At 42.5% G+C, this 286,915-nt stretch overlaps 14 protein-coding genes, 1 long non-coding RNA gene and 1 other non-coding gene across 22 annotated transcripts; 9 read left to right on the forward strand and 7 right to left on the reverse strand.

The window, feature by feature from the left end:
* Nucleotides 1–17,441: 17,441 nt before the first annotated feature.
* Nucleotides 17,442–20,123, reverse strand: LOC115797521 (thymosin beta-4). The gene is made up of 3 exons (XM_030754117.1): nucleotides 19,969–20,123; nucleotides 18,532–18,644; nucleotides 17,442–18,431 (listed from the first exon to the last, which is right to left on the reverse strand). Exons 2-3 carry the CDS (start codon nucleotides 18,629–18,631, stop codon nucleotides 18,397–18,399), a joined length of 135 nt encoding a protein of 44 aa, XP_030609977.1. The 5' UTR covers nucleotides 18,632–18,644; nucleotides 19,969–20,123; the 3' UTR covers nucleotides 17,442–18,396.
* A 2,063-nt stretch (nucleotides 20,124–22,186) lies between these two features.
* LOC115797515 (ribose-phosphate pyrophosphokinase 2-like) lies at nucleotides 22,187–32,622 on the reverse strand. The gene is made up of 7 exons (XM_030754106.1): nucleotides 32,316–32,622; nucleotides 29,291–29,474; nucleotides 26,096–26,194; nucleotides 25,488–25,612; nucleotides 24,143–24,316; nucleotides 23,824–23,983; nucleotides 22,187–23,252 (listed from the first exon to the last, which is right to left on the reverse strand). Exons 1-7 carry the CDS (start codon nucleotides 32,435–32,437, stop codon nucleotides 23,160–23,162), a joined length of 957 nt encoding a protein of 318 aa, XP_030609966.1. The 5' UTR covers nucleotides 32,438–32,622; the 3' UTR covers nucleotides 22,187–23,159.
* Nucleotides 32,623–36,303: 3,681 nt separating this feature from the next.
* On the reverse strand, nucleotides 36,304–110,277 carry LOC115794749 (histone deacetylase 4-like). Of its 3 annotated transcripts, none has more exons than XM_030750410.1 (27): nucleotides 110,112–110,277; nucleotides 106,924–107,304; nucleotides 88,461–88,529; nucleotides 78,167–78,504; nucleotides 71,111–71,261; nucleotides 67,226–67,349; nucleotides 64,362–64,480; nucleotides 56,344–56,472; nucleotides 56,140–56,249; nucleotides 55,521–55,655; nucleotides 55,184–55,376; nucleotides 52,969–53,192; nucleotides 48,435–48,659; nucleotides 47,862–48,057; nucleotides 46,936–47,069; nucleotides 46,738–46,840; nucleotides 46,596–46,642; nucleotides 46,371–46,478; nucleotides 44,903–44,958; nucleotides 44,517–44,604; nucleotides 44,254–44,373; nucleotides 41,882–41,979; nucleotides 41,551–41,669; nucleotides 41,267–41,400; nucleotides 40,595–40,679; nucleotides 40,072–40,216; nucleotides 36,304–39,376 (listed from the first exon to the last, which is right to left on the reverse strand). In XM_030750410.1, the coding sequence occupies exons 2-27, from the start codon at nucleotides 107,057–107,059 to the stop codon at nucleotides 39,337–39,339; spliced, it is 3,426 nt and encodes a 1,141-aa protein (XP_030606270.1). In that variant the 5' UTR covers nucleotides 107,060–107,304; nucleotides 110,112–110,277; the 3' UTR covers nucleotides 36,304–39,336. The 3 variants fall into 3 exon arrangements, with proteins under 3 accessions (XP_030606270.1, XP_030606254.1, XP_030606263.1); XM_030750394.1 differs by having other exon boundaries at nucleotides 36,304–39,379; XM_030750403.1 differs by having other exon boundaries at nucleotides 36,304–39,379; nucleotides 110,116–110,128.
* An 11,906-nt stretch (nucleotides 110,278–122,183) lies between these two features.
* Nucleotides 122,184–130,980, forward strand: aamp (angio-associated, migratory cell protein). Its single transcript, XM_030749552.1, has 11 exons — nucleotides 122,184–122,519; nucleotides 122,618–122,761; nucleotides 122,850–122,969; nucleotides 125,259–125,398; nucleotides 125,714–125,858; nucleotides 126,697–126,780; nucleotides 127,586–127,701; nucleotides 127,794–127,888; nucleotides 127,987–128,077; nucleotides 128,607–128,761; nucleotides 130,083–130,980. Exons 1-11 carry the CDS (start codon nucleotides 122,429–122,431, stop codon nucleotides 130,156–130,158), a joined length of 1,257 nt encoding a protein of 418 aa, XP_030605412.1. The 5' UTR covers nucleotides 122,184–122,428; the 3' UTR covers nucleotides 130,159–130,980.
* Nucleotides 130,981–140,137: 9,157 nt separating this feature from the next.
* LOC115798856 (G-protein coupled bile acid receptor 1) lies at nucleotides 140,138–141,246 on the forward strand. The gene has a single exon (XM_030755848.1). It carries the CDS (start codon nucleotides 140,227–140,229, stop codon nucleotides 141,244–141,246), a length of 1,020 nt encoding a protein of 339 aa, XP_030611708.1. The 5' UTR covers nucleotides 140,138–140,226.
* Nucleotides 141,247–149,728: 8,482 nt separating this feature from the next.
* LOC115797558 (intermediate filament protein ON3-like) lies at nucleotides 149,729–153,417 on the reverse strand. The gene is made up of 9 exons (XM_030754157.1): nucleotides 153,268–153,417; nucleotides 152,038–152,243; nucleotides 151,844–151,904; nucleotides 151,666–151,761; nucleotides 151,413–151,577; nucleotides 151,197–151,322; nucleotides 150,890–151,110; nucleotides 150,726–150,751; nucleotides 149,729–150,100 (listed from the first exon to the last, which is right to left on the reverse strand). Exons 1-9 carry the CDS (start codon nucleotides 153,415–153,417, stop codon nucleotides 149,898–149,900), a joined length of 1,254 nt encoding a protein of 417 aa, XP_030610017.1. The 3' UTR covers nucleotides 149,729–149,897.
* Nucleotides 153,418–153,745: 328 nt separating this feature from the next.
* On the forward strand, nucleotides 153,746–156,166 carry LOC115798865 (keratin, type I cytoskeletal 18-like). Its single transcript, XM_030755859.1, has 7 exons — nucleotides 153,746–154,191; nucleotides 154,338–154,420; nucleotides 154,548–154,704; nucleotides 154,785–154,946; nucleotides 155,023–155,148; nucleotides 155,360–155,589; nucleotides 156,154–156,166. The coding sequence occupies exons 1-7, from the start codon at nucleotides 153,799–153,801 to the stop codon at nucleotides 156,164–156,166; spliced, it is 1,164 nt and encodes a 387-aa protein (XP_030611719.1). The 5' UTR covers nucleotides 153,746–153,798.
* Nucleotides 156,167–165,259: 9,093 nt separating this feature from the next.
* On the reverse strand, nucleotides 165,260–169,636 carry LOC115795271 (intermediate filament protein ON3-like). 2 transcript variants are annotated; one of them, XM_030751091.1, is made up of 9 exons: nucleotides 169,323–169,636; nucleotides 168,353–168,561; nucleotides 168,163–168,223; nucleotides 167,985–168,080; nucleotides 167,733–167,897; nucleotides 167,516–167,641; nucleotides 167,209–167,429; nucleotides 167,045–167,070; nucleotides 165,260–166,313 (listed from the first exon to the last, which is right to left on the reverse strand). In XM_030751091.1, the coding sequence occupies exons 1-9, from the start codon at nucleotides 169,482–169,484 to the stop codon at nucleotides 166,111–166,113; spliced, it is 1,269 nt and encodes a 422-aa protein (XP_030606951.1). In that variant the 5' UTR covers nucleotides 169,485–169,636; the 3' UTR covers nucleotides 165,260–166,110. The 2 variants fall into 2 exon arrangements, with proteins under 2 accessions (XP_030606951.1, XP_030606952.1); XM_030751092.1 differs by having other exon boundaries at nucleotides 166,174–166,359.
* A 176-nt stretch (nucleotides 169,637–169,812) lies between these two features.
* On the forward strand, nucleotides 169,813–173,670 carry LOC115795288 (keratin, type I cytoskeletal 18-like). The gene is made up of 7 exons (XM_030751102.1): nucleotides 169,813–170,258; nucleotides 170,406–170,488; nucleotides 170,616–170,772; nucleotides 170,853–171,014; nucleotides 171,091–171,216; nucleotides 171,429–171,658; nucleotides 173,215–173,670. Exons 1-7 carry the CDS (start codon nucleotides 169,866–169,868, stop codon nucleotides 173,228–173,230), a joined length of 1,167 nt encoding a protein of 388 aa, XP_030606962.1. The 5' UTR covers nucleotides 169,813–169,865; the 3' UTR covers nucleotides 173,231–173,670.
* Nucleotides 173,671–176,610: 2,940 nt separating this feature from the next.
* On the reverse strand, nucleotides 176,611–187,001 carry arpc2 (actin related protein 2/3 complex, subunit 2). Its single transcript, XM_030748659.1, has 10 exons — nucleotides 186,780–187,001; nucleotides 185,007–185,041; nucleotides 184,364–184,476; nucleotides 181,475–181,520; nucleotides 181,150–181,336; nucleotides 179,736–179,829; nucleotides 179,254–179,380; nucleotides 179,050–179,150; nucleotides 178,046–178,146; nucleotides 176,611–177,086 (listed from the first exon to the last, which is right to left on the reverse strand). Exons 1-10 carry the CDS (start codon nucleotides 186,851–186,853, stop codon nucleotides 177,065–177,067), a joined length of 900 nt encoding a protein of 299 aa, XP_030604519.1. The 5' UTR covers nucleotides 186,854–187,001; the 3' UTR covers nucleotides 176,611–177,064.
* Nucleotides 187,002–196,083: 9,082 nt separating this feature from the next.
* LOC115795075 (C-X-C chemokine receptor type 2-like) lies at nucleotides 196,084–197,627 on the forward strand. Its single transcript, XM_030750852.1, has one exon. The coding sequence runs from the start codon at nucleotides 196,125–196,127 to the stop codon at nucleotides 197,181–197,183; it is 1,059 nt and encodes a 352-aa protein (XP_030606712.1). The 5' UTR covers nucleotides 196,084–196,124; the 3' UTR covers nucleotides 197,184–197,627.
* Nucleotides 197,628–201,603: 3,976 nt separating this feature from the next.
* On the forward strand, nucleotides 201,604–214,824 carry slc19a1 (solute carrier family 19 member 1). 4 transcript variants are annotated; one of them, XM_030751377.1, is made up of 7 exons: nucleotides 201,604–201,763; nucleotides 204,444–204,511; nucleotides 204,666–205,067; nucleotides 209,425–210,205; nucleotides 212,126–212,318; nucleotides 212,794–212,935; nucleotides 214,589–214,824. In XM_030751377.1, the coding sequence occupies exons 3-7, from the start codon at nucleotides 204,777–204,779 to the stop codon at nucleotides 214,787–214,789; spliced, it is 1,608 nt and encodes a 535-aa protein (XP_030607237.1). In that variant the 5' UTR covers nucleotides 201,604–201,763; nucleotides 204,444–204,511; nucleotides 204,666–204,776; the 3' UTR covers nucleotides 214,790–214,824. The 4 variants fall into 4 exon arrangements, with proteins under 4 accessions (XP_030607237.1, XP_030607246.1, XP_030607255.1 ...); XM_030751386.1 differs by having other exon boundaries at nucleotides 204,670–205,067; XM_030751395.1 differs by lacking the exon at nucleotides 214,589–214,824 and adding an exon at nucleotides 213,208–213,712 and having other exon boundaries at nucleotides 204,444–205,067.
* A 3,911-nt stretch (nucleotides 214,825–218,735) lies between these two features.
* On the reverse strand, nucleotides 218,736–223,708 carry LOC115794511 (carcinoembryonic antigen-related cell adhesion molecule 1-like). The gene is made up of 11 exons (XM_030750068.1): nucleotides 223,382–223,708; nucleotides 222,690–222,851; nucleotides 222,445–222,570; nucleotides 222,147–222,307; nucleotides 221,962–222,055; nucleotides 221,767–221,865; nucleotides 221,241–221,261; nucleotides 220,806–220,826; nucleotides 220,608–220,634; nucleotides 220,448–220,504; nucleotides 218,736–219,989 (listed from the first exon to the last, which is right to left on the reverse strand). The coding sequence occupies exons 1-11, from the start codon at nucleotides 223,464–223,466 to the stop codon at nucleotides 219,964–219,966; spliced, it is 879 nt and encodes a 292-aa protein (XP_030605928.1). The 5' UTR covers nucleotides 223,467–223,708; the 3' UTR covers nucleotides 218,736–219,963.
* Nucleotides 223,709–225,390: 1,682 nt separating this feature from the next.
* Nucleotides 225,391–225,509, forward strand: LOC115799508 (5S ribosomal RNA). Its single transcript, XR_004021588.1, has one exon. It is a non-coding gene; the product is annotated as a 5S ribosomal RNA (ribosomal RNA).
* A 28,756-nt stretch (nucleotides 225,510–254,265) lies between these two features.
* Nucleotides 254,266–256,511, forward strand: LOC115798882 (uncharacterized). The gene has a single exon (XM_030755878.1). The coding sequence runs from the start codon at nucleotides 254,266–254,268 to the stop codon at nucleotides 256,111–256,113; it is 1,848 nt and encodes a 615-aa protein (XP_030611738.1). The 3' UTR covers nucleotides 256,114–256,511.
* Nucleotides 256,512–261,149: 4,638 nt separating this feature from the next.
* Nucleotides 261,150–262,824, forward strand: LOC115797069 (uncharacterized). Its single transcript, XR_004021376.1, has 3 exons — nucleotides 261,150–261,273; nucleotides 261,408–261,525; nucleotides 261,691–262,824. It is a non-coding gene; the product is annotated as an uncharacterized LOC115797069 (long non-coding RNA).
* Nucleotides 262,825–286,915: the final 24,091 nt, after the last annotated feature.

The raw sequence follows: 286,915 nt of genomic DNA on the forward strand, positions 1-286,915 counted from the left end.
CAGATGTAATTTTGCAAACCTAAGCATGTTTTTTTTAGAGAGAAGAGGCTTTCTCCTGACAACCCTTCCAAACAAGCCACACTTATTCAGTCTTTTTCTGATTGTACTGTCTGAACATTAACATTTAACATGCTAACTGAGGCCTGTAGAGTCTGAGATGTGGCTCTCGGGTTCTTTGCAGTTTCTCTGAGCATTGCACAGTCTGATCTTTGGGTGAACTGCACTTGTGAATCTTTCTCACTGTACAATGATGGACTTCAAATTGTTTGGAAATGGCCTTATAACTCTTCAGAGGAACAATTGCTTCCATCATTGCTGATGTCTTTTTCTCTGTGGGTGTTAACACAAATGCTCCAGACCAGCAAACTGCCAAAACATCTGTTTTTATAGAGGTGCTTAAACTTGCTGATGATCAGTTAATCGAGTGTATTTGATTAGCAGAAATTCCAGTTTTTAATATGACTGCTTTTGCATTTTGGTTTAATTTTTGTTAATTAAATAATGACTGTAATATGTGTTGTTGTTCATCTTGGCTAACAGTTGAAACTATTAGCTAACAGTACAATCAGAATTGTTAGCTTGTGGTGGCCACATATATGCACATTTCACACCAGAATGCCCCAAGCTCTTATTGCGAAGAGAGAGACCGGAATAGATCTGGAAAAGGCGGGAGAGAGAGGCCTGGGATAAAAGGGCTTGACTCCTCCTTTTGCAGGAGTTATATTTGGAGTTCTAGTTGTTGTGAGTTTTACCGAATAAAGCTGAGACTACATACCTGCTCGTGTCTCCTTCCACCGACTCCTACATTGGTGACCCCGACTAAAGAACATGTCTGCTGACGACAGCTCAACGGCCGCGGCCGCTGTTTCCTCACCAGCCGCCGCCGTTTCCTCACCAGCCGCCGCCGTTTCTCCCGCTATTTTTGCGGCCACGGTCAAGCTCCCGGAGTTCTGGCAGCACGATCCAGAGCCTTGGTTCCAGCATGTGGAGGCCCAGTTTCACCTCCGCGGGATCACCTCAGACGACACCAAGTATTACCATGTCGTCGCGGCGCTGGACTCTGCTTCTACCCGCCGGCTGATGGGACTGCTCCGGGACCCGCCGCCTGCTAACAAGTATGGAGCGCTGAAGGAGAACCTGCTGCGGATTTATCAGCTTTCAGACGAAGAGCGGGCTGATCGCCTGTTGTCCCTGAATGGCTTGGGAGATGGTAAACCCTCCGAGCTGATGGAGCACATGCTGGCTCTGCTTGGCCCGGGCGACGCTTCGTTTCTCTTTACGCATCTGTTCCTGCGCCGGCTCCCCCCTCCCGTGCGCACCGCGCTAGCCAGCTCCGCTCTGATACGGGCCAAGGATTACCGCGGGCTAGCTGAAGAGGCGGACAAGATTTTGCTGGCATCCAGGCATTCCGGTGTGCATGCACTTTTACCGAGTGCGGCTCTACAAGGGGCGGAGACTAGAGAAGCTGGTGCTGTGGCCGCCGTCGCAGAGCGCCGGAGGAAGGAGAGCGTGCTCTGCTTCTATCATCGCCAGTTCGGAGTGAAGGCGAAACGCTGCATTCCGCCGTGTACCTTCCAGCACCAGGGAAACGAGAGGGCCGGTGCTCACTAGCAGCTGTGTGCGCTGGCAGCTCGGACAAGCTGCTCTTCATTGAGGACACTGCTTCGGGACGCCGTCTGCTTGTGGACTCGGGTGCTCAGCGTAGCATCATGCCGGCTTCAGCTGCGGACGCCTTGGGACAATGTCACGGACCCCTGCTGGACGCGGCGAACGGTACCCCCATTCGCACATATGGAATGAGGTTGGTGACTGTGTGTTTCAAGGGACGTCAGTTTAACTGGGACTTTGTGATAGCGTCTGTGTCAGTACCTATACTCGGCGCTGATTTCTTGTGTGCTTTCAGGTTGTTGGTCGATGTAGCTAATAGGTGCTTGATAGATGCTGTGTCTTTTGATACCTACCCCTGTACACTTGGTAGTCCTGGCCCCCTGCCCCTCGCTAACATGCTTGCCACAGGTGATGAGTACCAGCGTTTGCTTGCCGAGTTTCCCACCCTCACGGTTCCCACCTTCTCTGCAGCCGTAGCTAAACATGGTGTGGAGCATTACATTACCACTGTGGGTCCGCCGGTTTTTGCACGTGCACGCCGTCTCGATGCCGCGAAGTTAGCGATAGCCAGGGAGGAGTTTGCAAACATGGAGCGCCTTGGTATTGTGCGCCGCTCAAACAGCCCGTGGGCGTCCCCGTTGCACATGGTCCCTAAAGCTGACGGTGGGTGGCGCCCTTGTGGGGATTTTAGGCGCCTTAATAATGCGACGACTAATGACAGGTACCCGGTTCCCCACATTCAAGATTTTTCGGTTCATCTTGCGGGGGCAACTATTTTTTCAAAGGTGGATTTGGTGAGGGGATACCATCAGGTTCCTGTCCATCCGCGTGATGTGCCCAAGACCGCGGTTATCACTCCTTTTGGCCTTTTCGAGTTTTTGCGAATGCCCTTCGGTCTGAAGGGCGCGGCACAGACGTTTCAGTGCCTCATGGACTCCGTTTTGCGTGGTATGCCATTTTTGTTCGTCTATCTGGATGACATACTGGTTGCCAGCCCTTCCGCCGCGGAGCATTCAGTGCACCTCCGCCAGTTGTTTGAGCGTCTCAGTGAGCACGGTTTGATTGTGAATCCAGCTAAATGCCAGTTCGGTCTGCCGGCCATAGAGTTTTTGGGACACCTCGTTTCGCCCCAAGGAGCGTTTCCCCTGCCCGCTAAGGTGGAGGCGGTTTCTGCTTTTCCGCGCCCTTCCTCAGTGAAGCCCCTGCAGGAGTTTTTGGGGATGGTGAACTTTTATAACCGTTTCATCCCCCGGGCTGCTCACCTCATGCACCCTCTGTACAATGCACTTAAGGGCAAGAAAGGCAACCAAGAGATAGAGTGGACACCTGAGCGGGTGCAGGCATTTGACAGTGCCAAAGCTGCTCTTGCCAACGCTGCCCTGCTGGCCCACCCGTCTCCCGAGGTGCCTGTTGCCCTTACTACCGATGCCTCCGATTTTGCAGTCGGGGCCGTGTGCGAACAATGGGTGGGTGGTGCTTGGCAGCCCCTCGCCTTTTTTAGCAGGAAGCTTCGGGATGCGGAGAGGAAGTACAGTACGTTTGACAGGGAGCTCCTTGCCCTTTTTCTCGCGACGCGTCATTTCCGGTTCCTGCTTGAGGGCCGTGACTTTACCGCTTTTGTAGACCACAAACCTCTCACATTTGCCATGGCAAAGGTTTCAGAACCATGGACTGCACGGCAGCAACGGCAGCTTTCTGCTATTTCAGAGTTTACCACTGACATTCAGCACGTCGCCGGCAAGTGTAATCGGGTGGCTGACTGTCTGTCCAGGGCGCAGGTTAGTTCTGTGCATTTGGGAGTGGACTACTCTGCCATGGCTGCCGACCAACTTACGGATACGGAGATTCAGGCTTTTAAGGTGGCCGAGTCCAGTTTGCGTTTGGAAGATGTCTCATTTCAGGATAGTGGCGTAACCCTACTTTGCGACGTCTCATTGGGCAGGCCTCGCCCCTTGGTTCCTGCTTGCTGGCGTCGGCGGGTTTTTGAGGCAGTTCATTCTCTTTCGCACCCAGGAGTTAAAGCCTCAGTTAAGTTGGTAGGGGCCAAGTTTGTGTGGCCCGGCCTCCGGAAAGAGGTCAGGGCGTGGGCTTCCTCATGTGTTGCTTGTCAGCGCGCCAAAGTGCAACGACACACCAAATCCCCTCTGGAGCACTTTCCCATACCCCAGAGAAGGTTCGAACATGTCCATGTAGACCTGGTAGGTCCATTTCCCCCTTCCCGGGGTTTCACCCATCTCCTGACAATGGTGGACAGGACGACTCGGTGGCCTGAAGCAGTTCCTTTGGCGTCAACCACCTCAGCAGATGTTGCTCGTGCGTTCGTCTCCTCCTGGGTATCTCGGTTTGGCGTACCGCTTGACTTGACATCTGACAGGGGTCCTCAGTTCACGTCTGAGCTGTGGATTGCTGTGGCGGAGAACCTTGGCGTCAGACTCCATCGCACTACCGCGTACCACCCGCAGGCCAATGGCCTTTGCGAGAGGTTCCACCGTACCATGAAGGCTGCCTTACGGGCTGCGCTGGTGGACAGCAGCTGGGTTGACCGCCTTCCTTGGGTCCTGCTGGGCCTGCGTGCGACACCTAAGGAGGACCTGCAGTCTTCTTCAGCCGAGCTGGTCCTGGGCCAGCCTTTGAGGGTTCCAGGGGAATTCCTTCCTGGTGCATCTGCTTCGGGGGCCGACAAAAGGAGCGGGCCGGTTTTCCCGGGGAATGATAGGTTTTTGGCCCCAGTAGCGGCGCATCACTGCCTTCCACAGTCATATGTGCCAAAGGACCTGATGTCTGCCAAGTACATTTTTATCCGCCATGACGCGCACCGTTCTCCACTTCGACCTCCTTATGATGGTCCATTCCGTGTGCTAGAGGTGGGACCTAAGGATTTTTTGGTTGAGCTGGGAGGTCGTCAGGAGCGGGTTTCGGTGGATCGCCTTAAGCCTGCTCACATGTTTCCGGATGGTCCTATTGAGTTGGCCCAACCTCCGCGCCGCGGTCGTCCTCCCGTTTCTATGCCTCACTCGGAGGACCTGCCCCCAGCTGCTGTTTTTTCCCCTGCGAGGGGGCAGTCTCGCCGTAGTCGGGGCTATGCCCCTCCCTCGTTTTCACCACCTGTGGTCGCCAAGCACAGCCGTAGTGGCCGCCTTGTTAAACCCCCTAGGAGATACTCTTGATGTGGTATTTTATTTTTGCTATGTTGAGTTGAAAATGGTTGCTGTTTTTATTATTGTATTGTTTGCCATTCTGTGTGTTCAGGGGGGGCCTGTGTGGTGGCCACATATATGCACATTTCACACCAGAATGCCCCAAGCTCTTATTGCGAAGAGAGAGACCGGAATAGATCTGGAAAAGGCGGGAGAGAGAGGCCTGGGATAAAAGGGCTTGACTCCTCCTTTTGCAGGAGTTATATTTGGAGTTCTAGTTGTTGTGAGTTTTACCTAATAAAGCTGAGACTACATACCTGCTCGTGTCTCCTTCCACCGACTCCTACAAGCTAAACATAAATAAATAGATGAACTACAGTGGATAGGGAAAATTATTAATAAAAAGTTGTAAATTATTTACTTAAATAGGTGAAAATAGTTGCTGAGTGTAATGAAATAAATTACTGTTAGCAGCTAAAAGTGAAATAGTTTAAATATGGATGATGATGAAAGATTTAAAACAAATGTAGAAATGTTAATATGTCCTGTTTAGCATGAGTGTAGCTGATAATGATGATAATTGATAATGACTTGAGTAAGGAAGGGAGTTTTTTTAGTACATCAGGCATGGCTACAACATATGAAAATGTTAGGAACAGCTGCTTTAAATAATTTGAGACATGACATTTTAAATTGGAGGTGAAACTTTTTTTGTGTGTGTTTGTGTATAGTTTCATAATCACATAAACTTATTCTGAAACTCTCCTGCTAAAAGCAGTGAGCACAAGTCTGCACTGAAAGGAAGTAAAGTGTAGCCAGACTTCTCTTTTTTGGACACACAAAAGGCCGTATTCAAACACACACGCTGAAAGGCATGCTGGGACATTCAGGAGGCCGAGGAAGCTTCGCACATCTTGGCTGCAATCGGAGCTCTGGATCTGCGGGTTTGGTTGCTGAGACATACAAAATGGAGTCCAAATCATTTTTTTGTTTTTGTAAGCTGCTGCAGTGATAATGAATCTCATACAGTTGATCCCTGTTGGGAACCAAACAGGGTCAAAGGTCAGGCACGAATCCCAGAGATCTGCTTCAAATGCCTTCAGAAACCACTCTGTTTTCTCCCCAAGGCACAAAAACTATTTATTACATGTTTTTGAGGTTTCAGATGTTAATATTATCTTCATCTTTTATGGAGGAGGTAACAATGGGTTATGTTCAGTAACGCATTTCTCTGCAATAACATTTGTGTTTTGCCAGCATGAGCATTGACCTCATTTAGACAAAACAACATGTGGTGTGCTGCGGCATCAGAATTCCTCAGATGCCGCAAAGGCTGCTAGGTTTTTGTGCTGCCTGCATCTGGTTGCGTCCTTGATAGCGGTTGGCTGGAAAGGCAGTAGCTGACCTCAGATTCACAAAACATGGATTCAAGAATTTCAGTGTCTGCGGTCGTGTGACAGAAGAAAAAGTAGTTTTCCGTCTTGTCTTCTTTTCTCATTTCAACTCTTTTACTTTTTCATCCTTCATCTTTACAATCCTGCGTTAACTGCGTACCCCAGCTGGTGGCTGTTTATGAATACAAATGTATCATTTAGCAGTGGCAAAACAACAAAAGAAAAGCACAGCGGTTTTCTAAAACAGCTGGGCACTTTAGTTATTAGTGAATGTCACTCATAAATGGGAATCTTCATGATTATGCAGGCTGATTCTTGCATTAAAAGATAAAGTATGACACGAGAACAGCTCTTTAAACCATCTAGCCATAAAACCCATTTTTTATATCTAATCTTGACAACAACTGGAATCTGTTGGTTTCCACTATGTTGGCAGGGCACCAGCTTCCTTGTTGTCTTACCTTGTACTTTAAGTATGCTGGGTCTTGTTGTTGACACAGCTTTGTGCTGACCTTGGCCCAAAGTGACTCACTGCAATACCCGCAGCCGTTATCGCCGCTGAAATGACCTCACTAACAGGAAATAAAAACTAAACATCGTGGCAAACAACGTTGAGATAAGTTAAGTGCATTATGGGTGTGTTGCTGGTGTTAACCCCCTGAGACTCAATCAGAGTCTGCGTAACACATATTTAGATCGAGTGTTTGTGTCCGTTTCAGACCCCGGCTAGGTGTTGCACAATAAAGCCTTTGAGCAACAATGTTTGAGCAACTCTGCAAGTCTCATGTCGCACACTCCATATGATGTAACACCCAGAGAGACGCCTTGAAGTGTGTTAAGCAGTCGTGAATGCAATCTGGAGGAGTGTATCATGTGGATGCCATAAACCCTGAGGCGTCAAAACAAAGATAATGAACAGCACATTATACATGCTTCTACTTTATGCATGTGTGCAACAACTAATGTCCCCTTAGGCAAGAAGAACTGAGAGGTACTGTTGGAAAACTGGAAGAGACACACAAACAGGCACAGACAGATTAAATTATCAGTGCAACCCCACCCTGATAACACAGGCACAAATTGACCAACACTGGCACCTCTACTGAGAGATACCATTCATGCCCGGTTTAATGTGTAAGCAGCAGTATGAGGCAAAAGGCCAGCAACTTCTCTTAATTACAGCAGGAGAAGAGTAGTTTTATTCAGTCGCCCACAGTTTGAGTCAGGACAGTGTGAAAAGCTGTAGCATGCTTTTCCAAAGCTGACTCATCAATCTACAATTGTGCCACACAAACACTGTGGGCTGGAAAAGGTGTCCTCGGGCATTTCACCTGCATATTCAGCTGAAGGAAGAGAAGAATTTAACAGTAAATCAGTTTGATCCACAGATTCTGCAAGTGAAGGCACAGACAGGCTGCAGCGCTTGAAGAAACTTATCTGTCCATTCATTTTTTTCCCCAGAACATATCTTGATCTTAATATAATGGCTGCAGGGGAAAAAAAAACAGAGCCTGGTAACATGTCAAGTGAAATCACTTTAAGGTGTGATTGCAAAGTTCCACATCTATGAATACAAATCCAAAACCCTAAATGATTTAAATTTGCACTTTTGTGCGCTGGCACACTATCTTGATTCAGCCTCCCAGAGGCGCTGTCTTGAGATCCACCCATAGATAGTATAAAAGGTGGACGTAGTACATGACAGTTAACCATGTGATGTTTACTTGTCCATCACTGTGGAGGTGTGGTGTTGTAGGGTAATCTGAACTAGAAAAAGCATTTCCTGAAGAAAATGCACTGTGAATGCTGCAAGCTGAAAGATTGCAGCTGAAATGCTAAGAAATGCTTCAAAGAGCTGAAACTTTATTTGCTGAATGAGCTTCAACAGCTGAACCGCTGAACTGCTGAATTGCTGAATAGCTGAACTGCTTGATAGATGAATAGCTGAAAGGCTTGGCTTTATTTTAAAGCCTAAATGGTGTCTCTAGCTGAAATGACAGGAAATGCTCCAAAGAGCTTAAATCTGGCTGAAAGAGTTTAAGCTGGTGAATGAATGCTCAATGGAAAATTTTTAAAGTTTGGAGTAAAGTGGGGCTTGAACCTGCTCTGTCTGCTTCTTGTGCATTGATGGTCACCTTTTCTACCACTGAGCCAACAGTAGTGTTACACAAGCAGTGAGGTTTGCAAGCATACATATTGGAGAGCTCTGCCAAGCTGAATGCTTGTAAATTGCGCAATTGAAAACACCTGCCAGGTGCACTGCTTACCTGCTGAGATGCATGCACTCTGTCAAATTTGCCTCGGCGCAACTGTCAAATAACTGCTTCTAAATCAAAAACCGTAGCTCCTATCAAAATCATTTTTGAACTGTGAGCGTCACAAGGACCTGCTCTAAACAGTGGTGTAATTTTTATTTTCCTGGGCTCAAAAGTGTGGCCATGGGAGCAGTTTAAAAAAGGTGCTCATTTCTGCTTTGGAGAAAATCACCTCTCTGAAATTACTATGGAGGTTAATGAAGGAGTTGGAAGGTACTCCCTCTGTTTGAATGCTTACAGTTTAAAAAGTGTACATTTGACAGGGTTTAGAGACACATTGTTTCAAAGTAGAGAAGCAGCTCTACATTTTGGACACAGTGGCAGTTTAAAAATAAATTTTCCACCTGAAAGTTTTGAAGTCTCCCACTCTACTAATCAAGCTCCCACTCTAGCAAACGCAATACACAACCATTATAAACTCTGAAACGGCTGAAAAAACACCTTAAACTTAAACGCTCACTGTGCTTAAACCGTAAAAGATTTTGAAACACCAAGTAATAGCTGAATAGCTGAAATGCTTGGCTTCATTTTAAAGCTTAAATGGATTTTCTAGCTCAAAGTATGCTGAAGTTATTAGCTTTTAAAGCCTGAAAGGATTTGAAAAGGATTTGAAACTTCCCCATTCATTTTGAATGGCAAAAAATGAAGATTATAAAAAGTTCAATATCTTAAAAAATATAAAGGTTACAAAAAAGAAAAGTAATAGCATAAATCTGCAGAACAGGCTGAACGTTTTGATACCAGAACGGTGTCTGTAGCCCAAACGCTGCTTGAGTTTTTAGCGACCGAAGGTTTTTGGAGTACAAGAACAATACTGTGAATGCTGCAAAGCATTCACAGTAAGAATGCTTTGCAGCATTCACAGTAATTAGGGCCCAATCACACAGGCCTAGAGATCAGTCAATGACCATCTGGCAACCACTGTTAGCAAGGGACAAATGTGTATTCTCCAACTGGTTGGCAAGTGGTTGCTGGAGGTTGCCAGCAGTCACAAGGTGAAATTGGTTGCAAAGTTTCAGTTGCGCTGCACTAAAAACCTCCTTGTAACTGCTCTGTTCGCTAGCAGATTGCCACAGTCACTCATAGCTTGCATGGAAGATGGCAACTTTGTCTGCAAATAGTTGCCAACTACTCTCCAAGTGGCAGTGAAACCGTGCAGTGCAACATAAACCAGAAATGGAGAACATTTTCCTTCAAAATAAAAATTGAGCCTTTTGAAACATGTCGGCTGCAGCACTGAGGCACAACTTTTACTTTGGAGGTAAATGTTATCAGTTTATGGTTTGTGTCACACTTTTTTGAGCTTCATTACCACTTGGAGAGTAAATGGTGAATGTTTGCAGACAAGTTGCCATCTTTCATGCAAACTATGGGTGTACCTTGCCCAAGTGTGATTGGAGCCTAAATTTGAGGGTTGTTGATTTCACAGAGGAGGTGATCCAACCATAGACAGTATAAAAGATGGAAGATAGCTTCCAGGTCTGAAAAATGAAGTCAGTGGCTTAAGTCTGAATTCCTTTTAATGGCCAGCAGGGGACAACTCTTTGGGTGGAAAATACTTGTAGTTATATAGAATTCAACAGAAAAACCATCCTTGACTTCCAGGCTCAGCAATCTCAGTAAACACTTTCCTGCTGACTTTATGGGCTCAATCACTAGTTTCAGCTCATATTAAATAAAATGTGATGTTAGTTTTGTAAATTATGGTCATTATCACAGTCAGAAAGTCAATTCTCATTGGCTAATGGCTTGTCCATTGCAAGTCATCAGCTTATAAGCATGTGGAGTCCTCGTTTTCACAGTCAGATCTGCACCTCCCTGATCACAGCCAGTCTCAAAACACCAAGCTGGCGATGTCTAAAATGCTCAACTCAATGATTCACTAAGCAGTAAGTCACATCACACTATTTATATCCATGTTTTATACCATCTATGGATCCAAAGAACATCAGAGAGGGCACATACAAGTGGTCAGAATGGTACTTCTAGACAAGATCTAAAAATAGTAGTTCCACTTTCTAGCGGCAGAGATATAGTGGATTTATAAGTGGCCTGAATATGCTTTTAGTTTGTCAGAATTTTGCAATCAAACCTTCTATATAGATTGATCACATATGCAGTGATAAGTAGGGAGTCCTGTTAAACATGCTTGCTGTTATACCCATCACATCGCATTCCTTTCTGTGACTCATCCTACCATCAAGCACAGCTGTTCACTCATGTATAAAACATTTTGCCTTCAAATATAGTTGTGCAAACTTGTCCTTTTTCAGCCTTAAGGAATCTTTGATTTCAGCAACAGCCACAAAGCTCAAAAGCTTAGGTACAATCTGCATGTGGATCAGCTGGTCAAGGCCTGACTCTGTTGCAAATAGCGCAACAAGAACTGGTAGTGAGCATATAAAGCCAGGCAAATGCTTTCTTTCTTGGAAAGGTGGTTTCCCCAACCTTCTGTGCTGTGCTTGATGTTGGTCTCTTGCTGATTAATAAAACCAAAATAAGGGCATGACATTGTAAACCTTGTTATTAGCAAAGGGGCAGTAATTAAGCAGATGTCTCCTGGGACTAAGAGGGTAATTAACGCTCATGATCAACATTCTTCCAGCGATGAGCTTGGCCTCGGAGAGTCGCAGGCTGCCACGCTTTCTGCCTGATTTAAGTTTCATCAGGGTTTAATGATTATATCAGATTGCTAAATATGTATTCTTAGGTTTAAAATTTTCAATGCAACATCTTCCATGTATGAAAATCTTTTGAGTTCAGTGAAAAATCAAAAAGCATCCTAGACGTGGCCACAGTTATCAAAAAATTCTCTGTGCCCTTTTGTAAAAGAGAAACCAAAAGTGTCAGGCGTCCGTTGCAGCAACATCATCTTTAGTGAGGAGGAAGAGGAGACGCAGAGAGTGGCCCAGATCTGCGCCTGTGGCGAGGGAGGAAGCGTTGCGTCTGCAGCGTGGCAGCCACAGCCTCTGCACTCTGAGGAAATGTCACGGCTGTCACACTGTGTAAGCCCTCAGGAGAGCAGTCGCTGAGAGCTTCTCCCTGATTACACTTCGCAAGTGCACCAAGGTGACTCACGAACACGTGAAAGTGAACTAAGCATGCATCTCTTCATATGATCATGTGTTTGCTGCATGCATGCACAGCTACATGTAACCTGCAGAGATGGCTTTTGCTCACACACACTTGAGGCTGTCACCTCAGAATTTATATTTACAGCAGCTCCTCATCAAGTCACAATGAGTCAGACTGACACTCTGTGATGTGCTGCACTAAGCTCTGCTGTCTGTGCAGCCACATTGATTCTCTACAATGCCTGGGCTAATGCATTCACAAGCAATGGAGAACATCAACACCATTTAGATACCATTGATCTAGCCCCCACTTGGGGCCAGGCTAATAGAGCATGTCTGGAATAATCAACCCAAGCTATAGACAGGCAGAGCTGCCTGCTGCACTCTGTAATGTGGGGCCTCGCCTGCACAGTGTGTCTGTGCTTTTATGCATCAGTTTGATGGTGTAATTTGGTACCATACAACTGTTTAACTGCCTGTTACCAATCCATGGCAGCTGATGTAATTATGATTTTGTGCAACAAGAGCGCTAACACTGGCTTTATTAGTGCAGATGGGGAGCAGAACATGTACACACTTTTTTACTGTGTCATGTGTGTTTTATTTTTCACAACACTCTGTATCTTTGTTCAGAAAAGTGATATAAAAAGTTAGTTCCTGCTTTCCTATAAACTCCGGATGCAGAACAACAGTTATCTGTTAACACATGGCATAAAGAGGACATGACTGGTAAAAAAAAAAACCTTTTGAGGCCTGCATGAAATATTTCAAAAGAATATTTTTACACAGGCCTTTTTGTATAGAAGTAACTTTCATGAGCAGAACAGACGATCTGAGCACTTTGTTCCTTAAAACTGGCTGTGAACTGATTTCTAGTCAAGGATTCTGGACTGATTTTCCAAGAAAATCTGAAGGGTGTGCCCCGCCTTAGCTTCTCTCTTCCTCTGCTCTACAGCCGAAACAGTAAGCAGTGCCAACTATCACTACCTTAAAAATGGAGTCCACTAATCACTGCAGTGCCAACAAACAAGCAGCTTCCAGCACAACACCACCATACAAACTCCTCATAAGGACAAAAACAAAGCCTGCTTAAGTTACTAATATCAAAGTTTCTGCTGCTATGTTCTAAGCTGATATGTTGGGCAGCTAAGGCCTCAGTAACACAGGCCTGGAGACCGGTGACCCCAGCAACCTCGGTTCACTAAAGAAAAATGTGCAGTCCCCAACCATTTGGTGAGTGGTTGCTGACTTTTGCTAGGTGAAATCGATTGCAAAGAAGGTGCTGTACCAAAAACCACCTTGTTATTCCTTTAGTCTCCCATATTTTGTGTGAAAGATGGCAACTTTTCACTTCTTGCCTCACTGAAGTAAAAAGCAGAAACAGAGAGCGTTCACCTTCAAAGTAAAACTTGTGTATTACTACTGCAACCGACACATTTCAAATGGTGCAACTTTAGCTTTTAAAGCAAACGGTCTCCATCTTCCAGTTTGCATGGCACATTTCACAGTTTAACTTCTGCTTAGCAAATAGCTTGGTGTCATCCATGAGCGTAATCACAAGGACTGCACTGTAAAGCTCTTTGTAACTAATTTCATCAGCAACCACTTGCCAACTGGTTGTAGGATGCACACCCGCTAGCAACTGGTGGTTTCTAACTAACCAGTCTCTAGGACTGCATGACTGAGGCTTAGCAATCAATTTTACAGTGACAGTGAAGAGGGTGATCTGCCCAAACCGGAATATGACCAATGCACAGACAGTAGAAAAGGTGGACAGAACTTATGGGTTTGATAAATGAAGCCAACACATAAGTGCCTTAAACCTTCCTTTTTTTTTTTTTCATTGCCAGCAGGGGGCGACTCCTCTGGTTGCAAAAAAAAGACTTCCATTGGCCCTTGGATCCCTTGCCCTGTATCCTCAGTAAACACTTTCCTGATGATTTTACGAACTCCGTAACTAGCTTCAGGATTATCCAGGATTATCCATTGGCTAACAACTTTTCAATCACAAGTCGTTAACCAATGACCATGCAGCCCTTATACGCTCTTGCCTTCTTTTGATGCTCAGCTCAAGGTTTGATAGTAGGATTTCATTAACCACTGGGTGATGTTATGGTGGCTACATCCATGTTTTATACTGGCTATAGACCAGTTTCAGGGGCGAAACTAGGGTCAACATCAGGAGGCAATCACAGGAAGGCATTCACATTTGTTTATTTGGGGGTTTAAAACTGGTATGACTTGCTGTCTAACATAGAAAAACACTGCTGAGCGCAGAAGGTCAGCTAATTCACGCAAAGTCCTGTGTCTGATCTGGCTGGTGAACATTTTCAATCATTACAGTATATCCAATATTGCAAAATAACAATGACAGTGTATAGCTCATTGCTCTGATTAATTTGAATAGTTGTTTCTGGGGGGTCTTTTTGTTTGACGTCAGGTTGTAAATGTGCAGCCCTTAGTATATCTAATGGTCCACATTAGACAACTCCCCCCTCACCCCCACCCCCCCATAAAAAATGCAAGAAAGCTTTCAAAAAGGTTTCCTGGTCTAATAGATATTAATAAAATATTAAGCTGACCATTAGCGTATCATTGCTGTCCAGACAAAGCCATGCATCATCACATTTGGTGATTTCTCCAGTACAGATAGGATAAGAAGATGAAAGCAATTCTGTCTCCTCACTGCATCACATATATATGGATATTTTTTTTCAGATTAGAACTAAGAAAATAAAAGCATGTTTGATCTAATGTGTATGAATGCTGTGTAGCGTGGTTTACTGTTACTTGCATGACCAGAAAATCAAATAAACCAATAAAGCTTCCATATTGCTTCCCATTTGTTTTCAGGATTCCAGTCGGCTTTAGTTTCGTCCATATGATGATGTGGGAGTCCCCGAGCACTTTCCTAGCTGTATTAAATTACACTCTGGGGTCACATCCTCTGAGCTAGCCTCATAGCCTCGACATATGTTGAATAAAAAAAAAATGATTCAATGACATCTAAGTAGCAGTAGTAGAGAAGAAACAAATGTTGCCTATTAGGCATTCTTTGTATATTTATTTATTTATTTATTTTTACCACTGGAGATATAGCCAGCACACAACAATAACACCACAGATAGTATAGAGAGATATGCTTTGGACTATTTAGCCCTTTTGCAGCACTGTTAGCAGATATTATTAATGATAATGATCAGGTGTTAACGTGAGAGCCACTGCAGGCACATCGCGCATCACTAGCAACAGAAAATGTAGCTCCTGGGTGGGTAGTTGCCATGGAAATCCACAGCAGACCCAGTGTTTGTCTCTGCCAGTGAGAGACAGATAATTGCCTCAGTCGGCTCAGTGGAGAACCTAGCAGTACCTGCAGACAATACTGAACACACGATGGTGAACATGCTGCAGTAATGTGTGGTTCTTGGCTTCTTTGTTACCTGCAGCAGGCCTTGGGACAATGGATCCAGTAGATGCTAGCTGCATAACAGGAATAGTCACTCATTTGGATTTACAAAGCTGGTTCTCAATAAGAAATGACATTTTTTTCAAAGTCATTAATGTCTCACTGATATGCAGAAGGTGTCCTTTGGTGTTGGTGCTGTTACACAGTGGGTTTATGACAATATCAAGACAGGCTTCACTCAGTGTGCCACATGCAGATACTTGTAAAAGACCTCATCCCGCTTAAGCGGCATCAGCTTTTAACGTGCACTGTTGTAAAGGTTAAACCAAACCATGCATGAATTTTTTTTTTTTCTAAGCCTAACCAAGAAATTTCTGGGGCCTAAACTAACCAGCATGTGAAAGAGAAAGTTAAAAAGGGGAGTAAAAACAAAGTGCACAACACAAAGCTCCTGAACAGGATATGGAGTGCAGATTTCTGGCTGACAAACTTTGGACTTGAGGACCATTATCTCTTGGTGTGCACTATCACAATGGATACATTAAGGCACTGATGCGTCATCTCAGAACTGTTAATGTCTGGTGCAAATTTAAGGCCAATCCATCCAGCTATCTAAAAACTGGTGTCCTATTTGTGGCCACAAACAAATCTCACCTAGAAAACCTGCGTCCATTAGTTACTACTCAGTGCAGGGAGACAAACTGCCTGCTAATGGAGCTGCAGCTATACTCCATGTCCATTGAGCAATAGTTAATCAATCATTTCCCTCTGTTAATCAGGCCAGTTTCAGAGACATGCCTGTAGCTTGAGTCACCATGCTGCAGAGGCCAGATGGTCAGAAACATCTAAACAGAGACAGCGCAGCAGAATGCGCCATGCTCATAATCTCCTGAGCGTTGAAAACACGCCAGCAGGACAGGTTTGATGTCTAGTGCATGCCAGGGAGAAAAGCTCTCTGCGAGGACAACAAGCATCTGACCGCCCAGCCCTGGGAAGTGACTCAGCAGCAGCTGTTGCCATGGGTTACCAGGCAGGACACCCATAGGATCCCAAAGAGCTCAGTGCTGACACATCTGATGCCCCCCCTCCCCCCAATCTCCCCTATCCCCTTCTTCCCTAAGACAGCAGAAACTCCACCCCATCGGCTGCTCCACCTTAAATCCTCCATCACTTTCTCTGGAGGTTCTGATGCAGGCCCGAGTAAAGCCACACAGCACGCCGTGGAGACGCAGGCGGTGCTAATCCCATCTGAGCGAGGACCTGGCCCTCTCTCCCTGTGCTAGCTCACTAACCCTCGCACCCTACCCCTCCTTCTCAGTGCAGATTAATACCTTATTAACAGCCTCTGACTTAACTAATCCACTTACACCAGCACGTAAGATCTGCGGACCATTACGTGGCCCGAGATCATCAACCCCCCGTCTTCAGCCTGGGAAGACACAAACTGATGATGTCTCGTCTTTGCGTTTGCCTTTAGTGATTGTTAGCCTCCGCAAGAAATATACCAAGTCAATCCTGCAGCAAAGACTAATCTGATTTGCTATCAGATAAATTCATTATCTGATAGCTCGGCATTCATCACTACACCTGTGCTAAGCAAACCAATGATGGCTCCACGCCTCCAAAGATTGAATAAAAGCTCTCATGAATTATGTCCACCTTTCCATGCACAGCAGGTCCTCTGCATGCATGCTGCTGACAGGAAATGTAAGAGATGTCATGCTAATGACATTAGGGCTGTGTGGGCGGTAGCTAAATTAGGACTAAGGCAGTTTAGGGTGAAGGGCTGAGTAAATCTCCTGCTGGGTCAGGGCCACGCTGTCCTAATAAGCCACTGCTCACCGGTGCATCACCCCAGCTAACAGCTAACCTGTTATAGATGCACCTCTGTTTTTATTTTCCTTCAGCACAGCAAATTTATGCTGCACCAAAACAGCCCTTTAGCTTTTAAAATGCCCGGCGTGATCAGTTCCTTAGTTGATCTAGTCTACTTCCTCAATTACAGGAGATTATTTTGTTCGATGGTGCTGGCTTTAAAGTGGAACTTGAGCTGACAGTGGTGTTCACAGCTTCCTCAAGAGAAAACATTCATGACAGGTGGTTCAACAACTTTAATTTCCCTTCCTCCCCTATGACACAAAGAAAAAAGAATATTTCCTGTGCTGGTAAATCCCTGCCATGAAAGACATTTAAGCCATTCAATGGCACCTCATCCCTTAAGTAATGCTATGGGATCGTAAGAGTGTGAGATAGTGTAGAAAGTGGGTTAGACTAAGACCTGAACTGTAAGCTGCAGCCAATTTAAATTCCCGCTAACTTTACCTTTAAGCGTGAGGATTGTGATGAAGCGTGCAGCAGGGCCGGGTGGGGTGGTGGGGGTTCACCGACTAAAAAGCGTGGATAAATGTCTGAGGATTTGTGTGGCATCGCCGGAGGAAACACTCTTGCAGCACACTTCTTTAGTAACAAATTCTTTTTTATTACAACATTTCACGGGTTTTTTTTTTCCATTTCTGGTAATGGTTTGTGGCAGAGTAACATGACTGCTGGGAATTTACAAAACTCCAGAGAATTTCGTTCTACGGTTCAAAGCAAACACATGGAATCGATTGGCAGAATCATTTTTTCTTTTTCTTTGCTCTCATTTGAAACAATTCAGAGACAACACAAAAGCTATCCCGAAATCACTCTCGACAAAAACAAAAAGGGCCAAAGCAGGTTACATTTTCACCGCATCTCCCAGAATCTAGATGGTATCGGTTACATTTTTAAATCCTTGTGTACATAAAAAAGAAGGAAAAAAAAAAAAACCCACTGTGAAAGACAACAGTATCAGTTTTTTTTTTTTGTGAGGGCGGGGGGCGTTTACATTTTGGCCAGCGTACAGACGAAGTTGTGCATTTCCGAAAATTAGAAAAAAAAAAAACCAAAACAATAAAAACAACAACAACAAAAAAAAAAAAAAAAAGCTTGACGCCTCAGCTTTGGCGCAAAAGCAGCCACACAGAAAGTTGGGTGATGGCGGTGGTGGTTGGTGATTTTTGGTGAGACAATGATGAGCTTCCTGGGACGCAGGCCACGCCCCATCCCTCAGGCCTCTCTTTCTCTCTCTCTCTTGCCACTGCACGTCGATGTTGGTGGTCGAGGCGGTGTTAAAAGAAGAGACGTGCGCCTTCTACGACCGTCTTCTGCAGTCCCCCCCCCCCATTCCCCTCTGCCTCAGAGAGATCTCCCTCATCTCCTCCCTACGGAAGGATGAGCACGCAGGTGGTTAAGGTGACAAAGCTGGAGGGGGGGGGAACCAGGGCTTTGGCGAAGGCATCATCCATCCACAGGCTGTGCAGCTTGGTTATCGTTTCATAATTTCGGTTACAAAGTTATACAGCTAAAAGAAGTGACTGAAAACAAGGCAATGCAGGAGGAGGGGTGGGGGGTGTACAGTGCATGACGGGAGGAGGGGCTTCACGACGTCCCTGCTAGCTTCTCCTGTTCGATGGCTGTGGAGGAGAGGGAAAAAAAAAAGGGGTGAGGAAGGGATAAAAATCATATTTTCCTGTTAAGAAAGAGAAGGAGACCAGGAGAAATGGAGACACTAACTTTCTTTTGTCGGCAGGGGATTCTTCTCCTGCGTCTCTGTCTTCTTCAGCTTGGACTTGTCGAATTTCTCCACCTCTGCAAGGTCGGGCTTGTCGCTCATGGTTGCAGTTAGTCTGAAAAATTGAACAAACAAACACAGATGATTTAATATTATCCTCCCGGGGCTGCGTACAACCAAAATTAATGATGGGATGCAAAGTTGTGCAATATATATATATATATATATATATATATATATATATATATATATATATATTTATGAAACATGCATATTTAATAGGCTTTTATATCTGAATGGCACTTTCGTTTTGGAAAAGGCAAAAAAAAAAAAAGAGCATGTGGTCCAAACTGGCATTTTATCAGAAGAAGGGCGTTGCCTAAAATCTCAGGCACCAGAAATCATTTGTTCAAGTTTAAATGAATGCGCAACCGCAACTACTTTTCCCCCTCGAATGTGCGCGGCTGCGGCCGCCTCCTTTTGTTCGCCTGCGGCTCAGCCCTCCCTGATTTGACTGCCTGCCATCCATCCCGTTACCCAACACACACATGCACAACCACACACACACAAAACCCCGGGATGTTGCACACAGCGGACAGACAATGAAGCCAGTCCAAGGCGTTCAGCGCGCATTTACATAACAATAGGAGTTCCCATGCTGGGCAGAGCGGGGAGAAATATGAAAAAAAAAATAGTGCCAGCTTGTGCGCATTTTTAAAAAAATAATATGACACTGAATGAATAAAATGTGTAATATTCTCGAGGGGCAATATGGATTCATAAGTGCCCACTAACATGGAAACTGTGCACAACATCCGCAAATTCACTTGTCACGTACTTCTCCCTTTGGGGCGCAATCTTTAAGGAACCACCGCCCAGACTGGCACGCAGCTGCTTCATCGTGGTCTTAAAAATTCATCCTCACTTTTTTTGTCCCCCACCCTAAAAATTTGCTCGAATACACCCATCAGGCGCGCTCATTAAAGAGGGGGGGAAAGCAGCGTGGATATCGAAAGGCATCGCTTTATAAACGGAACCAGGCGGGTGCAGGTCTCCCTCTCCCTCTCGCTCTCAGACACACACACACACGCACGCGCGCGCACACACACACGCGCGCGCGCACACACACACACAGCAACAAAGGAAATGGGCTGATATGCTTGAGACAAAGACACTGCACACATGCCCTCCCTGCTGTCTCATTACACTCTGATAGGAGCTTTTAAGAAGCAAGAAAAAAACAAGCTGCATTCTCCCGATTAAAAAAACAAAAATAAAAAAAAAATCACATTATCTCTTTTTTTTGTGAAATCTCTTTGGCACGTCTATTTCTCTGCGCCCTAACTCGCATCTATCCCGACACTTTAAACTCTCTTAAAGCCGCACACAGAGAGAAGCACAAAGGGCTGAAATGATACGCAGGACGGCGTTTTACTCACCGATGTGTTGGCTGATGTCTGGAAGGGTTCTGGTCACCGCGTTGTTGCAGCAGTACTGGCGCGTCTTTGCGCAAGCATTAGATATAGCCAGAAATATGCTAATGACATCTGACATCACCACCTCCCGTCCGCCGTTGCCCCCTGCTGGAGAAGCGCAGAACCTCCATCCTCAGCGTGAAACCAAACACTGAAACCTCCCCCAGAAAGTAGCCTCATTTTTTCACCTGGCAGAGGAAAGGAATGGAAATATGTGGGTTTATTTCTTGTGCGCCTGTGTTTTACTGTAATGGCTTCACGGAGATGAAGGGTGCACTCCATGTCTTGTTTTATAGCACGATATCCACTACACTGAGTTTAAGCACGCCTCTGACTTTTATTTTAGCTGGATTTGATCTGAAAATCGCTCTCTGAAGGCCGGACTTGCGTAAAAATATTAAAATGCGGCCTTCCTTGTGACTTCTGTGTCCGACTGCACATTTCATGCAGACTGGGCTCCACCTGGTGGCAGCTTCGCATAAGAACTTGCTAACGCATCCTGTTGCAATATCTCCACAGTCATTTATTTGCAGATAACATTAGGAAAATACAAACACATCAACGCACCAATAATCCTGCAATCCTGAGGTGCAACAGTTATCAGCAAACCGTGCAAGTAAAAGTTGAGGTGGTTTCTGCCCAGAGGTCAGGCCTCTCCAAAGGGTCAGCAGACACTTTTTTTAGCAAACAAAAGAAAAGAAAAAGTTCCTCTTCGTCTTCTTTTGGCTATTCCCTTCAGGGATCCCCTCACCGGATCATCTGCCTCCGTCTCACTCTAACATCCTCCTCTGTCACTCTTCATGTCCTCCTTCACTACATCCATGAACTTCCTCTCCTCTTTTCCTCCTGCCTGGCAGCTCCACATCCAACATCCTTTGTCCGGTGTATCCGCTATCCCTCCTCTGCACATGTCAATCTATATGAGAAGATATTAGCTCAGAAATATGCAGAACCTGTAGTAAAGGAATGAGTTTTTGTACCGGAGGCTCTCTATTTTGGCAGAATGCAGATAAAATGTGGAGCAATGTAGGAAGTGCGTTTGCCAGAAATGCAATCTTTAAACTTTCTTCCATCATATGACAATGATTCAGCTTTTTGGTGTGCATTCATAGTCAGGCTGTCAACAATGTCTTGCACATGACACTGCAAATACTGACCGATGCCCACAGAAGCTAAAGCAAGATGTGATAGGATCCTCAATAAGGGCCGGTCAAAGGTGGACCCACTGAGACATCAGAAACAAGCCAAGGGGTCTTAAATACAAAGATTAAACACATTTGAATCTTTCTAAGTAGGGGATCCCATTCTTTAATGTGCACTATTTGTGTAAGTTTATATTGTGCAATTTTTTTTTTTCTTAAAAGTATTGAGAAACTCATGCTGTTAGATACTGTAAGACAATGTGTGAGGTAGTGAAAAATGACTGCAGTCCAGATTGGAAAAAACTTGTTGATCTGAGGATGGTGGGGTCAGAATGTGGCGTAAACATGAAAGCACGGATCCATCCTGCCTTGGCTGCTCGTGGTGTAATGGTATGGAGGATGTGGTCTTCGCACACTTTGGGCCCTTTTCTACCAACTGAGCATCAATTAAATCCCACAGCCTACCTGAGTATTGATGCTGATCATCTCCATCCCTTTATGACCACCGTGCACCCATCTTCCAATGGCTGCTTCCAGCAGGATAATGTCAGGAGATGCCACAAAGCTCAAACTGGTTTCTTGAACATGACAGTGAGTTCACTGTCCTCAGACGGGCTCTGCAGTCACCAGATCTCAATCCAATAGAGCACCGTTGGGATGTGGTGGAACAGGAGATTCACATCAGCACCTGTGTGATGCCATCATGTCAGTATGGACCAAAATCCGAGGAACGTTTCCAGCACCTCGTTGAATCTGTGCCACAAGGAACTGAAGTTCTGAAGGCAAAAGGGGATCCAACCCAGAACTTGAGAAACATACCTAATAAAGTGTCAGGTGAGCGGATATCCAACCCAAAATGTAATGCCATCACCTTTGACTTGCTGCTGCTCCTCATCTTTTTAGTGTGCACTCTCTTCCAAATTCAGGATATTGCTGCCTCCTCTGCATCACTTTCCCTCTCAGAGGTCCTCAACTTATAGAAATGAACGTAATGTTCCTTTAATGCTGCTAAAGATGAAAGCAGAGACAGAGACGCTTGATGAAGCCACTGTCAAAAGCTTTATTGTCAAAGTGTCAAATATTTAAAAAATGAAACCACTTCTTTCTTTTTCTAAATCCACCTACAGGCAAACGGTGAACAATTCAAACAAATGTGAGCCATTACAGCTGATTCCCCATGTTTTTATGTTTTTAAACTACAAATCATGGCTGAAATCTTCAAACTATAACAAAGCTTTGGGCTCGATTTCTTATGACCTTTTGGAAAAGCGGGTAAAGCATCCACTGCACCTCGTATTCACTGTTACGTATTTTTTTAGTACAATTCTAAGTACAGAAGGCTGCCCTACAATCGCGCAACAGCAGCTTACTGAGCAAGGCTCGCTCAACGAAATAAGGAACTAAAAGTATTTGCAGCTCTCTGATTTGACTCCGTGCTCGCAGTCACGTCAGCACAATCACACTCGCCGTGCAGCTGGAACCGAGTGCAAAGCATAAACTATCAGAATCAAAGTGTCGGCTAGTTAAAGAGTTCGGCTACGACTGTAAGACTTTTAGCAGCTGTTACAAAGCAAACACTTGAGTGGCAGGAGGGGACACAATTTTAGGTTTATTACTGTGTGAAGCAGAAAGCGCCAAAATATCTCTAAGCCCATGACACAGTGGAACATTTCATTTAAAGTGAGCTACAAATAATACATGATGTTACATTATGGACCCTTTGGTTAAAGTGAAGGCCAGGAGTCCCGGAATCAAGGTTAGTAAGACTGAAACTGAAGCAACAACAGAGAGAAATAAAAAAAAAATAGATGCTCATAAATACAAAGTTGGTCTTCAGAGAAGGAAGTGATATTTCACTCTGTCTGCCTAAAGGACAATGTGTGGGCGTGACCTTTAAACAGTCACATGCGGTTTTTTTCTTCCCCTTCAGCTTCAACTGGGAGACGGTGCCCGAAAGTGCCGGCCTGATGGCCCGATGGGAGAGAGCCGCGGGGGTCGCCCTGCTCTCTTCCTTTATAAGGGTACGTGGCTGAAGAGGTAGGACACCGACTCGCCGTTGTGGGTTCTCCTGATGGCCTCTGCCAGGATCATGGAGATGTCAATGACCTGGAGGAAACGACGAGTTTGGAATATGAGACAAAGAGCAGTTTGTTCGGCACAAATCACATCTACTGCACAGCGTTCTTCCTGTAATGCGCCGTCGTGTTGGGAGGTAGAGTTTAAAGAAAACTGACTTCGAACTGCAACGTTTCCCCGAAGGAGAGAAACTGCAGAGATCAAACAAAGGCTCAATCATGTGTTTGCCTCAGCAGCTGTGCCACACACTCCCAACACATCCAAACTGCAACCTAAAAGTCTGATCTTTAAAGCTGTACAGGTCACACCACTGGATATCACTATTGATTTTCATTTTAATCTTACAGTTTTGATTAATTCTACTCAAAGACTGAGCAGTTTTACTACTGCAGTACTTTTTGAGGAAGTTTGAGGAATTTCACCTGCAGTTTTACTCCTAATTAGACACAATTAGACACTTCTGACTTTATTAAACTGGTGGAATAGCTGCTGCACAGCTGCAGCCAGTGGTGATCCTAACAAACTAATCAGTCAGTTGAGTGTTGTGCACCATCTAAAGGCAGCAGCTGTTGTGAGTGTGAGTGTGTGTGGCTGTGTGTACCTGTATTTTTGGACACGCCTTCATCTTCTCCTCCTGAGGGATGGTGTTGGTCACTACCACGGCCTCGAACGGGGCGCTGTTGATGCGAGATATGGCTGGACCTGAGAATATGCCGTGTGTGAGGATGGCGTAGACCTTCACAGCTCCAGCATCAATTAGCCTAAAAGTGGGATGATTAAAAAAAAGAAAAGTCTGATCTTTAAAGCTGTACAGGTCACACCACTGTGATTGAACACTTGGGGGTGCAGGGAAAAGAAAAAGTTACATAAGTGCGTTACTGCGTTACAGCCAAAAACAAAACAATCTAAGTGGCACTGACTTGTCAGCAGCGTGGCAGATGGTGCCGCAGGTGTCGGCCATGTCGTCCACCAGGATGGCCACGCGGTCCTTGACGTCACCGACCAGCACCATGCGGTCCACCTCGTTGGCCTTCTTCCTCTCTTTGTGGATCAGAGCGAAGTCCACGTTCAGCCGGTCCGCTATGGACGTCACACTGAGCAGAGGACAACCTTTAATTGCTTCTCAAACAACTTGATTACAAAGCTTTCACTGTAATCACTGGAGCGCGCTCCTGCTTCTCTAGAGTATGACATCAAATAACTTCCACAATGGCAGGCAGTTGGCAAACTAAGCAGATGATAATCACTGAGGTTCTGCTGATCGCTCCTAATGTCACCGTGAAAAAGGCTCAGCGATAAAGCTTTAATCAGGACTCGATACGCACATCAGCCGTCTGCAGCACGGCCATTCAAAAAGTGTTCACTCACTTATTTTCATTATACGTGGAAAATATGGTGTTTTGTTTCCCTCCTGACACGATGCTCAGGACCACGATGCTCAACCATAAAGCCAGAGCTTTATAGCCTTACATTCATCACCCAAGGGTGCCGTTTGGCTAGGTGCCCATGCTTTCCTTCATGACCCCCCCCCCCCCCCCCCCCCCCCAAACATATGCCTCAACACTCCTGAGTCTGAGCTCTGCAGCCTATTCCTTCAACCTCATGATTTGGACACATACGTGCTAGGGGTGGGCGATTTAGCCTCAAAATTATATCACAATATTTGCAGGAAATAAATACATTGATGACACCACAGAACAAAGAAATACTGAGCGACGTTTTATCTGTGACTGCAGCTGTCATCGATGACACACTACCCAATTCAAAGTGTAAATCTACGGCCACAAGGTGCCAGCAGCAGCAGCAGCAGCATAATAACACAGCTGCAGTGACATAGCATAAAATCAGCCGGCACAGCACTGCCTCACACTAGAACTGAAACTGAAAAAGATTTTCTTAATTCTTAATTTTGACCAGCTGCTTAAAGCCCTCCTTTACCACCATGTAACCAGCGCACAAGGGAACGTTAAAGATCACTGATATCATAATATGACACTTTTATATCACAAGAATTTATACTGGTATTGCAACCAGATGATATGGCGCAGCCTTGCACATAGTTGGACTCCAGTCACGATGCAGAAACCCCTCAAAGATGATTAAGGGAAACACAGGGTATGATGGGGTATAAAGTATAAATTAAAGAAAGTAAAAATGAATTACGACAGTGCTCTGAGTTCACTGTCTGCAGCTTATTAGCAGACTGCAATATACTGAGATATGTGGTGCTCCTTAACCCCATTATCTCTTATCGCAGCATCGTACCGTTTTGCTCCTCCTGCGTCTGGAGACACGATGATACAATTCTTCCATTCGGGAATGTGTTCCTTGATCCACTGCAGGACAGCAGGCTCAGCGTACAGGTTGTCTACAGCAATGTCAAAGAAGCCCTTAAAAACAAACCAAAAAAGAATCAGAGCAAAAGTTCAGTTTAAACTGAAACAATAATTAGCTCATATACTCAAACTGCTACTGTGAATAACACCAATCACCTGACAGCTTAATACAAATGACACGACCAACGGTATTAGCTTTGCATAAGAGGCTGGAGGAAAGTGGTAAAGCAATCCAACTACAAGCATCTGTACAGCTCAGGAAATCACTCATTTTGATTTCTTTTGGCATGGATTAGGTGCTAATTTGTGAGATTTAGAGGTGCTAGCAGGCAGATTTTATGACCTTTGCGTGGCTGTTTTCTCAGTCTTTATGCTAAGCTACACTAATTACCTTCAGTTACATTTTAACTGTGGAAAAACAAGACAGCTCTGCAACAAAGTGAAACAGCTGGAGAAGGCTGATTTAATAACCTACCATCGTTTTACTGTAATACACACACAGACACACACACCAGCTGGAAAACCCGGTGCACTAACCTGGATCTGTGACGCGTGGAGGTCCATGGTGATGATATGGTCCGCACCAGCCACAGACAACATGTTTGCTACCAGTTTGGCTGATATGGGCGCTCGACTCTGAAACAGACACCAAGGCACAGAGGTAAGTATACCTGGGTAAATATACAGAAACATGCAATGCTGAAGATATTGCCAAAATCACTCTGTTAACCTGCAGTACCTCAATACTGACATTAAGTGGCGTTTCAGCCAGCCTCATTTCTTTTTCACAAATATTATTTACATCCAAAATGAAACAAACTGTAACAGCTATAAAAGCTCCAACAACCAGAATAAAACCGCTCCCTCGTTTTGCTGCAACACAAGTTCAAAGTTTATGTGCCGCATCAAGACATATGTGAGGACGTCAGATGCTGAAGCAGAGCTACATGTAGGCTGCCCTGTCTTTGTCAAAGACCTTTCCATAGCAATGTAGGTCTGGCTGTCGCTCGGGGCCTGTGTAATTTAGCTGATGCATTCACTGGAGAAAAGCACGTAGATGTGCACGTCGGGGCTTACGGGCTTGTTGACAGAACACTCGAATGCGTGTTCGTGACGGTGGAGCTGCATTTGTGTCCGTAATTAGACCAAATGGGGAGTTCGTGATGGCTAGACGCTCACAGCATCAGGATAAAGCGAGCAGATGTGAATGAAGGCTGAAATATGTGGGATAAAAAGACTTTAGCTGTTGGTAGGTTAATTATTCATGTGAAACAGCTCTGTAAACAGTTGCTGCTTAGATGGTTTTTCCTCCATCTATTCATTTTCTTCCACTTATCAACTTTAGCATCGTTGTGGGGGTAGAGGGGCTAACCCAGCTGTCATAGGGGGAAGATAGATTTTTTTCTACTTTAGGAAAAAAAACTACCATAAAACTAGCTTGTTCTTCAGTATTAATATAGCAAATATTCAATTTTAAAATGATTATTTTACAGTACTGTGTAAAAGTCCAGAGCTACCCCTCATTTCTTTGTATTTTGCTAGGAAAATGGGGGCACAGATGTTGAAACATGTGCAAACATACAGTGAAATACAGCATATAAGGCTTCAGGAACAGTTCTCCTGAAGACGACTTAAAAGCTCTTCTTTGGATGTTTCTGCCTTTTGTTCTGTTCTCAGTCAGCATGATCTCACACTGCTTCAATAATGTTGAGGTCCGGGCTCTGGGGAGGCCAATCCACGACTGATGGTGTTCCACTGTGTGTTTTTCTATCCAGGTAAGATTTTACTGCACTGGCAGTGTGTTTGAGAACATTTTCATGGTGAAAAATTAATCTGCTGCCAATCAGATATGTTTCAGAGGGTAGTGCAGGGTGAATAAAAATATGTGCTTGTAATTCCAACAGTTTTGGAAGGATCTCCAACACCACTGACTGAAATGCAGCTCTGAACCATGACAGAGCCTCCACCACGATGGCTGCGGACACTGTTGCTTCTCTCCTGACCTCCAATTTGAGCCAAAAATATCAAAATCTGGATTCATCACTCCATCAGACCTGCTGCCACTGATTTTTCAGGGTCCCCCCCCCCCCCCCCCCCCCCCCCCCCCCCCCTACAGCCACCCTTCTACTGAGACCATTTCTGATGAGGCTTCAGTGAACAGTAGCTGGATCAACTGAAGGGTCAGATGCATCTCTCAGGACCTGTGTCAGGTCTTTGCTGGATTTTTTTCCCTATTTCTTAAGGACATGACTTTCAGATACTGTTCATCTGCTGTAGATAGTTTTTCAGACCCACCCCTTCTACATTGGTCCTCCGTGTGTCCAGTTCTCTCAGATTTTTTTTTTTTTTTTTTTAAAGGACACACTGCACACCATGCTGAGATATGCCAGGTTTTCAGCTGATACCTGTCTGGGAATCACCTTGTTGGTGCAAAAATACTATTTTATACCTCTCAAACTGTTATCTTTGGTATTTTTCTCAGATTCAACTAAAGAAACGGGAACAACCGATGTGTTTTTGTGACAAGCTGCTAGCAACAAAGTGCCTAAAGACACAATTTAAAACGTGTTCTCTGCCAAGTCGTCTATTATGTATAGATACAACACTGGCTCATCCCTTGAGTTAGAAGCCTTTTTTAATGCTTGAGTGATTCATAGGTCAATGTTAGACGGTTTAACAAACAAAAAGACCAAAAACATTCTTTTGAAAATGGTCAGGTACAAAAACTAGACTGAAAAAAACCTTTGAAAGACTTTTAGAAAGCCTGGAGAGCTTATTGCTCGACGCCACTTAAAAATGACAAAAAAAAGCAAAATATAAAGAAATGAGGGCTGGCTCAAGACTTTTGCACAGTACTAAATACTCCAGCTAGAGCTTTACTATTAGTGTTGTGAAATATGAACTGGGTTTAGTTTGTAGAGCATTTCCAAATACACAGCATCTGGCAGGAAGCCTGAAACCGGCACGTTTTTTTAGTAAAATCTTTATCTAAAGTCAACAAGTGGATTAGGTAAGAAAGTGGTTGCAGAGCTTTGATCCCCACATGTTACATCCTCATGTAAAAGAAACGAGCTCTGATTAAATAAGTGGAGCTCAGTGCATATGCAGAATGAAGGTGAGGGGGAAATAAGAAGGAAGGAGGAGAGGACACTAATTCCCTGGATAAATATCTCTGCAGGTGCTAATCAGCTGAAAAACCACAGCCATCTCGCTGCTTCACACACACATCATTTTCTGCAGTGATCACATTAACAACTGTGGCAACACAAAAGATAATGATTTACAAGCTCAGCAGCTTGAGCCAGTTTCTGACACGTCAGTCTCTGCCTGCAAACCAGCGCTGCTCTTGACCTTGTGAGATTTCTTACTAAAACGTCACTGCGATCGAGTTAATACGTCAACCTGCAGTGCCACGGGGAAACAGTGGCATTCATCACGGACCTGTTTTGTCTTGTTTGCGAGTTTACGCATTTTAACATCTCCCACAAAGGCAAATTTTTATTCTTTATGTGTTTACACAGCAGCGTCCACTCAAGCTGGTGCCCACGGGACGATTTATATTTGTAGAAGCTTACGGCCAGTTTGCAGCCTTCTCATAAATGTTAACTGAGGGGGTTAAAGTAATATAAATATATAAGTAGTAGATCACAAGGATAACCGGAGTGGACTTTAGTACCATTCTGCTTATAAACTCTTTATGCTATAAGGATTTGAGGGAGGTGAGGTGTTTACCTTGTCTTTCTTGTCCTGGCGGGCGTAGGGGAAGCAGGGGATGACGGCAGTGACTCGGGACGACGAGGCGATCTTGCAGGCGTTTATCATGATTAGCAATTCCATTAGGTTGTCATTAATTTCACCGCAACCACTCTGAATGATGTACACATCTTCACCACGCACACTTTCCCCAATTTCCACACTGTTTAAAAAAAAAAAAAAGATTACACTTAGAGGAAGACCTCAGAGATGCAGTCAAAGTAAACAGCCAGAGAAACACAAGAGCCTGTGAGTCAAGACAACTACAGAGAGCCCCACAATTACTGACCACACAAGCGCAAGATCAGAAACACCCTCCAAACAAACACAACATAGATAACAAGACATTCAAAATAGACATAAAAATGACCACAAAGAGACCACAACCACTTACAGACAGACACAAATCAACCACAAGACCACAAAGAGATGCTAAACACTACACAAAATAGCCATAAATTACCAAAAAGACACAAGTCAACCACAAAAAGAGAAAAATGTCCACAACACAAATGGGCCCTAATTGTCTCAATGCTCAAACCCAGATAAGTGAACTGAAGAAAAAAAATAGCCACAAATAACTCAAAATGACCCAAAAATGGACTAAAAACTTCCACACAGACACAAATGTCTGAACCCAGCTAAGCGTGGTGTGGCACTCACTCTCGGTCTAAGTCTTCCAATTTGATGTCAAAACCATTGTTGCTTTCTGTGATTCTCTTTAACATGTCAAACGCCTGCAGCCGCTCCACGTTTTTCCTCAAAAAACCCCAACAACACTTTTGTAATCACGAGCAGTTGAGTGTTTGCCCACTCAGCTTTGACTCAAACCTGTACAGGACACTGCAGGCCTGAGCGTTAAGGGGCAGGTTTGGGCCGGGCCCCTCTGCTCATCTGAGGCGCTGCGAAAAATCAGGTCAAGCGTCAGTCACAAGAAGGAATTTAGTCTGACGCAGACACTGTGTGTGTGCGCGCGAGACATTCCTCTGTGGGAGCTGACCAGGTCCCATCAGCCTCAGTCGTGATCACTGCACACGTACAGATGTTCAGAGTGAGAGTCCAAGACAGAAAACTGCAGTTTTTATGGTTTTATTTTATTAAAATGTGACATGTTTACATCTTCTTTTGTCCAGCCAGCTGTCCAAAACTCAAAGATATTAAAGTGACAGGAGCCACTGCTCTACCTGTTTACTGAAAAAGCTAATTTAATCTAATTATTGCATTTTTCAGGTGCCACTTGCTTTAGCTTCATTTGCAACAGCAGCAACAAATGATTAGATTAAAATCACTGATCAATCTGACCTGAATTCAATACTAGCATTCTTCTGATGTTAAGAGGTCATCTCAGACCCCTTCAAATATTGATTCAGCAAACAGCTAATAGTATTTAGTCATATCAGCACAGACTGTGCAACACTGATACTGTAATACAGCGGCTATGTCTGTAAAGTTTGTCCACTAACAATCTCAAATTTCCGCTTTATTCTCTCTGGAAAACCACAGTTTTGCACGCATGTCTTCTTAAGCCGGGTCTTTGAGCTTCATTAGCCTGAGCTGAGTGCGTCAGGATGAGAAAATAATCTTTGTTTTGTGTCGCACAAACAGCTGCGTTCCCAAGAGAGAAAACTCACTGCAGATAATCAGAGTTTTCCCTGGATTTTCAGAGTTGTGTGTGGAAACGTGAGCAGGAGAAAGGAGGAGTTACAAGGGGATAAAAGGGTCCAGACACCTTTAGGAACGGCGACGCCGTTTAACGGAGGAGGCTGCAAATTACAAAAACAACAGATGCAGTCGAGTGCAAGAGGATGCTTTTATCCAGAGTGCACCACAGAGTGAAACCACCCCCCCTGAGTAAACCCAGCGGGAATTAAATGCTCGCTGACCCACCAAAAATAATCACACAGCACTTCAAAACAGCACTTCTCTTATTAATGCATCCAAAAGGGGAAAAATGCACTTAGATGAGAGGATCCTACGCAGCCACATGTGTGCTGCGAGCTGGGGTCAACACAGTCATGCAAACAGGCACACATGAAAGCCAAAGGGTCATCCTGCAGGAGGCTCCAGACAGGCTGCACAACCGGAGTTCAAGGCCACAGGCAGCAGAAGTAATAAAAGTCCTGTGCAAAGCTTGACGTTATTAAAGAGTAGCTGCATGCCTGCAGACACTGATTAAACTGATGGTGAGCTTGGCTATTGTAGAAACAGGCTCAAATGAAGCACACGTGATGCAACCAGTGGAGAGTTAACTAACTTCTCTTATACACAGAGGCACTCCTGAAAGAAACATGAGCTGTACGCTTATTTAACACTTACTTTATCTGCATGGCTGCTGTGGTGGAGTTGTTTTTTTAATATATTCTAATGCACTTATCCGTATTTCATAGTCTATAAAATTAGCAAACGAATCCAAGACTAGGTTAAATAACAGCCCTGCAACCAGCATCCACTATCGGACACACTGGCCCCCGCCGCCCAGCACAGTAGCGGTACTTGAACCGCAGGAATGTTGAGCAATGTTGAACAGTGGCGCCTTCCTAGCTAACATAACACATCTTAACTGGCTGTAATGGGCTTTTTAAATAAAAAGATAAACGCTCGGTGTGCAGTTTTCGGCGCAGATACAAAATGTGACCTTAAACAGACGCCACGTTAGCGTAGCTTGCGTTAAGAAAATATTACGTTGCGCAAGTTCACAACACCGGTTCACACCTGTTGGTTAGAAAGCACGAAAGGCAGGTGAACACAAGAGTTAAAAAAATGCCGAAAACAAGCCCCTCAGCCAAGGCTAGCGTGGGTGTCCGATAAAGGGAGCACCGACTTTAGCACGCTAACCTGCAGTGTTTACATGTGGTTAGCTCGTCACGTGTGGACGCGAATAGTAAACTATTGTTAGCCTGAAGCTAACCCTCCCACATGGGACACCGAGGCTGAAGCAGCGTCACGCGTTAGCGTCAAGATAACTAGCATGGTCTTCATATCCTAAATATATATCTATACTTGCCATGTCTCCTGGTTGCTGAATTTCTTCGTTATCACTTTTCCCAGCTCCAATCCCAGCCGATCCGCCACTTTCTGGGACAGGTCGTGGTGGGAGCTCCCGCTAAAAAGCACGATGTTAGGCATATCCGACAAGCCGGCGCTGCTCGCTCGATAAAATGAAAAAAAAAAAAGAAAGGTATAAAAGATACGAGGAGATACCCTCGCTTTAAGGGTGGTTGGGGGGGAAAATGAAGCTTAATGTTGCAGAGTGAGCATTGCGCCACTGATGCTGCTGCACAGAGGACCGTCGGCAGAGAGGAAATTACAGGTCGGTGTTTGCACTGCAAAGGGAAGTCCCGCCCCTCACTGGACTGCTGTCAATGCCCCTTAAAATCGATCCTTTGATTGGCTTAAAATGTCCCATCTTACCTGAAATCCTCTCATTTTTGTATTTAGTTATTTTATCTTGTATATAAGCTGTATTATGTGTCGATGCTATAGGAGCGTCTTAATATAAAATACGTCTGCTTTTAAGCAGTATTAATGTGAGCAAACTCGTTAAATCCTCTTATGAATTACTAATTATACGGTTATTATTCATTCCAACAGAAACAAGCTTTCCTTTTTAAATGTGCTATTAATTATTAATGCACCAAAGCCTTTCCTCATACTATTCTCATTGAGGGTTAGTCCATCTCAAATCATCACATTTCCTGCTCAGCCATCTCAGATTTGTCAAAAAAAAAAATTATGGTTCAAAGTTTGGACAAATATAATGATTGGTGTGAAATTTTAGCTTCATATATAAAATATTTTTCTAGATATAATTTTTAAAAAACCCATCCACCTATTTTCAGGCCTATTCAGGCAATGCTTTTCATAATGAATCAGGATCTGATATTTGGAACAGATACATCAAATAAATATCTGAGTATTGGCTGCTTAAAATATGAAAAACAAAAAAAAACCCTTCACATTGCAAAAGACAAGTAGTGAGAGTTGAATGGTGGTATATGGTTGAATTTCACAGTCATGCCAAATGAAACATATAGAATACGTTATAAAATTTTTAGACACAAAAGTGCAGAAAATGTCATTTTCATTCAACTTTCGTGCTAAATTGAGCAAATATGACAAGTTGTACCAAAAAAAAACCCTACCTAATTCTATTCGCTAACAGTGTAGATTCATTTAGATAGATATCTCAGTTTTGGCCAAAATATGACTTAGGCCATTATGCTATTAGGCTAACGTCATGGTCCTCTAAATATAACTAATAATTTGGTTAAATATACCCTTTTTTTCCCAAGACCTACCCTTCCTACCATTAAGAGACCTACTGCCCCGGATGACTCTGATATTTCAGGTTGTTTAAAATATACTAAGATGCATTAAAAACACAACGCCTCAGATTTCAAAGTGCAAGAAACGTGCTGGAAGTGGGTTGAGGGACCATTTTCCAAAATATATCTTGAAAGGTATTTGAAAATTTCACAGCAAACTTTGGACCTTAAAATTTGTAGGCCAATCGGAGGCGGTCGAGCAGAGGGCCCACCATGATTTGAAACAGAATGACTCATTATCTTCTATTCGTGTGACCCTGTGCATCATTTCATTCCATTCATTTCTCTCATTTGCTTGAAGTTATTCTGTTTCAACCTATTTATGGGAATGCAAATAGATGAATGCAAAACTGAGTATTTATGAGGTGTTTTTTTCAATCTTTTATGGGGGATTTCTTTTATATTTCTTTTAATTGGTTGTGCAGGAGCTGCTGCTGAAGTCCTGTTCTAGATCAAATGTTTAATTGATCCTGACCACAGGAAAAGGAGGCCGCCTGACAGCTGCTTCTTGGCCGCTGCCTAAATGCAGCGTGCACACTTGTGACACTGGGTTTTGAGTAATTTGATTTGCCGCTTAGAGAGAAGTCATCTGAAACTTTATGCCTCTCATGCCTCCCCTTCATTTTCAGTGATGCACTCTCTTGCTGTCATGTGCTAGCCAGCTAATTTTTCAAGCTCAATCAGTGAGATAGAGAACTGCAGCCAGGACTCTGCTGTCCACTCAGCAGATACCCTAAAACCAATACTACTGATTATTTGGATTGATTTGCACTATCACGGACACAGAGCAATCATTTCAACGAGATAAGATCACAAAGATCCTCGCATCTTTGCCTCATCAGCTAAATCATGAGCAGACACCAGCGGTCTCTACGTCTCTCGTATTGATTTGGTCCAGACTGCTTGTTGCTGATGGCGAAAACCCACGAGGCAGCAACAAGTTATCCTAACAGTGACCCACTTTAAATGACAAACAACAGGAGCCACTTGTATTTTTCAGAAATATATTTTATAGATGATGTCAGAGATGAAATGTCCAAAGCGTAGGTCCCAAAGAAAGATAACATTTTTCATCAATAGAGACAAACAACAAACAAAAAATAACTTTTTTTAAATCCATTTACATGTAAACCAAGAATTGCTCTTGAGCCACAGTGGTTATATATATATGTATAGAACTGGCCGAGGTGGGTGTGACAATCAAACGACGATGCCCTTTTGTTTTTATTTTCCAAACCTTTTCTCAGCTGATTTCTCTAGTGCCCGTTTAGAAATCTTTGATAGAGGAACATTCTTTGGGAGTCTTTTTAAGGTCTGAATGTAGCAGAGGTTTGGCAGAGCACGTTTCTCTTAAGCACAGTTCATACAAGTTGTAAGTGCTTAAAAATCACTTATCCAATAAGAACGATATCAAATGTTTCTCAGTGGAGTTATTTGGACAAAGTCTTTTGAATTGTTTGCCCACCAGAGAGGAAGAAAAAAAAAATCCCTCCTGGTGCTCTTGGGAGTTGCCAAGGGAGTTTTTTTTTTGTTTGTTTTTGTTTTTTTTTTAATATTTAAGTCCTCCAGTGTTCTTCTATTGTGCAAATACACTTTTTGTTACACAGACAAGCAGGCATGCTGACTCACAAACCATGCAAAGAGTTAAAGTTTGGCGCGAGCAGACGGCAAAAAAAAAAAAAAAAAAAAAAAAAAAAAAAAGAGTTAAGTAAAGTTTCTACAACTTAAATGAGTAACGAGTGGAATGTTTGGTTAGCCATGAAAAATATCAACTTAATCTCAAATCTTACAAGTTTAGAAAATGATATCAACTCAAACGTACATATTTTTCCTCCAGCCTGTAGTGCTGTTTATCCAAGTCTAATTGTTCTGGTGTGAGTTGCCCAGTTTTGGCCGTAGAAATTTTTCAATGTATAAGTTTGTTAGGTGTACTTATTTGTTTACACTCTGCTGGAGTGTGTTGCAGAGTGCCCTCTGGTGGACACACTATGCAATATCAACACATCTCATAACACGTCTTAAGTGTTTTTCTTGTCGTTGTTTTTCTCAATTTTTATGTATCAGCTGTTAAATATGCTAATAACGATAGCTTGGTAAATAGCTAATATCGTTCGATAACATCGGTCCATCGATAATATCAGTCCATCGATAATATTGGTCGGGCTCTAAATATGGCACCCACCTTGTGATACTTAAGGAGACACAATAAATACATTTGAGAAACTCAGCAACAATTTTTTTTCTACTGTCTACATCCACCAGCCAAAAAAGCTCGCATCTGGCATAGATTAAAGCTTGCATTAGGTTTATTTAGTGTGAGGACAGCCACTTAACATTAAGTCAGCTTTAAAAAAAAAAGTTGTTGTAGTTGTAGATTGTGAAATCCTTTCAAACTAAACATATTTGTAACAGTAAAATTTTAACACTTGTGGAATGTTATTCCCTGCTGCTTAGTTTAGGCCAGGGGTCGGCAACCTGCGGCTCCGGAGCCGCACGCGGCTCATTCAGGCTTAATCTGCGGCTCTGTGCGGCTCACGTAAGTAAATTATAAGTATACAATTGAAGTGCATTTTATTTTTGTCAGTTCGGTTTTTGTTGTAGTTTTAAATTGGAACATTACTGTGATCTTGAAATATTAAAATAATAAATAATTATTTATTTTCGTTTCTCAATATATGCATCACTCGCGGTAGCCGCTACCGGCTTCCACTAGTATTTGCGGCTCTCACCGGGTTCAAATGGCTCTTTCCGGATTACAGGTTGCCGACCCCTGGTTTAGGCATTTCCTTCACTGGAACATCAAAAAGCAGCACAAAAGGTGTCATTATACATAGAAATGGGTCAGAACACATACTCAGATCTCCCAAGTCCTCGCTGACATAGATACATTGTACAAGCCCGATTGTGGTATCTAAGCCTTTAATGGTGGATGTAGTTTGGTAGAAAGAAAATAGTTCCTACATGAAACTCCTCACAGCAAGGTTTGTGGATATTCTTGTGTAACTGGGTCATCTTATTTTCTTTTTTAGCTTTTTATTAGTCCCATTACATTCAAAAGATGGCAGGCATGTCCACAGCTGATATCTTCAAAACTGGGCAACGTGCACCAAAACAATCTAAATGGATAAATCACGACAGGCCAGAGGAAAAACACGTTCATTTGATATTTTTGGGGGAAGGGTGAAAAGTCCCATTAAAATAAACATGACAGTCGTCTTTAATCGGGTGTTTAACAAAGCAGTTGACAGACGGGGGCTCATTCGAATGTATTTGAGCTACTCGTGGTGTCAGACCAATTCAAAGCAGGAAAAAGAGAAGAAGGAAACACTGACGTCACGGACACAGTAGTGCAACACATGCTTGGAGAAGGACTTTAAAATTATTGGCTGATGTTTTCCGTCCCGAGCTGGTTTAAAGAAAAATAAAAATCCACTTTCTTTGACATCTGTGTCCCCTTCTTTTATTTTCCCGCCACGGAAAACTCAGCTAGCTACATAAGGTGGCCTCTAAACCTCTTTATTTATTTTTAGCAGGGGAGGTGTCGTCACAGTTGAAAGGTAAGCGCATGTCGCTCATGCACGAGAGGAAAATGTTTCGATTAGGCAACAAAGTGATCAAATGTCTCGACTCTGTAGGTGTTTAAAAAGTCAACTGCAGTGCCGCGTAATAACCACTCGAAAACAGTGCAGTCGATGACGAGTTAAATATGCTGCTTTTTTAAAGTTCATGGAGTAACATCTTACACCATACTGTTTTTTTTGTTGTTTTTTTCTCACAATATCATAGCTGTCATTAGTTTAGAGTACATTTATAAATTTTCCATATACAAATCTCCTATAAACAGTACATGTTATAAATACATCATCGATGAAAATGCAGAAAGGCTTTAAGGGAGCCGTAGAAAGAAAGAAAGAAAGAGTTGCTCCTTAGTTTTGATAAATACAAGAAAGAAAGAAAGAACAATAGTACTAAGGACGTGAATGGCAGCCCTATAACTATCCAGAAAATGGATAAAAAACACAGAACAAAATCTATGGATGAAAAAAGTTAGAAAAATAATCTTATACAATAAAAAGTAAAAAAAAAAAAAGAGTGGACACGCTTACCAAACACACTTCTGATGTTGCAGAATTGACAACTTGATGTGGAAATCATACATGTAGATACAAACAAGACAATACTCCATCACTGCCTCTCAAAATATATTCAATTCAATATACATGGCTGATGTTTAGCTCACGATAGTAACCAAGGTAGTTGCCAACCGGCAAAGCATGGGATCGGCAGGCGCACCTGATCTGTGAAGGAGGAAATCAGTAAACATTGAACTGGGGTATTGGGAGCCTCGTCTTAAAGGGCCAATACGTGAAATGTTTGTCGGCTTGCCAACGACGTGGAGTTAAAGTACTGCTGTAAATCCAAACTCATGCTTTGGCTTCTCTTGCTTGGCTTTCTCTTTTGGATAACATTCAAAATATCTTGCAGATAAAAACAAAAGAAAACAAAAAAAAAACAAACACGTCTGGCCTCTCTGCTCAAATGCATGCGTTTTACAAAGCGACGACTTCGATTAAAGGGAAGCTACATTAAAGGCTAAACCTTTTCGAAAGTTTTCTAACTCCTTCTTTGAAGGTCTCCATGTTTGCACCTTTTTTTTTTATCTACTGAAGCTGGCAACTACCTTTACAAAGCGCTCTCATTTCTTTCTTCTTTTTTTTTCTTCTTCTTTTTTACAGAAAAATAGATCCATCCAAAAAGTAAAGTAACTCTTCAAGAGAGGCTGTGAGAGACATAAATGCTGTCTTCGTCACGTTCTAAGTAAACATGCTGAAAGATTGTTTGCTATATTTTTCGTCATTCCCGTCCCCCAAGAGGACTTGAAGCTCTCCTCCGTCTCTCCCGCCCTCGCGCCAATTCCTCAGCGAGAAAATCTTAAGGCAATCTTTTCCTGAACAATCCTGAAATCAGGCGGACCCTCACCAAGGCACTCCTCTCACTCGTCAACCTTCAACAACAGGCCGGTCCGGCGAGGCGACAGTCTCACCATCAAATCTTTGCAAAAGCCTACTCAAACTTCGGCCCGACCAAAGTCCACAGTGAAAACATTTAGTAAAGTATCATCTCAGTTGCCGTGATGCTCCCATTTCTTTAGGGAAAAATAGTCAAGAAAAAAGGAAAAAGAAAATCCCCAAGCTCGCCTTTTGGCAGCCGGGGGCGTCCGCTGTCCCTGGTGTCCGTACTGAATGTGGTCAGAGGGCAGCACCGTAAAGCACCGTATGTTTCTGCGCCCAAGTGTCATCACACCTTTCTGTGACGAGATCTGATCTCGTCCCCCCCCCCCCCCCCAACCCGCTCCAAATATGCTCGCCCGCTGCCGTGATCACTTGGTCAGCCGCCGAGGGCTAACGTCTGGGTGCGAAGACTGACAGAAAAAATGTCTCTGAGCGAGCGCTGCCGGTATGTTTAAATAATTTTTTCCAATTCAGTCCTCTTCTGTCTTCTGATTGGCTCCCTACTCCTGAGGCTGAGCCCACCCCTTCTCCCTCGTTTTGGCCGAGGGGCCGCCAATCAAGGTGACTGACGTGGTGAGTCGGGTTATGGGGACTAAATGAAGGGATCAGTCGAGACTCTTTGCTGATCAAAGAGGCATTCTCCGGAGAGGTCAATGGTAACGCGGTGACACCCTCATGTTTCCATCGGTTACAGCGGTTCCTCCTCTTCCATGGGCTCTTCCTCTGGCCTGCTGAGAAAGGATAATACAGAAATATTAAACCTCAGGCTGTTAATAACCATATATTTCCTCCACAACACCTACTTTTTCTTGCAGCTACCTCTAGGACTGAAAAAATGTGGGGGCCACTTGGGGCTGGCTCCAAAATTGAGTCAATCCCCATTAACTCCTATATTATGCCCAACTGTACAGCAGAAACAAACATGTTTGCAGCCTGATTCCAAAAACTGTGCTGATTTCCAAATTCATGACACCTGTACAGGAGGCCGGTCAATAGATGCACTCCATGCTCTCATCTAAGTCGTTGATTTAAGCCATTCAAACAAAAGGTGACCTCAGATCAGGGACTCTCTTCTTTAACCTTACACGTGTTAATGGGAAACAGATTTATCTAGGATTTTGAGACAAGTATATAAACATATTTGGGTATACAAATAATACTTTAATTAACATTAGCAATATTTGTTCAATTATCTGCCAGTCACTGAATATTTAGCTGTAATTTAACTCTGAGCAGCCTTAATGGAGAATGTGATTATGTCTATAACAAATTACCTCCATAGTCCTTTATAGTTGTAATTGTTGTTCCAGCAGCTACAATCAGTATTCCATATCAGTATTTTATATCAGTATTTCAAGATGTGGACTCTGGGAGCGAGATCAGAAATGAGCACCGTGTTTACCTGTGATTTTGGATTCCTCACCTTTGATCCATGGCATTAGAGTTGGCCACCGAGAGAGAGGCCATGGCGCTGACGGCCTCAGCCTCCTCCGAGTCTCCTCGTTTGGCTTCCAGCAAAGAAAGTCCGAGCCGTGGCGAGTAGCGCTGCACCGAGCGCCAGTACTTACCTAAGAGGACGGAGAAAATAAAAGAGAAACAGGGAAAGTGAATAAAAGTATACCTCAGATGAACGAAGCTCAGACCACATGATAAAGTAGCTGGAACCAGAAAAAAATGCAAAACAACAGACAGAACAATAAAATGTTGCAAATGTTTTTCTCTTTCTTTACAGTTTTTTTTTTTTGTGTGCGATTTTGTTTTGTCACAGAAAACTAAAACTAATGCGATGACATGTCGAGTATGACTCATTTCCCTTCAACTCTTGCCGTTCGATGATTACTTCCATGAAGGCTAGAAACATTTCCTTGTCCTGCCTGTTTATGAACGTACAGATGCACTCTGTGCGTATCAGTGTTATGAGTTTGTGCTCCTGACGGTAAACTCACTGTGAGTCTCTAAAACTTTCTCCAGAGAGCGAACGGCGTTGGGGTTTGGCCTCTGCTCGAGGACGGCCTTGGGCAGTGGGTCCAGCTGCACGGGACAATGAAAACACACAGAGAACGCAAACATGAGCACGTAAAAGCTTCCAGCTCCAACAGCCTGACCTAAAACCCTCTGAATGAATCTCAGCCTTCCTTCCAACACTGTCTCTACATATAATAAGATTAGGTGATCAAATTACAGCTTAAAGGGCCCCTATTATGCTCATTTCCAGCTCCATGTTTTGAATCTTGGGTTCTACTGGAGCAGATTTGAATGATTCACAGAACTATTCAAAATAGTCCTTATTCATCTTTCATTGGGCGCCTTCTCAGTTCATCCACTGTTAAAACGAGACTTTTTAGCTCTATCCCTCCTTCATTGGCTGCCCCTCACGCAGGTTTTGACATCATACAGAGCCAAGATGTTTAACATGTGCATCCACCATATAACACACACATGTAGCGGTATATATGACAGACATATGCAGGAATAAAGAGCCTGATTCAGCATCAGATTGGAGTTGCCAGAATTTCATGCCCTACTTTGTCCCGTCCACTTTGTTTCTAACATCGACCCTTTGAGACATGCTTTTATTAGGATTCCAGCCTTGTGTGTTTTCAAAGCGACCTCTTTACCTCCTGGCCGAGCAGGGCGGCCACGCAGGCCTCGGAGGCATCGCAGATGGCGGTGAGGTCGTGACCTCCCTCCAGAGCCAGGACCACGCGGCCTCCGGCGAGGGTCATCAGCTGCCTGGTCAGATAACCAAAACCTGAGGAGAGGTTGCAGGAATTGGGGTGAATGCACTTGAATGTATCTGTGGCACCCAGAGACTCGGCCGTAAACCTTCCACATGTGTGTTTGTGTGGCTGAGGGCTGGAGCGTGAGATAAGAAACACACTGCAAATTATCTCGCACTCACATTTGGACGTCAGAGTGTAGCCGCCCAGCGGTGGGGGGTGTCCCTCGACGGCGTCGAAGCCAGAAGAGACCAACACGATGTCCGGAGCAAACTCATTGGCTATGGGCATCACCACTGACCTGAGAGTGGAAGGGTGGAGTTCAAAGATTAAAGAGTGCAGCAGCCAATATTTCAGTGTGAGCAAAGACGATAATCCAAAGAGAAGTTTAATTTAATATGAAGGCTACAATGTGGCAAATAATTAAACCTGATTATTAATCAGTTTTTAAAAAAAGCATTATAGAGTTCAGGCTTGCTTTTAACTGTTTCGTGCTCAAAGTTTATCTGGTACCTGAAGGCAGCCAGGTATTCCGCATCTTCCATGGGCGGGTCGAGACCTCCGGTGAAGGCAACGTTGACGTTGAACCCGACTCCAGGGCCACTGCCAACCTGTGAAGACGAGCATGTGCATAATGTGGACTGAGTGTAACCCACTTGTTTCACTGTCTTTTAGCTGTTTTGCTCTTCTTTCAGCTAAATATAGTTTTCAGCTATATATACTTTTTTATATAAAATTGTAGTTTGAAGCTTTTACTTCAGACTGTTTCATCAAACTGTCTTTCAAACTACCATTAGAACATAAAGCATTAATAAAGTGATCGTTGGAGGGAGTTCAATTGGAAACTAACAAGATACATCCAGAGCCAACAGATAACATAAACTTGGAGTGCGACCAGCTTAGAGAAGTGTGGACTAAAAACTGGCAACCACACTCAATACTGTCAAAGCTGAAGTGGGCCTATTATCATTATCATTTCCAGCTCCACAGTTTTTATTCTTGGACTCTGCTTCATGTTTAAAATGATCTTTATTTATTTTATACTTTGCCTCGGTGCAGTCCAGTTCATCCACTGTCTGCAACAACTCGTTGGAGCTCATCTCCCTTTAAGGCAACTTTCTTCATCACACTGAGCCATAAAACACAGTCTGAAGCTGGGAGGGCTTAATTATACATACTCTGATCTCATTATGTAAAACTGGTCATGTATAATATGAGCACCCGCCATGATAACAGCATATGCAGTCACCGGCCACTTTGTTAGGTACACCAGGTCCACTGTTCATTAACACAAATGTGTAATGCACTCACAGCACCTTTGAAATGTGGTGGAACAGGAGATTTACATCATGGATGTGCAGCAACTGTGTGGTGCTATCATGTCAGTATGGACCAAAATACACCGATCAAGCATAACATTATGACCACCTGCCTAATATTGTGTTAGTGCCCATTTTGCAGCCAAACCAGCCCTGACCCACCGAGGAATGGACTCCACTAGACCCCTGAAGGTTTGCTGTGTCTGGCACCAAGATGTCAGCAACAGATCCTTTAAGTCCTGTAAGTTGTGAAGTGGGACCTCCATGGATCAGACTTGTTTGTCCAGTACACCCCACAGATGCTCGACTGGACTGAGATCAACACTTCAAACTCCTTGTTGTGCTCCTCATACCATTCCTGAACCATTTTTGCTTTGTGGCAGGGCACGTTGTCCTGCTGAAGAAGCCACAGCCATCAGGGAACACTGTTTCCATGAAAGGGTGTACATGGTCTGCAACAGTGCTTAGGTACACGGCACGTATCAAAGTAACGTCCACATGGATGGCAGGACCCAAGGTTTTCCAGCAGAACATTGCCCAAAGCAGCACACTGCCTCAGCAGTCTTGTTTTCTTCCCATAGTGCATCCTGGTGCCAGGTGTTCCCCAGGTAAGCGATGCACACACACCCAGCCATCCATGTGATGTAAAAGAAAAGTGATTCATCAGACCAGGCCACCTTCCTCCCTTGCTCCATGGTCCAGTTCTGATGCTCAGGTGCCCATTGTTGGTGCTTTCAGCAGGTGACAGGGGTCAGCATAGCCACCCTGACTAGCCTGATGCTAAGCAGCCCCACACACAACAAACTGTGATGCACTGTGTATTCTGAAACCTTTCTATCTGAACCAGCATTAACGTTTTCTGCAATTTGAGCTACAGTAGCTCAACTGTTGGACTGGACCACACAGCCAGTCTTCGCTCCCCACATCAGTGAGCCTTGGACCACTTTTGATAGCTACTGGCCACTGCAGACCAGGAGCACCCCTCAAGAGCTGCTGTTTTGGAGCTTCTCTGACCCAGTCGTAGAGCCGTCATAATCTGGTCTTTGTCAAACTTAAAATCCTCATGCTTGCCTATTTTTCCTGCTTCTAACACATCAACTTTGAAGACAAAATCAGTGTTATCCACTTCAGCAGTCAGTGGTCATAATGTGATGCTTGATTAGTGTATTTGAGAAATGTTTCCAGCACCTTGTTAAATCTGTTCTGAAGGCAAAAGAGAGTCCAACCCAGTGCTAGCACGGTGTACCAAACATCTTCTCTGTGAACTCTAGAGATGGTTGCGTGGGTTTGTCTGGCACCAACAACCACGCTGCGTTCAAAGTCGCTTCAAAATCACTTTTCTTCTCCATTCTGATGCTCAGTGTGAACATCAGCAGGTCATCTTGACCATGTCTACATGCCTAAATGCGCTGACTTGCTGCCATGTGACTGTCTGATTAGATGTTTGCAGTAACAAGCAGTTGAATAGGTGTACCTAATGAAGTGGCCAGTGAGTGTAACTCAAAAACATGACTAGATTACTAAAAAGGGCAACGAGGGTATTCTGTTCAGGTCGCGCACACTCACCTCATCAGGTGCTCCGCTACCAGGGAAGAAGTTGCCGTCGTCGTAGCGATGAATAGATATGTAAAGGACACTGGGGTCATCGTAGAAGGCTTGCTGGGTGCCATTGCCATGATGGACATCCTGAGGGTAGACAGCACACGTGATATGAACACAACTGTTTCTTCCTTTAAAAAACAAAAGGAAAATAAATCTAACCGGTCTTAAAAAAGAAAAAGAAACGCATCCTCTGTCACAGGACAGAGATGCGGTCGGTCGAGGCTCACCCAGTCCACGATGAGGATCTTGTTGACGTTGAGTCTCTGCTGCAGCAGTTTGGCTGCGATGGCCACAGAGTTGAAGTAGCAGAAACCCCTGAAACAGCAGCAGACAGAGGGAGAGAGCTCCTGTTTGTTATGAATTTCATCTTTGCCAAAGCTCCATTTTCATGTTTTTTATGGGACAATTTAAACACTTTTTGAGGAGGATATGGAAAATAAATAAAGCAGCCCCTGAGAAAGCTGGCAAAATAAAAGGCACTCCAAATTTTATGTGCAAATAAACTCAATGGTTTATGTAATTTCTATTCCAGACGAGCCTGTTCCAGCTCTGGTATTTGTATACGTGCAGATTAAGTGTCTCCAAGTGAGTGCGGCGATGGCCGTGGCCTTACATGGGAGTGCTTTCCTCTGCGTGGTGTCCAGGAGGGCGGACCACAGCAAAACCATTCTGGAAAAACAGACGGGAGCGACAGGAGTCTGTTAGCACTCATCACTGTTTCCTCTGTGATCGCCGCAACCGCCGTTAAAAACATCATAACTTAGCTTTTAAGTGGGAAACTCTTACACATGAATCAAATTTAACGCTGAGAGCGTAACAAACACATTAAATACAAAAGCAATACAAAGTGAGCTGAAGCTTTAATAACTGTAATAACAGGCAGACTGCAACAAGGATACTATACAGCTACATTTCAGGGGAAAAAAAAAAAAACAAGCAAGAGAATTTGTTGACGATGATTGTGTAGCTTTTTAACAAAACAGCAGTGTGCTGACCACCCGAGGGCAGTCACTACAGGTGGAGCTCAGTGGGCTCAGTGGGTGATAGCAAGTGAACTAATTGGGAGTACTAGGAAGCTGTGCCTAAAGAGGGGAACGCTGCACACTGGAGCTCATTTCATGCTCAGGCAGTCATGCTCTCAGGTAGTGAAAGGTGACTGCATAACGCAACAGTAGACTGGTGTGGCACATTGATGGAAGTAATTTTTAGTTTAACAAACTAGTCAATGTATTAAAGTTTAACTGTTTAGTCTGCTAAACACTCATAGCTCCACTAACCTCTGCCTATAAAATGAGCCATCTTTAAGAGTTTGTTTTGTTTTTGAGTTTTTGTTTTGCCAGTGAAGGTGCTGTTGCCCAGCCTGAAGAGGTCTGTGTGTCCCTCCATGGATTCTGCCTCCCCAGACCCACCATCAAACATGGTGGTCATACTGAACGATGTTACAGGTAGTGTAATGTTCTCCACCCGCTCTCAGTGGTAGACCTGGCTCCACAGGCTCCACAGTGACAGGCAGTGTACACAGGGCCCACTAGAGGACATCAGGACCTCAGGCAACCCTCAAGAAATCTGTTTCTGATTGTTTGGTCAGAGAAATTGACACCAGTGACCTGCAGGAGGTCTTTCTGTAGCTCTGGCAGTGATCATCCCGTTCCTTCTTGCACGGAGAAGATACCGGTCCCGCTGATCGGTCTTCTCCGGCCCTGTCCAGCTCTCCTAGAGTAACTTGCTCTTGAGACTGTGCTTGAGACACAGCAAACCTTCAAGCCATGGCACGTATTAATGTGCCATCCTGGAGGAGTTGGACTGCCTGTGCAACCTCTGTAGGGTCCAGGTGTCGCCTCATGTGACACTGACCCTAGCCAAATGCTGATTAAAAACTGTTCCTTTATCTCATCTATCCTGAGGGAATCACTGTATCTCCCAAGACTGGAAAACAGCGAAGAAAGAGCCCGAATGAAAGAAAGTATCCTAAACTTTGGTGACTTTGGGCTTCACTCTGAAACATTTTCAAAGCCTGCGGGAAAACTTGAGCATAGTGGGAAACAGAGAACGGGATAACAGAAAAGCTAACTCAAGGTTACCTTCAGCTCTCCTGTAGCGACTTTAAAAACAAGCTCCACCACAGAGCCGACAGCAAGGCGAGCCGCGCTGGAGGAGTGGACCTCATTCCAAATGGTGTCGCTGTCCACCTAAGACCAGAAAAGCAAACCTTACGTTACTGAGCTGGTTTAACAAATTTGTTAAATAGCGTGAAAAGTGTGAGCTGTTTGAGCCCTTTTAAACAAAGCAAACTGAGTATTACTTACTCCCACCCCTCCACACGGGAGTCGTACAAACATGGGGGTGACTGAACCTGGTGATCGGGAAATAAACAGTAAATTTGAAGCTGTTAGCAGCTGAGTAGTTTGAATGGTGTGTGCATGCGTGTGCGCGCGTGTAAAGGCTTACAATCAAGTTTCTGTCGGAGTGGGTTGGTTCCATACAGCAGGACGTGGGCTTCAGAGTGAACTGTCTGCAGCTCTTCCAGAGTGGCCTTCCTCCCACGGATGCACTACACACAGACAGACACACAGATGGATTCAGCTCTCATAAGCGGTTTACTACTTTGCGCGATGGTGGTAAATGTTTCAGTTTTCTTTAACGTACCTCACACTGAGCTCTGAGTCCAGTCTCTTGCAGCCGAGACCAGATGCTCTGAATGCGCCCCGCGTGCTCTGGATGGCTGTTGGTGTTTCCGCACATGCACTGATGCTTCTGCATTAGGGAGTCGTACACGAGGCCTGGGAAAACACACGGAAACGTTCAGTAAACAGCAGCAGCAGAGTAAATCAGGTCTTATATCCCTCTGCATTTATTAGATTGTTGTGTCTCACTATTTAAATTTTTAAGTGTGCTAAATTTAAACTCTTATTGTTGAATTTTTGTTACTCTGCAGAATACAGCTGCCCAAATGTAGACCTCCTTGCCCTTTTATTTTGAAAATCTGATGCCTGAGATCAATGTGTCTTTCAAAATGTCAAACGTTACAGCCTCATATTCACTACTGGTTTTGCTTTTCTCTCATATTTTGCTATTTAGTGTGGAACAGAATCAGAGCAAAGTAGGCCAAACTAAAAATATCTTCAGCTGTGGTGCACGCACACAGAAATTGTCACAACAGTCCGCTTGGTAAAACAGAAGCTAAAGTGGCTGGGAGGAGATTCTTTAAAAATGATTTCTCCTCAACTTCCTTATTATATTTCCATGTGAGTCTGAGTGAAACAAAGAGTGGGAGAGACAAAGGTTTTGGCAAGATTTACTTATCCAGCTTGTCTATTTCTGCTACCAGATGGAGGCTGGAACCGGCACACCATTTTCTGGCCAATTCACCTGATTGTTGGGTGATTTTTTTTTTCTTTCCTTTCCCTAGTGCATTAGGATGGAAATGAAACTCAAGAGGGAGCCTGCTAAACTGGCAGTGCAGACTACTGGCGGCTTGACAGTGATTTTCGATTTGAGTTACAGTGTAAACAAACAGCTACAAGTGAGAAGACAGGAGGGATGCTCGGGTGGGAGAGGAGGGCGACGCCAACCTGTGGTGAAGCGAGGCTTGACTGGAGGATCGGGTGCAGGGACGCTGATCGGGAAGGAGGAAGCGGAGGCCGGAGATGACTGGGCCCTGGACAGGGGGCGGTGTCCCGGGAAGGAGATGGACAGGCCGGCAGCCTCCATCGAGGCCTGATAGTTTCTCAGCTGGTGAATCCGCTGCTGCTCCAACAACAGGGCCTGCTGCTCGTGCACAAAAATGAAAATAAAGGCTGTGAATTCTGGAAAATGGTTATAAGGCGTTATGTGACTGAATCGAAGATAAAACACTGTGATGTGTTATTTTACTGCAAGCATAACTTTTGGCCAAAAGGTGGCAGCCAAAACAAATAATGTAGCTTTGATCATGCCTTTGCTTTTAATCACAGGGGTGCCATGGGACACAAAGTTTCCAAATTGCATTTCCTTGAGTGTTCCCCACTCCAGGACTTCCCCGGGGACACCTACAGTACATTTATGCCAAGCAGATTCTCTAAAACTCCACACTGATTCTCTCTGCCTACGTTGTTTTACAGCTAAACCAGGGCTAAAGTCTCACTTTTCAATTCCTCATCTTCTACCTGTCTGAAGAGCAGCTCCTGCTCGGCCTGCCTCTCCCTGTGCTGCTGCTGCTGCTGCTGCAGCACCTCCTCCTGCAGCTCCTGGGGGTCGGGGGGCTCCTGCTTGATGGTGACCCCGTGTGGCAGGGCTCCTCCATCCTGGTGCTCCCTCAGCTCCTCCTCCGTCTCCTCGGGGTGGCTCTGGTGCTGACGGCCCACGGACGACTCGCTGGGCTTGGCCATCATCTGCGGGACACAGCGCAGAGAAAGAGAGAAGAGAGAGAGGGGAGTGAGGAGTGAGGGCGGAGGGCGATGATGCTGCGACGTGAAATTTATTTCACAATCGAACAGCGGGATGTGACAAATCCAATGTGTGAGGCTGCATTCAGGCAAACGGGCACGCTCTCCTCTGAAACGAATTCCTGGCAAACCACTCTTTTCTCTGGAGCATTCTTCTTTTAACAAGCTTAATTTGGATTACTCAGCCAGATTGGTGTCTTGCTCATTTCAAACCTATCCTTTTTAATTGAATGTGAGTAGCCGCTCTCCCGACTGTACTCCAGGGCAAAATGTGTCTCGCTGAACAGAGACATTCCACACTCCCCGTTGTGCCTCTTTTCATCGACTCATTCTGGGGCCTGCTGTTAACCGAATAGTGACTCAGTTGTCTCTTCATTCACTTTTACTGACATGAACCATTGAAAGGGCCCGGGAGTATTCGCCTCCATAGAGTTTATGATATGAAGGCTGAGAGAAAGAGAAGTGTTTGCTGGAAGTCTCAAGAGTGGGCTACATTTACAGGTGTGTGTGTAGGAAAGGTGTATATGTGTGTGTGTGTGTGTGTGTGTGTGTGTGTTCCCAGGGCTGCAAGCCTCTGGGTCCCCTTGGCTCGGTGCCAAGGGACAGCATTGACGTCAGAGCATTCACCAACTCCCTTTCAACCCCTCCTCCTCCTCCTCTTCTGTGGTACTGTTCTTGTCTTTGCATCCAAACAGACGTCTCTTTACCCCCATTTTTCACCTCCTCCCCTGACCTATCTGACCCCCCCCCCCTTCCTCTGTTCCACTTTCCCAGAATCCTCCTTTTCATCTGCTTCAAACTGATGTCCTTTATTTTATTAGCAGCGGGGACTGCGTGGGGTTCATGAAACAGTCGACTTAAAGCAGACATACAGATAAAAGAGAGAAAAGTTTTTTTAGTTTTATTACAGTTGGTACTGTACTGACACGTTTAAAGGGGAATTTATATTGGTAAATTAACTGTTTTGTCAATAATTAACTGATTACATTCATATGTGACTAATTACTAAAGAAGCATAGGGTAAGCCAACAAAGTCAGGCTCAGTCTGCACTCAGCTGAGGGCTCAGCTAATACCTGTGTACACATCAAATTGGTAGATCTTACATTAGGCGCAGTATTGACGTTGCTGTAGCTCGTCTGTAGGCTCTGCAGCAACTGCAAGCCGCTTTGCAACCCGCCTCCACCCCCAGTTTCTTCTTAATGCTGTTTTTTTTTTTTTTTTTGACAATGTTGTTTCATCATGCACGCATCTCTTTGTTGTGGAGTTTGGCAACGAGACACGTGCTCTTGACTTGCCTGTGTTGTGAAGATTTTTCTAACAGAGATATCTGAAGTCTGGAGACCATTTAGCTGTAGTTCAGAAACGTGACCACGCAGTCATCTTCTCTCACCGTGAACCTGATCTTCCTGTCTTAGGGTTTCCACCTACGTGCACAGAACAAAACCACATCGCCACTATCCACTCCTGACTAAACTAATTATATATTTATGACATTTTGATACAACAAATATGGCTGCTGTGGCGTCCTTTCTCTTCAGAAATCCCTGTTACCAAAGCCTTTGTAAAGAGACTTTTTTCCCTCATAGATACTAACCAGCAAAACCGGCGCACCCCTTTTTCACAAGAGGCTGCGACAGCGGCCAGTGCTGCACGTTTGATTTGACTGATTTTTTTTTTTTTTTGCCTCATGCAACCCCAAAGGGATTTGAATCTCCTCCCAAGATGGAACCTGGGATCATTTGCTCGTTGAACCACCAAATGTGTAAACCGCTGCACTGTGGTTCTCAGTGGAACTTATAAAGTGTGAACTTTGGATATAGTTGGAAGGAATTTTACACCTTGGCCTTGTTGGAAGCTGCGTGCTCAAGCAAAAAAGTACAAAGTGAGGAAGAACATCTAAGGTAAGATGAACTTTGAGACTATAAAATTGACTGTTTCTGGGCTTCGAGCGCGGTGCTAGATTTTAATACTACACCGGTGTAATTCTTGTGTTTCAGCCAGGTTCTTTCCAGGGCGCTTAAGTGCACAGCCTGTGTGGGCATACCTGCTGTTGCTGCCGTGACGGACAAAACTGAAAAGATCCGAGTTTTTTGTTCACGTTCCCTCCCGGCTTGTTTTGATTTCTATTGATGTGATTTTATTTTATACACCTGAACAGTTTTTGCGTTTGTCTTTTTTGCATTAAAAAAAAAAAAAATCAAGTAACAGGATTGGGGTTAGGAGGATGGCTTGGCATACTTTAAATGAGTAATGAAAAAAAAAAGCCTGGCTATCTTTAATAATGTGTCATTTGAAGGCACAGTACTGACATGTGTTCATAATTGTTGCTTGAGAAAATAAAGGAAAGGTCACCTAAAGTATAAGAGTAGGAACCAATGAGTGTAATTCTATTTTACTCAAGAACAGATTCATTTCCTATAAGAGTTCCTCCATTAGAATATATTAGTCTTCCTTTTGGCTCTGCTATCCTGGGCTCACACTCAGTTGAAACATTTTTTAAGGCACCAGTAGCAGAAGCATTTGTCAGCAACCTGTCTGTTCTTTTTTGTATTCTTTGTATGCAGTTTGTTCAGATTGACAATTTTTGAAAAGAGGGACTGTACGTTCCTGAGTTATTAGGAGCAACTGCCACGCAAGAACAATAAAACTTGAGCTCTATTTTACGCTCGAAAAAGCGTCATTCAAATAAAGAAATGCCTTCGCATGTTAACTGGCAACCTATATAGTCTGTTGTGTGTTATTTTTAAAAGTTAGCTCTACTACGGCAACATTGCAGGTTGGGTCCCACACCAATAATCTCTTTGTCCCACCTTTGATTTGTTGGGATCTGGTCACCCTGATTGTAACACTGATGCAGGGGAAGTTTAACTGAAGCTGATGCTCTTTTAATGACTAAAGCCAACCTAACGAGAATGACAGTTTATAAACTTTCATGTTTAAAAATTATATAACAGTTACACCTAAGTAGATGTATACACATTTTAAAGGAATAGTACAACAAACTCGTGGTGACAGAAGTCAAGGAATTTAGTCACGATCTGGAACATACCTCGTAAAAACAAACAAACAAAAAGCAGTGTTTGTACATATTTAAGCAGGTTTTACTACATTAGGACAGAGCCTGGCTCTAAGATGCTGAAATAAGCTGCTGACTATAGCATCAAATTTACTGCACACACATACCAGTGACCAATCCTTTCACCTAACTCTGCGCAAAATATAAAACCATTTTTCCTAAAATATTGAACTCCTCCTTTGAATATGTACAGATTTCCTAGCACGAGGGTTTGAAACCAAAAGACTTTGTTTAGTTCAACTCGTCAGATGTAGAAAAAAAGAGTAAATCTTTGTATAAAAGGGGCTGAAACCAAAGAATGCTTCTCCAAGGTAACACTCACAACAAGTATCAAAAACAGCCTTTTATCCCCCCTCTTGTATTAATTTGACAGAATAACATGTTAAAATAGAGATTTTCCTTTTTGTCCTGGCAGAACAGCAGAAAGCCGTCCTTGGCGTGCCGGAGGCTGTTTGAGAGGTGTTTGTGTAAAAATCTGCCACTTGAGAGCTCTGAAACATATGAAGGGAGTGAGCAGAGCAGAGCAGTGCGGGGGAGGTGGAGGAGGAGGAGAGGAAATCCCTTGTTTCATCCACCCACCTCTCCTCCAGCACGTACTCTGCTTGAATAGGTAAAGCCATCCAGAGCAGCAGCTGCTCGCTTCCTCCCTGCCCATATAAGGCAGAGGCTTCCGCTCGGTTGCCATGGCAGCGCACAGTTACCTCGGAGCCCGTGGCAACTGTCTCGGCCACAGTCACAGAGACGTGGATGCAAGCATTCACACACACACAAATACACACACAGCTATACATGCGAACCCATACCTGCCTCCGCCTACTCACAAACAAAAATACTACACAGAGAGAAAGAAAAGGGCAGAAGAAAGTCAACAACTTCACACACAGCCACAGCTAACACATTATTGGCTGTGTTGCCCGGTGCTGCCTACGCAAACTACTACACTACAGCTCCAGAGCTGGCCCTCTGAGGCTTATAGCCTCGATTAATTATCCGTTTATGTGAATGCGATATCAGATTTCTGGTCCCTTGAATCACCTGCTGTCATTTGGACAGTGAGAGCGTTTATGTAACAGCGCAGACACACGATACAACCAACTGCATCCAAACACACTCAGAGACAAATCCCTCTTAAATGAAAGTAAATCACAGTTCAATTAAAACGAAATCAAATCGAGTACCTTGTTGAGGTGGAGCTGCTGCTGCTGGAACTGCTGCTTATGCTTCTCCAGGAACTGCTGGTGCTGCTGCTGGACCACCAGCTGCTGCAGGGCCAGGGCCTGCGCGTGAGCCTGGGCCGCGCTCCCCTGGGGCAGCGGGGCCGACTGGGTCCTCCCCAGGGGCCGGTGCTGCCGCTGCAGCTTGGCCATGGAGGCCGCTGACGGCATAGACAGGCCGCTTACACCTAGGACGCAAACAAGGGAGACTTTATTACATAAGGCACAGTAGAAACCAACAACAGGATTGTTCCAAATTAGTCTGGCCAGGCGCTCGCTTGTCAAGAACAGCAAAAGCATTGTTTCAGGCCGATACGGGCCCTGCGCTTCATGCATTTTCTTACAAAATCTTACAACACTGCTTCAGCTCGCGTAGCTGTTTGGGAAAGCTCTGCTGAACCAGTGATTTGTTGATGACGTGTTTTACTGTGGCTCTAAGCACCTGAGCGACTATTTAGACTGTGTGTCATAATGATTCATGGTTGTGTGACTGCGCGGTCTATTTTGGTGGTTAGCTCAAGGGAAATATGACAGCATTTCCACAACGACCGCCCTGTTTTTTTTTCCAAATTAAAAATCAGAAGCAGAATCGGTCCAATCGAATCGGGAGCGGGTTCATGTCCGAACGAAGTGGGAGAAGCAGCTAAGGTCCAGCTGGCTTCGATACAGCTCATGGGGTCTGGTTAAGACTTGCCAGAACATCATGACTGGAGCGAAAACATCTTGAGGAAAATCCCGAACTCTTAGTATAAACCGCACTGATGAGAATACTCAGATTCAAGATAAATATATGATGTTTTCCTAATATTGGTGTTGGACCTAGGATTAGTTAGCAGATGTATTTGTGAACCAAATAAAAACAGCCATCTGTGCTGCTATACTGTGATTCTTTCATTGTAGTGACACAAGATAATCTTAGCAGCTCAGATCAGCTTGCGGAGGATCACAGCAGTGAGAAAAGTAAGAAAGCAGACCCCGTCTGAGCCTGTGCGTTCAAACTGTGGGTGTGTAACTTACAGAGGAGGAGCTGGGAAGGGCTGATATGAGACAGAAAAGTTTGTGTTAGTTGGATAATAGAGTTGTTATGGTTAAAAGTGCATATTTCCCCAGTCCCCTACTCTAAACTCAGAAGTAACTTATTGGTGCACGTATAGATCCACACTCTCTCGCTCTTGACGTTGGCATGGAGACATCTTTGCCTGTGCGCTTTTAGACAAAAACTCGCACACGCTGTACATGCGTCTGCATCTGCGTCATCGCTCATTCACTGCTAACGCCCCACTGAAAATAGATGCAATATGGTAGTCAATGAATGAGCTGATGAGAAAGGGCACACAATGGACCCATGTCATACTCAGTCAGCATATGCTGACATATGAAAGGAGCTCATTAGGTCAAGCTAATGAATGGAGGTCTGTCAGAGTGAGGGGACACACAGTGATGATGGTTTGATTTTGTGTGTGTGTGTGTGTGTGTGTGTGTGTGTGTGTGTGTGTGTGTGTGTGTGTGTGTGTGTGTGTGTGTGTGTGTGTGTGTGTGTGTGAGAGAGAGAGAGAGAGAGAGAGAGAGAGAGAGAGAGAGAGAGAGGAAAAGAGAAGCCAGATGGTTTTAGGAGCAAAACAGAAAAATTTTGACTTTTCATTTAAGTTGCTAATCTATCTATCTATCTATCTATCTATCTATCTATCTATCTATCTATCTATCTATCTATCTATTTTATATTTTGCTAGAAAAATGGGCTCTGGGTGCAGTGATTTATTGAATTATGTCCAAACATACATAGAAAAACAAGAAAAACTTTCTTTGACAGCTCTGCAGAAAGCCTGGAGAACTGTTGCTCAAGACCACTTAAAAAAAAATTACAATATAGTCTGGCTCTTTGGAAGCCACATATAAAGAAATAAGGGGTTACTCAGGAGTTTTGCACAGCACTGCAAGTTACACATAATCATTAAATTAATAGTAAATAATGGAGGCAGTCAGACTTAGCTAACAACTCCCAAGATCTACCCTCTCATCCAGATATGGTCACGTCTGGCTTCAAAGCATTATGGTAATGGCAAAAATACCAAATTTTAATCCTTGAAATGGAAACCAGTGGCTATCTCCATCTTTTATATATAGTCTATGCTTTTAAGTTAACTGGTTTATCTAATCAAAGCTCAATTATGTTCCCTACCTGTCACCAGGGGGCTCTGCGCTGGACTCTGCTCCATCAGCACCATATGTTGGAGCAAGGGACTGTGTGCACCATGCCCGCCTGTTCCCGCTCCAGCCTCCGCCAAGTAGGAGGTCAAGTGGCCACCGGAGAGGAAGGGAGGGCTGAGGGAGAGGGCCGGCTGAAGGCCTCCATCCTGCTGGGCTGAGGTCACCTGGAAAAGAGGGAGAGAAAAGACCGCCCGGGCTTATTTGAATAAATGCTTAGATACAATGCACTCCAAACAAACAAATTCACAGTCAAATAGATGCACAATCTGAAAGCTGTTCAGTCAAGTTGGCAGCAGGTTCCTCCTTACACTGGAAGCAGCAGTGGCCGTGGCAGTGGCAGGCAGCCCCAGGGTGATGTTGGGTAAGGATGGTGAAGTGTGGAGGGACAGCTGGCTAATGGAGCCCCGCTCAGCACCGCTGCATAGCCTCTGGGCCAAAGACGCCTGGAAAACACATTTAAATGATTTATCTTTAGTTGCATCATGAAAAAAAACTCCAGCACACAGAAGGAAAAAAAAAATAATCAGCACACAGAAGAAGTCCACACTCAGGGAAACAGCTACATTTGCACCCTCACTGCTGATGTAAAATTGTCATGGACAGAAGCCTCCTCCACACTGCCTGAGTGCCCCTAATGGCTGCCACAAATAGCATCTTGCCAGCTCCTCAGCCTGCCTCCTTGTCTGCAGAACAATAATCTGAAGATCCCTCAGTCACAGCCTTCGTACATACTCAAGGCTGCAATGTTTTAAAGCTGCAGAAGCTGCAGCACAATGCTGGCACAAAGGAGCAAGGCCACAGTTTTAGAGTTCAGACTTAGCACGTTTTTCTGCTAAAATTAAAAAACAAGTCTTTGGAAGATAAATGGCATCAACAACAGCTCAAGATATAAGCAAATGTATGTGTGTGTGTGTGTGTGTGTGTTACCTCCGTGTTGTTGGAGACTGACACAGTGATGCCGTTCTCATTAGGGATGTTGTTGGAGCTGTTATTTGGAGAGCTTGGGCCTGAGCCGGGTGCGCTGCTACATGCCGAGTCTGAAACGCACACCGGCACACAAATCAAACACACAAGAAATCAGCAGCAGTGTGGAGCAACACACTCTGAGCATGCCATTTGTTTGCCTCTCACCTGCCATGTCGAGCGAGCGTTTCTTGGCGGTGGTGATGGGACTGTCTCGGCGACGCAGTAGCGGACTGCTCCTACGCTCGCTTACCTTCTGCTTCAGCCGGGAGCGCAGCTTCAGGTTGGGCTCAGATGCTGAAAGGAAGGATGCAAAGACACCCAAGTTCTTTTTGACATAATCTAATTTTAACACTGTGTTGTAATAGGTGCCTTAATGAAGAAAGCCTTTTCTAAGTTAGCACAGTTTCTAAATGTCAGTAATCCATTTAGAATTAACATTTTCAGCAAGTCTCTGATTAACGGATTTGTGTTTTTGACCTGTGCGCACTTGTACTGAAGTGTGTCACTGCTTCTTGTTGAATGCAGAGAAAGGTCATAAAAATTCAAAGCTACTTGTTGAAATAGACCCCCCCCCCCCAAAAAAAAAGCAGCAGAAAATGGATGGATGTCCAAATGAGATTAGCTAAACCCAATTTATGATTTCTAAATTATCCCGTTAGTTAAATGTTGCAGTTGCCTTTAGCTTACTATTTTAATTAGCCTCGTACAACTTTTTACTCATTGCATTATGCTTATTGATACATTTCATTGGTGCAGTCATTATATTTAGCTAACAATTCTGCTAGTAGAGCCCACATTTTTTGTGAACTATTTAACTTTTAGCCACAATTTTAGAAGAATAATTTACAACTTCTTATTCTTACTTTTTGATGTCTACTGTATATCACTATATACAGACAATGTTACCCCTTATGTTTAACTAACATATTTGTTTATTCATACTATTTCCTGACTAAAAGTTTGGCTAATTTTTAGCCACACTTTCACCTAGCTATTACAATTCTTTTATTAACTCACTGACGGGCAGCTTTCATCATTTTCACAGTTTTGCACTAAATACAATCTTCCAAATTGACTTTTTTTGGTGACCTTCAAATTAGATGATATGTTAAGGAAAGGTTTCCTAATTATGAAACTGTACTTAGTATCAAAGCTTGTTTTCCACTCCTGTCTCTTCAGCTTGGACCAAGGATTTAAGCACAGAACTGTCAGCAGAGTTTTGAGAAGACGCTACAGTATGTCCTTTATTTATCAGTGTTGTATCAACATGCACTATAGCTTGATCCAGTACACAGGTTGTATTACTCCAAAACAAAACTGAACCGCGTCCCTTCATCGGTATCTCCTCAGTGTGGCAAATGTCGCTCGGCTGAGGGGACGTTCGCACATCTTTGTTGGTTCTACCTGATCTTATGTACATACATACATATCTCTTTTGGTCTGACAGGATATGGAACTATTTTATATATTTTGGTTATTTTCTTGTCCCATATGTTTTCATGTCAATACTATCAAGGCAGTAGCATTGTTTTTAATTCCCTCTCTATGTTTTATTGTCCGGCAGCCAATAAATATTTAAAAAATATCACGGCTGCTATTTTGTTCTTCTTGTCCATTACAATAAGTGTTAACCTTCCTGCTCAAGCTTGTTCACGTTCACTCAATTCTTTAACTATCCACAATGATTGAATAAATCTTTCCAAACTAACCCCTGAGATACTCATTGCACTGGTTGGAAATCACTGAACCACAGCATTACCCTCCACTTCTGTTACCTCTGGTAGATGGTTATTTTGTCTTCTTGCCAACACCAACCCAGGAGCCAGCACCCCTGTCAAACCTCCTCGATGTTAAACAGATAACTGGCAGCAGTGCAGCTTTGGACAAATCAATCAGTGGGGTATGAGAGTTACCTGAGCTACGATCATGCAGACTTTCAGACTTTAAAATGAGAGCCCTGCACACTGATCTGCCGGGCAGCACCTTCCACGGAGCTGCTCTGTTATGAAACCTATTTGGTATACAAACTGTTACATGCTGCTATTCGTTTAGTGTGCAATTCCTCCCGCCTACTGAGATGGTTTCAAACAAGCCAAATTCTGATTTTCCAAAAGGCATTGTGGCTAAAAAACAATTAGCTCCAATTTGGGAGCATGTCTGACTGGCTAAAGGTCTTTTGGTCTTTTCTGTATGCTGTCACAGACTTGTGAATGGACACTGACAGAAGGGAACGGCATGTCACCCTGGCTCAGGCCAGGGAGGCTAATGCTCTGTTTATTTTGCCCTGCCAATCAGCAGCCTTGGATAATTCTTCTATTCATTATCCAATTTTTAATCATCAAAGGACAGATAAAACCAAAAACAGGGCATTTCTAACCCCTATTATGACACGACCTGATTAATCTGCTCCTACATCTCTTTTAAAAGTGACAGTACAGGTACAAGCACCCAGAAACTGGCATCACTGGAGCAACTGCTCCTTTTAGGAAACGCTGATCAAACATGAACTTGTTCCTGTTTGCAGTGTCAAGTAAAAATAAATGTGTGGAGAAGACACAAGTGTGAAATATGAGGTGTGAAGGTACAGTAACACAAAGTGGGAAGGACGGCTCAGTCCAGATGGAGTCAAACCAATTAACGTTGAGGGGAGGTGGATTTCGAAGCCAATTTACTACAAATCCGATGAAGAATTTCTGAGACCCCATGACTCCGGTTTAGATTTTTAGATCTAAACCAAGTACCTGTAAAAGAAAAATAAAAGCATCTTTTTCTTTGTTCTTCCCAACAAAGAAAAAGCAGAGGAACAATATTTGGTCAAAATGGAGCGAAGACCACAGTTAAGGCTTTTAACTTTTTGAAAGCTGCTTTGCTGTCATAAAAATTTGTATGAATTATTTTCACCAAAAATGACAAGAGATTCAGAAATCTTTGATTTTGTTGTAATAGACCAAGGTAAAAGTACATCTACTGTATCTATAATGCAGTGCAAAAGTCTCAAGACACTCCCCTTTCCTCATATTTTGCTAGGAAAATGGGAAATACGTGAAAAATACATGTAAATACAGGCTTCGGTGAGGAGTAGATGGATCAACTGAAGAGCCAGATGTATCTTTCAGGTCCTGTGTCAGGCCATTGCTAGATTTTTTTTTTTCTTAAGGACATGACTTTTAGATACTGATAATGTGCTCTAGATTGTTTTTTAGGCCTGCCACTTCTGCTTTTATCCTCCACTTGTCCAGTTTCCTCAAATTTTTTAAAGACACAGTGCACATCATGCTGAGATATGCCAGGTTTCTGGCTAATAGCTCTTTGGGAATCACCTTGTCTAGCTCCTTGGAAACAAAGAATAAAGAAACAAGGGGTGGATCAAGGTTTTTGCACGGTGCGTATTTTCCGTAATGATCAATAGTGAATGACTGTGACCCTTTGAGGAGAAAGAGTTCTGAATAAATGTATCTAAAACAGAATGAAAAGAGTTCGGAGTCATCATTACATTTACAGCTTTGAAGTTTTATGGCGCATTTTACTTTCTTACAATTTGATCTACAGAAACCGTCTGTTAGTGAGGAAAATTAGGCAAAGGGACAACAGAAGAAGGAAGGATAATAAGTGGCCCTTTGAGGTAGAGTAATTAGGTTTTTGGTTCCTTTATTAGCAGAAAAAAGACACATTTTAAAAGTCGAAGCCAAGGGGAATTGACAAAAAGTGTCAATAACTGAAAATAGGTTTTCTCTGCTCTTTGAGAAAGCTAAAGAGGTGCTCACAGAAACGCAATTGCTAACATATAAGATGGTGTTAAGGGAAGAAAACTAGGTTGCATTATCGTGCTTCTTGGACCAATCTTCATTTGCTAATTTTGGCAATTATTGCATAGAATTAGCTTCATTTTGGTAGACTAATTATTTATTTAATTACGTTTAAGTTTGCTGTTTAGAACTGCTCTACCTAGTGAAAGCTTTATTATTAGCCTAGGACAAGCATGAGCACATGCAATCAGTTGGGATATCCCTGCATAAACAATGCTTTGTGGCCCTGTTAAAACGGGGCCTCAACCAGGACACCCGGCTTGTATTCAGTGAGTGATGCCCTGCAATCAGACAGCCGCATGTTGCTTTGTATATAGAGGAGAGTTATACGGTCCAGTTATCAAGCGACAGCGCATATTGTATAGTTTGGCAACTGTATGTGTTATTGTATTTCACGCAGACATGCTGCCCGGTGAGGCAACAAAACACCCTCGCTCATCAGTTAAAACACAAGAACGGTTTGCTTTGTTCTGCCTCTATCGCATTTTCTGACCCCGTCCGCATCTTTATTTGTGCGTGAGAACATGTTCCAGACAGGGTCTTTGTTCATGTCATGCCCTTTCGCCCCTAAATGCATGCTGCACTGGTGTTAAAGGGTCAAATCCCCTCTTGGCTGGCTTTGGAAAGCACCACGCTCAAGATCTCTTCATTTCACCGAGCCACAATTTCTGAACTGCTTTCAGTTTTACAGCCTGTTTACTGACAAAGACTTCACCTGTGGCTGGCCACACCACACTAAAGCGGGGAGGTTAGGCCACGAGGCCGTGCCAGCCTGTTTCTTTGATGTGTGACAGCAGCTTTTCTTTGTAATGCCAGTAGACTGAATGTGGAAGAAACTGAACTACACCTTTAGATTGTTTTGAAATTAAACCAGTGGTTTTTATACCATCATGTTTTTATTGGCACAAAAGCCATTAATTGAATTTGAATTCAGCAATTATGCACCATTGCACAGTAATAACTTAAAGCCAGGACTTTAATAAGAAATGTCCTGCTATTCCTGTTTAACGTTTAATGGCGTTTTTTCCACAGGAAATGCACTGACTTTCCAACAAACAAGTTTTTGTCTTCATTGTCTTGTGGTGTAGACTTCCTGTTATTGTAATTCACTGTAAAAAGCTAAAATCGTCACCCGATGATAGCTGGATGCTTTGGAGACAGCGTTACAGCAAATCCGGTTCCTCTTTTGCTCTCCACACAGAGTTTACCTTCTCAAACGTGGCTGTTAAATTGAACTTGGAGAACAAGCGTACCACAAACTAAAAAAACGACAACACTTCTGGGACTTCTCGCATGCTGTAAGATTCTGCACAGTCATATATGTAGATGAAAGACTGCTCACTTTCAGTCAGGAAGCATGAAAACAATGACTTTAGCCACACTGTAAGATATTCTTTTCCCTGTTTTATTACTTACAGATTTGCTTCTCTAAGGACTATATTATACCCCAAGCTGTTCTAAAAAGTAACCACAGTTGTCACCAAATTAGCCAGAACTTAAAAAAGTTCACTTTCAGCTTATTCTGTCTTCGCACTGTAAAATGTAAAAAGGACGATGGGAGATGTACAAAACAGTGCTGTTGCTTCCTTCGGCTGGGAGTCCTGGGTTCCAGTCCTCTATTTTATGGCCTGGCGGTGATATAAAAGAGCCTCTAAACTCTCCCAAACTGGCATTACCATAAGTAAACCCCGCAAAGCACGTCAGCGCTCTGGGCAAATATCAGGGTGGCACAGGTTCTCTTCTCTCTCGGCAGCAGAGCACAATCCTCAGCCTTATAGAAATCAAGGGACGAACTGACACTCCAGGGACGATCTTTTCACTCCCTGCCATCTTCCTGCTTTTTTCCCCCCTTTCTCCATATAAAGCAGGTTTTTCTAAGTGTGTAACCATTGTGCCACTTGCTGGATTTAGTTTAAATCCTGCATGCCAGCTCTCATTTTCTACGCTCTAATCATCTTTCTCAAGAAAATGATCAGTGCAGCCAGCAAAACCATCTTCATTCTCCTCTTTGTTTTTACTCGTTTCTACTCATTATCTCATCTTCTTTCTCCATTTTACTCGTCAACTCCCCCCTCCTTTCTTCCTCACTTTCTTCTTCTTTTGCTGCTCTCCCAGGGTGGAATGCAGCTGTGTGGGCCAGTGTCAACTGTGGTCTATCTGTTGTCGTAGCCAGCTGCCCGAAGGCTCAGAGTCAACAGGGCTGGAGCAGCATGCCACTGCGCTAAGTGAATAATTGCACTGTAAGACGACCGCCGCTTCATGGCTACACCACCGCACACACCACTCACACTTTACACACCCACAAAGCTACACACATACACACACCTGACAAAAACACACTGAAAACAGCTGGTTTTACTCTTTAAAGGCTTCTGATGCTTGAGCAGGAAAGCCTAAGAATACTAGATTGTAGGCCACAAGTAAACTTTGTTCTTTTTTCATTGGCACATTCTGCAGTTTTAGCTGCTTAAATTATTTTTGACATGATGGGTCCTAAATTAGAAAGAAAACATGCAACTCTGTGAAGCACAAGCAGCAGTGTTTTTTAACAATAAGAAGTGCCTGCTGTCTGTATTTGTACATATCTCACATACACTATATGAACAAAAGTACTGTGCCACCTACACATTACACCTACAGGAGCTTTTATGACGTCCCATTCTAAATCCGTAGGCATCAATATAAAATTGCCCCCCCCTTTGTGGTTACAACAGCTTCCACTCTTCTGGAAAAGCTTTCTACAGGATTTTGGAGTTTTGCCCATATATCCAGAAGAGCATTTGTGAGGTCAGACACTGATGTTGGACGACAGGGTCTGGCTCGCAGTCTCTGATCTAGCTCATCCCAAAGGTGTTTGAAGGGGTTGAGATCAGGGATCTGTACGGGCCAGTCACCTTCTTCCACACTAAACCCATCCAACCATGTTTTTATTGGCCCTTGCTTTGTGTACTGGGTTACAGTCGTGCTGGAACAAAAATAAGGACCCTCCCTAAACTGTTCTCATAAAGCTGGAAGCATAGAATTGTCCAAAACTTCTTAGTAAGCTGAAGAGATTTCCCTTCACTGGAATTAAGAGGCCCAGGTCAGCCCCAAAACATGCAACTATGACACCAAAGCATTATCTGTCCTCCACCATATTTTACAGTTGGACAGTGCAGTCTGGCAGGTAATGTTCTCCTGGCCTATTAGTGTGATTTGTCACACCACAGAACACGTTTCTGCCACCGCTCCACAGTCCAATGGTGGCACGCTTTATACCACTCAATCCAATGCTTGGCATTGTACTTGAGATAAAGCTTGCATGCAGCTGCTTGGCCATGGAAACCCATGCCACGAAGCTCCCAGCGCACAGTTTTTGTGCTGATGATGGAGCTGTGCAGTTACTGAGTCAGCAGAGTGACAGTGAATTTTATGAACTATGAGCCTCAGCACTTTGTAACTTTATGTGGTCTACCACTTTGTGGCTGAGTTGCAGTGGTTCTTAAAAACTTCCACTTTGCAATTATATCACTTACAGTTGATCGTGGAGGGAAGAAATATCACAAACTGCAGTGGTAGCTTACAGAACCACATCCAAATTCAGTGAGCTCTTTAGAATGACTCATTCTTTCACAAATTTTTGTGACGGCAGACTCCCTTTATAAACATTCATGAAAAGGCACCTATAAAGGCAGGTGCCTTTATACCCCTGTGGCAATAGAACTGAATGAAACACCTGAAATCAAAGATTAAGAGGTGTGGTCCAATACTTTAGTCCATATAGTATATAAATCAGCAAAGGACCAAGAACAGAGCCCTGGGGAACTCCAAAGGTAATTGGTCCACTGCTATTGGAGAGCTTCACTACTAACACAGGCCTCAAAAGCCAGTTAGTCTTAATATACAAATATCCATATACATTAAAGCAAGTGAAATGGTAAATATAGCTCTCATATCTTGGTTAAGAATGTAACATTTTATTATTCAAACTATGTGAGTGCCCAGCTGAAGTTTTTTAAGCTACTTGTAAAAATATCTGTTTTAAAATAACCCCTGAGGATGAGTAAATATTAAAATGTAATAAAACATTTAGCACTGTAATGGCAAAAAAAAAAAAAATCTCACTCTACTGAACTCTTGAACCACCTACACTTACACTCTCTCTACTGCTCTCATGTTGGGGATGCTGGGAGACCCTGACAGTCTAATGTGGATGCGATTAATGGAGCAGAACTCAATGCCATCAAAATTTTTGCTAGTTGTGAGTCCACAGCTACTGGGCATCAAAATTTCAATGTGTGTGTGTGTGTGTGTGTGTGTGTGTATACACATGCAGCAAATACATGAGTCTGCACTGCCAAAACCAAGTGTGTGTTCATGCCCGTGTGTGGACTGTACCAGTCTTTCGCAGTGGGAAGTCATCCCGGGGGTTGTAGACGCCCAGCACAGGGTGGTTGTAGGTGGACACACCAGTCTGTGGAGGCGAGCTCTGGTCCAGAGAGCTGTGCTGGGTTTTGCTGTAAAAACAAACACACGCACACACACACACACACACACACACACACACACACACACACACACACGGTATTAATAGGGCCACCAATATCACAAAGCATGTGCAACAAGGCAAAACACCGATAACTCACTGTACGCGTGACTAAATGAGTAATCCAGACAAAGTAACTAACTTCATGGCTGTCATAGATCTTTATGATTAAAGCATCATGCAAATCCCTTGGCAAGAACACAGAAATGTGCAGCCATCTGTTCACTGCCTGCAAAATAAGGTGGTGTTTGCAGGCAAAGTTAAGCCGAGTTGGCTTTGACCCAAATGCATGTTCCTGACAAACGGATGCGCACTCTTGTCTCTTCCAAACTGAGTCCAATGAGTGGAGAAATTTAGATTACAGAGAGAGGCGTAGAAAAGGAGAGAAGCAGGCAGATATAGAAAGATACACTTTGTATTACTTTGAGCTGTTGAAAGTCAACACTTGTGGGTGTTTCACTGGGTCACACACCAAGATTATGTAACATTATTTATTTGGTTATATATTTGCAATTTATGGTTTCAGTCCTTTGTACCAGAAAAACACATATAATCATGGAGAACAGCATTTGGACGTGCTATGTCCACTGCTGACCTTTAAAGCTAAATATATTTCAGGACTGTGTCAGCAGTAGTGAACAGCAACATTTACTCAAGGGCTGTACTCCTGCTGTACAGTTCTGAGTTACTTTCTCAGAGAAACACAGTCCACTGTACTCCACTACCGGGCAACTACAGCAGCCAGACAACTGCATAATATTTTTCATATAAAAAATAGAATTAGCTGCTGACACATTACACTGGTTGAACTAAAGTCTCTCACCTCACTGATGAAAGTAACGTAAAATTAAAGTAGGTGTTGGGTTTAAGAACAATGTTCCCATCTATTTATTACAGAAAAAGAAAACATGTCGATTAGGTTAATTGTGTTCCCAATGTCAAAAGTCCCAGGGCACCGTTTTTAATCACCACTAGAAATCATTATCCATTTTCCCATCATTGAGCTATTTGTCGTTAAACTTGCATCCACTCATATTGTTGTGTTAGTGACACACTAGAGTAAAACCGTGAGTAGGTAAAACTGGTGTCTGGTGAGTGCATTGAAACTTTTTGCCTTTGGTGATCGACTGCAAGTAACTGGCCCCCCCAGAGGTTGAGGGTGTTGCATGCTCAGCCTCCCCCAGTTTCGACTGCAAGGCGAATGCACAGGTTGCCTGGCAGTTGAAACTGTGGGTGGCAACCTATCTCCAAACAGTCGCAATCTGACTGCAACTACCTGCAATCACTCTGCAAATAACTGTCGTCTAATTTAAAAACAAAGATATCGTGAAAATACCCTTGTAGCTGTTGTTTTGTAACTTTCTGATGCTATTTTCTGTTAATTTTAGAATGTTTAAACTACTTTTAAAGAAGTGCATCCATTTTCTGCAGCTTATCCAGGTCCATCCCAAGTTATCCAAGAGATGAAATCTCTCCAGTGTGTCCTGTCCTGGGACATGCCTGAAACACCTCACCTAGGAAACACCCTGGAGACATCCTAGTCAGATACCTAAGCCACCTAAGTTGGCTCCTTTTGAAATGGAGGTGCAGCTTCACCCTATCTCTAGCAGAGAGTCCAGAGAGTCCAGAGACCCATCAACGGAAACTCATTTCCACAACTTAGACCTGCGATATAATTTTTTTTGAGAGGTCATGGCCATAGGTGAGGGTAGCATCGTAGATTGGTCATCAAATCGACAGCTTCACTTCACTTCAGCTTTCTCGTCACCATAACAGACCAGTGCAATACAGCAGCCACAGATACTGCACCAATCCATCAATCTCCAGCACTCTCACTCTCACTACTCTCACTCGAGAACAAACCGGCTTCCCAAACGTTTTAAAGAAGCGTTTTTACAGGAAGTCGCAGCTTTTATATATAAAAGAAAGAAACCCTCCCTTCAGCTGTCAATCTGGCATACATAAACTTGTGTTCATTAATAATGGTACATTGGCTTACTGTTACGGTTTACCCCACATAGACTTGTGTATCTCTAAATTAAGTTGTGGATTTTTAAACTCTAACTTTCACTGTTCATTCAAAACCAGCAAAAGCATGGCTTTCTAAATATAACTAAAGTGCATCTTTGTATATTAAATTCTTCAGCCTGTATGGCCATGCTGTCTACACTGTCACTGACAGACAATGAAAAGTATGTGACAGGAGACCACCAAATCGAACAAAGAGGAAACAGCAAGTGTGCACACCTGCAAAGGGCTCCCGAGGTGCTACAATAAACACTCAAGGCCAGGTTTTCAATGTGAGAGCCGCTATCATCAGCTTCCAATATGCAACTCGTGTGTTAGTGTATGTGTGTGTGTGTGTGCTGCCATCTTTGTTTTATAACCCTGCTCGATCCATCTCTCAGTCAGGCTCACACAGTGCGGCAGGTGAGGCAGAGAGGAAGCTTGCTGACAGATTAAGACACAATCCAATACATTATTCATCTGCTGTCAGAGACAGAATTATCATCCCAAACTTAGAAAGATCTGCAGATGGATTCAAGACTCTCCTGCTGCTTACAGTCATTACAGAAAAAACAATATTTAAATTGTTCGCCGGCTCGCGCATTGACAGGAGTGATATCGATCTGATGTCAAAACATGCCATAAAGTTTTTGGTTGAGTGTATCATGCACATTACTAGTTGAGGTAAAACCCAGGAAGTGCTCCTCACCGGTACCAGTAGGGAGCGTCATTGGGAAGGCCTCCTTGGTTGAGGCTCCGCTGGGCCAGGGCTTTCTTCTTGTTCAAGACAAACTCCTGGAGCCGCATCTTTACCTCAGTACTGGCCACAGCGCCTGAGAGAGAAAGGAGAAAGCTATTACAGTAGTACGCGCACTACATCAGAAGCAAAAGACACAATAAACACCACAAGTTGGCTACAGTAACTGAACTTGTAGAAAGACTGTGAAAAAAAAGACCAAGTGAGTATACAGCGGGATTATACAAAACAACTTTGAGTTTTTCTCACTTCATTCCACTTTATATTGTACATATTCAGTATCTGCTTTGTTCCAAGTCTTTTGTTGACATTTATTTATTGCGTTTTTATGACAGCAGCCGGTTAGCACCATTGCCTCACAGCAAGAAGGTCCTGGGTTAGAATCCACTGGGCGTGGGTTCTCTCCAGGTACTCCAGCTTTTTCCCACAGTCCAGAGAGATGCATGGGGTCAGGTTACCTGGTGATTCTAAACTGACTGCAGGTGTGAATGTGAGCATGAATGGTTGTCTGTCTCTGGCACCCTGCTTTTCGCCCTATGACAGCTGGGATAGTTTCCACCCTCCATGCGACCCTGAATTGGATAAGTGGAAGAAAATGGATGGACTGCAGTTTTAAATGGCTAATCTCTGCAACCACATAGCCACACATGAATGTGTAATATCTATAGGCATGAGATGAGCTTTCTGGTACTGAAAGCCTTCTGCTTTCCACTTAGTAAATGGTAAATGGACTGGTTCTTATATAGCGCTTTTCTACTCTACTTTGAAAGCACTTAGCTTTATACATCATGCCTCATTCCCACTTTCACACACATTCATACAAGCACTTCTGTTCTACAGCTAAGTAGATGTTCTACATTCACATACATTCATACTCAGATGGTTGCATCGGAGAACAACTTGGGGTTCAGCATCTTGCCCAAGGATACCTTAGCATGTAGCCTGGAGCAGCCAGGGATCGAAGCACCAGCTCTATCTCCTGAGCTACAGCCACCCCCATCTTTCATTGCATGAAAATTTTCAGTGACAATAAAGAATTTCTAACCTTGTAGTCAAGCCTCTATTAGATGCATGTAGGTCATTCCGGGAACTAGTGTGCAGACTCAGCCTACTAGGACAGAACAGCTAGTTTTTCTGATCTTCCAGTGCAACTAGACTATCCTAGGCTGAGACTAGATCGTCTGCTGCTGATTTAGTTTTTATCTTAAACCAAAACCTGCGCACAGTTCTGGAAGTCTTGGCACAGATATATATACTGGCTACACTAGAATCCTGAAATATTGCCCACTGCCCCCAGAGGCTAAGGGCCCTATACATCACCACAGCTCCATACCATTTATACGAACACTTAGAATGCGAGTACCTGGTGTACGCCCGCTTCAGCGTTGATGTGAGAGAAGAAGTCAAAATAGAAACAAAGTTTTTTCCAGAAAGTCTCATCTCTTCAAACTGTTGCAACATCTCCCTCTGTATAATCTGTGAATCTCTGAGCTATTATTAAAATGAAAGTAAAAACTTACACGATCGTAAACTTTTGACTTCAAACCAGCTGCAGCCAGGGGGGAGAACGGCGAACCTAATGGCCCCATTTGTCGGTACAAAATAATAAAAGGTGAGGTCCCTGTCTGGAGGTTAAACTCAACTTGCTAACTGGAAGTTGAATGATTTTTGTAATTAAGTCATTTATCACTAAAATACAACAAACATTCTCTGGGTTTACCCAGTGGAAGAAATTAGTATTTTTCATGTGTCTGTAAATTAATTATGTGGGATCTGGGGTGCTGGTTGGATAAAAGATGCAAGTGAAACATATCAAAGTGGGCATTAAGTAACTGTGACTATCTTCTAATTTTTTTTTTTAAATCAAAACAACTAATTGAGAAAATAATCAGTAGATTAATCAATAAAATAATCATCAGCTGTGCCCCACCCCCCACCCCCATCACACCCACCCACCCATTCCATGGTAAATTTACAGCCTTCTGAAAGCCAAATTTCTTGGCCATCATAACAAAACTGTGGGAAAAAGAAAGAAAAATGCAAGAAGCTGAAAAATTTACTGACCACAAATTGCACCCATGCAAGTATATGTGAGAGCAAACACTCTCTCTCTCTTCTGGATGCGCACACACACACACACACACACACACACACACACACACACACACACACACACACACACACACACGGATGCAGCCTCGATCTGTAACCATTTTCCATACAGTGTGTAAACGGCTCTCAAGGACTCCTGTCCACTTGCTTTCAATGAACTGTTGAGAGACATCCAGCAGGCAGCGGTAACAACTCGGCCGAGTTCCAGCCAAGGCCACCAGGCTAATACAGCTCGTTTACCATAGTAAATACACAGGTTCTCCAAGTAAAATGGAAACACACAGACATGCAAACACACACAAACTCGCATGCATAGAAGCACACACACACAATGGTTCTTTTGAATAGAGAGTTCTTGGTAACTGGCAGATTCTACCATACTTCCTGACTGTACAGACAGGAAACAATGGTTCACAGTGGTGGGGGAAGTGTACCTTATACATGACATTATATGCAGAACATTATATGCTGTGACTGTAACACTAAATGCAGCATGAAATCAAATGCCATTCACAACATAAGCTACTAAACCTCGAATTACTGCTTTCAGTGTTTCCCTGTTGATTTATTTTGTTAGGCCGAGTTCCGCGTGTATTTGTGGAAAACATAAATGCACGCAACTCTCTTGTTTTGGGGACACTCATATAGATCCTATAAACATGAGAGTATTTAATAAACTCAGAGGAAAGACTCCCACAAACAGTGGTTAGCAACAAACACAACTTCGGCTCCTGTTATCCTTCAGTTAAACCCAGATTACATTCATTACTGGGTATAACCCACACAGATCTCTGGTGGTATCGTTTTAGGTTAATTCATCACAGGTTTGTTATGTGCTTTGCTCCAGTACAGATGTGGTAGAGAATTTTTTATGACAATTGCCGGTTTGTCAGACTTCTGAGGCTTCTGTTTAGATGATGACTCAGGGGTTGAACCCCACGAAGCCCATGTAGCGGCACCAGTGGTGGCCACTGTCACGGTTCTCCAGTTTTTCTCTCTCTCCTCTCCCTCTATGTGTGAGTGAGTGTGAGTGTTTGAGTCAACCACACCTTCCGTTTCAGGGGTGGGTCCTACCTCTGCAGTCTGCACACCTGGGATTAGCGAATTCTCCTGTCGGTAATCACCTGGTTTGCTGTGCACTATTTCAGAAAAAGTAAGACCTTCATTTGATTCCTGATGGTTAAATCTGGAAACAGTGAAGTTGGCTCCTTTTATCAGAATGTTTGCTTGCTACTGCTCTGTGCCTTCACCTCACCTGTTTGTTCTCTGCACAGGAATCCAGCACTGTGTGTGAGTGAGTCACCGAGAGAGGGTTTTCCCTGTGTAGGGATTTATCTGTGGACCTGTCTGTATTGGAACCTTGGATTCGCTAACTGGAAATCCTTCTGCTGTCAAAATCTTGCCTTTGCTTCATTATAAATAAACCTGTTAACTTCCATTCCGAGTCTGAGTCCCATCCGCGCCATAAACTATGGCAGGCAATACGTGAATTGAAGACAATAGAAAATAAGTTACATTTTTTGCTATATTGGTGCAATAAATGGTATCATAAGATTTTTGGGGGGCTTTGAAAAATCTGTTACACTATCAGATAAGAAGAAAAACAGGTTTGCACAGTTCAAACTGACAGATATCTTCTAGACAAACTTGGCTTCAGGGCGCAGCTTGGTTTTGGATTCAGTTTGACTGGTACTGCTTGCAATATCACATCTTGCTGCAACTTACTCTCTTGGCCCCTCTCTTTGTTCTTGAGCAGCTGGAGCTTCTGTTCTCTCTGCTGTTTCTCCAGCTCCTGCTCCCGACGGTGGTTCTCCATCTTCCTCTGATGTTCCAGCAGCTCCTGCTGGTGCTTCAAAGCCAGAAGCTCCTGTTGCTGCTGCATGAAGAAACATCAGAATTAGATCAGTAAAAACTCTAACATTTGAGTGACTGCACATAATTCCATGATGGATGCTTGGAATTGTTCCTGACAGGCCTGAGATCATGGTTTATTAGCACTCAAAGCCATTTAAGTTTCTGCCTGACCCCCTCAGAATCCCATTATTTCTTTTTAGGTATGATAACATTTGTATACTTAGTGAAGGCATTCAAAACTTTACTTTTAACCAACCCTCACAGTACGAACCTTTTCAGATTTTTGAGCCCTCATAATTTCAAAAGCACAAGAAACAGACATGAAATTTTCAGGTCTGAAAAACCCAAGTAAGCTGTTAAAAACTGCAACCAAATCAATTTTTAAACCCACTCCAGATGTCACAATCTGAAGCCAAAATCTCATTTTAGTTTGCAGCCAAGTCTTAGCATCTATTTGATGGGATATATCATAGTTTCAATAGCAAAGCTGCACCAAGTTAATGTCTGTGAAGAGTAACAAACAAGCATTAGAACCCTGGATGTTTCCTCTGTGGTGCAAACTTCAAACAGAGAATTTGGGGCACATTTTTAAAGGTTATATCACCGTGTAAGATTGGTGGCTGATCAAAAGAGGAACAGCAAATCAAAGGTCTCATTTTTGACCATCTGTGTCAAAATGTTCAAATATAGTCATATTGTCACCCTTGTGATTCTACCTTATGGAAGTGAAATGGCGACAACATTGGTTTGGACAAATTCCACTGATCAAACAAACTGAAGTCATGAAGAAGCTTTTCCAAATCCCTGCAATCTGAGCACACAGGAGGGCCTGGAGCGCAGAGGGTCTCCAGATCTATGGATGAGGAGGACCTCCTCAGTGCTTTTTATGAACTTCAGGAACTTAAAAATTTCATAGCACAGCGTAAAATTCATTCATTCATGGCACCATGCCCAAAGTAAATATACTAAAGTTATTGTACAAAACAAATCAGCTGATGCTGAGGGGTCACTTGGGAAGCCCTGACTGGTTTGTCATGGACAAAATCCACTTATCAGACACCATCACTTCACAAAGATCTCTAAATGCTATCATTTCATTCCTTGGTCGTCTTTAAAAAAATCTAGGAATCCTACTTCTGGTTTGCTTAAGTTGCCATCTGAAGTAAATACATCTGACAGCTGTTCACTGAAAAAAAGGGAAAGAAATAAAACCTTTGCAATTCCATTTTTAAAAAAAACCTCAGGCCAGGAGCTTAAGCCTTTAAATAAATATAAACAATTTAACAGGGGATGAGGCTTTAGCAAAACACATAATCCAATCTGCTTACTTCCTCAGAAAAAAGACAGAAGAGCATCTGTTAAATGCTCTAAAATCTGCCTTCCCCACGCCTTTATACTGCAGAAACAAACCCACCTGTGCCCTGACAGCTTGTCCTGAAACCAAAAGGTCAAAAATAAAATCGCCATAAAAGCCAAACTGTGCTTGCAGACACCTCTTCATCCCACTCAAGTGTCCTTGAGTAAGACCCAGACCCTGACTGTGGATAAAAGCATCAATTAAATTAAATGCACACCGAAGCCTGCTTTCATCTTTTTTGCAGCCTTAATTTCAACAAAATAAAGCACCGAATCAAGACTCTGAATCGCTCTTTAACGTCTCTGTAATATGGAATAAATAGGCAAGCTGTCTGTGCCTGCGCTCCGCCAGCAACATAATGACCTCTCGCTGAAGTGCCAAGGAATCAACACTCTACCCTCCTTTCTCCCTTATCATCGTGAAACCAGTGGCAGTATTTGATTAGTTTACTGTAACAGCATGTAATCAAGTCGTGATGGCATTTTTTCTTTTTTTTTAAGCAGCGTAAATAAACGCTCAGTAGCCGGGACATGCGCTCCTGTTTACCGCCAGGGTAAATCAAATGTTTGAGACCGGTTTGTGAATAAATTAGCGGCTGAAGGTGAGGGGAAGGTGAGCTCGGGCTCGTGAGAAAAGCTCATCGGCTGTCTGGCCGGCTTCCAGCCCGACGCCTCAATCTCTTTTCTTTTTTTTTTTTTTTTACCTTTCAATCAAGGTTGGGGGATAGGGGATTGAGTGGGTGGGAAGGCTCAAAGTAACCTCGCCACCCACATGCGCACACAGACGCGCACACACCCAAAACCCTTGTGGCTGACTAGACCAGAGAATTTCCTTTCTCCCCCCCTTTTTGACTAATACACTGAAGAGCTCCTGGATGTCTCTCAGTTTATGAGAGTTCCCTGTTGTTAGCATGTGAATCAGTGTATGCAAGTGTAAGCCCGCCACTGTGGGTACTCCAGTATGTGGTGCTGCGGAAGCAAACTGGGCATGTGTTTGAGTGTTTGCTGACATTTAAGAGGATGTTTAAGCCTTAATGGCTGTAGATTTCTGCATGTCTGTGTGTGTGCGTGCATGTGTGTGTGTGTGTGTGTGTATGTGTGAGTGTGTGTGTGTTTGTGTACAGGAGCTGTGAATGGGGCTGATTGAGGCTGGGCCTCACTGCTCAGCCTGTGCGTCACTCGCTTCCATCTGCAGGCCCACCACAAGTCAAACGACCCTTCAGACAGCCTCGCTCATCCCTCGACGTCACAAAATGACCAAACAGAGCAAAAGCACGGTGGATACCTGAATTTATAAAACTACTGACCCACGGGGGAATCTAATTACACAGAGAAAGCATTTTGGAAACCACCAGTATGAATAACCGGCATCATTATCGGCAGATATTGGTTGATATCATAGGGCGATATTTAGCTGGTCTTTTACTGTCTCTTCAAAAATTGTGTGATTAAGATTTGAAATACTATAAATCTTCAAATATCTCTTTGTAATCTTGGTAGAAAGGGGGAAATTACAACTAAAACAAAATAAAAAGACTAAAAAAGTATCGGTAGAGGAATCAGCTATCAGGCAGACTGGTATGAGTGTTGGTAACATTGGTATGGAATTTCACAATAAAAGCATCCTCACTCCCTGCAGTACAAGGTAAGATTTTACATATCAGGGCATATTAAAAAACTCATCTGGTCCTTAGCAGGTCTTAAAATGAGGTAAATACAACCTGAGATAAACAACAACAACACGTTACATATTACACACTGCAATTATTTATTTAACAAAACAAAACCAAAATGCAGAAACAATGACTGAAAAACTAAGAACACCCTGACTGCTTCCACAGGAATTAAGAGGGCAAATAGTAGCCAGGTGCTTTTAATTAAATGCACTTGATTAAGTGATCATCAGCAAGTGTGAAAGGTTTTGGCAGTTTGCAGGTCTGGAGCATTCAGTCGTGCGCTAACACAACGCCAAAGAGGAAAAAAAACAAAAGCGACTGCTGCTGCCCATCAGTCTGGGAAGCATTATAAGGTCATTTCCAAACAATTTGAAGTCCATTATTCTACACTGGGAAAGATTATTCACAAATAGAAAACATTCAAGACAGCTGCGTCTTCCCAGGAGCGGACATCCCGGCAAATTCACCCCAAGGTCAGACAATGCAATGCTCAGAGAAACGGCATAAAACCCACGAGCTACATCTCAGACTCTACAGGCCTCAGTCAGCATGTTAAATGTTAAAGTTCATGACAGTGCAATTAGAAAAAGACTGAACAAGTGTGGATTGTTCAAAAGGGTTGCCAGAAAGAAATCTGCTCTCTCTCTTATTAAAAAAAAGAAAAGAAAAACCCACAAAAAACACGGCAGCATGGATTAATTTTACAAAGCTGCATCTGAACAAACTAGAAGACTTCTGTAACAACGTCCTTGGGACAAACGGACCAAAGCGAAGACGTTTGGCCATAAAGCACAGCACCACATTTGGAGGAAACCAAACACAACATATCAGCATAAACGCCTCACAATAACTGTCAAGCACGGTGGTGGAGAGGTGATGAAGTGGGGTTGTTCTGCACCCTGCAGTCACTGAGTTGACTATGAGCTCCTCAGTATACCAAAGTATTCCAGAGACAATCTGTCTGAAAGCTAAAGCTTCGCCCAAAACTGGGTCAAGCAAGCACACCAAGGGTGTACTGTCCTTCTCACACTGTGTGGATCATTTTTAAAAGTGTTAACAGGAAAAATGTGGAATAGATGAGAGGGGAATAAGAGGGAAGTGGAAAAGACGTATAATACAAAAAGAATGAAATGAGGAAAGACATAGACAAAAAGTAAGAGACAGAGGGAAGAAGGAGGAGAGGAAAAGTAAAAAGAGAAGACAGAAAGAAGAGCATGCATTTAAGAAGAAGAGATGTGAAGAAACAGGAAAGGAGAAAAGAAGAGAGGGGAAGGAGAACGCAACAAAGACACAACCAACAAGGAAGAAAGGGAGGAAGAAAAGACAAAAGCAAGACAAGAATGAAAGAGGACAAAAACCACAGTAAAGGGGTTAGGATGGAGAGAAGAGGGGAACCAAATAAGCAAAAAAGAAGCAAAGAAAGGAGAGTGAGCGAGGAGACAGACTTGCAGTTTGAATCAACTTGCACATGACATTTCAAACTAATGTAATCCTGCACGTTGCCATCTAATCTTCTGCCCCCACAATCCATTTTTAGACAATTTATTCTAAGTCCTGAAATAATAAGTAGTTCAGCTGAATCTGCGTGTATTACAATTCATATTACAGGAGTAATATTCTAAAAAAGAGCAAACACTGGAATATCTTTATATGACATTTCAGCCCCGCGGGAGCACTCCGGTGCTCTCGGGGGGAGGGCCCTGATGTATTAACGCTTTGGAGTGTGGGCGTGATGATCTAGATTCACTTTGTATTTCCAGGTCACCGTGACATGTGATCCAAGCTCGAGCTAACACTTTATGCAGTTTTGTTTATGTTCTTAAAAAATGAACTGACAGAGCGAGGGCATCCGGTCCACGCTGTTCATATGAACCCATGCTTCGGTTTTTCACACACAGTACATTACTGGATATTTAAAGTAAGGCTGCAACAGGGCTTGTACATAAGTTATGTAACATATCAGCAGCACACATATACACACACACACACAAAAAAACAGTCTTTCACACATTTTTTTTCTACTTCAAGCACATGCTCATATTGCTCTTCTCCATCTCTGGAGTTAAAATAAATGAAGGCAGAGTGCCTCCTTGTTCTCTGCTCCCTCTTCACTCAGAGCATTTAAAGCTCTCAGAGGCTGAGTTTAGTCTGTTAATGAAGAATCCCACGGCAGACTACATCAAGGGCTGTCTTTGTTTTGTTTAGGAAAGTTTTAAATAGGTTTGGGTAACAGTCCTGCTGGTTTGCTAGCAGATTTGCGTCTGCTAGCTGTTTTGCTGGTTTACACTAGTAGAAGAACTGCATTAAAATCAGTGTCAAATGTATTTTTTTGTTCCTCACTGGCTCCCAAGGACAATATTTCAACACTTTAGTGCTGGGCAGTTTCATCCATATTGATGGTAAATGCTGTGGCCCCCCCCCTTCAGGCACATGCTGCAGGTATCACTGCTAGACAGAGAGGAAGATGGCTGCAAAGTTTGGGTTGTCAATGAAGTCAGATACTAATCAGTATATACTAAAAAGTTACTATCGGATCAGATGCCCATTTGCTACAGCAGTGATACCAACCGTGCCATCTTCGCCTCCTAAAGCCAACACACAACTTCACACAGACCGTCCCCTCACTAGTAGCTGAAGGGGTGGACGCGCACAACACTGAACATCGCTTTCAAGAATTTCAAGAGCTCAGTGACGTTCCTGATTCAGCAGCACTGACGTATTAAACAGCTATTAGCAAGTACCCGATAGCCACATTATGGTGAATTTTGGTAGATATTTGTCTAAACAGAGACTTCATATTCGGGTTTGCGACCCACATAAACGTGCTTGTGTTCAGTCCTCAAAAAAACACAACAGTCGAATGCTGATTGGTTGGCAAGTCGGTTAGAACAGGGAAGGGAGCAACAGCAGAGTTGACCGATAACGGGAGAAGTGCAAGAAAACATGAAAAATTTTTTTAAAATACAGCATAAGAATCACAGACAGACAAACTCTCCACAGATTTCAACAATCGGCGTCTTTGCAGCTCTTTCTATGTTATAACTTTGTTCTTCTCAGCGACTGGGATGGCCAAGATTGGCATTTTTTCCCCCTGTAGAATCAATATTGGTATCGGCTTATACCCAACACAGCTTATAAAAAAGATAAGAATCAAGGTGCAATGCTCCATCTAAGATCCGGACCTCAAACCAACCAAAACACTGCGAGAGGACCTGAAGAGAGCTGCACACAAATGAATGCCTGCAAACCTCAATGAACTGAAGCAAAGCTGTAATAAAGAGTTGGCCAAAATTCCTCCACAGCACTGTGAGAGACTGATAAAGTCACAGAAAAAGGTGGTTCTACAAGCTACTGAGTCATGGGGTCTATTTAGTTTTTCCTCACACTGCTTCTGCATTTTGAGCGTGCTTTTGATGAATAAATAATGTGTGTAATATTTCATGTGTTGCTGTTCATCTGAGGGTGGATTTAAATCATTTCAGAACCTGGTTAGAATCAGAAGATTTTTTTATTCTTTCCATGACAGGTAAAATCTCAGACTTGAAAAAAAAAAACCTTAGGCTTGAGTGTTTTTCTGGGTATCGGTATCAAGTTCTTAATCCAGCTGCAGTGTAAAACAATCGGACAGGGTGAAAGCATCGCTTTTCTTCAAGTTTAAATGTTCTGAACAGGTGGACAGATAAAGGGTCCTACTCAGATTTTTACCTGTGAAGGTTTTTGTTTTTTTTAAATCTTGATTACAGCAACAGGTGAACTATGATTGGTGGAAAAACTGTCCAATCACTTTGCTGGGCCAAAGACTGTTAGTGTTATTTCTCAAAAATGTGGGACAAATTTTTCTGATTTTCTTTTTGACCCCCCCCCCCCCCCCCTTCCTTTTTTTTCCCGACTGTACCTTAATGTGCTCCTGGAGCTGGGCCTCATGCTGGCGGGACAGCTGCTCGTGTTGCCTCTGGAACTCGGCGATGAGGATCTGCCGCTGGATCTGCTGCTTCTGCTTCAGGGCCAGCAGCTCCTGCTGCAGCTGCTGCTCGTGCATTGACGCCGCCACCACGCTGCCGCCGCCTCCACCGGCCTGGCCCGTTCCTCCGAGGGAGCCGGGCGACTGTTGGGCGGGCGGGGAGAGCGAGGACACCTGCTGCTGCTGCTGTTGCTGCTGGTGATGGTCCACGCGCAGGTCCATGGGGATGGCGGCTGGAGGGAGACGAAGGGGCAGCGCCGAGTTGATGTCCACTGCGGGGATAATAGCAGAGAAGAAGAAAGGCGTTGCGAATGGTGCTTCCTGCTTTTTCTAGTTTGATCCTGACAGGTGGTGACGCTTCACAGTGAAGAAAACTGTGAACATTATCATCATCATCATCTCAACAGAGATTATTAAAACAGTCAAGGACATATTTTCTTACTGAGGGCCTCTTCAGACACTCCATGAGCATCAGCTCCTCGTGTATTTTTAGCAGCATCAAAACCAGTGAAATAAAGCTTAGAAACTCTTACAGATTCTGCCCGTTCGTAGGTGTCTGGATCAAGTGATAGTGATTAATTAAATTCCATGGTGACATTTTGACGCAAAAGCAGCAGAAAACAGAAAAGGAGACAGGATCGCAACAAAGTGCACTGCTGAAAGAACTCTCTGTAACATGTTCATATGCGTCACATTGATCCCGCGAGGCACCGTCTTCGCGAGCAGTTGGTACAGCTGCAAGGTCGCGCAGATGAATGGGATTAAATCAAAGCTCGGCTAAATGTTGTTCAGTGTTTCTACCTGTCTGAAAAGTGCCTGAAAGTGATTCAAAGCTCTGTGATTTTAATTAACAAGGCCGTTTGCATTTACCAGCAGCTGTGCAGTTTTAGGAAGGAAGCATATCTGCACGTCTGCGTAAAACAAGTTTTTATTTAAACCTGCTTTAAATGAACATATGGCATAAGGTTAAAGGATTTCACCTGATAATAAATCACCTTAATAGTCATATATGTTGGGGGGGGGAGGGTTATTTCTGCTTATACCACTTCCATCACTGGCCTCTGATCCCTGAGAGAAACAGGTGATAAATAAAGCTTTCATAAAAATATTGCCCTTTTGTTCCCCTTATCTCTTCTGTATATGCAAAAAAAAAAAAAAAAAAAAAAAAGCACTCACAACCTGCAACTAATGGCGCAGTTACACGCGAAGCCGGGCGTCCTCTGACAAATGTTGCATTGACCTGCACAAATCACTGCACAGGAAGCCTTCCAATCAAGCAGCTTCCTCTCCATTAAATCTGAATAAATAGGATCCGATTGGCTGATTATTTACCTACATGTTTACAGAGAGCGCAGCGAGAGCCAGAGATACTTGAAGGGAACTTTGTGTTAATAAAGAGGCAAACATGCCATCTGTGGCACACTTAACAGGAAGGTGCATAGCCACATGTGCTTATAGAAAAAATAAAATACACACAGGAGCACATTTACGCTACTTTTTGAGGATGTCAGTCTTGCGAGTAGCGTGACATCCTGTCAAATAGCCACAAGACCTCTCAGATAGCCGCAAGCTGATAAGAGAGAGATGCTTGACAAAAGCACCTGCTTCTTAGATGCATCATTTTTTTACAAAATTGCTGATATGTTTTCATTTATTTTTATTAATATGCTGCATCTCTCAGGCCCCGACAGACGCGCTCCCTTCATCATTTTCAGAGACGCGTAAAAAGCATTTATTGAAGATCCTTGTAATGGATTGCAGAGAAGCTTTTTGCTTCCTCTTCTGAACATCATCCTGTGTAATTGTACATCCAAACAACTTCCCTCGCCATTGACTCGCCACTTTCCCGTCTGTGTTTTTGTGCAGCGGGCGAAACGCATCCCTGCGGTTACTCTCATCCGTGCTTTATGAGCACAGGGCAACAACATGCTACGGGGTCCTTAAGGACTGCCGTCATGTGGGGGATAAAAACAACATATGAGTCAGTAGTCTGCACTGCTTGATTTGTTTCACCCTGCAGGCCATGAGGTTTGACATTTCCCAGTCATAAGATGCCTTCTTTCAGTCGCCTTTGCTCTCCTATTCCTTTCCTTCCAAGAAAATAACTTACATGCTTTTTTCTTCTTCTTCTTTCCATTCTCTGCCTAACAAGGTACCCAATATTTAATTAAAATGCAGCAACGCCCTCAGTTTTGGCTCTTCTCTGGCCCTTTGCTCATTTTAGAAGCGACGACGGTTACAATTTGGCAGCTGATGAACGGATAAGGAGGGAAGGAGAGAGGTGAGCTTGTTAAGAGAGACAAACTCCTACAGCCGTGAATCACTGCGCAGAGAAAGTTTGCGTTTGCACGGGAGGACGGAAAGGGAGCTGGAGCTAAAGATAATTAAAAGCATGGAAAACTTCTGGTTAACCTTTTCAAGAAGGAACCCAACTTCTGAGGTTGCAGTAAAACTCGCATACTTAGGGATACAAATCGTACCAAAGCTGGAACATGCTGTCGGTGGTGATTATGAATCTGCCACTAAAGCAGCTGACGGACAGACGAATGTTTCTACCTGCTTCGGTAGGTAGGTGCACCTTTTAGGTACACCTTTCCATGCATGTATATCCTGACACAGTGCAAAAGCTGTAAAAAACAAACAAGACTCAATCACAATGAACTATTTAATAGAGCCAAACTGTTCCACAAAATAGTCCAAAACAAGCCAATAATTTTACCCCTGGGAGGAGCAGATACTGCATTTAAACTCTGGACCTCTAAAAGGCCCGAAAAGATTCAAGATCTGTATCAGCTACGCTCCGATGTTATCGCATCCTTCGAAGAACTGAGGCATAAATTGAGCCTGAATAGAAAACCTTTTTTTTTTTTTTTACAACTGAGTTTTGTAAAAGCTTATCAGCATAATTCACTCACTAGACGGCCACAGACAGTTTGAGGGCAGTGACATCTCTTTTGAAAAGTTGCTTTTCTCATTGTTTTTGTCAGGATTTTGCCTGCGTCTGTGAGTTACATCACAGTCCTCTGTTAGCTGAAGGTTAAAATGACTCCATGCTTTCAGATCCTGGGTTTAATAAGGCCTTTTTTTTTTTTTGCATTTTTCATTAATTTTTTTAATCTAATATTAGCTGTAGCAAGTGGGGGGGGGGGGGGCAGTCTTCGAAAAGGAGGGGAAAAAGAACACGAGAGAACTGTTTACGACTGAAACCTGCACTTATCAAAGTGCTGCGGCTCCAATCGCGCCTAATGCAAATCCATAACTCATAAGCACACTCTCTCCCCGAACAAATGTTCTTCTGCCACAACAAAAAACAGACTCACACACTTGCCGACGGTGATGCACAAAACACACCTCACACGGCATCTCTGGCACACCGCTAATTGCAAGCCGCACAAAAGAAGAAGACGATGCAGAAAAGACAAGAGAGAAAGGTGTGAATCAGTGCTGCCGATAAACGCACCCATCAGTGCTCTCCTCCTCCTCCTCCTCTCTTCGTCCTCTCCTCCTTATTCCTCCTCCTCCCCTCTTCTTCCTTCAGGGTGTTACAGGGAAGGACAGTGCGCTCTCCTTCCTGTACATCTGACTTCTCTTTTTGAGCTCAGCCTCTGTCACTTTTGGCTCGGCGTTCCACCCCCCCCCCCCACCTCTGCGCCTCCTGTTTTAACCTGATGGGTGTCTCTCTCTCTCTCTCTCTCTCTCCTCTCTCTCTCGCTCTCCCTCTGCTCCTTTCTCTCTCCTCCCCTCGTCCCTCGTTTGCCCAGAGTGGTGACATCACAGGCAGTCTCAGGCATGTAGCCTGTTTATTCTGCAGCCCTCTGCTTTTCCAGGAACCAGCGTCACACACACACAACACACACACACAACACACACACACACACACACACAACACACACACACACACACAGAGCACTCTCTCTCCCTCGCTTGTCTCTCTCTCCACCATACCCTCTCTGCTTTCTTTACTTCTAAGGCCAAGGAAAAACCCTCCATGCTGGTTTGTAGTGCATTGGAATATCCCTTACTCCCTCTCCCACCTCACTTGCAGGGCGTCCCATCTGAACCGGCTGCATGCCTTTTCCTCATCCTCCCCCCTTTACTTGTAATAACCATCTCTCCCCTCTCCCACTCGTTTGTGCGGTTTTAATACTGTGCGCTCATATTCCCAGCCTGGAATTTTGCCTACATCTCCCAAACAAATAAAACCGCAAAATGGTTTCAGGTGAAGCAGAGTAAGGATTTTCCCACAGGAAGGCACCCCAGATGTATTAATACTGCAGGATCATAGTAAAATTAGGGATTAAAGTTGAACAGTTGAATCAATTCGGCTCAGAATAAACTAATTACCTTAATTACTATTATCTGACAAAAATACTGTTTGTGTACAAAAATAAATAAAAAGCTTTGTCCTGCATGCAAAAGGTTCTACTAAACTAAAAACAACTGTTAACATTTAAGCACTCTAAACATGTAAAAAGTATGTTTGTTAAGGTTAAATTATGGAACACATAAAAAAATAAAAAATGTATGTAGTTCACGTTTGGTTGGGCGTTAGGGGGGGAAACGGTTGTGAAACAACCACAGTCTGAAGTTTCCATCTCTCTCAAATTCATCTCGCTGCTGCTGTAGAGGTTCAGTTGGTGTTACAGTACAGGCGACATTGTAAACTGTTTAAGTGCAAGTCAGTTTCAGTGCATGGATATAAACTCAGACAAACCGGGAAGGAATGAACGAGACAGCAATGTAATCGTCTAGAGGCCTCACCTGCATGGCACACCACTGCCATGTTCGGGCCTGGTTGGAACAACACCCCCCCCCCCCCCCCCCCCCCCCCCCCCCCCATGAAACTCCTCTTACTGGGGAAAAATGTGGATTCCCCAGCTGGCTGGAGAGTGCTTCCTGGCAGTCACGCAAAATCAGTTGCTGAAGTCCCCTTTCACACAGGCCTGTAGACCAGTGGAAACCAAGGATCTAGCCAGAAAAAGGCACAGCCCTGGTGGTACAACAGTGGGGTGGCTGGGTTCCCGGGTATCGGACGACCGCTTGCTAACTGCTGTAGAAGCAAACAGTTCCGATAGGGAACCGGTGAAATTCTCAGCCCGGCACGACAGTACCTCAGCTCAGCACAGCACCGGGCGATTAACCACTAGCTAGAACCTTGGTAAAAACCGTCACTTGGGAAAAGAGAATAATCTGTGGCTGGTTGGCAAGTGGTTGCTGGAGGTTGCTGTCAGTCACTAGTGTGAAATCATTCACAAGGAGGTTGCTGCACCAAAAACCTCCTTGCTTTTTGCTTCAGTTGCTAGCAGATTGAGGCGGTCACCAGTAGTTTGAATGGAAGACGCCCACTTGTCTGCAAACACAAACTATGTGTTGGCAGCAGTGACCAAGGCACTTTTGAAGGTGAACATTTTGGTTTGCATCAGAGTTTCACTACAGTGTGTGTTTGCAGAGAAGTGGATGTCTTCCATGCAAACTACTGGTGGCCGCCTCAGCGCTGCTAGTGACCAAAGCAGAGTAACCGATTTCACAGTAGTGACTGCCAGCAACCTCCAGCAACCCGTCGCCCACTGGCCACTGAATACACACTTCTTCCTAGGTCACAGGCTGGTTTCTAGGCGTGCACAACTGGGGCTCCAGCAATCGTTTCATAGTAGCTATCAGCAACCATTTGCAACTGGTTGGAAATTTAATTTTTCCCTTGGGACCTGAGGTTGGCAGATGATCCGCACTACAGGCCATACACAGCAACCTAGTAACCAACCAGTGTGATTGAAGCCTTAGCCACTTTTTTGGGGTGAGCAAGATGATGATAATTAGCAGTGTGCTTATGCTCCTTGTCCTAGTTTGAAATGTGAAACTGGGCAGTGTTTCATGCAGGGCATCTTAAAATCAAATCCATCAATGAAGATCACAATCCAGTGTTTAAAGATTGTTCAGGTAAAGTGTGAACTGGAAATATATCAGGAAAATTGAGTTTATTTTTAGCTTATAGTAAAATGATTTTTTTAACCCACTTTTTTAATGGAAAAAAAATCAAGGTATGAAGAAAACTGGACTTGGAGAATCTTTACACTGGGCATATATAAAGATTTGGCTTTTGCCTGAGTTTGCCCACTTGCGCTGCCTTTACTATCTATAGTTCCTCTATCATATGTGAGGGCTAAAAGAGTTGCATTGGTCAAGGTCAATAAACTGTTATTCATTCAAAAATCTTATTTTGCTTGACTGAGTATCAAGACAGCCTCTCCTTTAAATGTCAAAACACACATGACACAAACTTAACTAACCATGAGAGCAGGTGCAGTATACATTAAAAAAACAGACCATTCACGCTCAGTGAAAAGCCTGTAAGACCAACCTGCCTCTTAAAAAAGATCAACTCTGATATCAGCACATCTCTGTGCACAAGCACTGACGTCAAACACGTACCTCGGTTTACTGATGTGTGCGAGATAGAAGATAATATGAGGGCACTTCCACCAAACCAAAACAAAGACAAACGTGCCGTCTCAGGGGAGACCGCAGGAACTTCCAGGAGTCTTGCAAAACTGACAATAAAAGTACCTGAATCAGGTTTGACAGGAGCAAGGACTTCAGCTCCATTCCAGTTTGTCAGACTGTTAAAAGAAGGTTTCCTCTTGGCTCTGAAGCCTGATTCAGCTCAGACTTCAGAGTACAGACAAAAGTGGCCGAGGCCCCAGATTTCTGCTCCTATTTCCTTCCTTAAGTTTAACATCAAAGATTTGTAAGCCTGAAGGACACCCTCTATAGCAGTTCATAACCTAAACAATCCTGTATCGGCAGGATTTCATTTTCCCCCCTTCATCTACCAACTTTTTCCTCCTTTGCCACCTTCCCTGTCAGCAGGTTCCTCTACCCTCCATCCCAGTGTCCTATCCTGCAGTCCTGGTCTGTGCCCTTTCCCCGCCAGTAGCTCCCTCCCTCCCTCCCTCCCTCCCTCCCTTCCACCTTTCTTCCCTCCATCTCCCCGCAACAAATCACAATCTGTTTACAACCCCTCGGGCCCACTCCACAACTCTTCTGGCTCCAATTGCGGATCTATTTATACCAGACAATGCAGAGGGCTGGCGTCTCTGATTTGAGACTCGGATAGCACAGTGTATATCCCACGGTCTGACTAGCTGAGCTCCACACTCGTTAAGCTTAATAGATGTCCTACTGAGCCGAGCGGAGCTGTTTAGAGCAGCCTCAGTAAAATGTGGCTGAGGCCTCTTTTTTTTTGACACCGTGTAAAGAGACAATGAACAGGTTTCACAGCAAGTTTAGCAGCAGGGTGCAATGAGAGGCAACAAGTAGCACATCTGTTGATAGTAGAAAATAACTGCAGTGGGTTTATTGGCCTCTGAGAGTGGGTTGCATGAACATCTCTTTCAGCTGCTCTGAATTACAGGTTTTTTCCTCAATGAGCACTCAAACTCTTGGCCACGATAAGAGCTTGTTCTGATAAGAGCTTGCAGCAAAGACGGGCTGTGGTCTTGTCTGAAATGGCACGGTGACCTAAAAAAAAAAACAATCAAACCTCTGGCAGGGTAGGAAAAGGAACAGGTAGGGCGTGGCGTGGGGAACGTGTCGAGGTGCAGCGAGTCTTGTTCTGCCGAACGCAAGCTCCGACTTGTCGCTGTCTTAATGACATCATACGATGTTCTGCGGCTGAGAGGAAGGAGACGGCAAAGACACAACATGTAAGAGCTAGAGTGGGGCGACGTGTGAATTTGAGGTGCAGTACGTGCAGAAGTCCGTCACGGCGTTTGGACCGGGCTTTAAATTAAGCGTATCAGACCTCGCTATCTGGGGTGACGCACAAATAAATGACAGTGAGAAAGGCTTTAACGCAAAGCTTTGTTCACTACAGTAAGTGCACACGTCAGTGAGAGGTGAGCCCCGAAACCAAAGCTTGTCCTTGTACTATGTCTACTTCTGCGGGAAGAGGGAAAAGAGATCAAGTTTACAAGTTTACCTTGTACCACCCTGATAGCACAAATGCTTTAGGGCTTTAAATAATTATTATTTCAATAATCAATTGATTTGTTCATATTTGTGAACAAGAAAATATTTGTTCTTTCACACTTTTTTGCTACATTCCTTTTAAAATGGCAGTAAAGCATTAAAACAAATGAAGACTGTATTTGCAGTAATTTATATTTGATCTATTAATATATTTCTATCACTTCTAGCATCTTCTGCTCTTCCATCTGCATCCTTGGAAAGCTAGAGGTCGAGAGCAGCAGCGCTGTAAAGAACAGAGTAGGCATCAGTGGCAACAAGAAAAGCATGAAAAGAGGCGCTGGGATCGGGCAAAGAGCGGAGGTGGGTTGCAAAGCAGCTTGCATATGCGCAGCAGCTGTGGGCAGAGTAACGTAGATTGTGTGCCAATTCACCAACATGCCGAAAGATTATCACCTGGCACCGAGGTCAGCTGGACTGATGTGACTGTGGATGAGCTTGACTGCAGCAGCCTGGCTGAGCTAACGCTCTGCTCGAAGATAGACCTGTTAATATTTTGCATCCATGACATTTTTTTAAATTGACTTTTTTTCAATTAATTGTTTGGACTATAAAATATCTGAAATCAGCAAAAAAAATAAATAAAAATGCCACTACTTAAATGCACTGCCTGGCATGTCTTGACTCTCACTCCAAAACAGTCAGTATAGGATTACATAAGACATGACGGCATCCTAACAAATAAGAAGATGGAACCAGACTATGCGGCTAAATTGTGGCATCTGTACTTTGGGCGTCTGCAGATTTGCTGCAAGGTCAAATTATCAGTTAAAAAAAAAAATAACTGGTTTAAAATGCCAAAAAAGCATTTAAAGCAAGCAGTGCTAACCAAACTTTGGTGTCTGCTTTCAGTCACACAGCTGAGCTGCGTGCAGGTGCACCAAACAGAGCTTTACATTCCAAAAGAAAGCGCTGCACGCTGCGCGCTTAAATGCAACCGCCAGCGTCTTGTTACATTAGGATCAGATGACAATGTGGCCGAGGCTTTAATGATGCAACAACTGTAGATGTTGGATTTCCTGCAGCTCTCCGACAGGTGTGCTCGCTCTCCTCCATCCTGTCAGGAGAGCAACTAAACGGTCCGGGTCACACCGAAGCGGAGGCCCCGAGCCGCTCTGTATCCAAGACAACAGATTTTGAGAATATCTGATGAAGTCACTCTGGCAGATTTCAATATTTTATCAGCACAGCCGGAGGCGCGCAGAAAATAACCCCAACAACATGAGAGGAGCGCGTGAAGCCTGTGAAGGTTTGCTGAAAGAGAAAAGACGCTTTGGGTCGAACCAAAGATGAAACTTTGCTGTTTGTCCCCCTACAGCAACAGGCTTACAGCACCTCTTCATCACTGTTCTGGGAAACCATAGAAAGAGCAGCATGGGGGAGCAAATTATGAATCAGGCTTTTACCTTTTTTTTTTGTTTTGTTTTTTCAACTGGAACAACCCAAATTGCTCTCTGTGGTGAGAGCAGTTGAAGCTTCCTCATTACTGAATTAGATAATGCATTATGCAGATACTACCTCAGACTCATTTCTCCTCCAGATTACCTCATCTCTCCATCTGTGCCCCTTTCGTTTCTGTGCTCTCGCCTCCCTGCATGCCGCTCCATCTCTGCTCCGTCCTCTTCCTCACTCCTATGAACTCTCTTCATTTGTATTGTAACACACTCTTAATAAACACTTGGTCACGATTTGAGCAGACTTGGGGGGTCCACAAGAGGTTGCTTTGATTTGTTTCAAGGGGATTAAAGTGTGTGAAATAGTTTGTTTTGATGCGTTTCTTGTCAGCGACTCCTCTTCAGACACCCGATCGCAGTTTCATGCGCGCTCGCGAACAGACCGCTGGATTTTCATTCAGCAAAAATGGCACGGTGAGACAACAACGTAAATAAAACACACAAAAGCCAGCGTGGCCTGTTTTCAAACCTGTCAACCTTCAATCAGACAAAGTGCGTCTGTACGGGAAATACGTGACAATCTCTGACGTGATGGTACTTTACAAATGCCACGACAACTGAATACATTCTAGGAGAAACAAATACGCATGCAAAGTCACACAGGATGTGGTTAATAGTGAAATCACGTCTGTTCACACACACACAAACGTACAGACACACAATGCTCTGGTTTATAGAAGCTCACACACACACAGAGGCATCCACAGACACACGCACGTGCACCCAAACAAACATGCAGAGTGTCCAACCTGTTGGGATGTGGTTGAGCGCTGATGTCTTCAGGACCTCGAGTGGCTGCTCCTTTCCCAGGATTCCCTCTGTGGGGGAGAGAGAACATTCCGCTTCAAATATGGTCCGCAACATTGAGACGAGCTTCCAGCGACAAACCTGCTAATCGAGCAGTTAAAAAAAAAAAAAAAACACAGTGCGAGCAAGCGGGCTTCAGGTCATCTGCACAGCGGCCAGCGCATGCCGCGGCGCCGCTCCCGACACCCGAGCTTGCTCCATGACTGGTGAAAGAGCGAGTGGCGGATGTTCGGAGGTGCTCGGCTGCAGAGGTGCTCCGAAACAATCTCGGGGACACAGAGGGGGAGCAGCGTTCACCCGCTCGCGTGTGCTTGTGTGTGAGTTCGGCGTGTGAGAGGAGTGAGTTGGGGCTCGACTGATACTGCCTGTGCTCAGCATAGCAAATGTGGCTGGCAGCAGCAGCGGCAGAGAGGGATGGGATTGGGGGGGGAGGGGGGGTGATGGAGAGGAGGAGAGGGAGGGAGAGAGGTAAAAATAGCTCACCCTTTTGTGTGTAACAGCACATGCAGGAGCACGCACACACAACGCACACTCATGCAGACACAAAGACACTCCTCTACTGTGCATGCGTGCGCCTGTGTGTGTGTGTGTATGCACATGCGTCCGTGTGTGTGTGTGTGTGTGTGTAGGCTGTAATTATAGTGGCAACATGAAAAGGCTTTTGTAGCTGCCGAGCCCTGGGAAGACATGGCTATAAAAAGCAGAGCCACGGAGAGGGGTGGTGGAGGAGGAGGAGAAGGAGGATGCATCAGGGTATGGGGGGGAAAGAGGTAAGGAGGGGAGAGAGGACAGGGAAGCAGGGAGGATGAGGCGATGGAAAGATGGAGGAAAAACAACGAAACGGCAAAAAAAAAAAAAAAAAAAGGGAGGAAAGGATGGAATTGGCATGCACTGCGACTTCATGCAAACCTGTGACTGCTGCTGCATCCATCCTCTATATGTGTATATATATTTTTAGAAAACATAAGCTCCTGATCCATATATACATCCTGAGTACAAGGTTTAAACCCATCTGAGGTGCACAAACATGCAATTATTCCTTTGGACGTGAGATGAAAACCCATGTAAAATCCCCTCGGAGGAATAAAAGGGAGGAAACAGGCAAGCGTCTCACTGTGCATGATCTATTTCTGGAATTCTCTCTGGACCAGACTGGCAAATACATACAGACGCGCACTCTTAATTAGCCATGAAGCTGGAGGACGCATTTTGAGCTGATTATGTATGTGTATTCGTCTCGCACCACCTTGCATGAATGGCTGCACCCCACCGATGCACCAGACCCCGCGAGGGCTTGGGTGTGGACTTGAGCATCACGTTTGGTCCTGTTGAAACAGATCTCAGCATATACGTGGGTTTATTTGACTAAAACGATCTCACTGGCAGAAGCCAGATAACGACGTGTTGCGATTAAAAAAAAAAACAAACACCTGAAAGCTGGTGACATTCAAATTCAAACTTCTGTGGTCTCATGCAGATGCACGGTGTATGACTTTATGTAAAAAGTGAGGAAATATTACAAGGTGGTCAAGCCTCCTCTCTAAAAACAAACCCATCTGCATCAACGATAGCTGATATCCCCTGACGAGCCTATTCAAATGACACATACGCTGCTGCATTTTGCAATGGAAATGAGGCGCATCTGCGTGTGCATGACACCTGTGGCTTGGAGTAATTCTACGCCTGTTTCTGCACAAATTGCTGGTAGGAGCTTTACATCTCTGACTTAAGTATGGGGAATTAGGGAGATGCATGTCTCTGTCTGTGGTTAGTTAGACAAAGCATATAAGCTTTCAGCCCAAACCGCACAGTTGATACCTGACACTCACGTGGAGGAGGGAGCATAGGTGTGTGTAGGACCATCAAAGCAGGAGCTTGGGACACACGGGGGGGGGGGGGGGGGGGTCAGCGTAATGAAGCAACAACCCGCCAAAGCAGTGCCCTATACCTTGGCAACAGGGTCCATCAATCTTAATTGCAGCCTAGTTACACAGCAGCCCCCCGCCCCCCCCAACCCCACCCATAGATACTTCATATCTTCCTTGCTCTCTTCTCTTCTCCTCTCTCCATCGTTCTATCTTTTCAGTCCCACTGGGTAAGCATCAGGAGACGGGGAGCTATAAATAGCCTCCGCTACCCTCGGGCAGAGAGTCAGTCAACTCAAGTTAGTGCAGCTACTGCTCATCAAAAACATGTATGTTGTGACTGGCGCTATAAACAGGGAGAGATGCAGGAGTAATGAGCTGACCAAATGGTGGAGGGCTCTGTCCGCCGCACTGCTAAGAGAGACAAGAGGCAAACTTGACCCGGTCTTGGCAATGACTACATACTGTATGTTGACAGAGGCCTTTGTTATGTAGGAGAAATGAGAATGAGACGTCTGTCTGTGCCACTGTGGCGTTTACAAAGAGGGACAGTGACAGAGAAAGAGAGGAAGGATGCTCCAGCCTCATTACATTCAGCGCACTTCCGTTCTGGCTGCTTCGTCCAGGGTGACTCCAGTGAGCAAGGTGAACCAGACAGGAACAATACGATTAATCAAACACGCCTCTCCTTGAAGAGCCTTTTCCTCAGGGTCGCAAATTTGCTTCCCGAGGGCACCGGCTGACGTCATGGACTCCGATAAAAACAGAAGGGGTGACCCCTGTGTGAGCCTCGGCCAATTTGCGTCCCATGAACAAGTCGGAAACAACCATCTGACCCTCACTTCGTGTTGGCGGAGTCGGAAAAATACAGTGGTAATGCAATTTGGTGTGGCGTCTGAGTGTGTCTTTCTCCGTGAACATAAACATCTGACAAAAAAATATGAAATGAGTAGGAATTTGGTAATTATGCTGTGGGTGTGTGCTTCATGTCCAAAAATGCATTACAGTCATGAGGTGGGCTTCAATAAGGATACCTAAAAGACTAAAACTGAGGAGATTGTGTAACAAGAAAGGCACTGATGAAGGAACAGGGGAAACAGTTTTGCACTGTAGCCACTGACACCAATGCAAACCCATAAGGGTTTATATGTCTGTTATTAGCGCAGCAGTAACAGTGTGAAACTTCCATTCAAGAAGCGATGCATTTAGGAGAAACTCAAAAATTCACATTTTGAAGACTAACTGGTTTGTTTGAATAAAAGCAAATAACTTTGGACAATTGGACTTCTACAGTAGTCCAAATTGCATCTTAAATATTTGAAGAAGTCATGTTCAATATGTGCATGCTTGAATTCACTGTGCGCCACAGGCACACAATGCCAAACATTCAATAGAGCTGGGGCAACGGGCATCTTGCCACTGCACACAAATGTACAAGAACGGTCCCATAAATTGGCCCTTTCAGCCTCCCTGTTTCAATTGTGGTGTAGGATCCACAAAGTTACATAATGACTTTGCCACTGCTTTTGACTATGATCTCAATTATGAGTGTGCCAAATGTGCATTAATATTAAGTGTGAGATCGAAACTCGATGACCTGGGTGGAAGCGAGACAGCTGCTGCATAGCTGCTTGTTGTAGTCGCTGAATTTTATGATGTTTGAAAGAGCAGCAATCTGGAGCCTGTTCAGTGTTTACCAATCAGCGCTATGCTTCATCAGACAGGGCCCTCTCAGAGGTACCTGTACTGGAGTAGGTACTTCATTTCCACAAAAAAACATCCCAGATGGGACATTCTAGTGGCAATATACCACCCAGTAGCTCCTGAGGTAGAAATCAATGCTTGGGCTCAGGTACACTTCTAAAAATCAGTGTCAAGTGAGCATGCTCTGTCACAAAAAATCCACACATGCCAGTTAAAAATGCATGTAACTGTCCTGCAAAAGAGCTATCAGCTCGGAGTATAAAAGCAGGCATTTGTGATGGCAGGAGGGTTCATTAATGCATGTGGCATTGGTAACCTTCACATCTGTGAAGGCACCATTAATGCTAAATCATATATATGAGAGCAACATGTGCATCTTTTACAGAAGGGCCTGAATTTTTTCAGCAAGATAACGCCAAACCACATTCTGCCTGTATTCCAGCAGCATGGCTCTGTAGTAAAAGAGGCTAAATCACACCAGCATATATACTAAATCTACTATGCAGTGAGGCAAAATGGCATAAAGAGATAGTTGCACTCAAGTTTGCAAAAACATTCAATTAACGCTGCTTCGGGAAAACCCATCAACTTGGATCCTCCGGATGCCACTGACAATCACAAAGAGAGGACAAACTTTTTGACACCGTTTTGTGGGCAGCTGGAGCTGTACGATTCAGCTTTGCATTTATGGAAAAAAAAAAAAAAGGAAAGGGCTCAGAGAAAAAAACTTCATTCCAGCCATCAATAAGTACGTTGTACTTGTCGCTGTTCGTGGGTTTTCAAGGCGACTGCTTTCATGATTTCAAATTTTCATGGTGAAAATTTACTCCACGCTTGGCATAAGTTTGAAATTGGTCTGCGTAGAGTCCACACCTGCCAGCCTATGAAAAAGTTTAGCGCATTATTTAAAGAAAAGCAGGACATAAAGAGGCCCTGTACTTCCACAGGGGAGCGTGAATGAGAAAACATCATTCTCTTCGGTTCCCAGACGCTTGCAGAGTTTTATTAAAACAGAAGGTGATGAAACACAATACGAAACCGGCCCAAACATTTTGGACAGGGGCGTGTGTTGCTACATATTTTCTCAGAAAACAGTAACATTTCTTAGTTTCAACATTTCGTTTTTCCAACTATTTTAGTTAAATATAAGGTTGCAAATCATTGGATTCCATTTTTATTTACATCTGACACACTGTCCCAACTCTTCTGGAAACAGGGTAGATATCCGAGCAGACGGCCGCGGTCCCAGCTGCGTCACAAATAACTACACCAGGGGTGGCCAACTCCAGGCCTCGAGAGCCGGTGTCCTGCAGGTTTTAGATGTGTTCCTGATCCAGCACACCTTAAACCTGCAGGACACCGGCTCTCGAGGCCTGGAGTTGGCCACCCCTGAACTACACTGTGGGGTCGCTCGCTGGGCTGCGCTGCTATTTATTTATTTATTTAATGACACAAAAAGCAGATATTGCACCAAATTGAGCCACAAAACCTGGAACCCGTGAATTATTCAACTGACAGCGATCTTCTGTCCATTTTTCATAAACTCTTCTTAATGGGCATCCATGATGGTTGCTAGGAGATTTGTGATGCAACCATAAAGACATGCTCACTGGGCCTTACAACAGCAAACACCCACAGTATGAGAGCTCACAGTTGCTCTGCACCTACTCTGAATACACACCAAAGGAGAGCGCTGTTTAACTTTTTTTTTCCCCTCTTGTATCTCAACTCTTTCAAGCGTTCATTTGTTTGGAGCTCCAGCAAAGATGAGACTTCGATCCTCTTGCGTAACAGTAGTATTTCCTTGATGCCCTGGCCAGACTACTATGCTTCATGTCAAGCATTGTGGAGCACCATGTCAAAAGCCACAAGGATTGGGCTCCCAGGCAGCAGTGTAAACCCTAATTGCCGCTGACAGCTTGTTGGCAGAACACAGTGTATCCCGTTTCTCGGCTGGGACAAGACAAAAGACGCGGGGACAAAAGATGCGTCCCATTCCTTTCATTAGCTCATGTTCACTCTCCGCTGTCTTTGTCCTGCTACCAATTAAAAACAGAGCTTTTCTCATGTACTGAGACATCATCCTGCATAAATACTATATTTAGGCATTTTTTTTCTTGGGGGGGGGTGCATCAGGATGCTGCTGCACTTCACTGGCGTGAGGACAAAGTGAAGCTTCTGCATATAGGGGAGTCAGCCGTTGCACAAGAGACCCCCCTGGGTTTGTTCTGGGATGGACTCTCATGTTCAGCCAAGTTGGTGGCGCATGGGAGGACGGCACCGACAAGACCGTCTGGCTGGCAGCAGCCTCATCTGTGCTCACCAGGTTCAGCGAGGGAGAGAGGGTGCGGCATTGTGAGAACACGCCGCTGAAGTGCATTTTGCAATCTGCCACAATTTCGTAATTGGGTTTTGGAAGGGAGAAACAACATGTCAGCACAAGTGGACGGCAGGCAAACGTGACAATAAGGCTTGAAATTACCCTCGATGAGGCTCATGCACCTCGCACAATGACAGCCCGCACAAAAGGGGCCGCGGTTGTGTCACGCATGCACTTGTCCCGTGCTCCCGTTTTTAGCCAGGCGACACACGGCAACAAAGCTGCTCGATCACGATGAGGAGAATCAGCACGGGAGACCAAAAATAATGATCGTTTGTTCGCCATGCATGCACGTGCACATATCTTGTGTGTGCGCTTCTAAAAATAGACTCAGGGATAAGCCGGGCCCTCTTTATTGCAGTGAAAGCTTTTAACCCTTTCACCTCTGGATTTGAGCAGTGATTACATGCATTTGGAGAAGAGACTGAAAAGAGGTCAGTGGCAGTAAGGGGGTAAACTACAGTTAGAAAATGTAACTTTAATACATGAAACCACCTTTGAACTCTGCTCAACTGCTGCAAGTAGCTTTTACTTTATTTTAAACTCCTGATACGAGCTTCCTCTTTCTCAGCCGTTACAGTATAGCCCAGGGAAACTAGTTTTACTGTGGCAGTTCTAGTGAACCAGTAAGCAAACGTGTGTCATACTTCTGCGCGCTTCACTTTCCTCAGTTTCTCTTGCAACAGGAAGGAAAAGGGCTTCTTATTCAGCTTTTTCCATTTACTAGTTAGGACGAGCCGCCAAACTTCCAGTCCCAACCCTATTCCTTAAATCTCAGTGCTGCCGCTTCCCTGATAATAGTATCTGGCAGGTGTAATAAAACGCAAATCCATAATATAGACATATAGCCTTCCAGAGATCTGTGTGCACACTGTACCGCGGTGTTTGTCAAAGGCAAGGGTAAAGACCCAAAAATGGTTCACAGGAGGCAAAAAAATTATCCTGGAGAGATTAACAGACGAAGCAGCAACCTGTCAAAAAAAAGAAAGAGAAAAAAGCTTTAATTTTTAAGTAAAAATGAAAGGTAATAAATCACCTTTCTGGCCCTGCCATGTATGATAAGGCAAACTACAAGACTGTCAGCAGCAGGGTGACAGTGTGGGAGCCTGAGTTTTTTATTAAAGCCTGCCTTAATAAACTTGCAAAATTAGTTTTTGGTCACGACAACAATTACCTAGAAAGTATGAGATTGCCTCTGGGATTTATTTTTCAGCACTTTAAAAAGGAGCGAGAGGAGAAACAGTGACAACACAGGTCACAGTGCTGAGGATGCAAGCGTCTGATGGACCCCTGCGAAGGTGATGCTGGTGAAAACTGTTCTTGTGCACGGATACACGCTTGCACTATACAGTAAGTTACAGTGCAGGTCTCGTGAGTCAGTTTTACCACAACCAGCGAGGGGGGGGAGACCCTACACCATGGGTATATCCATGTGCGTGTCTGTAGTATGCTTTACGTCAGCAGCAGTCCCACAGCATACCTGCCAAAATTCCCCACAGATCAGATGAGGTGATAGTAAACACACAAAGAGGATCTGGAGCTGAACTATTACACTAACAGTGGCGGTGTTGGAGCGTTGTGAAAATCATTGCATTTCTAGCTACACAAGGCCTGCATTTCAAGGGGGTTTTAGTTTTAAGTCCCTATGTTTGAATATTAATAATTATCAACTCCATTTGTTCTCATTAACCTGCTGCTTTTCACTTATTAAAGTACAGAAAGGATAACACTTGCAAATGGATTAGATACCCACTGCACTCGTGGTGTCAGAGCTTCACATTCAGTAAACTGTAAGCATATTTTTCAGCAGACAGAACAACTTAGGGTGAAATATGTACAGTACTGAGCAGAAGTCTTCAGCCGCCTCTCATTTCTTTACATTACTGTATCTTTTTTTTTAAAGTGGTCTTGAGCAGTAGTTCTCCAGGCTTTCTGAAACCTTGAGTGATTCACTGACCTATGACTCATTCAAGCATCAAAAAGGCACCTAAATCAAGAGATGAACCACGGTTGTGAATCTGTAAAAAATAATAACACAGTTTGACAGGCATAATATAGCATTTGTACCAACAAGGTGATTCCCAAAGAGCCATTAGCTGAAAACTTGGCATATCTCAGCATGGTGTGCAGTGTGTCCTTAAAAATTTAATAGAAACTGGACAAGTAGAGGATTAAAGGAGTGGCAGGCTTAAAAACCTATGTACAGCAAATGAACAGTATCTCAAAGTCATGCCTTTAAGAAGTAGGAAAAAATTCTGAGGAAGTGGAGGACAGAAGAAGTAGTACGAGGTCTACAAAACTATCTACAGCAGATGAACAGTCTTTAAGAAATAGGAATAAATCCAGCAAAAACCTGACATATGACTTGAGAGATGCATTCAACCTTCAGTTGAAGGGCGGCTGTCAAGAAGTCATTCTTAAGGAAGGGGAAACAGGAAAAATGAATGAGGTATGCCACATTACACAAGAACTAGACTGAAAAATCAGTGGCAACAGGTGTGTGTGTGTGTGTGTGTGTGGGGGGGGGGGGGGGGTCACATCCATGTCAATATGTATCTACAGCCATCTGTAAAACACAGTGGAGGCTCTATCATGGTTTGGAGATCTTCTCAGAATTGATGGAATTATGAACACAGATAAGAACCATCAGATTTTGATCCACCATGTAATACCATCTGCTCGGCAAAGGCTTGCATAAACAATGATCCCAAACACACTGCCAGTGCAGTAAAAGTATACCTGGATAGAAAGACGTACAGTGGAACACTATCAGTCATGGATTGGCCTCCCCAGAGCCCAGACCTCAATGTTACTGAAGCGGTGTGGGATCATCCTGACAGAGAATGGAACAAAAGGCAGCAAAGATCCCAAGAAGAGCTTTGAAGGTCCTTCAAGAAGCCTAGAGAACTGTTCCTGAAGACTGCTTAAAGAAATGACAAGAAAGCTGCCTTAGAGAGTTCAGACTGTGCTGAAGAATAAAGGCAGCCACAGCAAATATTGACTTTATAGCTCGTTAGAATTGTACAAACTCTGTATTTCCATGTATGTTTGCACATGTTTCAATAAATCAATGCAACTATTTCCCATTTTGATAGCAAAATCTAAAGAAATTAATAAAACTGCAATGTTTTAGTTAACGTCCTTAAGCTTTGCCACAATACAAACTCAACATTTCATGTAATTGCTTCAAATTAAAAGTCCAAGTATTTCAGATGACAGAGGCCTGTCATTTCTTAACAGGGCTTTTATTGTGAAGTGTTTACTTGCATCTAAAACAGCTGCCCTGTGTCTGTTTGTGTTGAACACTACCTCCACAGGAATTATGGCAAAATTTGGATCTATGGATGTTCTTGTAGAGTTTGAAAAACATTTAAAGCAAACTGAACTAAACATTACGAAGCCCACATAATTTCTGATAAACTTAGTAATTCAGTAAACACAGAAGCTGAATAGAAACATGACTGATATATAAAGAGTTGGTCATTAGCAGAGTAGCACTTACTGCCACCTCTGCTCTTGGCTTCAGTGGAATTCGCATGATTTGATGCAGTTATGCTACTCAGATATTAAAATGTACTAAATTACAGATTCATTAATTTTTCAAGTTCGAAAGTTCAAATGAACCAGAGGGCCAAAAGAAAATTAGATTATGAAGTTGTTTCTTCTTCCTTGCCCTCAAAATTGTCTGGAAGGCAGAAGGCAGCACTGCATGTAAAAATGGCTTTAAATCTAATATGAGGTCTGTAAGCTAAAACCAATGCAATGCAATACAGTCTTGCAATAAATCCTACTTTTGTGGAGGTTATAATGTTCCCCTTTTTTTAAAATATGTTTTAGAGATGCTGAGTCAACTTTATGATCATGACAAATGATGTCGTTTGCGGTGCTATTGAACTGCACATTATTATGCAGAGAAACACTTGCATCTCTGCTGCCCAGATGGCAAAACTTTTGATCTTTCTCCCCTTTCTGATACAGTAACACGCCACCAGAAAACAGTGTCTTGAAAACACATGGCCATACAAGTTACCACATACTGTATATTTTGATTTGGGGTAGTGGTTCATGGTTCCATATGCTGAAAATGCATTTTCAATGGATTTTGGTGCTTTTTATCCATCCATCTTCTGCTGCCTAAATCACCTCAACTGGCTCCTTTTGATGTGAGTCGTGCAGCAGTCGTAGGCAGAGGCCCTGGCAGTTTGGTCCCCGGCTATTGAAACTAGCTCTTGGGCCTTGGCAATGTCCACTAGCAACCAACCAGCAACAACAAAACAATGTGCGATGAGCAAATCGCTTCTTGTGTCGGCAGGGCTGAAGTCTCCCTCCCCTCACCCCCAACTGGGTTATATAAACAAAACTGAATTGAATTTAACTGGTGACTGAAGTCCCATTATGGAAACTAAAGCTGAGTGTTTTTGCCATCTGCATGTGACAAGCAAGGTGTGGATCTGGCTCCATTTGTGATATCCGATGACCGGCTAGCGATAGAGCCCGATATTATGGGCCAATATTAGTTATTTGCCGCTATATTGGTATCAGCAAATGATTTTCATTTACTGGCCAGTACATTGAAACTAAAAAACAAACAAGAGACAGGAGAAACACCCTTCAGTCATGCTATGAGTGTTGATGTTGCACAGTTTGTCCACCAGAGGCCACTCTGCAACTTCCCTGTGGTCAACAGACAGAACACCACAAATGCACAAACAGCAGCTGATATATCTGATTGTTAAATCACAAAGCATCGGTCTTAAAAATCCTATCTCGATTGGGCTCTAGCTAATGACTTGTAACAAGTCAATGAGCAGATCTTGGATAAGTCTCCTTTCTGACCCATAGAATCACTAAAATTTACTAAATGATCTTCATGTTTTATTTAATATGACTTCAAATTAGTAACCGAACTAATGAAGTCATCAGGGAAGTGTTTTCTGGAGACGTTTTCCCACAGATTTCTGCACTACTGGATGTCTTTTTGCAACCAGAGAAGTCACCCCCTACTGGCTGTTAAAAGGAATACAGGTGGAGGTCACTTCCATATTTTTGGCTAGCCAAGAGCCAGGCAAATGTTACAATTTAATATTGTTTTACAGTACCTGTTCAGCAAATAATCAATCCTCTTATGTCCACTGAATCCAATTATGGCAGACTATTTTTTTCTGTTTATGAGCAACATAAATCATATTTTATCACTGGTATAAGCTGTAAAATAGGAAATAAACTCCATGCTGTCGCTCTCGTAACTCACTGTGTGTTCAGAAATGCATCGAGGCCAACGCAGGTCTGCTGTTTTAGCGGATTAATTAGGTGCAGCATGTAATTGCTGCTAGAAATTCTCTGCTGCTGCTATCTTCATGCCTGGATGCCGTGAAGTGGCTCATGTTGATGTGACACGTTTTACTGCAGTCAAAACCTGCAAAAAAAAATCTAATAATGGAACTATATGCATTGACTGAACCCTTTCTTTCAAAAACATAATAAAGATGATCATGCCAGAAGAAATAAATTTAGCTTTACCCCATGAAATTTAAATTTTTGGTCCACAGTTGTGTATGGCCCCATTCATTCTGGACTTTATCACAACTGCAAGCAGGAGTCCAGAGAGTAGAAGATCTGGCATTACCTGCAGTCACTTGCAGACCACTTCCTGAAAGTTTCATAGTCAGCAGCAGTTCAATTCAATTTAAAGCTACAGACACGTTAACAGACTATTTGGAGCAAAGCTCAAACCAGGGGTCCATCTAACCAGCCATTCATTTTTTTGTTAACTGCTTGCCCAATTCAGGGTCACAGAGGGGCTGGAGCCTATCCCAGCTGTCACAGGGCGAAAGGCGGGGTACACCCCAGAGAGGTTGCCAGTCTATCCAAGGGCCAAACCAGGGGGTTATAAGCATTTTATAAACATTTATCAGTGAAGACTTGAAATAAATATTCTGGAGGCATGCAAGAGTTCTATTAACTTGTTACAAACTGTTTTAATAGGGGACTTTTAACCATGACAGCAGCTTATTTAAAGCTGGTGAGCAGTATTTGTGTGTAGAACAAGAGCCAACTAAACTGCATGCAATTAAGCAATAATTTCTGACAGGACTGGCTAGACTCTTAAATCACTGCTATTCCCTGTTCATCTGCATCCATAAATTGTTTTTTTAATGCAAACTCAGTATGACTAGTTTGTCTGAGACATAAATCTGTGTATGTGTGAGACCTCGAGAGAATTATCTAATCTTGGGTACCAGCCCAAGCAATGTAATCTTCTGACCCTCCTCATTAGTGTTTATTTTAAATTATGTTATTTTCCTCCCTGATTTGTGGCGTTTTCCAGGCTGTGTAAACCTCGAAACGGGCGCTTGTAACCTAGATACCGCTGAGCCTTCGAGGAAAGGAGCACTGTGTCAAGTTCACCAGTTCGGAGCCATAAAAGGCGCTCACACCCACACAGACCCTGCAAAATAAAGCAGTAAAAAATCTAATCTGAACACAGTTTATGTTCGGCTGTCGACGTGCTTTTGATAGCGTTCGCAGAAAGTGTTAATTTTTAATTTTTTTTTTGCATGCAACAATATAAAGTTCAAACTTCTCATTCACAAAATAACACCTGGCACTTACTAAGTAACCATTCAGTGGCCTGAGTGCATGTGCGCGTGCGTGCACATGTGTGTGTGTGTGTGTGTGGTGACTCATTTGCAGGCCCAGTGATAAACAATGCAGGCTTTCCTGGAAAGCCGGCGTGATTCTGACTAAGATGAAAACAAATCATTGCCAGCGAGTGGCATCACCTTCCCTCTTCAGTGAGGCACCGTAACACCTGAGGAGGCTGGCTGCTCTTTTTTTTTTTTTTTTAAATCTTCATTTTCCCTCACAGCTCATCCTGCTTGCATCAATTTCACAATCAACCCTCCCTCTCTCTCTCTCTCTGTGTGCACTCTCAGCCAACCAGCTTTGACCCTTCAACGGTAGAAACCAAAGACTTTAGGTAACATCAATCAGCGAAAGCGGATTTAAAGTCAGTGTAATGGTTTTGGGAGCCTGTACATGCCATGGATTTGGTCTCAGCTGTTTTTTTGTTTTTTTTTAAATTGCAAATACTTTTAATAAAGGGTGTATTTTTCATTCTGGGGTAGTCCTTTGCTATTAATTTGACATTTTTTCCCCTTTTTCTTCAATCATACATGCAAATGGTTGATGGATTACAGGAAAATGCATCTTTTCTTTGTTTAAGAAGGGGAGAAGGGGATGACATGCACCCAAAGAACTGAATGATACAAACCTGAGTCTTGCAAGGCTGTCACACCCTAACCGCTTTTCCTTTTAGTTTAGATCCTTCTCTCTGTTACGAGAAGACTTTGGTTTTTGGTTTCGTCCTTTGTTTATCTGATGTGCGTGGTTTACGGGGCGTCTTCTTTTATCTATATAAACGGAAGCCCAGATTGTTACCGGGAACTGATAAGGGTGCTCGCCGAGCGACCACAACCTCATGGGAAAGAACCCAACACCTGCCGAGGACCTGACTTTCTAACTGTCACGCTAATGCCTCGAATCTGCGTGGGTGCTGCAGGATGCTTAAGTTATACCGAACACGCTGTGCTCCGAACTATCGATCCTGAGCGTGACATTTAGAGAAACCGCCCCGTTTAGCACCACACGGCTGCCCGTGTTAGCTCACCGCTGAGCACGAGTGTAAAATAAATGTCGCCAGCTAATGTGCTAAAGCTCTTGGCACACAAAGCACTCACTCCTGTGCAAACACTCCAGCCTGTTTGCTGATATCTGTGCAAAAAAAAAAAAAAAGAAAAAAAAAGAAAAACAGGCCTTATCAGGGCTGACCCCCTTTTTTTTTTTTTGTTCTGGGAAATCCAAACCCAACAAAGCGTTTTATATTTCACTTTTCTGGGAAGAGATTTGTGGTAAATGATATTTAATCTAAAAAATCCCGCTGCTGCTTTAATAAAGAAAATGAGTAAGTCCTGGATCAAAAAACATGCTTGCTGGTAAGCTCATTTACAGATTACAAAAATGGCATATAAGCAGGCATGCACGCAAACACTCACCAGAGCCGCTGCACGAGGGCACTCAAACACATACACAAACACACACACACACACACACTCCCTCCAAAGCTTTTGCTTAGGGGGCTGGTAGATGATTGGAAATAAGTGCAGAGCAGAAGAAAGTTGGCAGCTTTGCCTCACACTGTGAACACAAGAGCACAACAAAGCCGTGGATCTGAAAGTCTTATTGTTCACCTCGAGAACAGAGCCGCTGTTGTGTAATTGCACTCAAAATAAAAACTAATTCGCTTTTAACAGTGATAGGGGCAGACTGTCGAGACGCATCTTGAAGCCTTCTCTCTTGCATGTACTTCTCAAAAGAATAATTATTAACAGAGAGAGATCTCGGAAGAAATTCCTCACTCTGTAAATATCACTGTCACACACATTTCCGTGAAAAAAAAAAAAAAAAAAAAGCCTGGCAAGCGCCACAAGGTCAATGCCTTGCCCATTTTTCGCATTCCTTCAAATGTCTCCTGGCTGCCTCTCTCCCGTCTCTCTCTTTGCACCAACATCCAACAAGTGTGTCTCGAAGCTGTCATTCAAATAAGACAAGCAACACCTCAAATTGACGCCCACACTTGGCAGCACTCTGAGGACCGGGATCACCTCCTCTGAAGGCTTTCCGCGAGCAAACAAGACAGTGAGAAACAGCCGCTGCAGGTATGAATCGTATCTCTGGGTCTCGCACAAAGAATCGCAGCTATTTTTTGCTTCAGCGAGGGGTGAGCTAACAAGGGCATCCCTGTACGCGCTTACAGTGGGAAGCAAACTGCGGATGTGAGAGGTAGCGGAGGGCAGGGTGTGAAATTAAAAACGGTTGCATTTCATATTGTGACAGGAGCCGGTTAGTTTGTCTTTTCTATCAGCTGCTGCTGCTGCTGCTGCTGCTGCTGCTGCTGCTGCTGCTGGGCCTGTCCAGAACTGAGTGAAGTTTCCTGCCTCGGCTCTGCTCACAGCTGGGCATTGATTCAATATCATTATTCGTCTCATTCTAACACAATCGCACTGTGATCAAATAATGACAGGAGTATTATTTCAGAGATTTCTGGTGCAAAAGGAGAAATTATTGATCGCAAAAAGCCTTTTGTTTATTTACCGAAGGGGATTTCTGCTGATATTTGTCATCAAGTTCAGCTGCTCACTAAGCACAGGGGTCTAATGAAAGATATTTTCGGAAGTGAATCCACACTGCGAGTTATAAGTGAGGACATTGCAGCCTCTGCTTGTTCGATTTTTTTATTTTTTATTTTTTAATCGGTGTCTTGTAAGTCTCCTAAGTGCAATACTAAATCGGTGGATTACCCCTTTAAGACATTTCTAAAGCGTAACGATGTAAACCGCTGCATTTAACTCCATTAAAGTCCATTCACAGCCTTAACTTAAGCTATCATAACTCGATTTTAAATTCTTACTTACCACTTTTAAAGCATTAAAAGACATTGCCCCAAATTACATTAAGGCCATGTTAACCCTTTAGGCGCCAGGGCACTCACTTACAGTGCTGTGCAAAATTCTTGAGCCACCCCTCATTTCCTTATATTCTGGAAAACGGGAAATAGGTGCGGCAATTTATTGGAACATGTGCACACATACGTGGAAATAGCTTTATTCCTTTGCGCCTCTCTTCTCATTTCTGTAAGTAGTCTTCAGGAATAGTTGGTTCTTTGTTCTACAGCTGGCTGTAGACACTCACTGTTGTTCCTCCTCTGTACATTTTGACGATGATTTGAACTAAAATTTATAAACGTGGATTCATCCGTCCATCAGACCTGTTGCCACTGATTTTCAGTGCAGTTCTTGTGTAATGTGGCACACCTCAGCCTTTTCTCCCTGTTTCCCTTCCTTAATGGCTTCTCGGCAGCCATCCTTCCACTGAGACCATTTCTGATGAGGCTTCAGTGAATGGCAGGTTTTTGCTACTTCCTAATGACATGATTTTCAGAGACTGTTCATTTGCTCTACATAGGTTTTTAAGCCTGCCACTTCTTCTTTAATCCTCCACTTGTCCAGTTTCCTTAAAATTTTTAAGGACACGCTGCACACTATGCTGAGATATGCCAAGTTTTCAGCTAATAGCACTTTGGCAATCACCTTGTTGGTGGAAAAATACTATTTTATGCCCATAAAGCTGTAATCTTTGGCATTTTTTGTTGTTGATTCAACCAAATAAATGGGTAAAATTATGTGTTTTACGACAGTCCCTAAAGATACAATTTAAAATTGGTACTTGGCCAAGTTGTCTGTTATGTGTAGACACAACACTGGTTCATCCCTGGAGTTCCTCTGAAAGTGTTCGGGTACAAGGACTGAACTGAAAATGAGCGAAAAAGCAGCCGCTATCCAAAGAAAAACCTCCAGAAAGAGCTCTCTGGTCTTTCCAACGTCTGGCTCTTTGGAAGCAAAAGAAATGAGGGGTAACTTAAGACTTTTGCACAGTACTGTATGTCTGTGAATGGGGCTCAGCAGATTACTGCAATCAGACGGGGTCTTTGTCATTACAGCCCTTAAATTGTGGAAGAGTCTGCCTATCGAGATGAAAATGGCAACATCTTTAATGTTTTTGTAATTCTCTTCTAAAAGACAGCAGGTTAGGGTGTCCTGTTTCCTTTTGATCATTTTATTTTTTATTAATGTCCTGTGGTTGTTTTCATGAACTTTGCTTTTGATGCTTTCTATCTTGTTAGACCAATGCAATTATTATCTAATTCTATTTTAAAGCTTTTAAAGTCACTCTTATTCACTCTCTGAAACAAAATACGGAAGTGAAACTTATCGACTGCGCGATTCATCAAAAACAAATAAAAGCAGACTTTTAAAAAGGGTCAGAGCCCTATATGTAATTAATGTATTTAGTGAATATTAGCTGACACTTTTATCTTTCTTTTGACACTTCACCGCTCATTATGATGCATTTCTCATCATTTAATGTGTCACCAAGCATATATTAGTAGTTAATAATGCCAAAATCATTGCTCAGGATTAGCGGCTTATTAATTTTGTCAGCTCTGTAGATGATGAGTTAATGTCTGGAGCTAACAGAACTGGCTGTCTAACTCCTGAGCTGCTCTTATCTGAGGTTATTATGGGCACGCTTACAGAAAGAGAAGGTGTGACCTGGCTTGGGGGGCTATATGTAACTTAAACAGCATGCACATGCAAGGCCAAATATCCTCTCTGCCCTCTGCGATGTGTTCACATGTGGCAGCGGTGGAGATGTTGGAGGACTGAGGGCGCCGGCTGAGGCTGCAGCTCGCTCACATCCCTCGGGGCCCGGTGGTTGCCTCAGCTGTGGTATTTATACTGCACACACTCCCAGGTGTATAAAGTAAACACGGTCGACACCGTCAGGTACCACACGGGCCGAGGCAGGAAACTAACCTTTTTCATCTGCCAGCTGGTTACTAAATAATGTATCAACTCTCGGAAACACAAGCCAAAGCTTCTAAACTGAGCTTGATTAGTCGTCAAAGAGGAAACGGAGCCTCTTTTAATGAGCCGATGTTATGGACGTTTTCTCTCGCCCCTCTGGAGCTCATTCATATTGAATCAAGCCCATTAACAGTAATAAGACCAGATTAAAATGTTTTATTGCGTTTTTAGCGAGCCGCGATCCGTCTCTGTTCATAATCAAAGCGTTTGCATACATCAATACGGCAGATGTAGCGGCAGACAGATTTCCCTTAATGTGAGCTAGATTCTCATTAATCCGCACATGACAGGTAAAGATTTTCAGAGTGATTCCCAAAGTGTTTCAGCTGCGTGGACGGTGTCGGAGAAAACGCCTCAAAATTCACACCTACAGTCTGACTTTCAGGCCCTTTTTTATGTGAGTTAAACATCGTTTTAATAGCATCCAGGACCACTGTAATCATAATTTCTATCTGCAGTAGTCTGTATTTGGTGGTATGGATGAGAACCAGGCATCAATAACAACAGATATGAGACTAAGTGGACAGTATGAAAGACGGAGCTGGGGTGGAGGTGGGCTGCAAAGTGGCTTGCAGGTGCAATCACTGTAGGTGACGTAAAGCAACTTAAACAGCACTAAACATGCTGGATTACTGTAGTCACATTCACAGACTTTCATTTGGACCTGGTTTTCCTTCACATATTAAAAGTGTTTAAAGCCATTCCTGTATTTAAACCCTCATGTTCTGCAAAACATCTCGACTAAAAGAGGCACTGATAAGATTCTGTCTATTCAAAACTCCCAAAATGTGAAGTAACAGCCACATGAAGCTGTGGACTGTGGTGTTTGCTTGTTTAATAAAAGACAAATATCAGCTGGATGCATGTACCTGACCTTTATACGTGCACGAGTTAGCAGAAGAAGACTGAGTGAACCCTCTAGATTTCTACCTGTGCAAGACAAATAAAAAGTGACGGACAAACATCTTACCTTGGTGGCTGTGCGAGGTCATCGCTGCCAGGTTGGTCGAGTAGATGTCCACGCTGTACGGCAAGTGAGTGCCCGGCTCGTCGTGTGTGTGTTGCAGAATAGATGTGTGTGTGTTTGTGTGTGTGTGTGTGTGCATTCAAGCACAGATGTGATTTACAGGGTGGTGATCAGGAGGCTCTTAGCCTGCCAGAGCTGAGGGGGAGGTAGGGGAGGGGAGCGTGTGTGTGTTTGAACGCGTGTTCAGGCTGATCCAACACTCGGGACGGTCAAACAGGAAACAGGAAGCAGACGTCCAGCAGCGGGAGCAGCCAATCTCCATTAGCTTATTGATTTGGCAACTCCAACCAGAGCGGCAACTCGCTGTTTAGCACCGGTACCAACCTATGGGACAGGATGAAAAGGACTACGTCAGGACTGTTTTATACCAGCGCGTAACATCAGAGAACAAAGAGCGGATACATTAGTTCACAGATTGGTTCTGTGTGTATGCTGCTCAGTATGCATCAATATGAAACCTTTTTCTGCAGGAGGCAATACAGGAAAAAGATGCTCCCAGCACTGTGCACCACAAGTCACACACAGTCTTTACTAGTTTAAATACATTACTAGAAAGTTAAGAAATATAACTCTCATATACTGTAGTTACATGTACACTGCATATTTATAAAGCATATAAACCAATCCATCCAGATCCAGTTATTAAAAATAGCAATATAACTTGATAGTAGTAATGTTATCAAGTCTATACACAGGATGAGTTTAAGGATTGTAAGCGGTATGAACAGTAAAAAAAAGAAAGGCTGGACAGATGGATCCTTTAAATGCCTCACACAGGGTTATTTACAGTGCTGATCTTATAGTGACCCTGTTTAGATGTGCCAACTGTTGACTGTGGTCTTGCATATCACTTACATTATAGACCTGATATTTTCATCTATGGTCATCTATAACAGTTATAACTTTAGCAACATGTATTTACACAGTAAGCAGAAGCAATGAGTTAAATGCAGCTAATACAGCATTTTAGAGGTCTTCTCTTGACAGATCGATTCCCAACACAGCCACACAGGCTTGGATTAATCCTTCCTCATACTTGCGAATGAATCAATCAGTTGATAAACTAATGGTTTCACTTTGAAAGCAGTCTTAATCAAAGTAAACAACTTTCACAATACTAGAAAGCCTTTTGGCACCGAGTATACCTGACCCTAGACGAAATCCATCTAAACGTGTGGATATCCAAACACTTCCTACATTAGCTAATCGTCAAATCCTGCTCCTAGAAATGCACTGATGAGTTTTTCAAAGTAAAATACTCCGCAGTTCCAAGAACTCAGTGCGACCCCGGGTTCAATGATACACTGCGAGGAGCTGTAAACTAATCAGGCAATAAATTGCTTTTCCTGGAGATGGCTTCTTTTGCACTGGGGCACTCATGGATTCTACAGAAAAATAAATAAATAAAAATGACGATACACTACATGGGTGGAAAGGTCTCATTAAAAAGAAGAAAATGCTGATTCCTTTATTTGCCTAGGAGCGGGCTCTCTTCTTTGTTTTTGGAGGTAACTGATTGGCCTCCTTGTTGCTTCTGGAAATATACGATTGCTCTTTTCTTTGTTTTCGGAGAGTAACCTGAATTCCTCGGGCCCGGAGCGCGGGTGTCAGATGTAATAACAGCTCGGGCCCAAACTATCAAGCCGACTTTACTACTACAAATATAAGGGGTGAGAGCGCCCGAGGGCGAGGTCGAAGGATCAGCCGCGGAGGCATGGGGGTAGAGAGTGTGTTCACGCCCTTGTGTGTGTTGGCAGAGGTCTCAACGGTCCTACGAAGCAGGATGGGATGCGTGTGTGTGTGTGTGTGCATTAAAGGGAAAGGAGTTGGGGGGGGGTCTCAAGACAAGAGGGGCAGACAGTGCAGCCGCAGGACAAATTGCCCCCCCCCCTCCAAAAAAAAAAGTCGGTCACTGCACAGTGCACACACACTTGTGCTTTGTGATGGAAAAGCAAAGCAAGGAGTGGTGGAGGGAGGGAGGGTGGACAAGAAGGGGGACTGTGTGTCATGGGGAGAAGCTGACACTCCAGGGGGGCTTCATGCAACACCAATCCTCCAGGGCATCTCATCTGTCTCGGGAGGGGTACTCATGAGTGTGTGTGTGTGTCCCACAGGCCATTGTCCCTAAAATGAGCTTGCTTGATGCAGGGTGACAGATCTGGGGAGACAAGCCCTGAAGCCCAAAGTGAGGAAATGGTAAAAACACAGACTAAAAACAGAGTGATGCTTGAAAATTACACCAACAATAGCAAAGGGGGAAAAAAGGATGCATACACTGACAAAAAAAAAAAAAAAAAAAAAATTAATAAGCACATAACTGTTAACATTAACAGTAAGCCTGGCTGCTGTATATATATGCCAGTCACAAAAAAGGTGGGTACACACAGTTCCCCGCCAGCCCAAACACAAACTCTCTACCATGACAAACGACTTAATGCACCTTCCCAGAATAATATCTCCTCATATGAACCGTTTCATGGGCAAGGAGACACTTGCAAGCAGCCGTAATGTGCTGCTTTGATGTTGCTTTAACAGCTTCGTACGCCCCCATTCACAAAAAAAAAAGATTGACGCATGCAGAGAATTACCACCGCCCATCCCGAACCATTCACACACACACACACACTCAAACACACACTTACGCAGGCCCGTACCTTCATTTCAAGCATTTCTTCCTCGCCATTAACACGGGTAAAAGGCGATAGAGGAGCTTGAATACACTGTTTATTGCGTTAAAGCCTAAGGCTTCGCTTCTTCTATAAATAGCTCAGCAACAATCGGCATAATAAACATCCCCCCACCCGCCCACCCCCTCTACCCCTTGTTGCCTACACACTTCCCGCCCGCAATAGTGCAATAAACCCGTAAGGATATTATGTAGCGAAATGGTTACAAGACGCAAAAAAATCATTCCTACCGCATTCAGACGCGACTCGAGACTCAGAGGGAGTCGTTCAAAACGCAAGCGAGAAGGCGAAAGCGAAGAGGAGCGGAGTGGAAACTTCAGCCGGACATTGTTTTGATGAATCCCGTCTGTGCATCGCATCCCTGCCTGAATATCAACATCAAAGCGGGCGCTGCTCGGCTACACATTCACTCACGGCGGCCACAAGCACACCAAAACAGCTCACCTACGCGGGCCGGGAGGAGGCCAGTCGTCCCAACATGTGTCCCAACACGGCTTTTTTAATATTATTATTTCTCTCCCATGTTAGCGCTCTGAGGGTTTTTTTTTCTTTCCTCCTCTTTTTTTTTCTCAGCGCAGGAGGGGGGGAAGAAAAAAATTCATCTCCTGACAGATTCCGCCATACTGGATTTTTGTTACAGCCCCAGCGTCACATGGAGCGCCCCTGCATTCACCAGAGGCGGGGTCAGGCTGATGAAAATGCGATCATCTACGAGCAGACAGCGTGATATGTCTGTGTGTGTGTGTGTGTGTGTGTGTGTGTGTGTGTGTGTGTGTGTGTGTGTGTGTGTGTGTGTGTGTGTGTGTGTGTGTGTGTGTGTGGCGGGTTAAACGCTGGTGATTATGGCCGAGGAAAAAACTTTTTCTGGGGCGTGTCCTGTATAGTAATATCCGTGCATGCAGCTCCCCAGCCTGTTATTTTACTCATTATTTTCTTTGGATAAGTTTGCGCAGCTTTATGAGCCAGTAGGCGTGCATGTACACATTTTCCTGTGATACTTCTTGTAGTGCATTATGATTAGACATTATCCTAATTTGTTTCATTTGATTTCTAAGATATAGCACCTAAATGTTAGAATTTACTATCCTGGGATGCCTGTGCTTCTCCAGGGTTGTATTTTACCTTATGGCATTTATTCTACTTCTCAGCTCCACATCATTACAGCCATCATATAGATAAATTACACACACACACACACACACACACACACACACACACATATATATATATATATATATATATATATATATATATATATATATATATATATATATATATATATATATATATATATATATATTCAGGCAAAACGTGCAATATTCTTATGTCCAATGTTCTTATGTTTAATGCATGTCAGTATATTTATCTGCTATTTAAATTTTATGTACCATGTGAGGGAGCTTTGCCATAATTTCGTTATGCTTGCATAAGGACAATAAAGAGTCTTGAATCTCAATCTGTATCTCAATTTTTTTTTAATAACCTTATCCTAGTTTATAATGGCTTTATCTGCCATTGTGTCATCGTTACACTGCAAGACAGTTCCATTAGTAGCAGTGCTGCAATGCTATTACAGTACCCCAATAAGAGTTATAATAGTTATCTGTGTACTTATGTAAAAATACTACTTGTTGCTACAACAGAAGAACAAGCAAGCTTGAAGAACGCTGCTATCAATGTATAGATTGAGCTCAAATCGATGGTGAGTGAAACTGAAAGCAGAAAGAGGCCCAATCCTTGCTACTAAAAATAAACATTTTATAATGTGTTATTAAACTATTTATGTTGTAATTACCATTCATAATTCTAACCTTACTCCAGCTGCACCATCCAAAACGGGACGGGACAAGCATTTTTATTCAATTCTTGTGCATTGCAACATGAAACGCCCTCCCCACTGCCTGCTCTAATCCAATATGCTTTTATTTCCATTACTCTATATTTGATTGTGCATCTCAGCAGCCACCCACAGGCAAACCTGCAACACTACTGCCTGCTCCGGCTGACTCGATTACTGTAATATGCTAACCAGTCTCTATATAGGCTACATCTGCGGGCGGAGACAGTGTTATTATTCACCAAGTTGCGAGTAGGCTGCACGGCTCTGCTATGATTTAAGTCTGCTCTAATAACCCCCAGGCTCCTTCGGTGGCTCGCTGAAGTCTACAGAGAAGTTTTGGAAGGATTTGATTTCTGGGCCGGGAAGCGACTGAAGTTGCAGTTCAGTACAGGAAAGAAGCTTATTTTCATTTTCATCAACATCGCTCCATCACAAATATTTTCAATATAGCTGAAGGGGGAAAGTTGATTTAAAATTTTCTAAACTCATAAACCAGGATGTCAGCGGTCATGTGATGTGCAATCATTTACACAGTCATAGCCGGCCAATACCCCATTGTTTATCTGTGTGAATATTTTTTTAACACCTCTGATTTGAATGAATTTTTGTTTTTGTTTTTTTTTTCCACAGGACTAAACTGTAAAATGTGGTTAAGTTAAAACATTTAATCTACCTCCAGGTTTCTCAAAGTTCCAAGCTGCTCCATCAGTAAAGCACCTTTTTTTTTTTAACCCGTGACCTTGGGGGTGTGCACTCATAGGCCACTTTTTGTCAGGTACACCTGTTCAACTGCTTGTCAACACAAATATCTACTGAGCCAATCACATGGCAGCAACTCGATGCATTTAGGCACGTAGACGTGTTCCAGACGACCTGCTGAAGCTCAATCTGAGCACTGGAGTGGGTAAAAAAGGTGATTTAAGTGAAGGTGGCATGTGTATTAGTGAAAGAAACTACATTTATTTATGTAGTAGATTTTAGGGTTTACAGAGAAAATATCCACTGAGCAGCAGTTCTGTGATTGCTGATGCCAGCTGTCAGAGGAGAATGGCCAGACTGCTTCAAGCTGATGTGAAAGCAACAGTAACTCAAATGACCTCTCGTTACAACCAAGATATGCAGAAGATAGAGCTTCTCTGAATGCGCAACAAGTCTGTGATTTATGCAGATGGGCTTCAGCAGCACAAGACCACACTAGATGCCACCTCTGTCAACTAACTGCTGGATGTGTAATGGTGTGGGGGATATTTTCTTGCCACACTTTGGGCCCCTTAGTACCAAATGAGCACTGTTTAAACACCACAGCCTACCTGAGGATTGTTGCTGACCATGTCCATCCCTTCATGACCACAGCGTACCCGTGTTCTGACGGCTGCTTCCAGCAGGATAACGCACCCTGTCACAAAGCTGGAGAGTATTTAACTGTTGCACTTTGAGTAATACTGCTGCTTATTACTTTTAGCTAAGTACAAGCAGTATCCCATTGCTAATAGCTAATTATTTGGCTAGCATTTAACCATTAGCCTACTTTTAGCTTAGCCCATTATTTAAGTGTTTTGTTATTAAACTGTTGAATTATTTATCTATTACATTTTCAAATTTCATTCACCAAGAGCTATCAGTTTCTATGACATTGCTTTAAACAATTTCAGTTACCTTTTTAGCTAACCACTAAACTTAAAACTATTTACTTCTGGCTAGCCTGTTATTCAGCTTGGATTATTTTTAGCTAATGTTAGCATAAATGTTGTAGCTTACATAAACAGAGGTTTTCACATGCTATAAAGGATTTAATGGGTTTTTTTTTTCATTTCAAAATCTTTTTTTCTTTTTAATAATCAAGTAATTTGAATTACATAGACTCACATTGCTTTCTGTTTTCATCATTAACGTTGGATGGAGTTGGTTCATTATCATTTTTCATTTACTCTCCTCCTCTACAGGGAGATCAGGGGTCACGGTCCACCAGCAAGTCCTCGCCTTCCTCAAGGGCACCTCAGCAGGGGCAGATGCTTAATTGCCCCCGGCTGACCTTCTCTCCCTCACTATCAGGGTTTTCATTGCTGTCAGAAGAGCTTCTTTTATTAGTTTTAACTCGGGACCAGCTTTGTGGTGCTCCACTACAACTTGCGTTTATTAATCGAGGTCGCTCCTCCTTTGGAGCAGGCCCCTGTGGGACAGCTGTATCCATAGCAACAGAGGATGATAATTTGTGGATGAGCTAGGGCGCTTCAGTTATGTAATGTGGTCGGTCTTGGAGGCATCTCTGATGTTGTGCTTGAGTAAGCTCTTTGGGGCTATTGACCTTATTTCTCTGCATGTACGCAGACAAACTTTTTAAGTTTTCCCACCTAAATAAAGAATTTAGACATGGTTTTAAAGTTTTATTAATGTTTTTTTTCAGGGCCAATTGCAAAGCCATACTTTTCTCTACATTACAAAAAATAAATAGAAAGGCAACTACCAAAACTCCTGAACTGAAAAATAAAACTAAGAGTAAAAATATACTCTGAGATGTGAACTTAATGTGGCAATAGAAGACAAAAACTGTCTTGAGCAAAACAACGCTATTTGTTGGTAACTGAACAAATGTAATCATAAAGCCAAAAAAGATGAGTTAATATGCTGCTAAAAAATAAATAAATAAATAAAGGAACACTTTTTAATCAGACTTTAGCATCAAGTCAGTTAAACTTCTGGGATATTGATCTGGTCAGTAAGTAGCAGAGGGGGGTGTTAATCAGCTTCAGCTGCTTTGGTGTTAATGAAATTAACCACAGTTGCACTAGAGGGGCAACAATGAGACAACCCCCAAAACAGGAATGATTTTACAGGTGTTTTTTTCCCCTCCTCATCCTTTTCTGACTGTTTTTGTACCTGGACCCTACAGAGATTGCACAGGTTGTTCAAGGATGACACATCACTACATGCCATTGCCAGAAAGTTTGCTTTGTCTCTTAGCACAGTCTCAAGAGTATGGAGGAGATTCCAGGTGACAGGCAGTTACTCTAGGAGAGCTGGACAGGGCCGTAGAAAGTCCTTAACCCATCAGCAGGACCGTTATCTGCTCCTTTGTGAAAGGAGAACCAGGATGAGCACTGCCAGAGCTACAAAATAACCTCCAGCAGCCACTGGTGTGAATGTCTCTGACCAAACAATCAGAAACAGACTTCAGGAGGGTGGCCTGAAGGCCCAACATCTTCTTGTGAGCCCTGTACTCACTGCCTGGCACCGTGGAGTCTGATCGGCTTTTACCATAGAATACCAGAATACCAGAATGGAAAAGTCCACCTCTGGTACCCTGTGCTTTTCACAGATGATAACAGTTTGATCTGAGTACATTTGACAGATGTGAAAGGGTTGGGAAAAGCCATGGAGAATGTTATGCACGACCTGTTTGGTGGTGGGTCAGTGACGGTCTGGGGAGGCATATCAATGGAGGGACGCACAGACCTCTACAGGCTGGGCAATGACACCCTGATTGCCATTAGGTATCGGGGTGAAATCCTTGGACCCACTGTTGGGTTTCCTGGGTTCCTCCTGGTGCATGTCAGTGGCTGGCGTCATGTACTGTAGCAAGAGTATGCAGGCAGTTCCTGGATGATACCATTGACTGCCCACCCCCATCCACCTCTGGGACATTATGTTTCAATCCATCTGACCTCAGACTATCCAGGAGCTCAGTGATGCCCTGGTCCAGATCTTTTATTAGGAGCCCCGACGTTGTCAGTCATGCATACAAGCACACGGGCACCATACAAGCTACCGAGCACCATTTTGAGTTGCTGCAATGAAATTTCAACTAGCCTGCTACACCCTTTTTTTACATTGATTTTCGGAGTGTTTTTAAATTCAGCCTCTGTAGGTTAATCATTTTTATTGCCACCAAATGATGTGGCATCCTTTCATTCCTAACACATTACTAAGCCCATATCAGAATAGATATCCAGCATGATTATTTTTTTTCCATTGAGATCTGAAGTGTTTTCAAAGTGTTCTTTTAATTGTTTTGAGCAATGCATTAAGACTTATGCCCCTCGGTGTATTCAGAAGGCGATATGGCTTCATTGTCTGTCTCATTAAGTTTATACTTGTGCTGTCAGGGAGCACAAATTGCTTTTGGACATCTGCATCTGTATTGTTTGTCTACAGGCTTTTGCTGACGCAGACATGCATAAAACACTCAAATGTGCGTATACAAGTGAGTGTGTGAGTGAGTGCGTCCAGGGCAGTGATGTCAAAGCAGGGATTAGATTGGCTTATATTGCCCAGAGCAGCACATTTGCAATTCAGTGAGCGCGCTCGGGTTGCCAAATCACTGATTACGTTAACTGTTTTGCATCCAGGGGAGTAGCCATCACCTCCTTCACTTTAGGGTTAGGTCATGTGTGCTTCTTTGGAGCAAGATGCCTTTAAAAGCATCAGCGCCAAAGAACCTTACATGGTTCTGGCTAAAAACACAGATCCTGAGTAATGATGTTCCAAAAATACACCATGTTTTTTGGCCAGCGGCTGGAAGAGGAGTAGTAATCAGGCTAGAAAGTCAACAGGCTGGTGAGCATGCAGGGCCTGCGCAAACCTCCACTGTGCTACCACAGCAGACACATCACACACAGGCTGTGGACCAGACCACTTGCAATGCACACACAACTGGCTGTTAGTGGTTTGTGAAGGGAAGCCGTCGTCTCACCCAGCACCGTCCCACATGAGTCAGCCGCGGCGTGCAGACAAAGCTCGCAGACCTCAGTGTCATAAAGAAGCTCGCCAGCCATGAAGAAAGCACTTCTGAACATCTCACTGCATTTGGCAGCATGAGATCGGGCTGCAAAAATCACAGCTTCTAACATATTGGTGGAATTATAGCGTTTGCAGCTTTTTCTTCTATGTTAGGTTGCTTACGTGTAAAAAAAGAGACATCGAATCCTTCCAGGTTTCCTTCAAAAGGGAGCGTTTAAGAGAGAAAAGAGAGCAAATGAAGCCATAAAGAGTTCTTGTTAAAAAGAAGCAGAGCTGAGGCTTCTTACAGTCGAGCCAGTTAGTCTAAAAGTTTCCATCAAAGCCACGCTGAGCTGCACGGAGTAATTACCTCTCACACAGCAACAGCTCCCAGGCCTTATTACTGATACTGTTTGTGTGTGCGTGTGCGTAAAGGTGCATGTGCTGCACGGTTGGACACACACACACACACACATTAGATGAATATGCCTCCATGTCCCGCTCAGGCAGAGTGTGTGCCTATAAAGTAACAGCACCCCAGAGTGTCCTGCTTTTCAGACATAAACCAGCTTGCTGGGGTGATAAACCGAGAAATGTTGTTATGACGGGTCGCTCCCGGTCTATGCTGTCCCGATGACGGCAGAGGGAAGCCCACCCAACGTGATGTTCCAGAGCATCTGGGTGTTGGAGAAAAAAAAAGCAGACTTAAAAGACTTACTGAAGAGCGCTCTGACCTAAAAACATTATTTCCAAAACCTGCAAATATAAATGATTTATCCACACAAATCAGGCCAGTTATTGGCACAGCTCCCAACACACAAACTAAATCTGAGATACTGCGAGAATCAGTTATCTAATTTGTACTGATAATTTTGGCTTTTGTGTCAGTTTTTGGTTGTTATGAATTGGAGCATTTTACTCATTTGGTTAGTTAATGAATCAAGTCTATTTCATGAAAGTCTCCTTTATGACATCTATTCAAGTGTAATTATTTTTTTTTTACTGAGCTGCAAGGCTGTTTAGAAATCCATGTTTCTGTGTGTGTGTGTGTGTGTGTGTGTGTGTGTGTGTGTGTGTGTGTGTGTGTGTGTGTGTGTGTGTGTGTGTGTGTGTGTGTGTTGTCCAGTCTAAGACATGTGAGCTGTCAGCCTTCTCTTGAACATAATGGAACCACGGGGCTTCTGCCACAGTGCCATAAGCACACATACGTGACAAAAAAATGAGAGTAAAACTTCCTCTTTAAAGTGAACTACCGCTTTAAATACATCTGACACTTTTTTCTCTGTATTAGTGTCTTTACCTTAGAATATGAAGCGCCTTGAGGCGACTGTTGCTGTGATTTGCCGCTAAATGAATAAAACTGAATTACCGGATACCTGCAGAAATATTCATTTGTATACTTGTGTTTCATCCAAATTTGCAAACGATAACATGCTCACATGCTAAGCAATAATAGCAAACAGCATAAAGAAATAATGAATTATATCTAATTAAAATTAGCATCATCATTGTGAGTATGTTAGGATTTTTTTATAATTAGCACGGCTGTAAATAACAATGGAAATGGACTGACATTTACACTCACTGGCATATTAGGTAGGCCAACACAAACATCTAATCAGCCAATCACATGTCAGCAACTCAATGCATTTAGGCATGTAGACATGGTCAAGATGACCTGCTGAAGATCAAACCGACCAAGAAAAGTGATTTAAGTTTGGATGTGGAATGGCTGATGGTGCCAGAAACTATTGCTCCACTGGGAAGCAGACGCAGTTCTCTGGCCTAAAAAAAAAAAATGCCTTGTTGATGCCAGAGGTCACAGGAGAATGGCCAGATTGCTTCAGTCTGATAGGAAGGCAACGGTAACTCAAATAACCACTCGTTGCAACCAAGGCATGCAGCAGAGCATCTCTGAATGCACAACACGTCAAACCTGGGCTGTAGCAGCAGAAGACCACACCAGGTGTGACTGCAGTCAGCTAAGAATGGTGTGTAGGATATTCATCATTTACGTGCCACGAGCCTACCTGAGTATTTCTGCTGACCTTGTCCATCCCTTTATGACCACAGTGAACCCATCTTCTGATGGATACTTCCAGCAGGATAACACCTCATGTCAAAGCTCAGGTTATCTCATCGGTGAGTTCGCTGCACTCAAATGGCCTCCACAGTCCCCAGATCTCAATCCAATAGAACACCTTTGGGATGTAGATTTGGTCATCATGGACGAGCAGCTGAGAAATCTGCAGATGCTGTCATGTCAATATGGACCAAAATCTCTGAGGAATGTTTTCAGCACCTTGTTGAATCTGAGCCACAAAGAACTTAAGGTCCAACCCCCATAATAGAAAGGTGTACCTAATAAAATGTCAGGTGGGGTAATATTGTGGTATTCTAGTCTTGCTGAGCACTTCAGGTCTTTAAACAACAAGCCAAATTCACACATACTTTCATACATCACTTTATTTTATGCACATTAAGGACTTTATCAACCTCTCAGTTTACAGTCACCAGTCACCCCAACGTGCTGGTTTTTGGGCAGCAGGAGGAAACCGAAGTGACCAAAGTGGGCATGGCGAGAACATGCAAACTCCACACTGCCCACAGAGAGATTCAAACCCACAACCTTCCTGCTGTGAGGCGCCTCTGTAGACTCTTACATTTGCTTTTTTGAAAAGCAAATGATCTCTAAACACGGTGTTTCCATCTGAACTGCAGCGAAGCGGGAGCATGAAGTGAACTGTGTGTATAGAAATTCACGAAGCCGGTCACTTTCCACCGCCGGTGACGTTTTGCCTCGAAACCGCAACCAAAATTCCCGCCCGGTGGCCGGTGAACTGCAGTTTGTGGAAAATGTGTCCGGTAACCTCAAAGCATGTCCTAGTAAGAGCGAGAACACAAACAGGGTTGCAGAAACTTTCTTCGCAGCTCATGATTGATGTTTCACTGAATGTCCTGGATGCTCAAAGTCAGACTGTATCACGTGTTTTTTGAGGTCGTGAGCTATTTCCTGTTGCTCCTGACCAAAGACTGTATAAACAGTCTACCAGTAAAAGCCTGCATATCCACCTCCACATACTTTATCCAGTTGTATTGTCAGTCTTTTCATTTCTGGACCACACAGCAGTAAGAAGCCACGAAGCCTGAAAGAATTTCCCAAGTTTGGCTTCTAATGGCCTCTCTGAGAGTCTCATGATGGGCTACCTGCTCTTTCAAAATGAGGAAAAAAGTTAACTACTTGCCATGTTTTGGTGTGAGAATGAGTTAATATTTGATTACACTGGAAAATATAAGCTCTTGGAAGAGTATTCGCTTCATCCTTCAAAAACAGCTGTCGTGAAGCCGTAGTAAAAATGTCAAAAAATGGGATTCATATCCCCAATTTAACCTGACAGCGTTAGAGGCAGTCAAGTTATGTGTGTAGGAGGTGAATGAAGCTCTTTTTCGCTGGCATGACAGACAAAAAAATTAAAATAAAACTGCAGAAACAGATTGATGAAATAAAGAGGCTGTAACCAGCGTTGTAACTAATGTCATCGAACTTTCCAGGGCGAAAGCCTCTTCCAGCGTTAGTCATAACCGCCCGGAGAGTTTATAAATCTCTCGCTCGCTGCAGATTTAAAACGTCTAAATAACGTACACCCTGATATTTCCACATCTCGCCACATCATGAGACGGTTGTATTTTTCCCGGGAGGAAGGCTTGAAGTGGAGGGCCCGGGCAGCCAGTAAAACTTATTTGGGCATGCAAGTCCCCGAGTCCTGCCAGCAGCATATAGCAGAAGACATAAAACTCCAACCGAAAACCTGATGTAGACAAACTGTGCTAAGTGTTCATAAAATATCTTGATGGAGGGATTAAGGAAGGGAGAGCAGCTCGTTTTAAAATGGAGAGCAGCCCTGATGTTTTCCCTGTGCTTTCGCTGCAGTCTGATGAATGTTAAGCACCAAGATGTGTTCCTCCTGTTTTAATCACACATGGAAAAATTATTTTCTGATCATTCCCAAAGCACACAGAGGTCAGAGGTCAGGCTCGGTGTACCCAGAGCTGATGGCTGGTGGCCCTCTACTGCTTTTCTGTGGCACTTCTTTTCAAGTTCGAAGGCTCAAGATCAGAGTTTCCACTGGGGCTCAGAGGGAACGGGTTATCTTCAGCTTTAAAACTCCTGCTTTTAAAGGCTTCCTAAAACAATCCCTAAGCAGAGCCTCTGACTGTGCAGCATAATCCAGCCTAATACAGTCACATTATGAAACATAATCAGGAAGCCTAAACCTGATCTTAATTAGCCAGCAATCTACGTAATTTTATGAAAACTCCAACGCTGTCAGCAGAACTGCATGAAAATGAAGGGTGAAACTCACCATCAGCATCAGTTTGACTGTACGAGACAAATGCAACAAAAGATTAAAACAAAAAAAAACACTTGACAGCAAAAATAACACCACAGATTCATTTTCTGTCAAAGAGAAAACCTTGTTTCACCTCCTGAGCCTGTAATAACAGGCGTATAAATCGCCTACAGTCAAGTCCTCCTGTAGCAGGCCACTGAGGGTCAATCATGCAGGGAATGGATGAAAGGGGAAAGGTGCTGTGAGGAATAAACGATCCTATTCAGACAGAACAATGAAGAGGAGCGCCCAGGCAGCCGCCACATTTTTCCCTGCAACTTTTATGTTAATGTGTAATGCTGTTGATGCTCCTTATAGTTAGGGGGGGGGGGGGGGGGGGCAATTGCAGAGTAACGTGATACATAAGGCTCAAAATATATCGCTATCAGCATGCAGTTATTCTGCGATATGGCTCAATATAGATGCATCGGAAGAAGAAAAGATTCAAGAAAAGAGACATGAAGTCGACTCTGGCAACTTGATCTCGCACATCAATAAAGTATAACAAGAAGAACGCATATAATATATTGCTGCATGGATATGTTGCCCCACACGTACTGATATTGCTGATGACGGACTTATCAGAGCAGCAAATACAATAAATTATAGAAGAAACTGAATAAACAGATTCACAGACAAGCACAATCTAATAAATATTCAACAGTTTTTCAGGAACATGTATGCTGATTAACTCATTTTAAATACACAAAATTAGTTTTTTGCCTGTTATGTGTTTGTTTTCATAGAAATGTTGCATCCATTTGGATTACCCGCTGTTCATTTGTCTTAACATAAACTGCTTAATAAACTTAACAGTTAAACATATCCCAGGTAAACACCAATTTATACTGACTGCTTGTTTTAAAATAGGTTGCGCTTTTTAAACCATTTATTTTGCTGTATTTTCAGTGCAGATTTTGTAACATGACTAGAATATACTTGGATACTAAAATAAAACATCTCACATAGTTATTATTACTGTCAGAGGTTAGTCATTTTTCTTCTTTGAAACTGAGGACTCATGATTAGTGCTCCTAATACAGACCGAATGTACATAAGTATGAAGAAGGAAATAGCTTGTTAAAAAATAGCACCAGCTTTTTACTGATAAGATAAGGTTTATTTGTCACAGGCACACTTATAAACAGTACAATGCAAAGTGAAATGTATTTTTTACTGATACCAGTACTGGCAGAAATATTTGAGGGAAAGTACTCAGACAAAAAAAAAAAAATTGAATGTGTGGGAGAATTTTACAACAGAAAAATTTGGTACAGCTAAAAAATGAATTTGAAACCAAATTTTGGGGCAAAGTCAGCAGACTTTTTAGATGTTTTGTTGTGTGTAACCATTTAAATTACAATTTATTTAGATAAAACTCAAAATAACTTCCCAAATAAGAGTCATTAGCCATGTAGATACCTACAGAGATGTGCTTGCTTCTATTAAATTACTAATTTTTATTATTGCCGTTAATCCTGCTGTATGTCCGGCATTTTTCGCGCCATGATGGCGCCATTTTTTTTTTTTTTTTTTGCCAATGGCTCCATCTCGTGGATAATGAGGTAAATGACGCTTTACCGAAGCGACTCGCTTACATCATAAGTATGCGTCTGTCTTACCAGTCGCAGCAACGTGAAGAAAACATGGAGTGGCAGTTTTTGCTTTGACGTGTAACTGCTGCTCGCTTAAGTCCGCGTATCCCTACAGGCGAAGTTTGAGAGTCAAAGTGTAACGCTGGGAGCTGCAGACCGCGAGGCCGCCTAAAGTCAGGTGAACCTGAGCTATACTTTGTGGTAGTTTTGGCCAGCAGCATGGATAACCCCGAGGAAAGCGCCATTGAGCTCCACGGAGATGAGGAGATCATTGAAGTCATCGACCTGAACGAGACGGAGCCTGGCCCAGGTGGGTCTCAGCAGCACCTGCCTCCCCCCCACCTGTGGCAGCCAGTGTTTGTATAGATAGAGCAGGTGGTGACTGTGGTGTGTTGGTTTCTCTCGTAGATGATTTGGCTGATGACTTGGAGGAGGTTGACTTTGAAGACGCTGGAAACGGAGACGATGACAATGAAGGCTGGGAGACGGAGGACGAGATGGAGGCTGAGGCAGAGCAGGACGACAGCGAGCTCACTTTCTCCAAACACACTGGTGAAAGCCTCCTTCATATCTGTGCTGTCACTGTCACGTTACTTCAGGCTGCTGAAGGTTTAAACTGGCCTCTCTCCCTGCTGTCCAGGCTCGGTGTTCTGTGTGAGTTTGGACCCAGCCACGAACAGCTTGGCTGTGAGTGGAGGAGAGGATGATAAGGCCTATGTTTGGAGGGTGAGCGATGGGGAGGTTCTGCTGGAGTGCACAGGTGAGTTTTAAAGGTGGATAACCCTTTGCCCAGAGCAGCGCAGAGGGTTGGATGCTTTAAGCCTCCTCTTTGCATACACCTTTTGTCCTCTGGGGTCAAAAAAGACCCCAAATGGTTTGACTGTTATTTAAAGCATACATTGCGTTTGTCGATCAATTCTGTGTTACACCTTTAGTCCTACTTCAGTCAATGCATTACCCCAAATTTTTCCATTTGTTTTGAAATTTAGGGACAATAATTCTTGTTTATATAAAAGTATACCCCATTTTTGAATGAAAATATAATTTAAAAAAGAATTACTTAGAATTAATTTAATTTGGACTATTTGACATGTTGCAGACTGGTATTTGGCAGAGTTTAGTGAGGTTGTTTTTTTTTTTTTTAAATCATTTTTTTAATTGCAGCAAATAATTACACCATAATTACACCTTTTGTCCTCTGGGGTCAAAAAAGACCCCATCGAGTTTGACCGTTTTTAAGGAATATAAAGTGGATACTTCACCCAATTTTGTGCTACACTTTTAGTAACAAGTTCAGTCAAACACATACACACACTTTTTTTTCTCTGTTTTGAAGTTCAAGGCCAGTAAGACCTCATTTTCAAAAACTTTCACCTTTTTAATTGAGTAAAAATAATTACTCAATGGGTCAATTTTGACCCCATCGAGTTTGACTGTTTTTATAGCATACAGTATAAACTATCACCAATCTTTGTGTTTCAACTTTTTAGACAGCTTTATTCCAACTCATTAAATGACATATAAAACACGCCAACATTCATTCCCAAAACATTTTATCGTTCAAAACTTTTTTTTTCAGAAAAAACTGTCTGAATGGGCCCTAAAGGTGCATGCAAGGCAGGTAGTAATGGCGTGATCTTTGCAGATGTATTTATTGTATTTTTGGCATATTTTTAATGTCTTGAGATCATTCTGGCGTGAGCAGAATTTGCAACTACTTCTTTTGTCAGCTGGACTGACCAATAGGTAAATCACCCAGAGGTGCTGCAGGGGCAGAGGCACTCTTGCTCACAATCTTTCTCATCAGTTGATTCTTCCTCATCATTGTGAGCACAGTTCTCCACTTCTAACATTTTACATTCTACTCCATCATAATTTTCTTTTTTTTTTTTTTTTTTTTCTTCATTTCATACCCATCTTTCATTTCTGCAGCAGGTGATGTGGGGAATTCTTCAGAGGTAGAGGTAGCATGTGGTCTGTATGTTGGATCTGTCACCTTATCATTATTTTCCTCCTCTTTAGTTGATTCTTCCTCCTCATTACACTCAGCATTGTCTTCCTGGTCATTCTTTCCCACAAAACTGTTAAAAAATAGGGCACACGCCTCTGGTGCAGTACAGAGCTTCTTCCTCTGCTTGTTGCACAATGTGAAACACCTAAACACCTGTGAGAAAAGCCCTGTTTTATTTCTTTTGTTTTATTTTGCTGCTATAACCATTGTTTGATCTCACACATCAAAGATCTTTTTTTTGACCCCAGAGGACAACAGGCGTTATTAAATTCAATAAAACACCCATAATTCAGCCAAATTATGTCAAATTGATTTTAATAATGAAGAGCGTAGCATTGAACAACCCCTGTTGTTTTCAGGTCATTTGATGAAAAAAAAACAAACATATTTTGATGGCAAAAGATTTCATTTGGGGTCTAAAAAGACCCCCGGACATTATGAGGGTTAAGAAAATGCCACAGATAAAGATTGCCAGAGCTTTCTTTGTGTGGGCCGTCGATGGTGTGGAGATGGACTGGGAGAGCTTTGTCAATGGCAATCAAATCACACACAACAGCACAGGACGGTTAAAGTGACAAAATGTAGGCGAGTTTAGGCTTCGTTTTTGAAACCAAAACAACCCAGACAGGGAGCAAACATAGATGTCTTTAATCCTTTATGAAAACTCTCCCTTGCCAACCTTTCTGCAAACACTTGCAGTCTGACTTGGAGTGGCTGCAATCACTCTGAGAGAGAATGTCAAAGGTTTGCAAATAATTATGTAATTTATGAATGCAGGTTGCCAACATTTTACAATCAATCTGAATGAGCCTTTGCTGATGAGCGCAACTCGAGGGGACTCGACTCAGCTGGCTGCCAGCTGGCTGCCAGCTGGCTGTGTTATGGTCATATTCTTCAAACATTCAGTGTTACACTCTCATAGCCTAACAAAGTTTGACGTAGCTCGCTAACCCATTAATCTCACTTCATAACTCAGCCCACTGATCACTGAAAGCTTTCCACAAAGCCATTTATTCTCTCCCCTCTTTGCCTCTGCAGGTCACAAAGACTCGGTGACGTGTGCCATGTTCAGCCATGACTCCTCCTTGGTGGCTTCTGGTGACATGAGCGGCTTGATTAAAGTCTGGAAAGTAGAAACCAAAGAAGAGATCTGGTCCTTCGAAGTGGGAGATCTGGAGGTAAGGGTGTGTGTGTGTGTGTGTGTGTGTGTGTGTGTGTGTGTGTGTGTGTGTGTGTGTGTGTGTAAAGTCTTATAAAGCAGGACTTTATAAGGACTTTATAAGAAAATATGACTGCTCAGTCTGAGAATTTGTGGCCTTGTGGAGGAAGTGAGTGATCATGACGGTTGAGTCGCCCTTTTCTTAAGTCACACAACCTCCAGAGCTGATAAAATGCACTCACTGGCTGCTAGTAGGAAATTCAGTGGAATTTGGAGGAAAGTGTGTGTGTGTGTGTGTGTGTGTGTGTAAAAAAGCTGTAACATTCTTCTGCAGTGGTTGGAGTGGCATCCCTGTGCTCCGGTGCTGCTGGCGGGAACAAACGATGGCAGCGCGTGGATGTGGAAGATCCCCGCGGGAGACTGTAAAACATTCCAGAGTCCTGCGTGTCAGGCCACCAGTGGCAAAGTCCTCCCTGATGGTGAGAGACGGGAGACAAAAAGTCCCCCCTCCCCCCAAAAAAAACAAACAAACAAAAAAAACAAACTCACCTTTATCCAAGTAAAGTGTTAAAAAAAATGAGCCTGAAGGTATCCAGTGATTATAAGTCAAAGTTTACTTACACTAGCAGAACTAATAATGCTAATTATGTATGACATTTCCTTCTTTTTTCAATTAAAATGTTTTATATTTATGTGAGTAATTTAACGTATTTAATGCAGCATGTAGGCTTTAAAATAGTTTTAGCCTTTTATGTGGGTTTGATTTGAATGTAAAGTGGAATGCTGTGTCACTTGTTTGACTCTAAACTTGACAGTTTCAGTAGAATAAGGTGTAGCACTTAGCAGGAAATGCCCTGCGACCGGCTGCTGACTTGTCCAGGGTGTACCCAGTGCCCTGTGGCAGCTGGGATAGGCTTCGGTCACCCCAAGGCCCTGCGTCGGATAAGTGGAACAAGGTGGATGGATGGAGGATGTAGCAGGAAATACTCGGCTAAAGATTAATTTGGAAATACTCTGAGGTTTACATGATGGAGCTGCAGGGACACCAACTCCCTAACAGTGAATGCACTGAACTAGCTGTGGTTTTCACACACTCACACAATCAGACGGCTGGTTAATGACTCTGATCTGGACATTTGATCAAGTGATCCCTCATTAATGTCTAGAAAACAGCTCTTGTCAATTTTTGCACATTTGGTTTGTAGATTTGGTTTTAAATGGATAAAACTGTGTGTACACTTTTACCCATATTGGTCCTCAGTCCTCAAAGGTTTTGTAAATAAATAGCCTATGCATATCATTTTTTTCCCCCTCCAGGTAAACGTGCTGTGGTGGGTTATGAGGATGGAACAGTACGCATGTGGGACTTGAAGCAGGGAAATGCTATCCATGTCATCAAAGGTGGGTCTGGCACATAGTGTGTTTGCTATATGAGTTTAAGAATTAGGAAAACCTGTCAAATTACAGCCTTATGTATAGAAAAACTGACATTCTGGAGAACAAGTCATATCATGGTGCTGCTATAGCTCCAGTGGTAAAGTCATCATTGTGATGAGAAAACACAGATAAAACACTGTGTATTGCCCTGCTTTTAGCTTAATAGTGTATATTCTAGATGAAAGGAGTCACATATAAACAGATGGAAAACCAGGAAAAGTACCAGACAGTAATGCAGAGTTATGGCCCAGTAAAGAAAGGAGACAGCAAAAACTCCAATCTTGTGTAAACGAATTACTGTTTGTAGGCTGTATTTGGAGAAAGTGGTTTAAGGACTGTAAATGGTTGTGATCAACTAGAATAAGTATAGGTAGTAAATGCTTATCACCATTCTTGGTTTAAAAAATAGACTATAAACAGCACTGTGTGCACGTCTTGAGCCACCTCTTATTTCTTTATACTTTTCTTCCACGGAGCCAGACTTTCTTGTCAAAGTGCTTTTTTTTTTTTCCAGTCCTGTCCTTGTACCTGACCATTTTTAGAGGAATGCTTTTGTCTCTTAAGCCACTTAACACTGACCTATGACTCATTCAAACAGAAAAAGGCTTCTACCTCAAAGGGATGAACCAGTGTTGTGTCTACACATAACAGATAACTTAGCAAAGAACTAATTTTAGTTTAGTGAGGGATGGCTCCAGACTTTTGCACAACACTTTAATTGCAAAAACTTGCATCATGTTCTTAATTTTTGCTTTTTCTTGCCTGACAGGTCAGGATGGACACCAGGGGGCGCTAACCTGCCTGGCTTGCAATAAGGACGGCTCTCTGATGCTGTCGGGTTCAGTGGACGGCTGTGCCAAGCTCATCAACACCAGCACGGGCAAGGTGGGTGCCATAAAGAACCAATAAGAAGCAGGTAGGGAAAGAAGGAGGAAGTATAATTTAGCAGCGTCCAATCCCTGTGTCTCTGTGTGAAGGTGGTTGGCATGTTTTCTGTGGAAGGAGACAAAGGAAAAGGATCAAAAGACGAAGAAGAATCCAACTCAGTGGAATCTGTGGGATTCTGCAACATGTGAGTTGACTGCACGGACAGAATAAGAAATGCCAAAGGAAAAACTGCATGTGCTCGCCTCAGCTCCTTAACCGTTTCATCTTTCTCGGCCTTTCCAGCCTGCCGCTGATAGCTGTTGCTTACCTGGACGGGACTCTGGCCATATACGATCTCTCGACGCAAGCCCTGAGGCACAGATGCCAGCATGAGGTAACAAGCAGCAGAAAGTGGGACTGTGCGTGTTTAGTTTGGTCCCCCTCGGGTTCATGCTCGTTTCAGGTCTGTGTACCGCTTTGCAGTCATATCAGAAATCCTCCCAGAATTAGGGAGGTTTGTTTGAAGGGATGTTGCTCGTGTGCAGATAATGTGGAAGAGGACAAGTTTGGATGTAATTTTGGCAGTTTACTGAAAAAGGAATTAAAATATCAAGCCCCTTTTCTCCAGCTTGTAATAAGCATCAACTCATTGCGTCACGTTTATTTGATTTATTTTGCTTTTTTGGCCACAGCGGCTTTTATCAGCAGTGGAGGGAGACAGGAAATGGGGGAAAGAGACAGGGGAAGACACGCGGGCAAACTGGCGACAGGCCGGGACTCGAACCCGCGCCTCCCGCAACGCGGCATATGTATGTGCTCGCCAGCTTCATCACTAAGCCACCCGGGCGCCCCGCGTCACGTTTATTTTAACACAGACGTCGGTCTCGCCTTTGCCTGTTTTACATCTCTCTGTGTTCCTCCAGGCTGGCATCGTTCAGCTGAAGTGGGAGGAGTCTTCTTCTGTGGTGTCCACCTGCAGTTTAGACGGCACACTGCGTTTATGGGACGCTCGTTCCGGCAACATGGTGTCTGAGTACAGGGGCCACACTGCAGAGATTCTGGACTTCACCTTCAACAGGTACGACTCCACAGTAAGACAGCACACAACAGCGCACAGGCCAGGACTCTGTGCCCTGCTCAAGGACACTTGCACTAGAATTTAGGGATACATACTTTTGCTGCCAAAACAGTCATTGACAGTGGGGTTTGTTTTCTTTTTTTGTTTTTTTTTTCTTTTTCTTTTTCTTTGTTGATCCATTTTCTTCCAGTCAATTCCAAAAATGGCAGCAGTAGAAGAAGAAGTATCCCTAAATGTTTAGGAGGAAACTGCAGTACTGGACTGGTCATAGGTGTTTTGGACTTCTCTGACACATTGTGTAGTGCCGTTTTTTTTTTTTTTTTTTTTTTTTTTTTTTTTTTTTTTTACAGCTCAGAGTTTCAGAGAGATTTGGCGTAAGAACCTACCTGTGGTCTAGGTTTAATGCAGAAGAGTAAATCCTGCATAATCAGGGCTGTTACATTCAAAAGAAGATGATATTTCCATCTGGATTTATCCTTGACAGCATGGCTCTGTGATGGGAATTTCCCACCCTTCCACTGCATGTTCATAGCTGCTTTTCTCCACTCTGGTTATCCCTGTGGAAAACCAGAGGTGAAAAGAGCAGCAAGAGAACAGCTGACATCATTGAGAACAGATCAGACAGCAGCAGCAGCAGGAGGAGGAAGAGATGAAGTGGTTTGCAAAGCAACTTACAGACGCACATCCGCAAATTACAACTCAGTTCTCCAGTATGAGATTTTTCCAGTTATATGTGTAAAGGTATGAGCTAGCTCTGAAATCAGCTGATCTGCTAGGATTACAGCTGAGTGTGAGTTTGAGCTGCTTGAACTAATCCTGTGCCCGATTTGTGGTATTAAAAAGGGTCTTTAAAAGTCTCCTGCATACGCAGTCTGGTTATAAGCTCAGTCTGTCTCCTCAGTGCTTTGAGGAAAACAGGAAATGGATTTGCTTTTTACTAATTGTGAAGGCATTATGGTATGTTTTTTATATATTTTTTTTTTTACTAAAAAAGTGGAACCAGAATGAACCAGAAAATAAAAATTCAAATGTTGATTAGATTTACTCTCAAAGTGAAGATCTATATCTTTTCTTTTCCTTTTAGTTATGTTTGTAAGAACACTTTTTACTGCAGCGACAAATAATTCAAGACCCAAACAGCTGAAGTTGCAAAGCAAAAATAAAAAAACCTCAGAAAAACTTTAAAAAAAAATCACTCAACTATTTATAATAAAAATCCATGTGAACCTAGCCAACTTTGAGCGGGTTAAAATAAATATTTACTGTGTCTGTTTCCACTCTCTCTCTCGATCACATCCTGCCTGTCCTCGTCTCTCCTCAGGGAAGCGACTCTCGCTGTAACCGCTTCAGGAGACAACAAGGTGAAAGTCTTCTGCCTCCAAAGACCCGATCGGTAAAAGTCAGACAGAAGACAAAAGGAAGAGAAGAGAGAATATTTTAAGAGATGAGACTTCCTGTTCTCTTCTTCCTTCTCCTCAGGATGTTCAAATATTCTCTTGTTTGTTCTTGGCTGATTTTTGTAGGACTGTAGCAACCAAAAGCTTTATCTTTTTTTTTAATTTTGTTCCCATCAGCACTTCACGTTTGCTTAATGGGCAGATGTTTAAGCCTCTTCAAGGAAACCTTAAGTAACTGAGAGTCTTTAAAACAAACTGTTCACTATTTTTGGCCCCAGTATGCTTTTGTTCAAGAATGTGAAAGTCAAAGAGTGATTTATTGCAGTGTCCTGCCCCTGACGTCCTCCAGATGAATAAGGAACACAGGAGGACGTGTGCGGGCTCAGCTCCCTGATACCACACTTTCATGTAAACTCAACTGTAAATATGAAAAAATAAATAATATACTTTCTTCTGGGTAACCCTTAAATTGTGTTGTGTTCACTCCAAACTCAGATCAGATTTTTCTGAATTTGTCAGAAGATGCATCATGAAGCTGGAGCCATTTTGATGGGAAAGGGTGCAACTTACTGTAAACTCTTTTAGTTCAAGTGGTTGCTTGGTCTGTATTTGGTTCAGTTTTATCTGTTTTATATCGCTTCATTAGATTAAGTAAGAGGAGGATGTGAGTCAGGCTGAATACGTCAGGTCCCCGATGAAGGCAGATCTTAGCCAAACTACAGTCAACATAGACAAGACCGAAAACAGGAGTTTGAAAACCCAAAATACCCAATTTATAGTTTAAAAACAGGTCTAATAACCAGGTTTAATATTGACTAGAAGCCATAAATCCTTCTGTCCTCTCATTTTGTAAATAAACTTTAAAATGGACCATCTGTTATTGTCTGGTTTTTAACCTTACAGTATAAACGCCTTGAGGTGATTTGGTGCTATATAATTAAAACTGAATTAAAAAACACAAGTGCAGTACTGTGCAAAAGTCTTGAGCCACCCCTTATTTGTTTATATTTTGCTTCCAAGGAGCCAATTTTTTTTTTTTTAAGTGGTCTTGAACAGTAGCTCTCCAGGCTGTCTGAAGGTCTTTCAGAGTGTTTCTTTGGACATTGGCTGATTTTTCACTCCATTTCAGTTCAGTCCTTGTACCTGACCATTTTCAGAGGAATGTTTTGTTTTTTTATTATTATTATTAATCCACTGTCTGTTAAGCCACTTAACACTGACTTACGAATCATTCAAGTGTGAAAAAAGGAACTGAACTCCAGGGATGAACCAGTGGTGTTTACACATAACAGATAGCTTGGCAAAGAACCAATTTTAAAGCTCCATTATCATAAAGCACTTTGTTGCGAGCAGCCTGTCGCGAAAACACAATCTGTTCCTCTTGCTTTAGTTGAATCTGTGAAAAATTTCAAACATAACAGTTTCCTGCATCAACAAAATAGTTTCCAAAGAGCTATTAGCTGAAAACTTGGCATATCTCAGTATGGAGTGCTGTGTGTCCTTATAAATTTGAGGAAACTGGAAAAGTTGAGGACAAAAAAAGTGACAAGCCTAAAAAAACCCAAAAACTACAGCAGATGAGCAGCATCTGAAAATCACAAATAGGGAAAAAAATCCAGCAGTGACCTGATACGGGACCTTCGAGATGCAACAGGACCTTCAACTGATCCATCTGCTGTTCACTGAAACCTCATCAGAAATGGTCTCAGTGGAAGGGTGGCTGTCAGGAAGCCATTCTTAAGGAAGGGAAACAGGGGGAAAAGGCTGAGGTATGCCACATTACTCAAGAACTGGACTGAAAATCAGTGGAAACAGGTCTGATGGAGAGATGAATTCAAATTTAAAATCTTTGTTTAAAATTGTTGTCAAGGTGTAACGGAGAGACAGAACACAGACACCCGTAAAACTTGGTGGGGGCTCTGTCATGGTCTGGGGCTGCATTTCAGCCAGTGGCGTTGGATGAACACAGGAAAGTACCACCAGATTTTGATCCGTCATTCAGTACCATCTGTAAAGTGGTCAGTTTGCAGTGCCTTAAGTTTTCAGCATGACTGATCCCAAACACACCGCCAATGTACTAAAAGCACACCTGGATAGAAAAACACACAATAGAGCACTGTGAGTGTGGGATCATGCTGACAGCTATTCCTGGTGGAAGATGCCACTGAAGGTGGTTGAAAACAACAGGGCTTATGTCCTGTGGGATTTCAAGTTCTAGACAGACAAGCAGGTGCTGGTAATAGGAACATTAGGAGCTGTAACCCCCAAAGTGTAAGAGTGGCTCATGCAGATTTCAGGGGTCTGTTGTTATCTTTGCTGTTAGATGTATAATGTACACTATACTGCCAAAAGTATTCATTCACCCATCCAAATCATTGAATTCGGTGTTCCAATCAATTCCACGGCCACAGGTGTGTAAATCGAGCACCTAGGCATGCAGACTGTTTCTACAAGCATCTGTTAAAGAATGGGTCGCTCTCAGGAGCTCAGTGAATTCCAGCATGGTACCGTGATACGATGCCACCTGTGCAATAAGTCCAGTTGTGAAATTTCCTCGCTACTAAATATCCCACAGTCAGCTGCTAGTGGTATTATAACAAAGCGGAAGCAACTGGGAGTGACAGTAACTCAGCCACAAAGTGGAAGGCCATGTAAAATCACACAGTGGGGTCATTGGATGCTGAGGTGTATAGTGCGTAGAGAGCTTCATGGAATGGGTTTCCATGGCCGAGCAGCTGCATCTAAGCCTTACATCACCAAGCACAATTCAAGCGTTGGATGCAGTGGAGTAAACTGGACTCTAGAGCAGTGGAGACGTGTTCTCTGGAGTGATGAATCACGCTTCTCCATGTGGCAATCCGGTAGACGAGTCTGGGTTTGGTGGTTGTCAGGAGAACAGTACTTGTCTGACTGCATTGTACCAAGTGTAACGTTTGGTGGAGGGGGGGTTATGGTGTGGGGTTGTTTTTCAGGAGTTGGGCTCAGCTCCTTAGGAACTCTTAATGCTTCAGCATACCAAGACATTTTGAACAATTTCATGTTCCAAACTTTGTGGGAACAGTTTGGGGATGGCCCCTTCCTGTTCCAACATGACTGCACACCAGCGCACAAAGCAGGTCCATAAAGACGGATGAGCGAGTTTGGTGTGGCACAGAGTCCTGACCTCAACCCAACAGAACACCTTTGGGATGAATTAGAGTGGAGACTACAAGCCAGGCCTTCTTGTCCAACATCAGTGTCTGACCTCACAATTGTGCTTCTGGAAGAATGGTCAAAAATTCCCATAAACACTAAACCTTATGGAAAGCTGTCCCAGAAGAGTTGAAGCTGTTATAGCTGTAAAGGGTGGCCCAACATCATGTTAAACCCTATGGATTAAGAATGAGCTGTCACTCAAGTTCATATGTATGTGAAGCCAGATGAGTGAATACTTTTGGCTATATAGTGTAGTTATTAGATAGTCTAGCCATCAAAAATCAATGGTTTTAGTGTAGTTTGTGCTGAAGGCAGTGGTACACTAGAACAAAACAAACAGCTCAGTCTACGTGACGGTCCTTGTGATGATTACATTTTGCTGTGAAACAAGTGGATACTTTTCATGCCACTTTAGTAGCCTGAACCATATTTTTCACAATCAGAAACCACATTATTAGCTGACCAGTCTCCAAGTTGCTTATTAAAACAGAAGACCAGCATGACCTTATGCCTTTACATTAGTGTGTGACAGAGAAGAGCCTATTAAACATAAAGGTCATGGTCATTGCATCTGGTAGAAAGTGGGGTAAAAGGATTGCAGCAGTGACTCATTGCATTTTATATTGTGCAGCCTAGTGTGCAATCATGTATTCATGGGAAAAAGAATCAAGAGTGAACATGGACTCGTTACTCACACCTATATCTTACTGAGGCAGCTGGCTTTTTGGGGTTTCAAGTGTAACGACTGATTACTTAAATTCTGTTGTTCTTGTTTCTGCCCTCTGCTCCTCCTCTCCTCTCTGAGTTTTACTCCAGGATGACAAAAACAAGCGTCAGCCAGCATCCTGCGCACAAGTGGTTCTTCCTTGTACCACAGTTCACTCGGTCAGCGTCTGTATCTTTAGCTGCAGCTGTACACAGACAGGCAGTCAAACAGTTGCACAGACGAACCTATTTGTGCAGTATGGTATACATTGTTTTAGCTGATGTGATATTTAGGTTAAAGCCAGCGGAACAGCACTTTCAATCTCTTTTATATTCAGGGTATAAAATATGCAGCAAAAACTGACAAACAGATCATTTGTCATTGCATTGTGACAGGTACAGGAGGCCGAATACAATGTCTAGATGGATTATCACCTTTAGAGCTTGATGGAACCACAGTCGACCTATTAAATTACTGCTCATATTCTATGAGGACAACTGTGCCGACAACAGATGCTGAACAAATCGGCCGAGCAGAGAAAGGCAGGTGCTGATGCCAAGGTAAACATGAGTGGAACAGGAGGCAAGTGACAAACCCATTAACAATACGGCCTTACAAAGGCAGAGCTGTAACCACAGAAACAGTCAGGACGGGGATGAAAGCTTGAAGAACCAGTATGTATATGAGCTGCAACCGCTGCAGCCACCATGATGTTATTTTTATTTTGAAAGGTTAAAACGTACATCTTAAAAAAACACTATGTTTCATTCCTAAATAGAAAAAAAATGCTTTAGTGGTTGATTGTTAGACTTGATTAATTTATGTCATCTTAGAAAAGTCCTGTGTATGGGCTCAGATTTGGGTATGAAATTAGTTTATTTGTCTGATAAATAATAATCTTATTTTAAATTTTAAACAAATTTATGATAGATTCCTAAAATATTTCTGCTTTCTTTTGGTGGTTTAATAAATTTGTTAAACACTGTACATCATATATAAATATGTACATATTAAAATATGTGATATCTAGACACTTTAACCAGTTTGAGCTAACTTTGCTAAGCTAGGCCAGTTAGCTTTTAGCTAGGCTTGTTAGTTTTGCTACTTTTAAAAGTATAATTTAAAATGTTTAATGTGGTGAAACAAAGTCAGCTTATATATAGAATTAAAACTTAAAAGTAACTTTAAAGTATCGAAAATATGAAAATATACACTGGGTTTAGCTAAACCATGACTCAGCTAGCTGAAGCTGTCGCTACACCGTGTTTTTATGTCATGATATTTTATTTATTTATTTAATTTTTTTGTTCACAGAATTATAAATTTTTATATAGCATTTTATGGTAATTCAATACTGTACAGTAACTTTATTTTGGCTTTGTATTATATTATAAATCTTTAAAAAAAAAAAATTGCCTCCAGAAAAAACATTTGACAGCTTTTAAAGCAAGCTGGAATTTTAAGTACCACACTGTTAAAATAATTTTAAAAATACATTTCGGGTGGCAAAGAATACAGGAAGTGGAATTTGTAGAACAAATTAGTGCCACTACAAACATAGAAAAGTTCATAAGTGGTGCCACAGAAGCCAGCATTGATCTCCTTTGGCAGTCGAGCACTATTAGTCTTATCACATTACATATTTCCATTGTAATAATAAACCTGGAGATAATTTATTTAATGTTGAGTAGGACCTGGTGTTCCAGGAAGAACAAGAAGCACCATCTTCACATTTGTAATGTAAAGCTGCTGTGCTTTCTTGTCCTCCCTGTGTAGTGTCTCTCCAGACGCCCCTGGCCTCGGGAACGTTTGTGTTTAAAACCCATTATCTGATTGTAGCTCGTCCATCAATACAGCACCAGGTCTGCACAAAAGTAGCAGGGAAGAAGACTCTGTGTTTTGGCAAAAACAGGTCACTGCTGGCCTCCCATTCAACATTGTGTTCAAATGTTATACATGTGTGACAGCTGTTATAAATTCTGATATATACATGATTGTATATATAGGTCACTTCATCTGAGCATTTGTTTTGACCTACTTTAAAGTACTGATTACATTGCTGAGCATACTGATAGAAATATGGCAAAGTGATGTTTTCATGTAGAACAAGAAAGAGAAAAGTAACAGAAATTTGACAGAACACCTGCCCCAAACTGATGTTTGTTGAGCAGCAACTGAAAAAAAGCAAATATTACAAATAATTCCTGTACTAGTTATGGTAAATCTACACCTATGGGGATTTGAATAAATAGTTCAATATGCTGATAAATACATCTGCTTTTTGCCAATAGAGTTAACAGTATGTTACTGCTAGCCAACGCACCTGGCTGTTTGCATCTACCAAACTACACGTTGTTGTTTTTACCTTTTTATTTACAAGGTGAATATGATTTAATGGCCACTTTGTGAGGTATATCAGTTCAACCGCTTTTTAATGCAAATGTCTAATCACATGGCAGCAACTCAATGCATGTAGACATGTAGACGTGGTCAAGATGACCTGCTGGAGTTCAAACCGAGCATCAGAATGGGCAAAAAGGGTGATTTAAGTGGCTTTTAGTGTGTCATTGTTGTTGGTGCCAGAGCATCTCTGAATGCACCGCATGTCAAACCTTGAAGCATATGAGCTACAGCGGCAGAAGTCCACACCAGGTGCCATATTTTCTTGGCACACTTTAGGCCACTTTATACCAGCTGAGCATCATTTAAATGTCACAGCCTACCTGAGTATTGCTGCTGGCCATGTCCATCCCTTTATGACCCCAGTGTATCCATCTACTAACGGCTGCGTTCAGCAGGATAATGCACCATGTAAATCTGCAGCAACTGTGATGCTATCATGTCAGCATGGACCTAAATCTCTGAGGAGTGTTTGCAGCTATCAACTATCTGGTAAGATGAAAAATATAAGACTTTTCCCAAAATGTCCAATATCTGATTAATCAGCATTTAAATGCATTAAATGTTCTTTATATACAAAATATAAACACAGATGAGAACAGGGTACTGTCCATGGAGCTCAGAACTCCAACTAGCTGCTAACAAACAAGCAGACCTGGATTTATTTCTGGAAAACTGAATTTGTAAATTCCAACCCAGCAATAGTTATTACATCAATATACTGAAAATATTTTTCTGTTGCCGAGTGGCACAGCCTAGATTGTTGTCTTTATCTCAACTTTTATATGTTTTAAACATTATATTACAAATGCAGCCTATTAAATATGTAAAATTCATCTTAAAGTATAAAAACTCCTCAAAAATGAAATAATGATGATAATGAAAACATCTTTTTTATTCATATAGACTGCTAACAGCGGACTGCTATTTTATTAAAAGGTGACACAAGGCGCAAATTAAAAAATATGGAACTATGTATAAAAGATAATTGCAACAAAGTGATGTGAATAGAATATTTAAGAACAATGTAAAGAAGAACTGCTCTGTTTATATACTTTATTTCTGTATATTTTTCCCTTTTTTATTTCTACATTTATGTATTGACATGCCACACGAACTGATTGAATTTCCTTTTTTTTTCTTTTGTCTTCACAAAATCTAAAGCGATATCACCAAACCTTACTTCCTTCAATCACATCTACAGAGGAAGTTTTCTCTGTACAGCTTCTAACTGCTGGAAACAGTGGGAGTTAAAAAAATAATGTTTGGGACCTCCTTGAAATTGTAATCGTGCTTGCGGTTAGAAATCATAAATATTTGGGCTACATGTTGCAGAAGCTTGGCTGGAGTATCTGAACATTCACTATTTAAAATGATAAGAACCTGGAATGTTCTTATTATTTTAATGCTGCAGCGACAACACCAGCTCCCTCTTCCACTCATTGGACAGCGGTGAAAAATATCTGGGTCGACGAATGTAAAAGAATACAAAGACAGAATTAGTTGGTCAGCAGTTAGCGGGCACTGGGGCCTCATCCTCAGTGGCTCCTCCTCAGGAAAAGATACTTTTCCAGCTGCCTCCTCCTCCTCCTGCTTTAGAGCGCACTTCCCCTTTAAAGTATCAGAGAGGAAGCTGCACACTTGGTTGCTCACTCTGTCTCTTTCTTAGGATTTGCAAAGGCTGCTGGGGGCAAGTTCACTGAGGAGATCTTAAAGGATAAAGAAGAGGTAGTTTATGCTGCATCTGGTTAGTTTTTGCAGCCGCTGGATATGAAACGAAGACGAGTCGAGAAGTCATCAGAAGAGGAGACTGACAGGAAACTGCATTTTATTTAAAATCCTCCTCACAAGTGACACACGACTGGACTGTTTGTCACAAAAAGGTAAAGGTTTTGCTGATTCTTGCTTTCTGTCTCAAAAGGTTCACATTTTATTTCAACTACTGACATGTTTTTTTTCTTTTTCTTCAGTTATATTGCTGTTCTAACCTCATCTAATATTTTTCTGCATTAACATGACAACTGTTTTATTTAATGAAAGACCGGCTTTTATGCTGGACACTTTTTATTAGTGGAAAGTTCTGGAAAAATGACTTTAAAAATTAACTCAAGAACCTCTCAAAGCTTCTCGGAAACCATTATAACGCATTAAGGCTGCGATGTTAAAAAAAAATCAATGTGTTTTTGTGTATTTGCCTTTTAAGACCTTTTAAAGACACTGTTTGCTAAGAGTGTAACAGGACTTTGATACCATTAAACTCCCATCACCGAGTTTTTTTTACATGTATATGAATGCTGGAAACATTCACGTGTTATATATATAATGTGAATTGCTGTGTAAAAACTGTTGGGTGGTTATAAAAAAAAAATGCTCCTGTTTTGAATTGCTGTTTTATTTCAGAAGAATTGAAACTGGCTGATCAAAGAGCATTTAGACATAAAACATGGGAGCAGTGTGTGGTTTATTATAGGTCAGTGTGACAATCTGCACATTTTCCCCTGACTGTAAACTAAGTGTGACAGGATATGCATCTCTGTGAAGTATAATACATACAAGAGGAGTTGAATTATTAGAGGACATTTGCCTCTTGTCCAGCATTGCAGGCTATAGTTGGCTTTTTCTCCTTTAGCTTATCCTGAGTGAGTGTTTTATGAGTGACTCAGCTGCTCGCTCACACAAAAGGACCAAAGAGAAAACTGTGATCTATAGACGGGAGTGCAAATAGCGAGCTCGCGTATCACGGCGTGTGCTCTTGTTAATTTCCTTTTCCAATTTGTCACCTTAAATTTCCAGCTTCACATTCAGATCAGATTTGAATCCCCTCTTTTTCCACTTCTGTGCGGGATATGAATTTTTCTTGGTCCTTGACCCTGAATCACTCCTTGTCCCTCTGGAGAGAAAATAAATCACTTTGAATTTTATCTAATTATTTGCAATAGACTCCAGTTGCTGCTTGAGGTTTGCGATGACCACGTAGTTTTAAAATGACCTAGTTAAAACCGTACTCAACTATCTGGGCCTATTTCACAATTTTAAGGCAGATTGTCCTGTTTTCAGGTACTAAAGTGATGAAAGTTTAAAAAGAACTGACATATTTAGGAACTTTTAAATCATATTTCTTATAATACATGGTTATCTAATGAGGCTTAAATCTGTTTTTTTGTTTGAAATGCAGACTATTTTTGCTTTTAAATCTATTTTGTGTTGTTTTCAGTCATCCTTATTCTTTTTGACTTCATTATAAACATATTGCCTGTGATTATTTAGCTCATGATCTCTGTTCACTTGTATTTTCTTTCCTTTCAGGCCTCCTCACACTTCTCGCGAAATAACAAACTGCATGTACACAAAATAAGTTAGCAGCTCTCAAAAATCCAGTTCTAACCTTTTTGTCAGTTTTTGTGGCCCCTCACTGATGTGATTATACTATCGTCATTTCTCCTTTTATATAGGGCACCTTGATGGGGCCACTGCAAATGGAGAGCACGTCGGAGGAAGTCACCTGTGATGGATCCACCTGGGAACCGTTGGCTAGCCTCACTTAGCCTCATCGGGCAAACTGTCAGTTTGGATTAAAATTAAAATACTAACTTGCTGATAGATGATTGCTCTCCTAGTGGACTCTTTGACTGCAAGCAATCCAGTCCCGCTCACACGTGATTGGTCAGTGGAAGCCAGACTACAAACAGATTGTCTAGTACCGAAAATCTTCCCTCTTGCTGACAAAGTCTGCATATTCATATGCAGATATCTGTTTATAGAGACTAATGATGGACTTCAACAACTCCTATGTTCCGATCTCTGAAGAGCAACTCATCTACATCATCACCATTCCCCTGTCGGCCACCATCATCCTGGCCAACCTCGTCATCATCTTGGGCATCTCCTGGAACCGCCAACTCCACAACACGCCCAACTACTTCTTCCTCAGCCTGCTTGTAGCCGATATGTGTACGGGCGTGGCGCTGCCTTTCATACCGTTGATGGGTCTGAACAGGCATTTAAGTTTTAGTGCCTGTCTGGTGGCTCACGTGTTCCCAAATTTCCTCTTCTTGGCATTCCTCTTCAACCTGGTAATGGTCCACTATGAACGCTACATATGCATTGTTGACCCGCTGCATTACAGTAACCTATGGATGCATCGCAGTTTTCCTTTAACATTACTTGTGGTGTGGACTCCGGCACTTCTGTATGCATCTCTACCTGCCTTTGGGTGGAATAACTGGACAGGGCCAGATTTTAACAGCTGCTGTGAAACTATTCAAAATTTAACAGCTTTTTCAAACTGTTCAACTAATGCAACCAGCTGCTGCTCATACAGGAGGGTATTTCCCAATGCTTTTCTCTTCCTGGAGGTGTATGGACTCGTTTTACCTGCTATTCTTGCCATCGCTGCCATGACTGGCCACGTTTTGTGGATCACCCGAGGCCAGCTGAAGGATATTTGCCGCCTCCATCGTTCGGTGGAGCGAGGAAATCAGGCCTCAGACCAGGAGCAGAAGCTGAACCTGCGGTACACTCGCTGCGTGGTAGCGGTGTCACTGACTTTTCTCGCCTGCTGGGTTCCCTATCTCATTTACACACATGTCTGCATAGCACTGTTGATCAGCGACTCCAAGTGGAGTTCCACCACTCACATTGTGCTCTCTTGCATCGGTATCGGAAGCATGGCTGTGGTGCCGATGGTGCTCGGCTTGGCCAACAGGCAGTACACAGAACCTGCTTTCAAACTTCTCCAGAAACTCAGAGACAGGTGGAGGCCAAGGACACAGGCGTCAGAAGTCTGAAATAATACTGATAAATCTAAAGTATGGGCCAATGAGAAGAAATATTGCTCTGCAGCTGAAAAAAAAAACACACATCTGCATGGACACAGCTATTTATTGATGTTTTATAAGAACTAGTCCATTTACTTTACCTAATGCTCTACCAGTATTACTCTGAAGTTTGGAAGTATCAATTTCTTGTTGGCCATGTCCATGTAGCTACTGGCAGAGAAAATTAGAAAGATGAAAACTAAACCCAAACAAGGCTAAAGTGGGATAAATAGTGACTAAAGGGTTCACTTTGCCACACACTTGTAGTTTAGTTCTGGATGGCATCTTGAAAATACAGAATCTAGTCTGTGACAGACCCGCCCCACATTTCCTATGTGCCGACACTACACTGCAGTAGATACCACCCAGTGTTGTCATACTGCATCATAAATCACAAGATCACAAAGACTAGAAATTTGTTTTATTGGCTTTTAAAAACTGTAAAATATGATTTTATGTTTTTATTAAAAAAATGAGATCCACATGAACAGATGCTGGCATATATAGTCTAGATATACTTTATTCAGTTTATGTCCCCTAATAGCATCCTCTAAAAAAAAACGAAATGAAAAATAGAAAAAGAGACATTTGCTGAAATATGAATTGCATATGTGTGTGATTTTTGTGTAGGATTTGTAGTTCACTTTGCATTATTGTGAGTATTTTAATTTAAAATAGAAAAAAGACAATGAATTATCAACACTTATTGTTTATACCTGAGTGCCAAATTTCATTGCGATAAATGAAAAAAAAAAATCACAGATCTGAATTTCAACATTTCACCATTGATGAAAGAAAGAAATTTTTTTTTTTTTTTTAATTTTTAAAATTTTTTTAGAGACCTTGACCTTTGACCTTGAAAATGCTATTGGGACCCTAAAGAATATTTCCAAAAAAGTTTCATTAATTTTGGTTCAAAGCTTTTTAAGTTATATTGCTAACAGGCAGACAAGAGTGAAAACATAAGCTGCCTCCACCTATCTGGGTGAGGTAAATTCCCAGTGATGTGTACTGAAGAGTGTGTGTGTAAGACACATTTGCATTCTCCTGTGATGTGCTTCAATAAAACAGTGAATAAAGCAGATGTGTAAGAAAACTTCATGGTAAATCAAATTCATCACAGTCAGACACATCTTAGTCAAAGTCCTTAAGAACCACAAAAATAAGGACAAAGGCTGGTTAAAAGATGAAAACTGTCAGCATTTAAAACACTAAACAAAAAATTTTAGAAGTGTGTGCCACATTTGCTTTCAGTGCAGAGGAATCAACTCAACACAATCCTAAAGCTGATTGAATCTAAACCTGAGTGATATTTATTTTTACCCAATCCAGCCATTGAGCTCTAGGGTGCTTTATTGACTGTTTTTTATTTCCTGTAGATATACTGTATGTCTTAATAGTGCCATCATGCCATTTTTTTAACTTTCCTGTGTTTTTGTAACAGAAACAGATAATAAACCATGATAAACCATTATGCTTTCTGACTTAAAAGTACTTCAAAAAAAAAAAAAGAAAAAAAGTTAGATAGAAATGGACTAGTTTTTAAAAAAATTACTGCTAGGAGCTCACCACCATCTCCAGGGTTGATCTAAGCTGATGTCAGCTGAGAGCAGTGTTAATTTCATTGACAAACTATTCTCGTCATAGTTTTCATCAACGACCCTTTTTTTTTTTTTAATAACGAAAACGAGACGATAACTAAATAAAAACTACCTAAAAGGATAAAAACGACGAAATTAATTGACACTTTAATCAACTAATGAAAACGAGATGAAAATGCTTGGTGGGGACGACATCCAATCACAACTTATTTAATTTTGTGACAGGGTGGGACAAGTTCGGAAAACATCCAATCAAACGCACAGTTGCACAAATTTGATCTAAACCCCTCACAGCCACAGTAGCCTGTGAATTTTTCAGGCAGAGCAGGCCTACTTCTCAATATTTTATTGTTATGCTCAATAAACATGGTCAGGTAAATAAAGATGTTGTTTGTTCAATATGTTTGTGTGTGTACTGGTCTTTCAAGCATTAATAATATTCCTAACTTAATAATATAACTTTTAATATATGTTTAATTTTGTGTAAGTGTGTATAATGACTAATTCAAGGGAACCGAAGAAAAAGCATTTACGTTTTACACCCTTTATATTTTAGTCAACTGAATGGACTGTAAATTTAGTCGACTATATTCTTACGCTGATTAGTTGACTAACACTAGACTAAAACTAAAACTATTCAGATGACTAAATTATGACTAAAAATAAATTACATTTTCATCAAAAGACTATGACTAAAACTAAATCAAAATTTGCTGTCAAAATTACCATGGGCTGAGAGCTGCTAACTTGGTGATAAACTCAGAGGACTGCTAACATTAATGTTAGCCTGCTGTAATCAGAGCATGCTAAGATTAACATCAAAGGGTTATTCCACATTACCTGGATTATATCTATATTCAAAATATACAGAGATTAGTTAGCATAGACTGGAATATGCTGGAAAAATCCTGTTTGAGTTCGATAGATGCGACTCTGTGGCGGACCACCAAGTCACATGCAAAATCTGATTTGGTCTCAAGAGTTTGTGAGCAACCTTGAGGCTAATTAGGCACAGCCACTTTGAGCCAACTGCTACTGCCAACTTACTAACATGTTAATGTTTAGTGGGTATGCAGTTTATTAGAATTAGATTACTACAGTAGAAATCACCTAAGTTGGATTCAAATGGCCCATGGAATTTTATCCGACTTGTAAAAAATCTTGTAAAAGTCGAACAAAATCCAATTCTTCAAAATTCTTCAAAATATCAGACAGTTTGGGGTCTAATATCGAATTTCTGCTTCATCCTTGGATTTGCTTCCGCAAATTTTATAATCTCATATTTTTGCTTGTAAGTGCGAGTTTGTAGTTCACGCTTGACTCCTGCACTTGCCATGATTGTCTCCGGTGAAATGAGCTGATTCGCCCAGTGCAGCCAATCCAGATGTCACTTGACTGTATAGACACTCAAGCAATCTCCAGGCGTTTTTAGTGTGTGTAGGTGTGATGGGAGCTGTGGAGGTCTTTAGCGTTAAACTCATCCGACTTATGCAATCGCATTTAATTGGAAATGCATTACAATGAGACCAGATTTTTCATCTGAGGTAGGTGAAAATCCGACTTGTATGATCTGATTTAGGTGATGATTTTTATTGGAATTAACGTTAGGTAAAATCAGGACCGACTAGAATGAAAATCTGACTTGTGTGACTTCAACTTAGGCTATTTCTACTATGTAAACAACTATAAGTACCTGCAGAATATCAAAGCTGGGAGTAAATTTTCTCTAAAACAACTTCATTACAGAAGGTTTTCTAAAGCGTCCTTGTAAAATTTATCTTCATATCTAATTGTAATGCTTGCTCTGGACATCAGCACCACAGTAAAAACACACAAGGGAGAGACAAATTGTGAAAATAATGTTTGCTTTTTAAAACTTTTACAATAAAATCCACAAAGCTACAATATTCTGCTTTCTGTTTTACGAGAACAAATTGTTACAAGTAGATTGAATCCTCTAAAAAAGGAGGCCTGACAAACATCTGCTGCCTTGAAATACTTCTATGTACAGATCCATTCAGCGGAAATTAGCTTTGTAGTCGAGGCTTGGTTAAACACACTGTGTTTGATTCCTCAATAAAAATGGGGTTTTAAATGTCTGCATACAGTATGTGGGTGGAAAAGAGACTCAAATCAAATTAAGAGGCAAGCCAGATCTGAACGGCTGTGACAATTGCAAAGCCGAAGTTAAAAGATGTTGCCTTGTTAAGCCATGTTTCAGTGTTTCCCACATTGGAATATCGTGCGTATGTGTCAGGAAGACAGAGGAGAACCGGGAGAAGGAGGAGAAGGAGGAGGAGGATGGAACAGGATAGGACTGCTGGGCTCCATCTAATCTGCTAAAGACTAACTGCTATCTTCATCACCTGGAGAACCTTTGGCTTTTTCATCTAACATATGCACTGGGCTCAAACTGAGTCTAGATATTTTATAAACTGGCAGTAGTTTGACATTATAAATAAACTATTTTCTGTGCAATTGAGCGGTATGAGACCCTCAAAAAAACGTATTATAAGCTTTTCATGTGATTTACAGATTTTCAAAATGCACAAGGTGTTTCTTGTTTATTTAAACCTGGTATGTATGTCACGGAATGGATGAGACGACCCATTGATATTTATGCATACACACAAGATATTAATTGGTAATCAGCAACAGATAAAGGTAATCAGCAACAGGTGAAAACATTGAGAGCAGAGCAGACAATCACACAGGAGGGAAACAAAAGCACCAAGTAAAATAAAAAAAAACATAAGAAAACAAACCAGCAGTATGAAAAAGGAAAAAAATCAAAAGATAACTGAAATGTAAACACTGAAGACACTTGAATATGAAAACTATGATAAAGACAAAAACACAAAACAGAGAAAGCACAAGAAATAAAAAAAACTTGAAACCCAAAGTAGCAGAACGAAGGCCAGCCACCCTTCAGCGGAAGTGAGGATAGGTACATAGATTGACTAGTAAATAGACAGCTTCCCTTTTATGCTCAGCTTTTATGCAGCGTCCCCATCACTGTAGACGCAGCCCCAATCTGTCTGTCAATTTCCCGCTCTCTTCTCCCGTCACTCGTGAACAAGACCCCAAGATAATTCAACTCCTACACTTGGGGCAGCAACTCGTCGCTTACCCAGAGCGGGCCCTCCACTCTTTTCCGGCTGAGGACCATGGCCTCAGACTTAGAGGTGCTAGTTGTCATGCCAGCCACTTCACACTCAGCTGTGAACTGTTCCACTGTGAGCTGAAGGCCACCACCTGATGAAGCCAACAGGACCGCATCATCTGCAAAAAGCAGAGGTGAGATTCTGAGGCCACCAAGATGGAAGCCTTCCACCACCTGGCTACAAGTAGAAATTCTGTCCATAAAAATTATAAACAAAAAAAGGGCAGCCCTGATGAAGTCCAGCACCCATGGGAAATGAGTCCAACTTATTGCCGGCAACACAGACCAAGCTCTTGCTGTGGTTGAACAGGGACTGAATGGCCTGCAATAATGGGCCAGATACCCCATACTCCCGCAGCACCCCCCACAGGATACCCCGAGGAAAGTGGTCGAATGCCTTCTCAAAGTCCACAAAGCACATGTGGACTGGATGGGCAAACTCCCAGGTACACTCGAATATCCTTGAGAGAATAAAGAGCTGGTCCAGCGTTCCATGACCAGGATGAAAAGCGCCTTGTTCCTCTTGAATCTGAGGTTTGACTAACATACAGACCCTCTTTTCCAGCACCCTGGCATGGACTTTACCAGGTAGGCTGAGGAGTATGATCCCCCAATAGTTGGAGCACACCCTCCGGGCCCCTTCTTAAAGATAGTGACCACCACACCAGTCTGCCAGTCCCTTGGCACCACCCAAGATCTCCACGCAATGTTGCAGAGACAGCCCTGCAATATCCAGAACCTTCATGGACTCAGGGCAAATCTCATCCACCCCAGGAGCCCTGCCGCCAAGATGTTGTTTAACCACCTCAGTGACCTCACCCCCAGTGATGGGTGAGTTTTCCCCCTCGTCCCCCAGACTCTGCTTCCACTACAGAAGGCGTGTCAGTGGAATTAAGGAGGTTCTTGAAGTATTCCTTCCACCACTTGACTATAGCCTCAGTTAAAGTCAGCAGCACCCCCACCCACACTATAAACTGTGAGTTCAGCACCACTTTCCTCTCCTGAGTCACCTGACAGTTTGCCAGAATTGCTTTGAGGCCATCCAAAAGTCTTTTTCCATGGCCTCACCAAACTCCTCCCAAATCTGAGTTTTTGCTTCAGTCACTGCCCGAGCCATGTTCCGCTTGGCCTGCTGGTATCCATCAGCCGCCTCCTAACTCCCACCCTGACTCGCCGCCTCTTACCGAGTACAGCTCCAGACTGGAACAGAGTCCAGCCCCTCTCCAGGAAAGTGAATCCAGACCCAGGCCATGCATTGAGGTGAGTCAGAATATATCTAGCTGGTACCCCTCAACCTCACGCGCTAGTTCAGGCTCCTTACCCATTAGAGAGGCGGCATTCATTGTCCTGATAGCCAGTCTTGATAGCTGGGGATCAGTCTGCCAGGGTCTCCGCCCTTTGCCACTGCTGAACACACATTGCACCCGACCCCTACGATGCCTCCTGTGGGTGGTGGGCCTACAGAAGGGTGGGCTCATGTCACATCTTTGGGCTGCACCCGGCCAGGTACCATCAATTCACTCCTCTGTTAATTGCCTCCTTATCATAGTGGAGGGGTTTGTGTGTTCCAGTAATCCCAGGAGCTATTTTGGCCCTGGGAATGGCCATGGCAACTTGCTCCTGGGTGAGGGGCCAGACAAAGAGTGATTCCAACAACCCCTGTGGAATATACATCAAGGGAACTGTTTACCCTGGGGCCCCACCCTGGAGCCAAGTCTGGGGATGGAGCTTGAGGGAAAACGTCTGTTGGCTGTGCAATTCATAATGCAGGTAGAAAAATGATTAAATATTGTGCATATTTTATGTTACATTTTAAAAGTAATACAAATAGTGCCCATAACATATATAAATTTATGAGCATGCACCAGTAAATTCTACATAGAATGGTACTTATATAATGCTTTTCTACTCTATTTGAGCACACATCATACTTTCTTACTAGAAATGTAATTCATAGAAGCCCTTTTTTTCTGTGCGTAACCACTTTTAACCGCACTCTGATGATGCATCGTGGGCAGCTTCTGCCCAAGGATACTTTGACATGCAGACCGGAGGAGCCAGGGATCAAACCACTGACCTTCAGACTGGTAGATGACACAAGCTACCCCCTGAACCACAGTTATACATTGTTATGCATAACTTCTCATTTACTTCTACAACAGAGGTGAAGCGTGAAAATTTATCATGACCCATGGACTAGCCACACTGCTCAGTATTACACTGTACTGAAATAAAATGGAATTATATTCAAGTATAATTCTGGTATTAATACATATTAAAATGTCAGTCTATTGCACATTGCAAAAATATGTACCAAGCTATGCTAACCATTTACCACCTACACTACCCAGCCAAAAAGAACTAAAACAAAACAAAACAAAAATATTTTCTAATATTTTGTTGGACCACCTTTAGCTTTGAAGATGGCATGCAACCACCTTGAAATTGTTTCAGTAAGCTTATGCAATGTCACAACTTTTATTTCCTTCTAGAGTCACAGCCATCATGAGTCGGACTTCTGCATAAAAACGTCTCCAGCACTTCTCAAAGATTCTCAACAACATTAAGGTCTGTGGTGACCAATCCATGTGAATGAAATGCTGTCTCATGCTTCTCACTTTCACAATTTGCTGAACCTAACTTCAACGTTGAAAACAACCCTAGATCATAGCACTAAGCACCTCTCTTCTTAACCTGATGCACCTATCACTCTGGAACAGAGACTCATCAGACAACATGACGTTTTTCCATATCTCCAGAGTCTTTATGCTCTCTAGCAAACTGAAGCCTTCTGGTTAGCCTCACTGATAAATGGCTTTCTTACACCTACTGTTTAGTTCCAGTGGTGTGTGAAAATGCTCGAATTTTCACTATTAATCCCAGCCGTGAGTTCTACTGGTGGACACAATCAGAACAGGAACAAGAAAGTAAATACTTTTAAAATGTTATAGTAGGCCAATGATTTGTATAATTTGCGTCTTTTATATGTTTGGATAAAAGACAGCAGACACATTGGACATTTTGCTTTATTTTATTGGTATTGCATTTCACACATTCACCCAAAGAACAAACTCTGTAATCTCATTTCAAGCTATCACTTTGGCAAAGCTGAGGTAAGAAAAAAATCCCTTTGCAACATTGTGTAAAGATGCAGAGCACACAGCACCACAGAAACAGTTTGAGTTTTTTTTTTTTTAAGGTCAGAACATGAAAAGTTATTCCAAGAACACTTGTGACATTAAGAAGCAATATGTGTGCGTGCATCACTCCACTCCTTTAATGGCACCTTTCAACCTCCAAGTTCCTTATTTTGCTGCTGTTGTTGCTGAGAAACCTTTGCAGTGTTAGACGGGCCTTACAACAGAGAGATGCCCCATTCTTATTTAGGTCATAAATGTTTGAAAGCAACAGAACAAAATCTACTGGAACACAGCAAGTCTTTACAAATGCAAACAAAGATAAAAAAAGATTTTTCAGAAACACTGCTTGACACAAACAAATTCAGGCGCACATTGTAGGTAAACGTTCAACCTGCCGTGAAGCTGCTGTTACTGTTCACGCTTCCAGAAAGCGCACAAAACAAGAGCAATTGATCATATAAAAAAAAAAAAAAAATCAGGATATTTAATTGAAATAAATGTAACTTAATTTGAATTCATTTCACATTTTCATTCAAATTGATTCACATTTTGCGGATATAGGCCTGTGATGGATTGGACCAGTCCAGGATGCATCCTGCCTCTGGCATTATATCAGCTGGGAAGGCTAAAAGCCCCACTGTGACCCTGCATGGTTAAGGTGACACACTGTAAAGCTGCAGTGCAGCAGACAGAGGCATGATGGACGGTCCCAGTTGATCAGTCAGTGTACTGGTAACTTTTAGACACAAGTTTGCCGCCTTCTACTTCCAACCGGATCAGCAGGCGCTTCCTGGTGGCGGGGGACACTGGTGGGATTGTGGTAGTGTCCGGGGTAATGATGGGTGTGGTATCTGGGACAGGGGTCGGTTCTGCGGCTTTTGTTTTGTCTGGCACGTGTCGCATCAACGGCAGGTGAACGTCTGCATGCAAGTAAGGACTTGGATTGGTTGGTTTGTTTTTAGAAATCTGAGGAAAAGAGAGGTTTGATTTTAGTAGGACACAAAACATGTTTGAGATTTCAAACATGTGCTACATGTTTGAAATCTCCTGCTAACATTACTGATTTACTACATCACCAAAAATGTGTCCTTTTCTGGGAATATAAAATGCTCATCTTGATTAGCATTAATGTATTATTGGATACTGGATATTGAAGCTTTGTTAGTGTTTTAATAGGAAGAAATTAATCATTTTAACATCAGTGGTTTTAAAGCTAAAGCTCAGATCCCCCACCCAGGGTTGTAGGACAAAGTTCTACAAGGTGTCAGAGCTTACTTTTTACTTACTGGGTAATTACTGGATAATTTCAACACCAAAATAATTCACATTAGAAAGAACAATTAATTTATCACGTGTTCACTGAACTGTTCACAATTGAAGAATATGATGAGAGATCATGAGCCTAAACTATTGGAAACCACTTTCTTAGACAATATAGATTTTTGACTTAATTTAAGTGAAATTTGTCCAGAATTAGTGAAATGAAGAAAAAGAGACAAATTTGAATGTCAGTAGTGCTGCTTATTTTAGAATAATAAATCTCACCGAGCTGGCGCAGGAGGTCGTTCATTCTGGAGATGGAACAGACACTGATGTTAGTATAGGCTTTACACACTGAACTGAAAATATGCTTCTTTTTTTTTTTAATCTGTTGAATATTAATGTTCTCTCACACAGAGATCATTCCCAAACTGCCTCTGCTCACATACCTCTGCTCCTCGCCCTCCAGCAGCTTGCGGTAGGTGGCTATCTCGATGTCCATGGCCAGCTTGATGTTCAGCAACTCTTGGTGATCACGGACCAGTGAAGCCAAGTCCTGCCTGGCTCGTCTCAAGGCCTCTTCCAGCAGGGTGATATGCTCCCGGGCTTTGCTCAGATTATCTTCACCCTCTTTTCTAACATCATCAATGTCCTTCATCAGGGCATCTTCCTAAAACAGAGAAGAAAACATCAGCAGCTGATTGGACAGAAAAACTGTGTGCTGATGTCTGAATAAGGTATCTGCAGGAATCCAACCTTCCTTTTGAAAGCCTCCAGGTCTCCATTAAGCTTCTGGATGAGACGAAGCAAGTCTGAAATCTCCCTCCTTACGTCACGCACTTCCTGCTCACGCTGTCCCGCAGTTTGGACCAGGGATTCAATCTAAAGTGGGAAGGGGGAATCGAATATCAACTCACAACATCTGTGATCAAACTGAATCTTATATAAGCAATCATAGAAAAACACTCTCACCTTTCTCTGGTTCCAGTGCTCAGCTTCCTTCCTGGCGCGGGCAGCCATGTTAGCATACTGACACTCAACGGCCTTGATGATCTGGTCCATTTCAAGAGGGCATTTACTGTCAACATCTATGAACACTGTCTCATTCCAGATGCGTGACTCCAGCTCCTTGATCTCCTGCAGGTGGCAGATGTGGAGACAGCATTTAGTGTGGAAAAAAAAAGCGAAAACATGAACTGTGTTTCATCTCTTTATTAGTCTTTACCTCATCATAGCCAATCCTGTGGAAGGCCAGCGTTCTCATCAGTTCCTCGAGCTCCACAGCCAGATTTACTGCCTCCAAGTGACCTTTATCTAATTCCTGTTACAGACACATTAAATATGCATACATGTGCCTACAGTGATGATACAGTGATGAAATAAACATAAAAAGCTTCCTGTACCTTTTTGGTGACAATAAAGTCATTCTCCAGATCATTTCTCTTCTGCACCTTGTCTTTATACCTGAAACCAAATCCAAATAAAGGGTTAAAAAAAAAAAAAAGGTTTATGCCAAACAGATGAAATTATGAGTCTTGTAGTCAAAATTTGAGCAATTTTGTTCAGTAAAATCAGCCTCACTTTGTGATTTACTGACCTTTTCTTGGTATCATCCACCTCACGCTGAGTATCCTGCAGCTCATTCTCCAGTTTTTCACGGTCATTTTTCAAACTATCGATCTGCAGCTCCAGCTCATTCTCCAGCTGCTTCACAAGATCCTCGATTTTCCCATTGTAGTCCTGCTCCTTGAGGATCTTCAGTTTTGTTTCAAGTTTCTTTTTCTCAGTCTCCAAGGTTCTCACCTATAAGACACAGACAAACACAGTAGGAGGAAAAGTGAGTAGAAGTGCAGCTGGAACATCAAATATGTAGGTGTAGAAAAAAGAGAGTCCTTAATTTTGCTGCTCTACTGTATGTGGTTATAGTGACTCAATGGTGACCCTCTCAGACGTTGAAGTTCTTTTCCACCAGGTGGCGTCCTACACACAGGCCTACCTCTGTTCATTTTCACATGAAGGGAAGCTTACACAGGGACTGGTTTTTGTGGCCTCCGGTAACAGAATTGATTTGAGCTGATAGATGCTCCAGAGCCAACATTTAAACGGTGTATCTTTAATCAGGGCACGTTTGCATTGTTTCAAATAAAATGGGAGAAAAAGAAACTGGAAATAAATATAAATTAAAAAAAATATATAAATACTTTTTTTTTTTTTAAAGGAAAAAGGTGCGCTGACATTTTTTAACCATTTGCATTTTTGATTTGTAAAATTTGAATATAACAAAAATATAACCCACTAATAGACAGCGAGGAGGTAAACATGATTTTTTGTGTTATTTATTTACGTTTTTCCTTTGATCATCCATCGAATGTTTATTAATTTACACATAATTTGTCAATTCCTTGTTTCGTACTTTTCAGTGAAGTGACGTTGTCAATCTGACTATTTAAATAATATAAATAAACAGTATTGCAGTATAGCTGCAGTATTGGAAAAACAAACAAAAACAACGATCCATTCTCTTCAGCTTGTTCAGGGTCGCGGGGGGTACACCCTGTACAGGTCGCAAGCCTGTCGCAGGAATAACACAGAGAAACAGACACCTATGGGCAGTTTAGAATCACCAGTGAACCTAACCCCAATGACTGCATGTCTTTGGACTGTGGGAGGAAACCGGAGTAAACCCACGCAAACATGTAAACTCCACACAGAGAAGCCCAAGGTGGGATCGAATCCAGACCTTCTAGCTGTGAGACAACAGACCATACCACCACGCCACCGTGCATCATCATCATCATCATCATCATCATCATAATCATAATAATACCTTGTCAATCAGCGCGATGAACTTGTCATTGAGGCCAACCAAGGCTTCCTTATTCTTGAAGTTTCCCGATTCCTCGATCGGGACGCTCTTGATCGGTTTCTTGTCGCTGGGGGAGTACGACTGGCTGCTGTAGTTACCTGGTTTGGACATGTTGAAGCTGAAGCTTGAGACAGCGAGCTGGAGTGCGGCTGAACAGGTGAGCGGAGAAGGCACCGACAACCCTGCAGATCACCTGCTTTTAAGGTGGACAGGTACAACCCATCACCTGCCCTAAACTCCGCTTGCGTCCAATCGCAAGGGAACAAGTGCGATATTACAGTGAGAAAAATTAAAAGTCAACGTGAAATACTTGAATTTCGACTCTGAACCAGTCTGTCCAGGAGCACCGGGACCAATGGCATCTCTGTGGGCGGATTCGTGCGTAAAAAACAGGTATAAAATCTACCTGTATCCCGCACATACATCAGCTTACTCTCCGGTCTTAAACTCTCCGTGTCAGCGTCTGCTCTCTCTCATCCAGCAGCAATCATAATGGCTAAAAACAGTTCTGCCAGCATGTTTGGTGGAGCCGGGGGAAGGGGCGCCCGGGCGTCCGTATCGACCTTGGATGGGCTGCGTAAAGTGCTGGGCAATCAGACAGAAACAGATTCCGCTCCCATCGCCAAAGCCGCTGCTCAGCCTACAGCTTCCGCGGCTCTGAGCGGTTATGACACTCCTGTCGCTCCTCTCCCTTCTGAGGACAACAAGCAGGAACTGCGGACCCTGAATAATCGGCTGTCCGGTTACCTGGACAGAGTGAGGCAGCTACAGAATGATAACGAAAATCTGCAGAAACAGATCGATGATATTCTGGCCAAGAGGAAAATACCCGAGGGACGTGACTGGGATGAAATCCTGAAACCTCTGGATCACCTTAAAAAGCAGGTGGGTCAGATTTCATTCTTTATTTCTTGGAACACACATGCAAATATATTTCCAACTACATTTTCAGTTGCTGCAGTCACACTTTTTTTTTTTTTTAAATAAATACCTCAAATTATAAGTATTAATGCATGCCCTTATCTCCTCAGATCAACGACAGCACTGATGACAATGCTAAGCTACTGCTGCAGATTGATAACAGCAAACTGGCCAAGGAGGACTTCAACAACAAGTGAGTGTCATGCAATCTAGATAAAAGCTCAGAACATGAAAAATTAACTTTGCAACAGCAACATAACATTTATAGAATTTTATAGAACTTGTAGAATTTGAAGTCAGGCTCCTTCCATTGTTTGCAGGTTGGATGATGAGAATAAAGCATGCATAGAATTAGAGAAAGACCTGGAGGCCCTGAGGAGGACCAAAGATGACATCAAAATGAACTGTGAGCAGAACAAGAAGGAGATCGAAATGGTGAAAGAGGAGCTCGAGCGTCTCAAGCAGGAACATAAGAATGTGAGGCACACTCACACTCAAACTGCACACTCTGCTTTATTGTGTGAAATCTGACAAACTTGTAACTGTGATTCTTGCAGGAGGTCAATTCTCTGCTTGAGAAGATCAAGGACTCTGACGTGAACGTGGAGATTAAGTCCCAGGACTCCAGCCTGGCTGACATTATCAAGAATGTCCGCGTGCATTATGATAAAATCGCTGAGAAGAACCTGAAGGAGGCTGATGACTGGTACAAAGACAAGGTACTGCAAACTGAAGTTGACAGCGAGCTGCTTCCTTGTCTCTGTTTATCTCACTGTTTTTTCCTCCTCCTTCCAGTTTGAACCCATCAAGGTAGAAGAGGCCAAGAACACCGAGACCTTGAAGTCTGAAACTAATGAGCTCAAAAGTCTCATGAAAAAGAAGCAAAATGTGGAAATTCAAATTCAGGCCAGCAACAGCACGGTAACTGCACACAAACAAACACAACACTGTTCAAATACAGTGACACTGTGACGCTGCAACAAAAAAATGCAACAAGGTTGAAGCTTCTCCCTAACAATTTGCACCTTTTTACCAAATGACACCTGGATCCTTTCTACTGTGACAAACCAAACTCTGAACATAGAAAGGGTAAATTATTTTAAGGTCTCGCCTCATTTTCTTCCTTTTTCAGATCCGCAATCTGGAGGAGACCCTGAGAAACATCAAAATGGAGAACAGTCAACGCCTGGGGCCAAGCAACAAGATCATTCTTGATCTGGAGAGGGATCTTAGGAATGTGAAGTCACAGGAGAAACAACAGCTGGAAATCAACAAAGCCCTGCTGTGCATCAAGATGAAGCTGGAGAAAGAGATCGAGCAGTACCACGAGCTTCTTTCTGGCTTAACTGCTGATCCTGAAAGGTGAGCATGATGGCAGATACATCCCGTTTTCTACTCCATATATAAGTCAGTTGTGGGACTTTTACGGCATGCCACATGAAAGCAAATCTTCAGTTTGTCAAATTCCAAGCAATGGCAGAAAACGAAAATAGAAACTTTAATCAAGTTGAAGGGCAGGTCCTAACAATATGCCTGAGGCACTTTCCCCTTTATATTTCCTGCCTTGTTCCTTTAACATGAAACCATGTCGTGTTTTAATGTGTGTGGGATTTTCTGTAAAGGCCCGTTCTTCTCTGGTCTGCAAACCTTTGCTGAATGTAGCTTAAAAGTTAAACAGCATGGGAAAGCACCACGTCACATGCTGTCTTGTTTAGAGGATGCAAATCCCACTGGTAAGTTCTGTCGGTGGGGCAAAAAGTAAATCACAATGAACGACTATCACGCGTCTAAATGCTGAGACCCAATCAACAAGATTTTTATCACTAAGATAGAATTGAGTCAATTGCTGATTGAGATGCTTGCAGACTGGCAATGTGGCTCCTCTCCATTTGTAACCTCTAACATGCGTCTCTTTTTTATTCACAGACCAGAAAAGTAAAGTTGATGTGCCTGAAAAGCAGCAAGGAAAAAAACACTTGTAAACTCAACCATTCAGGCGAAGACAGGTGCTGAAGGCAAGGAAGCGACTCCAGCCAACAGCCCAGCAAAATAAAGTCAACACCAAAAAAACTAAGATTCCTCCTCTTTGTCCTCGTCCTCCTTTTCTTTCTCCTCCTCTTCTTCATCTTAGAAAGTAGAAGAAAAGTGTGAAACTCAGAGTAAAGTGGTTACAGCTTGATCTTTAATACCCCACCCCACCCCTTTTCCGGGTTATTTGGTCTTTTCTGTTGCAGCCAAGTATCTCATTAAAGCTGCCTCCTGTGCTACAAAAACCTGTAAAGCTACTCTGAGGTGTGGTTGAGGTGTTTGTTGTCAGCTGTGCGTGAAATAAATACATGTGGTTTTGAAAGACAAACATCCAGCAGTGTGTCCTTGGCTTCTTGTTTCATGTGTGAATTATTTGGCAGTGACAACTGTTGCGGTTCAATCATTCCCAGTTACGCCTACTTCAGATGTCACTAAGGCAGCTAATTTGAATAGAAAACATTTAAGTGGATTATGAATTGTCACAATCTTGATCTCCACAAAGCAAAGTTGTTTTTAGTGGCTTAAATTTTTTTTTTTAGGTTAGAAAATGTTTAAAGATATCCATCACTGCATCTTTCAGCACCAGGTAACACTCTTAAATGTCCTTTTTTTAGCCACTAAACAAATCCAAGCTTACACAGTTTGTTGTAATTTAAGAAAGCATAAGAGCAAAATTCTTCCATTTAAGAAACTTTAACCATTGAATGTTGGCCAAATTTACTTGAAAACACTGAAAAACATTCCTCTTTGTGCTTGAGTACCAAAAAGCTAAAAACAGATATGACAGAACAGAAAAAAATGGCTCTTCTAAGGCTGGAATATGAATACAAACCCTGCCAGACTCACTTATATGTATACATGTTTTTATTTCTTTAATAACACACACACTGGTGGTGGAAAAGAGCAGTTACATGATATTTTTTATTACCGAAATCAAGACTAATCAAACGCATTAAGCTAACATTGTTTTAAGTTTAAGTCATGCATCACAGGAATTTGTACTTTCACTGATCACTTTATTAGGTACGGTTTGCTAGTACCAGATTAATTCCCCCTTTTACCTTCAGAACTGCTTTAATTCTTGGTGGCAGGGATTCAACAAGCTGCTGAAAACATTCCTTAAAATTATGGTCCATATGAACATAACAGCATCACACCGTTGATGCAGATTTGCTTACTTCAACTCCACGATCCCTCCATTCTTTCATGTTGCTTACACCAAATTATGAATCTGAATGCCGCAGCAGAAATTGAGACTCTTGAAACCAAACAATGTTTGTCTAATCTTCTGTTGTCCAGTTTGGATGAGCCTGTGTTGCCTGTTTTTAGCGGACAGGAGTGGTACCTGATGTGGTCTTCTGCTGCCGTAGCCCATCAAGGTTCAGTTTGATGTGTGTTCAGAGATGCTCTTTTGCATACCTTAGTTGTAACAGGTGGTTGAGTTACTGTTGCTGTCCTATCAGCTTGAAAAAGTCTGTCCATTCTCCTCTGACCTTTGGCATCAGCAAGGCATTTTCACCTGGAGAACTGCCGCACGCTGAATATTTTCTCTTTTTACAGACCATTCTCTAAAAATGTAAAGAAAGACACGGCAGACGTCACAAATAAATATAAACAACAGTTCATTAGAGGAGAACAGTTTCACTCATGCCCTTTTTAATAATGAAGCTGGAGTCAATGAAAACTGAGCAAATCTGACTCATCAGCAGCTTTTAATGTGCTGGTAGGTTACCATAAAGTGGAGCTACGCTCAGCGTTCCCCATCCCATTTCTGGCAGACACGCTGAACTAAGCAAACTGCTGCCTACAGCTTTGTATTCAAACACAAAAGCGGTCCAAACAACTTCAAGGAAACAACTGCATACTGCACTCCTTAGTTTTTAAAAACAAATATTTATGGGTAGCTGTTTATGCATTTCCTGTTTTCTGTTTTGGCAAAACACCTGAGAGGCCATTTGAGCTACTGGAAGATTCCATTCATCATTGAACATACCTGAAAATCAAAAACGATAGTGCTACTTATAACAGCATTTGTCGCATGCTTTCATGTCATTGCGTGACAAATGAAATGTGATGTTTGATTTATTTTTTTCCCCCGTCCTGTAGCCCAGCCTAAGATTTAAGAGAAGTGTTTATCAACCAACTGCCACGTTTGTAGAATGAGAGGCAGCCTGTTTCTGTTTCAGTTACACATTACCCTCAGTACAAAGCCTCTCAGAGCTCAGGCTGTATGCATGCACACCTGTGATGAAACAGTGAAAGATACTTTGTGACTCATTTCAAACAGTGAAAAAGCTGTGCAGGTAAAAACGAGTTATCTTGAACAAAGATTCTTGTGATCCATGAACAAGTCTTTGTGTAAGATCTGGACAATGCTAAAGGTGAAGAGGAGGCTTTAAACTCTGCCAGTATGACTGTATGAAGTAAAATTGATTGAATTCAGTTTAAGATCATAATGGCCTTTTCTTGTTATTCAATAACTGTGAGAGAAACGAGGAGGAGGAGGAGGGTGGAGGCTACTTACGAGATGGTCTTCATCTCCTTCTTCTCGGCGTCGGGTCGAGCGCGGTTCAGCACCTTGAGGAAGTCTGACGTCTTGGCCCTCATACGTGTGTGAATGTAGGCCTGCGGAAGAGACAGCACATGTGATTCAACGCCAATCACAATCTTAAACCATGTTAAGACAAAGGGGCGGTTTGTTACTGGCGCTGGCCCATTTCCTTCCACTTGGAGGGAACGGAAACAAATGTATGCTTTGCTCTGTGCTAATGCCTCAAGTGTATCATCTTACACACAGGAACAACAACCATTATTTGATTTCATAATGTACATCACTGTATTTTTCAAATTGAACCCACCCATGAATGTCTATAAATCCATCTGTGAAATGTAAGTCATCCAAAACATGGAACTGATTATGGGTTACAGTAAAAGGAGGACATTTAAGGAATCATGCCTTCTCATTTTGTGGGATGTGTGTACAAACGCACACTCATGCTGGTAAGACATAAATCTCACCTATTGCAGAATAGGATTAATAAATAATGGATTGTATATATATATATATATATATATATATATATATATATATATATATATATATATATATATATATATATATATATATATAAAAATATATATAAAAAATCCCAGCTTGCCCCTACGGGTGGTCTATTTTGCCCTCCGAGCTCGGGTCCTCTACCAGAGGCCTGGGAGCTTGAGGGTCCTGCACAGTATCTTAGCTGTTCCCAGTATTGCGCTCTTCTGGACAGAGATCTTGGATGTTGTTCCAGGAATCTGCTGGAGCCACTCTCCCAGTTTGGGGGTCACTGCCCCGAGTGTACCAATTACCATGGGGACCACTCTTACCTTCATCTTCCACATTCTTTCCAGCTCCTCTCTGAGCCCTTGGTATTTGTCGAGCTTCTCGTGTTCCTTCTTCTTGATGTTCCTGTCACTTGGTATTGCAACGTCTATCACCACGACTTTCTTCCTTTGTTTGTCCACCACTATGATGTCCGGTTGGTTAGCCACCACAAGTTTGTCTGTCTGTATCTGGAAGTCCCACAGGATCTTAGCTCTGTTGTTCTCAACCACCCTTGGGGGTGTGTCCCATTTTGACCTCGGGACTTCCGGGTCATACTTGGCACAGATAGTCCTGTATACTATGCCGGCCACTTGGTTATGGTGTTCCATATATGTGCCCTGCCTGCTAGCATCTTGCACCCTGCTGTTATGTGCTGGATTGTCTCAGGGCCATCTCTGCACAGCCTGCACCTGGGGTCTTGCCTGGTGTGGTACACCCCAGTCTCTATCGATCTTGTGCTCAGCGCTTCTTCCTGTGCTGCCATGATTAGTGCCTCTGTGCTGTCTGTCAGTCCAGCTTTGTCCAGACATCAGTAGGATCTATGTCAGCCACTACTTCTATCTGCCGGTGGTACATGCTGTGCAGAGGCCTCTCCTTCCATGATGTTCCTGTTCTTCGTCCTCTTCTTTCTCAGGTTTCTGCTGCATGAGGTACTCACTAAGCACATGATCCTTTGTGGCCATCTTCCTGATGTATTCATGGATCTTCAATGTTACATCTAGGACAGTGTTTCTGACACACACTAATCCTCGGCTACCTTCCTTCTGCTTAGTGTACAGTCTCAGGGTGCTGGATTTGGGGTGAAACCCTCCATGCACGATAAGGAGCTTTCTTGTCTTAACATCAGTGGCTTCTATTTCCTCCTTTGGCTAGCTTATTATCCCAGCAGGGTATCTGCCAACTGGCAGGGTGTAGGTGTTGATTGCTCGGATCTTGTTCTTCCCATTTAGCTGACTCTTCAGGACTTGCCTTACTCTCTGCAGTTACTTGGAGGTTGCAGCTTTCCTAGTGGCCTCCTCATGGTTCCCGTTTGCCAGTGTATTCCAAGGTACTTGTAGCTGTCCTCAGTGTCTGCAATGTTGCCTTCTGGTAGTGTAATCCCCTCAGTTCTGACTACTTTCCTCTCCTAGTTACCAACCGACTACACTTCTCCAGTCCGAATGACATGCCAATATCATTGCTGTAGATCCTGGTGGTATGGATCAGTGAACTGATATCTCGTTCACTCTTAGCATACAGCTTGATGTCGGTGGTGGCTGATGTTTGCTTCATTCCGTAGTCGGTATCTGTAGCCAGTCTTGTTGATGATCTGGCTGAAGGGATTCAGGCCTATGCAGAACAGCAGTGGGGACAGGGCATCTCCTTGGTAAATCCCAGACTTGATGTTGACTTGTGCAATGGGCTTGGAATTGGCCTCTAGTGTTGTTCTCCACATACCCATTGAGTTCTTGATGAAGGCTCTTGGGGTCCTGTTGATCTTATACAGTTCTAGGCATTCCAGGATCCATGTGTGTGGCATCAAGTCATAAGCTTTCTTGTAGTCAATCCAGGCAATGCACAGGTTGGTCAGTTGGGTCTTACAGTCTCGAGTGACTGCTCTATCTACTAGTAGCTGGTGTTTTGCTCCCCTGGTCTCTCTGCCTATCCCTTTCTGGACCTCGCTGATGTATTGTGCCACATGCCTATTCATCTTAGCTGCTATGATGCCTGACAGGAGTTTCCATGTTGTACTGAGGCAGGTTATGGGCCTGTAGTTGGATGGAACTGGTCCATTCTGGGGTCCTTGGGGATCAGGACTGTCCGGCCTTCAGTCAGCCATTCTGGGTGTGTCTTAGCATCTAGCAGCTGGTTCATTTGTGCTGCCAGGCGCTCATGGAGTGCAGTTAGCTTCTTCAGCCAGTAGGTGTGAATCATATCAGGGTCTGGTGCTGTCCAGCTCTTCATGTGGGAGACTCTTTCTTGGATGTCTGCCACTGTGATGGTTACTGGAGCCTGTTCAGGGAGGTTGCTGTGGTCTGCTCTTAGATCTACTAGCCACTGAACATTGGTATTGTGTGACGCATCCTTCTCCCATATGCTCTTCCAGTATTGCTCCGTCTCCAGCCTTGGTGGAGGTGCTGTTCTCATATTGTTCCCCTGCCGCTGACGATATCCCTTGGATGGTTCGGTAGAGAACATCCAGTTTATTTTCCTGGCTTCTATCTCTGTGGTATACCTCTTTAGGTGGTTAGCCAAGGCTGTGAGTCTTTGCTTGGCAGTCTCTAAGGCCTCAGGTATGGACAGCCTGTTGTACTTCTTAGGCACCGCTTTCTTCATTACACCTTTCTGCAGCTCTGAGAGCTGGCTAACTTCCCTTCGTGCTGCCTTGATCTTAGCCTCTAGTTGCCGTTTCCATGGAGGGTACGGCTCATAATTGCTATTCATCTTATAGCCAAACATCTCAAGGATCACTGCTGTCATGTTATACATCAACTGATTGGTTTCATTGATGGTAGTGGTAGGGATTGTCCTTAGTGCTGCATTCGCAGCTTCTAGTAGATCCTCAGAGAGTACTTCATGTAATCTTGGTAGTTGGCATCAAGGGGTCCAGTTCTCCTTCTTAGCGATGATCTTATCTTTCAGGTCAGCTGCTCTAGTATTCATTGTACTTGTTGTTATTATTGGGGCTTGGTACCCAATCTTGGAGTGTGGGGATGATGAAATCTCCCCCCTGACCTGTCGTCCTGGCTCTCCCTTGCCGTAGGATTTGTGTTGTACCTCATCAGTCTCTAGTTGTGATAGCAGTTGCTTCCTTCGTATGTTTGAACACTGAGTCACAAGTTGTTTCGCCATTAGGTTGAATGTTGGGTTTCGAAGAAACCATAGATCCCACATCCTCTTCATGTAATCCCCCCCCCCGTCTCTCTCTCTTTCTCTCTGTGTGTGTGTGTGTGTGTGTGTGTGTGTGTGTGTTTTTGCAAAACTGCTGGGATCATGCACTGGTAAATGGTATATAGACTGGTACTTATATAATGCTTTTCTACTCTATTTGAACACTTAAAGTGCTTTCTTACTACAAAACATCATACAAGCCCATTTTTTTCTGAGTCTAAGCACTTATCCTTAACCACTTAACTACACTGCAATGGCTGCATCGTGGGCAACTTAGGGTGCGGCATCCTGCCCAAAGATACTTTGACAATGCAAACAGGAGGACCCAGGGATTGAACAGTCAACTGGTAGATGACACAAGCTATCTCCTGAACCACAGTCATTGTCATGGTCCTGGTTCCTTATGACCCAGTGCTTTTTGTTGTGCTTTGTTTTTTGGTTTTGGTTATGATTTGATTTCTAGTTTCCTTGAGTTTGCTAGGTGTCTAGTCCATGTCTTTGTTTCCTTGTCTGACTCCTGGTGTGTGATGTTCTGTTTTGGTTCCCCCTAGTCATTTTAGTCTCACTTGGTTCACCTGTGTTCCCAGCTGTTTCCACTCCCCTCATCAGCCCTCTTGTGTATTTTAGTCCTGTTTCCTCTGCTTGTTGTTGCGTCCACATCAATGTTCATGTGTTTTGTCAATGTTTGACTCTTGGTTCCACTGTGTGCTTCCTGCCCTGAATTACGTTTTTGCCTTTTGTTTTGCACTTAGTAAATAAAGCTTTAATTTAAATTAAATCATTTTTACAATCACATTTCTCTCTTGAAGGTGATGGTTCGCCACTATCCTTCCAGGTTTTAATTAGGGATGCGCTGATCCGATATTCAGTATCGGTATCGGTCCGATACTGGCCTAAATTACTGGATCGGATATCGGAAAGAAATAAAAAAATGTAATCCGATACATTAAATAACGTTTCGCTCACATTAGCTGCATTACAGGGCTCAGTTGTCTTCTTCTTCTTGTGGGTTTGCGGTTGACCAAACCAGCTTAGAGCTGCATTACCGCCACCTACTGGAATGGAGTGGGGGATCAGGAGTTAGAAAACAACCCCCTCAGATCCTCCGTCGCTGCGACGGATTACCTTTGACACCGAGCGATCATCGCTGACATGTTTTTCCTCCTCCACCGCTCTCTGCCTTGTTTGTGTGTTGTGCTTGCTGTGCTGAGAATCAGCTTTTATTTTTTTCTCTACTTCAGCTCCCGGACATACTGCTACCGAGCGCAGCTATTAGCACTAGTGACCATCCGGTACCGGAAGAACCCCTTCCCCGTCAAAATATTTTTGATACTTTAATCCCTGATTTGTGACTAAATATAGACCTGCAGTAGAAATGTATTTAGGAGAATGCTTGTAAATATAAAGCATTACAAGATTGCGCTCACGCAGCCCCTAGTTTTTCACGTGAACACTGATGACGCAACAGCAGCAGTCAGCTGATTTACGTGCAGTCTGTCTGCACAAGCGCAAAGAGGCGGAGCCGGTGAGCTCTGATGGAGCAGAAGGAAATGTTTTTCTAGTGTCCAAAAGAAGCCTTTTCGTCCCTGTAACCTCCATTAAACCTTTACTGGGAAACAGTTGGAGATCCTTCATCAACCACCTGATTAGTGAGTGAAGAAAAGAGAACTTTGTAGCTGCTCCATCCACCCTGTTTGTTTCACACAGGGAAAAACTGCAGTACAGAAGTTAAAATATGCAGATGAACTGTTAATATGAAAAAAAGTATTTCTTATCCAGTTACTTGGGTAATCAATATAAATAGAATACACAATTGCTAAAATAATCGATAGTTGCAGCCCTAATGAAATTTTCAACATGCCATAAGCATCACCTTCTCACACAGAAGCAACAGGATTCAGGTGATAGTTATTGTTGTAAGTAAAGTTTATTTATATAGCGTTTTTCACAGACAGAAAAGCACTGTACAATAATTAAAACACAATATCACCCCCCCACCCCCAGAAAACACTATGTTAAAAACATAATAACATTACCATATTAAAAGAAAAAGAATAAAAATAATGTCAGAAACCAGAAAGCCTGGTTAAACAGAAAAGTTTTCAACTATTTTTTAAATGATGCCACAGAGTCAGCTAAATGGAGTTGGAGTGGTAAACAGTTCCAGAGCTTTGGTGCCACTGCCTAAAAAGCTCTGCCCGCCCTGGTCCTTAGTCTTGTATGTGGGACAACTAAAAGACTTTGATTTTGTTGTGTGAGAGACTGCTGACTTCTTTTTTTAAAATTTTTTAAAAATGTTTTTAAATGCCTGGATCAATTTTAAATATCGGATTTATATCGGTATTGGCCGATATCCAAATGTAAAATATCGGTATCAGTATCGGACATAAAAAAGTGGTATCGTGCCATCCCTAGTTTTAATACTGTGTTGGAAAGCTGTTAATCCAGTTTTAATAGTTTTCATCCTTTTCCATGACAGAATATGTTATCTCACATGGCTTAGAAATGAGGAGCTTGTCACTGCATCAGTTAGGGTTAAATAATCTGTTGCCAGCTGAATCACTGTAGTGATAATCCACTGAATATGTGGTTGGTTAAATTCTGGTAGGGCCGTTTTTTTTTTTTGGTCAGGCAGTGCATATGTGTGTATGCCCTGCAGTAAAGCAAAGATTTCTGGAATGTCATAGTAGGCTATTTGTTTGTACAATTTTTTGTCTTTTATATGTTTGCATGAAAGACAACCAACACATTGGCCATTTTGCTTGATTATTTTATTGGTATTGCATTGCACACTTTCACCCAAAGAATAAACTCTGTAATCTCATTTCATGCTATCACTTTGGCATAGCTGAGGTAAGAAGTTCCAGACACACTTAAGAAAAAAACAAAATCCATTTGCAGCATTGTATAAAGATGCAGAGCACACAGCACCATTGAAACAGTTTGAGTTTTTTTTTTTTTAAGTTCAGACCATGAAAAGTTATTCCAAAAACCCTTGTGACTTTAAGAAACAATACGTGTGTGTACATCTTTTATCACACCTTTCAACCTCCAAGTTCCTTATTTTACTGCTGTTGTCGCTGAGAAACCTTTGCAGTGTTAGACAGGCTTTACAACAGAGAGATGCCCCATTCCTATTAAGGTCATAAATGTTCGAGAGAAACAGAACAACAGCAAAAAAATCTACTGGAACACAGCAAGTCTTTACAAATGCAAACAAAGATAAAAAAAGATTTTTCAGAAACACTGCTTGACATGAACAAATTCAGGCGCACATTGTAGGTAAACGTTCAACCTGCCGTGAAGCTGCTGTTACTGTTCACGCTTCCAGAAAGCACACAAAACAAGAGCAATTGATCATATTAAAAAAAAAAATCAGGATATTTAATTTAAATAAATTTAATTTAAGTTGAATTCATTTCACATTTTCATTTGGATGGATTCACATTTTGCGGATATAGGCCTGTGATGGATTGGACCAGTCCAGGATGCATCCTGCCTCTGGCATTATATCAGCTGGGAAGGCTAAAAGCCCCACTGTGACCCTGCATGGTTAAGGTGACACACTGTAAAGCTGCAGTGCAGCAGACAGAGGCATGATGGACGGTCCCAGTTGATCAGTCAGTGTACTGGTAACTTTCAGACACAAGTTTGCCGCCTTCTACTTCCAACCGGATCAGCAGGCGCTTCCTGGTGGCGGGGTACACTGGTGGGATTGTGGTAGTGTCCGGGGTAATGATGGGTGTGGTATCTGGGACAGGGGTCGGTTCTGCGGCTTTTGTTTTGTCTGGCACGTGTCGCATCAACGGCAGGTGAACGTCTGCATGCAAGTAAGGACTTGGATTGGTTGGTTTGTTTTTAGAAATCTGAGCGAAAGAGAGGTTTGATTTTAGTAGGACACAAAACATGAATCATGAGAATGATGGTGTGTGTTAAATGGGTGCTACATGTTTGCTTCTGAAATGTGCATTTATTTATTTTTCAATTTTGATTTTTATGTGTCTTTATATGTTAAAATTGTGCTTTGTGTACCTCTCCAACCTTCTTGTCCCCTGCTAACATTATTGATTTACTACATCACCAAAAATGTGTCCTTTTCTGGGAATATAAAATGCTCATCTTGATTAGCATTAATGTATTATTGGATACTGGATATTGAAGCTTTGTTAGTGTTTTAATAGGAAGAAATTAATCATTTTAACATCAGTGGTTTTAAAGCTAAAGCTCAGATCCCCCACCCAGGGTTGTAGGACAAAGTTCTACAAGGTGTCAGAGCTTACTTTTTACTTACTGGGTAATTACTGGATAATTTCAACACCAAAATAATTCACATTAGAAAGAGCAATTAATTTATCACGTGTTCACTGAACTGTTCACAATTGAAGAATATGATGAGAGATCATGAGCCTAAACTATTGGAAACCACTTTCTTAGACAATATAGATTTTTGACTTAATTTAAGTGAAATTTTTCCAGAATTAGTGAAATGAAGAAGAAAGAGACAAATTTGAATGTCAGTAGTGCTGCTTATTTTAGAATAATAAATCTCACCGAGCTGGCGCAGGAGGTCGTTCATTCTGGAGATGGAACAGACACTGATGTTAGTATAGGCTTTACACACTGAACTGAAAATATGCTTCTTTTTTTTTTTAATCTGTTGAATATTAATGTTCTCTCACACAGAGATCATTCCCAAACTGCCTCTGCTCACATACCTCTGCTCCTCGCCCTCCAGCAGCTTGCGGTAGGTGGCTATCTCGATGTCCATGGCCAGCTTGATGTTCAGCAACTCTTGGTGATCACGGACCAGTGAAGCCAAGTCCTGCCTGGCTCGTCTCAAGGCCTCTTCCAGCAGGGTGATATGCTCCCGGGCATTGCTGAGACTGTCTTCACCCTCTTTTCTAACGTCATCAATGTCCTTCATCAGGGCATCTTCCTAAAACAGAGAAGAAAACATCATCAGCTGATTGGACAGAAAAACTGTGTGCTGATGTCTGAATAAGGTATCTGCAGGAATCCAACCTTCCTTTTTAAAGCCTCCAGGTCTCCATTAAGCTTCTGGATGAGACGAAGCAAGTCTGAAATCTCCCTCCTTACGTCACGCACTTCCTGCTCACGCTGTCCCGCAGTTTGGACCAGGGATTCAATCTAAAGTGGGAAGGGGGAATCGAATATCAACTCACAACATCTGTGATCAAACTGAATCTTTTATAAGCAATCATAAAAAAAATACTCTCACCTTTCTCTGGTTCCAGTGCTCAGCTTCCTCCCTGGTGCGGGCAGCCATGTTAGCATACTGACACTCAACGGCCTTGATGATCTGGTCCATTTCAAAAGGGCGTGTACTGCCGACATTTATGACCACTGTCTTGTTCTGGATGCGTGACTCCAGCTCCTTGATCTCCTGCAGGTGGCAGATGTGGAGACAGCATTTAGTGTGAAAAAAAAAGCGAAAACATGAATTGTGTTTCATCTCTTTATTAGTCTTTACCTCATCATAGCCAATCCTGAGGAAGGCCAGCGTTCTCATCAGGTCCTCGAGCTCCACAGCCAGATTTACTGCCGCCAAGTGACCTTCATCTACTTCCTGTTAAACACACATTAAATATGCATACATGTGCCTACAGTGATGATACAGTGATGAAATAAACATAAAAAGCTTCCTGTACCTTTTTGGTGACAATAAAGTCATTCTCCAGATCATTTCTCTTCTGCACCTTGTCTTCATACCTGAAACCGAATCCAAATAAAGGGTAGAAAAAAAAAAGTTTACGCCAAACAGATGAAGTTATGAGTCTTGTGGTCAAAATTTGAGCAATTTTGTTCAGTAAAATCAGCCTCACTTTGAGATTTTCTGACCTGTTCTTGGTATCATCTACATCACGCTGAGTATCCTGCAGCTCATTCTCCAGTTTTTCACGGTCATTTTTCAAACTATCGATCTGCAGCTCCAGCTCATTCTCCAGCTGCTTCACAAGATCCTCGATTTTCCCATTGTAGTCCTCCTGCTCCTTGAGGATCTTCAGTTTTGTTTCAAGTTTCTTTTTCTCAGCCTCCAAGTTTCTCACCTATAAGACACAGACAAACACAGTAGGAGGAAAAGTGAGTAGAAATGCAGCTGGAACATCAAATATGTAGGTGTAGAAAAAAACGATTTTTTTTTCTCAAAAAAACCCAAACCAAACATAATGTAGAGTCCTTAATTTTCACTGTACTATACTGTACAATTCACTGGTGACCCTTTCAGACGTTGAAGTTCTCTAATTTTCCCACAAGGTGGCGTCCTACACGCAGGCCTTCCTCTGTTCATTTTCACATGAAGGGAAGCTTACACAGGGACTGGTTTTTGTGGCCTCCGGCAACAGAATTAGTTTGAGCTGATAGATGCTCCAGAGACAACATTTAAACAGTGTATCTTTAATCAGGGGACGTTTGCATTGTTTTAAATAAAATAGGATAAAAATAAAGTGGAAATAATTTAAAATAAAAAAAATAAATAAAAATAAAGATTTTAAAAAAAGGAAAATGTGCGCAGAAATTTTTTAACCATTTGGATTTTGAATTGTAAGATTTGAATATAACAAAAATATAACTCACCAGGAGACAGCAAGGAGGTAAACATGATTTTTTGTGTAATTTATTTGTTTTACTTTGATCATTCATCGAATGTTTATTAATTTACACATTATTTAATTGTCGCTTCCTTATTCAGTGACATATTTAAATAATCAGATTGATACAATCAGATTATTTAAATAATATAACTAAACAAGGCGGTATTAACAACAAACAAAAAACTACTACTACTAATAATAATAATAATACAAACCTTGTCAATCAGCGCGACGAACTTGTCATTAAGTCCAATCAATTCATCCCTCTCTTTGGATTTTCCCGATGAATCGATTTTGTTGTCGGTCGGGACGCTCTTGATCGGTTTCTTGTCGCTGGGGGAGTACGACTGGCTGCTGTAGTTACCTGGTTTGGACATGTTGAAGCTGAAGCTTGAGACAGCGAGCTGGAGTGCGGCTGAACAGGTGAGCGGAGAAGGCACCGACAACCCTGCAGATCACCTGCTTTTAAGGTGGACAGGTACAACCCATCACCTGCCCTAAACTCCGCTTGCGTCCAATCGCAAGAGGACAAGTGCGATATTACAGTGAGAAAAATGAAAAGTCAACGTGAAATACTTGAATTTCGACTCTGAACCAGTCTGTCCAGGAGCACCGGGACCAATGGCATCTCTGTGGGCGGATTCGTGCGTAAAAAACAGGTATAAAACCTACCTGTATCCCGCACACACATCAGCTTACTCTCCGGTCTTAAACTCTCCGTGTCAGCGTCTGCTCTCTCTCATCCAGCAGCAATCATAATGGCTAAAAACAGTTCTGCCAGCATGTTTGGTGGAGCCGGGGGAAGGGGCGCCCGGGCGTCCGTATCGACCTTGGATGGGCTGCGTAAAGTGCTGGGCAATCAGACAGAAACAGATTCCGCTCCCATCGCCAAAGCCGCTGCTCAGCCTACAGCTTCCGCGGCTCCGAGCGGTTATGACACTCCTGTCGCTCCTCTCCCTTCTGAGGACAACAAGCAGGAACTGCGGACCCTGAATAATCGGCTGTCCGGTTACCTGGACAGAGTGAGGCAGCTACAGAATGATAACGAAAATCTGCAGAAACAGATCGATGATATTCTGGCCAAGAGGAAAATACCCGAGGGACGTGACTGGGATGAAATCCTGAAACCTCTGGATCACCTTAAAAAGCAGGTGGGTCAGATTTCATTCTTTATTTCTTGGAACACACATGCAAATATATTTCCAACTACATTTTCAGTTGCTGCAGTCACACTTTTTTTTTTTTTTTAAATAAATACCTCAAATTATAAGTATTAATGCATGCCCTTATCTCCTCAGATCAAAGACAGTACTGATGACAATGCTAAGCTACTGCTGCAGATTGATAACAGCAAACTGGCCAAGGAGGACTTCAACAACAAGTGAGTGTCATGCAATCTAGATAAAAGCTCAGAACATGAAAAATTAACTTTGCAACAGCAACATAACATTTATAGAATTTTATAGAACTTGTAGAATTTGAAGTCAGGCTCCTTCCATTGTTTGCAGGTTGGATGATGAGAATAAAGCATGCATAGAATTAGAGAAAGACCTGGAGGCCCTGAGGAGGACCAAAGATGACATCAAAATGAACTGTGAGCAGAACAAGAAGGAGATCGAAATGGTGAAAGAGGAGCTCGAGCGTCTCAAGCAGGAACATAAGAATGTGAGGCACACTCACACTCAAACTGCACACTCTGCTTTATTGTGTGAAATCTGACAAACTTGTAACTGTGATTCTTGCAGGAGGTCAATTCTCTGCTTGAGAAGATCAAGGACTCTGACGTGAACGTGGAGATTAAGTCCCAGGACTCCAGCCTGGCTGACATTATCAAGAATGTCCGCGTGCATTATGATAAAATCGCTGAGAAGAACCTGAAGGAGGCTGATGACTGGTACAAAGACAAGGTACTGCAAACTGAAGTTGACAGCGAGCTGCTTCCTTGTCTCTGTTTATCTCACTGTTTTTTCCTCCTCCTTCCAGTTTGAACCCATCAAGGTAGAAGAGGCCAAGAACACCGAGACCTTGAAGTCTGAAACTAATGAGCTCAAAAGTCTCATGAAAAAGAAGCAAAATGTGGAAATTCAAATTCAGGCCAGCAAAAGCACGGTAACTGCACACAAACAAACACAACACTGTTCAAATACAGTGACACTGTGACGCTGCAACAAAAAAATGCAACAAGGTTGAAGCTTCTCCCTAACAATTTGCACCTTTTTACCAAATGACACCTGGATCCTTTCTACTGTGACAAAACAAACTCTGAACATAGAAAGGGTAAATTATTTTTAAGGTCTCGCCTCATTTTCTTCCTTTTTCAGATCCGCAATCTGGAGGAGACCCTGAGAAACATCAAAATGGAGAACAGTCAACGCCTGGGGCCAAGCAACAAGATCATTCTTGATCTGGAGAGGGATCTTAGGAATGTGAGGTCACAGGTGGAACAACAGCTGGAAATCAACAAAGCCCTGCTGTGCATCAAGATGAAGCTGGAGAAAGAGATCGAGCAGTACCACGAGCTTCTTTCTGGCTTAACTGCTGATCCTGAAAGGTGAGCATGATGGCAGATACGTCCCGTTTACTTTGAAACCTGTCATGAGTATGAAACAAGTTTGCCAGCAGGTAGTAGCAAAAGAGTGTCTTGGTTAATCACCTGGTGCCCTACTCCCATGTATAATCAGTCAACTGTGGGACTTTAACCCAACGGGACTGGTATCCCACGTGAAACCAAATCTTCAGTTTTGTTGTAGTTTGTCTAATTCTAAACAATGACATAAAAAGAAAACAGAAACTTTAATCAAGTTGAAGGGCAGTTGCTAACAATATGCCTGAGGCACTTTCCCCTTTATATTTCCTGCCTTATCCCTTTAACATGAACCCACACTGTGTTTAATGTGTGGGGGATTTTCTGGACTGCTCTTCTCTGGTCTGCAAATGTTAGCCTAATGTAGTTCAATAGTATGGGAAAACACCATGTATGAATGTTCATATCTTCCCTGACAGCATGCTGTTTTGTTCGGAGAATACAAAGCCTACAGGTAAGTTCTAGATCTGTCGGGGAGGGGAAACAAAAAAAAAGTAAATTATAATGAATGACTATCATGTGTCTGAATGCTGAAACCTGATCAACAAGATTTATATCACTAAAATATTCTTGGGTCAGTTACTGACTGAAATGCTTTCAGACTGGCTCTCCAATGAGAAACAAAGTAAAGATAACCCTTAGAATTTGACCCTTGGTTTCATTTCAAGCCAAGTGTAAACCAAGAAGCTAACCTCATCACTTTGGCTGAATGAGTACTTTTGGGAAGTATGCTTATTTCATACCCTTAAATACAACCAGCAGATGGCTAGCTTAGCTTAGCTCAGCACAAAGAAAATTAGGAATCAGCCATCAAGGCTGTGTGAAAACCTTTGTTTACTCTGCACAAAAGCCAAAATTAAAAATGTACAATTAACATTTATGTGGCATCACTAATTGGAATATTTTAGTTTTTATAGACATTTATCTTTTGCTAGCTGCATCCTATAGAAGCTTGTTTCTGCCATTAAAAACAAAAAAGCCAGGCAGAGCTAAGTCGAGATTTTGAGATGCATAACTCAAACTTTTGAGGTATTAATTTTTAGATTAATACCTTAATTTTGAGATATCTAACTTGAAATTTTGAAATGCCAAGGTATTAAGTTGAACCATCACTCCAGTGATGGATATATATATATATATATATATATATATATATATATATATATATATATATATATATATATATATATATATATATATATATATATATATATATATATATATATATATAAAACCTGGAGTAAGGTAGAAAATAAGCAGATTTCCCCCAAATTTTATAACTATTCTTTTAAAGCTATTCACATCACTAAAATGCACTAAATCATTGCAGACGTACTTTATTTTAACTCCACATCTTAATCGACTCAGTATTGATTTTTTTTTTTTACATGCAAATCAGTCACCAAACAACTGATAATGTATTGATTCTCAAGAAAAATTTCGAAAAGATCAAAGGGACTAACAGACCAAAAGGACACTAAGCACATTTGTAACCTCTACCATGTGTCTCTTTTTGTTCACAGACCAAACGAAAGCTGATGTGCCTGAACAGCAGCAAGACAAAGAAGAAACACTTGAAAAATAAGGAAGTGCCCCCCCACCTGTAAAGTGGAGGAGAAACCCGCAATCCAGGCTAAGGCAGGTTGCTGAAAGCAAGGAAGCAGATCTAGTCAGCAGCCCTGCTAAATAGAAAAAATCCAAAAAAACTAAGATGGATTCCTCCTTTTCCTCTTCCTCCTCATCTTCTTCTGAGAAAGTAGAAGAAAAGTCTAAAACTGAGAGTAAAGTGGTGACAGCTTGATCTTTAATTGCCCCCCCCCCCCCCTCCATTTCAGCTATATGGTCTTTTCAGTTGGCCAGCCAAGTATCTTATTAAAGCTGCCTCCTGTGATGGTGCTGCAACCTGTAAAGTTACTCTGAGGTGTGGTTGAGGTGTTTGTTCTCAGCTGTGCGTGAAATAAATACATGTGGTTTTGAAAGACAAACACCCAAGAGTGTGTCCTTGACTTCTTGTTTCATACATGAATTATTCGAAAGTGACTGGAGTGATGGTTCAGTCATTCCCAGCCATGCCTACTTCAGACGTCAGTAAGGCAGCTAATTTGAATAAAAAATAATAAAGTTGATTACAAACTGTCATGATCCTGATCTCAAAGTTTGCTTTTAGTACCATGAAACTCTTTACTTAGGTCAGAAAATGCTTAAAGATGTCCATCACTATATCCTTCAGCCCAGGTAACACCCTTCAACGTCCCTTTTTAGTGACTGTCAGTGGTTCAAAACCAAGGTTACACAGTTTGCCATAATGTAAGAAATGGCAACAGCAAAATGTTTCCATTCAAGAGAATTTAACCATCCAATGTTTGCCAAATTTACTTGAAAACACTGAAGAACATTCCTCTCACTTTTCTCTGAAATCAGGTGCATTAATATCAACAAGATAAAAAAACAGATATGACAGAACAGATGGTTAAAAGCAGCTCCTCCAAGGCGGGAATATGACTGCAAACCCTACCAGACTCACTTATATGTATACATGTTTTTATTTATTTAAAATCGTGTAAACCAGTGGTGTAAAAAAGCAGTGACATGATATTTTTATTATCAAAATTGAAGACTTGTAACGAGCCTTGATATAATGTGTGTCTAAGTTTGATAGTGTGTCATCCTGCAGGAAGCAGCCTTCAGAAGTTGGGTACACAGTGGTCAGGTTACTTCATGCTAAGGGGCCCAGAGTGCACCAACAAAATCTCCCCTCAAACCATTACACTGATTCATGCTTTCATGTTACGCCAAGTTCTGACCCTACCATCTGTATTGCAGCAGAAACTGAGACTCATCAGACCAGGCAGCATTTTTCTACTCTTTTATTATCCAGTTTGGGTGGGCCTGTGTGAATTGTAGCTTGTGTTTCCTGTTTACTGCAGTGGTTTGAAACATGTTTGTCTAATAGACTCCAATCTGTTCATGTAAATTGGAAGTCTTCTTCATGCATTAAGATTAATTATGGAGTTCCACAGGGTTCTGTGCTAGGACCAGTTCTATTTTCACTATGCTTCCATTAGGCAGTATTATTAGAAAACATTGCATACATTTTCATTGTTATGCAGATGATACCCAGCTTTATCTGTCCAATAAAGCAAAATAAAACACATCAATTAGTTAAACTGCAGGAGTATCTTTAAGACATAAAGACGTGGAGTATCTCTGATTTCCTGCTTCTAAAGTCAGATAAAACTGGAGTTATTGTACTCGGCCCTACAAACCTTGGAAACATGGTGTCTAACCAGACACTTACACTGGATGGCATTACATTGGCCTCCAGTAACACCGAGTCATTTTTGACCAGGATGTCCTTCAATGCACATAATAAACACATATGTAGGACTCCATACTTGCATTTGTGCAATATTTCTAAAATTAGAAACACCCTTTCTCAGACTGATGCCAAAAAGCTAATTCATATATTTATTATTTCTAGGGTGGACTATTGTAATTCATTATTATCAGGCTGTCCTAAAAGCTCCCTGAAAAGCCTTCAGCTGATCCAAAATGCTGCAGCTAGAGTACTGACAGGGACTAGAAAGAGAGAGCAGATTTCTCCCATATTGGCTTCTCTTCATTGGCTCCCTGTTAAATTTAGAATAGAATTTAAAAATTCCTCTCCTCACATAAAAGGTCTTGAATAATCAGGCCCCATTTTATCTTAAAGACCTCATAGTACTGTATCTCACCCAGTAGAGCACTTCACTCTCAGACTGCTGGCTTACTTGTGGTTCCTAGGATACTTAAGAGTAGAATGGGAGGCAGAGCCTTCAGCTTTCAGGCCCCTCTTCTGTGGAACCAGCTCCCAGCTTGGATTCAGGGGACAGACACCCTCTCTATTTTTAAGATTAGGCTCAAAACTTTCCTTTATGATCAAGCTTATATTAGGGCTGGATCAGCTGACCCTGAACCATCCATTAGTTAAGTTGCAATAGGCCTAGGCTGCTGGGGGGTTCCCATGTTGCACTGTTTCTTTTTCATTCACCTCTTTTTTATTCTGTTTATACTTCACTCTGCAGTTAATCATTAGTTATTAATTTCTGGCTCTCTTCCACAGCATGTCTTTTGTCCTGTTTCCTTCCCTTCAGCCCCAACTGGTCACAGCAGATGGCTGCCCATACCTGATCATGGTTCTGCTGGAGGTTTCTTTCTATTAAGCCCAGTTTTTCCTTTCCACTGTCACCAAGTGCTTGCTCATAGGGGGTTGTTTTGTTAGGTTTTCTCTGTAAGTACTGTAGGGTCTTTACCTTACAATATAAAGAGCTTTGAGGTAACGGTTTGTTGTGATTTGGCACTATATAAATAAAATTAAACTTTTAGCACACAGAAGTGGTACCCAGTGTGGTCTTCTGCTTCAAGGTTCAACATGTTGTGCATTCAGACATGCAATTCTGCATACCGTGGCTGTAATAAGTGGTGATTTGAGTTACTGTTGCCTTCCCATAAACTCAAATAAGGCCATTCTCCTTTGACCTCTGGCATCATCAAGGCATTTTCACACAGAACTGCAGCTCACAAGATATTTTCTTTTTCAGACCTGTCTTTGTAAACCCAAGAGATGGTTGTGTGGAAAAATCCCCGATCAGAAACTTCTGAAACATTCAGACCAGCCTGCCAGGCACCAACAACCATACCATGTTAAAGTCGCTTAGGTCACCTTTCTGCCCCATTCTGATGCTCATTTCGAAGTTCAGCGGGTCATCTTGACCATGTCTCCATGCATTAACCATTAACCAGCCATGTGTCTCAGCTTTTAGGACAGTAAACAAACAGCTCCAGCTAGTTTGATTCAAAGTCAGGGAATAAGTTTAAACACATTCTGTGTTGATTGATAACACTTCGATAACAAATGATGAACAAAGATGGGGGTTTTTTTTAAAGCGTGATTTATTCCTTGTTTTTTTTTTTCATCAAATAACGGTACAGATGACATGAAAGCACGGGGGGTTGAAATCATTCATCATGACGGTGAGGGCTGAGGAGCAAGCAAGAGTACCAAATGGAGTAAAAGATATCGTATCAAAAATTTCAGTTTTTCATATATATATTTATATAGGACTTATAATTCTTTTTAACTATGCAAAGCAAGGAATGCCCTTTTTTTTGTGAGCCTTGGTTTTCCCTAAGTATGGCCACCATTATTATTCATCCAAATAAAAGAAAAAAGAAAAGAAAGAAAAAAGTCAGGACATGAGAGGCTGGGCAGGGGGAGAAATTAGAGGCGTCCTGAAATCCTGTCCGATGTGGCATTAAGTCTCATTGTGGGGCGTCTGGGCATGCCCACAGGAGGGGAGGGGGAGGATTGTATTTTTCAGGTGTAGGTCGGCCTCAGCGGGAGAAGGTCTTTCCACTAAAAATATAAAGAAAGAAACAGCAGACGTCACAATTTAAGATAAGCAAACAACAGCTCGTTAGAGATCAGTATCACTCATGCCCTTTTGATAATAATGAAGCTGGAATCAATGAAAACTGAGCAAATCTGACTCATCAGCAGCTTTTAATGTGCTGGTAGGTTACCATAAAGTGGAGCTACGCTCAGCGTTCCCCATCCCATTTCTGGCAGACACGCTGAACTAAGCAAACTGCTGCCTACAGCTTTGTATTCAAACACAAAAGAGGTCCAAACAACTTCAAGGAAACAACTGCATACTGCACTCCTTAGTTTTTAAAAACAAATATTTATGGGTAGCTGTTTATGCATTTCCTGTTTTCTGTTTTGGCAAAACACCTGAGAGGCCATTTGAGCTACTGAAAGATCCCATTCATCATTGAACATACCTGAAAATCAAAAACGATAGTGCTACTTATAACAGCATTTGTCGCATGCTTTCATGTCATTGCGTGACAAATGAAATGTGATGTTTGATTTATTTTTTTCCCCCGTCCTGTAGCCCAGCCTAAGATTTAAGAGAAGTGTTTATCAACCAACTGCCACGTTTGTAGAATGAGAGGCAGCCTGTTTCTGTTTCAGTTACACATTACCCTCAGTACAAAGCCTCTCAGAGCTCAGGCTGTATGCATGCACACCTGTGATGAAACAGTGAAAGATACTTTGTGACTCATTTCAAACAGTGAAAAAGCTGTGCAGGTAAAAACGAGTTATCTTGAACAAAGATTCTTGTGATCCATGAACAAGTCTTTGTGTAAGATCTGGACAATGCTAAAGGTGAAGAGGAGGCTTTAAACTCTGCCAGTATGACTGTATGAAGTAAAATTGGTTGAATTCAGTTTAAGATCATAATCGCCTTTTCTTGTTATTCAATAACTGTGAGAGAAACGAGGAGGAGGAGGAGGGTGGAGGCTACTTACGAGATGGTCTTCATCTCCTTCTTCTCGGCGTCGGGTCGAGCGCGGTTCAGCACCTTGAGGAAGTCTGACGTCTTGGCCCTCATACGTGTGTGAATGTAGGCCTGCGGAAGAGACAGCACATGTGATTCAACGCCAATCACAATCTTAAACCATGTTAAGACAAAGGGGCGGTTTGTTACTGGCGCTGGCCCATTTCCTTCCACTTGGAGGGAACGGAAACAAATGTATGCTTTGCTCTGTGCTAATGCCTCAAGTGTATCATCTTACACACAGGAACAACAACCATTATTTGATTTCATAATGTACATCACTGTATTTTTCAAGTTTAACACACCCTTGACTATAAATCCACCTGCTCTGTCACCTCTGAGGCAACGACAACCAACATCCACGTCTGTGAAGTGTAAGTCATCCAAAACACGGCACTGATTATGGGTTACAGTAAATGGAGGACATCTGAAGAATCGTGTCTAGGCACGTCTCATTTTGTGGGATATGTACACAAACACCCACTCATGATGGCAAGACAAAAATCTCACCTTTTACAGGACTTTGTTTTGTGGAGAAGGAAAAACAGAGAGTAGAAGGTACTATCACTTTGGAGGACTTAATGGCTTGTTTGTGGCTTTTAGCTTTCGGTTTTGACAGGTGTGCTGATTAATTTGAATTCACCTGTTAACGGCTTCCAAACACAGAGTCAAAACAGCCTCTAGCTCTAAAATAACACTGAAGATAACAGATAATCTCCCAGAAAATTAAATATAAAAAAAAAAAATCCAAAAACAAGCGTTTCTTACTGCTGAACTTATGGCATAAAAATCAAATCGGATCAAAGATTTCAAGCAAAGACAACAAAAATATTATAAAATCATCTGAAACCTGTAAATATAAATGGCTTATTTCAGCTGAAGAAATTTTACTATAAAGCTTCACTGTATTTGATGTGCTGCCATGTAAACAAATTAGTGTAGGAGTAGTTGGCTGACACATTAACACAAATTCACCTTAGAGCACTTTATGTGGTAGTGCAGGTAGTCCCTGAAGGTGTGGATGAGGTTGATGGTGTTGTCTCTGGCATTGGCATTGGTGTGACGCGGAAACAGGACTGGCAACAAAGAGCACATAATTCAAATTAAAACCACGGCATTGGCAGTGAATTGACAAGGCCTTTTTAAAAATAAAATTAAAAAAAGAAGAAAAACACTGACCGAAGGTGATGTATCCGATGTTGTCCCCGATGGCGGCGTCTGTGTCCTTCAGCTCCAGCGGTGGCTCCCTGTGGCTGAAGAGCACCTGGGGAGCTGTGTGGCTGGCTCGCCGACCCTCTTTGAACTCCTACACACAGGAAATGCATGTTTACAGCAATTTTTTAGAGCTTCTTTATTTATTTAATTAAAAAAAAAAAAAAAAAAGAGAAAGCAACAAAGAGTTACAATAGAGTCGTACTTAAAGCACCACATGATGAATCTCGAAAGCGAATGTGTGTAGAAATGAATCGTAAACTAAAAATAGGAATGCAAAGTAAACAATGTTTGAATATGCAGCTGATGTTGGTTAATGCGCCACTATGTCCTATAGGAGACAAGATAAAACTAGATAAACTACATCTAAAAATACCATTACAGGACTATAATACAGTAAACCCTACAGTAGAAATGCAGCTGCACTCAGTGACTGGCCTCACACGCACCTGCATGAAGACTTTGCCGATGATGACGTCGTCGTCGTCTTTGAACACTGTGCTGAACACCACCGTCACTCTGTCTTTCTTGGCCTCCACATACCTGAAGACACCACAAGTCATGTCAGAGAAACGACAAGAACACGACCTGAAATGTGTCTGAGATTGAGAGCAGAATCCCATGAATGCGGTGGGAAACCTGACATACATTATATCGACAAAGACTCGTCTGCCTTCACACGCCTATGAACTGTAGCGACAGCTCATTCTTTTTTTTTTTTTTTTTTTGGCATTTTCATTGGCAGTGGAGGGAGACAGGAATGGGGGAAAGATACAGGGGAAGACACGCGGGAAAATTGGTGACAGGCTGGGACTCGAACCTGCGCCGCCTGCACCACAACGCGGCATATGTACGTGGTCGCCGGCTTCACCACTAAGCCATCCGGGTGTCCAAACAGCTCATTCTTAATCCATAGGGTTTAATATGATGTCGGCCCACCCTTTGCAGCTACAACAGCTTCAACTCTTCTGGGAAGTCTTTCCACAAGGTTTAGGAGTGTTTATGGGAATTTTTGACCATTCTTCCAGAAGCACATTTGTGAGGTCAGACACTGATGTTGGATGAGAAGGCCTGGCTCACAGTCTCCGCTCTAATTCATCCCAAAGGTGTTCTATCAGGTAGAGGTCAGAAACTGTTCCCACAAAGTTGGTATCAAGAAATTGTCCAAAATGTCTTGGTATGTTGAAAAATTAAGAGTTCATTTACTGGAACTCCTGAAACACAACCCCACACCATAACCCCCCCCAAAAAACAAACTTTACACTTGGCACAATGCAGTCAGAAAAGCACCATTTGCCTGGTAACCACCAAACCCAGACTCGTCCATTGGATTGCCAGATAGAGAAGTGTGATTCGTCCGTGGTGGCATGTTTTACACCACTGCGTCCAACGCTTTGCATTGTGCTTGGTGATGTAAGGCTTGGATGCAGCTGCTCGGTCATGGAAACCCGTTCCATGAAGCTCTCTACACACTGTTCTTGAGCTAATCTGAAGGACACATGAAGTTTGGAGGTCTGTAGCGACTGACCCTGCAGAAAGTTGGTGACCTCTATGCACTACATGCCTCTGCATCTGCTGACCTCACATGGTCTACTACTTCGTGGCTGAGTTGCTGTCATTCCCAATTGCTTCTGCCTTGTTTTAATACCACTAACAGCTGACTGTGGGATATTTAGTAGTGAGGAAACTTTACGACTGGACTTGTTGCACAGGTGGCATCCTATTATGGTACCATGCTGGAATTGAATGAGCAACCCATTCTTTCACTAATATCGTTTATTTCATTTTAAAACCTATTTAACTTCTGCATTTCTAAACGTTTCCCATGACACACAACCACAGTAAAAGGAAGTGCCCCCTTACATGGACTCGTCGTCTCTGTAGTGGACCACGGCCCTCTTCTCGCCCTCTTTGCCTTCCTCCTGGAACTTGAAATATTTCTCAAACACTGAAGCGAAGCAATTCCTCTTGAGCATCCCCGCCTGGTGGACAACCTCATCTTTGTTGGCTGGTAGAGCGTCCAGGTCGTACAGGAGGGACACGTTATAGCCTGAGAGGAATTACAATTGCAACTTTTATGTTCACAATCTTCTATTAAAGCTAAAGAAAAAAAAAAAAAAAAAGCACCAAAGCTCTGCTGATTTCAGTAACTCTAAAAAAGGACATCAAAAATACTGTCATTGCTTACCCGCCTCTGGTGAAACCAGGAAGTTCCCATAGACCCTCTTGAGCAACTGGAATTAAAAATATGACCTTTATTTGTAACATACTTCCTTCATGTGGTTTTCAAGTGCAGGACACAGTCATAGCACAATGGCAAAAGATAAATTACTCAACAGCCATAAAGAAACTGTAAAATTACTAAATAAAATGTATTTTGAGAAGCCAGGATTTGAAACAGGCTCCAAAGATGTGGCTTTAACAGCAGAATGCAGAAAAGTTTCCAATGCAGGAGCCTTCACATCAACAACTTCAATTTTTTTAGTAGATTGCACTTTTACTGGCCCCCCCTGAGTGTGTCCAAACTTTTGACTGGTACAGTAAGAGATAAGCATGAGCAGTATGTGGTATGTGGTTTACGACAAAGAGCAGAGAGGTGGGTAAACACACTTGCTGCATAATGAAAGACTTGCACTGTGGCAGGAAGGACGTAAATGTTTACGGGTGATGATTAAAGGACGTGTATCTAATAGATACCTGCCATCTTGGAATGAACTGAGGAATATGCAAATCAGGCCCACACATGTCAAGAATGCAGCACAAAAACGTCAACAAAAACGTGTCCCGCGCTCTCTCCTTTCAATCTACGCATAATATCTGCAAGTGTAGCAAATCAAGAACAGATAAAAACTTGCGAGAACAGACACGTGCCTTAACAAAGTAAGCACGCCACTCAACCAAAACTGTTTTCCAAACAGATTTTTCATGGGAAGAATAACTGAATGTGTCACCGCTGAGTCATTCACTTATCCCCCTACTCTTCCGAGTTTTAGGGAACGAAGCAAAGCCGAGCGGCTGGACGGCAGCCATGCCTTTCATACAAAGCGGTTGCTGCTCGCAGTCAGCACTTCCTCGCCTGGGGTGAGTCACACATGTTCGCTTCCTGTTTCTACCAAATGCCTCAGCAGCTACTTTCTTCCTTACATGGCAAGAGAGCACTTGTGCTGTAGGATTGTGTGTGTATGTGTGAATGCGCGGAGGGAAATAATGACCTCGTTCTACTTTGATTTTATCATCTCAAATGGACACAAAATCATCAGTAATCAAACTCAGCAGCACTCCTGCTTTAATGCAGATTGATTCTACAGCTGCAGCATGGAGACAGGGCCCAGAGCTCACCTGCAGTCAGGTTTATCATCACTGAAATCAAAATGAAAGTAACTTGCACGCAGTGCCTGAAATTAACCCCCGGCATTTACCAATCAGGCACAAAGGATAAGCAGAGGTGCCTTTTTAATGTCTCCTATGTGCTTGTTTTAGTGCTTTTCATTAAAATAATCTTTAATACAGAAGAACAGAGCAAATTTCAAAACTACTCTATCTTCAAGCCTGAATGAACCTCAGGAAGTCTTAGTGCTGAACATTTCTGGATCAAACACAAAGGCAAATTTAAAGGTTCAGTAAACTTGTAACACTCGCCCGCATCATCTTCTTCCTGAAGCACGTTCAAACCTGAAAACGGTATGCAACATTGTTTTCTATTTACAGGTTGAACAACATGTTTACTTGAAATGGCATGTGGCAGTTTTTGAGTCCGCGTTCCCCCATTTGGCGTGCGTGTCAGCTGGTATGCATGTATCAAAAAGCCACTGCAGGCAAAGGTGCAAATGCCACGGGTACAAGGCCCCGATTTCCCGTTTAAAAAAATAACAAAAAAAACCCCCAAAACATTTTGCTTGGCTTTACAGTCTTGTGCCACAACATCTCCCTTATCCTGCCTCTGATCAGCTATTATTCACTGCTCGGTCAGAGCAGAATATACTGAATAATGTTGCGAGTGTGTATCAAATGCCAACATAGATACAAAAGGACAGAGGCCTCTAAGTGGCACCAAAATGTGGTACAGTCTATATCACATGACTATGTTGATGTAAACAAATAACCAGCAGTGTGGTGGGGAGTCATGTTAGATTTATGCACCAAATGGAAAATCTACCCTGCATGCCTGCTTTATTGAGACACCAGAGGAACGGCATGTCAGAAAAACACAGGCGCCTGGAAGGGTAACCCCTGTGACTACACTAATGGCTCTTTACCACTAGTACCTACCTGGCTTGACTCTACTCAGTTTTTAGGGTTGTCCATTAGGTGGTACTACCTGGTACCAGGTCCTTTATCAGTACCTACTCAGCCGCGGTTCCAAGCGAGCCGAGTTGTGCCGAAAATGTGACGTCAACAGGCTGCATGCCACTGACTGGCCAGGGAGTGATACCACAAGATGAGTCATGAGAGCGACTCCTTCAAAATAATCAAATCCCGCAGCAGTGAGGGAAATGGCTACACACTAACCAGCAAACAAGTCGCCCTGTTGATAACGACTTAAAACGAGTAGAGTTGAATTGAGCAGAGTAGATGCTAGTGGAAATGACGCTTAAAGGCTTGGTTCAAAACTGCTTTGTCCTATTCTTGTGCTGAGCTGACATCACCACGAACCACCTTATATGGTCAACTGAGCCACAACCAGGCTGGCACTTATGAGAAGTGGGTTCTGTTCTTAAAAGCCAGATGAGGCTTTTAGAAAGGGTAGCTTAAAGAGACAGGACCCACAGTGTGCTTTCAGAGAGGGCTGAGCTGAGAGGCTGCATAAAGGGCCTCTGTAAGATAAATAATCATACAAAGGCGCTATAGTCCCCAAATTAAAATACAGAGCTGACAATGAGCAGAAAGGGTCTATTTTAAGTTTCTCCTTAATTGCGCTTTCTGTATGTTTTAGAGGATGTGAAACCAGCTAAAAACAATTCTCTGCAAGGCCTCGGTGTTATCCATGCTAAAAAATAAAATAAAATAAATCTCTCTGTGTGCATCCAGGATCACAGAAACAGACTGCAGACTCTCTCTCTCTCTTTTAGTCTTTTACCTCATCAGCTCCATGCTCCTGCAGCTCCTTGTAGAACTTCAGAGAGATGCTGACCATCACTTTGGTCTTGTCCCCATTGGGGTTGGAGATGTGATACAAGACGCCATCAAAATCTGCAGCAGAGAAGAACAAAGTCAATGCCTGCAGGGCATAAATGAACTCGGTCTATTCATGCTGGCGCCTTGACACACTGGCACATTTTATACTTAGGGAAACGGGATGTCTTAGTAACCTCAATGCATGTGTTCAGATATGATAATTTCAGTCAACTTCACATATGCGATGCTGCATCTTCCTGCAGTGATTAAAGTAACATGTGCAACAAGCTGACTGCATAAGAGGAAACTGCAGACAGCAACATCAGAAACACCCTTAAAATCTTGAAAGAGGTGCACAGAAAATTTGATTCATCAACCAACCAGATTTTTTTCCCTGTATTGCACTAAACTGGCTTCTCACAGGCCACCAAAACGCACATGACTGCCTGTAAAATTGTCTTCACAGGGGTTACACAAAATACTGCAGGACACTACTACACGGCTCACAGCTATATTACCATAACGGTGTGGTGAAACCTAAACATGGATATTCAAATATATTAAGAATGGTGCAAAATTGGCACACAGCTACACGAGATGCTCACCTGCAAACGTCACATCGACGGCCTCTGGTTTGGTTCTGCGAGGAGAAAAAAACCCCCAAAAAACATGAGGAGACAGTTGGATTTTGTTACGCTCACAAAGTTGCATGCAATTTCCCACCGTAAATATTTTCTGTACTGTGTTTTGTTTCTCAAAATATGATGGTAGTGAGGAGGAGAAAGTAAGAAAAGTAAGCAGAAGCCACACACTGCAGTCCCAAGAAGGTAGCTAGTAAGGTAAGCTAAGGTAGCTTTGTTTTGTTTTTTATAGTTACTAACACTACAGTTTTTAATCATATTTGCATGATTGAAATATAATAATATAAATATTATAGCCTGCCTGATATAGGTTTTTAAGATCAATGACTATACTAATTTAGGTATGTATGATTTAAAAATCCAGCAACATGGTAGAAGGCTGTTTCTCTCTTTTTTACTTTTAAAATTCTAATTTATTGGTTGACATAAATGCCGATCGATAGATCATCAAATAGCTAATATTGGTCCATAACACGTAATACGATTTGGGCCCGTCATAGATATCTGTATGTGCACATATGCTTTCCAACTCTCACCACTGGTTACAGCATATATAAAGTAGTATAGCCAATGGTGCCTTCATGGTAAGCTACAGTTAATCAGAACTGACCCTCATTATTTCCTGTACAATATACACTGCAGCAGTAAGATCTACTGCCCAACTTACTGCTATACTACAACACAATACATTAGTATTTCTCCCACTGTCAGTCAAACTCTGGGAAACAAACTAATGCAAGTAAGGCATCTGTTTACACAAGTAATCACTGTAATTTTATGATGGTTCTCAACTTTAATCAATCATCTCGATGTGGCGGTCTTTTTATTCTTTTTTAAACAATAAAAGCACCGTTTGGGGAGTGTACAGTGGCAAATCAGCTGTCTACAGGCGGATGCTGCAGGGACTTGTCCACGCTGCTGCAGGCTGTGCAGCAGACCTGAATCGGCCTGACTACAGGAATGCGGAAGCAGGAGAGACAGAGAGAGAGTGAGAGGGAGCGATGGCTGACCATCCTTTAGCCAGTATAAGCTTTATGCAGTGGAAGCACATAAATGGCTTTATTAAGTGAAAGCACCGCGGGTATGTCATTTGATCAGCCTTGTGCTGGACTGACACCGGAAATGAGCAGCTGTGTTCCCTCGACAAACCTGTTGTATTCCAAAAAAAGAAAAAAAGAAGAAGGAAGGGCCACACTGGCGATTTAAAAAAAAAATTATTTATATTTTTAAAATTGAATCATTAAAAGCCGTTTGTGGTCATCAGCCAGTGTGACTTAGCTTAATCAATAACATATAAATATAGCCTACAAAATTAGCTACTTTGTGGCTGGCTAGCTCATTTGAAGCCATACAACCTTTTAAAAGGCTCAAAAACGTTTAGCTTCGTTTGCACAGCAGCGTAACTAAATTATAAGTACCTATTATCTGCTTTGTTATTTTATCTCCTCGGTCTGTGGGAGAGTCGCCAAGAAGGATTAAATTCAATGGGGCTACAATTTTTGGCACAACACCACCCGTGCAGACACACCCCGACTCGTCCCGATAGAGCAGCAGGCTATCTCTGGGCGTACATAGGGGCCTTTCCCCCGTTTCAAACACTCATTAACGCTACTTAGTCGAACCGTGTTGACCCTGCAGCATCCGAGCCCCCCATTTCTGTAAATGCAGCCGTCATCTTCCGCAAGGAGCTAAAGGGGAAGCTAACGGTGCTAGCCAGGTGTAGCAATAATTTCTCACCCGTTGGATGCGCCGTCGAACTTGAGCGCCAGCGTCTCTTCGATAATGCGGTTATTGATTTCTAACAGGATCATCGCAGCGGACGCCGGTGTCGAGGAAAAAAAAGGGGGGATGAGCGGTGCTGTTTGGTGGGGTTAACCTCTTTGTGTCAAATCCTGCAAATTTTTTTCCTTCCCTGACAAGACCCGACCGCTTCCGTCGAGGCTACTTCCGCCTGCCACTTCCGCGTATTTTACTCTCAGGGCCCCGTGAGATCGGCGCGTCTAAAATAATGCCTGTAATAAATTCGTCTCGACAACACTGAGGCAGATTTGTAATAACACAAACAAAACAAACAGGTGTCAGCGACTTAATAAATTTCAGTGGTACATCAGGCAGAACGCTAGGGCTGCAATGGTCAAATATACTCAGGTTTACCAAGAATACTTGTTCATACTTGTTATATTAAAAGAATAAACCATTGCAAGAGTGAAAAGGAAGGTTTACAAGATGGTAGTGAGACCTTTTATGACGTATGGTTTGGAGACGGTGGCACTGACAAAAAAAAACAAAAAACAAAACAAAAAAAAAAAACAGGAGGCGGAGTTGGAGGTAGCAGATTTTAAGATTTTCATTGGGAGTAACCAGGATGGACACGATTAGAAATAAATGTATCAGACGGACAGCTGGGACAAAGTTAGAGATGCAAGGCTGGTTTGGACCTCTGCAAAAGACAGATGGTGGATATAAAGGACAAAGGATGTTGAAGTTGGAGCTGCCAGACCGGAGGAAAAGAGGAGGACCACAGAGGAGGTTCATGGATGTAGGAAGGAGGATGTGACAGAAGAGGATGTTAGGGATAGGGTGAGATGGAGGCAAATGATCTGCTGTGGTGACGTCTAAAAGGGGTAGCTGAAAGAAGACATGAAAAGAATAGACTATATAATTTATAAAGGGAAACGTGGTATGGTGTGTTTCTTTTTAAATAATTAAGTAAATTGAGCATGGCAAAAGCACAAGAATGACTTAGAAGAAAGCACTATACTAGGCAAGGCAACAATGACTCTAACAGGAAAGTTTCTGAACATGATAAATTCATATCACTGAATATTTTGTGGTGAACCCAGTTATTCTCTGCATGCACACACACACACACACACACACACACACACACACACACACACACACACACACACACACACACACACACACACACACATGGTAAAAAGTCAATATTTGATATGACCACCTTTATTCTTCAGCACAGCCTGAAGTCTCTCCAGGCTTCTAGAAGGACATTCAGAGCTCTTTGTTGGACGTTGGCTGACTTTGTTCTATGACAGAGCCTCAGCTGTGTTTTACAGATAGTTGCAGACCTGCTGTCACTGATTTTCCATCCAGTAATTTGGCATAAGTCAGCCTTTTCTCCCTGTTTCCTCAATAATGGCTTCCTGACAGCCACCCTTGGACCATTTCTGATCCAAATCAGGGTCTCAGGGGAGCCGGCGCCTAGCTCAAATGTTCTAAATCAAAATAAATAAATTTATCATTGGCATCAAAGAGAACAAAATAATAAACATGTTCATAAGAGCAACAGAGCATACAGAATGCCTAAGAGCCAGAATTCATTATATTTCAGTATATGTTGCCTTATTTTGTGTTTTCATTTACATAAATAACTTGATTTCCACAATGAACCAATGCAGAACAGTTACATTTACATTACATTTACATGATACATAAACACTCTGCAGTGTGCAGATCCTCCAATGCATGCATCACTCCTGGTACACTCAAATGAAGCCTAATGGTTAGAAAATCCTTAAAACTAAGAGACAAACAAAATCAGCACATATTTAATTACTGTAATATAGCTCATATATTTACCATGTTTTTAACACAGTACAAAGCCCTGATCACACAACACTTTGCACTTCCCCAGTATGTTATTACTGACGCTGTTATTACGAAACTGGCCACAGCAGCAAAACAGAATTCCTGAACATTTCTGTAATCCCCATTGTTGTTGTTGTTGTTGTTATAGCTGTTATCTATTTTCTAGGGTATTCCCCCTGTGTTATTTCTTGTCAGGGTCTTGTCACTGATCTAGTTTCTGTTCCTCATGCATGCTGCTGGTACCCTCTTCCCCCAGACCAACCGGTTTGGTCAAGTCAAAGCATTTTCATTTTTCATTTTTGATTTTTCTTAAATTTCCTCACGGAGAAGTTTTCTCCTCATTGATAGATCTCGTGCTCGAGGAGTGGTTACAAGGGAGATGGGACTCTTTGGTCGGACCTCCAGGTGAGTACAATAGATCTGCTTTTGCACGCTGGGGATGAGCTCTGTACAATCTTTTTTTTTTTTTTTTTTTTTCAGCTACAATTTAAAATCCCAAGTGTTTATTTTTGTGTTTATGTTGGGTGATAGAAACAAGTCAAAGTAACACATGTGGTTATTTTTGATTTATTGGTCATAATTGAAGCATACTCTCATAATCAGCATGAACCCGTGTAACCGGTGGTAAAACAAAATAAGGGTGTTGAATTAATTAGAAGTTATTTAAAAATAACTGATGGTAAATGCCTTTAAGCCGTAAAATGTGGTTTGACTGGCACAGCTGACCTCTCACTGTTTAGTTAAGAAATTCTAGTTTAAATATAGAACATAATTAAGAAACCGCAGAAATGTGAAGATGAAAAAGAAGAAGAAAATGAAAGCCAGTGTTACAGAAGCACATAATGACTCCCTGACAGTCAGCAAAAATAATAATATATAGTATAAAATAATACAGTATTCAGATTCTGATCAGCAGACATCAAGTTTATTCCGGTGGCTTCCTTCTTTGTGAGTCTCCGCGGTCTTGAACTGGAGTTCTTTGTTAGGCAGATGCGTTAACCACTACACTATGCAGCCTCTTTATTTATGGAGAGTTTAAATGAAACAGTCAAAATTTTGAGGGTGGAAATGAGTACACTGAATAGAAAATTCTTAAAAAATACAGTAAAATGTGCTGTTTTAAACTGGGAGAATTTTAATTAATTTTTACAGATACAGATCCCTTAAAAAAAAAAAAACTAACCGTGCATTGAATTTTAGCATTTACAGAAATGCCCATAAACTGATTAAAAACCTGAAACCTTATGATGAAAAAGAAGCAAAGTCACATTGTGAAGATAATATTAGATCCTTCGTAAATCAGGCCAAAAATATGTGATAATAATTTTAAAAATAAGTTTATCTGTATTGCAGTTACTTAGTTAAACTTTTACATAATTACATTAATTGTTGCTACTTGATTTTGATGAAGCAAAAACAAAATGAGACGTGTGGAAAAAACAGAATTTTCCTTCATTTTTGATAATTAATAACTCAATTTATTATAAAGGTGCATAATAATCGTTACTTTTATTGAGACAAATCTCCTTGTGACCCTGCAGGTTGGTGTCACGACTTTCTGACTAACTCGTTTGGCCGTGTAAGTTCTGGTGAAGAGAAACTGATCGAATGGAGGATTTTCTAAGGCGAAAATAACGAGCGTGCTTTTATTCTTTGTGTTAGTGAGGAAACAGAGTACCACTGAATTTGCTTTGGCAATGATCTGATCTCGTGGATTAACAGCATGGCTTTGTGCGCTTTGCTTCCTCCCTCTTTCTGCTGCTCTCTTTGTCTTTGTGGAATGAGCGGTTTTACTTTGAGGTATTTTCATTTTCTTTCTGTGACAGCGAGATTAAGCAGCAATCCAAACACGCAGTCACATAAAAAAAAAAATAAATAAAGCAAAAACATTTTTTTTAATCCTGTTATTTTGTTTGAGTATTATGTACTCAAACTGATGACACTGAAAATGGAAATTTTGTGGTAATTTGAAAAAATGAAAATCAGATAATTTACATGGGGCAAAAAAAGAGAAGCACCTTACAGTTGCCACACTTTGAAATCCATAAAATTAGCATTAGGTGTTTTCCATAATTTAGACATCTGGGGTCTGATGGTTCTTTTGCTACTGAATGTGTGGTGCCATCGTGCCGGGACCTAAAGAGTTTTCTACAGCCCTTAAAAAGTTGTTGATGCCTCTGATTCTGACGAGGGATTTAAAAAGATCTTCCAATTATTTAAAATATATCTGTTAATGAAACTTCTACAAGTGGAAGGCTTTGAGGAATTGTTTGCTCAGTTGGCCACAGATAAGACTGGTTTGGCCTCTCACACTAACTGTAGAAATATTTGGCACCTAACTCAGGCAGTTTTTCTGAAGAACCTCATATCACCTGTGATCCATTGTGTGATTTAAAACAACAGCGGTCTCAAGACTGCAAAGAGAAACATCCTACAATATTGCAGAGAAGAACCCTAGTAGACCATGCCAGAGAATGCACAATGGCCTCTAAAAAAAATGTCAAACAGCTAAACATGTGGTTCACAAACTGTGGAGCTCCGCGGGCCCCTACTGGTCCGCGAAGGTACTGCAGGTTGGGCCCTGCCGGAGTTTGCTAATCGAAGCTCAAGTTAAAGGACCTTTCCGTATAATTAACACACACAAAGCGTAAAAACACGCTATTGTGGGTTTAAGTTCTTGAGACTTGAGCTTTAGTTTGAGATCATTTTTAATTTCTCTTAGCTATTTGAATTTAGTTGGACCTGATATAGTTTTTAAAGTATATATATATATATATATATATATATATATATATATATATATATATATATATATATATATATATATATATATATATATATATATATATATATATATATAAATAAGTATTTAAAAAAGTATGTCTTCATATATTGGAAAATACGTTTGTTTTACAGCAAAACACAGTGAAGTCAGCATCGTTTAACAAAGTATAAAACAGCTTATTGAGCAGAAATTGCAGAAAAGCCAAACTGTAATATTCCCATGTGAAATCTCAGGACCTCAAAATATCCCTGTGGCATCACAGGATATCCAAATACACAAGAAGAGATGGAATTGAATTAGTTTAGTCTATGAAAGAAACGGCTGTACTATAGAAGAAAGAAACAATCTCTGAATACGGAAAAGAGAAGGGAAAAAAAACTGTTTTCATCGTGCTGCTTTAAATGTTTCACCTTTATTCATTCCAAATGTTTTCTTGTCCAGCTTCCAGCATGCCAACAATTTTCAATACACTAATTTTTACAACACCAGGTTACGCAATTAACGAAAAATAAATAATTAACAACAAAAACATGCCATGGCATCATTGTGGCTTTAAGATATCCATCTGTGCCATGAGGCAGTGCCCATGTAGAAGGGAATTCAATTTGTTTTGTCTGCGATGGAGCTTTCTATACAATAAACGGCCCCTGAATCATCAACATGAGACGCGCCGCTTCAGTCGTGTTGCATGCAGGAATTCAACTGTTTCTTTCACAGGATCTTGCGTGATGCGCGTCTGTTAGATAAAGCAAAGTTCAGCAAGTCACGTGTTCGACTCGTAAAAATGCTTTTAAACTCAACAAACAAAATTCCACGCAGATCTCTCAAAGAGGGTAAAACTGAAACGGCTTGCATGTTTGTTACACAGTGAGTAGACAACACCTTTAAATAGAAGGAAAGTCATTCCTGAAAAAGACTATTTTCGCAGCGACTCGCACGAAAGAAACCAGCTCATATTGGAGAGAAGCAACAACTGCGTTTTAATAAATAAATATTTGATTATTTTGTTATGAGCTTTTGGTTTTGGCAGCAAGTACAGTTGTTGACAGAGGTCGGGAAGGAAACTTCCAAATACAGCTGCACAAACAGTCAGCTGTGAATGAACTCTGTGACCTTTATTAAAAAACAAAACAAAACAGTGAAATAATTGTATGAATTGTTGTATCCTTTCAGGATTTTTCGGGTACTAGGAAAGCAGGGGTAAAAGGACAGACGATGGTGGCAGTTATATTGTTTTATTGTATTAGCTGTTATCAATATAATACTGCAGCTCTTCCCCTTATAGCACTCTTTATGTAAGGTGAACCCTTTCTACTTATTAAGTAAATTACTAAAACACTATTTTTTAGCTAAACTCATTTAAAGCAGCGTATAATATTAGCTTTTTTTTTTTTTTTTAATCAAGTAAACCTGAAGCTTTTCCTGCTGTTTTTGAGTTTAGTTTTTTTTTTCACTTGATTTGCTTGAAATTTCCCTCTCAGTTTTTGGAGTACGATGATACCTAAAAGAGCAAAATAATAATAATAATAAATGTTTAAATTCTAATAATACAAAACAAGATGAAAGGTCACAGAGGTGAAAAGGTGAGAGCGTGCAACAGTGAAACTTATAAAACGTGGTACTCAAATAAAACACAGATACCAACACATTCCCGGTGTAATGGAAACACCAGCCTGCAGTCTGAGCACTCAAAGGAATGAAGATAACAATCTGCTACAGAGCAGATTTGTCTTCTCTGGAATAGGATGAAAAAGAACATCCGTACCAGCCGAGCCTTCTTTGGAACCCGAGTTCCAGAAAAGAATGAGGTCTTCGTTACAGGTGTGACCAGTTGACACAACGAACACGCAAACAGGGTGCACTCAAGTGTAGCTGCAGGTTTTCAGATGCCATTCATAGTGTGGTTGACTATATTGTTGGCATGCAAATCTAATATTGCAGCTGCATGAAATTCATGTGTTTTCAGGGGAGAAATTCAGTTATTTTTTTAATAAGCTAATCATAAACGAAGCAGAAGAGTCTAAACCAAAACTAAACTACAGCTGCTTCATGTCTTATCCTTTTATCTGTCCTTCTACACACACACACACACACACACACACACACACACACACACACACACACACACACACACACACACACACACACACACACACACACACACAATTGACCCAGTGTTTGCCAAACTAACCACAAATTAAAAAAAACAGGCCATTCCAGTTAGGTGACTGTCATGTTTCCTGATGCAGTCTGGCACTGTGACAACAATGATTTTAATTTATACATACTACCTGCTTATTACTGTGTATTATACACCTCAAAGCCTCAATGAAAGGATTTATGGAGGCAAAGGGAGGTAGAGGGCATTTTTTTTAAAGAACGAGAGGAGGATGTGCTCCTGTCAGTGAGGCAATTTCTTCCTCGCGTTATGACATATGATACTGCTCTGCCTAGAAGTTCTAAAGAAAAGAGCTGAAAACAGCAAGGCACCCTTAATAATACATGAGAACCCCTGCTAACGACCATTGCCTAAGAGTAGCTGCAGTGTGAGAAAACAGTGGAATAAAACTGAGCTGTTGAAATAATATGAGTGGGAACATTTCAGTGCTTCATTTCCAGAAAGTGACAGCTGATATCCTGACCTGCTGCTTTGTGAAACACCTTATAGCACACAGCTGATTGGCCAACCGCTTCCTGCAGCATGTCGAGTACAGTCAGCACTGATGTGAACGCTCTGTGAGAGAAACTAGGATTTTTTTTTTTTTAACATGGACAAAAGGGACAAAAACTTTCAATAATCACCAGCAAGTTTATAAAATGTCGGTTGCAGGCAGTTTCTGATTGTGCATGTTTGTCTTTTTTTTTTCAGAGAAAATGGCATTAAAGATGGAGGAAGTGAGCACGGTTCTGCCCCCCCCCTCCAGTGATGTGGAAATGGAAAAAAATAAAAGCTTTCTTGCATCACCTTGTATTTTGGTTGAAGGATGGTTTGGATCCAAAAAAAGGAAAAATCAAAACCAGTAAATGGCACACAAACAATGCTTAAAGCAAATTCTGTAAGTTTTAAAATACTTTAATGTGACAGAAATAAAGTGCTGACATGGACACAAACATTTCAATATATTATGATCCAATAATATTCATGCATCTTATGTTTATTTTATTGTTCTTATCTTCTTATTTTATTGTTATCAAGTTAACAGCACAATAAAAATGGTCTTGATACTTGAACGCGATAATATTTTTTTGATGTACTGAATTATTTTAATCTACACTTCACAATCTACACACCAAGTCACTTTATTAGGTACACCTTGCTGGTACCGGGTTGGACCCCCTTTTTAATTCAGAGCTGCTTTAATTCTTCATGGCACGGATTCCTCAGAGATTTTGGTTCATGTTGATGTGACAGCATCACAGCTGCTGCAGATTTCTTGGCTGCACATCCATGATGATAATCTCCCATTCCACCACATCCCAAAGGAGCTCTACTGGACTGAGATCTGGTGACTGTGGAGGTCATTTGAGTGCAGTGAACTCACTGTTATGAGGTGATCTGAGCTTTGTGAGATGATCTGTTATCCTGCTGGAAGCAGATGGGTACACCGGGGTCATAAAGGGATGGACATGGTCAGCAACAATACTCAGGTGGGCTGTGGAGTTCAAACAATGTTCTGCTGGTACTGAGGGGCCCAAAGTGTGCCAAGACCCCTCCCACGTCATTACACCACCACCACCATCCTGAAGTGCTGATACAAGGCAGCATGGATCCATGTTTTCATGTTGTTACAGCAAATTCTGAACCTACCTAGGAAATACAGCCTCGGCTTCCTGTTGTTAACTGACACGAGCGACACCTGGTGTGGTCTTCTGCTGCTGTAGCCCATCAACATTCGATTTGTTGTGTGTTCAGAGATGCTTTTCTGCATACGGTGGTTGGAACAAGTGGTAATTTAAATTACTGCTGCCTTGCGATCAACTTGAAGCAGTCTCCCTGAAGCATTCTCTTCTGAGGTCTGTCATCATCGAGGCATTTTTGCCCAGAGAACTGCTGCTCACTGGATATGTTCCCTGTAACTAAATGCACTGAGTTGCTGCCACGTGATTGGCTGATTAGAAATGAAAAGAGAAGTTGAACATGTGTACCTAATGAAGCATCTGGTGAGTGTAATTGTTGGCTAGTTAGAGCTCTTTAATTGTATTTTAATTGATGAATAAATTAAACTTCAGATTTGATCACAGGTTAACCATTTATTCCTGTTATTCATACAGTATAGCTTAATGACCAAACAAATAAGCTTCACTTATGCCTACTACTACACAAATGAGCACAAATACATTTATGAAATACCAGTTTATCAAATTTTAAGACCACAAACCCCCCTTTACACCCTCTTATGCAAAGACATGTCATAGTATGAAAATCACAGACAGTTATTAATTACCTTAACGGAGGCATTGCAGTAGTAAACTGTCACCAGGAGAAATGAGTGTGATGCAAACTGGAGCATTCATTTTAATATTTCAAAAGCGTGCGATGGCACAAGCATGTGCAGCAACACACGGGGAAGAAAACAGGATATTGGGTCAGCGCTGCACAAAATCCCCAAATTGTATCATATTAAAAGAGTTGCTCTTGAGCGCCCGACTCATTTGGGTGTATTGATATCATTCCATCTGTAGCCATGTCATTTGTCTATGTCTTTGAAGAAGATTTCTTTGCGAATTATTCCAATGATTCCAGCCCGCTCTACACAGATCCAAATACCTCAACATGTGAGTATGTTCTACTGGAACCTACAGCAGCTGTGACCCTGTGTCTTATCCTTATAGTCATCTTTTTACTGGCCGTACCAGGAAACCTGCTGGTAGGATGGGTGATCAGCACCAGCAAGCAAGCTTTGACTCCTTCAGATGTGTACCTGTTCCACCTGACCATAGCAGATGGACTGATGGCTTTAACGCTCCCGTTCTTTGCTGTAGCAACAACCCGAGGATGGCTCTTTGGAGACTTCCTGTGCAAACTCCTCAACCTCATCAAGTTGACAAACTTCTACACCAGCATCATCTTCCTCGCCTGCATTAGCATCGATCGTTACCTTGTGATTGTGCACGCCAGGGAGACGCTCAAGAGTCGCCAGAGGATGTGCAGCAGGAGCCTCTGCGCAGCGATGTGGGCACTCGGTTGTGCCCTTGCTCTGCCTGCACTTTTCAACAAAGTCACCAAGCTCGCAGATGGGAGGATCATTTGCGCCGAGAACTTTGACATCGGCACTGCCGCTGTGTGGAGGCTCGCCTCTCGGGGGTTCATTCTTGTTTTTGGCTTTTTGATCCCTGCGACTGTCATGATCGCCTGTTACAGCGTCACCGTTGCACGGCTGCTGCTCACTCGTGGTTTCCAGAAGCACCGGGCAATGCGAGTGATCATAACCGTGGTGATTGCGTTTCTGCTCTGCTGGACACCTTACCAGATCACCATGGTGATAGAAATACTGCTGAGGAGTAAAGTGATAAGAACTGATTGCTTTCTTAGGACGTCGGTGAGCACGGCCCTGATTGCAACCGAGCACCTGGCTCTGCTGCACAGCTGCATCAATCCTTTCCTCTATGCCTTTGTGGGAGAGAAGTTCAGGAAAAAAATGAAGCTGGTTCTTCAGAGAAAGTTCAGACAGGAAAGGATGTCAGGGTCAAAGTTCAGCAGGTCAACATCTCAGACCTCAGAAGGCACTGGAACGGTTCTCTGAGTGCTTGGTAAACTTTTTGTCTCCACGCTGTATCAAGGCTTCTAGAAAACAAACTGTCTGAATCTGCCCCAAAATCATGGACTGAACAGCAAACATGGACATCAGTGGATCTATACTACAAGCGTAGTGAAATCTGTGCTGCATTAAAGATATTTTCTGCTGCAGTTGCAAAGTTTACAAAGGTTTGGAATTGCTGTATTTTTCATTTGGCTACTGTAAACTGTTTTAAAATTTGTGTGGAGGAATTTGGACCTGATTTTGTCATCCCACACCTGTAAATATCCTTTCTTGGTTTGTTTTTTAAGCAGTGGTATATTCTGCTTTAATGATTTTTCTACTGTCTTTTATTGCTTCTGTTCTTTTTTCTGTATTCCTTTTATATTGAAATGTTTATCTTCACTTTAATTTATCTAGTTTTTTTGCCCTTACAGTTTGCCCTTCAGTTCTAAGTGACTTCCTGCTTTTGCTTGTTTGTCAAATCACCTTGGAAATTGTTTTTAAAGATGTATATAATAAAGTTATTAATACCATCATATGTGTGGGTAGCTGGAAGGAGAATTAAATACATAACAGCCTGTCTTAACTAAAAAATCAAGAGATGAAAAGAATATTTGAAAGCTTTTAATTACTCACATCAGCTATTACTGTCACGCACCAACCAATAAATCAACTGGGATCCATGGTAGATTACATATTAGGGTTTAAAATAATCATTAGATGATCTTGGGCCCTATTCTCTTGCCTTGATTGCATTGTACAGTATTTGTCGCCCATATTCTAGATTAAATTTACGTGCTGCACTGCTGCCATCTACTGGGCTCACATTGGTAATGAGGATTTTCCTCTATCTGGATCAAGTCCACGCTCACGTTTCCTCATTATTGACGTTTTGTTTCCCAGGAGACAAGACAGTGCTTTTCACAGTTGTAGTAGCAGATAATAATAATAATTATTATAGGGGTTACTGCATTTGGAATTGTGTCTAGTATTATTGTTTTTTTATGGCTTGAAATGGACCTTTGGGGGTGACCACACATGTAAGCTTGACTGGTCCACTTACAGCTAAGTCAAAGGCTCTGTTTTCTTACTATAAATTTTTCTGTTATTTTTGACTATTTAATAAACCAAATTCAATTTTAACTTTGACTAAATTAACCCACTTTAAAAAAACCTAAACAAACAATAAACCTTGCGGCCACTTTAATAGGTACACATTTGTGTAATTTATTAGGGAGATTTGTGTCCCTAATTAAGCACCTGGCCGCTTTATTAGACATAGACAAACTTTATTGTCTTTCAAAATTGCACCATACAGTGTGCATTAGAACGAGATGTCGTTGCTATGGGCTCGGATTAAATTTGGAGGAACTGCAGCAGTGATGTACAAATAAGACTACCAGAAAGGAACAAAAATAAGAGAAAAATACTAAATAAATAATCTAATCAAAACTAGAGTATATGTATATACATACACACACATATACATATATACACACACACACACATATTTACATTTACACCTGCATATCCCCAGATATACCTATAGACATAGTATAAATATATATGTGGTGATAATAAAATATAAGATATAAGATATGTTGCATACAAAAGTCTTTCACTGGAGCTTCATAGAATAGAGCAACCAGGAAGATTGGAGCAGCATTTTAATTCGAGTTCAACAGTCTGATGGGAAGAAGCTGTTTTTAAATCTGGCTGTTCTGCCTTGAAGACTGTGGAGCCTTCTTCCAGAGGCCAGCAGGGAGAACAGCCCGTGGTGGGGGTGTGAGGGGTCTTTGTAAATCTTTTGAGCTCTGGACAGGCAGCGGCTTTTAGCAATGTCTTGTATTGGTAGGAGGGGGGTCCCAATGATTTTCTCTGCTGTCCTCACCACCCTCTGCAGGGACTTCCAGTCTGAGGCGCTGCAGGCACCTGCCCAGACAGAGATGCAGCTGGTCAGCAGGCTCTCTACCGTGCTCCCGCAGAAAGTGGTGAGGATCGGAGGAGGGAGACGTGCCCTTCTCAGCCGCTGAAGGAAGTGCATGTGCTGCTGAGCTCTTTTGACCAGAGCTTCAATATGGGTGGACCAGGTCAAGGAGTCTGTTATCTGTACCCCCAGGAACTTGGTTGTATTGACTCTTTCCACTGCAGTGTGATTGATGAGAAGTGGTACATGGTTTGGCTGGCTCCTCCTGAAATCTATATGATCTCCTTGGTTTTACTGACGTTCAGGGCCAGGTTGTTGTATGACACCAGCTGACAAGGTGGTTCACCTCAGCTCTGTAGTCCATGTCATTGTCATTCTGGATAAGGCCACTACTGTTGTGTCATCTACAAATTTCACAATGTGAGTGGTAGTGGACCTGGCAGAGCAGTCATGGGTCATCAGGGTGAACAACAGTGGGCTCAGGACGCAGCCCTGAGGGGAGCCAGTGCTCAGGGAGATGACGCTGGAGATGTTATTGCCCACCCGTACCGACTGAGATCTATTTGTAAGGAAGTCCAGCAGCCAGTTACACAGGGGGGTGCTGAAGCCAAGGGGGGCTAGTTTGCTCACTAGGTGCTGTGGAATGATGGTATTGAATGCTGAGCTGAAGTCCAGGAATAGCATTCTCACATGTGCATTTTTTCTCTCTAGATGTTCTAAGCTCAGGTGGATTGCAGAGGAGATGGCATCCTCTGTGGAGCGATTTGGGCGGTAGGCAAACTGGTATGGGTCGAATGTGGGAGGGAGTCTGGTGGTAATGTGGTCCTCTACCAGCCTCTGGTAAAATTAAGTAGTAGCAGTAGTAGTAGCAGTAATTATAGTTATACAAATTAAATATACAAATTAAACATTAACTGTGCAGCAGATAACGGTGATTGTAAAGGAAATTCTATGTGAAATAGAAATTGTCACAAGGGGGCCGCCACAGCAGTAGATCCACATGTTTGTTTTGGCAGTTTTGCACCCTTCCTGACAGAAGCCCAAAGTAAAGAATAAATAAAATAAATAAAAATAAGAATTAAAAGGTACTCCTTTGTATTTATCATACAACATCTTAATGAACTGATTTTATTAAGCACTGGAATAAAATATGTACAGCCTTTGGTAAGCGGAACACTAAGTAGGACTTAGAGCTAAAAAACTACCTTTCCCAGAAGTCAGTGTGCTAGTGATGGGAAGTTCGGTTCTTTTCAGAGAGCCGCCTCTTTAAGCTCCACTCCCAAAGAAGACCCGGCTCTTTCAGCTCTCAAACAGCTCTTTACTTGTTATCATTTGTAGCCTCATATTTTAGCCTAAATAAGCAAAAATGAACAGTTTGTGTGCTGACAACCCCTTTTGTCTTCAGTCTTTTTATGATAAACTTAATAATTGCTTCATTTTGTGCATTTGTCCTGTTAAAAAAACATTCTTTTGTTTAACATTTTAAATAAACTTTTAATGGAACACAGGGCAAACACAATGACTTATTTTAATTTGTGTTGCAGTAGGACAGGTTATAGTTGCAGTTTTGGGGAGGGTGCATGTGGATGCCACAACAGATGCCACAATCGTTATGGCATCTATTGTGGCATCCACATGTTAACTGCCAAATGTTGCTTTTTTTTATGGGTATTACTCATGTGTTTTTGCACCACTCGCTCCCACCGTCTTGATATCTGTACCTGGACTACGTCCACGCACGGTGGATCATCTATCGTTCATTCTGCTTTAACATAATGGTATAATCCCATGCCCCCTGTGTGATTGGCTGCATGGTGTGCCCATCAGTTCTGCCCCTGTCCTCAGGTTTTTACAGCAGAGCTAATGAGAAATTGGAGAGTCGGTTTTTCTAGTGATGAGAAAATTAAGCTTTTGTGAAGCACTGAACCACTTGAGCCAATTGTTTCGAAAAGAGGTTCATTACTCGAAGCTTCAATTATAGCGCCCTCTCCTGGAAAAGTGCCATGCTTTCAATTACACACCTGCAAGCACACGCTCACACACCTCAATGATCTGAAGCATCTTTGCATTGTTTGAGGCGCACACGTTATGGCCAAATATTGTGATATCAGGTTCTATTTACAAATAAAGATGGATGAACGTGTGCGTTGTGTTATTGAGCAGAGTGCTGGGAAAACATGGCATTAACTGGGTGTGCTTGTGTAACTACCGCTTTTGCGTTAATCTTGATACGACAGCGTCCGTCATCACGTCGAGCCAGCAAAGGTTGTCTTTAATTCATAACTCAGCAGTAACTGTTGGCCATAACAACGCTAAAACTGTGCGAGTATAAACCCGGCTGACTGTCTCGCTCTCGCTCCTTCACTCCTAACCAGCGAATCACCTGAACCAGTCAGGTGATTCATTCCAAAAACGAAGCAGTCGCTGCTTCGGACGTCATGTGTCACGTGATTTTTTTCGTCCTGACGCAAGCTTCGAAGCAGTGGTTCTCTGGAGGTGTAAGCCCAGGGTTCGAAGCACGTGTCGAAGCTTCGGTTTCACGCGCTCATCCTTCTGATTCACTACCAAGCATCGGCTCTGAGAGGCGGCTCTTTTGCGAACAACACATCGCTGCACTACAGTGCGCCTGCCTACATCTTCAAAAGGAGCTCACGAGGTACGGCCTGTTCACTTACACATTTACTGAAGCTGCGAACAAATAAGTACATCTTTTTTTTTTTTTTTACCGTAAAGTCTTGTTAGCTTTGTGACAAAAGGAAGTCAGCTAATTTCTTAAAACATTGTCGTTCATTCTTGCCAATAAAGGCGCCTAAAGCCGTTAGCCAGCTGCTAACTGTCTCTGTGCAGTTAATTGAGCCTTTAATACACTGACGTCGCGGTCTCTGTTAAAGCTGCACAAACAACCTCAAACCCAGCCAAGTTTGGCAGCTAACGCCGGAACATGTCGAGCTAACGTGCAGACCTGACATGCCAACACAGGCTGTCCCCGCTTGTGAACTGGTTGTGTAACTTATTGTTCCCCAAGTCCTCGAAATGCAGTCCAGTCAGGAGAAAGCTGGATTGATCCCGGAGGTTTTGACATATCAGGCAGGTTTGCCTCATTTATTTTTTATAGCTTTAGAGCTGAAGCAATTGCTTGGTAAATTGTAGTAACTTAAGTATACAAAACCTGAATATTTGCTACTCTTCTTATTCAGAGTCAGTAAACAGAATCAGGTAAAATGTCTTTGATAGGTTTATTATTATTATTAACAAGTCAGTTTTGCCTGTGTTTGGTGACTTGTAATTGCCATGAAGTTACAACTATACCTCGTGGGAAAACCACTTGTTCTCATTATAGTGGCCAAATGTTGTGTAATCTGCGTCTTGAGCGCTTCCGTAGTTCATTTCATATGGTGTAGTCAATAACATGTTACCGCCAGTAAAGTCGATGTTTACGCTCGGACTTACTCGAGCTATAAACTTCCTGAGTTTCCCCTTGATACATTTTTGAAAGCGGAACAGAGCTCGTAGCAGCGACAGACACACTTATCTCCCAGGCACAGCATGCTTTTCTCTGGCCGTAGACATTTTTCCTTTCCAAATCTCATTGAAACCCTTCCCTGTTGCGCGGGAAGTTAATGCGCCAAAGCATTTAATCCAAAAAGCGTGACATGCGTAAAAGTGACGAATATTTCATCAGTTCACCAAACATGTGATGGGAAGTTCGGCTCTTTTCAGAGAGCCGGCTCTTTAGGCTCGGCTCCCAAAGAAGACCTGGTGTTGTGCCAAAAAGTAATTGTCTGCCAGAAAGTGATTTCTGGTATTTGCCAGAAAATGATTGCCTGTACTTAAACTGTTGTAAATGACTTGCTGATCTATAATCTGTGAAAAATATATCAAACATCTCTCGTGAATGATATCAAGTCATTTTGAGTGAGAAACAACAATTCTGTCACAAGGTAGAATCTACAATCAGTTTTTGGCAGTGACTTTTATATATTCTTTATTTATCAGGGCAAAAGCTGTAATTGATCTTAAAAATGTCTTTTAAAGAGAAATCTGGCCAAGAGGGCAGCAGAAATCACAACAAATATGACATTACACTCTATAAAGATATTTTAAGTGAACAAAGACGACTGGATTTATTATAATGTAGGTGCAATAATGCAGAGTCATAAACATACTTGAAAAACAGATCATTTCTTCATTTTATATATAAGCCCTTCATAAATCCTATTGACTACACTCTATTCACCAATATAAGCAAAGACATTACACATAAAAGCACACAAACATCGGAAATCATTTTATGGCAGACGGTCACTTTTTGGCACCTTGGATGCCACAACACATGTTAACAGCCAAATGCTGCTTCTTTTATGGGTATCACTCGTGTTTTTGCACCACTCTCTCCCACCGTCTTGCTGTCTGTACCTGGACTACGTCCACGCAGGGTGGAACATCTGTCTTCCCCACTGCTTTAACGGGATGGTATAATCCCATCTTGCTGTCTGTTCAGAGCAGTTCAGCTTTCATGCTGCCATTGTTGGAAACTGTAGGAGAAGTACTTTATATTGCCAAAAGTATTCACTTGTCTGTCTGTCTTCTTCCTGGAACTCACTGAGCTCCTGAGAGTCACCCATTCTTTCACAAATATTTGTAGAAGCAGTCTGTATGTCTAGGTGCATAATTTATACCCCTGTGGCCATGGAAGTGATTGGAACACCTGAATTCAATGATTTGTATGTGTGAGTGAATACTTTTGTTAATATAGTGTTTCCTAAGTCTTTCTCCTGGTATATTCTCTAAATATAATAATACTTCAAAAGACTAAAACTAACAGTGAAACTAATAAAAACAAAACATTTTCAAACAGTAAAAACTAAACTGAATTTTAAAAAAGTCCCAATGAAATGAAAATATTAACTAAGTAGAAAAGACAAAGCTATATATATCTGGCAATAACTGTTTTTAAAAGCACATTTCCATGTGACTCAGGCGTGCACAAGCTTCACTGCCACGATCATCTTTGTTTTGCAAGGCACAACATGTCAGTACTGATAAGAGAAAGTGATGTGTGGCGACATACGGTTCAGATGGATTGCACTGCTAGAAAGTGTTTTGCAGTATTCTCCAATATTCGTGGAACTGCACTGAAATATTTAGTTTACTGTAACATATGACAAAAGTAGAAAATCCTCAAGCATGCAACAAATGAAAACAGGGTATTTTTGCTTGAAAAATAGGACTGTTTCTCATACAGATTCGCAATGAGAATATGAGTTAAGAGCCGCTGTGTGCGTCCGCTACAGTGTCAGATTAGTCTGACTGACACGATTGTTTGTGTTTTTCAGGTTAACAATGACACCAGACTAAGCCGCTGGAAAGCTTTGACAGTGTCATCGAGTGGAATGGAGCAAAGGTCAATGTTTTCTCTTACATGCCGACGGCAGCATGTAGCTTTTTAACCACAGCAGCAGATGATTCATTCTCACCAGTTCAGCCCTCTCTGACACGGAGAGGCAGAAGAGCTCAGGTTTTTTTTTATTTCTTTACATTTTCTTCATACATTCCAGGTAGAAAGTCGGTGGCTTTTCCTAACAAAACAAATCCTCACATGGTGATTTGACACAGTGGAAAACAGAAAAGTGCACTCATCATCAGAGTGGCTCAGACCAGCTGATACGATGGCAGCAGGGGACACAGAAGGAAGTGGGGACAGATCAGAAGAGGAGAAAGAAATGGATCAGAAAGCATGTGAATACTTTGAACAACAGGAAGACGGAGACGTAGCGATGGCCGCCTCTGCTGTGGAGGCTCAGTCTCCCCCTGGAGAGGAGAAAGCCAGGGATCCCAGAAAGTGGAAGTGGTCTGTGATATTTTTGTGTTTCTATGGGTTTATGGTATCCATAAAGCCCGGGGAGCCCTTCATCACACCATACCTGCTCAGCCCTGAGAAGAACTTCACCAGAGAGCAGGTTAGTGATGTGTTTTTCTGCTTGATACTGTGAAAGTTATGTGTTGATGGGATAAGCTCATCAACATTCCAGTTATGGTCCTGTTTTCAGGAGTTTTGCAGAGTTGAAGTTCAGTCTCAGAGAAATCAAAACAGTCCAGAAAGTTGACCTCTGTAATTAAGCATGTATTGCACAATAAAATTAATGAGTTCTCTGTGGGGGTGGAGATGTGTTGGGGGGGGTGTGGGGGTGCGGGGCTGATTACTGTGGTTAAAGTTCACATTCCTTCAAAGTGGGTCAGTGTAATGGATTTGTGGAGGTGGATTTATAGCATGGGATCACCGGGAGGCGATCACTATTCTAGTTTTCGTGTTGGCAATGAGCGAGAGCTGATTACCTGCCAAAGAGTCTTTCAGGGACTGAATGAATGAATGACAGCATGTGGAAAAATACTGTCTAAGGCTGGAACAGCAGGTTTACAGCAGAACCAAACTTCATGCAGACATGTTTGTTTACCTCTGAGATAGTTTCTTTATTCTAAAGGTTTTCCCCACTGATCTGAAGCTGGTGTTTGTGAAGCAAATGTCAGTGTACATCATGACGAAAGGAATCAAAACAAAAACAGATTTTTTTTTTTTTTTTTTCTTGTGCATGTTTGTTCAGGTCTTGTATAGAGTGGGAAGGATGCAGCAGTTTCTCAAGTTCCAGCTTATCTTATGTGAGTGTGTCCAGTCATGTGAAAAGACTGTTGCTTTAGTTGTACAGTTGCTTTGCTGTTCCAGACATTGTTTAGGCTCTTCACTGGTATTGCGGTATATGAACATTTCATATAATGAAAATAAAGACCAGCCTCTCAATTTTTGTAACCTGGTGCGTTGTGTCACTGTGAAGCTGGGTATGAGTGTGTGATTGTGCTGTGTTTTGCCGCCATTTTAATGATACATCAGTACAGAAGCTCAGATTCACAGATTCTGCAGACGGAGATGTTGCAACAGTTTGAAAAGATGAGATTTTGGGGAACTTTGGGGAAAAATAAAAACTGCAATTTCTTTGCTTCCAGTTTTGACTTCGCCTACACCAGCGCTGATGTAGAGGTATTGTCAGAGTGGCAACACCTATTGTGCAGGAGAATACTGCAGCAGGTACCTGCACCATAATGGCGAGCATAAGTGGATGTGGCTGTGTGATGATGTCACTGGCGGCGCCCAACATGACCAATGCAGCGAGTTTGATGGGGCCCTTAAGGTCCCACCAGAGTAGGGCTGCAGCTATCAGTTATTTTAGTAATGGACTATTCTGTCGATTATTCCATCAATTAATAAAGTAATCAGATTTATTAGCAAGCAATAAAAAACATTCAAAAGAGAAAAAACACAGGTGTTTTAAAATGAACTGCTCATTGGTTTCCATTCTAGAAAGTGCAATTGCAGTATTTATAACAGTTTAACTGCATACATCTGTCAAAAAACTAAACCCTTTCATTGTATTTACATCCAATATAATATATTAAAATCATATCTTTTAAAGGAAACTTTTACTTTAATACAAAAAGTACAGAAAAGAGAGCATGTCGGCATTCTCAGAACTGAGGTGTGTGCTGTGCTTTGATGCAATGGTTCCTGCTGCAGTAAACAGATGCTCTGATGGTGAGCGTGTTAATAAGTAATCCATCCATCCATCCATCCATCCATCCATTTTCTTCTGCTTTTCCAGGGCCGGGTCATAGGGGCAGCAGCAGCCCTCCCTCTCCCCAGCCGCCTCCTCCAGCTTATCTGGGCGGACACTGTTATCAGGCCGGCTGAAAGAGAGACTCTCTCCAGCGTGTCCTGGGTCTGCCCCAGGGCCTCCTCCATAGAAACACCTTACCCAGGAGGCTCCCGTGGATAATTAATGTTAATGATTAGTTAGTGTCCAACCCAACAGCTCCAGGCCAGTGGCTCAGAGTTTTACTGGCCCCATGTATGTTTTTACTGGCTTATGGGGAAAAAAGCCTTTTAGATTTTTAGATATTAATATTTTATATGACTCTAAATCCACAAAATAATGCTTCTAAAGCCTTGAAATAAATATGGTGTAGTACAGCCCATGTCCCATTTTATACTCACCCATGCTTGTTGCAGGTATCACTGCCATGTAAAGCAGGATGGCTGCCATCAGCCTGCAGCGAGCTGCCTGATTGAAACATCGTATCAGACCATGTTCACAGTTCATCTTATTTTAACTTCTGTAGTTTTACTGCAGATTCTCACATTGTGAAACAAACTGCGGTGGAGCTTTTCTTCACGTTGGAGCTTGTTGATCAGGTGGTTTGATGAAGGGCTGCCTCCAGCTGTTTCCCAGTAATGGTTTTAATGGTGATTATTGGAACAAGCGCTGCTGCTTTGGAGCTCACCGTCTCGGTAATGACTCCGCCTCTTTGCTCATTCATAAAGTGTGGTGTAGACAGACTCCGGCTCCACATTAAACTGTGACAGCATCACCGTCACTTCTGCTGTTATCAGTCTTTTTGTTGAAAACCTGGGGCCTACACAGGCTTAATGTTGTAATACTTTGATTCACACACGTGCTCTGGGATCACAATGGAAACAATTGTTGACATTTTTTGTGTAATCCTGGTTTTAATATTTTTAAAGCATGTTAAACCAAATAAATTAAACAAATTAAATTAAATCCCCTTAAATACATTTCAGTCGCAGGTCAGTTTTTAGTTGCAAATGTGGGTGAAGCGTTCTGCTTATATGGTGACACCTGAGTGCTGAGCAACAAAGCAAAAAATTGTAGTTGGATTTTTTTTTTTTCTTTCTTTCTTTTCATAATCTGGTTATTCAAGTTACTCGAGTTACTCATTAGTTTGTTGCAGTCCTACACCACAGCATTTCAATCAGGTTGAGGTCTGGACTTTGACAGGTGCCATTGCAACACACTACACTCTAGAATCAGGGCTTTCAAATTGTTTTGGAGTAGCAGGGGGGGATGCCAAAGTAGCAGGCACCTTATAACCGAGACCGAAGCCATGAGCAGGCGATATGAATAGTCACATGGCAGTCATGAACCAATCAAATGGCTCAGATTGAAAGAACGTAAATATTGCAACGCGCGCTGGAAATGGAGAGAGCGGATGGCGCAAAAAAATTTTTTTTTAGGAAAATTAAAAAGTAGACAGCGCAGAGTGGTGGAGTAGGTGGAAAATGCGCCTGCCGCATTTTCCACCTACTCCACCACTCTGCGCTGTCTACTTTTTAATTTTCCTAAAAAAAAATTTTAATTTGAAAGCCCTGTAGAATACTTGACTCTTTATTTTTGGTTGGCTCAACAGCTGCAAAACAAGGCCGAACCATCAGCTCACCACCACCATCGTGCCTGGCAGCTGGTATGAGGTGATTGTGCTGATACGCTGTTTGATTTTTGCCAAAGATGGGTGAATTTGCTGAGATGTCCACTCCTGGGAAGATTGTCAGTTGTCTGGAATGTTTTCTCCTTGTGAACAATTTTTCTGACAGCAGAATGATAAATTTCAGATTGTTTGTAAATGCCCTCAATACCTTTGAAACATTGATGGGAAGTAGCAACGTCTTTAAGATGCTTTCCTCCTTTACATTTTAACACACGTGAATGCTCCAGACCAGTAAACTGCTCAAATTTACTGCTTTTACAGAAGTGCTCAAACTTGCTTATTAGCAGCATCTGGCTACCACTAACCCTCTTAATTCCTATGGAAACAGAAAGTGTGCACTTAGTTTCTTACATGACTTTATGCAATCACGTGAGAAACTAAGTACACACTTTATTTTTCACATGACTGTACTCCCACTGAAAGCCACAGCTGTTCTTCAGTAACTCACTCCCCCCCTTAGCATGTATACTGTTGCGAATCCTAAAGTGATGCAGAGCTTGAACAATTGTTTTAAATCGAGGCTCTTTGAGGGCTGCAACTGTTAATCAGCAACTGTTTTGATACTTAATTTTTCAGGCAAAAATGCTGAATGTTTGCTTGACTCAGCTTCTTAGATGATGATAATTTGCTGCTCATTTTTGCCTGAAATAATAGTAAATCTGATATTTTGGAGGTTTAAATTATTGGTTGGGTAAAACAAGAAATATTTGCTTTTTTTTAAAAAAAAAAGATTTTTAGGTCATCTTTTTCGTTTTTTTTCTCATTAGTTTTTCATTACTTTTCTGTTAGTTGTAGCCACAGATGTGAAGAAGAATATCAACAATGTTAGTTTTTAATTATAGTTTCCTTAAATATTTTCTGCTTTAAAAGTCAATAAACTGTATAGGTGAATAATCAATTGGAGCTGTTTGGAACAGGTTATGTAAGACTCAAACTTTTAAAATTTTATTCAGGCTTTATTTGATTGTCTTTAATCATTTCCAGGTGACCAATGAGATCACTCCAGTGCTGACGTATTCCTACATGGCTGTGCTGGTGCCGGCCTTCCTGCTAACGGATCTCCTGCGTTACAAGCCGGTCCTGATTCTTCAGGGCATCAGTCAGGTGGTCATCTGGGTCATTCTGCTCCTTGGAAGCACGCTGCTTCAGATGCAGTTCATGGAGTTCTTCTACGGCATCACCATGGCCTGCCGTGTGGCCTACTCCTCCTACATCTTCTCCTTAGTCAACCCGGTCCTCTATCAGCGTGTGGCAGGCTACTCACGCTCCTCAGTCCTCTTGGGGGTTTTCACCAGCTCAGTCCTGGGTCAGCTGTGCTTGTCTCTGGGAAACATCTCCTTCTACACCCTCAACGGTATCTCTCTGGGGTTTGTCAGTTTTGGTTTGCTGCTCTCACTGTGCCTGCCCTGGCCTAAACGTTCCTTGTTTTTCAACCGGGCGACTCAGGCGCAAAGGGAACTGGTAGCAGCAGCCACCAAACCTGAACTGGATAAAATGAACCCAGAAGATGGAGGGCCATCCTCTGCTGCCCCTCCACGCCCTGCGTCAACCTGGAAGGATTCTGTGTTTGTACAGATGCTGCTGGAGGTGAGAAACGTGCTGAAGAGGCCCAACCTGAGGCTCTGGTCCCTGTGGTGGGTGTTCAACTCGACAGGGTATTACCTGGTGCTTTTCTACGTCCACATCCTGTGGAACAAAGTCTACCCTGCCACTGAGAACAAGAAAGTTTACAACGGGGGAGTGGAAGCAGCCTCTACATTGCTCAGTGAGACATTTCTAGAGATTAAAAAAGGAGTTATACAGAAATAGGACTCAGTTATTGAAATTGAATCTTATTTTATGTCTAGCTTGGTGTCAGTGCTTGTTAATTCACATGGGCATGCAGCAGCAAAAAAAGGGGAGAAACCTTTAAAGGCCAACAGGATGTGGTTGGCTTTGCAGTAATAGTAGTATTAAATATCTGCAACCCAGTCTGAACACAGTCTGCAGGATTTTCAGTTTGCACTAAGAAAAATGTATAATGAAAGTGGCAGACCCCCCCATCTTCATTAAAGGTGTCGTGTAGATTAAAATAGTCTGAAGAAGTCTAAAATATGAATGTAATGGGTGTTTTTCCCATTTGGGAGTGGCCGCAAAAGCTAAAGGATGATCTTGCATCTAATTTTCTTTAAGACTGATAAGTTTGTTTGTCCTTTTTTATAGTAAAGCCTTATCCACACAGACAGGGATTTCTAAATGTAGAATTTATGCAAATTCACTTTTATATCACTGAAAATTGACCTTTTTTGGGTTCAGACTGGATATAAAAGAGTGACCTTACAACGTAATGCCACCCACAGGTCTGTAGACAGGTGTTTGACAGTTTGCTCATCAAATCTTTTTGTTAGTTTGTTTTTTGTTGTCAGACTAGTTAACTGTTAAGCTGGCTAGCTAGCTTTGTGAGCAAAGTCATCTGTAATTGACTGACGGAAAAACGGTCCTAATTTTGGCTAGAAAAATGCAATCATAGTTTACGTATCAGACAAACTGAGCAGTTGACTCTTTAGAACATTGTAGTACATTTAAACACCAAACCCAGTTGTCCCCAAAGTTTCCACGCCGTAAAGCTTAACTTATACTTGTGCATTGAATCTGTTACACACAAATGTTCTTGCCAGCATTTATGCTTAAGTGTGGGATGCTTGTGTTGCTGTACTTGTGGTTGAGTTTCTCTCTTTGAGTTGATTCATTTTTTTTAAGTGGTTTAAAAAAAAATGGCAGAAGCAGTAAGAAGTCTACAGGTCGAGGTTTTCTCTGTATTATGGTAGCGTCTTTATCTTACAGTGTAAAGTGCCTCGTGGCGACTATTGTTGTGATTTGGTGCTATACAAATGAAATTGAATTGAATTTAAGTGCAACAACCAAGTTGTGTTAATATGGGAGTCTATGAGCACACACCTCAGGTATTATTAAGGCCATTAGAGGAACTGCAGTTCTTGTCGGTTCACTGGATGTTGACATGTAGAACGGCACATTTGACTTAGGTTGTCATCCTATCAATGCTTTTGACTGGACTATATTGTTTGCTAAGGGTACTCTTGACAGTATTCAGGATTATATAGCATCCCATGTAAATGACAAGCACCCAGCTGAAATTCATTGTAGGATTTCTGCTCATGAATCTGACGATGATTAGCTTTCTGAGGTTTACTTTTCAAAATTAATTTTCTAAAACTGTAGTCCTGAAAAATGCTGTGGATGGTAGTGTAAACACGTGAGGACTGGGTGCCTGCGGTAAAGTGCCCATTCACCTATTTGAAAGAGGTTTAATAATTGATCGGCCAGCCTTACTCTGTGAGGAGATAACATCATTGTCAGATTTAGATAGCAGTAATTGCACTTTAAACAGCTGTAAAGCTTAAAGGTAGCAGCTTCAGGAATCTGGATCTCATGTGTAAGCAGTAAGGTTTGATTACAAAACAAAATCTGAAGGTCAGACAGTGATCAGGAGCTGCTGGTGATGTTTGTATGACAAGAACAGATTGACTTCTGTTAAATATGCTAGTAAAAAGTGTTTTTTATGCCACAAATAATTTATGATAGAGTAGTGCTTAGCTGCCTGTTGACTCAGAGTCTCTCTGCAGATCACTTGTTCTGTGTTTTAAGCTTCATCAGTTCAGACTATTAACTGTTTATTTTTCTGCAGGTGCTATAACTGCCTTTGCGGCGGGCTTTGTCAAAATTCGGTGGCACATCTGGTCAGAGCTGGTCATCGGTGTCATCACAGCAGTGCAGGCGGGTCTGCTGCTCCTCATGGGCACCACAGAGAACATCTGGGTCTGCTACATTGCCTACGTCCTCTTCAGAGGCTTCTATCAGTTCCTGGTGCCTGTTGCCACGTAAGTGCCAAAAACTAACATCTGTGGTCTCAAGTGGGAGGATTTACTGCTCACATGTTTTCTGCTGTGAGTTTTTCAAAATAGGGCATCTGATGGCAATTATTTGTTGTTTTCTGATGATTTATACCAAATGGTGACAGAATAACAGTGAAGAAAATAAATGCAGCCCTCAATGAAAACACCTAATCAAGATTTTAATGTTTTTATCTGTTCTAATGAAGGGAATGTTAAATAAGCACTACTGTTTCTGTATATGATTGAATGTATATATGGGAGATAACATGCCTTTCACTCAGAGCTGATAACACACAGTATGCTATGTCTGCCTACACTAATCCTCTAATCGCTGCAACTTCATATCATTTCAAATAGCCTAAATACATCTACAGCCAAGCAAAAACACACTTTAATGTGTGGTTATTTGACAGGATGTATCACACAGTTGCTCAGTCTGGATGTTATTGTCTTGCCAAAGTTTCCAGATTGCCTCGTCACTCACCAAGGAGCTCTGTGCTCTTGTGTTTGGGATCAACACCTTCTTTGGGACGGTACTGAAGAGCATCATCAACCTGATCTTTTCTGACAAGAGGGGCCTGGCTTTGGACGTGCACTCTCAGGTAAAACAGTCAAACTGCAGTGATGTTTCATACCAGTGTGAGTCCACTTCTGCTGCACTGCAGTAATGACTGGAATGAATTACAGTTATGGTCAGAAGTTTACATCCAGTCATCACAGGCACGAAGTCATATTAATTTGGGGTTTTTAATGATTCCTTTGAGTTTTTTCCAGGGTGGAATGATTGTACAGCTTACATTTTTAATGACTTTCAAAAAAATCAAGAATTGGGTGCACAAGTTTGAAATCATTTTGGATTTTCTCTGATCCACAGGGTCAACTTCTGGCCTCAACTATATTCTGATGTGAGACAAAGATTGAGCTAGGAGGAGCTTTCAAACCTAAGAACACTGTACACACCACCAAGCATGGTGGTGGTAGCATCATGCTCTGGGGCTGTTTTGCTGCCAGTGGTGCTGGTACATTGCATCAAGTGAATATAATAATGAAGGAGGAGGACTACCTCCAAATTCTTCAACTTCACCTCAAACCAACAACTAGACTGTTGAAACCTGGACACTTGGTTTGGAGTTCCAGTAGGACAATGAACCAAAACGCACATCAAAACTGGTTTTGGAATGGATAAAGCAGGATAACATGGAGCAAGAATTATGGCAGAAGCTTGTTTATTTAAAATGAAAAGGATGTGGTCGAGGTTCAACTTGCTAAAAAACATTTAACTAAATATTAATGGGGGTGTTATGTATATATTTGAGCCTGTATGTATACCTTTGACCTTGTGTGGATCAGAAAAAAATTCAAAATAAATTCAAACTTGTGAACCCAGTTCTTGATTTTTTATTTATTTATTTTTTTTTTTTAAGCCATTAAATATTTATGCTGCACAATCATTCCACTCTGGAAAAAGAGCAGCTCAAAGATATTCTAAGCCCAAAAGTATCGTGACATTCAATCTCATGATGAGTGGACGTAAACCTCTGATCTCAACTGTGTCTTTAATATGTTGTATATATGCTTTTCATGTTGCAAGTTAAAACACCTGCACTGCAGTGGAAAAGGTCTGCAGATCTTTTGCATGTTCCTTCTAAAACTTTCTCAGTTTCTGCTTTGCAAACAAAAAAAATGCTGCTGGTCTGATTTTAATGCAGTTATTGCTATAATACTAGCTGTTTGTTACAGGCCTCCTAAGGAGCACCCCACAGTGTTGCGTAACAGTAAAAAGCTGCAAACAAAACATTTTGTGTGATTTCAGCTGGATGCAGCAGCAGTGCTGCTTTTAACTGGCAGCACATTTCTTCTGTGTGGAGCGTTTAGGAGGCTGTAGCTTTGCTCTAATCCAAAGATTAAACAAACCTGACCGTGTCGTCTTTTCACGCCCGGTGCAGCTACGCTCTGCCGCCCTGTTTGTGCTTTTGGATAACAGGGAAGGTTAGTAAATCTGTTGTTGACCACAGATATTTGTCAAAAATTGAGGAGCCTTTTCAGCTCTGTCCCCCTTGGGCTTTACTGGATTATCTTATTCATGTAAGAGCAGTGAATGAAGTGAATGTCTTTCTTCCAGTTTAGTGGAAATGTGGTTAGAATTTCATTTGGATTGGGACCTTGTAAGCAAGTGAATGCTGTTTGTCCAGTGAGGCGCAGAAAAGAACAAACTAGAGCTTCATCCACTGCACATCTATCATCTTCTCTTACAGTTCCTCGTGTACTTCATCTACTTCACTATTCTTACGGTTGTCTACTTCGTCTGTGCCGCCGTGGTCATCGTCCGTCACTACAGAAACGAGCGCGGGGGAGGAGGCGGGGCCAGGGACCAAGCCACGCCCACAGAGCTCAACCCTGTGGTATCAAGCAAGGAGCTAGAACCTTTGTCTAACGGCAAAAGCGGCAAACCCTAAGAACAAGAGGAGGAACACGTTGTGCCTAAAACCGTTAGACCAGTTTTTCTAATAATCTCTGCAGTGTTTTAAACCTCCACACTGAGGCGCTGCTGAGCCTCAATCACAGAAGTGCCTCATGTGCAGCGTGTAGTTCCTGCACTCCACACGTCAGAGCTGCTTTGTTGTTCAAGGAGGACTTTTCTAGAGTATTTTTAATTTTTTTTTAATCCTTATAATGTTTGTAGACATGACTAAAGCAGAGCAGGACCTTTTAAAGTCACGACCACAGTATTTTTTTTTTTAATATTTCTTAGAAAACGAGAAACAAACTTGTAGAAATCCCAGATGTAATATGCTGGAGCGTCCCCCTCTCTGTATTCAAGGCTCAGAACAAAGGACAGCACTTATTTTTAAACGCAACACTCCTATTGTACTTGATGTTACAATTATTGTGTATTGCACATTAGTTATTGATGATAATCACACTGACATCAGTGTTATATGCTACGTTAGATGCTCAGTCATACAGTGCAATGAAATCTGGTGTCTCTAAAAGCTGCTCTGTGTAATGCAGGAGCAGCACCACAGACACAATCACAATCTATTTGATACAATAGAACTTTTTGTTGGTGAAATCATTTCTGAAATGAGTATTTATAGACATTTTTACAGATTAAAAGAAAATTTAGTTTTAAATTTGAGTACTTTAGTCGAAACTCCAGCTGCTCGTGAGTTTGTTTACTAGGTGTTTAGTAAACAAACCACATAAAATTTCTAGAACCTGATGGTATTTATTTTGGATCAAAGGATGGCTGCTTTTCTTTTTTCTTTTTTTTTTTAACATTTACAGGCGTTGGGTAAGTGCTGTAGAGCGGTGGTTCTTAAAGCTGGGTCTGGTACCAAGGTACCATTTACACCAACAACACCAGCATATATCGAGCTTTTGCTTCCACACTTTGGAAGGGAGGAAGATACCTTTGGTTCCAGTAGAAGCTCTGTTACGACTGTGACAGAGCACGTTACACATGAGAAGGTCTCAAAGTTGGTAGAAAACATGATTAATCATTGTTAAGACTTAAGAGGAGGTCCTCTGAAAATGTTCTCCCCTGTAAGCGCTTCCAGGGAACAGTGGAGAAACAGGAAGTACAGTGGAAATGTTAAGTAGTTTTTAACATGACTTTCAGTTTGATCACTTAAACAGAAGATTGAGGGGTTTTTTCTTGCAGCAGATGCAACAGTAGTTTGTGTTTCTTATGTTAAAACTGAGTGTTCAGTGGGATAACACATTCACAGTATAGATTTGTGTTCTAGCTTCAGTTCATAGTGTTAAATGAATTTTCACATCAGTGTTGTAAAATCAGGAGTAGCTTCACTGCCTGTCTTGTTTTAGTATTTGAAGGGGTAACATGCAGTTTTTCCAGTATACTTGGTAACAGTGCAAACATTTATGATTAAAATCATTGCTGAGAAATGACTGTGAATATGTCTGAATGCTGTAACAAGGAAATCAAATGTTTATTTTTTATTCACAAATAAATGGCATTGGGTGGGAAAAACCATGCTTCCTCTGTCCTTTTTTGAGGAAACCACATTTAGAGTTTGATACCCTGTGAGGGAGCTTTAACCTCATTATTGCACTTCATACCTGACTGTAGCAGAGAACCAGGGTCAGATGTAAAGGCAATGATCAGTTTAATCCATCCTTTCCCATATTTATCAGAAATGTTTATCTTGGTTCTGCTGGAGGTTTCTTCCCGTTGAAAGGGAGCTTTTCCTTCCCACTATCACAAAGTGCTTGCTCATAGGGTGTTGTTTTGACTGTTGGGTTTTCTCTGTAATTATTATAGGGTCTTTACCTTACAATATAAAGCACCTTGAGGCAACTGCTTGTTGTGATTTGGTGCTATATAAATGAATTGAATTGATTCTCAAACATCACTATCACTAAATTCAAGTTTTTTTTGTTAACGTGGTGAACGCTATGCAAACAATGTTTTGTTATGCATTGGTATTGCTTTTATGCATTGATTAGCCTGGTAAATTACAATAGAGCCCAACTGATAAGACTGATAAAAATCTGATAAATTTGCAGATAAAGGGAAGTTGCAGCATGCCCTCTGGTGGACAAATTATGCAGTGTCAACACCCAATGTGGTTGAAACATGTTTCTCCTGCTTCTACTTCTAAAATGTTCATTTATCAGTCATTGTAAATGCTGATACCAATATGGAGGCAAATGTCTGATATCGGCCGATATATCGATGGCACTAATTAACAACCATTTCAGTCCCTTCGTAGTTTGTGTTGCTAGTATTAAGTTAGAGAAAGACCCACTGGATGAAGAGAAAGCAGAGGCATGCATTTATCAACCAGGACATACCATCATCATCTGAGAATGTGACTGCATCAAAACAACCTCTGTGTGACTGCAGCAGTAATGCAAAAAGCCTATGTAATATAAATGTAACTGTAAGAAAAAAAAATTCCCTGTACTAAACTATGTTGGGTGTATATATGTATATATGGTATTCTTGTAACCATGTTTACATGTATGATGAATTACCCTCAGTCAGTAGTATCCAGTTTCAGTCGTTTCTGGCACACAGTGACGCTCATACTAATGCTAATATTCCTGTGTTGAAGCACCAGATTTCTAGATGTGTGTTTGGTCAGCTGCAGTTGATGCTCTCAGCATGCGCAGCCCGAACTCTTTGATCCCTGTTCTTTTTTTTTTTTTGGAATGGGAGGGGGATCTTAGCAGGAGGCCACTTAGTAACTGGACTGTTTACACAGCTGATGTGATGAACTTCCTGTGGGATCAACGTTTATCCTGAGAACATGCACCATACCTGGTTTCTGCTTCTTTTAAAAGTCTACAGACTGATTAAAGAATGCTGAAAAGTGGCACACAGTGAATTCGCTCACATTAAGGAGCAAAACATCTGATCTGGACCCTCAAGTGATGTTCCTCAATCTGCTTATTCTCTCCTTCAAGCTCTTGAAGATGAGAATATGCAGTGCCACACCTCTTATTGAGGGCTTCTTTTGACACTTCATATTCATGTATCATAGTTTTCACACTTTTTAATATAACAGATACTGTATGTGACACATTGTGATTAACTTGGGTGTGCAGGTCTGTCTAATCAATATTGCCTTTTAAGGGAGTTTTGTGACAACTGGCACAAAAGTTTACTCAGTTTCTTCCTTTACTTTCAGGCAGCTAAATGAAACAAGCTCAACATCAATTCAAAAGCACAGAAGAAAAGCACTGTACATGCACCCCTGCTGCTGTTGCCTTAAATACACTACTTAATCAAGATAATTTATAGTCCTGTGTTAATAAGACAGTGTACTTAATTTAAACAAGGCAATCCTGCCTGCAGAGACAAAATGCTACAAAGAAAACCAACAAACTGCTGTCACCAGTGACACTGCATTGATTTGCTGCCCTCAAGTGGTTCAACTCTGCCTTATGATTTTTAGCAACACAAATTAATACCTGTGCCAAGCAATTTAGTGACTATTAGCACAATTACAAAAAATCTCCCAAACTTATGGATGACTTTGCATGAACAGGTAGAGCTTGGCACAACTTTTTGGAAGCATTCCTTCCTACTGCAAGATGGGAAAACTGGACATTCCACAAATACACAGTGTGGAGTTTGCATGTTCTCCCCGTGTCTGCATGGGTTTTCTCCTGGTACTCCATTTTCCTCCCACAGTCCAAACACATGCACTTACTGGGGTTCGGTTAATTGGCTCTAAATTGCCCATAGGTGTGAATGTGTGACTGGTTGTCTGTGTCTCTGTGTCAGGCTCCACCCCCCAGAAAACGAATCCAGATCCAGAGACTCGGTTCTTGCATGATGTGGAGGAAATGATCAGAATTGCCAGAGATACGCAGTCTATTTTTGTTAGAGTAAAAACCGGGATTAAAAAAAAAAAAGTAGATTCTTTCGTCAGTTTTTATTAAATACAGCTCTTAAAAACACTACAAATACTTGTATTTACACAAATTCCATCCTCATACATTGAGTCACAATAAATACAAACCCAGGGGGATAAAAAAAACATCTCAGTGCTTGTAAGTATTTAATATCTGGACTCGCAGGAGTGAATGCACAACAGCTCATATTTGAGTTCCAGGTAGGCAGCGCTGTCTGACAAAAGTGTATTGCTTAGTAATAAAATGAATAATGAAAAAGTAACCCATCACCTACATCCTCTGCAATGTGCAGACAATAAGCTGGAAGGAGACAAAAAGCATTTTGACAAACAGAATTAAAATGTATTTAAACACAGAGGATGAGCTAAATGAGACCTGTGTTCAAAGAAGAAATAAAACATGTAAGTAAAATAAAACCAAACTAAAAGATTGTAGACTGACCTTGTGCTTGCTTCAAGTTTCTCAACAGCTCGCACACATGCATAGTGAACTGTACAAAGCACTGACTGTTGTTTGACCCCGTGGGTCAAAGCAAACAATGGCGTCCTTTTTTTTTTTTTTCCCCTCCCGCGTTGTCAGTTTAAGGTCCTCCCCACCATCCTGTGAGGCTGCATCACCCCAGAAATCATCCCCCCAGCCGTGGCTTTAACGTGCTTGATGTGCCATTTGGTGTCAGGTATGCAGCCAGTCAGAGGAAACCGCACTTTTCTGGGCTTCCTTTTATTGTTTAAACCTTCTCTGGAAATCCTGAAACAATCTGATGGAGATCTGAGATCTGCTTCAAGCATCATAACTTCTCTCAGTGGCAGCAGCTCTTATTCTATTCCACTGCAGCCGTCGTGCCTCCTCTTCTTTCATTCAAGCTTAACATCTACCTACTGTAGCGTCTTCAATAATAAAAGCTACTGACTTACAAAACTTCCCACCGGGTTTAGGGAGGATAAAGTTAAAAAAAAGAAAAAAGAAAAAGAAAGTGTCCAGTTTGAAACGTCTGATTAAATGTGTTCACAGCAACAACGGAGGGTACGAGATGATCAAAAAGTCTGATAATGGCGTCAAAGATACACGATTTGTTTGAGTTTCTGTACGGATACAAAACTCGGATCCTGTCGGTGGTTTTGTGTGGTTCGGATCTCCAGTGCTAGTTAACTTCCACCGTACATCTGCACTTCTTGATTTTTTTAAAAACACTTTCAGTTTCGGTCTCGATCTCCCCCGATCTTGGATGGTCCTCTCTTGATGTTTAGCCTGTTTTCATTGGCGTCTCCTCTGACAGATTAGAAGAAGAGGTAGAAAAAGAAGAAGAGTTACACACTGCTGCTGAAAAACAGAAGGTGAAGCTTCTTCAAATTTCCTGTAACATGCACATTATTTTGTATTTACCAATGGTGGATGCTCAAATTAAATATCCCCAAAGTTTTTAATTACATTTAATGCTGTTACAGATGTTTTTTTTACTCTCCAATCTTGCATTATGAGACTGAAAGGGGAAAATCATTTGTGACAGGAAGGCAATAAGATGAAACCTGGCTCAAAGGAAGGAAAGGAACTGAGAAAGGAAATGACCTGAGGGGCCAGTAGTACTTTTTAAACTGTGTCTCAAAGCTACTCTTATAACGTCCAAGAAAAAAAAAAATGCAGCTGGAAATGTGCTTAACAGGACCTTTATAAAATCTGCTCCCAGTGATTTACTGCTGTAAGTGGGCAGAAGCCTCAGAGCCTCTTACCTTCAGCATTTTCATTGTGTTGAGCAGAGGTGCCATTAGACGCAGGAGCTTCTCTTCCTGTTTTAATGACAGACAAACAGACGTCAACTTCTTAATCCCACAAACCAAACATGGGGGGAAAAAAAATAAAATAAAAAATCCCAGTGTGGCTGAAACTTACTGTGGGCCTCGCTCTTCCTCCAGAAATCTGAAATGGTGGAAAAACCCCAGAACATGAAGAACAGAGACATTAACAGAAAACACCAGACAGAAGAAGCACAGTTATCCACCGAGCTTTGTTTCTTTTTTGTTTAAACAAAAAAGTATTTAATAAAAAAAAAAAAAAAAAAAGCAGTTATAGGATTTGTTAGTTACTGACCTGCTTCCCAAGGCATGGAGTCTGCAGAGAGAATCACAGCAAAGGAAGTTAAAGACACCCGGCTGCACCTCTGATTGTTTAACTGCTCACAGAAATCACTGAGCTGCTGAGATTTTCAGAATAATCCCAGAAACGTGGGCAATATTTTCTGTATGATTCTGTCATTATTACGCTGCCTTTCAGTGTCTGAGCAGAGAATCTGATTTTGTACTAAAAACAAGCATGTTCACAATAAGGAGTCAGAATTTCATGCCAGCTGGTTCTGTTAATGTTAGATTAGATTAAAACTTTAAATCGGCTCTCGTTCTGAGCTCATAACATGAACTGTGGATGCTTTTAAAATGCAGAATAACTGGCAAAGCAAATGTGAATACATGGCTGAGTGGAATGAAGGTGCAGAGGGGCGATAAACCCAAACAAAGGGGGACTTCTTACCTTTGTCAAAGAACCAGGTTCCTGGAAGAAACCAAGAGAAATGCAGTATTAGATGGAATCCATCATCATCATCATCATCAGTCTACAATGAACTTTGAACGGAAACTCAAATTATCCATGAACAGAGTTAAAAAAAACAATTTGAAAGAGTCCGGATTCAACCCAAACACAAAGTATCAAAACTCAGTGGCCACTTTATTAGTTACATTCTAGTATCAGGTTTTTGCATTCAGAGCTGCTTTAATTCTTCATGGCACAGACTTAACAAGATGCTGGAGACATTCCTCAGAGATCTGGGTCCATGTTGACATGACAGCATCACAGCTGCTGCAGATTTGTCGGCTGCACGTGCGTGATGGGAATCTCCAGTTCCACCACATCCCAAAGGTGCTGCTGGATTGAACCATTTGAGTGCGGCGAACTCACGAATATGTTCAACAAACCAGTTTGAGCTGATTTTTGACACAGTCAGTAAGTAAGCTAACGCTTTAATACTGAGTGCCAACATGCTAATATTGCTTGTCACCTGTTTTCCATTTGTGAAAGGCAACCAGCAGCAAGACGGCAGCCAGCAGCACGGCGAGCACTGTAATTCCTGTGGAAATTTTCGGACCCCTTTCAGGTGCTGTAAAATAACGACAGCAGCAGTAAGAGGCTTTTCAAAGCTGATGACCTGCAGCTTTAAGGAATCTGAGAGGAGTGTTTCTCAGTGATAACTCACGAGAGATGAAAGCGATGGAGACTGGGTCGCTCCTCTCCTGGCTGACGGGGTTTTTCATCTCACAGATGAACTCGTTACTGCTTGAAATGTTCTCCTGGGAGTGTTGTGAAATAGTTCATATCAGTGAAACCCCGGCCACAATCCCACAAGAAGTCCTCTCACCTTATAAAGCCTAAAAATAATACCTTATGAACAGTATATTGATTCTCAGATGAATTATGCACCACATTATTGTCTGACGTCCACGTGTAGGTGACTGGGTCGGCTCCTGTAGTGTTTCCTTTGCAGGTCAAGTCGCATGTGCTCTCATCACAGGATGCAATAGCAGTGGGTACGGAGACGGGAACTGTTGTTAGAAAAAGAAACAGCAAAGTTCATCATGTCATCTGCTTACATTGAATAATTTTTATTATTTATTTTGCTCTACAATACTCAAAGCTTTCACTTTGTTTTCCTCAGTGCTTGTTTAATGTATCCACTTACACAGGACGATGAGGTGAACTACAGCTAACACTTTGTTGTTGATCTCTGGTGTGTATGATTTGCTGTCATTAGGCAACAATCCCCTGATTGTCATCTCACCAGTGGAGGTGTTTAGCTGGCAGCGACCTTTAAACATACATGAACACTGTTACCTTTTAACTCATCACTAATAATCAACAGTGTGACCGCTGCACCACTAACACAGTAATCCTTAAAGATTAAAGACATGAGGAGGAACAACAAACCTTTAAAGTGACGAAAGGCATCTACAGGCATGCCCGCTCCATCCCACTCCATGGCCTTGTTAACACCTTCTGTCCACAATATTTGTTTGATGGGTTCAGTCACAGAGCCAGCAGGTGGTCTGAGGACAACTTCACCTCCCACCTTTCCATAGATTAGAGTCTCTGCCAGGATAAATGGTCACATAAAATACTTTAAATCTTTTTAAACTGCCTGAGCTCTGTTTAGATTTTAAACAATGAAGATTAAACATCCCCCTTTAGCAAAATGAGACTTACTGACTTAGGACAGTAGTGTGAAAGTTTTATCCTGATTAAAGCCAAACTGCATGGATAGAACACGTTTCTATTCAGCTGCTCTGGCATTTCAAACCTGTTGCATGCTGCGGCCTGCTCCACTTTACCCACTGAAACATTTATTTGTTACATTTATTTAGTTTTATTCCTGTTCGGTGACTCGTGCTCTCACTGCTTGTAGCCTCTGCTTCTAGTCAGGGTTAAGTCTATCCGGGCTCTCCGCCCTGGCACACTGGCTGTTTGCTAGCTGAGAAACTGGCTGCGCTGGGTGGGGTCATAAACGTTGGAAAACCAGCACACTGCGACACAGCTTTCACACATACACCCGTCCGACCCGCAAAACAGACAATTTTCACTGTGTGCTACACAAAGAGTCAGCAAAGAAGCAGCAAACTTACCTTCAGTTTCCGACACAGCAGCCAGAAAGACCACAAACCAGCCGAGCCACACAATGGGCGCATCTGAAGGCCGCATCTTCATCATTTAAACGGCCAGAAACGAAGAAAAGTCCAGGCTCCTTCTGCTGGAAGTCCCGACAAACATGCCAAATAACTTCTTTCGTCAAAGGCCAAATGCACAGAGCTCCGTAATGCTAGCATAAACACCGGACAGGAGCCGGAAAAGGCTGAAAGTGAAAGCAGGCTGCGAGTCTCCGCCTCAGCCTGGGCATGCCCCTATTTAAAATGAACACTAACGCTAATATAACAAAAAAGTTATTATATTGTTGGATATTCACCATAAAGCGTTTGATAAACATAAAACTAACTTTATATGAGGTTAAAAAAAAAGTTAAAGTACTTTTTAGAAATAAACAATCATTCCAGATAAAAAAAAGAGTATTCTCTTCACCCCCACCTAGCGTCAACAATGTGTTACTGCAGCCTGATGAAACAGTCTCATTCATGTGTACAAAAATATGGAGGTTATGTCATGGGAGTAAAAACATATATTGCAGCACACTTATTGGTGATAAACGTTTCTCATACCCATGTGTGGACATCCCATTGAAATCTGATAAATAGCAGTAATGCTTTCTTTGATTTAGGGGAAAAGCCTGAGATGAAGTGTTTCTGACCAATGAGACGTTAGAGGGCTTTTATTCTGAAATAGATCCAGGAAATGAAGGCCGCGTTGTGCCAGAAAATGATTTCAGATGTGTTTTTTTTCTGTAAAATCTTTATTGGTAAATATATGGGTAATATATGGGTAAATAGACTGCAGTCAACAAGATTTATGAGGGCTTATATATATATATATATATATATATATATATATATATATATATATATATATATATATATATATATATATATATATATATATATATATATATATATATATAATTTCTTCATTTTATATATATATATATATATAAAATGAAGAAATTACTTGTTTTCTTGTTTTTTACTTGTTTTACAGATCTCTGAAAAAAGGAAATTTTTATAAAAGTCACTTTGCCAATAAGTGATTACAGCTTCTATCTTTTGACGGGATTGTGTTTTCTCGCTCAAAATGACCTGATATCATTCATAAGAGATGTGATTGACACGGTGTTCAGATTATAGGCCAGAAAGCAATTTACAACACTCAGTCACTTTTTGGCACAACACCGGGTATCTTCAGCAGTCGATGTGAATAAAGCTCCGCTTTGAGCTTAAGTTCTGCTCTGTTCCGTCAAAAATAACAATATTATGTAACACCAGAAATATGTAAGCTTGGTCTCTAAACACAGAGGGTGAGAGCTGAGTGAAGAGTCATATGACAGAGCCATCCATCCCCGGCAGTTACGCATTCCTGATAAACATCTCCTATAATTCCAGGTAAGTAAACACTCCCAACAACTGTCACAAGCAGATGAGGTACAATGTAAGACGTGTTTTTCAGTGTTAGATTCAGCGACATTCACAGAAACTGAGTGCTGTAAATCTAAGTAAATCGTGTTTGCGTGATTCATTTAAGTACTTTACTCCAAACATTTTGCGCTCTTTAAGGGAAACTCTAAAAATACGTGTGCAACAAGCTCAAAATATCAATTTTAAGAGATTAGATCACTCAGTCCGGTGGCCTCATTGAAGGTGAAAACTGAATTTATCCAGTATAAATGTGAATTTTCTTTTTCTTCACCAGAAAGTGGCAGCATCACACTTATGTATAACCCCAAACGGGCGGAAAATGGCAGATGATACTATCTATCTATCCATCTAGATAGATAGATTTCAGTATGTTGTGAAGTTATTAATGTTGTATTGAAGGTTTGTGACATATTCTAAATGGTTGTATTTTTGTTTTTGTGTTTATTTAGTTTGAACTGAAAATCTTTCTGTTGGCTTGAGACTACAAATATGATTTTAAAAGAAACCTAATTGTTGTTCCAACACCTATAAAAGGTTTGTTTAGTTTGTTTCTCGCTTACGGCCACACCACCCTGAACACGCCCCATCTCGTCTGATCTCGGAAGCTAAGCAGGGTCGGGCCTGGTCAGTACTTGGATGGGAGACCGCCTGGGAATACCAGGTGCTGTAAGCTTTTGCACTTCTCTCCACACACTGCAGAGGGCGCTGCTGCACCAGTTTTGTGTGAGGAGGGCCAATATGTTCCCCTGTTTTCTGGATAACCTCACACAGTTAGACTTTTATAGAGAATCTCTTTTCTAGTCACTTTTTCACAAAGGGCTGGATGGCTTATTTTCCCCCTTAATAAATCGAATCATCATTTTAAAACTGTGTTTTGTCTTTACTCAGGTTATCTTTGACTGATATTAAAAATTTTCAGAAGCTGTTCAGTTTTTGTTCCATGCATTATCAGCTGTACTTCATATAATATTGATATAATCAAATCAAATCTCACTGATAGATGACGGCTCTCTGACAGCCACAGCAGAGATGTTTCACTGAGCTACTGTTAAAGGTCAAAGTTCAGTCTTAGCTGAAAACATTCAGAGCAGCTTTCCAAGTCTGTGATGAATGTAAAGTTTTTCCATTAAAGGCAAACACGTTATAATGAATGTCTCAGCTTTATAGGTTTTAAATATTTCAGTACAGTTTGGAAGGATGAGACATTTTGATTAAAGAATGCAGATCGTTTTTGGGGAAATGAATCCATTATGAACAGATCCGGACTGGATGAGCTGGAAAATGACTGAAGCCTGAACTGGACCTGGACCTTATCTGATTCCACGATCCTGATCCGTTTGGATCCTCCTGCTGTGAAGGTGGACTCGGACACGGTTTGCTGATCCGTTATAGAGCCTATGATCACTGATTTAGATGATTTTCAATGGAAAATATGTCGAGATTCATACTCTGAATTTCAGACATCATAACTTTTAAAATGTGGGAGGAATAAATTAGCTCTGTGTTGTGTGGCTGCTGGAGTTGTGCTGTTTAGTATGAGTTACTTGACTGCTTCAGAAATCCACACAGATAAATAAACTTCCATTTCCTTAAAACAGTCACATGTATACAGTTACATAACTAAAAGTAAAAACACAGCTCAAAGTACAGCGATACACATCAGTAAGGCAGTTAAGTGTGACACTTTCACTGTAACATAATGTGTAGATGAGGCTCAAATGGCAGAAAACCAGTTTAAATCTGCACAAGTTGGCACAGTTTAGCGTCACGTGTGGTGATTTAAAAGCATGTGTGCAGACATTTATTTAATTACATTCAAACTCCAAAAGCTTTTATTTCTAAAGGCTTGCAGATTTGATGGAGGTCACGTCTTTTCTTTCCAGCATCGGTCTCACACTGTCAAATTTTTTTGAATCGAGGTTGCTTTAAAGAACATAAGGTCTCAGTGACAAATGTAGTGCATCTACACAACACCGGCATTTCAGAGCTGAGTGAGCACTACACTACACCTCTGAACTGTGTGATCTTATTTGAATAAAGATGAGTACTACATCGTATTTGAACAGGAATAAAGAGCAGCACAATATTCAAGCTCAAGAAACAGAGGCAAGTTACGACAGCTCCTGTGACTCTGGTGATGTCTGAATGTGTAAGTCCAGCAAAATCACACAGGAAGTTGCTGCACGTTTGTCTACAGTTTGATTGTGAACAGAGAAAAACATCTTGCAGCTTTGCACTCAGACTTCACTCAGACTTCACTGTCAGTCAGCTGATGTTTGGCTCTCATGACTCAAATGATGTTTGTTAGGATAAAAGGGTTTGAGGCACAGAGTTTGGACAGAGCATCACTGATGACACTCTTTGACTTATTTCTTTAGATTTCAGCATCACATCAGAAAACTGTGAACTGAGACAGAGAGAAAGAAATAACAGCTGTCAACAACAGCAGCTTGGATGAAACACATTTATTCTATTTTATTCTTACATCCACAGTCTACATGGTTTTTAATATTTTCAGAATAATCTTTGATTTTAAGATGACAGCCACGTGAACATCATCACATTTGAAGAAATGCTGTTTACTGAAGAGGACAACAGCTGATTCAACTCTGATGCTACTCAGCTTCCTCAAGGTGCACAGGTAGGCCATTTTCACATTTTATCTTCTTCTGTACAGTCTGTGGTGTGTCTTTGTATTCACAAGGTTTCTTATTTAACCTCACGCAGTCGATAACATTCAGCTCAGGGGTGATAAATTCATCTTTTTTATCCTTGCACAAAGCCTTAACTGAAGCTTCGGTCGCATTGATGAAAGTATTTCTTTCCTTGCATTCATTTTTTTCATTAACTTTTTTCATCATGTCATCACACCTGTGAGAGCCCTTCTCTGGAAGGAGGTGCTTCTTTTTGAAGTCCTTATAACTCTGAGAGAGCACAGCAGTAGAGAGCAGCAGCAGCAGCAAACAGGCACACTGAACCCTCATGATTCCCTGAGGAAGAGAAACAGAGCATTTACATTAGTCTGTCCTCTCTGCAGTTTAGATTTTAGTGAAGCAGTTCTGCAGCACACACACACACACACACACACACACACACACACACACACACACACACACACACACACACACACACACACACACACACACACACACACACACACACACACACAGACAAACCAAACCAAAATGGAGCTCAGACATGTTAAACTTTTCTGCATTAAAAGACATCCAGCACATCACATTGGGTAATTCACATTAATGAGTCCTCTGAGCAAAGTAAATGTATTACCAAGCATTTATAATACAAGCTTTCCCAAATTTGGACACTTACCTCAGTTTGTGATTGGCTGATGAGCGGTTTGCTGGTTGTCTGCAGCAGCAGTCGATGGGGAGTGAAATTCTCTGAAGGTGGAGTATGGTTACAGGGAGTTCATTATATAGCGTCCAGCCGGATGGAAGTCATCTGATACTCCGCCCACTTTGAATGAATATTAAAGAACCAGATAACAGGAACCAATAAAGACAGTCGTGCATGTTAAAAAAAAGCAGGGAGCTTATGTTAGATTAGCATGCTAACAGAAACCGCAGCGTGCTAGCATGTGCAGTATACGGGTGCTGGTCATACCAGTGATGGCATGGTTACTTTGAAAAAGTAATCTGATTACTGATTAATCCTTTAAAAGGTAACTTAGTTACTTTACTGACTACTTAATTTTAGAAGTAACTAAGTTAGATTACAAGTAGTTACATTCAACAGCTGCTGGTGTCATAAAGTGATTCCAATGTTTCTGTGTGCTTTTATGTGTAATGTCTTTGCTTTTATTGGTAAATAGAGTGCAGTCAGCATGATTTATGAAGGGCTTATATATTAAATGATTGTTTTTCAACAATCTTTAGGAGCCTGTGTTATTGTACCTACATTATAATCAATGCAGTGCTTTTTGGCCACTTAAAATATCTTTATAGGACTGTGATGTCATATTTGTTGTAATTTCTGCAGTCAGTGACAGTTTTTACCTTGATAAAAAAAAACAAATATATAAAAGTCACTTTGCCAAAAACTGATTGCAGCTTTTACCTTGTGATAGAAATGCTGTTTCTCAGTCAAAATGACCTGATATCATTCATGAGAGATATATTTGACACACAGGTGCTGGTCAAAAAATTAGAATATCATGAAAAAGTTGATTTATTTCAGTAATTCCATTCAAAAAGTGAAACTTGTATATTATATTCATTCATTACACACAGACTGATAAATTTTAAATGTTTCTTTCTTTTAATTTTGATGATTATAACTGACAACTAATGAAAACCCCAAATTCAGTATCTCAGAAAATTGTATGAACATGAAAAGTATGAGCATGTACAGCACTCAGTACTTAGTTGGGGCTCCTTTTGCCTGGATTACTACAGCAATGCGGCGTGGCATGGAGTTGATCAGTCTGGGCACTGCTCAGGTGTTATGAGAGCCCAGGTTGCTCTGATAGTGGCCTTCAGCTTTTCTGAATTGTTGGGTCTGGCGTTTCGCATCTTCCTCTTCACAATAGCCCATAGATTTTCTGTGGGGTTAAGGTCAGGTGAGTTTGCTGGCCAATTAAGAACAGGGATATCATGGTCCTTAAACCAGGTACTGGTAGCTTTGGCACTGCGTGCAGGTGCCAAGTCCTGTTGGAAAATGAAATCTGCATCTCCATAAAGTTGGTCAGCAGCAGGAAGCATTAAGTGCTCTAAAACTTCCTGGTAGTTGGCTGCGTTGACCTTGGACCTCAGAAAACACAGTGGACCAACACCAGCAGATGACATGGTACCCCAAACCATCACTGACTGTTGAAACTTTACACTGGACCTCAAGCAATGTGGATTCTGAGCCTCTCCTCTCTTACTCCAGACTCTGGGACCTTGATTTCCAAAGAAAATCCAAAATTTAGTTTGATCAGAGAGAACATAACTTTGGAGCACTCAGCAGCAGTCCAGTCCTTTTTGTCTTTAGCCCAGGCGAGACGCTTCTGACGCCGTCTCTTGTTCAGGAGTAACTTGACACGAGGACTGCGACAGCTGAAACCCATGTCTGCATACGTCTGTGTGTGGTGGTTCTTGAAGCACTGACTCCAGCTGCAGTCCACTCTTTGTGAATCTCCCCCACATTTTTGAATGGGTTTTGTCCCACAGTCCTCTCCAGGGTGCAGTTATTCCTATTGCTTGGACACTTTTTTCTACCACATCTTTTCCTTCCCTTCGCCTCTCTTTTAATGTGCTTGGACACAGAGCTCTGTGAACAGCCAGCCTCTGATGCAACTACTGAAGACAGTGCCGAAAATGCATTCAGGAAAAACATATTTTTTGTTGCAATGGATAGCATCATCAGTGCCTTGAGTGCAAGGTTCCAGACCACAGCAAACATATGTGAAACATTTGCACTGTTGGACAAGTGCTCCCATTGTTTCAGTGTCCCCCCGAGTTCATTTATAAAGAAAAGGAAAGGTCAGACTTCTAACTTCGTTATTGAAGATTTATTAATCAACACACATAATACATGAGATCAAAAATAATGCAGAATAATAAAAGCATGCTTGGAGATTGCGAAATAATATCCCTTACCACGGTTAAGGTGTCACGTCTCAGTAAGCGCACGGCAATCTCAGAGTGTCTATGCGTGCCCCCATTGTTTTATGATTCTGGCCCCAAGCCAAATAAGGAGTTGTTTTTCCCAAGTTCTGACCAGAGCTCTCCCAGTTATGCGACCCCCACTCCTGCCTAATGTAAACAATGGGAGGCACACTCCTCTGAGACTTCTTCACATTCTTTCCCTGATCAGAATACCGCAACCTCCACAATAAACCTTGTATTTTCACAAATCTGCAATAATCAATTCCTTCAATTCCCCCTTTTGAACTCTTCTAGAGCTCACAATCAGTTGTAAATGCTTCTGCGGGCTCCCACTCCAGTTCCTCTGACTCCACTCCAAGCAATGGCATCTGATATGCCGGAGGTGGACCCTTAACCCCTCCTTCAATAGTTCTGGTAATACACTGAACACAGAGGAACCGGATGCAGGGCTCACAACAGCATCCACAAGTGACCAAAATTCCTGCAAAAGTAGCCAATGACATCAACAGAGAGATAATGACACCCTTCCATTGCCCAAACACCCTATTGAACCATTCATCCACCGGATTCTCTAACCCGGAATGATCATGCATAGTTTTAGACAGTGTCCTAAGACCATCCAGGGCCCTAGCTATCGAGCCATCCGGAGCCGTATTATTTGGTATGAACGTGCAACACATGTCACCAAACATGGCGCACACTCCACCTTTTTCTGCCAACAACATGTCCAAAGCCATGCGATTTTGTATGGCCATTAACGACGTGGGGCCTAGTTGTTCTGCCAGGCCCTCTACGGCATCCCTGGTTAGATTTGCCAGTCTCAAGACATTGTAGTGGATATAATTTATGCGATCCACATTTTTATTTGGAGTGATTGGAAACAACGCCGAAATAATTGGGATATTCTCAAAGCCGGCTGCCACTTGATCTATCAATTTAAATTCATTTGGAACGCCCCGCGGTACACCAATTGCATCCAGATATGTTGGATTTCCATTTCCCATGAATTCAGTTACCAAATCCCGTTTATTAAGAATATGTCGGCGACGTCGACGGATCAATGCTTGCACCGCGCTTCGCGAACCTACCTTAAGCGGGGTCACTCTTTCTCCCAATAGCAGCAGCGGGGTGGCCAATCGAACCATTGCACAAACTCCATCAGAGTTTTTTGGAATTCTTACAGTTAGCCGTCTACCCCCACAATAATAATACAACCCACTTCTAGCCCATGTTCCAATTTCATCCCCGCCTAACGTGGTGCTGCACCAATTTGAATCGATATTGCCCAACAATGTCCTAACAGAAGTTGGGTTTCCGGCTCGAGTTGTCGAGTTAAACTTGAAACAGGTGTAAATTTGATTGCCCTTGACCGGTTCAAACGGGGCCGATTTGGTTCGGTTATCAATTGGGGGAAATATCGCCGCCAATGTAGAACAATTCAAGGGGGTCCCTTCTCGGGTCAAGCCTAGCATACAATTATACCCCCATGTGTCATTTGGATATAATGGGGCGGGTTCAGTATATAAATGCGGGCGGGCTGAGGCGCAGGCGATACAGTCCTCCATCCTCTGTTCGCGAGCTGTGGATACTAACCAATCCAGCCACATGTTTCCTTGTCCATATCCAGTCGCAAGCTCTATTGCTTCTTGCGCTGTGAGCTTTGTATAATCGGTTACTTTGACTCGCGAATCTACCACCGGTTCTATCTCAGTTCCGGTTTTGTTCATCATGGAATTTGCTTGCGAGGTTTGCTTTTGTGCCTTGCCAATAAAATTTATTTTAATTATTCCCTGTGCGTCAGCCCCCGTCTGATCTCCACCTAAAATTAAGTATAAGACCTTAGGATCGTGATAAGCTATTAAGGCATCCTAAGGGCCCACACGTCAAGTTACTGATTTCCCGCCGCAGTCAATTACATCGCAAAGATCGAAATGGAATGATTGAGGTGTGCCTTCTATGTAATTAAATTCCAACCCCCCGTAAGAGTTTAAACATGTATCGTATGATTTTGGCTTACCTGTCCCTGAGGCCTGTCTTTTAGAACCTCTTACCCTTGGTGTTCGGTCAATGGTTTGGGGTCTCTCCCTGCTGTCTTGGCCTTTTCCGCACAATCCCAAAATTCCCCACACAAATATTACACTAAGGACAGACAACACAGTTAACCACTTCCAACTCCCATACAGCTGGCTCATCATGGCGGTTAACCTAGATATACAAAGAAAAAAATAAAAATATTATTAGTGAGCTTTTCTTTCGGTCTTCCTTCTTCTCTCTTCTTTCTTCAGATCCTTCCCAGCCGGTCTGGATCACGTTGCTGACTGAGGGTCGACTACCTCAGTCAGAGGCTCTCCCTGACTGACTCCCATTCTGCCCCGTGATTGGAAGAGCCTTGCTGGGGTCGCCAGCAGATGACCCTTTCAATGCACTCTGGGTTCCTTGAACCTTTCTTTCTGGTTCTTCTGTTGGAGCACACGGACTCCAGTGGTACCAAGTGTCTCCTTTGCCTTGTAGGCGCACGGCATGCGACGTTCTCTCAACCACCTGGTGGGGTCCTGTCCACCTGGGCTCTGACCACTTTCTCTTAATGACCTTCAAAAGGACCCACCCTGCTGTGTGTGGGTCCCCCTTTTGACCTCCCGTCACTCCGTCCTGCACCTGTGAGACAAAAACTGACAACAAAGCTTTGAGTTCATCAAAATATGATTTATACTGAAACTGGGTTATATGTTGCTCTTCCCCGGGGATAGCTGCTGTGGGGCCTGGGAACTGTCTACCTGTCAACAGTTCAAATGGTGTAAACCCTGTCATCTTATTTAGTGAACTCCTCACCTGCAACAATGCCACTGGGAGGGCTGTGACCCAATCAATTTTGGTCTGTGCACAGATTTTAGCCAATTTAGTTTTTAAATTTTAAGTTCATGCGCTCAACTTTGCCCTGAGATTCTGGATGATACACCGTACCAAATTTGTGCTTTAAACCTAAGGCTGCTTCCACTGCCTGTAGGTCTCTGTTTTTGAAATGCCTTCCGTTGTCAGATCTCACTCTTCTCGGAAACCCATGTTGTGGTATGTAATGATTTATCAGACATTTGATCACTGTTTTACTGTATTCATTTTTTGCGGGGTACGCTTCGGGCCATCCTGTGATCGATTCGACCATCACCAGGAGGTAGCGATACCCTCGAACTCTGTCAATCATGTCAGTGTAATCAATCACAATCTCTTCCCCTGGTCTTACCTGTAGTGGGAATGCTCCCATGTGTGGTTTCACAGTTGGCTTTGGGTTGTATTTACCACAAATTTCACAGTCTCTTACCCATCTTTTCGCCATGTCAACCAGGTAGGGGTGCCACCAGTGGCTCAAATTTCTCATAATTTGTTGTACCCCCACATGTCCCGGCCCATGGGCTTCATCTATTAAACTTGATGTTAATTCTGGGGGAAGAATAGGTCGACCATCTGGTCCTCTCCACACACCTTCAGTTTCGGTGCCTCCTCGTTGTTTCCAAACAACTTCTTCTCCTGTAATGATGCTCTCTTTTGACAATCTTTAATCATATCCATATCAATTCTTGGGAGTAAATCACTTACCTGTGGGTGGCTCAGCATCATTTGATGTCGAGGGGTGTATCCTGCTGCTTCTTTGGCTCGCTGATCAGCCTCCTCGTTTCCTTTTGCCACCCTACTCCCTTCTCGGTCATGTCCTTTACATTTTATGACTGCCACTCTGGTTGGTCCCTGAATGGCATGAGCCAAAATCGCCATTTCTTCTGCATGCTTCTTCTTCCTGCTCTTGTCGGAGACGGTCGCACTATCTCTCTCTCCCTGCCCTCCCCATCTCTCCGCTTGCTGCTTGCTGTGAGAGCGTCTTTTACACACTGTCCGAATAAGAACAAGATTGAAACATGGATCTGGCAAACTGGGCATTCTCCACCATTGATCGAATTTTTTTCCACTATGAGATCCGGGACAGGGGAGCCTGCGTGTCCGAGTGGAACAGACCCGGTTGGATACGTCATCGACTCTTGGAGCTCGTGGAGACCGGTGTGCTTCTCAGCCCTTGGAGTGGAAGACGTGGAAGACGCATATATATTCGGCTTTTTGGTAGCGGTATCTTCTCTGTTTGGGCTCGGTGGATACCTGCTTTACTGGCAAATTAAGAAAATCTGGACGGCGGTTCGACATCTGCAGAGGCTGCCGACCCAGGTGGAAGGGCTGAGCAGAGCCGTACAAACTCAGACTCAAAGCCTGGTGGACCTGAGCCGCAAGATTAGCGGGCTCGCAGGCGAGAGGGGTTAGATCAGGAGATATAGTTCGGTTCTGCACAGTGAGGACGGCAATCAACGAATTTGGAATATTGGATTTTTGAATGGTTTCCCAGTAAGACTGAAGGCTGTTGGAAAAACAAGCAGCCTGTTCCAAAACAACATTTGTTATCAGGAATTCGGCTCCCCTGCCGGCCTTGGGTTGGCAACCATATCTCTCTCCAGGGCTCTGTGTGCGGCTGCTCTTCCCCCCACTCCGCGTTGTGATTTGTGAAGCTGGGTCTGGTGTACCACGGCCGCTGATGAAATTCCACCACTATCAGCGAACTGTTTTGGCTGGAACCTGGCATCTGGCTCCACAATGCCCCCACCTCTCGTCTCCGTCTGCATTCCCTCCTGACCTGACCTCATCTACTGCCGCTGTCCTAGCTTTACATGTGCAAATGCTTTGCTAAGGTGGTTTTTTTGGACCCTGGTACAGTGCTCTTTTTGAGCACTGTACCAGATGACTTTTTTTTAACCTAACTTCCCCATGATGTGTTGTTTTCTCCTCCTGCCAAAGGTAGCGCTGCAAGTCGGCTGCATGACCCCAGGACACATATCCCCCCATGTGTGTTGTGTTTTGTGTATTCTTGGATGGTGTTCTGTAACTGCAATTTCCAATGTGTGAACTTGTTCACCCACATGGCAATAAACTTCATTCATTCATTCATTCATGTTTTACAGGGGTCATACTGGCCGTTCGATATCCCGCTCTTTCCCATTGTTTGAGTTCCACATGCACAGCTCCTGCCACATAGGCTGAGTTGGTGTAGATGTTCACTTCTCTGTCCTTTGCATGTTGCAGTGCTGTGATCATTGCAAGAAGCTCTGCTCTCTGAGCTGATGGTCTTTCTGTTAACTTCTCTGCTCTCACGACCTGGTAACCTGCCTCTGTCTCCCTAACTACTGCATACCCTGCTTGGAGGTCTCCCTGTTTGTCTTTATAGCAGCATCCATCTGTGTACCAATTTTCAGCGCCCTCTATTGGTTCGCTGGCTAGGTCTGGTCTGATTTTTAGGTCTTCCAAGACCTTCTCTTGGCAGTCATGTGGTTCCCCACCTGAGATCTGGTCAGCCACATTGATCCCTTGGTGTGTAAACACCAGGTTCGGGGCCTCCAAGATCTTACTCAATCTCCCTTGTCTCAGCGGAGCCAATGTGAAAGTCTGTGAATTCACAAATGCTACTACGCTGTGTGTTGTCAGGACCACCAACTGGTGTCCCATCACTATTTGTGCTGTTTTTTGAATAAGTTTTGCTATTCTTGCTGCGTGTTGTGTACAGACCGGGTGCCTTCTTTCTAATGGGTCCAGCATCACGCTTAAATACATTAAAATACACCTTCTCCCCCTTTGTTTCTGATACAGGACACCGTTAACCACGTTGTCCTGTACAGAAACATCCAAGAAAAAGGGAAGCGCGTAATCTGGCTGCTCCCGCTAAAGATTGTTTCAGTTTTGTGAATGTCTCTTCTGCTGGAACTGTCCACTGTAGTGGGGCTGTGAGATTTCTCATGCCCTTTTCTCTCACCATTTCTCGGAGGTGATTAGTCAATCCCACAAACTCTGGTACATAGCTTCTGCTAAACCCTGCAAGACCCAAAAATGATAACATTTGTTTCACTGTGGCGGGTTTTGGATGTTGCAAAATGGTTTGCCTGTGATTTGGAGACATGCCGGCTCCCTGTCTGTTAATGAGGCGCCCCAAAAATTTGACAGTGGGACGAGCTATTTGTAGTTTATCTTTGCTAGCCTTAAAGCCGCGGGCATGTAACCGCCAGAGCACATCATATGTGGCCTGGAGACAATCTGCCACTGTTGTGGCTGCAATGAGGATGTCATCCACTTACTGAATCAGTGTACAGTCGGGTGGAAGTTCGCAGCCCGATAAGGCTTCTTTCAGGGCCTGATTGAAGAGTCCTGGTGACAAAATGAATCCCTGCGGAACTCATGTGTACCGGAGTTGTCGCCCCTGGAAAGTAAAAGAGAACATGTCTCTACAACTCTCTGCCAGAGGAAGGCAGAAGAATGCATTTGCCAGGTCTATGCAAGAAAACCATTTTTGTGTAGGAAGAAGCGATGAAAGAGCGGTGTAGGGATTTGGCACCGGTAGGGTGGGAGTTACCACAATTTTATTTATGGCCCGCAAATCATGAGCCATTCGGTACTTACCGGTCCCCACCTTCTCCACAGGGAGAATTGGGGTGTTCCACTTGGACTGTGAAGGTTCAAGGACTCCCGTCTTCAAGAGTCCATGAATGGTATCCGTGATACCAACTTCAGCCGCAGGTTTGTGAGGGTACTGGGGAATCCAAATGGGATGGACCTTTTGAACTTGGAATGTAATAGGGGGTAACCACTGACAATGTCCCGCATCCGCTGGTCCGGTTGACCACAGAGTACGAGGTAGCCTGGCAATTATAACTTCTGCCTGCTCGTGATCGGAATGTTCTTGGCCATGTTCGCGGTCGAGCGTGATGTGTTCCAAGTTAGCCTGATTGTTTACACGCGCATAAATTCGATACATTTTGGTACTTGGAGAGTACGTGAGTCCGGAGATCTGTGTCGGGACCCAATCTGTCAGGCCCCCTGCGCGTTTCATCATGGGCCCTAATTCTTTGGCCGCGTGCCCTGAATGTAATGCTAGCGAGACATGTGGAGCAGATGTCTCCGCCATCATATACCAATTTTGCTGATCAGAGGTGAGAATACCCGCCGCTGCGACTCCCTCCGGAGCCACATACAAATCAGAAACTGCTACCTCCCATTGTTGACCCTCCAGCTCGGCAAAAGCATCTTTATACCAATCTGTGTCATCTCTGTCATAAAACAATGTGACATGGGGAGGGTCAGGTGGAGAGACATATGGTCCCAATCCAGCGATCCAGGGTTCCCACCTACGGAACAAAGTCAATATGCCTGCCTGTGTTGGCGTTTCTGGTTTCAGCAAAGCCCAGTAAATATCAGCGGTGTGTGTCTGTGTGGCCAGGGGTTGCATCAATAGTTGGTGTTTCCCGCTGGAGAGCGGATAATCACACATCCTTGTTTGCCCATCAGGTAGGGTAATTGTCAGTCCATCTGTATTGCACAGAATCGATGCTCCCAACTTCATCAATAAATCTCTCCCCAGGAGATTCACTGGTACATGTTTGGCCACTACAAATGAGTGATGCACTGTCTGTTTAGCCACCACCATGTTAAGTGGTTTCGTTATGGGCAGAGTTTGTGGCACCCCAGAGAAGCCGACCACGTCGACTGTCTTGTCCGATAATGGTGTCAGTCTAGATAATTGTCTTATTGTGGAATGGGTTGCTCCTGTGTCAACCAAAAATGGCATCGTCTTGCCTGCCACCATCACTGGGAGAAGTGGTTCTGCCGTTCCCTCTTCTCCGTGGCCTCCCTGTGGGGTGTGTCAATACTGTCCTGGATCCAAACCCCAGGTGTCCTCACACAGGGGGTATTGGCCCCCTGAGACCTGGTACTGCACTCCTGGTGCAAACTGATGATCGGGTGCGGCCTGTACATTAGGCGCTGTCCACCCTCCTGGGCGTTGTGGTGGTGCCCATGTATTTGGGCGAGGGTTGCCACGCGCTCTCCCACGGCTTGCTGGTCCGTGTCTGTTCCTAGGGCAATTCTTGGCCCAGTGATCCATCTGACCACACAGAAAACAGGCTAACGTACGAGGTGGTCCCCCTGGTCCGCCAAATGGTTTCAAAAGTCTCCCCCTCGGAGCCCCCCACCCACGCTGTGGGTTCCTCTGTGGGAAAGATAACCGATGACCGGCAGGATCCGAATCCGGACCCAAATCCAGCCAATTAGGTTCCTCTGGGTTTGTCATGCAAACCACCATTTGTTTTGTGGTTTGTTTACTATTTTTCTTCACCTCAGTGAGCTCAAGACATTGAGCTCACTGAGGTCTTGCTCAGTGAGCTCAATGTCTTGCTTTGCCGAGTTGGAGTTTCAACAATTGGGCCTGTAAATCCTTCACCTTACTAGATTCTTCATCTATTGTGTCTTTGTGTCGCTGCATATGATGTACTAAGTGTCTTTCCCATTTGGTGTCCTCACACCCTGGTATATCAGGATTCTCTTGCATCAGTCTCTTAATTTCCTTTGGCATTCCCTCCAGTACCGCCTTCCTGAACCACTCTTTGTTCGCTCCTTCTTTATAGGGATGCGCACCTGTCTCTTGGAGCCAGGAGTCTTTAGCCTTATCCAAATAAACTCTAGGGGCCTCAGATGTGTCCCACGTGAGTTTAGGGATGGCTGGAGCTACATTCCTAGGGAAAACTTCCCTCATAGCTGCACCCAAGGCAACTCCTCTGTAGTGTAGGGGAGTGTCGTCTGGGTCATTCTCCATTTGGGACAATTCTTGGACCTCTTTAAGGTCCCTTCTCGACATCCGTCGTGCTGCCACAGCCCTAAAATCACCCACTGCGACTACGTAGCCTTGTGTAAGGCGATCTAGCGCATATAAAAATTTAGCTCCTCCTTCAGATGGGGGAGGTAGCTGATCAGCCAATGTTTGAATATCCCCTAAACCAAAGGGTTTATATTGCAGGGGACCTCCTTTTATTCTAGCTAATAATGGTATTTGTGTGGGCAACGTTTTACTTCGGGTCCTCATGGACGGTCCCCCTGTTTCGGGTGTTTCTGTGCCAATACCAACCTGGTGTTCCTCTTCAGGGTCCTCCTCCCTATTCTTCAGTTGTTCTCTTATCTCCAGCAGGTTCTCCTGCATTTCAATGTAACATCGTTCCATTTGCTCCCACATTTCACACTGTTGTCTGCAGAGACCCTCGTCCTCTGAGGCTTCTGACCCTGATTCTGAGTGTTCTGGTGAATGCTGAGAGTTTTCGCTCTCCTCTCCATCTATTTCAGCCTGTAATTTAATTTGTCTTTTACCCCTTTCCCTCTTGGGGTCCTTTCTTTTCTTCTTTTCCTTTTTCTTACCTTTCTTTATCTGTCTCCGCTCCATCGGAGAGTCTCCCTCTGTTAGACGTCCTCCTCCAAACAGGAACTGGTCATCTTCCATCTCCTTTCCACCTTGGACTCCCCCATTTCCTGTCCATTTTCGTTCCGGTCCCAGTTTTTTCGGTGCCTTATAGGGTGGTGGATGATCTACCCCATGGAGTTCCATCTGTCCTCCAGTTATGTTAATTACGGGATAGTTACCTGGATTTCTATCTCTCTCCTCCTTTTCCTTGGGAGAGCTTTCAAGATCCTCTGCTGATGGTGCCGATGGCTCTGGAGTTCCATTCCCCATCTCTTTTAAATTTTTATTTTCAATTTCTCTCTTCATTCGGTGGTCGAGGCACATACAACAGGTGTAAATGTCATAAAGCTTTCTCCAGCCTTCCACAGCATCCTCATATGTTCTTTTCCGTGCCCTTTTTTCCCAGAGAGTGAGCCCCTCTGTCTCTTCTGCCTTGCGCGCTGCTTTCAACCTCTCACAACGACGACCCAGCTCATCATTGATTGCCTCTTTCAGGGGAGATCTCTCAGTGCCACTGAAACCTCCTGTTTTGAGGGCTATACTCACCTGTTCCCTCACTCGTTTTTCAACCCTCTTTTTATCCTTTGTGGTCTCTTTCTGTTTTTTCATTACCGTTACCAATTCCTCAATTTGCTCATTGACCGTTTTCCACTCTTTCTCCATGTTATCCTGCTTTCCTTCTCTGTCCTTAATTTATTTTCAGTTACTCTAATATAAGTTTTATTTATTATTTTATTTATTTATTAATTTTATTTATTATTTATTTTATTTTATTTTATTTTATTTTTGCTTTATTCTATTTCGTTTTATTCATTTATTGTTTTACTTTTATTTTACTTTTACTGCTTATTCTCCTTAATCCTACCTACATATCTGTGTATGTAGGTGTGTGCATGTGTGGTGGGTGTGTGTGTGTGTGTGTGTAAGTCCCCTTTGTGACTCCTCCTTCGGCACCCTACTCGCAGGGACTTCCGCCCCTGAGAGTCAGTTCGCTTTGTCTATTGGGGAGTCCACTTCCGATTTTCTACAGTCGACCTCGCCCAGGTCCCCCTATTCAACCTTTGTTGTCTTTACACGGTTAACAATTTTACTCTCGACGTCTTCTCCTAAGTTTTTCCTTTTTTTCTTTTTTCTTTTTAACGCATCTGGGTCCCGAGGCGTCTTCCAACAGGCCAAGATCGCCCTCTCGCTACGATCTTGCTGTTGTTTCCACGCTCGTGCACCAGCATTCACTCTTTCCAATATCTTTTATAACAAACAATTTTCCCTTGAATGGTTTATTTCTTATGATTTCTTATGACCTCGGGCCTTCCACCCTTCTTTTAATATGCTAAGAAATTTTTATTAACAATCATTCCGAAATGCACTATTATTTTAATATGCTGAGAATGATTATCAATAATTTTCTAGGACTTTCACCCTTATTTTTACTATTCGGAGCCGCTTCAATCTCTCCAGGAATTAAACACCTAGTGCTAACCGATCCCTGATCGCGTTAGACCGAACCACGTCTGGTCCGGCTGGCGAACACCACTCGCTAAGCAAAAACTATTTCTTATTTTAATCTTCGGGACTGCCTCAATTTTCCCAGGAATTTCACCTAGTCTCCCACCGGTCCGACCGCGTGGACCGTAATCACGTCTGATAACGGCTGGCCCGACCACCTGCTAGGCAAAACTATTTCTTCTTCTTATTTCACTTTTTCCTTTATACTAAAACATTTGTTAAATAACAATATTTCCCGGGATTCTGCATTATTAATGCCCTTTTTAAATTTAGAAACACGGGAGTTAAACGTGATCTGACCACTATTTTACAATACTCAATCAGCAGAAATTCGATCAAACAGGTTTCTGCCTACCTTTAATCTCTCCGCGCGGGGTCAGATCAGTTGTTTTCCCGGTTCGTCTGAGTAAAACAGACCTGTCCAATTCTGTCGTTCCTCTGCTTTCTTTATCCCGGACGAGCCCCCAAATTGTTGGACACGTGCTCCCTTTGTTTCAGTGTCCCCCCGAGTTCATTTATAAAGAAAAGGAAAGGTCAGACTTCTAACTTCGTTATTGAAGATTTATTAATCAACACACATAATACATGAGATCAAAAATTATGCAGAATAATAAAAGCATGCTTGGAGATTGCGAAATAATATCCCTTACCACGGTTAAGGTGTCACGTCTCAGTAAGCGCACGGCAATCTCAGAGTGTCTATGCGTGCCCCCATTGTTTTATGATTCTGGCCCCAAGCCAAATAAGGAGTTGTTTTTCCCAAGTTCTGACCAGAGCTCTCCCAGTTATGCGACCCCCACTCCTGCCTAATGTAAACAATGGGAGGCACACTCCTCTGAGACTTCTTCACATTCTTTCCCTGGATCAGAGTACTGCAACCTCCACAATAAACCTTGTATTTTCACAAATCTGCAATAATGAATTCCTTCAGCACCTATTCTGAAGCTGACTGATATGACTGAAGCGCAGATAAAAACAACATGCCGGGCACTGGCAAAAATATATCACATGGATCTCTCACAAGAATGTGAAAATGAAGTGCTACACTTCCACACCATATATGATGCTACATTTCCAAAAAATCTGTCCTCTCTTGAGCTCCTTAATGCCATCTGGAAGATGCAGCTACAGAGCATTTTTGGAGAACTTTGTATTGCTTTGAGAATTTTCTGCACACTTCCTGTCACAGTTGCAGGGGGTGAACGGGCTTTCAGCAAGTTGAAGCTGGTTAAGAACTACCTGAGATCAACAATGGGCCAGGATAGACTGAACAGCCTCACCATTCTGTCGATTGAAAGCCAATTAGCCAAACAATTGGACTTTAAAGATCTTATTAGTGACTTTGCAAACAAAAAGACCCGTCAGTGGGCATTTACTGGGATGTAAATTACATCTTTACATATCGTGTCAGCAAGGCTTTATTTCTTTCTCTGCAAGCTGAAGAACAATTTGACAGTTGACATTTTGTACTATCACAGGCTCTATTGATAAGATGACATAGGACATTGATGTAAAAAGCAGAAACCAGTCACAACTTCTTTTTTTCACATTGAAACAATATTTTTCTGTTCATTTCTACTGTACCTTCTCATTACAAAAGTAATGTAGCTTATTTGATTTGATTCTGAGTGTACAGTTGTCTCCTGTTTGAGAGTAAATGTTTTTAAATCAAAATTTGCACGTGTCATGGATCAAAACGTTAGTACACAAACCAGATGTAGCCTAATGTTTTAGGTATTTGAGCACAAGTAGGCCAAATGCATCAATACAGGTGGTGAATGAAAGAACAACTCAATCTGATCTGATTGTAGCTTAAAACCTTATTTATGCTTTTTTATTTTAAATAAATACCTTCATTTTTTCCCTTTTTTTTTCTCTTTCTCACTTGCCTAGTGTACTGACATGGATAGGGGCCCACTGACATTGAGAGTGTACAGGGCCCAGAATTTGCTGCTATGCCCCTGTACACCACCTCAAGTAATCATTTGCATCAACAGCTACATCACTAGCGCACAAATTCTAAGGAAACTTTGCACTTTTCTGGTTGTGACTCAGGAACTTAATGCAAGTGTGAGTACAAATGACCACAGAACCATGTAGATGCAATTTGTCATTCACAGCTGGCTTTACTGTTTTATTAAAGGGATGTTTCTGTATATTTGCAGGCCAAACAACTGACAGTTTCTTGAAAGTATTTTTCTATATAAAACAAGCTGGTGTATATAAAATTTTCAGCTAAAATATTTGCATTTCTGTATTAGAACCTGCGCAGATCCTGTAAATTACTTCATTTCAAACGAGGATCCAAATGCAGAAACCACTGAAAAAAACAGTCTATTTAATGAATGTTGTTGAACAAAAGGGAAGGTTCAAGACAGGGAGAAGCAATCCAAAATGGTAAATACTCTAAAACATAATAGGGACATGAAAAACACACCAGGGGATAAAAAAAAAACATAAAATGAAAGAGCTTTCCAAAGAAGTGTAACACAATCTGATGAAAACAAGACTGCATATAAGGCTGAGGTGTGGTTAGAAAATCGGTCAGGTGGGAAGGAGATAAAACTCAAATTCATAACAAATCCCCACCACAGTAACAGTACATCAGTCATACTCATCTCACGGCCCGCGGGCCAAATCCGGCCCATGATTGGCTGGTGACCGGCCCGTGGCCATTTCTTGTAATTGCTCAAAATTAAAATAATTTACACGTTTTCCCTTTTATTGTGTAACAAATGCTGAATAATTCCCCCTTGTGTTCACAAAGGGAACTGTCTGTAAGACGAGTCCTCTGAATCATTAGTTTGTACACGGCCCTTTAGGTCCTAATGATTTGGGCCTTTAAGGTAGTGAACAGTTTGCGCAGGTCAAGAATCACTGCTGATCTGCGAGGAAAAGACGTGTCCTTAAATGAATATCTTGGCAAAAAATGAGTGAGGTTAGTAAGCGGAGAAAGGTTGACGTCGAAAACAGACAGTTTAATAACAAATCGACAGATGATTTTGCATTCATTTTGCCACCTCATGCCAACGCAAAACCGTTGTGTTTAATTTGCCAAAAGACAGTTGCCATATGCAAAGTTGCTAACATTAAGCGGCATTACGAGTCAAAACATGCTAGCTTCAGTGCAGCTTTCCCGGTTGGTAGCATTGCACGAAAAGACAAGACTGAGGCCTTAAAGTTGTCTTATGCTACCACATCAACAATCTTGACGACTTCCACTACTGCTGCTGAAAAAGCCACCGCTGCTTCACTGCGTGTAACCTGGGAGCTGGCTAAAAAGGGCAAGCCATTTGTGGACGCTGAGCTTGTGAAAGTGTGCACATTGGGAATCGTGGAGGAGTTGTTTGCCGGTGACAAACACAAAGAGGACATCGTTAACCGCGTGAAGCAGGTTCAGCTTTCGGATTTAACGGCGGCACGGAGACTAGAAACTTTGTATGAGGACAGTTTTTCTACTTTACTTGCTGAACTGAAGTGTGTGGATTACATGTCAATAGCTATGGACGAGTCTACAGATGCAACAGACACTGCACAGCTGTCCGTGTTTGTGAGATATTTTAACGGGGAGCTTTTCAAAGAGGAGCTGCTGTGCCTTTTTCCCATCAAGAGCAGTGCAACAGGTGAGGCCATGTACAATTCTATGAAAAGTTTCTTTGATAAGAATTCTCTGGAGCTGGATAAAATCAACCTCCTTGTAACTGACGGTGGGCCATCTATGATAGGACGAGAGAGGGGCTTAGCATCACGTCTCATAGCGGACCACCCCACAGTTAGTTCACTACACTGCATCATTCACCAGACGGTGTTGTGTGCCAAACTGTCTGGTGAAATGAAAGGAGTGATGGACACAGTGATCAAAATTGTAAATCACATTCGCTCAACTTCAAGTTTACAGCACCGGCTTTTCAAAATGCTACTACAGGAGCAAGAAGCTCAATATTCAGACCTACTACAGCACAATGATGTCAGATGGCTGAGCAGGGGGCGAGTCCTACAGCGCTTCTTTGCACTGCGCAAAGAAATCACAGAATTTCTTTCCGGTCAAAAAACAAAGAAAGCAGATGAGTTCTCTCAGTTTATGCAAGATCAGGAATCTGTGGCTCTGGTTGCATTTCTGTGTGATATCACTAATCACTTGAACCATCTTAACCTGCAGCTCCAAGGTGGGGATTCGGATGTGGGAGAGCTCTTTGAAAAAGTGAGCGCTTTTCAGACAACCTTGGGCGTATTCGTGGCGGACATAGAGGGGAAAAAACGTCACTTCCCTACCCTGCGTGATGTTCCTACAAATGGGATTGTGCTGTCACGAATGGTAGCACTGTTAAAAAATCTGTCAGAGAACTTCAGATCGCGGTTTCACAACTTCAAAATCCCACAGCAACTGCTACTGTTTGTGCGCAACCCGTTCGCCGTTGCTGTCACCGGGAGCTGCCCAGCAGAGGCAAAAAACGCTGTGCCTGCTATCAGTGAGGGCGCTTTCCAGCTGGAATTGGTCCAGATGCAGGCTAATGATGTCCTAAAAGCCAAGTTCAGAGAGGAGAGACTGTGTGAATTTTGGGCACACTCTGTTCATCAGTATCCGAACTCTAAAAGACTCGCTATATACATTTTGACAATGTTCGGATCCACTTACATATGCGAGTCGGGGTTTTCAGTGATGAATCTAATTAAGGACAAAAAGCGCAATAGACTCACTGACTTACATGTCAACCATATTGCTTTGACCTCTCAGAAACCAAACTTCAGTAAGCTCTCAAAGGAAATGAGATGTGTTACCTCACATTAAGCATGTAGTCAGTAACTAATAGTATGTGATGCATGAAGAGGTTAAAACATAAACATCTGATTACATACCTGTGCTGTCTGTTCCAAACTTTAAAATAACTGAAATATAGTAAAGCAGCTTTTTTAAAAAAATTGTATTTCTGAACTTTTCCTACATTTGGTGGCTTGCACTGTGCAGTTATGTGTTTAATATATTTTATAAACAGCTTTTACACCAAAAGAGCTGAAATATGGTCATTCTTTGCCTAAGAACTGTTAATAATCATTTTCATTTTTGAATTTGTCCAATACTTGCCTGCATAATAGGAAACGTTCCAGCTATGCTGTTCAAGATGGTTCAAAATATATCTTGCTGAATTGCAGTGGAGCTAATAAAATGCATCAAAATATGAGCACAAGCTATCAGTCTTTTTTAAAGTTTGCTCATTTTATATGAATGTAGTTTAATGACTGGCCCTCGGCCACTTCTCATTTTCCAAATGTGGCCCTCGGCTAGATCAAGTTGAGTATCCCTGGTCTAAAGACATGCAGTTACTGGGGTTAGGTTAATTGGTGATTCTAAGTTGCTCATAGCTGTGAATGGATGTCTGTTTGTTGCATACTTACTACTACTATTTGTTAATGCAAAAATATATAGTTCCAACCAAATACTACAGTATAGCAAAAACAAAAAAGTACATACAAATACACAGAGGCTAAAGGAACACAGAGTGTGTGTGAGTCTAGACTGATTAAAAAATTGTGGGAAGAGGTCAGAGGGACTTGGCTAAATGTTCTCAAAAGAAACTTCATCAGACCCAAAACTCTTTTATGAAGACTTAAAAATCCTCAGCCTTTTAAAGACACTGGTTAAGGCACTGAAACTTACACACTAATGGAGTAATGGACAGGAGAGGGTCTTACTGAGTTGGGGATATGATAAAAAGTATATGTATTTGCTTCCTGTAATAGATGTGAATTTCTGTACCTTCAGACACTGGCTGCTTTCCACTCATTTTCAGTGCAGTCCTGTGTGGCTGCAGATCATGGAGTGAAAAAGTGAATTCACACTTAATCTTCTCCTCAGGAAGAGGCCCTTGATGATGACAGTGTCTGTCTGCCCAGTTAGCTTTAGGGATGTACTTCAGTCAATTGTTGCCTATTTCATGTAGATTTTAATTACCAGTCTTAGGTGGACAAAGTGTGCACACTAGGTTGCAATTGTACATTGTGTATGGTGGTGATCATAAATATCAGTTCCTTCTGTTGAATGAAAATTCTGCAGGAAGAAGAAATTTTGCTCCCTCTGAACCCGCGGCCTCCACTTTAAGGTCAGTAGGATCACACAGGGTAAACAACTGACCTTAATTTAAAGATGGCTGTCAGTGACAGCTGCAGCTTTGTTCTAACAAGCCATTAAAAGCTGCACTGTTTAAATAGTAGTGTAGCGTAGTGTAGTGTAATAGGGTCCACAATGTCTGGAGGTTGCTGGGAGCAAATGTTACTGACTGTCTTCATCATGATAAACCTGTAAATATGAATTTCAGTCACACTATATGTAATTGTTATGAAATAGATTGTGACCAATGTGAATGAGGCAAAGTACAAAATGCATCTAAGGTGTCTGTCTGTGTGTCTTTGGGAACAGCAATTAAACATAATATGGGAAGAAGAGGTTATCAGAAGGTGAGGGTACTTTTGCACACAGCATTGATTTTCTTTAATGGAGTGACTGAAATGCAGGAACTATCCAGCTGGAGTGGCCTGAGCCAGTCAGATGGCTGCAGCCACAGCTCTGTCATGGTGCAGTACAGTGCAGAAACCTAACCAGCTTCCTCTTGACCAGCTTCTTCTTCTAAAACAAGGCTTAAACCCATGCAGAAGACACACAGACACAAGACACTATGGCAACACACTGCCCCTTCCTTCAGTGTTGTTCTAATGAGGATAGTTGGTAACAAATGCATCTGTTTTCCACACAGCTTAGACATTAGCAAACTGGCATTACAGTATTAGTTTAGAATGACAGCAAAGATTTTATTTAAAATTGTGGCATTTAATAAAACAAGTTAGATTCACAATGTACATATAGATTTATTTATTACAGAAAGTTTACATGCAATTAGCTGATGGTTATGTGGATTCTGTTGCGTAACCACTGCTGCCTCAGTACACATACAGTGAGAAGTTTTTTTCCCCCTTCAATATGAAATAAATGTAAGTAACAAATTTCCACTTTTGTCTCGTATTTGGGTTTAAACTATGCTTTTCTAGTTGTGTACATGTAAACAAAGTAAAAATATATTTCTGATCCCAAAACGTTGCTTTTGTGGTTCAGACAATGATGCTACAAATTTGTCCCTTTTTTTTATATGCCAGTTACCGTTGGTTTTCATTTAGGTATTAACCTTTTTTCAAGCTGTTTTCTCTTCAAAAATTGTCTATAAAAATGTTAAAAATATTCATTTAAAAGAAAAAATAACTATAACTAGTTAATGGCATAATAGCTATTTTGGGGCAAAAATCATTCTAAAACACACAGAAGAAAAGTTTGACAACAATAATATTTTTTTATTGTTTTTCAGCAAAAACAGAAAATAACACAAAAATTATGTTACATCCACTGATAGTTATCAGTACACAGTGCTACAAAGGAAAAAGAAAATGTTACAAATTCTTTGTTTTCAAAATTAACAAAGTCATACTGAATTTAACTAAAACGGAGCTCTGAGAAAATTTTTGATGACATACAGTTGGGTTGTTCAAGTAAATCAGCTTTGTTCACCTGTTAGAAATTATCTTCCTTTAGTGGAAAGTGTGACATAAGAGATCATTGAAAATGTAACTTTAAGCAAAAATTGCTCTGACAGCATCACTCTGTAGCTGGACTGAGGGCTTATTTACAGTATGAATATGACTCTGCCAGAGTTTATGTTTATGCCACAGACAGCTCTGTATGTGAGAGGTTCACAGCTCACTCACACATCAGCACAAGTCCTCTGTTGTTTGTGGTTTCTGTATATGAAAAATACCTCTGACTTGATTCACACATCTCAGTGAAACTAGAAAACAGCTTGTTGTTCAGTTTGATCGTGAACAGATAACTTGTGACTTTTGTACAAACAGACTTCACATGTCCAGCTTCTGTGAGGGGGACTGAAAATGATGGCAGCTGTAAATTAAAGCTCAAAGTCATAAACTGACGTTCAGGAGAGTCTCGATCCTTTCCGGCTGCTTCTGGTTCAAACTGACATCCTCTCGCTCGGTGTAGGCCATTTATAAAAGACAAACAGAATTAAAGTACAAACCAACTCTGATGTTGGTGTTGTGAAAAATGTAAGAATTTATTGTCATTATACGTCAAGACATCCAATGAAACTGCGTTCCAGAACACTCATCCAAGAAATACAAACAAAACAAACAGAGGAGACAGGTGTCTGAGGTCATGCAGCCGTTATAAAACAGAAAGAGATACAGTAGGATAGGTAGGTTCAAAAAAATCATCTCGTACTGTGTTCATTATGAACACCTTACGAGGTTCCAAAAAAACACCTCAGCAAAGCAAATAGCACATTTAAAACCTGGAGAGCACTGGGGTGGAGAGGGGAGGGGCTGTGCCAGTGGAGACGAGTAAGCCAGGATACTGTGATGACAAGCCAGCTTCCTCAACAAGCAGTTCATAATAAAGTTTATGATAAGATGGTACAGTCAGCCTTAGTTGCCAGGATACCAGTTTATACAGATGCTCTACTCCTCCGCCTCGTGGAGTAGAGCATCTGTTTACATAACATCTCCAGGAGATGATTTAGATACACAGACATCCAAGGCCGTCTGGGAGCCAAATTTCAAATACTACAGTTGTTTTGGTCCAGGCTGTCATAACTGATTGCTGACAGACCTTACAGTTTTCTGGTTACCTCTCAGGCGAAAAATCCGATCATCCGAATTTTTGGTTCTACTCCGCCACGCAAAACAGACACTCAAACACTCCTCCAGATCTAATCCATTTCGATTCAGCTCTACTGAGTCTGACTGAGTTTGTACTGTTTCTGCAGCCCTCATAGGCAGCCTTGCTAGGGCCCAAACAGCTGCCCAGAAACCAGGTATCCCCAAGTCCAATTCGGGAAAAATCCTGGTATCAATATATATGCCACATCCACACAGTGGATGTGGCATATAACATGGTTACTGTTAGAGCCATTTTTTTTGTTTGAAATAAAATGTTTATTTATGTACATAGATTTTATATTTGAGATTAATATTTTGCAGAATTTTAGGCTTATTTAGACACTTAGGAATTATCGTATGCATATTTAGTATTATACGAATTAATTTTGTATTTTTGAAGTTTTACCTAGATGCTAAATACTGTGGTGCATTTTGATTGGCTATTGGTTTAATATAAAACCGTCAGGACGCATGAAGAACGTCAGTGGAGAAGCCCCGAACCCTAGGAGCACCACAGTCTTTTGACCATCACGTTTCAGATAGATATTTAGATAGGAGTTTTGAATTCATCTTTTGTTTTGTATGATTTTCAGTTACTATAAAGAAAGACATCAAACTCAGGTTTTGGATTCAAGACTTTTATTTCTGTTTCGTGTCGCGTCCGAAAGTACTCAAGAGGTTCATGGCTAGTGAGTCTCCCGCACTCACACTCAAGTCAAAAGACTGCCCATCCACGAGGCTGCATTACCAAGGCGAGTGGAGGACATGAGAAGTTGGATGCTGTCAGCTCAGTAAGAAGACAAAGCCAACTGAAATCGCCTTCCAGGTTTGAGAGGGACTGGAACAGTAAAAGAAATACTTCGACTGCAGTGCTGGCTAAAATAAGCTTTCCCTGGGTCAGGTATGATATTCTCTTCTCATTTTCGTTAGCCTGCTATGCTAGTTAGCGCGCTAGCTATCCTGCTAAGGTGACTGTGCGAAATCTCCAGTAAATGCCCAAAGGATTTCCAGCTCAGAAAGTCATTCATGTTCATGCCAAACGATCTTCCACAAGTAGTACCTCTTTTCACAAGTGTCTGTGAATGTGCTGGAAGAGTTTAGAAGCTGTGAGGAATTTCGAGAATCGTCACAGTAAATGTGTGAAGCTTTATCGGTGAAATAATATGGCTGAATTCAATGCTGAGTCAAACGCGGATGCGCTTGCGCTTAGTGACCAGAAGAGGGCACCAAAGCCCACGGAAAGGGCAGTGGAGGAGAAAATCAGGAGATTGAGAGATGAGAGAAGGGGAAAGTTGGCAGAGTTGACAAAGCAACGAAATGAGATTGAAACGTTGAAACAAGATGAAGGCAATGTTGAAAGCTTACAATGGGAAATTCTACCTAAGCTAGAAAAATGTTGTGGAGAGTATAAACGTCTTAACGAAGAATTATGTGAGCTTATGAGTGAAGAGGAACGAAATACTGATCAAGAGACATTCCTAAGCAGATGTGAGGAATTAAATGCATACATAAACGAACTAAATGAGTGGATTGAAAATGTGCACACTTATTCTCATGAAGAGGAGGATAATGTTACAGCACAGGATAGTGTTTCGGAGACTTTCACAGTTAGGAGTCGTGCATCTCAGCGATCTAACACCAGTTAAGTGCGCTTGAGACTCAAAGCAGAGCACGAAGCACTGCTGAAGCAAGCAGAAGCAATGGAAAAGAAAAAAGAGCTTGAGGAAGAAGAAATGCGTTTGAGAGCAGAACAAGCACGTTTGAAGGCAAAAAAGGATCAGTTAAAGCTTGAAACTGACATTGCTGCTTCACAAGCTAAATTAAAAATTTATGAAGAATATGAAGAAGTGCAGGAATCTGTTTATGATTTACTGGGCCCAGTAACAAAGCCTAAAGCTGAATCTAGGTATTTGACAGAAAGTAAAGAGGAGTTTACTAGTCATGATTATGGACACATTGGAGGTGCAAAACCACGATATGATGTCAAGCCTAAATCAGCTGCGCCAGTTATCTCTTCACGGAGAGGGCAATCATCAGGAAGGCAAATGACTGGCAACACTCAGAATGCCAATTCTGCTGATGACCTGTATCGGGTGCTACAGCGTCAAAATCAAGTGACTGAAATGCTCATCAAGCAACAGAGTCTGACTCAACTGCCTCACAGAGACATACCAGTATTTACAGGAGATCCTCTGACATACAGGTCTTTCATTAGAGCTTTTGAGCACGCTATCGTTAGCAAGACGGACAGTCAGCAAGATCGCTTGTATTACCTGGAACAGTTTACGAGTGGGGAGCCACTTGAACTCATTCGCAGTTGCGAGCACATGAGACCAGACAGGGCTTACAAAGAAGCCAGAGCGTTACTCAACCGTCATTATGGTGACGAACTGACAATTGCAAATGCTTATATCAAGAAAGCAATGGATTGGCCACAGATAAAGCCAGACGACAGGAAAGGATTGAAAAATTATGCCTTGTTCCTGATTGGATGTAGTAACACAGTAAGTGACGTGGACTACATGGACGAGATGAACAATCCTACCACTATGAAGAGCATCTTGTCCAAGCTTCCATTTAAGCTGAAAGAGAAATGGAGGGGCCATGCCTATGATATTTATGAATAACAGAGAAGAAGAGCCAGATTCCCCGACCTGGTGGACTTTGTGTATCATCAAGCCAAAGTCGTCAATGACCCACTGTTTGGTGATATCTTGGACACCACCGCAGGTAAACAGGTAGACACACGGAAGAAGTCCAGCTCAGGAAAAGGTGAGTCAAAGCGAAGCAGCTTCGCTGTAAATGTGACTGCTACTGAGAAGAGCGCCCCCAAAGGCCAAGCTGAGAAGAAAGCAGGTAAGTCAGGCAGAGCTTTCCAAGGTCCCTGTTTGTTCTGCAAGAAGAACCATGCACTCAGCGCGTGCAATAAGATCAAAGAAAAACATCAGAATGAAAGATTTGACTTTTTGAAGTCACAAGGGCTTTGTTTTAGCTGTCTGACAGCATGACACCTATCCAAGGACTGTAAGAAAAAGAGCTCATGCCCTGAGTGTTCCTTTAAGCATCCTGCTATCCTGCACGTTGTGAAGGAAGAGTCCACACAAGAAAGGAATAGTGCAGAGGACAGCGCATCGAGTGCAGCTGAAGAAACGAACGCTCTCGTGTCAGCAGGATGTGGAAGATGTGACCACATTGGGGCCGGGAACAACGCATGTATTCTTCCCATCGTACCTGTGCAGATAAGACACAAGAAGGGCTCAAGTGTAATCAAGACGTATGCGTTCCTGGATCAAGGAAGCACTGCAACTTTCTGTACTGAGGACTTGGCGAAGAAATTGAACGTCCGAGGAAGGAAGACAGAGTACATTCTTCACACCATGTCACAGGAACAGAAAGTCAGCAGCTATGTCCTAACAGATCTGGAGGTGAGTGGCTTAGATGGACAAGACTACATCAAGCTGCCCAACGTATACACACACCCTGACATACCTGCAAAGAGAACCAATATACCACAGAAGAAAGATTTGGAAAAGTGGTCTTACCTGAACCGAGTCCATCTTCCAAAACTGGAATCAGAGATCGGCCTACTCATTGGTTCCAATGCTCACAAGGCTATGGAGCCATGGGAAATCGTTAACAGCCGAAATGACGGTCCTTGGGCCGTGAAGACTGCGCTAGGGTGGGTGTTGAACAGACCTGTCAGCAAATGTCCAGAGAAAGAATCCGGTAGTGCTGAGGTACAGAGTTTCTCAGTGAATCGCATCTCTGTTCTGAGCATAGAAGACATGTTGATGAGGCACTATGAGGCTGACTTCCCCGAACGCCTCTGTGAGGACAAACAAGAGCCATCACAACATGACAAACAGTTTATGCACACTGTGACGACATCAGCACATCTGATCGGTGGACATTACACCATCAAGCTGCCTCTGAAGGAAGACTCTGTGAGGATGCCATGCAATCGTGGTATAGCTGAGCAACGGCTCAACTCCTTGAAGCGAAAGTTCATCAGAAATGCAGACTTCTTTCAAGAGTATAACAGCTTCATGAACAACATCCTGGAGAAAGGCTACGCCACCAGAGTCCCAGATGAGCAGCTGAGTCGCAGTGATGGGAGAGTGTGGTTCATCCCACACCACGGGGTGTACCACCCGAAAAAGAAAAAATTGAGGGTTGTGTTCGATTGCGCGGCAACATACCAAGGAGTGTCGTTGAACGACAGCCTGCTATAAGGCCCGGACCTTACAAACACGCTAATTGGAGTGCTGCTGAGGTTCAGGCAGGAGCCTGTCGCACTGATGGCGGACATCGAATCCATGTTCCACCAGGTGCGGGTTCCAGATGAAGACGCAGACCTGTTGCGCTTCCTTTGGTGGCCAGGCGGCAATCTGAACGAACCAGTGGAAGAGTACAGGATGTGCGTGCACCTATTTGGGGCCACGTCGTCCCCCAGTTGCGCTTCATATGCGCTCAGGAGAACAGCACAAGACGCAGCCACAACTACTTCACCAGAAGCCGCAGAGACAATCCTCAAGAACTTCTATGTGGACGACTGTTTGAAGTCAGTTGCCACTGAAGAGGAAGCTGTGCATCTTGTGAAGGAGCTGACGAAGTTGTGTGCCAGTGGCGGGTTCCACTTAACCAAGTGGGTAAGCAACAGTAGGGCCTTGCTGTGTTCCATTCCTGGCAACGAAAGAGCAGCTGAAGTTAAAGATCTGGACTTGCAGCAGGACGAACTACCAGTAGAACGAGCGTTAGGAGTGCAATGGTGCACAAATTCCGATAGCTTCAAGTTCGGGATTCAGCTGCCTGACAAGCCATGCACAAGACGAGGCATCCTTTCGGTTGTTAGTTCGGTGTATAACCCGATGGGTTTCTTGGCGCCGCTACTCCTGCCCGTCAAGCTCATTCTGAGAAACCTTTGCAAAGACAAAACAGGGTGGGATGAGGAAATCCCGCAGAAGCCACAACAAACATGGAAGAAGTGGCTAGCAGACCTTGACAAGCTGTCGGAGCTCAGCGTGAGCAGATGTTTCAAGTCCAGCTCATTCGGACTAACCAAGGTTGCGCAAATCCACCATTTTTCAGACGCAAGTCAAGATGGATATGGGGTTGTGTCATACCTCCTGCTGACGAATGAGCAGGAACAGAAACACATTTGCTTCTTGATGGGAAAGTCCCGAGTCGCTCCGCTCAAACAAGTTACGATCCCAAGAATGGAGTTGACAGCTGCCATGGTCTCAGTCAAGGTTGACCGGGTGCTGAAAGAAGAACTCCAAGTTCCCTTGACACATTCCATCTTCTGGACAGATAGTACGACCGTACTAAGGTACATTGAAAATGAAGCTCTTCGTTTCAAAACGTTTGTGGCTAACCGTGTCTCTTTCATTAGAGAAGCCACCACAAGAGCTCAATGGAAGTATGTCAACACCTCCCAGAACCCAGCTGATCAAGCTTCAAGAGGCTTAAAGATCGAAAGTTTTATGTCAAGCGACAACTGGTTTCAAGGGCCTAGCTTCCTGAGCGAGCCAGATGACTGGCCAGAGCAACCTGAGCAGTCTACTTACCTGTCAGAAAGTGATGAAGAGGTGAAGACATCCGCTGCTGTATCATGCATGAATCCAGTGGTCGACAACACAGATCCAGTGAACCAACTTGTGGAGTATTACTCTAGCTGGTACAGACTAAAAAAGGCAACTGCTTGGATTCTGCGCCTAAAAGAGATACTGCAACACCTGCGTGAGAAAAGAAAGGAATTAGAGAGCGCTGTGAAAGAATCTGAACATGACACAGGGAAACACAAACCAATGGTTGAAGAACAAATGAACATCTGTAAAAAGAACCTGGAAAAGCGAATGCTCACAGTTAAAGAGTTATCCAGAGCAGAAATGGAGCTGATCAAGTACAGCCAGAGACAGACTTACGCTGAAGAAATAAAAGCTCTACAGCAAGGAAACAAAAGTGTGAAAAGAACCAGCCCAATTTTTAAATTGGATCCATGCCTGCTGAACAGATCAGCGATGCCTGAGGAGGCCAAGCATCCTGTCCTTCTGTCGAAACAGCACAGAGTAGCCTACCTCATTCTCCACCATACACACCTAGAAACCGGATGTGGCGGCAGAAATCTTGTCCTGGCAAGATTATGACAACGATACTGGATACCTAGAGCTAAGGCAGCAGCCAGAACAGTGATCACAGAGTGCAACCTCTGCAAAAGACTGCATGCAAAGGCTGGGGAGCAGAAAATGGCAGACTTGCCACAAGATCGACTGCTACCTGACAAACCGCCTTTTACCAACACAGGCATGGACTACTTTGGTCCTTTCGAGATAAAAAGAGGACGAGCCAAGGTCAAACGATATGGAGTGCTCTTCACATGTCTGACAGTCAGAGCAGTGCATATAGAAGTTGCATACTCCCTCGACACGGACTTGTGTATCAACGCTCTGCGTCGGTTCCAAGCCAGACGAGGCCAAGTATCAATCATTCGTTCCGACAACGGCACTAACCTGGTCGGCGCAGAGAGGGAGTTGAGACAAGCCTTGAAAGAACTGGACCAGACCCGCATCAAGGAAGCTATGATGCAGAAGGGAGTGCAATGGCTGTTCAACCCGCCTGCTGCATCTCATCATGGCGGCATTTGGGAACGTCAAATTCGTACCGTGAGGAAGGTCTTACGCTCTGTTGTGAGGCAACAATCATTAGACGAGGAAGGACTACAGACCTTTCTGTGCGAAGTTGAGAGCATCATCAATGGGAGACCAATTACCACCAACACAGATGACCCCAACGACCTTGTGACCCCAACGACCTTGAGCTGTTAACCCCAAATCATCTACTCCTGTTGAAGGCGCAACCCAGCATGCCACCTGGTGTGTTCAGTAAAGATGACGTCTATGCGCGGCGGCGCTGGAGACAAATCCAGTACATGACGGATTTATTCTGGAGGAGGTGGACCCAGGAGTATCTGCCACTTCTGCAAGAGCGGCAAAAATGGCTTGGATTGAAGAGGAGCTTCAAGGTTGGAGACGTCGTCCTTGTCGCGGATCCATCCCTGGCTAGGAATTGCTGGATGCTGGGCAGAATCACCAAAGTTATGCCTGACTCCAGAGGGGTGGTCCGAAGTGCTGAAGTCCGGACGAAGACCAGCACCATCCAAAGACCAATAACCAAAATTTGTTTATTGCAGGGAGAAGAATAAAGAAAGAAGGGAAAGACTTACCTGAATAGACATATACTTACCTGTAGATAAAGAAGATTAGACTTACATGAAACCTGAAAAGAGAGGAGAAAGTTAATGATAAGTTAATGGTGTAAGATATGTTGTAGAAGAATGGTAATGGCTCTGAGTTTAAGTTTAAGTTGATAATTGCCATGCTAAGGCCTAGTCAATTAGGGGCCGGGATATGTTAGAGCCATTTTTTTTGTTTGAAATAAAATGTTTATTTATGTACATAGATTTTATATTTGAGATTAATATTTTGCAGAATTTTAGGCTTATTTAGACACTTAGGAATTATCGTATGCATATTTAGTATTATACGAATTAATTTTGTATTTTTGAAGTTTTACCTAGATGCTAAATACTGTGGTGCATTTTGATTGGCTATTGGTTTAATATAAAACCGTCAGGACGCATGAAGAACGTCAGTGGAGAAGCCGCGAACCCTAGGAGCACCACAGTCTTTTGACCGTCACGTTTCAGATACGTTACGTTATGGATTCCCCATGGGAATCCATAACGTAACCAGCCGGGTGTGTAGTCGGACCAGAGGAAAGAGGGTTCCCCTGCTTTCCTCTGGTCATGTTATTATTTCATGAAAAATATTACCTCATCTATAAAAAAAGTGTTGATGGTGCAACAAAAGGTTGGAAAAGCAAGAAACAGCTTGAGGAACGTTTGGCAACAAATTAGCTTAACTGGGAACAGCTCAGTAACAGAACTGGTATAAAAAGATGTTAGAGAGGCCGAAACTCTCAATGCATAACATCATGAAAACACTCTGTAAACCTTTTTGTTTATTTCTAAAACATTTACAAAATTAAACTCTATTTGCTTTAAATTTGAAATGTTTTTCTTCAAAAAACTAAATAAAATTAAATGGCTCTAAATTTTCTACTATCAGCTCAAGTTAATGACGTCATGTGTCTCGGTGCTTCTGCATCCTCAGGATGAGTAACTGAAACTGTTACAGAGCTTAACGAACATCATTGAGACTGAAAGCTACTTTCAGCTTTCTCGTCTCAAGGATTCAGATGCAGCTCCACAGGAGATTTCTCTCTACAACTGGAATTGAACTAGCAACCACTCACCTGTCAAGCAAATGTGTGAACAACACACCATGGAGACACACATTGTTTCAAGCCTGTCAGTCGATTAATAAGAATCTTGTGACACATACAGACAACAGCCCACGTCTAACATTAACAAACAATATCACAGGAAGAGGAAACAACAAAGGTAAATAATAAAGTAATGCAGAGTAATGAGCTGTTATGGTTTTATTAACAATGAGGATAAAAACAAACAGCGAGCCCCTCAGTCAGCTGTGGAGGTGCAGGATATTTATTCAGTACTTATTCTGAATATTTTTTATAGGTTCTTTATTATTATCAGTAGTAGTAATGGTAGTAGTGTTCAGTATGTCATCAAGAGTGGTTAAAATGACCTGACTGTGATGATCCCCTTTGTGGAAGTAAAACTAAACTGAATTACAGAAACAAGTTCTCAAAAAAAGTTTATTAGATCAAAATTACACCTAAATACAGGAAACATGTCTCAATAACACAGTAAAATAAATTAATTAGACAATTATGCAGGGAAATATGAAACAATAAAAAACTATTATTTCAGCAGATTTGTTCAATTGTAAAACTGTTACATGTCTGATTTCTTCTAAATTTGCTATTAAATTTGATTTCATTATTTCATGTGATGCTGTGAGGCTGCAGGACGAGGACACAACACGCAGACTCCAGAGACTGAACGAAAACTCTTAAACAGCCTTATTGCTGGGAACACACTGAATAACAGAGCAGATCCAAATACAGGGAACTCAGACTGAAGAGGAAGCAGGGAACACACAGTGTAAGGAGCTGATGATGACACGACACAACACGGGAAATGCACACAACACCCACAACACACCAGGTAATTAGGGAGAAACCACCAGGGAACACAGGTGATCAAGGAAGCAAAATCAAACACAGCATGCAAGAAACCAGACACATCACAATAAGACAGGAAGTGACAAACACTGAGACAAGATGGACCAGAACAGACTGGACATGGAAAAGAACAATCATAAAACAAGGAGCCCAGACAACTCAAAAGCAGAAGAATATATCACACATAAAGACAAAGAAAAGAACTAGAACATAAATCATCTCAAATCCAAAATAGCAAACTCATAAAACTCAAGGCCCTGGATCCAAGACCCAGGCACCATCACGATGTAGCAGGACAGTTTCTTTCTCAGTATTTTGAGCGCTTTCAAAGCATCACACTGTGGCTGGACTGAAGCTTTAACTATGGCATGAATTCACACTGTACCAGAGCACATGTCACACAGCTGTGAACTGTACATGTGTGAAGACACATTTATTTACACAGAGAAGAAAACAGTGTTAAAAGCACTTTGAAAGAAAGATGTTTGTCCTAAAACTGATGAAGCGATAAGAGAGAGGCCTAAGAAAAAGAGAACAATGGTCACAGAGCTCAGTGATCAGTGTAACTCCCTTTGTGTTTGTACAAAATCCTCAAGTTTTAGGCTGTTTGTAAAATAATCTCCTGAACATACTGTGAGGAAATATCTTGATGGTCTCTTTCACAAACCTATAAGCCTGTGTTTTAGAGTCAGGCAGTCAGACTATGTATAAAAATGTCTGTGATTCCTAAAGAGCTGATGTAATACTTTTGTTAAACTCCTTGAATTAAAGCAGAATGTCTGCAGTTCAGTCACATCTTAACTGTAAGATTTAAAATCCACTGTGGTGATGTATAGAAGCTGCCCACCAAGTTACTGACCTAACCATGTTTTAACTGACCCCTATCACAGTGATAGTAATGTATAAGTGACAGAGAGACTTCATTTGATCAATTTATTCAAGGATGGAAATATTTTATCTCAAATATTTTTGTAGAAAAGAAAAGAAAAGAAAAGAAAATGCAACTCTAAGCAAAGAATTGCTCTGACAGCATCACTCTGTAGCTGGACTGAGGGCTTATTTACAGTATGAATATGACTCTGCCAGAGTTTATGTTTATGCCACAGACAGCTCTGTATGTGAGAGGTTCACAGCTCACTCACACATCAGCACAAGTCCTCTGTTGTTTGTGGTTTCTGTATATGAAAAATACCTCTGACTTGATTCACACATCTCAGTGAAACTAGAAAACAGCTTGTTGTTCAGTTTGATCGTGAACAGATAACTTGTGACTTTTGTACAAACAGACTTCACATGTCCAGCTTCTGTGAGGAGGACTGAAAATGACGGTAGCTGTAAATTAAAGCTCAAAGTCATAAACTGACGTTCAGGAGAGTCTCGATCCTTTCCAGCTGCTTCTGGTTCAAACTGACATCCTCTCGCTCTGTGTAGGCCATTTATAAAAGACACAAACAGAATTAAAGTACAAAAAAATGTTGGTGCTGTGAAAAATGTACATAAATACAGAATGCAATTATCTGCACATCTCATAAATCCACATTTACTATAGACCATAGAAAGCATATGAAATGTTTAAATTGAGACATGTTATTATTTCATGAAAAATATTACCTCAAAAAAAAAAAGTGTTGATGGTGCAACAAAAGGTTAGAAAAGTAAGAAACAGCTGGAGGAACATTTTGCAACAGCTCAGTAACAGAACTGGTATAAAAGGCCGAAACATCATGAAAACACTCTGAGAATCCAGAGAAATCTGTGTGTGCGAGGAACAAGGCCAACGGCTGCTTGCAGATGTGCAAAGGCACCATCAATGCTGAAACTTGGTTTATTTATATTAAAAATACTGTCAGTTGTTTGGCACACTTACTCACTGTAAAGGCAGCAGTGAATAACAAATACCATCTGCATGGCACTGTGGTTATTTGTCCTTACATTTGCATTTTGTTTCCTATTCACAAACAGAAGTGTTAAAGTTTCTTAGAATTGGTGCACTGGTGACATTGGTGTTGAGGTGGTGCTACTGAAAACTGAAGCACAGAGAGCTCAGTGTTATTTGTTCCACTGTGACAGAAGTGAACTGTAACCTGAGCTGCAGTAGACGTGATCTCTGCTCATTTCTCGTCTTCACTCCTCATTGGGTAAGAACTTGTTTCCTTGCACAGCTCACACAGTGCCAGCTGTCATTGATTTCTCTTTAGATAAATATTCAGTCAGATGAGGTTCATTCACCTGGCCACTGTATGAACTCACTGCAACAAATCTGATGTTTCAGAGAATTTCCTTCAGTGAGGATCTTCACCGACTGCTGCCTCAAACAGTCGAATCCTACAAACATCGTGGCTGCTCAAGCCAACAAACCACTCTGTAGCTAAGTGAAAATCAGGGAAAAGGTGAGACATCTCTGCTAGTTGTTGCTTGCTATCATCTGATTTGCAGTATTAAATGTGTATTGTAATTGTGTAGACATGGTTTAAATGATAAAATGTTTCTGAAACAAAAATAATTAATAAAAAAAAGATGTGCGCTCATTCTGTTTTTCTTTTTCTTTGCCACAGAAATACAATGAAAGCTTCCATTTTCCTGTTGGTGGCGCTCTCTGGAGCTGTGCTCTGCATGACTGACATACGTGTAGAGAAATTCAAAAACCAGCATATCATCAGCAACGTCCCACAAGGAAGGTGTGATTATCTGATTAAAGAAAGGCACATCAGAGATTATGATAACAACTGTAAGTCAAAGAATACCTTCATCATTGGTAACTATCAGCAAGTTAGAACAATCTGTAATCCAGATAATTATGTTGGCCCTCCCAATTTTTATAGAAGTCCCAGAAGTATGGACATTCTGCATTGTGAACTGAGCAGTAGAGCAAATGATAATCCTTGTAGTTACCAAAACAAGAGGATGAAAAGGCAAATTACAATTGCATGTGATAATATCAATAATTTTCTTCAGCCTGTACACTTTGAATGTTGTTGAGCTGTTGTGTACATGCTGTGATCTTTAAACATCACTTCATGATGTTGCTGTGGAGATGCTTTTAAAGACTTTAAATTTGCTTAAAGTAATAAAAAAACAAGGAACTGGTTTCCAGTGAATGTGGAAAAATACCACAATCACAAGAGTTATGGCAGCGTCCTTTAGACTTCACTTTCTTGTCTCACTTGCTTACAAATGGCAGAAAAACATGTTGCTGCTGGTAACTTTGTCAGTCTGGACTGAGCAGGCGAATGTTTCCTCTGCTCATTTGTTCTCCTGGTCATCACAGGTCAGTGATGCGTCCAGAACCAAAAAAAAAAAAGAGAAGAAAAAAAAATGCATAAATGAACACTGTTGTCCTTTAGCACACTCCCACACAATGTAACCCTCCAGTTCAGTTATGCTTATAGCTGCTGTGCATTTGGCTAATTTCTTCTATGTTTCGAGTGTTTATGCATATTATGTTTGTAAAATGTGTCAAGTCAGTCTGAGGTCGTTCGTTAGCAGCAAACTTACCGAGAGAAGAAAACCAGAAAGTACCGTTAACACAAACGTTAGTGAGTACAGTATATGTGGATGTAGGCTTCTTCCATTAAATTGATCCATTAACATGATAATGTGGGTTTCTTTCTGTATTTGTTTATGGAAAAGGATGTATTTTCTTTTGATTCTTTTGTGTTGATACTGTTTGATTGATGGTGAACAATAGTGGATGAATTTGTGGATCTTTGCTTGTTCTTGTGTAATAAATTCTGGCAAAACTGGCCAGCAAACAGCAGCACGTTTCCTCCTGTTTTACAGAACTGTCATCTGTTTTCACGCCCACTGTTACAGATCCTGTTACACATGCAGTCTTTTATTTTACGAAGTTACCTGATAACTAACCTGGACGTTTCACTCTACTTTAAAAACAAACAAACAAAACAATTTAAACAAAAAAGGAAAAAGTAGACCCTCTTTCAAATCTAAATTTAAATGATCTGTTCATAAAGTTAGATAAATACAACCCGAGATGAACAATAACACATGAACTAAGATAAAATCATTAAATGCACCTGATTAAGTGATGATCAGTGAGTGTGAGCACCTCTGTAAGAGCAAAGGTTTGTGTTAACCTAATTTCACAATCAGCCACACCTCTGTCATGGTGCAGGACAGTGCAGAAAACTAAGCAGCTTCCTCTTCTGGGTTAAACTCATTAAGAAGACACATAAGACACAAGTCACTGTGGCAACACACTGCCTCTTCTTCCAGTGCACTTCTAATGAGGACAGTTGACAACAAATGTGTGTTTGCTGTTTTCTAGAGAGCAAAAGAAATTTTTGCTTATCTGGGGCTGGGTCATGGGGGCAGCAGACTAAGCAGAGAAGCCCAGGCCTCCCTCTCTCCACCCACCTCCACCAGCTCATCCGAGGGGACCCGAAGGCATTCCCAGGCCAGCCAGGAGATATAATCTCTCCAGCGTGTCCTGGGTCTACCTCGGGGCCTCCTCCTGGTAGGACATGCCCGGAACACCTCACCATAGTCAGAAACACCTCAACTGGCTCCTTTCAATGTGGAGGAGCAGCGGCTCTACTTTGAGCCCCTCCCGAATGGCTGGGCTCCTCACACTATCTCTAAGGGAGAGGACAGCCACCCTTCAGGGGAAGCTCATTTCTGCCGCTTGGATTCATGATCATATTCTTTCGGTCATGATCCTGGGCCAGTGGCTCAGTGTTTTGTGTCCTTAGGTTAAGTTTTATTTCTCTGATTGTGTTTATTAGTTTTCTTATTGTTTAGATTCTCAGTTTGTTTTAGTTTTGAGTTTAGCTTGGTCATTGTTTGCCATTGTTGCTGTTTAATTGTGACAGTCTTGTGCTTTATTTTTTCCCTCTGTCCTCGTGTCAAGTTCTTGTGTCTTAGTCTGCGTTCCGGTCGCCGTCTATTGTTTCCGGTTTCATTTTGACAGTCATCGTGTATTTGCGTGTTTTTTTCAGATTACTTCCCTTTGTCGTGTCAGTGTAATTTGGTTCGCCTGTGTTCCGAGATGTGTCCACTTCCCTCATCAGCCCTCTTGTGTATTTAAGTCCTGAGTTTCCCCTGCTTGTTGTTGTGTCATAGTTGTTAGGTTCCTGCTGTGTGTGCCTGGCAGTGGCGGTTTCTGATATGGGCGATATGGGCAGCCGCCCAGGGCGGCTTTTCATCTAGGGCGGCATGACCGCCCCCCTCCCCCCAACGCATTGCGATCGCCGCAGCAGCGCCTACCACACTGCTCCACTTGTGGGGTAATGGGCGCCTTCTGCCTGCTGTGTGGTGCATGTAACTTTCTGCCATGGTCTGACAGACAGCGAGAGGAGAAGGGGGCGGGGCAGCGCTGTATGTGTTTGTAACAAGATTAACGCGGAAGCGCATGTCCTTATATTAAAAACTTTTGCGAGATCTCGAATGCTTTTCCGTGTTAATTTTGATACGGCAGCGTCCCTGAGGACGTTGAAAGGATCGGCCAGAGGTTGCCAGCAAAAGTCGCCTTTAATTTATAATTCAGCGGTTACTGTTGGCCGTAACCACTACAAAACTGTACAGGCATAAACAGAGGTGGGCTGAAATTCAGCCCTGGAGCTTGGTTTGGAGAGGCCTTTTATCCGATCGTGCAACGGGCAAAAAATATTCTGACCTGTTCGGGAAACCTCCCGAAGGCCACCACGCCAAAACTGTACAGGCATGAATGAATGAAAGAACCGCGGTCAAGTGAGCCATCAATTCTGAGCCGCGGTCAAGCCAGCCGCAGATCAGCCGCCGCTTAAATTTTCTTGCGCTTCTACCCTAGGCTTTATGGTAATGCTCGTCTTTCGTTGCCAATTTCTGTACAGCGGAACAAAAATAACCTGTAGTTGCTTTTGATTAATATATGTGTTCGCGTTCTGTAAAACACTATGACATATAACAATCACATTTATTAAATTATGGATTTTAAGACAAAGTTGTGGTGTGTGTGTGTGTTTTGGCGAAATTAAGACAAGTACAGCCCCAGAAGTCCTTTTTTTTTTTTTTTTTTTTCCCTCGGCAAAGATGTGTTCCTTTAGTCGTGTGAAACTTGATTTCATTACAGATTTATTCAAGTCTTCCTCATGGCCTGCACAGCTGATTTTGCAGAAATCTGCGACAGGCTCCAGCCTGACAACCCTCCACCCGCGACGCTTAACCCAATAAGCGCAATAGGATGGAAGGATGGATGGATGGATGGATGGATGTGGCTAATATTCATGCAGAAAATCACGAGAAACAATCCCAGGCTCAAGTTAAAGGACTGTACAATTGTAATTATAAATTGACAATTCTGAGCGTATTTAATGAACTCAGTCCAGTGTGGTTGTATTTTTTATAAGTCCATTAAAGCTTATCATTGATAGCTGACATTTTTTGTATATTCAGCTTCTGCCTTATCCACTCTACCTGGGTGTGAAATTTCATCTAAGGCTAGTTAAGGACTCCACTTAAATTACATAACAAATCTGCACAAAATTCACCAAGGTTTGTTAAATATGGAAAATATCAAAATAAATAAATTCATAAAAAATCAGTATAGGAAGCTGACGCAGAAATCTCAACAGATTATCAGTCTGCCTGACCCCCTCTGCATGTGGACCCAGTTTCATCACAAATAACTGCAGGAATCCACACAAATCAGGTGATAAATCCACTCATATTCACCCAGGTCCATGTAATATGGAAAATATATTAAAAAATTCATAAAAAATCAGCATAGGAAGCTGACGCAGAAATCTCAAGAGATTATCAGTCTGCCTGACCCCCTCTGCATGTGGACCCAGTTTCATCACAAATAACTGCAGGAATCCACAGTAATCAGGCGACAAATACACTCATTTTCACCCAGGTCCATTTAATATCGAAAATATCAAAATAAAAAAATTCATAAAAAATCAGCATAGGAAGCTGACGTGGAAATCTCAACAGATTGTCACTCTGCCTGACCCCAACACATTCTGATTCTGATTCTAACACTAACCAAAAATAATGGAGTTGAATCTTTTATGTCTTTTGTTCCTTGTTTATTAAAAGTCTATGACCTGATGACTGCTGAGAGGATTGCAGCTATATACTTTCTGAGGGGTCTGTGGATACCTTTCTAGGTGCGTCCCTGCCCCTGCGCCACCCCCCTAAAACTCATCTGCACTCGCGCTCACACACACACACACACAGACACACACACACATACAGCCTCTTAAGGCTTACTGTGTTCATGTGTGAGGATTTGTATAGACTTTTCTTAAATAGAAATTGACATAGATGCTTCATTTCAATTGCTGTCCTGGCCTTCAATGTCAAGTGACTGCTTTTGTGTGTGTGTGTGTGTGTGTGTGTGTGTGTGTGTGTGTGTGTGTGTGTGTGTGTGTGTGTGTGTGTGTGTGTGTGTTGGGGGGGTGGGGGGACAGGAGGAGGGGAGGTGAAGGACCAAAGGAGCGCCTAATCAGCTTCATGCCTCTTTTATTGATCATACCATATGCACAGCTGTTAAATACCGAAAATGCCGACTGGAGACACAATTTCCCCTCATCGCTTTGGCGCACTCCCTTGTGTGTGACGTCCCTATGATTGCATGTAATGCATACCCACTTTTTGCGCTAAGACTGCTGAGAATGTTGGTAGTTTTTAAATCCAAATCATGGTATATCTTTCCTTGAGGTGTTTTTTTTCTTTTAATTTTTTTTTATGTCAAGTCAAGTCAAGTTTGTTCATATAACAAATTTAAAACAACAACATTAATCAAAGTGGTCTCTGGAGCTTGAAAAAGGCGACTGGACTTCTTTTTGTTTCTTGAAGACGTTTCACCTCTCATCCGAAAGGCTTCTTCAGTTCACAACCAAATGGTGGAGAGACCCAGGTATTTAAACCCCTGTGGGCGTAGTCCCCTGGAGGTGGTTATGACCCTCTATTGATCATGTGCGTGAACACATGTGCCCAGGTGTGAAGGGGGCGTGGGTCATATTTAATCAGTGGTTTCAGTTGAAACCAATTTAGGACTCCGCTCCATTGTTACCTGTGGCCTATTGAGGTCACTGGAACAAAGGTGTGAATGGGGGTTGAGACGTCTGGGAAGGGAGCTCAGGACAGCACTGTAAGCGGGGGAAAGTTGGTGACGTAATCCACCTCCTCTGTTCAATGATGGTTGTTCACAGTGGACATAGATGGCTTCTTTCACTCCTCTTTCAAACCATCTGTTTTCCCTGTCCAAAATGTGAACATTGGCATCCTCAAAAGAGTGCCCTTTTTCCTTCAGATGCAGATGTACTGCTGAATCTTGTCCTGTCGAGGTGGCTCTTCTATGTTGTGCCATTCGTTTGTGAAGAGGCTGTTTGGTTTCACCAATGTAGAGGTCCGAGCACTCTTCACTGCACTGAACAGCGTACACTACATCGCTGATCTTGTGTTTGGCGGGTTTGTCCTTGGGATGAACCAGTTTTTGTCTTAGGGTGTGACTTGGTTTGAAGTATACTGAGATGTCATGCTTGGAGAAAATTCTTCTGAGTTTCTCTGACAAGCCTGACACATAAGGGATGACAATGTTGTTCCTCTTGTCCTTCCTATTCTCTGTAGTTTGTGTTTGGCCTTCATTCCTGTGCATCTTAGCTGATTTGATGAAGGCCCAGTTGGGGTAACCGCATGTTTTGAGGGCCTTCTTAATGTGTGTGTGTTCCTTATGCTTCCCTTCTGCCTTAGAGGGAACACTTTCCGCACGGTGTTGTAGGGTCCTGATCACCCCAAGTTTTACCGGAAGCCCACACACACAGACCAGTATCTCCTCTTTGACTCCCACCACCCTCTGGAACACAAACTTGGGGTGATCAGGACTGAAACCACTGATTAAATATGACCCACGCCCCCTTCACACCTGGGCACATGTGTTCACGCACATGATCATAGAGGGTCATAACCACCTCCAGGGGACTACGCCCACAGGGTTTAAATACCTGGGTCTCTCCACCATTTGGTTGAGAACTGAAGAAGCCTTTCGGATGAGAGGTGAAACGTCTTCAAGAAACAAAAAGAAGTCCAGTCGCCTTTTTCAAGCTCCAGAGACCACTTTGATTAATGTTGTTGTTTTAAATTTGTTATATGAACAAACTTGACTTGACTTGACATAAAAAAAAATTAAAAGAAAAAAAAACACCTCAAGGAAAGATATACCATGATTTGGATTTAAAAACTACCAACATTCTCAGCAGTCTTAGTGCAAAAAGTGGGTATGCATTACATGCAATCATAGGGATGTCACACACAAGGGAGTGCGCCAAAGCGATGAGGGGAAATTGTGTCTCCAGTCGGCATTTTCGGTATTTAACAGCTGTGCATATGGTATGATCAATAAAAGAGGCATGAAGCTGATTAGGCGCTCCTTTGGTCCTTCACCTCCCCTCCTCCTGTCCCCCCACCCCCCCAACACACACACACACACACACACACACACACACACACACACACACACACACACACACACACACACACACACACACACACACAAAAGCAGTCACTTGACATTGAAGGCCAGGACAGCAATTGAAATGAAGCATCTATGTCAATTTCTATTTAAGAAAAGTCTATACAAATCCTCACACATGAACACAGTAAGCCTTAAGAGGCTGTATGTGTGTGTGTGTCTGTGTGTGTGTGTGTGTGAGCGCGAGTGCAGATGAGTTTTAGGGGGGTGGCGCAGGGGCAGGGACGCACCTAGAAAGGTATCCACAGACCACTCAGAAAGTATATAGCTGCAATCCTCTCAGCAGTCATCAGGTCATAGACTTTTAATAAACAAGGAACAAAAGACATAAAAGATTCAACTCCATTATTTTTGGTTAGTGTTAGAATCAGAATCAGAATGTGTTGGGGTCAGGCAGAGTGACAATCTGTTGAGATTTCCACGTCAGCTTCCTATGCTGATTTTTTATGAATTTTTTTATTTTGATATTTTCGATATTAAATGGACCTGGGTGAAAATGAGTGTATTTGTCGCCTGATTACTGTGGATTCCTGCAGTTATTTGTGATGAAACTGGGTCCACATGCAGAGGGGGTCAGGCAGAGTGATAATCTGTTGAGATTTCCACGTCAGCTTCCTATGCTGATTTTTTATGAATTTTTTAATATATTTTCCATATTACATGGACCTGGGTGAATATGAGTGTATTTGTCGCCTGATTACTGTGGATTCCTGCAGTTATTTGTGATGAAACTGGGTCCACATGCAGAGGGGGTCAGGCAGACTGATAATCTCTTGAGATTTCTGCGTCAGCTTCCTATGCTGATTTTTTATGAATATTTTCTGATATTTTCCATATTAAATGGACCTGGATGAATATGAGTGGATTTATCACCTGATTTTTGTGGATTCCTGCAGTTATTTGTGATGAAACTGGGTCCACATGCAGAGGGGGTCAGGCAGACTGATAATCTGTTGAGATTTCTGCGTCAGCTTCCTATACTGATTTTTTATGAATTTATTTATTTTGATATTTTCCATATTTAACAAACCTTGGTGAATTTTGTGCAGATTTGTTATGTAATTTAAGTGGAGTCCTTAACTAGCCTTAGATGAAATTTCACACCCAGGTAGAGTGGATAAGGCAGAAGCTGAATATACAAAAAATGTCAGCTATCAATGATAAGCTTTAATGGACTTATAAAAAATACAACCACACTGGACTGAGTTCATTAAATACGCTCAGAATTGTCAATTTATAATTACAATTGTACAGTCCTTTAACTTGAGCCTGGGATTGTTTCTCGTGATTTTCTGCATGAATATTAGCCACATCCATCCATCCATCCATCCATCCATCCTTCCATCCTATTGCGCTTATTGGGTTAAGCGTCGCGGGTGGAGGGTTGTCAGGCTGGAGCCTGTCGCAGATTTCTGCAAAATCAGCTGTGCAGGCCATGAGGAAGACTTGAATAAATCTGTAATGAAATCAAGTTTCACACGACTAAAGGAACACATCTTTGCCGAGGGAAAAAAAAAAAAAAAAAAAAGGACTTCTGGGGCTGTACTTGTCTTAATTTCGCCAAAACACACACACACACCACAACTTTGTCTTAAAATCCATAATTTAATAAATGTGATTGTTATATGTCATAGTGTTTTACAGAACGCGAACACATATATTAATCAAAAGCAACTACAGGTTATTTTTGTTCCGCTGTACAGAAATTGGCAACGAAAGACGAGCATTACCATAAAGCCTAGGGTAGAAGCGCAAGAAAATTTAAGCGGCGGCTGATCTGCGGCTGGCTTGACCGCGGCTCAGAATTGACGGCTCACTTGACCGCGGTAATGAAAGAGAGCGAGACAGTCAGCCGGGTTCATTCATTCATGCCTGTACAGTTTTGGCGTGGTTACGGCCAACAGTAACAAACGTGAATTATAAATAAAGGCGACTTTTGCTGGCAGTCTCTCGCCAAACCTTTCATCCTCACGGACACTGCCATATTGTAGGAGTCGGTGGAAGGAGACACGAGCAGGTATGTAGTCTCAGCTTTATTAGGTAAACTCACAACAAACTACAACTCCAAATATAACTCCTGCAAAAGGAGGAGTCAAGCCCTTTTATCCTAGGCCTCTCTCTCCCGCCTTTTCCCTATCTATTCCGGTCTCTCTCTTCGCAATAAGAGCTTGGGGCATTCTGGTGTGAAATGTGCATATATGTGGCCACCACACAGGCCCCCCCTGAACACACAGAATGGCAAACAATACAATAATAAAAACAGCAACCATTTTCAACTCAACATAGCAAAAATAAAATACCACATCAAGAGTATCTCCTAGGGGGTTTAACAAGGCGGCCACTACGGCTGTGCTTGGCGACCACAGGTGGTGAAAACGAGGGAGGGGCATAGCCCCGACTACGGCGAGACTGCCCCCTCGCAGGGGAAAAAACAGCAGCTGGGGGCAGGTCCTCCGAGTGAGGCATAGAAACGGGAGGACGACCGCGGCGCGGAGGTTGGGCCAACTCAATAGGACCATCCGGAAACATGTGAGCAGGCTTAAGGCGATCCACCGAAACCCGCTCCTGACGACCTCCCAGCTCAACCAAAAAATCCTTAGGTCCCACCTCTAGCACACGGAATGGACCATCATAAGGAGGTCGAAGTGGAGAACGGTGCGCGTCATGGCGGATAAAAATGTACTTGGCAGACATCAGGTCCTTTGGCACATATGACTGTGGAAGGCAGTGATGCGCCGCTACTGGGGCCAAAAACCTATCATTCCCCGGGAAAACCGGCCCGCTCCTTTTGTCGGCCCCCGAAGCAGATGCACCAGGAAGGAATTCCCCTGGAACCCTCAAAGGCTGGCCCAGGACCAGCTCGGCTGAAGAAGACTGCAGGTCCTCCTTAGGTGTCGCACGCAGGCCCAGCAGGACCCAAGGAAGGCGGTCAACCCAGCTGCTGTCCACCAGCGCAGCCCGTAAGGCAGCCTTCATGGTACGGTGGAACCTCTCGCAAAGGCCATTGGACTGCGGGTGGTACGCGGTAGTGCGATGGAGTCTGCCGCCAAGGTTCTCCGCCACAGCAGTCCACAGCTCAGACGTGAACTGAGGACCCCTGTCAGATGTCAAGTCAAGCGGTACGCCAAACCGAGATACCCAGGAGGAGACGAACGCACGAGCAACATCTGCTGAGGTGGTTGACGCCAAAGGAACTGCTTCAGGCCACCGAGTCGTCCTGTCCACCATTGTCAGGAGATGGGTGAAACCCCGGGAAGGGGGAAATGGACCTACCAGGTCTACATGGACATGTTCGAACCTTCTCTGTGGTATGGGAAAGTGCTCCAGAGGGGATTTGGTGTGTCGTTGCACTTTGGCGCGCTGACAAGCAACACATGAGGAAGCCCACGCCCTGACCTCTTTCCGGAGGCCGGGCCACACAAACTTGGCCCCTACCAACTTAACTGAGGCTTTAACTCCTGGGTGCGAAAGAGAATGAACTGCCTCAAAAACCCGCCGACGCCAGCAAGCAGGAACCAAGGGGCGAGGCCTGCCCAATGAGACGTCGCAAAGTAGGGTTACGCCACTATCCTGAAATGAGACATCTTCCAAACGCAAACTGGACTCGGCCGCCTTAAAAGCCTGAATCTCCGTATCCGTAAGTTGGTCGGCAGCCATGGCAGAGTAGTCCACTCCCAAATGCACAGAACTAACCTGCGCCCTGGACAGACAGTCAGCCACCCGATTACACTTGCCGGCGACGTGCTGAATGTCAGTGGTAAACTCTGAAATAGCAGAAAGCTGCCGTTGCTGCCGTGCAGTCCATGGTTCTGAAACCTTTGCCATGGCAAATGTGAGAGGTTTGTGGTCTACAAAAGCGGTAAAGTCACGGCCCTCAAGCAGGAACCGGAAATGACGCGTCGCGAGAAAAAGGGCAAGGAGCTCCCTGTCAAACGTACTGTACTTTCTCTCCGCATCCCGAAGCTTCCTGCTAAAAAAGGCGAGGGGCTGCCAAGCACCACCCACCCATTGTTCGCACACGGCCCCGACTGCAAAATCGGAGGCATCGGTAGTAAGGGCAACAGGCGCCTCGGGAGACGGGTGGGCCAGCAGGGCAGCGTTGGCAAGAGCAGCTTTGGCACTGTCAAATGCCTGCACCCGCTCAGGTGTCCACTCTATCTCTTGGTTGCCTTTCTTGCCCTTAAGTGCATTGTACAGAGGGTGCATGATGTGAGCAGCCCGGGGGATGAAACGTGTTATAAAAGTTCACCATCCCCAAAAACTCCTGCAGGGGCTTCACTGAGGAAGGGCGCGGAAAAGCAGAAACCGCCTCCACCTTAGCGGGCAGGGGAAACGCCCCTTGGGGCGAAACGAGGTGTCCCAAAAACTCTATGGCCGGCAGACCGAACTGGCATTTAGCTGGATTCACAATCAAACCGTGCTCACTGAGACGCTCAAACAACTGGCGGAGGTGCACTGAATGCTCCGCGGCGGAAGGGCTGGCAACCAGTATGTCATCCAGATAGACGAACAAAAATGGCATACCACGCAAAACGGAGTCCATGAGGCGCTGAAACGTCTGTGCCGCGCCCTTCAGACCGAAGGGCATTCGCAAAAACTCGAAAAGGCCAAAAGGAGTGATAACCGCGGTCTTGGGCACATCACGCGGATGGACAGGAACCTGATGGTATCCCCTCACCAAATCCACCTTTGAAAAAATAGTTGCCCCCGCAAGATGAACCGAAAAATCTTGAATGTGGGGAACCGGGTACCTGTCATTAGTCGTCGCATTATTAAGGCGCCTAAAATCCCCACAAGGGCGCCACCCACCGTCAGCTTTAGGGACCATGTGCAACGGGGACGCCCACGGGCTGTTTGAGCGGCGCACAATACCAAGGCGCTCCATGTTTGCAAACTCCTCCCTGGCTATCGCTAACTTCGCGGCATCGAGACGGCGTGCACGCGCAAAAACCGGCGGACCCACAGTGGTAATGTAATGCTCCACACCATGTTTAGCTACAGCTGCAGAGAAGGTGGGAACCGTGAGGGTGGGAAACTCGGCAAGCAAACGCTGGTACTCATCACCTGTGGCAAGCATGTTAGCGAGGGGCAGGGGGCCAGGACTACCAAGTGTACAGGGGTAGGTATCAAAAGACACAGCATCTATCAAGCACCTATTAGCTACATCGACCAACAACCTGAAAGCACACAAGAAATCAGCGCCGAGTATAGGTACTGACACAGACGCTATCACAAAGTCCCAGTTAAACTGACGTCCCTTGAAACACACAGTCACCAACCTCATTCCATATGTGCGAATGGGGGTACCGTTCGCCGCGTCCAGCAGGGGTCCGTGACATTGTCCCAAGGCGTCCGCAGCTGAAGCCGGCATGATGCTACGCTGAGCACCCGAGTCCACAAGCAGACGGCGTCCCGAAGCAGTGTCCTCAATGAAGAGCAGCTTGTCCGAGCTGCCAGCGCACACAGCTGCTAGTGAGCACCGGCCCTCTCGTTTCCCTGGTGCTGGAAGGTACACGGCGGAATGCAGCGCTTCGCCTTCACTCCGAACCGGCGATGATAGAAGCAGAGCACGCTCTCCTTCCTCCGGCGCTCTGCGACGGCGGCCACAGCACCAGCTTCTCTAGCCTCCGTCCCTTGTAGAGCCGCACTCGGTAAAAGTGCATGCACACCGGAATGCCTGGATGCCAGCAAAATCTTGTCCGCCTCTTCAGCTAGCCCGCGGTAATCCTTGGCCCGTATCAGAGCGGAGCTGGCTAGCGCGGTGCGCACGGGAGGGGGGAGCTGGCGCAGGAACAGATGCGTAAAGAGAAACGAAGCGTCGCCCGGGCCGAGCAGAGCCAGCATGTGCTCCATCAGCTCGGAGGGTTTACCATCTCCCAAGCCATTCAGGGACAACAGGCGATCAGCCCGCTCTTCGTCTGAAAGCTGATAAATCCGCAGCAGGTTCTCCTTCAGCGCTCCATACTTGTTAGCAGGCGGCGGGTCCCGGAGCAGTCCCATCAGCCGGCGGGTAGAAGCAGAGTCCAGCGCCGCGACGACATGGTAATACTTGGTGTCGTCTGAGGTGATCCCGCGGAGGTGAAACTGGGCCTCCACATGCTGGAACCAAGGCTCTGGATCGTGCTGCCAGAACTCCGGGAGCTTGACCGTGGCCGCAAAAATAGCGGGAGAAACGGCGGTGGCTGGTGAGGAAACGGCGGCGGCTGGTGAGGAAACAGCGGCCGCTGAGCTGTCGTCAGCAGACATGTTCTTTAGTCGGGGTCACCAATGTAGGAGTCGGTGGAAGGAGACACGAGCAGGTATGTAGTCTCAGCTTTATTAGGTAAACTCACAACAAACTACAACTCCAAATATAACTCCTGCAAAAGGAGGAGTCAAGCCCTTTTATCCTAGGCCTCTCTCTCCCGCCTTTTCCCTATCTATTCCGGTCTCTCTCTTCGCAATAAGAGCTTGGGGCATTCTGATGTGAAATGTGCATATATGTGGCCACCACAATATCAAGATTAACGCGAAACGTATGTACTAATATTGAAAAGTTTTGCGAGATCTCGCAAAACTGCCTCTTTTTTTTTTTTCCTCCCATGTTTTTTTCCCAATGTCCCTTAGGTTCCGTATAGAATGAATCTGTGCATCTAATAAAATTAGATGCACTAATAAACTGATAATAATAAACTGATAGAACACAAAGCATATTTCATTTATAATACTGGAAATATGGTCATTAATTCACAGTATTTGTGTGAACCTGAATCCTGATGAAAAAAATAACACAAATACGACGGTTCAGACAAATGTTGGTGGATGGCGCAGTGTTGCCAGATTGCCAGATTGGGCAGCTTGTGAACACATTGGGCTGGAAAATTATATAGATATATCTATATAATTATAAAATCATATAGATATATAATTTTACAATTAGAAACTTCCTAAGAACCTACCAAATATGGTGAAAAGCAGCCAAAACTTTAACAACTTACCCAAAGTTGTGTATATTTAAATATATATCACACCTGGTGCTATTAACATGAGTTTCAATGGAGGTTTTGTTGTGTTGGGCTGGCTACTGTCAATCAGATCTGACAACCCTGGGGATGGGTGGCGGTGATAACCTATTCCGCTTCAGTGCGAATTACGGCAGATGGAAAGGAAAAGGTAAAAGCCATCAGGCACGCAGTTTAGGAAAAGAGAAAAGAAGAAGAAAAGAAAGAAGCAAAAGATAAAGGTAAGCAGAAGCTGTGTAATATTTCAGTTTCTTCCATGTTTTTTCAAATAAAAATTTAAAAGAAATTCTGAGTGTGCCTGTGATGGGGGGGGGGGGGGGGGGGGGGGGGGGGGGGGGGGGCTTCTGCCAAGTTAAGTGTGTTTCATGTTGGTGCTGTGGGCTCCCATCCAGCACATGACAGTAACTTATACAGTAACGTATAAGTGACAGAGAGACTAAATTTGATCAATTTATTCAAGGATAGAAATTTTTTGTCAAATATTTTTGTAGAAAATTAAATAAAAAGTAACTCTAAGCAAATAATTGCTCTGACAGCATCACTCTGTAGCTGGACTGAGGGCTTATTTACAGTATGAATACGACTCTGCCAGAGTTTATGTTTATGCCACAGACAGCTCTGTATGTGAGAGGTTCACAGCTCACTCACACATCAGCACAAGTCATTTGTGGTTTCTGTATATTAACTAACTGCTCCAGACACCACTGGAATACAAGCCAGTAACTGGAAGGATTGCCTCTCCTCTTTTTCCTGTATCCTAGTTGATAGATCATCTTGGTACCGTCTTACCCCCAGAATTAGCCCTCCTCCTTTGCCTCTCCAACACTAAAGCAAAAAATAAGGTAAGCGTCCTAATTTGGAAAAGTTTGAATTACAAGTTTCATAAAATTTAATTGTCAGCCTGCTAGGACTGTGGCACTTCTTCAAATCTTTATTCTGCATTTATTGGTGACTTAAACACTTAAATAAAAATCAGCAATTCACAGGGACCACAGCTAAGAAGCCCTGATAGTACTGCCCCACAAAAAAACCCTAGCCAATAGTCACCATCAAACTTAGCTGTGAGCCATATTTAACAAATGCTGTTTGCATAAACTTGCTGCAGCACTTTGGTATTTTCTGAAAATGTCACTTATCAATCTTGTACTCTAGACAGCTCTAACATATATGAAGACAATATTTAGCTGTGACAGCAAAGACATACAATACTGGGACTGAAGGGGAGAGAGAAGCTGCTCTCCAATAACCTGCAGTCTTTGCATTTAAGGACAAACACTGATTAATTAAAAAAATAGCTTTAATAAGCAGAATTATGTATAGCTAATTAAAATAACACAATTTGACAAAACAAAACTATAATATAGATCAAAATATTTCAAAATCATAAAAGCCAAACTGTTTAAAATGATGTACTAAATGTAGTTAAAAATCAATGAATTCTTATTCTGGGACGTGTTTCTGTTTTTCCTGCTGCAGGAAATAATGAGGATCCTGTTTGCCTGTTTGCTGCTTGTGCTGCTCTTTGGTGCCGGACTTTCAAAACCAAAGAAACTTCAACCAAAACCAAGTGAGAACCAACCTGAAAAAGATCCTTATGAAGAGTTTAAAAGACAGCATATAAATCCTGATATGACAGTGGAAAACTGTGATGAAGTAATAAGAAAGTGGAAGATCTACAAAGACAACGGCCGATGTAAGAAGAAAAATTCATCCTTAGCAATGAGGAAACAGTAAGATCCATTTGTAATGGGAGAGGAGACGGCGATGTAACTAGTACATCAGTGTTTAACATTGTTGACTGTAACTTAGAGTGGAGACATGAAACCCAATTGTAATTATAAGGGTACGTTTTACGGTAAAAAACGTATAATGGTCAGATGTGAGGGAGGATTTCCTGTGCACTACTATAAGTTTTTTCCACCAAACAAATAAACAAAAAGTAACTGGAAAAAAAATCTCCCATTGGACATCAAATATACAATTTTTTTTTGTTAAACAAAAAAAGGAAAAAAAAAGCATGTTGAGAAAAGCCTGCGCTAAAGGATCATACTTGTGGATTTATCAGTGTATCTAGTACTTTAGTATTGCGAAGGAAAGTTTTAAATTTGACCACAATAGTAACAGCAGTGATTGTTTGTACTAAAGCTGTGCTGAAATGATGTGAAAGGTGACTGATGACTCCCGGACACAGCTTGCCTCTAATATGCCTGTTTAAAAATGATTTATTATCTGATGGCAGAGTAAATGTGCAAGAAACGTTTGTTCTTTGAGCATTAGGACTCCTAAGCCGACATGTTCTTACTCACTGCAATTGTTTATTTTCTTTTTGCTTCATGCCACTTGTATGATCATATGCTACTATGTGCTCATCTTAACCTCATTTACTGTATTAAAAATAAATAACCTCATTAAAATCAATTTGTCACTTCTGAGAATTTCTTCCTTTTATCCATCCATCCATCCTCTTCTGCTTATCCTGGTCAGTTTTTGTCATTACAGTCATACTGGTGGAGCTCCTTTGAGGTTTTTGCACATTACAGTTTGTTTCAATCTGACTGCTATTGCACACTCTGAGTAGGGCTGCAATTCATCGAATAACTCGATTATAAAAAAACTGTCAAAAAATATCCCAACACCAATTAAATAATCACACAGAGGATGCTAACGGATATGCTGAAGGCCTTTTTGTTTGTGCAAGAAGGAGCAGCTCACACTTAAGTCATCAAGTGAGGAAGTTTACGGCAGTCTCTTCAACCTCTCACATTCATAAAGATATGCAAGTGATTATCACAGTTCTTTCTGATAGTTGTTTTCTTTTCTGGCCATCTGTCAGGGTTCAGCCTTCAGCTGGGCCTTCTTCTCTTCATCCTGTTCTTGTTATTCAGTTACATGCAGGCCTGTGATAAAACACTCAGACCATTAGTCTCACTCAGGACCCAGTCACAACTTATCCATATATTTCTTTTCTTTCCAAACAAAAATCCTCAACACAAGGTTTTTTTGCTTTGATGCTTCATTTAATTTGCAACTAATTGAATTGAATTTAACTAATTGCAATTTAATTTGCATCACCATGTGGTTCACTCTTTCTTAAAGATCTGCTTTAGTTCAGCCACAATCTTTTGAATCAGTCATTTATTTTAAATCAGACTACACGAAGTCTTAAAGGTTGTGCTGTTATTTGCTCAGTGAGCCATTTTACACCATACTTGTACATCTTGCACAAGGGGTGACACACACAACACATAACTGTGCTGTGCAGGTGTTCAAAATTAAAGTTAGCAAGAATGGTTGCAAATTCACAGTGCACAGCATGTACACACTGTCAGATGGACAAAAACCACAGATATGATTCTTCAGTAAAAAATACTTTTACTTCTGCCTCCCACAGAGTCCGCTGTGAAAAATAAACTGCATCTTTATGCTGTTGTGGTCATTTCTCCTCATATTTCCATCATGTTTTACAATCACAAACAGAGAAGTGTTAATGTTTCTGAGAGCTCATGCAATAGTGATGTACGGCTAATCCCAAAGTGATTCGTACCGCTCCCTGATTGTGTGTTTCATGAATCAGTATCCACACTAACCTATTTTTTTTATATGTGAGCATCCGACTCCAGACGAGTCAGTGCCTCACCCGTCACTACCTACAACTTAAAACAATCACAAGAAAAACTACTCCCACCTAAAACCGGAGCACATCTGTTGTTAACCAACAGACACAAATTTCACCCTCACCAACAGGAGTAACACCAGTTCACACGCTTCACTCTCATACATCCACACAAAAAACACTGCTTCACCTGACCCAGCCAGCCTGTCTACCCATTTTCTCCTCCTTATACAGGGTGACCTTAATTGGGACTGGGAACAGTCATTGTTGGGGAAAAGATGTCAGCTCCTGCAGAGGGATGAAAGAGAACAGAAAACACACACACACAGCAACAAAATGCGGAACTCACTAATTCTATGAATGCACAAAATGTCTAATGTCAGTCCAACACCATCCAACAAACAAAGGCTACTGAATAAATTCATGTCAATGTGACTCTGAGCAGAGAACATGGGCTGATATGATAGGCTTTCTAACATGGATCAAGGTGAAGGTAATGCTGCCATTTCCATATGACTTCATTTCTAAGTCTGATGCTTTTATTATTTTTATTCAACAAATAAAAAGAAAACAGACTTAACCTGACAGGCTTTTTATAGACCATGAAGTAATTCATTATAGCTTCAACATTCAGCTAAACTGCTTTTTTACACAGATGTACATCAGTGTTACAGTGACAGAGGTCAGCACAGGCTGCTAGAAGGAATATTTAAAATCAAGTACAAAACTTGTTGTTGTTTAGAGACTACAAGTCATTTTTAAAACATGAAATAGCCTCTTTTAACTGGTTGACACTTAAAGCCACGCCAACAGGAACATGCGTGAGCTCATCATGTAAGCAGGGTCGGGCGTGGTTAGTACTTGAATGGGAGACTGTCTGGGAATTACAGGTGCTGCAAGCCTTTTCACTTCTCTCTACACACTGCAGAGGGAGCTGATGCTGCAGGGGAGAATCCATTTTTTATATATATATATATTAGGGGTGGGACTCGATTAAAAAAATTAATCGAATTAATTACAAGCTTTGTAATTAATTAATCAAAATTAATCGCATTTTAATCGCATTTCAATATTTGACATGAGAAATATTAATTTAAGTTTGGTTGATGAATGAATGAATATACAAGATGGCGCCGGTGAGGTCAGGTCAGCCGTCGTACCTGCTCCTACGCTTTGTTTGTATATATTAGGTTTAGCTCTAATTTTGGACTTTATAATTCCGCCTGCTCTGTGTCATATCACGTATGACAGACAGACTCTTTTTAATATCAGAATACAGCACTCTGGCTGTATTCTGACACCTTTTTCTCCCGACCCGGCTTGGCCCCAGGAGATACTGCGTTTCCAGTGGGCCAGCTCAAACAAAGGACGGACCAGGTCACGGACAAGGCCCCGAGGGAAAAGAGCCGGTGTAAGAGAGAGGCTGAGGCGCAGAGCGCACCAAACGCCACTGCCGAGCATCCTGTTGGCTAATGTCCAGTCACTGGATAACAAGCTGGACGAACTCAGGGCCAGGATACAGTTTCAGAGGGACATAAGGGACTGCAACATCATCTGTCTCACGGAGACATGGCTGACTCCCCTCATACCGGACCACGCCGTACAGCCGTCGGAGTTCTTCAGTGTTCATCGCACGGACAGAACGAGTGAGTCTGGAAAATCAAGAGGAGGAGGTGTGTGCCTAATGATTAATAACAACTGGTGTGACAGTAGGAATGTTGTCCTTCTGAAACAATCATGTTCACCTAACCTGGAGCTCCTAACCCTGAAATGCCGCCCCCACTACCTGCCCCGCGAGTTCACTTCGGTCATCTTCAGCGCCGTCTATATTCCACCTCAGGCGGACACAAACACTGCACTATCCGAGCTACATGAGGCGATTTCCACCTATCAGGCTAACCAGCGTGATGCGGCTCTCATCGTAGCCGGGGACTTTAACAGTGCAAACTTGAAAAAGCTGATACCGGAGTTGATTCAACACATCGACTGCCCCACCAGAGGAGAGAGGACCCTAGACCACTGCTACTCTCCATTCAAAGAGGGCTACAAAGCAAAGCCTCTTCCGCCTTTTGGGAAGTCTGACCACACCGCTGTCCTTCTCATGCCGAAATACAAATAACGGCTCAGGCAGGAACCCCCTGCTGTGAGAGAAGTGACACGGTGGTCTGATCAAACAGAGGCCGCTCTGCAGGGTGCGTTGGATTCAACCGATTCGGACATGTTTCGCAGCAGCGCGGGCGGAGACATCGAGGAGTTTACGGAAACTGTTGTGGGATTTATTGGGAAAGTTGTTGATGACACTTCACTTAGGAGGACCATCAGGACTTTTCCCAACCAGAAGCCGTGGGTGGATAAATCTGTCCGCGACGCCCTGAGGTCCCGCACCGTTGCCTACAACTCCGGCCTCGCCTCTGGGAACATGGAGGACTACAAGGTTGCATCATACAACGTCCGCAGAGCGGTGAAAGAGGCTAAACATCGCTACGGCCGCAGACTGGAACAGAAACTACAACAGTCTGACTCCAGGGGACTGTGGCAGGGACTACGCACCATCACGGACTACAAAGCACCACACACACACCCAGTGAGTGCCGACGCTTCTCTGGCTGATGAACTCAACATCTTCTTTGCGCGCTTTGAGTCGGGAAGCCGACAGCCCGCTGCGCTCCCGGCCGGAGGGGCGGAGACACTCACTGTGACGGAGCGCGACGTGAGGAGGGCGTTTAGACGTGTAAACACTAGGAAAGCGGCTGGACCAGACGGTATTAGTGGACGTGTCCTTAAGACCTGCGCTGACCAGCTGGCACCTGTGTTTACATTGATATTTAACCTCTCACTGAAACTGTGTGTGATTCCCACCTGCTTTAAAAAGTCCATCATAGTCCCTGTCCCAAAGAAACCACACCCCAGCAGCCCCAATGACTTCAGGCCCATAGCGCTCACCTCTGTGGTGATGAAATGTTTTGAGAGACTCATCAAGACATTCATCACCTCCTCACTGCCCACCACCCTCGACCCACTACAGTTTGCATACCGGCCAGACAGATCCACAGATGGGCCCATCCCTGTGCAGGTGGGTTCACAGCTTCCTGACCAGCAGACCACAGGTGGTACGAGTGGGTCACCTCACCTCATCCTCCCTCACCCTCAACACTGGATCCCCCCAAGGCTGTGTGCTCAGCCCTCTGCTGTACTCACTGTACACCCATGACTGCGAGGCCACGTCAGAGTCCAACGTCATCATCAAGTTTGCTGACGACACTGCTGTTGTGGGACTAATCTCCCACAATGAGGAGACAGCCTACAGGAGAGAGGTCTCCCGCCTGGAGAACTGGTGCCAGGAGAACCACCTCCTGCTCAACGTCAGCAAAACGAAGGAACTGATTGTGGACTTCAGCAGGAAGCAGCAGAGGGACTACCATCCACTTGTCATTAGTGGTGCTGAGGTGGAAAGAGTGGACACTTTCAAATACCTGGGAGTGACCATCTCACAGGACCTGTCCTGGACTCATCACATAAACATCACTGTGAAGAAGGCCAGACAGCGTCTCTACCTCCTCAGGCGGCTGAGAGACTTCAAGCTCCCACTCAAGGTGCTCAGGAACTTTTACACCTGCACCATCGAGAGCATCATGCGTGGGAGCATCACCACCTGGATGGGAAACTGCACCAAGCAGGACTTCATGGCCCTAAAAAGGGTGGTTCGTTCAGCTGAACGGACCATCAGAACCACCCTCCCCAACCTGCAGGACATTTACACCAAGCAGTGCAGGCTGAGGGCCATGAAGATCCTAAAACAGCCCAGCCACCCCGGACACTCTCTCTTCTCCCTGCTCCCATCAGGCCGGCGTTACCGCTGCCTGAGGACTAAGACTGAAAGGTTGAAGAGGAGTTTTTACCCACAAGCCATCCGTCTGCTCAACTCTGAGCCCTAACTGGACCATTATTGCACAATGTAAATATTATAATTTATAAAAGTGTGTATAGTGTATAGTATATAGAGTATAGTGTATAGTGTGAATTACTTTTTTTTTATTTTTATTCTTCTTATTTATATGTGTGTGTATATATGGTTGCAGGTACAAAATACATTTCACTGTGCATTGTACTGTGTATAACTGTGCATGTGACAAATAAACACTATCTTAAATCTAAATCTTAAACTTCAAAATTTTGTTTATTTTCCCACCAGTCTACTACACAGACCAAAGAAGGGTGGAAGTGCTCCTGTGATAAGCAAACTCCTGAAATTAAAGTTAAGCATCATAACTGGATAGTTTTATTCAACATTAATGTCTCACTTAATATAGTTGAAAATTAATCATTCTCTCAGCTTGATGTTGAAATGTGTTATGCTTGTTTTAACACTTATTTTCAATAAAAGACTTAAAATTAAACCACAAAAAGGAGAAAAAGTTCGTTCTCTGTTTAATCAGCTGCTTTTACACAGCTGTGCTTCACACTCACGGTTGCTAGGCGACATGAGCTAGGCAGAGGTGAGGACAAGTGACGCTGATATGAAGGCTAGCCGCTCACGTCCTCCCTTTGCGGTCTTCGTGGGCTCTGAAGGACGTGGGCCGGGTCCTTCGCAGGATGCGGCCCCTGAATTTGGACATTGTGCGTCGATATAATCTGTATGCCGGGAACTCGTGCACTGAGAAACGTTCCACGGTGCAAAGTGCGTTAAAATGCGTTAAAATTTTTAATTCGTTAATTTCCCCGTAATTAATTAATCGAAATTAATGCGTTAAAGTCCCAGCCCTAATATATATATATATATATATATATATATATATATATATATATATATATATATATTTGAGCTGAGCTCAAAACATGACAATCTTCAGGTAGGATGTTGGCACAGATGCATTCACATCCTCAGTTCAGCTGCTCTGCTTCTCCTCATCTTCATTGATCTCCTTCGTCAGGGAAAATGTGCTGAATCTACAAATAATCATGACATACAGAGCTGCTTATTTTCACAGTAAAACAAACGTTTCCCTCTGACCTGCAGTGGAATAGATATTTAAAGTAAAAACAAACTGAATTACTGGAACAAGTTCAAATAAAATGCCCAAGTCAATTTTACATTTAATATAGGTATCCTGATTATTATATGCAATAAAACAATGAAATATATTAACCAATAAACTGGGCACAGAAATAAATGCTTCAGTTGAAACATTCCACATTTCCAAATATCCTCAAATTTTTCGTAGCTTTTTCTATTTCATTACAGTTGTGGTCAGATGTTTACATCTGCTCATCGTGGGCATGAATGTGATTGATTTTTTTGGCTTTTAATTATTTTTTTGAACTGTTCTTTTTCTAAGGTGGAATGATTGTACCAAGTATCATCAAGAAATTCAAAGAGATCCATAGAGTACAGAAGAAGTCTGATAGAGGTAGGAAGTGAAAGATTTCAAAGCCTCTGGAGAGAAAACTGGTGAGAGATGTGTCTAAAGACCCCAGAACAGCTGCCAAGACACCAATGAATAACTAAGCCAAGTTTGGAACTGTAGTCTCAAAGAAGACAATCATTAGAGCCCTGCACAGGAATGGAGTGCAAAGTCTGCACTTCTGCAGATGAGACACCTTCGAGCCAGACCGAGGTATGCTAAGGATAACCTGGAGAAAGATTAAGAATACTGGAAGCACATCCTTGGAGACAAAACTTCAGCTCTTTGGCCAGAGAGAAGCTGCTTATGTTTGGAGAAAGAAAGGAGAGACGTACAACCCAAAGAACAGTGTCCCCACAGTGAAACATGGTGGTGGGAGTATTATGCTGTGGGGATGGTTCAGTGTGTCTGAAACAGGACTCATCAAAGTGGAAGGAATCATGAAGAAAAAAAAGATATGTGAAGATTTTGAAAGAAAGCAGTCAGCAGCAGAATTGAGTCTAGGTTATCACTTTGTCTTCTAAAATGACAAATGAAGACCTACCTCCAGAAGACCAAAGTGAATGTAACTGACTGACCTGCACAAAACCCTGACTTGAATCCAACTGAAAATCTGTTGGGTGGACTGAACACCATCAAATCTGGAGGAGCTTGAGAGATTTGCCAAAGAAGAATGGCCTCAGTGTGTGAGACTGTTGAAAATGACAACAGATAACTGCACGCTGTTATTAGCACCAGGGAGCTAACAATTTTGACCCTGAGTTTGTGTTTTTTGTGAAGGTTCTACAATGTCTTTTAACTTGATAAGACCGAGGCCTGTTAACTTCACATTAGTGATTGCGAGTGTTTACAGCTGGTAGTTTCTCTTTGCCGGCATAAAAATGATTTGTTTGGTCACGCTCATTGGTCTGACCAATACTCAGAACAATGGCAAGGTCCAAGGAACTCAGTTAAGCTCTAACAAGGAGAATCACAGATTTACAGTACCAGTTAAAAGTTTGGACACACTTACCCATTCATTTCAATGGGTGTGTCCAAACCTTTGACTGGTACTGTAAATAAGTTGGGAAGGTCTCTTGGAGCCATTTCTGACAAAATGCAGATTCCAACACCATCAGTTCAAACAATTGTACTTCAATGTGTCACCACTTTGCAAAGTTCTGGAAGAAGACCCAAACTGTCACCCAGAGACCACCAAGGCTCAAACCTGCCATGAACTGGAAACTGCTGGAACACCAGCATCACTGTCCACAGTGAAGCCAGTTTTACATCACCATGGACTGAGAGGGTGCTGACCAACAAAGAAGTCCCTGCTCCAAAATCAACACCTTTAAGCTCAACTGAAATTTGCAGCTACACATAAAAACTGGTTTTGGAATGGATAAAGCAGGCTAATATTGAGCTGCTGGAATGACCTTCCCAAAGCCCCGACCTCAACCCTATTGGAAATTTATAGACTATGCTTAAAAACCAGATCTGTGCCAAGAAAACCAACCAATTTAAATGAACTCTAGTGAGTACACTACCAATGCTGCCAAGAAGAATGGTCAAATATCCAGCCAGAGTTATGCTTGTTGATGGCTACCAAAAGGGTGTGGCTGAGGTGAAGTTTGGTAAGGGAAACCAACCTAACCAAAGATTACTGTGGGTGTTTGTATACTTTTAATCCTGTGTGGATCAGAGAAAATGTAAAAGAAAAAAAAATCAAATGTGTGCACCCAATTCTTGGTTTTTAAAGTCATTAAAGATGTATGCTGTACAATCATTCCACCCTGGAGACAGAGCAGTTCAAAGAAATAATTAAACGCCCAAAGTCACAATGACATTCTTGCCCCTGATGAGTGGATGGAAACTATTGACCACAACTGTGTGTAGCAGGATGTTTACAGTTGCACTTCTCTGACAAGCAGTGTGTTGAAATTGAAACATGTTGTTGGATATTTTTAATCACTCTGATATTGGTATTTTACTATATCATTTATCAGTACCTATATTAATCTCACACACTGGATTAATGGTCACATTATGTATTGTTTGTCACCTATATTGTCACTCACACACTGGAACACTGCATGCTTTGGGTGAGTGGAAAGGACTGAGGCCTGCTCGGCTCAGGGCCTCGGTTTTTTTCCACTAGTAGAACTGCGCTCATTCATATCTAGAGTCTCACCTTTACACACAGTGCACTTTTGACACTGTATTGCCAGTATGAAGGTCAAGTAGCTGGGAGCTGTGTGTCCCGAAGTGGAGGTTGAAGTCCCACCTGAGCTACTGTAATAATGTAAGGGA

Source organism: Archocentrus centrarchus, chromosome 2 (assembly GCF_007364275.1).
Source record: "Archocentrus centrarchus isolate MPI-CPG fArcCen1 chromosome 2, fArcCen1, whole genome shotgun sequence".
NCBI lineage: Eukaryota > Metazoa > Chordata > Actinopteri > Cichliformes > Cichlidae > Archocentrus > Archocentrus centrarchus.

Coding starts and splice junctions, on each gene's coding strand:
- aamp (XM_030749552.1), top strand. CDS start 122,429: ATGGATAACCCCGAGGAAAGCGCCATTGAGCTCCACGGAGATGAGGAG. Junction 122,762..122,849: donor CACTTTCTCCAAACACACTG/GTGAAAGCCTCC, acceptor CCTGCTGTCCAG/GCTCGGTGTTCTGTGTGAGT. Junction 127,702..127,793: donor TCAACACCAGCACGGGCAAG/GTGGGTGCCATA, acceptor CTCTGTGTGAAG/GTGGTTGGCATGTTTTCTGT.
- LOC115794511 (XM_030750068.1), bottom strand. CDS start 223,466: ATGATGAAGATGCGGCCTTCAGATGCGCCCATTGTGTGGCTCGGCTGG. Junction 220,635..220,805: donor CTCCATGCCTTGGGAAGCAG/GTCAGTAACTAA, acceptor CCACCATTTCAG/ATTTCTGGAGGAAGAGCGAG. Junction 220,505..220,607: donor GAGGAAGAGCGAGGCCCACA/GTAAGTTTCAGC, acceptor TCATTAAAACAG/GAAGAGAAGCTCCTGCGTCT.
- LOC115797558 (XM_030754157.1), bottom strand. CDS start 153,417: ATGTCCAAACCAGGTAACTACAGCAGCCAGTCGTACTCCCCCAGCGAC. Junction 151,905..152,037: donor GTGGATGATACCAAGAAAAG/GTCAGTAAATCA, acceptor ATTTGGTTTCAG/GTATAAAGACAAGGTGCAGA. Junction 151,762..151,843: donor ACTTTATTGTCACCAAAAAG/GTACAGGAAGCT, acceptor TGTCTGTAACAG/GAATTAGATAAAGGTCACTT.
- LOC115795288 (XM_030751102.1), top strand. CDS start 169,866: ATGGCTAAAAACAGTTCTGCCAGCATGTTTGGTGGAGCCGGGGGAAGG. Junction 170,259..170,405: donor TGGATCACCTTAAAAAGCAG/GTGGGTCAGATT, acceptor TTATCTCCTCAG/ATCAAAGACAGTACTGATGA. Junction 170,773..170,852: donor TCAAGCAGGAACATAAGAAT/GTGAGGCACACT, acceptor TGATTCTTGCAG/GAGGTCAATTCTCTGCTTGA.
- LOC115795075 (XM_030750852.1), top strand. CDS start 196,125: ATGTCATTTGTCTATGTCTTTGAAGAAGATTTCTTTGCGAATTATTCC.
- LOC115798882 (XM_030755878.1), top strand. CDS start 254,266: ATGGCGGACATCGAATCCATGTTCCACCAGGTGCGGGTTCCAGATGAA.
- LOC115797515 (XM_030754106.1), bottom strand. CDS start 32,437: ATGCCTAACATCGTGCTTTTTAGCGGGAGCTCCCACCACGACCTGTCC. Junction 26,195..29,290: donor GCCAGGACAAGAAAGACAAG/GTAAACACCTCA, acceptor TGTCTGTTTCAG/AGTCGAGCGCCCATATCAGC. Junction 23,984..24,142: donor ATCTGCCACGCTGCTGACAA/GTCAGTGCCACT, acceptor TCCCACTTTTAG/GCTAATTGATGCTGGAGCTG.
- LOC115798856 (XM_030755848.1), top strand. CDS start 140,227: ATGATGGACTTCAACAACTCCTATGTTCCGATCTCTGAAGAGCAACTC.
- slc19a1 (XM_030751377.1), top strand. CDS start 204,777: ATGGCAGCAGGGGACACAGAAGGAAGTGGGGACAGATCAGAAGAGGAG. Junction 205,068..209,424: donor AGAACTTCACCAGAGAGCAG/GTTAGTGATGTG, acceptor AATCATTTCCAG/GTGACCAATGAGATCACTCC. Junction 212,936..214,588: donor CTTTGGACGTGCACTCTCAG/GTAAAACAGTCA, acceptor CTTCTCTTACAG/TTCCTCGTGTACTTCATCTA.
- arpc2 (XM_030748659.1), bottom strand. CDS start 186,853: ATGATCCTGTTAGAAATCAATAACCGCATTATCGAAGAGACGCTGGCG. Junction 181,521..184,363: donor AGGAGCATGGAGCTGATGAG/GTAAAAGACTAA, acceptor TTTTAATTCCAG/TTGCTCAAGAGGGTCTATGG. Junction 178,147..179,049: donor ACCACATAAAGTGCTCTAAG/GTGAATTTGTGT, acceptor TCTCTTCCGCAG/GCCTACATTCACACACGTAT.
- LOC115797521 (XM_030754117.1), bottom strand. CDS start 18,631: ATGAGCGACAAGCCCGACCTTGCAGAGGTGGAGAAATTCGACAAGTCC. Junction 18,432..18,531: donor TCCCCTGCCGACAAAAGAAA/GTTAGTGTCTCC, acceptor TCTCCTCCACAG/CCATCGAACAGGAGAAGCTA.
- LOC115795271 (XM_030751091.1), bottom strand. CDS start 169,484: ATGTCCAAACCAGGTAACTACAGCAGCCAGTCGTACTCCCCCAGCGAC. Junction 167,898..167,984: donor TCAGGATTGGCTATGATGAG/GTAAAGACTAAT, acceptor TGCCACCTGCAG/GAGATCAAGGAGCTGGAGTC. Junction 166,314..167,044: donor CGACCTCCTGCGCCAGCTCG/GTGAGATTTATT, acceptor ACTTGCATGCAG/ACGTTCACCTGCCGTTGATG.
- LOC115794749 (XM_030750394.1), bottom strand. CDS start 107,059: ATGCACACACACACACACACAAACACACACACATCTATTCTGCAACAC. Junction 56,250..56,343: donor ACGCTCGCTCGACATGGCAG/GTGAGAGGCAAA, acceptor TGTGCGTTTCAG/ACTCGGCATGTAGCAGCGCA. Junction 41,670..41,881: donor GAATACCTGGCTGCCTTCAG/GTACCAGATAAA, acceptor TTCCACTCTCAG/GTCAGTGGTGATGCCCATAG.
- LOC115798865 (XM_030755859.1), top strand. CDS start 153,799: ATGGCTAAAAACAGTTCTGCCAGCATGTTTGGTGGAGCCGGGGGAAGG. Junction 154,192..154,337: donor TGGATCACCTTAAAAAGCAG/GTGGGTCAGATT, acceptor TTATCTCCTCAG/ATCAACGACAGCACTGATGA. Junction 155,149..155,359: donor TTCAGGCCAGCAACAGCACG/GTAACTGCACAC, acceptor TTCCTTTTTCAG/ATCCGCAATCTGGAGGAGAC.